At 39.0% G+C, this 276,598-nt stretch overlaps 5 protein-coding genes across 5 annotated transcripts; 3 read left to right on the top strand and 2 right to left on the bottom strand.

Moving 5' to 3' along the window:
- Window positions 1-1,252: 1,252 nt before the first annotated feature.
- sbspon (somatomedin B and thrombospondin type 1 domain containing) lies at window positions 1,253-9,415 on the top strand. The gene is made up of 5 exons (XM_082184909.1): window positions 1,253-1,823; window positions 5,433-5,627; window positions 7,121-7,196; window positions 7,557-7,733; window positions 9,279-9,415. Exons 1-5 carry the CDS (start codon window positions 1,505-1,507, stop codon window positions 9,394-9,396), a joined length of 885 nt encoding a protein of 294 aa, XP_082041035.1. The 5' UTR covers window positions 1,253-1,504; the 3' UTR covers window positions 9,397-9,415.
- Window positions 9,416-9,505: 90 nt separating this feature from the next.
- terf1 (telomeric repeat binding factor (NIMA-interacting) 1) lies at window positions 9,506-16,237 on the bottom strand. Its single transcript, XM_082184906.1, has 10 exons — window positions 16,019-16,237; window positions 15,800-15,898; window positions 15,080-15,204; window positions 13,697-13,783; window positions 13,464-13,613; window positions 12,991-13,100; window positions 12,670-12,708; window positions 11,746-11,843; window positions 10,340-10,410; window positions 9,506-10,033 (listed from the first exon to the last, which is right to left on the bottom strand). Exons 1-10 carry the CDS (start codon window positions 16,191-16,193, stop codon window positions 9,872-9,874), a joined length of 1,116 nt encoding a protein of 371 aa, XP_082041032.1. The 5' UTR covers window positions 16,194-16,237; the 3' UTR covers window positions 9,506-9,871.
- A 2,287-nt stretch (window positions 16,238-18,524) lies between these two features.
- On the bottom strand, window positions 18,525-123,231 carry kcnb2b (potassium voltage-gated channel subfamily B member 2b). The gene is made up of 3 exons (XM_082184870.1): window positions 122,914-123,231; window positions 121,051-121,749; window positions 18,525-24,544 (listed from the first exon to the last, which is right to left on the bottom strand). Exons 2-3 carry the CDS (start codon window positions 121,630-121,632, stop codon window positions 22,604-22,606), a joined length of 2,523 nt encoding a protein of 840 aa, XP_082040996.1. The 5' UTR covers window positions 121,633-121,749; window positions 122,914-123,231; the 3' UTR covers window positions 18,525-22,603.
- Window positions 123,232-195,981: 72,750 nt separating this feature from the next.
- Window positions 195,982-241,651, top strand: trpa1b (transient receptor potential cation channel, subfamily A, member 1b). Its single transcript, XM_082184869.1, has 28 exons — window positions 195,982-196,030; window positions 198,558-198,676; window positions 198,888-199,050; window positions 207,140-207,315; window positions 209,681-209,788; window positions 209,887-209,995; window positions 211,603-211,748; window positions 217,833-217,969; window positions 218,855-218,903; window positions 219,129-219,228; window positions 219,324-219,424; window positions 219,598-219,767; window positions 219,979-220,143; window positions 220,797-220,911; window positions 221,588-221,754; window positions 224,086-224,209; window positions 224,298-224,357; window positions 224,469-224,567; window positions 224,667-224,737; window positions 233,461-233,614; window positions 235,755-235,844; window positions 236,165-236,334; window positions 236,859-236,988; window positions 237,096-237,278; window positions 237,376-237,444; window positions 238,750-238,845; window positions 238,982-239,100; window positions 240,268-241,651. The coding sequence occupies exons 2-28, from the start codon at window positions 198,581-198,583 to the stop codon at window positions 240,458-240,460; spliced, it is 3,360 nt and encodes a 1,119-aa protein (XP_082040995.1). The 5' UTR covers window positions 195,982-196,030; window positions 198,558-198,580; the 3' UTR covers window positions 240,461-241,651.
- A 14,126-nt stretch (window positions 241,652-255,777) lies between these two features.
- Window positions 255,778-259,739, top strand: msc (musculin (activated B-cell factor-1)). Its single transcript, XM_082183209.1, has 2 exons — window positions 255,778-256,457; window positions 259,048-259,739. The coding sequence occupies exons 1-2, from the start codon at window positions 256,050-256,052 to the stop codon at window positions 259,129-259,131; spliced, it is 492 nt and encodes a 163-aa protein (XP_082039335.1). The 5' UTR covers window positions 255,778-256,049; the 3' UTR covers window positions 259,132-259,739.
- The last annotated feature ends 16,859 nt before the right edge of the window (window positions 259,740-276,598 follow it).

The raw sequence follows: 276,598 nt of genomic DNA on the forward strand, positions 1-276,598 counted from the left end.
CACAACGATATGTGCTCTAAAATCACCTCAAAATATGAAACTTGTTTTGATATTCTGCAACTGGATGGAATTATAGTCTGAAGCTAATAATCTGAGTTTGTGCCCATCATACACTATGCAATTTTCTGTGAAATTTGTCAACTCTGACTGCCCAAATTCTGTAGACTGGTGTAGACTTTCGGCAACTATTGTCGACTCATTTAGATAGTATTTAGACTGAAAATGGGGGCAAAAATCGGAGCAAAAGTTGTGTATTCCAGCCTTATATTACGGGGCAGTTAAATGCTTAAATCTGATTGGTTGACGAACGTTCTAAGGTGTGCAATAGAGTTCAACAGTTCCCACCCCCTTTTTCAGCAGCGCTGGTTATATACAAAAAATATATAAACAACAGGATAAAAATGACTAATTATTTCCATGTTTTTGCCGTGAAATTACATTTTATTATGTACGGAAGCACATACTATCTTTCTCGCGCTTTCTCTCCAAGATAAACGCACACATGTACTGTACAGCACAGACACACACTCGCACAGAAACGTGTTGTCAGTAAAATAGTTGAACAACTTAAAAGCTACACAACATTTCTCACTAGCAAGGTAATAACAGCACAGTTCTTGAAGCAAATAAACGTACAGTTTCGCTATTAGTAGAGACGCTCTTCCTGGCTGAAGCCTCCATAGCTCTAAAATGAAGTTTTGGAATTAGCAACGGATGCTTGGGATGAGACGTTTAATAAATTAGTCCTACAAGAGCGTTTTAAGGACAAAAACTCTCACGAGAATCCTGACTCTGATTCAGTTACGGCACTGCGATCCAATGTACTGATTAACTAATTCAATAACTCAATTCTCTCACCTAATAACATTTCCATCACTGCAAAGAGGAAACGTTGCAGACATACCTCAGTTAATTACCAAACATAACATCGAGGGTCTCTTTGGGAGTTTGCATAGCAGAGGTGTATGCGCTCATGTACTGTCTGCTTGTGGGCTGGAAAAGAAGCATGGTGATGTGACAGCAACAGGGCCGTGTGCTGCCCCAGGCTCTGTAGACTGGAGCCAGGCCAAATCTTCACATTCCTCCCTCTGTTTCCCTGCTGTACAAGCTTCGGCTGCCCGGTGGAAATGACCTGGGCACTGATCTGAGATCAGTTTGATGTGGTATGCACAGCGGCCAAAAGAGCAGTACAGAGAGAGAGAGAGAGAGAGAGAGAGAGAGAGAGAAAGCTCTCACACACCCTCCACTCAAACAACATTTCTATCGTGTAACATCTATCGTCCACTTTTGTGTGCTGAAACGAGGGCAGAGACAGATTTTACAGACAAATCAGGGGAGGACATTTAGTTCCACAGAATAGCTCTTTTCTTTTAGCCCGAGCTCTCTGGAAACGTGTTTTTATCTGGGCAAACAGAAGAGCTGTGTGGCCACAGGAATTCCAGGTCACAAGGATTCCTTCGGCAAGGATGACTTCACCTGTGACAGATTCATTTCCTCGCCAGGAATGAGACCTGTTGCATTGACTTTGAGAGGAACTGAAGACGGTAACAGGAACTTTTGCCTTTTTATACCATTGACGGAATTCTTTTTGGACATTATGGGGTTGTTGTCAATGGATCAGAGTTCCCTACTGGTGGTGGCCGCTCTTTTTGGGATGCACCACTTTGCTGAAGGGGGATGCTCGGGAAGGTGCTGTCAAGGCACAGATTTCACCTGTTTCACTACAGACTGGAGGATGGACCGTGTCTATGGGATGTGCTATTGTGATGAGAGGTGTGTAAAGACTAAAGACTGTTGCTTTGACTACCCAACTGAGTGCCCAGGTAAGTGGTACAGTCATATTTGGGCAGTTGACAAACTGATTACTGAACATGGTAAATAATATATTTTAAATATAGATTTAAAAAACAAAATAAGTAAAAATAATAAAATGGTGAACCTGATTTCATCAAGTACAACATGTTCGTGGATCAACATTCCAATCATCCAATCAGATTTGAGGGACAAGTTTACAGTTTATGTCAATTTAAGGCTTACAACCAACCAAGCTTCTACATCAGTGTTATTCACATATCATTTCCCTCTGATTTTAGGTATAATTTATGGGTAGGGTTAGGTTTAGGGGTAGAGATAGGGTTAGGACAAATTTTTTGGACAGGAATGTCTTACTTGACAAAATCACAGTGACCATAATAAAATACCCAGACTGCAACATAGTGTCGGCCCATATCCGGCCCACATCTGGGATTCCACACGTACCAGATGTGGGCCGGATCTGGGCCGACACTATGTTGCTCTCTGGGGTTACGTCTACATTAATCTGGATACATGTGAAAACAGCGTTTTCGGCTCACAAAAGATCACTGAGATGATACATATGGAAAAATAAATAATGAAGTTATCGTGCAATACTTCTGACAGGATAATTTTATTTAGCAAAATATCTCACCCTTCACTGATGCGGTCCAGGGTGCACGCAGTCACCATATGTTTAGTCGAAAACGAAACTGCTCTCATGTATTGCCGCAGCAAATTTGAGAAAATTCTGTTAAATTTGCAGGACTGTGATATGAAGAGTGTGCAATTTTTAGCAACAGTGTGAAAGTGAATAGCACATAACAGGCACAATACTGGTATAAACATGAATATCTATTGGTAACGATATGCCTTGTTGCGAATCATATATTCAAGGCATATATGAATAGGCGTCACATGACTAAATTTACACAATCATTTTTAAATACCACCGGTTTCACAGTCCACACTACAACGTGAAAACGGCGTTTTCAAATTTATCCACTTTGGAGTGCGTTTTCAAAAAGCTTCGTTTTCATTAATAAAAACGCCGTCTCAGTGTGGACGGAAAGACAAAACAGAGAGAAAAAGATGCGTTTAGAAAACGTAGGCTATTAGGCTATGTTTACACGTGGCCGGCTATTTTCATAAATGGACATTTCACCCTCTCCGTTTTCAAAAATAACACCGTGCACACCTGTCAGTTTTCAAAAAAGTGTTTGTTTACACGAACCCGTGTATGTATGCCGTCAAGAGCATGCCAAACCTGTAGGTGGCAGTGTAACGAGAAGCTCAAGCCCACGTTAGCCAATCAGAATCCCGAAAATAGCAACAACAACAACAACGAATCACTTCCTCTTTCTAGTCGCACTTTTGACGCATGTGCAAGTTCTGTCGCATACTGTGACGTCGGCTGCCTAACTCAGTTTTTCTCAGTTTACATGCAAACGTGCAAACGAAGTTTTCCATAACGAGTTTTTAGAAAGAATCGTTTTCAGAGGCAAATTCTCTGTTTGCGTGTAAACGAAGGGCACAAACGAAGGGAAGTGTCTCAATTTTTCAAAATAACCATGTACGTGTAAACATAGTGTGGACATGGCCTGGATACTGATGAATAAATCTTATATTTTAGGATAATTACCAGCTTATTATCAGTATTCATAATCTTTAATCAAAATAGCGTCCCCTCTCTCTTGAAACAACATCTCTTCTCTGATGTTGTGTTTATTGGCGTGAGGGCGGAACATGTCACACACATGACATCACAGAAATAGCAAATCTAAACGATCCAATCAATTCCTGATGGACAAAATCAAGTTCCGGTCTACATTTTTTATTTTTTGAAAAGGTGTTTCAATCCAATTTACATCACAATAAGGAAGTAAAGACAATCACAACTTTCATTCTGACTTTAACATGGGTAAATAAAGGCAATAACTAACCATGATAGACTAACAAAGAGGGCAATGGCTGCATCTGGAATCACATACTTCTCTACTATATAGCAAGCGAAAAACAGTATGTAACAAATGAAGTATGTCCGAATTCACAGTACTCATTTTAAGAGTAGGCAAAACATACCCGGATGACCTACTACTTTCAGCAAGATTCTGAAGTGTACATACAATAGACATTTTACTATCCCATGAAGCCACGGGAGAGGATTTGTGAATGGAAGTGAAGCGACACAATTGATGCTGGTAGGTCACATGATAATGATAGCATTGTGAATGTAGTAGTCCGGATTACATTCAATATAGAACATACTTTTTTTAGCTGTCAGGAAGTAATTACTCATTTAAAATAAGTAAGAGAGTATGCGATTTTAGATGCAGCCTCCATATAAAAATGGATAAACAAGAAAGGAACTAAACAAGACAAAGGTAATACTAATCAGTAACCATGGAAACTAATAGACAAAGGAACTAAACACAGGAAACGTGAACGTAAAGGAAAAGAAATGTTACCAAAATAAAATTCTCTGAATTGAAATAAAACACAACATCTGTGCATTATCTCAATTATTACACGGCTACTCATCAAATAAATACGTGGACAGTATAATGTTGACATTATTTTGTTACAACAGTAAGTATTAAGAAATAAGAATATTAAGAAAATCAGAATTAAGTGTTATAAAAAGTTGTGTAACAAATACTGTAAATCCAGTTTGTAGTAAATTACACCAGAGTATAATGTGCAATGTGTAAAGGGATAAATTATTCACACAAAACTTCCAGCTTTTGCAGGGCAGGAACAATTTATATTTTAGGAGAGTATTTTTTCCTTTTATACAAGAGCATTTAGCATCAAAAGCATTTATTGCAATGGATGAGCTGTCACTAAAACACTAAGAAATTGGAGAAAAACAGAAGAATTCAGCTCTGTCTTGTATCCGTCAGGGCAGTGTCTGTTTTCAGACTGAACTGATGAATCTACACCGACTCATTGTTAGTGTAGTGCCATTCGAAAAACTGCATGTTGGCCTGAGCCATTTTCTTTTGTTGCCCTGTCACAGCATAACATATGCATGTGATTACATTAATATTATATACCAACAGCCCCCATTGTCCACAACAATATTCGAAGGCCCCATGAATTTTCTAGTAATTTGTTATTTACTAAATATGGATTTCCCCCCCGCAATTTCTACCCAAGAATGTATTTCAGATTTTGTAAAAACTAGAAAAATGTATTGACTATTCATAAAATTTATAAAACTGAGTTATGAGATTGTATTTGTTTACATGACTTTTCCAAGTCTAGGAATCACACATTTAAAATGAGGCTATAAATTCAGATTTAAAAAAAAGTCTATATTTTTAGACAGGTTCTTTATTGGTATTGATGGTTCCATGAAGAACCTTTAACATTCATGGAACAAAAGGTTCTTTATAGTGTAAAAAAAGGTTCACTAGATTATTAAAATGTTCTTCACACTATAAGAAAACTATGGTTCTTGAGAGGTTCTTTGGGGAATCCAAAATGGTTCCTCTATGTAATTGTGAAGCTCCCTTTTCGCAAACATTTACTTTTAAGAGTGTAGGGCCCCCTAGTTGGCCCTAGCCACCTGGTTGAGAACCAGTGATATATCCTGTAGATTTGAGCAACTTCTCACCCATGGGTTGGTTTTTAAGCCCAGCCATGTGTAGTGAGTGAGTGGAGTCACTGGAGCGGGTGCGCACAGCCCTGCCAGCCCTCATTCCGGGTCCGGAGACGCAGCGTTTTGAGACTGCCCCAAAACAGCGGACAGGCCTGTCCAAGGCTGGAGGAACAGGCCGGATGCATGGAGTATCAGGATCGCCAGGGCCAGTTTTGCTTTCAGACGCAAGGTATAAATCTGAGTCAACATGACTTATACATCTTTTCGATCAAAATGCACAGTGACTTCCATAGTGTAATCATTATAAAGTTGAGTTTTCCATGGACAATACATTTGGAATTGTTTTTTAAAGAGCTCTTGCGAAACTGACAACCCTCGTAAAAAAAACAAGTACAATTCAGCATACTTTTAAAAAGAGAAATTATTACAGAAATAATACACTTTAAAGGAATATACTTAAGTGTGAATGTTTTCAGACACTTAATTGCATGAATGTTTACAATTAAATGAAAATATATAGGCCTATTTGTTAAAATTTATATTAAATGAAATTAGTTGAAATTAAGAGTGCTTTTCTTAAGTAATTACATAACTACTTCCATTGTCTTTATGGTTAAAGTGATGCACCGAAAAGCATTTTTGATAAACAATGGCCTGGTTTCACAGGCAGGGCTTAGATTAAGCCAGGAGGACTTAAATTAGGACATTTAAGTAGCTTTTTTAAAAGTGCCTTAGAAAAAAACCTTGAAGTGCATCGAGACATTTTAAGATGTGTCAGTGCAAGTTGCTTTCAGTTAAGACAGCTCAAACATGCATTTGAGTCAGGCCTGATCCCAAAAGAAAAGGCCTAGTCTGTGAAACAATTTGAAACCTGCTTGTCATGTATATAAATACTTGTAATTACACATAAACATTTGTAATGATGATGCTGCAATTTAGTTCTTTACTTAATCCCCATAGATAAGTCTATCATAGACTTAAGATAGTCCCAGACTAAAATACTTGTTTGAGCTGTTTTAACTGAAAGCAACTTGCACTGACACATCTTTAAATATATCAGTGCCATTGTTTTGTCTCAAGATGCACATCAGTAATGTTTTTTTTTCTAAAGCTACTTAAATGCCCTAATTGAATTTAGGCCTAATCTTTTCTTAATCTGAGCTCTATCTGTGAAACCGGGCCAACATGTAATATCAAATAACATTGTACAGTTACAAATGATCAAGAATAGGCCTACTTACGTGTTAGTCACTAGATCATAATAAGTGTAAACTTAACAATCCTGACGAAAGATTATTAAAACATAATGATTTAACATGTACTTTAGAGTAGCATTTTTATTTTGACATCATCCCAAAGTGCACTATATATATATATATATAAAGTATGTTAGGAATATTAAGAAGTAAGTTAGTAATGAAAGGTATTCTCTTTAAATACACTAAAAGTGGCCTTTTATGCCATATTATCTGCAATTACAGTACTTTTTCAAGATTTGAAGTACTCTACAAATGTACATTCAAAACAATTCAGCATCCTTCTTTTTCACAAGGGAGTATTGCTTTTAAAATGCCTTCTTGCTTATATCGGTAGCTTTTTGTTAAAGAACCCATGAACACTTCAGTCAGAAATCAAGGGACTTCTCAACTTGATGGTCCAAAGTTGATCACTTAGCTGTTTATGGGTTGAAACTAAACACTGGCTGTGTTGGATTAATTCCAGGAGCAGCATTTATTACCACAATGGAGTACAGCAAAGGCAGAACACATGATTTGTATGGGGCCCAAATGGATGCTGGGTATGTATCACCGTCGATTTAACAAACACAAAGAGACTGTTGATGATGAGAATTTGTGAGGAGAAGCCTGTTTACTCACTTCAACAAATAGTTCATTACTTAAAGTCACAAAAACAGACAAGTAATAAACTAATAACATTAGCAATACACAGTATTAACAACGAATGCCTTAATTAGTTCTTCATTTAGCTGTTAGCATTTAGCTTTCATTGAAAGCGGCTTTGTCTTGAAACGCCATGTAAAACTTTGTATGTGAACTGAAACAATGTTAAATCTCACAATGTGACTGTTTCTTATAACTTTCTTACAATAAACACAATGAAAGATTTTAAAGTCATGTAATCATGATGTGCGCCACAGTTTCTGTATGGAGTTCAAGATGGAGTCTCTGACGCCGCATTGCACGGTGGAGAACAGACCCAATACACGCTGGATGCAGTATTTGAGGGAGGGCTACACTGTTTGTGTGGCTTGCCAACCTCCAGCTATGAGTAACCACAGTCGGGGCTGTCAAGGAGACGGTAACCTAGCCGAGAGGTAGTGTACCCATAGTGCCACAGTGTTGTTAAACTAGAGGACCTGTTTCTGATGCAGCAACAACAGCAGCACATTCTGTTACAAGTTCATTGTGAGGTCAGAGTACCGGTATGTCTTCATGCTGAAACAACAAGATATTTAGGTTTCACAAAAGGCTCTTACAGACTTTTGAAAAATAAGTTTCTTGGGGTGATAAATCATAAAACAAGCTGGAAATCTCACATAAAAGATGCACACAGTAAACTTTCAAGAATCATTTCAGTACTGAATAAAGCAAAGCATGTTCTGGACCACATATCACTCCACATTTTTTATTGCGTACTGATGTTAACATTTTTAAATTACTGTGCGGAGGTTTGGGGCAATACTTATAAAATGCATCACTATCAATTTAGCAAAAAAGAGCCATAAGAATAATTTATAATACTGGTTATAGAGATCACACAAATTCATAAAAATAATAATAATAAAAAAAAATCTAAGATATTTTCAAAGAGCACAAATAATGTATAAAGCACAAAAACACCCTATACTCCCTGGCAATATTAAAAAACACATTTTTTTTTTTTAATAGAGAAGGGAAATATAATTTTAGGGGGTCGTGCAACTTAAAACATATTTGTGTCCGCAAAACATTCAAATGTTTTTGTATTTCTATATGTGGAGTGAAGCTGTGGAACGAATCAAGTTCAGTGCTCAAGCAATGTCCAAGCATGACCCAGTTCAGAAATATGGGTTTCACAAGGTCCAGGGAGGGAAACAGGGCTTTGATCAAGTGTTCTCACAGATGATTTTTTTTTTACACTATTTATTATATATGGTGGATTTATACATGTAAATATGCATGTTTTCTTTGGATTTTTATTTTATTTTGGTGAAAATTATAAATATATGTAGTAAATGTATTAAGATAGGATTAAAATGATTTAACCATGAAGCCACTCTGATGATTATTAACGAGTAGTGAAGGGGTAGAATTAAATAAGCTTATACTTCTTCCCACTCCTTTTTAAACATGTATAAGTGTATATTGTTTTGCTTTGGTCTATTAGCTTTTATTGTATTACTTTTAAATGTTAAAAAATTAAAGCCATTTATTAATTTATACCTCCTAGAGGACTAAGAACTATACAGGTTCATGATTAGTGAGAGTAAAGCACAATACATAATTACTTCTAAAGATCATGCAGTAACTTACTTGTAATTAAGTGTTACTACAGCCTTCTAAAGGAATGACTGGTCTTTGGATCAGTTTTCTAAAGTAAAGATCAAGGTAATTCACTAGAAATGACCAAATCCACCAGAAGCAATTACTATACAAAACCTTACAATGACTAAAAGTTATCATGCTTTTCACTTTAGGATGCGGTTGCAAATAATGAGTAATTCTGAAGGATTACTTGAGTCATTACTAGTGGGTTACCATGATCTTCACTTTAGAATTCATTATACATTAATGTTGTATTATTCATTTGCTCCTGTGTAGTTACTCATTCATGACGGAACAGTATTGTAAAGTGTTACCGACTCTTCTTATCTTGGCAGGGATGAGCTTCTACACTGGCAGGCGGTGGGAAGTCCTCGCTGTAGAGGAACATGGAGGAAAGTACAGAAACGACAGCACTGCTCCTGCCCTCAAGTGCACAGCTTCATTTTCATTTAAACAGTCTATAAATAAGAATACTTCTTCAAAGTCCTTGTTAAAATCCACAAATAAGCAATATGTTCTATTATACATATTAACAACAACAAAAAAACATCACACATTTACAAACATTAAAAGCTCTTTAGTATTTTTTTGTACAGTATTGTTTCAAACAATTTTTTTTTCTTTTCTGTAAAAATAAATCCAGGAACAGAATTAAAGGCAAAACGAAGCTTTCATTTGTCTCACTTGCAACCTCTACTGGACAAATTTTGGCCTTACAGTAGAAGCAAACAGCAACAGAACACTTTGAACGTTATTATACTATTCATCACCAACACTGTTCTGCCAAACAGTACTTTTGAACTTTTAACTAACCAAAAAAAAAAAGATGCATTGCTGAATTTGAAATCAGCACAGCTTAAATAATAAAAACTTTAAGTCTAAAGTTCATTAAAAAAAAACATTAAATAAAAAAAAAAACGGTGGCAGCTCAGAAGTCCTCTCCCTTACTCTTCAGGGTTCTCCATCTGTCCTTAAGATTAACACCGGTGCGGTTGTCAAACTCAAAGTCATTCAGGATCATTCTCCAGTTGCCTTCCCCGTGTTTCTTCACACCTGCTTTCAGCTTCCGATCTTCTATCACAGTCCACTTCTGAAACAAACAAACACTGATGCTGTTTATATGTTCAAATGCTTGTGCTGTACACACACACACGTTTGTAAGACTATCTTTGTTAGGCCATTCATTGGTATAATGCAATCTCTAACCCCTTACCCAAACCATCACAAGTACCTAACCTTAACCTTTTCCCCGCCAGGCTTTTTTTTTTTTTTTTTTTTTGCCAGCCATTTAAAAAAAAAAATTTTTTTCAATGCCCACAGAATAATTTGTTGTATGAACATCTGCAACATGCAATATATTATATAACTGTACACACACACTTTCAGAGTAACTCACCCTCCTGATCTTGCTTGTCACACTAACATCGCTTTGTAACTCCGAAGGGCTACTACTTCTCCTAGAAACCTCTGTGTGGATAAAATAAGAATGTATTAATGTTAGAGATTTATAAATGGAATGAGTAGTTCCAAACCCGCATGATGCTATCTCTACGGAACACAAAAAGAGAAGTTTAAAGAAATGCGCATTTGTACATAATTAAGATGTTTTATGACATTAAAACCAATAAAGACCAGAACATACAATCATCTGTGAAAATGGTGAATATGAACTTCCGCATTGAAAAGATCTACAGTGTGTTCTATGTATTTTTCTCATGAAAAAAATAACAGGTTTAGAACAACATGAGCGAGCAAATTTTGTCAATACTACTTTAAAGGGGTGGTTCGGGATTTTTGACATCGGACCTCATTTTTAAGTCAGCCTGGTTGTTATTCATCAGTGGAGACATTTTTTTTTTCAAAATTATCCAGTCCTTATATTTGGATAGTTAGCCGATGCTAGGCTAGCGTGAGTCAATGGTATATGTTAGCCAGCCATTAAAAACCGTTTTACCCACTCCACAGTGCACCAAACGCAAATCAACTATAACACTAGACTATCGATGTATATGTCCGTTGAGAGAATAATGTTAGAAATCAAACTTACCTTTCATCTCAATGATCCCAAAGGAACTAGTTTCTCAGCAGCTGCGGAATTTTACTTTGCTCCGGTTAGTAATGCGGCAAAAAGTAAACACAGAACAGAAGCGCACTACAGTCGTTACATCCAGCTAACGTTAGCTAGCATTCCTCAGCGATATCAAAGTCGCGGCAGGTAAATACACTTGCGTCATGTGTGTACCGGCTCACTCGGTTGCCTAGGTAATCAATATCACTCCGCTGCTGCTGTAGACAAGGCTTATGATTACAGGGAACAAATTATAACTAATGCAATGTGATGAAAAGGTAAGTTTGATTTCTAACATTATTCTCTCAACGGACATATACATCGATAGTCTAGTGTTATAGTTGATTTGCGTTTGGTGCACTGTGGAGTGGGTAAAACGGTTTTTAATGGCTGGCTAACATATACCATTGACTCGCGCTAGCCTAGCATCGGCTAACTATCCAAATATAAGGACTGGATAATTTTTTTTTTTAAATGTCTCCACTGATGAATAACCAGGCTGACTTAAAAATGAGGTCCGATGTCAAAAATCCCGAACCACCCCTTTAAAGGGTTAGTTCACCCAAAAATGAAATCTCTGTCATTAATTACTCACCCTCATGTCATTCATGCCCTCAATTAATGACAGAAATTTCATTAATAACCCTTTAACAACATACAGAAGTACAAAATTATTCAGTAAAACAATATACATCAAACCAAAAAATAAAAATAAAAATTGGTTGAGAACTTACTGCAAATGGAGGTTCTCTTGCTTGTGGTTCGTGTTTTCTTAGCAGTTTCTGGTTTCCACGGGTCATGAGTTTGTTTGGAAAAAAGTTTCCTTTTGAGTCTGTGACGCATACAGAATTGTCAATTTTATGTTATTAATTTGTTTTCAATTATTAAAGCAATTAGTATATAAAAGCAACAACAAGTTGGAATGAGTGATAAAAAATGTGACATCATATGCCAGCTCCACTTATTGATGATTTGTCATACAAATAATTTTGATTACATTTTTTTTTTCTGTTGTCACTTATATTGTAAGCCTTTTTTTACTTTGAATCATACATAATAATAATAAAATTCATTATAAAAATAGGCCTATATAATTTACTTAAATGATGTGTAATTTCACTTATTTGGATGACAAAACCTGAACATTTTAAATTGACAACCATTGTGGTTCTCTCAAATAAAAGTGATAAGATTGAATAACCTTGATCAGTCGATTAATCAATTGCAACAGTGTTAGTCAGTATGGTGACTCTTAAGGCCCATTCACACCAAGAACGATAACCATATAAATATAACCGTAACAATTACTATATTAGCGTCCACACAAGCGGATGATAACAGTTTATATTAAGGGTGCTGCAGTTTTGTCGTCCGCCGCTTTAAATGCTCCAGCTCTTTAAAGCAGAAAGCATTCTGATTGGCTGTCAATGTTTTTATGGTTCATCAGCTGGAAGGCATTGTTCTGAAAGTGATTCCAACGATATCGTTTCTCTGTTCTGTTTTCGTTATAGTTGTGGTGTGGAATCTGCAATTCTTTTATATTTAGAAAAATGTATATGTTTATCCTTATTATTATCATTATTTGTGTGAACGGGCCTTCAAAATTCATATATTGTAACAACGAATGCCGCTGTTGAAATAACTTTCAAGGCCCTCACCTCATATTTAGCACCAGTTGATCCACCTGTGCCTCATTTCTGTGTGGAAAGACCAGCACCAAATACATAAAGCAATTACTAAACATACATTTTCAGTTGAAATGCACATTAAATAAAAAACAAAAACCCACAAAAGTCTCAACAATTAAAGATTTTACTTTAGAACAAAAAGGTTTGTTTATATATATATATAAATGACCAAAATGAAATATTATTTTAGAAAATGTTATTTCATATTTACACAATAAATAAAATGTTATTTTATTCTAATCATAGACATCTGCAGTTTAAAAATGTTATAGATGAGAAAGATGATTTTACTCTTCTGTTTGAATTGACTCTGAGCTGGATGGTATCCTCTCGCTTCTGTCCTGTTCAGATAAGGTTTTCTCTAATCTCTCATGACGTGCTTCAACCACTTTTGATGCTGCCTAAAACACACACACGATGAAAATTCACATTTCTTGTAATGAGCAGCAAAATACACAGTCAATAAAATCACAGTCAAAGTAACCCATTAGCGGCAACATGACTGCATATTCAATGTGTTGCCTTTACTTTTCTTAGGTGGTTATTGAGGGTGAAGCTAACAGCAATATTTCAATACCCCCATAAAAACACCACAATTCTAAGAGATCATTAGCAAATTTACAGTACGGTAACCACATTGAAACCACAGTCAATGAAGCCCATTAGCACAGGGATTCTCTGTCCCACAGGAGGTAGCACACAAATCAGTCAGTTTGTCGTAAAGTGGATAGTTTTTTGTACGTAAAACAAAAAGGGCCTCATACTTCGAGTAAGAAAACGGAGGACCTTTCCAGGTTGACCGCGTCAAGGAACATGTCAATGTTCTCCAAAAGCTGGTTGAAAGTGAGGTTCATCAGAAGCGGATCATATGCATCTTTCTTACTCACAATGGCGGTAAGCTTTCCTTGTAGTTTCTAACACACACACACACAAAAAATGATGTTAATTTGCTGCATTGTAAGAAAAGCATGTTAAACTGTAACAGGTAAATGCACACCTCAGGTATTTCAGTCTCTTTTTCCAGCCACTGCAGGGTTTCCTTTGCCAACTTTGAATTTCCTTTCTTCACACACACAGCGACAGACTTGGACACAAAGAAAATACGGTTACATTTTTATTACTTCAAGGCACTATGAATATGTTTTTTCGTATTCGTCATGCGGTGGCTCTGAATTGACAAAACACCATTCAAAATGCTTGTTAAGGACGCGAAAAACACAGAAAATCGAACCCAATCCGATTTTTTTTATGACAGACGAAAGTTTCGGAAGTGTGATTAGAATAATGTGAGGTCATATTTATTTTTTAACATGCAAAAATTTCATGCTCAGTGTGCAAAGACCTTAAGAGATCACTATGAAAAAATATAATGAAATTAAATGCATTTACAAATCAGGAATATAGCAAAAGTTTGAGAAGGCAGCTAAAAGAAAATATCTGAATATCAATGCAAGTGAATCAAACAAATATGCCTTCGATTTGATATAGTTTAAAGGCGGTTTCAGTTGCTTTCTACCCAGGTATGTTTGAGCAAACACAAGCAAGGTGGAGATATACACATATACACATATACAGATATACACATACACACACAAACAAATCAGATCTTTTTTTCTATTGTCAATGTAATACATATTTTGTTATTTTGATTATATAATCAAGTGTTCTAAAAAATATATACACATTCAATATACATATGCGTCTATTTTCAATGCTATGGCCTTTGCGTAGATATTTATCTCGTAGTTTGAATTGAAATGCTACCACTTTTCAATAAGAGCTAATTTGGAACTAACTAAGGTTAATAAAAGTTTTGTTCATCCTTAATTTCAACATTTGCGTGGGAGAATAGACCAAATACGTCAGGTCGAATATAAAAAAAACAAACAAGGAAATCCCACACACTATAGTTTTTTATTTTTTATTTTTAGTTGTATCTCTTAACATTAATTAATGCACCATGAACAAACATTAATGATCAAGGTTTAAAATGTACAGTACATTTTCATATTTTCATAATAAAGTTCAGCACTATTTTATGGGTTATGTTTGTTTTTATATTCAGTATCCATTTTAAAAACTATTGGTTGATTAATCGGTTATAACCCTAGTTATTGTTAGTGGTAAAATCCACTATCGGTCGACCTATATTATTAATTATAAAGGATTTATCCATGAACATAATTTTTAACATATAAATCCAATCAATTCCTGATGGACAAAATCAAGTCACACCCTACATTTTTCTTGTTCAATAAGTCGTCCCACTCTTTTATATATATATATATATATATATATATATATATATCCCAATAGGGAAGAAAAGATGATCAAAACTTCTGTTTCATGCTGACTTCAACTCTCTCTTAAGCATACGTACCTGAACAATCAGTAGCGTTTTGATCTTAGCGTGTAAATCTTTATCGGACGCTTCCTTTAATGATTCCCAAATTGGCAGCGCTGACATCAAGGGAGTGATTTGAGTAACGCGATCATAATGGACATCTTAAAAACACAACACAACACATGATGGGTAAGTGTGAAAGTTTCAGACCAGCGCACTTGAATCTTTCATGTACTTTTTTATACATTTAGAAAACATAAACGGTCAAATTTACATTTTTAATACATTTTCTATATATATATATATATATATATATATATATATAATAATTTGACACACACATATATATATATATATATACACTTTTTTTTTTTTTTTTTTTATAAATTGGGCCTTTATACATGAAAATATATAGCAGCCTTTAAAAAAAAAAAAAAAAAAGTAGAATGGGGGTTGAACATATTTGGGGATCCGTGGCATCTAAATGATTGAAAAATCCTGTTCTAGAAAAAAAGGATTATAATAAAATCACTCAAATTTCCATGATTTTCTGGGACTGCATTTTGGAGGTACATTACAGTTGTATAATTTCGTGGCATTATTGCAAATGACTGTGAAGCCCAGTATATTTAATTTATGATTATATTATAATCAAATATTCTATACAAGAAATATACTGGGCTTCACAGTCATTTGCAATAATACCACGAAATGATATGATTGCTAATTATATAACGTTAGTTGCATTAACGTTACCCAGATGTTCCCCATCTATCACTCTGGCAAGGAGGCAGCAGATCGTTCTCTGAGAGTGATGACCTGACCTGTGGGAACACTCGAGCTCATCCACCAAAGCTGAGGAAAACACAATACAACATATGACAATGCAATATTAGTGACATTTATAATACAAGTAACGTTAAGCAATGAACGCACCTAGCATTGACTATCGGAATCCAAAAAACATTTTCTTACCTTCAAATATTTTTAAAGCTTTATGAAACTCCGGTCCAGATCTTGCCTTGAAGTGCCGACATAGTGTCGCGAAATAATAGTCGACCATCCATGACTGAACAACACTTTCGACTTCAACTCCATTCGTTTTTTCAGTTGAGCTCGAGATCTCATGAGACGCGCACTCCGTATCCATGTTTATGCAGAAAAATAACAAACGTTCCCGCCAACTGTTGTGCGGGCGGAGTTTATCAGACGCTCCGGCCACAGCGCCCCCAACCGGCGGGGAAGAAACAACAATAGCGACTATTTGATTTGGGTATTGAAAAACAGGGTTCTTTTCTCACAATATCACAACTAAATTAACACTTACGTGAATTTTATAGCACTTTGCTTTGGTCTGACTTTTTCCGTGTTCCCAGGTAGGCATAATATGCACCAACTTCCACCATGAAACAAATCATCATCATTTTGTTAGGAAACTAGCAATAACACCAGTCGTCTAGCAATGTAACGTTATATGATGAATTCTGTGACTGTGATGTGTTGTGGTTACTGGTTTGTACGAATCTAAAATATCATGTTTGATAAAATTACAGAAACTGGTATGATCAACTTTTTATAAGAATTGACCATCATGCAAGTTAACAGTAAATTCCTCACTGATTGGCCAGTTCTTAAGTAGGCTATATAATGGTGTTAATTATATAAATAGGCTACATAATAAATACAATAATGTCTATTATGTTAATTGTCTTATCCTTGTGTAAATAATCATTTAATAATTAATAAAATTATGTTTCCTTAAATGACAACATATTACATTGCTAGAACTCAAAGTGTACTACTACATATATGTACCTGGATACACTGTATGAATTTATATACTGTACATACAAATATATAAATTAAATCAAAATAAGATATTGTTCACCCAAAAATGAATATTCTGTCATCATTTAATCCCCCTCAAGTTGTTCTAAACATGTATGAGTTTCTTTCTTCTGTTGAGCACAAAAGAAGATATTTTGAAGAATGTTGGTAACCAGACAGTTGATGGTAGCCATTGGCTGCAATAGTTGAAAATAATAATAAAATAAACTATGGCAGTCAATGGCTACTGTCAACTGTCTGGTTTTGAACTACATATGGGTGCATAAATGATGGCAGAATTTTCATTTTTGGGTGAACTATCCCTTTAATGCCTAATCAATTTTTAAAATCCTTTAATTAATTGAGTGACAGTGCTGTTGGAAGAAAACATTAACATTAAATGTGCAGTTAAAATGATCTACTAAGTCATTCCCTTCACTCCTAAGTATTTATAAATAATATATTTCACCTTTACTCTCTGAAAGAAAAATCTGTGTAGCAAATAAATCAACACTAGGTGTCAGACTAGTTCAACCCCATGAACACGTTGCTTGCTAACTTGAACCCTGGCATTAGATGACTAAAGCAGTTCAGCTGTGTGTGGAATTCACTTCTATAACTGCTGTATGCCAGATTCCGTTACATTTTAATAAAAGCCTTAGAATACATTTGCACAAAAGCAAATTGTAATATTGCTTCAAAACTTCTAACTTCTAACATTGCTTCAAAAATGATTTAAGGCCGAAATGATGTTTAGAACATGTAAATTATATTACGACTAAATAATTTTCTATTTAATAAATAGTTACAGTATTTATATATATATATATAAAATATATATATATACACCCCACAGGAAAAGCACCCTTGAGCAAGCAGGGTGGAATATAGGCCGTATTTGATCTTAATATGGCAAGTTTGTCATTCGTGATATTTTCTATTACTTTCTCACCTATTTTCTATTAATTTTGGATTGACAAAGTTATTAAACAAGAAAAACATACCTGCTTTTGTCTCAGGCTGTGAAACCTCACAGGATATTACGTTCGATTACATGTCAGTCATGTAAACATGTTTATTGTCTTTTTTTTCCCTACATCCTACAGAAAATACACCCAAGAGCAAGGAGTGGGCATCTGAGGAGCCGCAGGCACAGTTCTGTTCAAACGTTTGCAGTCGGTAAGAGGTTTTTATCGTATAATTAATACGATATTTTTAAATTACGTTTCTTATGCTCACCAAAGCTGCATTTATTTGATCAAAAATACAGTAATAATTTAATAATATGAATTATTATTAACTGTTTTCTATTTGAATATATTTTAAAATGTAATTTATTCCTGTGATGATGGCAAATCTGAATTCATTACTCCAGTCTTCAGTGTCACATGATCCTTCAGAAATAATTCTAATATGCTGATTTGGTGCTCAAGAAACATTTCTTATTATTATCAATGTTGAAAACATTTGTGTTGTTTAATATTTTTTTGGAAACTGATAATAATTTTTCACGCATACCAACGATTTGAAAGTCTTCCTGTTTTACATGTTAAGTTATGTGTTTTTGTGTGCAATTTTATGCATATATTTGCAGTTTTTTCTGTACTATGAAGAGGAAAAGGCTTGAATAAAGACAGGAGATGGAAGGTGCAGAACACAAGTGAGTTATTTACACATTTATTTGATATCCTGCATATGCTAGTAGACTTAACATAGACAATGCGGTTTATTTTACAGAAATGTTGACATACATGTACCATGACAAAGTGTTCTGTGATCACATAATTGTACAGACTACTACATGCATTCAAAGATGCTGATATGTGCAGAAACAGTCTGCAGTGTAAAGGTGTCTACGGACATTGAGATACAAGATAACACTTAAACAAACAAAAACAGAAAAGAGGCAGTGAGAGGAAGAAATACAGTACAATGTAGCAATTATGCATGGGAGAACAGGCTATGACACATGGATGACACATTCATATTTAACCTCGCTTTCAAACAAACAAACAAAAAATAAAACAAAACACACGCTTGCCAAGACAGTATATCACACATGATCATGTAATGAGAAACATGCTTGTTCACAGTCCATCAGCTGTTAGAGTTCATTTTACCCTTTACACATGAGCAAAGTCACACAGACACAAATCCCTTTGCATCTACTGCTCCCATAAAGGCTCATGGGAGATGCTTCTATAGTCATATGATGACATGCTACAGGTAAAAAAGCAGGTGATTGCCTGGTGTTTGAGTTATGAAGAAACAAAAGTTTAACAGTACCGACTTTGAGCCCCACTCATTTGCCTTGATTCAACAGGGGCTAAATGGTGTGAAACTTTTATTTGTGCAATATTTGAATCTGAACTGTAATCATGAAATGCTGCAATACACATGAGAGTCTGATTGGGGGTCCCCAATCAGACAGATAAAAACAGTATATTGGGATACCAATTAACAAGATATGATATGTTCAAATGATCAAGGCTCTGAAATTGAATTTCTGAGCATATGCAAGCACTTATATGATATGGGACAGCATTTAATCTTGCTTGTGTTTATGATATCCGATATCTTTAAAGGGATAGTTCATCCAAAAAAGAAAAGAAAAAGGAAAGTGTCATAATTTACTCACCCTCATGTTTTCTCTCTCTCTGTGGAACACAAAAGAAGATATTTTGAAGAATGTTTCAACTGTTTTTGTCTATATAATGAAAGTCATTGGGGTCCAAAACAACACTGAACCCAATTGACTTTCATTGTAAGGACAAAATATCTTCTAAGTTCCCGCAGAAGAAATGAAGTAATACACGTTTGGAAAGGTGAATAAATGACAGAATTTTCTTTTTTGTTGTTGAACTATTCCTTTTAAACAGTTGTTGATGTGTATATACGGTACTGAGGAAATTGTAGAAGATTTAACATGCTGAAAAAAATATCTTGCTCTGAAAACAAATTCCATTCATTTATCATAACAGAGGTGCCTACTGCCTACAGGCAGTGCTAGCCAGGCACAAAACTGGTAACAAAACTTCATTCATCGTACCCTCGATAATTATCTCCATATAATATTTGGACACTTGTGTGAATGTCATTGCATTTGATACAAAATATCACACCAAGTAGCATTTGCATGATGCTCTTCTCAACTTCTCTTGATTTTTCAAAGTGATTGAGTCATTTTTTAGTACATTTTCCTTCTAGTATACTGTACGTCAACATTTGACAACCAGAAAGTGTCCCAATTTTGAAACCTAACACGTCTTTATGTAAAACGTTTTGCTTTAAAAGTGTGCTTGTGCTATATATCTTTAAAATAAATGCCACTTCATTTGATATTTTGTTAAAAATATCATACATTTTGTCCAAATCTTTTTGGGGGCCATTGTATATGAGGCATATAAAGCACAGCAGGGAAGCTGACCGTCCTATGGGAATGCATGAGATGGGCCATTATTCAACAGTCTGTCAAAACCAAAACAGGCATGTGATGACATTCTTTTTAAAAAACAAAGACAACAAAAGAAACAAGACGATGCTTTCTTTAAATGAGGAAAACGTAGACATCCACCATATTAGAAGATTAGTGTCGTAGAAAACCTGAGAACTTAATATTACGCATATCTATTACTTAAAGACCTGATTTTTTTCCCCCTATAAAAAGTATAATTTTCTGTACAGTGCTATATGAACAAAGCCAACTTATTTGTAGCCTTCTCATAAATGTTTATGAACAGGCACGTGTCATTTAAACCACCATATGGCAGGAAATTGTGGTCGTGCAGAATTTTGGTTTAGAAAAAATAGAACCACTGTCAGCATTAATTAATAAAACATAAAATACTTTTCATATGAGCCTATTAAATAATTTCACAAGATTGTTTTTCATATTTCAAATGAACCTGTTTGTAGACATTTATAAAAGACCCTCCTGGTCGATTTTGTCAAGAGAATCTTGTTTGAAGAGTATAACCGGAGTGATTCTGACAGCCACGCAGTGTTTTTGTAAAACGTCAAATCTTTTTTGAGTGGTAACACTGATATTTTAAATATTAAAGATATATCATCTGAAAAATACAATTGAAGTCTCTGCCTGTACACTTACAAATCCATTAGACTGTAAATAAAGTGCCACAATTCTTGGCCTGCATAGATTGCAGTATGCTGTATTGCACTTTCCACTATAGGGTAACCGCGAGAGCCAGCTGAAGTCTTGAGTTCCTCCTCCTTGTCTTTTCACACGGCCCATTCAGATTTCTCCAAACACAATGTACATTTTGAACAATCAGCCAACCGCCATGCCAAAGCAAGTAATATACATATACTTCCAGCAATCTTGAAGTAAAGGCAACATAAAATGAATATTTTCTCAGGTGACGGGAATAAAAATAAATTAAAAAAAAACTCGGCCAGATGATAATACATAACTCAAAGGAGAAATAAATATTCTTAAATACTCAGTTAAACTGGACAAATGTGAGTTTCTGTTAAGAAATGACTCAAAGGCTAGGCATCTGAATGATACAGATGTGGTGAAATATGAATAATAATGAAACGACTCGTCTGAAAAATTAACAGTAGTGCCATTTACACTTCTGTACTCTTAAAGAATAACTTGGATGTCTGTGTAAATCAAAACATAGTTTGGGTTTTGGTCCTTTTGATAAACCAAGAGGATTGAGGTTTTTAGTTTTAAAAGGGAAATGTGTGAACAATATTTGTAGGTTTTAATGACCAGAATGACCAGAGGTTTTAATGATTTGATCATTGACTAATTGTACTTAAATCAACTATTTGCTGTGCTATGGTATATTTGATTATGTAAAGATAAGTTAAGACATACATACCTGCTGTAACCATGTGTTTGTGCGATGCATGTGTGAACTTAAAAGCAGGTTATTAAGCTTGTTTTTTTTTTTTTTTGAGAAGCTATCGTGATACATAAATGTCAATAAATAATTAGCATTTTCATCTACTGTATATTATCTGATTGCTAGTCTCATTTGGCAACTATAGGTGTATATGCAACTTTAATATCAAGAAGAAAAAAAGGTGGAGCAATCCATCTGGTCATTAAATCAAGATTTTGATGCTGCTAATTTGAGTTCCAAACCAAAAATAATAAAATGAATCAAATAAAATCCCCAAATAAATATGTGATATTATAGACCATTCCTAAATCGTAACACAAAACACATCTGCATTAGGTACACATTGCTTTTCTAAAGAAAGTCATGATATGTTTCAATACGTCGCTACTTTGCAGCTCACTTTTCACAGTCTTTGATGAAAAATTCCCTCTTTAAAACAGAAAAAAGGCTAACAAAAAAACCCTTTTGATATCTACTTTGCCCTCTGTGCATTTTCATTGCTGTAGTCTCTATATTTACCGTGGAGTGCTCTCAGCAAACTAAGCACCGTAAAACAGCTTTGTTAATATGCATGCTCATGTTCTGACTGTCTCTATAAAATGATAAAACAAGTGAAAAGGTAAAATGTACAGGTAGGTCAACGATGTCCTCATTGTTTGGTAAATACATTCTAAACAAGCCTCTAGTTTGCACCCGCATTCTCCAGGTCTCGTCTGCAAGAACTGCAGTCTCGTTTGCGCTATTGACAATAACACAATTACAAGGGACTTTTCATGCCATGCAAAAATATCTTTCAGACCACATCTGCGTGCCTTTTCTCCCCCAGAGCGCTCCATTCTGTCCAAATGTCAGGCCACAGTCACATCCCGGTTTCGCAAGATGGCGAGTGATTTCCATCCCCTGGCATTAGATGGATCTCCGGTGTAAACATGTGGTTCTCCATCTTGTGTTCAGTTTGGTTGGAGTCTGGCTTTTCCTCCTCATTACCACTGACTACACCGACAGTGCAGTTCTGTGCTGCTCGTTTGGGCGAGGAGATGGCTGCAGAAGCCACTTCCATTTGGTTCTGTTCTTCATGGTACTCTTGTTCCTCCAGGTTCCCCAGAAGCAGCGCCGTCTCACCAGGATGGTATCTGCCGGCCAGCATCTTCGGAGAAAGAACCAAGCCTTTTATTGGGATACTACCCAGCGTCTCCGAATCCGAACAGAGAGGAGAGCACTCTCCCTCCGGGGAGTCATCTTCCATAAGACTGTTGTTGACATCCTGTGGAGAAGAAGTGTTAGGCGGTGTCAGAGGAGCATCCTCTGGCGTTTCAATGAAGTTGACTTTGAGGCTCTTTGTCTTCATTGGATTCGTGCCACGAATGGAGCTTCTGATGTTCTCTACTACCTCGTTGAAGTTCTCACCATCTGGTTGCAGGTCAGTGTCTTGGTTGACAGTCCCAGAGTTCTCCACGGGACTTATTTCAGAGGGGGTCAGCTGGCCGAGTTGAATATTCAGCGGTACTTTCGGTTGCCTTTGCTGAATCTGCTCTGCTGTATATGAAGGGGTGGATGCCTTCTCACCCTGTCCAAATTCAGCAGTGCAGCTTGCAAAGCTGTCAACGCTCGATATGCTTCTGACCTCTGTGATGGCTCTTTCCTTGGGTTGCCCCTCATTGGCAGTCGGGACTTCCTTCATCTCCAACTCTACCTCATGTTTTGACACGGCCACAGGTTGTGTGCTGTTGGTTGTGCTGAGATCCGAGAAGGACTGTGTCTTTGTCATCTGGTTATACATTTCCTCCAGTTTCTGAACGTTCAGATGCTGTGGACTAGGCGTTCTGACGAATTCCCGTGACCCGTGTTGGCCGCTGTCGGGAAACTTCTTGTCAAAGGATCTGAGGCTGGTATCCGAGGATGTGCGCTGTGGAATACCCCACCGGCTCGGAGAAAGGTGGTTGTCCATTGGCTGTTTATCGTCATTTTTGTCCACGGCAACGTCCATTAACTCCATGCTTCGTGCAAAGGCATCTTTCAGGTTCATTGAGACGATGCTTCCGTTCCTCTTGGCTCGTTCTAAGGCCTCTCTTCTCTTGATGGCTTTCTCCTGTCGTTTCTGCTCCTTGTAGAACTCGGAGAAGTTATTCACAATAATAGGGATGGGTAAGGCAATGACCAGCACTCCAGCAATGCAGCAAAGTCCACCGACTATTTTGCCAAGCAGAGTCTGTGGGTAAATATCTCCATAGCCCACTGTCGTCATGGTGATTGTAGCCCACCAAAACGAAGCTGGGATGCTGGTAAATTTGGTTGCATCCTCATCCTTCTCTGCAAAGAAGACCAAACTTGAGAATATCATGATTCCCATGGCTAAGAACAATATGAGTAAGCCGAGCTCATTGTAGCTGCGCCTGAGGGTGAATCCAAGAGACTGCAGTCCTGTCGAATGTCTCGCCAACTTCAGAATCCTCAATATTCTCATGATGCGGAATATCTGCACCACCCTCCTCACGTTCTGGAACTGCAGCACACTTTTGTTCGACTCGGTCAGAAAAATAGTGACATAGTAGGGTAATATAGCTAACAAGTCAATGACATTTAGTGGCCCTTTGAAGAATTTCCACTTGTTTGGTGATGACAGGAAGCGCAGGAGATACTCCATTGTAAACCATGCGATACACACGGCTTCAACGTGAGCGAGTTGAGGATTGTCATTGGCTTGGCCAAATTCGTCGATCACTTGGAGTTCGGGCAAGGTGTTCAGGGACAGTGCAACTGTTGAAAGAATGATGAACAGAATGGATATGATGGCCAATATCTGCAAGAGAAAGAAAAAAAGAAGCTTAAGTTATTATGTTTTTTATTTTTATTTTGTTTGACATTCTTGGATCATTATGCAAAAAGTTCAATGAATCTTTAGAGCAAAAGATTTTGTTGAGTTGCTGAAGTTAAAGTTGCAAAAATATGTTTAGTTAAATTGTGTACTCGCTTATGCAACCAACAGAGGCATAAAAGCACAAAGCCATTCTCTCTCTCTCTCTCTCTCTCTCTCTCTCTCTCTAAGGGTTCACTTAATTACAATTTTTAAATAATAACAAATCCATTTTTAGAGGACAATTTAATATTATTTATATTATTTACAATATACTTTTTAATTTTCCACAAAACATTTATTTGTTTTTATTTAAGGATGCATTTGCTCTTCAATTAATGTTGGCACCAATTAAAGTTTAAAAAATAGTAACATGATTTGCCTTGAATTCATCCTTTACATCCTCAAAAGTAATCACCAAACTTTCTTTTGTATGCCTGTTCTTGTGTGCTTTATGCATCTCAAGCATCAATACCAATTTCCCTGTTCCTAGAACAACTCTGAAAAAATTAATAACATAAAAACCATTTTGCTATGATAAGAGGAGTCAGTCTCCATGCCTGTTCTGTTTGTGTGCCGTAGGTGGGACCGGAAACTGGAAAAATAAGGTTATAAATAAAACCGGGACAAAAATAGCATCCCATTTTCTTTGATTACCTGTGTTAAAATGGACCTCAATGAATGAGCGAGCGTATGCTATGAATAACAAACATGGGCATGAATGAAGTGACACAGCTCTCTGCCCGTAAATGGCTTCAGTAAATGAATGAGTGGGAGGATCAAGCGTGAGAAGACCTTCCTGCCCGTATTGACCAACTGCAGGCTGAGCTTTTCCAGTAAGAGCAGGTCGAAGGCAACAGCCGTCCCTTCACCCACGTATCTCTCACTGCGCCCTATCTGCTGAGACTTCATTCAACATGACCCATTTGTCACCCGTCCTCAAACTTTGTTAAATCATGGCCTTACCATGCTAGTATCGCTTTTTGCCTTTTTTAAAGACAGTCCTCGCAATTCTTTGTTCTCTCAATGATTGCTTTTTTTATCCTCCTTTAAAGTCTGGCAATCCAGTGAAAGAGGGATTTGGTCATATGTAACTCGTCACATGGACTCACAACCTGACGCATTGTGATAATGTTCTTTATCTTGTATTCCTTTGTAATCTCCGGCATCTTCAGATGTTTTGCAAGATCGCGATTATACGCAAACATAATAAACCCAGGGCTCAGCTTCAGAGCAAGCAGCGTATTAAAATGACGTAATTTATAATTAAACATCTAGAATTTCTGGTCACTTTTGCATAATTCTAAATGGTAAATCAGTTATTTAAGTATCTCATATATGTAATTTATCTTCCTTTACAAATATTGATTTCTGGCCAATGTAAAACCACATGCTAATGCTCCATTTCCTGTGGTGAACCATGACTCTATTACATAAGCCAGTGCAGTGAACAGCTTTGAAACTGCAGAAGACAGTTTTATGCACAAGTAACAATTACTGGCTCTGGTATTTGGGGGGGACTAATAATTTATACTAATAATAAGTTTTGCATGTTCATAAGTGTCAAATTGTAATATAATTTTTTTTTTTTTAAATATACATTCTAATAAATATTTTTTTTTTTAAATGTAAATTAATAAAACATTTTTGTTAAACCCTTTTTTTGTTGTAGCAGATGAAAGGTGACTATTATTCTGATGGCGGTCGAGAGAAGGTCTCCAAGAGTATTAGGGCTAATTAATCAAATCTTCCATGGCAGGCTTAGAACCTTTTATAAATGAGAGCAGGATTGATATTTATTACGAGAGAGTTCTCTCAATCACCTCTAGCGCAGTTCGGGTGATTCTGAAGGCCACATAGCTTTCTCTGACCTTGGCGTGTTAGAGGAGTGAACAATCTCCTTTCTTTTGAAGAATTCTGTCTGGATTATACACTGAAATTGTGCCCAACGTGCCACTAATGCAATCAATAGCAAGTTTTCATTTAGGTATTTCAACTTGTATGTCTATAATTTTACAGTAGTAAAATGATATGAAGATGTCTATGAACATAGTCATTGCTTAAATGTATCTATAAAGACCCATTAAAATGAGAACATATACAACATGTTGTTTTCAACATTAATAATCACTGTACTAAAGCAAAAGCAAATTTAAAATATTAAAATATTTTTGGGGGATACCTGTAAAATCTTGAATAAATGAATCTTTCATTTATCTTCATCTTCGAAACAAAAAATGATGATATTTTAAATTAATTTTGAGAGATTTCTCTCCCTCCATTGACAGTCCAGACAACTACCATTTTGAAGCTTCAAAAAGTTCATAATGAGATTGTAAAACTAATCCATATGAATTGAGCAGTTTAGTCAAAAAACTCTGAATAGACTCGATCGCTTTATATGATCAACAGGCTGAATTTAGGCTTTTATTCACATATAAACATTGATCAGCAAACATAAACAGATGCCGTGCATGCTGTATGTGCAAGAACAAACCTCACTGGTTCCATTGTGAGCTTCAATACCAAATCTGATGTGAGTTGATGATGTGTGATGTTGATATGTCAATAAAAGCCTAAATTCAATCTGTTCATCATATAAATTGATCGTGTCTCTTCGGAAAAATTGGACTAAACCGCTCAATTCATATGGATTCGTTTTACAGTCTCTAAATGCATTTTTTTAAGTGGAGGATCTCTCAGATTTCATTTAAAATATTTTCAAAGATGAACGAAAGTCTTACGGGTTTGGAACTACATGAGGTTGAGTAATTAATGACAGAATTTACATTTTTGGGTGAACTATCCATTTAATTCAAAATAAATTGTTTCCACACTGTCATTCAAACGTTTGGGATCAGTAGGAATAGTACATTTATACTTTTATTCAGCAAAGACACATTCAATTGATCAAAAGTGACAATAAAGAAAGACATTTCTGAAGTAATGGCTGCTGAAAAATCTGCTTTGATATCACAGGAATAAATTACATTTTAAAATATATAGTAACATAAAAAACAGTTTGAAATTGTAATACTACTTCACAATATGACTGTTTTTACTGTATTTTTGATCAAATAAATGCAGCCTTGATAACTTAGCATAAGAGACTTATTTAAAAAACATAAAAAAATTCTTACCGACCCCAAACCTTTGAACAGTAGTGTATAAAACATTTGGTAACACTTTATTTTACAGTGTCCTTGTTACATATGTTACCCTAACCCTATAAGTACATGTAGTTGCTTAATATTACTTAGTACTTAAATATAGAATTACACTGTAACAATGACACCTTAAAATAAAGTGTAACCAAATATTTTAATAATTTACTTTGGTCCCACAAACGGGGATCATCATTCCATTTGTCATTTCTGCGTTGATTTCTACTGTATTGTTTTTGCACCGTTAATGCAAATTATACTGCATGTCTGCAGTGGTGAATAAAGTGATTATGATGTCATAAAGGGAGCGGCTTCAGTGCCCGCTCTTTTAAAACCTCTGAATCACTCAACTATTACAAGCCGACCACATACAAGGTTAAACCATAATATAAGGAATGCTCAAGACCAAAGAACTGGCCATGAAATGAGCTAATGCCTTTTATCTCAGTCCACAAAGCTCCCGCTGTTCTACATTTTGTAAAGCAATAGCGCTTGTGGTTCAGGAAGTATTATAATGAGCACTCGGTGGAAACCTATTAGCAGCATGTCCCATCAGTCAAGCATGGATTTACTGAAGAACTGTGAAGTCATGGTGTTCTAAGGACACGAAGTGCCGTCTCACTTCTACTCTCCTGAGCAACTTCAATCCCGTTCCGGATTACAGCAATAGCAATGTGTCCTTTATCTGTACTGCATGTGCAGGAGCTACTTGTCTGTACACAATGTGTTGTGAAATTCATTTAGGTAATATAAGTCATACATTTTATTTATCCTCCCACCTCAGGACTTTCTATCAATCGGTCACATGCTTGCACTTTCCAAACAGCGGGAGTCGCATTGAAAATCACATACCCACAGGCAACATTACAGAGAGTGGGGTCAAATGAATACGGACCAAAGTGTCTGACCTTATTTCAGTGAATCCTTTAGTGGCCAGCATTAACTTAAATGAAGTGGGAGTTGTTAAAGAGATAAATTACGATGTGCATCCATGTCTGCTTCATGGGTTTATTGGGATAATCCTTTTGGAAGGACCCAAGGCCCTCTCATTTTGACCCAGGAACAAGTCTGCAAGGTCGCTCGCTTCTGCTTGTCCGCTTACGTCATTGCATGTGGTTGTTTTGACTGTAACAAAAGCTCATCCAGCAGCTTCCAATAAATCTATAAAATGTGTTACATGAGTTTTGAGATTAAATGTTTTGTCCAGCATGTGGTGAAAAATCTCTAAAAAGACCTGGCATTTTCCATATTCAAACATTTTCCATATTAATTTAAAGTCATTTTTAAAGTCAAGTAGAATTTTAATTGATAATTGCAAAATTAAACTATACTATTTTAATATTTACAATTTTAGTCTTAGTAAAATTAACTAAAACTAAAATGCACAAAAATGACATGATGAAATATTTACAAAATTGAAAGAAAAAATTGGTAAAAGGACAAAAACTATCACTATATTGTAAGAAAAAATTCATAGAAAAACTGAAAAGGTACTTTTAATTTTCTGCCAGGACATTAGTTGTTTACTTTAACCCTGAAACACAACACAATGAAAAGCGTAATTCAAAATATGGGTAAAACTCCTGTGACAAATCAATATGGAAAATATATATTAAACACAGTATGCTAGACAAAATGACTCCAAGACTTTTCCAAGACTGCAGCGAATAATCAAAGGGCTATGGACGTATTCCCAGGCTGGCCGATGTTTCTCAGACCGCTTTGTGTCATCGGAATGTGAATGAGGAGAGCAAATAAATAAAAGAAATTCCACTTCAACTTCTGCTTATGTGGACATAAGTCTCACTGACTGCTCAGACAAGCTCAAGAGCCTTTGGTCTTGCCACATCCAGCCAAACCAAGAGAGTTGAGCTTTAAACATCCTATCTTTCCTCATTCCATATCTTTTCATTTAAAGATGTTCAATAATGAAATACTTAAATCTGGCCAAACCCACTAAAGTATGCAACATCTTCTTGCTTTATGGTCTCAAGGTTTTAGTCACCTGTCACCTCTTCCATCCAGACCTATGTATATGTTCTTCCACTGGGACACTAACTTCCGATCTTCCAACTGTCACGGTGGACAGCCGTGTAATTTCCTGTCTCGGCCTGGTTGGCTCTTACCTACACGGCATGCAAGAGAAATGCCCTGGGCCACACCAGTCTTTCTGTCAACCTGGAGAGGTTATTGATTGAGTACACATCACATTATGGACACTGCAAAGAGCAAGCTCTGCCAAGCCATATCGATCGGCCACTTTGTACATAATCGTGCTTGATGCACCTTGAAGTGGGACAGTTTGCTGCCCCACGTCATCAATACTAGTGCACAGATGGGGTTATTTTTAAGTATGGGATCAATTCCTGTCGTTATGACTGGGGAAATGTTGAAGGATCACCCAATATGATACTCAAATATTGTTATTAAGAGAGTCAGAGGAATATATGGTAAATGGTGCTTGCTGTTCCAACAGGGAGAAAAGGTAAAATACACTGTCATTGTGGAGCTTCCTTCTTAGAGACAAAAGATTAACAGAGAAAAAGTACAGTATTCAGGTTGAGTGCCAGTTATGAAATGTTACGTTGCATCAGTAAATGTTTATTTATACGACACCATTTTAAACCAAAAAACTGATTTTTTCTTAATGTGTTTTGCCAATTCGCTTACACGACAACGACGTTTTGGGGGCCTGGAAACGCAAACTTTTGTAGACGGGTTTCAAAGTGCATGTTTTTGAAAATGATACCATTATCGTCTCCGTGTAAACTGTAAAAACATGAATTCGTGGCATCATGCAAATGCGTATTACATCTTCAGTCAATAGGCTCGTAGTTTTTCTTTACAAAGTGACATCGCCAACTACTAGCCTGATATGCATAATACAGCTTTTTAATAGTTTTCGCAGATTCGTGTGAATGGGGATCGTTTTGATAATGTTGTCGTCTCTACGCAAAAAAACTGTCTGAGCATTAATGGTAAGACTTTTTAACTTGCATCAATACACCAGTAGGTGGTGCTTAGTGACTGCATTATGATTCATTGAATCATTTATTCGCTTGGTTCAAAACGCTGATTAATTCAGGAACAAAACAAGTGACTTGCTAAATTTGGAACCGTGTTGTATGCTAGTATTGTTCCAAATTTATAACTTTTTATTTTTCAGTGAAACATTCACTCAACTGATTCGTTCTAAACACTGATTCATGTAGGAATACCATATTGAGCTGCTCAGAGTCATATGAGCAATAATTACTCTACTGTCGGTTCATTCAGAAAACTTTACATGTGAACAAATGCAAAGTTTCTTGGGAATGCAAAAGTTTTGCGAGAGAAAGCGAACGCATTGAAATATATTTTTTAATAATTTGAATTATTATTAAATTAGTTTCCATACTTCCATACATGCTTGGTGTTTTTCTGGCCAGCGTTTCTGTTTATGCAGTTTATTTCTTAGTTATCATATTAGTCATGACATACCAGCTCCAAACCTTTGAAGTTACTAAGCATTGATTTATCGCGACGAATCTTGGCTGTTTAAAATGTGTCGAATAAAATGAAACAAATGTAAATGTTGCTGAGCTTCAGGAGGTCAGTACGTGTTTGACTGCCATGGCAAAAGCGAGTGATGTGATTGGCACTGGCTACAGACAGCTTTGCTCAGGTCGGTCCCAGGCTCATCTCCACAGCGTTGAGACCCCGGAGACTTTATTGACTGGGCTATGAAAAATTTTGGTTGTACAAGCTCCAAGGTTTTAAGGGCTTTGGGAGCTAAGCCAATCTCAGCTTCAAGAGAAATGACCGCTGATCCATAAAGCAGAGAAAAAAAACACCGAAAAATAAAGTCAGGAGTGTCAAGTGGCCCACAGCTGATATTTCATGATGCAGAGATATGCTTTACTGAATGCTTGGTCTACAAATTACACCACTTCTTCAGAATTCGAACAACCCCACTGTGTACCCATTCAGTACCTGAATATAAAAGAGGAATCCATCGATGTACTTGATTAAATTCAGTCCTTTGTGTGTCATGCTCTGGCTGTTTTCAATTAATGATGCTAATAAAGACAACCAGCCTCTTCATCTTCCTTTAACCATTCCTAATATGATCAATAATGTGTCTCGACATGCTTTAGTGAATATTTCATCACCACTCAGAATGTTCCTCTTAATGAGGCCCTTAATCTAAAATTCACTAATACAGACATCACTTATCGCTTTTGAGACAGGAAAAGACAGAAGAGCAAACAAAACATCCCGTTTTTAAAATCAATTTGACAAATGACTGCCATGTATAATTGATGCACTCTTGTAAAAGGTTGAGGGGAAACCCTGGAGCCACGGCTTCTAGTGTAATGACTTTCCAATAGGTAAATCTAATCAGACTGAAAGTGCTTGCTATTAGCTCTCATTGACTCACCTAGCCATTCATAGCGCCGCTGGCACTGTCTCGTTCTAAACCTCGAGTCTGTATCTTCACGCATGACATCTTCTCTTCAAAGTCTGTCCTTCTCTCTTTGACAGATGCCAATATTATTGACACGGCTTCTCTTAAACCGTTCGTCAAAGGCTCAGAGAGAACAATCTAGCCTTAAGCTTCAATACGAGACAATTCTTTGAATGCACCAGTAAATACCCTTGTAAATGTTGTACAGTAGGTTCTGTGACGGATTGATGGGTGTGGGGGAGTGGAAGGAAACACTCTCTGTCATACACTGAAAGCTGAGCCAGGTTTGGAGCAATAGAGCAGCAGTTTCCCACAATGTACCTGCCAATCCATTTGATCCAATCAATATATATATATTAAGAATAATTTAGTGCAGATATGGCTGGGTTATATAGCCTAAACAATTATAATTGTATTATTTTATTATAATTAAAGTTCAGCATTATGTATACTGATATACTTGATATACAGTATATATCAATGTTTATGTATTTGCTCTAAAATGGCTTAGACATATAAACATTTTTCCACAAAGGAATACAATTTTAACCAAATAGCCATTGCAGTAGACAAGTAGATTGAAAGTGTTAAATGCAAAACAGTGTTGGTATTCACTAAAACTATTAAAATCATTTTGGTAAATGAAATAAAGCTGAAAGAAAATTAAATGTAAATATTAGATGATAAACTTAAACAAAAATATTAATATTGTTTGCCTATAACAGAATTAAGTTGAAGTACAAAACTAAAACTAAAACTGAATTAACATAAAGCTATACAGATATAAAATAAAAAAGACAATATAAAATTCAATTAAAACTGAATATAAAATATTATTAAATAATAGTATATAAATAATCCTAAAACAACACTGATGCAAAATACAGTAAATATCCAGTTAAAATGTTCAAGGCAAATTTCCCACTGAATATAAGGCACAAAATAATTGAATCATTTTAATTTGTTTGCACCATGGAGACATCCCTGAACAATAAATAATTAGTACTGACCAACTATTGTCATTTTTGCTGCTGAAGTTTTTTTTTTTTTTTTTATCAGAGATGCTATTAAAACACTCATATATGCAAGTTAGCACAAAAAGTTATTTCCAAATATTCTCAATATTAATTTTTGCTTAATTTTATACAGCAGTGAAATATATTGTGAATATTCCGTAATTATCACCCAATCCTAATTGCATTCTTCATGAATCATCCAATTGAACCCATTGGATACTCTGTGCTTATCTAGAATCCTTATGCATTGTCACTCAAAAGGAGAAGTGTTTTTGTATTTACGATGTCTTCAGGACACCTTGAGGCAGGATAACTATGCTCATGATCCAGTAAACATTGTGGGAATGAGCTGCCCTATGGCTTTCAATGCCCAGAAGCACAGCCACCTTGAAGAAACTGGAAACACACAGAGCATCCTTCCTCTTAAACACGCATGCCGTGCTTCCATTACTACTTGCAGTAATTTAAACATAGCCAGTTTTATACAAAGGAGGGCACTCAGCATTTTGGAGTCTTTTTTTGTCTTGTAACTATGCAACGGCACTCTCGGGGTTCAGTCAATCTATACCTTAAAATGTGAAGCTCAGTTCATGAGCAGCATCTCCAGCTGTGTGGGCTGATAGGACATGAAAGGAACCGTAATGGATAACAGATTCACACCCACTCACTCACTGGTCATCCTTTCTTTCTTTCTTTCTTTCTTTCTTTCTTTCTTTCTTTCTTTCTTTCTTTCTTTCTTTCTTTCTTTCTTTCTTTCTTTCTTTCTTTCTTTCTTTCTTTCTTTCTTTCTTTCTTTCTTTCTTTGGAATGTTTTGCAGGCTATCAGCATTTCAGAAACTGAGAGTTGTGCAGCTTAGAGCTGCGAGCTACTGCATTGTGGGAGGAGATGCCCGTGTAACTTTAACTAATTGGTGTTTCTATTCACTACTAAACATTTTCAGAGATGGATGACTTGAGTTTCCCCTCTCTCACATTCCACACACTCTTCTCTGGTGCATTTCCAAGTAATGATAGCCTCTTAAATACCATATCTTGTCTGCCATCTGTTCTCTGAACATATTCAAGGTCTGTTGCTGATTTTTGTATTTTTCTAATTTCCTCATGACTTGCAAGCACCATGTCACCTACAGCAAGCATGCTCACTCTAGTGTATGTACTAATACACAAGGCTAACAAAACAGATAGAGAGAAACTATTGACGGAAAACTGATTAGGGAAATACAGTATTACTGTAAAATTAGTGATACATACAGTAATCAAAAGAATAATAAGCATGACCACACAGAATCAAAATCATGATTGCTTAATATATATTTAGGCAAATTCGGTTAATGCTTTCAGCTACTGTGCATTAAGACACATTTCACCTATTTAAATCCATTCCACAGTTTTACAGAAAATGGGAAAAAAGTCCTCCAATTAATTTTGGGCTTACTAATACAGAATAATATTTAGTATAATAAAATATTTAAAATAATACTTAGGGAGAAATAATTATTCATTAAATGTATTATTTAACTCACTGGCATTAAAAGAAGTGTGGGGTCAGTAAGATTCTTTTAAAGAAAATAATAAGAAGGACACATTAAATTAATGAAAAAGTGACAAAGACATTTATAATGTTACGAAAGATTTGTATTTTAAATAAATGCTGTTCTTTTGCACTTTTTATTCATCAAAGAATCCTGAAAAAATGTATAATGTCATGGTTAAATGTTAAATTGAATTATAATTATTAACTTACTCTGGGTTGGAAATGGGCTTTCATTGCTTTGCACTTGCAAAAAAAAAAAAAAAAAAAAAAAAAAAAAAAATATAAATATATTATATATTATATTATATAATATATTATAAATATATAAAAATATATAAAACACTTATTTTATGTAACAGTTTCCACAAAAATATTTGCAGTAGAGCTGTTTTAAAAATGTATATTAATAAGAAATATTTCTTGAGCAGCAAATCAGCATATTAGAATGATTTATGATGGATCATGTGACTGAAGACTGGAGTAATGATGCTGAAAATTCAGCTTTGTCATCACATTACTAAATTACATTTTAAAATATAGTAAATAAAAAATGTCTTACAGCATAAGAGCATGAGGGACTTCTTATGCTCATTAAATAATTACCGACCCCAAACTTTTGTATAGTGCAGGGTTTCTCAAACTCGGTCCTGCGGGCCACTGTCCTGCACAGTTTAGCTCCAACCCTGATCAAACACACCTGAGCAAGCTAATCAATGTCTTCAGGATCACTAGAAACTCACAGCTAGGTGTGTTTGATCAGGGTTGGAGCTAAACTGTGCAGGACAGTGGCCCTCCAGGACCGAGTATGAGGAACCCTGGTATAGTGTGTAAATATAATAATATCATTTCATTAATAGTTTAGGCATGTATAGAGCTCTAAGTTAGACTGAAATAGAAACCTTATTCTGTGTAATATATCTGCTGCCCCAGAAACCACACCTCTATGATAACGGCACAAGAATAGCAGCAAAAACAAGAAAACTGAGTTAGTATAGATTTGAACTTCAGTGGGAATCAGAGTGGGTTGATACTGTATGTCATCAGTGCCCCAAATGCATCAAGGGAGATGTGCGATTAAGATGTTTGACAGTTCTGGGAATGACATGATTATCCGTAATGGAATCCGGCTCTGTTTATTTCCTTTCTCAATTTTACCCCGCATCATTGTGGGATTACTGTTGCAAAAAGTCCTCGTGACATTTATGACAGATGTGCCGTTGAATACCGGGAGCTTGCAGGTTTTTATATGAACATTGATTAAACCGTGTCTCGATTAAATTGTCTTCTCACTTTCACTTGTGTACGGCCCTTTTTTTGCTTCCAGAGAGTAAGTGACACTTTGAGGATTTTGAACAGCCTCCCTAATAAACCAAACACTAAAAGACAAAAAAAAAAAAAAAAAAAAAAAAAAGGTTCTTCTGATGGCATCTTGTATGGAAGGCAATAAATAAAAACTAAACTAAAAAGGTAATTATGATTTAATCTTTTAAACTTATATATATATAAAATATATATATTATGTACACCAGTGGGCATCCATACTTGAAAAAAATTATAATTTAAACAACAACAACAATATATATATATTGTTATAGGCTACTCACTCTCTTTCCCACCAAACATCCCATGTGTGACCTGAATGTGATCAGATGTGCTTTGCACAGTGAACATGGAAGAATAGACACTGAGGAATATAAAATGTAATTGGATACCAAAAAATAAATAAATAATACAGTCATCAATTTTAAGCACTAAGATTTATGGATGCATCTACCCAGTCGGGCACGTTCTCCGATCGCTGGCTGCATTGATTGTGAAATGTGATTTCATTTTATCTGTCGTTGTTGCAGCTAATATAGCAATTAGTCTAAAATTCCTATTGATATTCCATATCCAAATACCAGATCCAGGCATTTAATGTCAAGAGGATTTAGAATCTCATTCCCTTTCCAGAGTATAAGGGGTGGAGGGATAAGAAATTGGAAATAAATAAGGACAAAAGAAAGATGCAGATGAACAATAGAACAAGCTCAAAAACCCAGCTGTCCCAAACAACTGAATTAGCAAACTCTTTTGTCTCTTGCTGCCGGTGTGTAAAAGAAAGCTCTCATCCACTTAATAGGTAGTTTAATGAAAGCACCTTCTGATAAAGAGCTAAGTTCTTGCTTTGACTCTATTCTTTCTCAGTATGACACTCTATGAGTAGCTGTCCTTCAAGCTGAATTATGCATGCAGAAGATTGTTTGCCCTTTGAGAATACACTGCACGGAAGAACGACTTGTCTCATCATTTTCTATTTAAGTTGTTTTAGGCATAATAGTAGCGCCATTCACAGCAGTCTCCTTGAGAGCAAACATTGAATGTCAGTAGGTTGACATCTTTCATATCATACCTCAAGGATTATGCAGGTTATTTCAGACTTGGGTGAGTCAGTCAGTTGTCAAATTGAGGTAGTATGTCATTTGAAAACTCATCATGCACTTCCTCAAGTTAGAGGCGGCCACAGTTGTAATGCCTCAAGCCAGCGATCTGATTTTGGGAATACCTTCCAGTTCGATCCATAAGTGTGAAAGGTTTATGTGACTCCACATACTGTCAAAATGACTGGAATGTCACACTTGTTGTTACTAGGGGGAGTTATGTACACCAGTGGGCTTTTAAAGGCTGTTCACTTTCACAACATGCAGAAGTATTTAACTTATGCACAAAATTGGAATATCACATAAAACATTTAGGAATAAAGCAGTGTTTCCATCCCAGATGTTCAAGAGAACAAAATCGTCATTTCCTAGGAAATTGGTGCAAAATACCTGCAATAAAAATGGACGCTGTGCCACTGTGGCTCTTTTTTTTCTTCTTTTTTTTTACAGTACATCATAAATTACTTGCGCCTCAGAGCGTGCAGACAGACGCAATAAACTTTGTCATGTCGTCTTACGTTTGGATGCCTGGTGTAATTAATTTTGCACCTACATGTTAACTACCAGTCATTCGAATATTAGTAGACTGCTTAATATCTGCTAAAAAAATTTGTTAATGGTCCCCAACAGACATTCTACTGACTATGTACCTTTGCAAGTACGTCAACTTATTCTACTAATCCTAACCTAACAATCAACTAATACTCTGAGAGTTAGTTGACATGTACTTGCAAATTAATGAGAGTTAGTTGACATGTTGCTTATACACTGTGAAATCTAATTAGTTGGACTTACTTAAAAAAAGCATGCAAACCAATTGCCTTAAAAAAAGCAAGTAAAGTGAAATAGGAATAGTATGTGGTACTGACAAATGCTTAGTTAGTATAGTTCACACAAGAGTTCTAGTAACTAAAAAGGAACTGTAGAGAGTACTTTATAATTTACTTTAAATAAAATATAATTGTTACCATTGTTGTGTTTTGCAGGCTGAATGATGAAGTCTGTGTGACTCAAGTATGATCAATTGCAAGATTGTCACAAATATAGAGGGATAATATCAACACAATTAAAAGTTTCACAAGGTGTATAGGACATAAGTGTTATCAACAAAATTATAAAAGATCATTAATTGACATGAAATATGTTATACATCATTCATTCATTCATACATACATATATATATATAAGTAATATAATAATAAATATATATATATATTTATATATATATATATATATTACTTATCTTCCTTTGAAACCGAATAACTGATTTCTTGTTGCAATTGCTGCATCAATGGGAAGAGAATTACAATAGTGTAAATGAAGTTCCAAGTGCCCAACCAAAGGGATCACTAATCGCCATAATGGTGACTAAAAACATTTTAGGAAAATCAACATCAATTTATGAAGTCAGCTTATGTGATGTTCTCTCAAATGTATCAGTTGTATTAAAATTTCAGCATTCAAGATGACTTTGGGAAATGAGTGAATGCAAACAGAGTCCATTAAGTGAAAAGTCCATTAAGATTTTCCCCGCCTCAAAAACCACACTCAAACTAATCAATTAATCTTAACTTGGGTTTTCTTAGTAAACAAATCTTAGTATGTGAATAGTACAGATTACTAGATTTTTACAATTAAGTTAAGACATTAAGTAAAGTTAACTGAAAAGTGTTAGTTAGAATCACTGTTGGATTTTACAGTGTAGTTTGTAGCATGGCTTGGTGATAAACGGTAACGATAATTATCACAATTTAAACGATAACAAGAGTTCGATATAATGTTTATGCACCAAAAGCAGAATGAAACAGCGCTACTCATTTTAACCGTGCAACATTCATCCTCTCGGCTCAAATAGCAGCGCAGCGTTTACTCGCCGATCGGTCTCAGTCATGTGACTACTGTGAGATCCAGCGAGAAGCGCTTGCATTTAGTGAAGAACACAAATGTCTCTGTTATTTAAACTAGTTCAGACGAGACCACTTTGGCAAGTTACTTGGGTTTTTTAAACACAATTTATCTTTGGCGGTATGGTTCCTTATGGGGGTTCTTGCTCCATAATTAATGACATACAGAGCTTTAGCATTAACCCCCCAATGGAACCATCAGCTTGAGTGATTTACAGATGATTAAGACAGTTTAGTAATGTCTTTAAAGCAAAACAGTTTATAGTGTAGCTTGGCTATGAGGATGAGTGTCTCTCGGCGATGATGTCCATGACAGCTAGGACTTGGAAGCCTTGGTAATCTGAAACAAAGAAGACGAAAGCCAGAAGGTGCGCAGAAATATGCTTGATACTTATAGTGGTGAGGGCGGGAGGGTTGCGAGCAGTTTGATCATACTACCGAGCAGTAATGCCACATATATATATATATATCCTTCCGGTCTAATAGGAGATCGTGTCAGCTGATCGCGGCCTATGCGTACGTGGCCTGTCTCAACTAACGCTGCACTCGATTTTAAAGCCAGATGAAACAGGAGAAACACTGCCCAAATATCAGTCAGAATGCTTTTCAGTCTACAAATTGCCATCATCTACCATGGATTTAACACCAGCTGCACCATGGTATTGTGGAAGAAATGTGGGATATTCATATATATTTTTATTACGTTAATGTAGACATTTATTAAATGTATTTGTCATCTCCAGCCGCTGGAGTTTCCTTAAAGGACAAGTTCGGTATTTTACACTTAAAGCCCTGTTTACAGATCTGATGAAATAGAACGGTTAAGATTAAAATTTGGACACATGCTCCTGTCCCGAGAATTTTAGGTTTATTTCGCTTTTGTGGACCTATTTTGCCAAACGCATCACACCCGTGATTCTTCCGTTGAGAGCTTGAATAATAGACACTCCAGCCCAGTTGGTGGCGATAATGCACCTTTGCCAATTGCAAGCAAACCACGGCCATTTCATTGAATACACAGAAGAAGCAGAAGAAGAAGCGGCGGAGTAATACCGTAAAGGTGCTGCGGTCTCACAGCAAGTCAATGGAGTTGGACAAAAACTACGATAAAACCTGTTGGAATGCATCTTTTTCAGCGATTTTTGATGGAACATATCAGTGAACACCCCTGACCACTCGGTGAGTTTCACGTCTTTGTAAACGAAAGTTTAATGTGTTTTTAGGACGGAATCTTCCAGTGCATATAGACAACCATTGTGGGGGTGGTGGGGGGAAGCGAAATAAACCAAAAATTCTCGGGACAGCAGCATGTGTCCAAATTTTAATCTTAACCGTTCTATTTCATCAGAAACGATCTGTAAACAGGGCTTTAAGTGTAAAATACCGAACTTGTCCTTTAAGCTCCACCAGAGGGCACTTCTCCCTAGTCCTTTACCATTGCATCTAGAACTACGTTTCCCATAAACCTTTGCCTGGACTCAGATATGATTACATCCACCTGTGCATCATTACCTTGTTAACCCGGCCTATAAAAGTCAGTCTTTGTCAGTTGTTGTCTTTGTGAGGATGTAGCGTATGTTTTGCCTTGTGTTCCTAGTGTTCTGGATTTCTTGTTCATGTTTGGATTATATATATATATATATATATATATATATATTGGATAATTTCTGCTTGCATTTCGATCCAGTCTCTCCTCTTCCCTGCATTGACTATGTTACAGTATTAAATGAGTAATACAAATACAGTATTTTTTGTGATTAAGCTATAGCATTTGTGTGTTTATTTGTATTTAGGCTAATGTTTTTCATACAAATACCATAGAATCCATATGGCACAATCTGAGACGTTGCAATTGTTTTCTGACGGGTGATATGGATCATGTTAGGAGGGGTCAGGGGGTTTCTCCCCCTGAACATTTTTAAATTCTGGCTTCTAAACATACCATTTCAAAGCAGTTTGGGAGGGACAGAAATACCTTAACGGAGCTAGCAGCAACCCTCCTCTATCTGAGGTCTAAGTTAAAGTATCTATTTTGTAAGTTTATGTAAAAGACAGGTTGATGAAAGAACTGTAAGCTCAAATTCAAAAGCTTTTGAAGTCTACTTCATTAAAGCATGTTTACACACACACTTACTGTACACTTAGGCCTACTACACATGATTTTAAAAACAGTACCATTGCAGTTTTTATGTTATGATATAGGTATGTGACCTAAGAACGATCTTACATTAAAGGTACATAAAGGTGCTGAGGTCTGACTTTGTGGTGCTCTGAAATTAAGTTATTTTAATATTAATATGTGATGAAGGACTTTGAAAGAAGTTTGACAGATTTCAGTGCTGAATAAGGTTAACACTACCCCGTTTATTTGAAAATGGTTAATATTTGACAGAAATGTAAAAAAGTAATCAAATCAAATGTAATATGTAACATTACTTTAGTAAAATCATTGAAATACTGTAGTTGCACTGCTCATTATTATATTTTAAATAAGGAACTTGTAAAGAGTAATTTATGAGCTAACAGATTTTGCAGTTAGCCTACAACAAATTTAACACCCTCGTTTCTATGAAACTGAAAACAATTGAACCAGCTGGAGACTTTGACACAAGACAAAACAGAACAAATGTTTCAAAACCGATCAGATAACGTTACTATGGCTTTGAATGGCAGTAACGTTAGCCAACTAGTTTACGGTTAGACTAGGCTAGCTATCGATAACGTTACACTGACACAACTTAAGTTAATGCTCTGAATTCGCAGCTAATATCAAATCCATAACTTTTTGATCAAGTAAAATTTCCAGGTCAACCACAAATAATCCCACTACCTTTTAATATCATCCGATAACTAATTCAATGCCGATTTGTTGCTTTGCCCACTTACCACTTCAAGACCATCTGTAAAACATTGCCAGCTCAACGTGCGAGACGAGTGAGTTGCTTGAACATACACAGCAAAGATTCTAGAGCGATACGCGCGTAGCGCTCTAGATTTGATATACACAGACACCATATTAGGAAAAAGGGGCGGGCTGATGCATTGCTGACCGATTTATTACACATCCAGAAGAATACATTTGAGTCGTTATAGGCTCTGGTATATTATGGAGCATAATAGGAATAAAGTTGTGACAAAAAAATTATCAGGGAGGAAAAATCTGAGGGGGCACGTGCCCACATGCCCACACTTTGAATGGGCATGACGCCACTGTGTTTGTACCCGTTAGAACATGCAAAAACTATGAAATACATTTTTCTATAAAGATATTTATTTTGTTAAGGTAAAATGACTGGAAAATAATTCCAAAACAGTGTTTGTCATATTCTGACAATAAAGAGTAGTTTAAAAGCACAATTAACGGTCTGGTTTCTTCAACTTCAATCTGCCTTTAAACTTGAAAGAAACATTAAGATTTGACATTTATCATGATATGAAAAAAAAAATAAAAATGTTGTGGCCATACCGCTCTTATTAGTAGAATGTCTAAAGTGGACTATCAAAATAAAGTGTAACCATTTATTTACACTTTTAAATTTAGTGCCACTCATAGTCATCCATATACTTGCTGCAAAGTTCTTGCAATTGTACTTAGTTTATGAAAAATAATGAGTGTACAAAATAGATGCATGATAACTTAACGCATGATTATATATTTACTTGCAGAGCACATTCCCCTAAAATGCCTGAAATACTGTATGCCTATATGATCAGAGCAAAGCCTTACTGAACTTCCTTTTATCTTTAAATGAGTTTCCCGGGATGACACACCGTAAGCATTATTTTACTGAGCCGGTGAATATTGTATGTCCACTGGGAATAGAAAAGAGCAGTTGTATAGCCACTTTTAATCAGGTTTAAATAGGATCTGTTTAAATGATGTTCTCATGAATAAATTTATTAAGCTGTGAACTCAGCAGTCAGTCCCAAATTAATTAACATACGCGGGAAAAACAAGCTGATTCTTATCTGGCAGTGCAATTCACACGCTCACTTGAGTGCCTCTGTCTTAGTTAGCTGTAACAGATTTAAATGAAGCTTACAGAGAATCTGCAACATTCTCGAGGACATTAGAGGGTGAGGGTCATTTTCACTTGAAACGGGTTATGAACGCCACTTGTAGAAGCGTGCGTATAATGAAAAGCTCTTGGTTTGCATTAGCCTGACGGCCAGATAATGACATGAATTCTTGAGACAAAGGTGCCCCGGCATTGTGGTGATGATGGTGTATGCCATCGCCTTGACAACGGATAAATGGATCTCCCATTCATGGATGGGATTGTGAGGGAAACAGGCAGAGATCTGCATAGAAAAGACGCATGTTTATTTCAGTGAGATCAATGGTCTGTTCTGAGGGGGTGTTTACTTTGCAGCAAAACCAATGTGACATCTTGCTTAAAGCAATAGTTCTCCTCAATTTTGCATTTAAACCTGTATGCTGCTAATTTTTCCTATGGAATACTAAAATGGAAACTTTGAAAACAAAATAAAAATATATAGGCTAAAGAAAATAAATAAATAAAAATGTAGCCTGTATAACTTGTGCACTATATTTCCAGATCTTCTATCTACAATATTTTTAACATAAGTGTGTTAAAGACTTGTACTTGTTGTTATATTTTATATATATATATATATTACAGTAATCATAAACACACTGGTTTGCACTGCAAATAGTTTTGCCATTTACTGAAATACCATTTAACTTCTTGTTATTCTTCCAGTTCTTTGTGTCTGCTAATGAAGCAGAAGTCTTGCGCATTGACAAGAAATAGCTTACCTTCACAATGCAAAATATGCTGGAACAGACTGAAATTGATCATTATATTATTTACTGATAATATTTCCCTGAAATGACATTAAACATGCATGCATGCCTTTAAAACATTATAACATTTTATAACACTTTACAATAGGTTCCATTTGTTAACATTAATGTTGAAACATGAACTAACAATAAGCAAAATTTTTTTTTACAGCATTTATTAACCTTTGTTAATGTTAGTTAATACAAATGGTCATGTTCATGTTAGTTTCCAGCGCATTATATAATGTTAACGGATACGACTTTTGATTTTAAAAAAGTATTAGTAATTGCTGAGAATAACAGTATTTAAGATTATTAAATGTGTTTTGTTAGTTCATGTCAACAAATGTAGTTAAGTAAAGTGAACAAATTAAACTTATTGTAAAGTGTTAGCAATAATTTAATTACAGCCAGTAAATAATTAGTAGATATTAAACCTGAAGTATTACAAAATTACATAAAGTAAATCAGTCATATTATTAAACGTCTCACAAAAAAAAGGTCTCAGATAGAAATACCATGGTGGTTGTATACTGAAATATACAGTATTTATACAATACTATAGTATTAGAAAAGAACATGGTGTTCTTCGAAGTATCAAATGCCATGGTGTATATATATATATAGGCCTATATACTTTTGATCCAGATAAGACTCCTGTCTTGTGTTACCCAGTCTTAAGGACTTTTAAGTTGACTGTTCTCATTGTTTCATGTGTCCTGTTCCTGTGGCCATGTCTGTAGTTTTCTCTGTTGATTAGTCTTCCCCAGATGTGTCTTGTTAACTTGTTAAGCTTGTTTGCCCCTGTATATTTAAACCCCCGTGTTTCTTGTTTTCTTTGTCAGGTCTTGTCCTACACGGATGTATACGTTTGGAGCTACTCTGTTATCGGTTCCCTGGTTTTGTTGTGTTTACTTATTAAACTAGTTTGCGTTTGGATCCAGCTCTCCCTTTCTTTTTAAGTTCACCCTGCGTTGCAATTGTAATCACTCTCTCTAAAAAGTATTGCATTACTTATTACTAATCACTTTCTAAATCCCATATCAACCTCAACCAGTTGAACAATAATAGGATAGATATGAAACTTCTCTTTTAATTCAAAAAGTAAAACAGCAGTTTTTTGTTTTAAATGCAAATGTTCAAAAATTTCAAAAGACAACTGTAATTAATTATTAACCAAAATTTGAGAAATGGCCAGAAATAAAGAGAGCTGCTGGGCGCTCTCTGTAGCTTTATGAGATGCTGATGGGACGGCTGGGCTTGAGGGAGGCTGGATGCTATGCCCTCTCTCTTCACGGAAGATTTACTTTAATTCATTCAAATGAGTGCGAGCACACAGAATAATTTGGACATTTAGGAGGGAGATCTTTATAATGGAGCGCTGTCAGATTTCAGCCACACAATCTTCTGCATTAAAAACCCATGCAGAGTCATTTTAGTGCTCGTATTTCCTGAGCACTGAGGGGTATAGTGACATCAGAGAAACTCAAAAGTTTCCACGCTGTGCTACTAGCAGGTGAAGAAGTATCAGATTATTTGACAACTCTTCTTGAATTAGTAACCGTATATAACCTCTTATATCCTTACTAAAGATAGAATAGAAATCCTATTACAGTTATCCCAAAACGTCCTCACATAGAACGTTAACTGTATGTATGCTTCTGTCATGATAGCGACTGACTCTCTCTCACTCTCTTTATCTCTCTGACAGAGTCATTCACAAATGACATAAGTCTAACTACTTAACCACTGTTACGACGGATGGCTAGTGCCAAGCAGACCTCTGTGTCAGCGTCAAGGAGCAGTGCAACCAGATAGGCTTCAGACACATCTAGGGATTTAAGCATTGCTTGAGAGCAAATTAACAACCACTGAAAAGCAGGAGGTTGCAGCGGGACCATTTATCTGTGTCCTTCACAACAGGGCTTGTTAGAGTTATAGAGAAAAAAGTTCCTCTTTTATTTTTACTGACATCAGCACAGTCTCAACTGAGTTTCGCAGACTTGCAAACTTCAGAACTCAAGATACAAGTCATCTTCTTTAATAAGAATGCCCCCTTAGATCGAAAATATTCGAGGATATTTTGATTTTCTTTTTTTGAAAGTCAGTGGGGACCAGTGTTGTTTTGGACCCCATTGACTTTCACTATGGATTAAAACATTCTTCAAAATATCTTATTTTGTGCTCTTCATGACAGAACATATGCGTTTTTGCATTATAGCACTCCTTTTCATTGTTTTTCTGTGCAAACATGTGAGTTGCATTCACGTCTTGCGTCTTTTGCATGACACACCGCTTTAAAAACACAGCGCTTAACTTAACATTTTTTTCCACTGACTCACTGACTAAAATGCTCATATAATGATCCAACAATCTCAAAGAACTCAAAAATTCAGTTTTAGGAAGACAGAAACATAACAAAAAAGATAAAGGAGAAGGGTTCATTATTAATAGAAAACCAGTGCCTCCACAGGGATGGTTGGTTCGTGAGTTTTGCGTGCTTGTATAAAAACAAATCCTATAACAAGGAGAAGTTGCTTCATGAGGCGTTTAGTGTCTTAACTGCTCCATCTTAATGGCACTTTCCTTCAACTTTAATTCTAGCTCATAAAACCCACAGACAAAATGACGCATGCCTCTTTAAACATTTCCTGTGTGATCATTTAATAATTTGTCTAGTATGCAAATAATAAATAGGAGCCAATTAAATGCTAAACAGCATATTTTTAATTTGGACGCTGTGTTTGGAGCTTTAACACTGCTACTGAAATAGCCTGGAGTCTTTAATATGCTTTTTAAAATTTGAGACCTCATGCTGTCTCATTAATTTCCTTAGTGCCAGGCTTCCTTTTTGCTTTCTTCAAAGTCTATTCTCACTAAATAAGCACATTCAGTGGTGATATTATTCGTGGATAACTGGGAAAAATGATTACTGATATCAATAGTGGAATTACTGCTGATAATTTATTTTGGTGAGCATTTTTTGTAACATGTATTATTATATAATACAATATAATACCATACAATAAAATTGAAATATTATGATCATATATAAAAAATGATCAAATTCAATGCTTCTAATTTTTCAGTATAAAAATAAAATACAACAATGTAAAGTAAATAAAAAAGTAGTTCAATATATATATATTTTTTTAATTTCCGGATTTTAAGCTTTTACATGACTTCTATATTATGTCAGATTAAAAGGGTTAAAGCGCAAAACATAAAACCATCTGTTATCAAGTATCGGACAAAACAAGATATTGATATCGATTATCGTACAATGATGTAACTCATGTTCTCTCATACGTCATACGCATTTATGCACACGTGCACTCCTCAAAAACAGTGCTGATGGATGACACGCTAAAATGTATGGATTTATGTGATGAAAGATATAGAATGTACTGAATGTAAGCTTGCTTATGGTGCCCAGAGCATGATCTATATAAGTCCACATGTCATTGTAAATAGAAACTATGCTTCTAACCACAGCTCGAGAGCTTTAGTTCCAACCACCTAAGTTTACGGCGCTGTTTGCCAATGTTTGTTGGAACTATGGTTTCGGGAAATGCCAAATCGTTCAAATATGTAACTAGCGACCAGTTTGTTAACGATGCTTTTGGGAAACGCACCCCTAGTTAATTTCCCATTAGCGCTGCTGAGATAGTGTTTGTTTTAGAGATGTCAGAGAACACTGAGGGGAAATTAGGCTTGTCTTAGTGTAAATCCATCATAAAATTATAGCAGGAAATTAAAAAACATGAACACGACGTATTGGCAGACTACAGATTCTGTGCAGTGTGCTGCATTCTGTATTTATTGTCCCTTCAAGAAGATGGCACCCGTTGCATGTCTGAAAATAAAAGGTTGCAGTCAATCAAGATTTCAGACGTCATTTGTTCTCCTGCAGCTCTGAGCGTTGACACTGTTTATACGGATCTTAAAGGGGTTGCTGACGCAAATTCCAAACAGGCCACAGCAGCCATAGAGCTCTGCCAGTATTCTTCCATTCTGAGCAGAATATCTATGAATAGGTCTTATATCAGAAACAGAGATGATCCACTCATACATATAGAGTGGCTGTAGTCCCGCCTTACAGTTAAATCCATCCAATCGCCTTTTTGATAGAAGCATCACAACACTCAACATGGCAGCCGTAGGAAAGTAATCTTAAAAGAGCAGTTAAGAGACACACGATCGGCTACAATTTTAGTCTTTTGTTACTCTGAAACAAATTAGAATTACTGTAGGGTTATTTTTATTAGTCACTTAAAATGTCATGTTGCAATAACGAGTGGTTCTCAAAGTGTTAGGCGTCTTTGTTTCATGACCGGCTACATTTTTACACAGTTGAACAAATTAGAATTACTGTAGGCCACTTAGTTACTCAATTTCTAATAATATTTATAAACATTTTGACTTTACAAATTTTAAAGGGATATTTCACCCAAAAATGAAAATTCTGTCATCATTTACTCACCCTTAAGTTGTTCTAAACCTGTATGAATTTCTTGGAACAAAATACTATGGAAGTCATTCTTCAAAGTATCTTCTTTTGCGTTCGGCAGAAGAAAGAAGCTCATATGGTTTGGAACAATTTGATGGTGAGTAAATTATGACATAATTAAAAATTTTGGGTGAACTATCCCTATAAGGCCACTTTTGACTTGGTCCAAAACTTGTTCATAATTTAAAATAAATGAAAATTTTGATGATTTTGTGAATTACATTGATTGTTCACAATTACAAATACAATGATTATTTAATGATTCTTTTAAATGTATTTCACAGCAACACAAAGTTTACAGAAAATAATAATAATGCAGACAGTGTAAATTTGAATCTGAAAGAACATTTGATTCCCCTGTTTTTTTTCTCTCAATAAAACTGTCTTTGTTTTAAAAAAAAAGACAAATGCAAAATAGAACATTACTGAGAGCCACTGAATTAGATAAAACTCATATAAAAGTAAAATACAAAAGCTATTAAAGTAAAGAAACAGCTTTGCATTTCTAAATGAGCATTATTCTTTTAGCATTGTGTGTTATTTTCTCCCATTATGTCTTTCTGTTGGGACAAAAAACATGACAAAAATGAGCTGTGACAGAGATTGGTCAATAAAAACCACAGGTCTTTTAGACCAGAGCCATTATGTGATGTATCTAATAATGAACAACATTAGTGAGCTTGTACTTCAGAGGCTTTCTAGGCACTATTGGATAATTCATCAACTGCAATTTATGTTACCATTAAATATAATGGAGCTGTGCTCTAAAGAAATCAAATCTACAATCATTAAAGATAATTGATTTCCATGTACCTTTAATATGGTACTAATTACTAAGCTTAAAAATGTCACATGACTACTTAAATTTGATGAATGGACCTAATACTAAAAAATTGTCTTCCACAACAGCATTGTAGGAGATTGGTTTCAAATGTGATGTGACCTCCACAAATCACAGTGTCATCCCTCCATTCCTTCTTCCCAGTAATAAGATGACACCATTGAAACACAAATAGCAATGGCATAATCACATCGCATGCAATGGGGATTGTCCCGGGAATGCAGGAACGCAACTGCGGTTGGGAAATCCATCCAGTGCCCTTCATTCTTGCAAACACATCAATAAAAAAAAAAAAGCCTGCTGCATGCTGGGAGAGACTGCAGCAAGTGTAATGTCTTACAGTGGCATATCCTGCAACAGGACGATGTGATCGAACATGCCTCCACTCACAGACGGAGAGCGTGTTGACATCAGTGGTCCGACAACAATTGTCACAAGAACGGCAGACATTTAACCTTGGCAACCCTATTAGATGTCGTTCCAGAACAGATCTCAGTCCAGTAGGAAAATGGACAATCATAAATAAGCAGAGTGGAGACATGGCTCACAGTGAAGCATGTGCCTCTATTTGAGGTGCATAAACACTGCTTTTCACATGTTTATATGAGCATGTGACAGCCTAGTTTGGTGAAATGGAGTGAGCTAGTGAACGGCCATATTTGGATCGCTGTGTTGCCGGCAGGGCAACCCTCTCACACTCATACACACGTACACGAATATAAACCGGCTGGACTCTTGCGGTGCTGAAAGAGTAAACATACTACAAAGCAGTTTTATACAGGATGTTAGCAATGTAAATATTCCCAACTAAAAACGTTTAACCGCAAAACAACACTTCACCAACATCAAGCTCTTAAAATATTATAATAATAAGCAGGGAGGTTATTATTTCAAGATCAGATGTTGTGTTTGACTAAACAGTGATACATCGATTTTGTCAGGTTGACGGCAACTTTTTCTCCCTTATGAGTCAGTTTCCATTGAACTCTAACATGAGACTTTTTCACATATTTTCAACAGTTTTAGATATTTATACAGTACCGGTCAAAAGTCTGGGGTTAAAGAAGTCTGATCATATTCATTTCAAAAATATTTGATCAAAATACAGTAAAATAAGTAATTATTATTACAATTTAATAAATAACTGTTTACAATTGTCTAGATATTTGTATTTAACATATTTAGAATTGTACTGATATATCAGTACATACAAATTATAGGCTGATCCATATTTGATTTTTGGTCCAGTCTTAAGTATCACATAATCCTTCAGAAATCCTTCTAATATGCAGATCTCAAAAATAATTTCTTATTATCAATGTTGAAAACTGTTGTGCTGCTTAAGATTTTCGTGAAAACCATGATACATTTTTTTTCAAGATTCTTTGATGAACAGAAAGTTCGTAAAAACATAATTCGCCTTTTATTTAATGCATTCTTGATGAAAAGAAAACCTCTGTAAGGCAGTGTATATCATATAAACTAATGATAATTCAATACTTGAAATGGTAGTAGTTCATTATTCTATAATTATATTGTGAAAAGCGACATACAAATAAATGCGAATTGAATTGAATCTTCTAATTCTAGAGTTTAGGTAGCCCTAACTTGACTATATAACTTTGACTAAATGAATCTGGGCACATTTTATGCACTTTTGATGAATAGTGATAGAAAATGTGTCTTATTTAGCTGACAAAAGAAGAATTTATTCTTCATTTTCACCACCAGAGCCTTTTCTATTTATTTTCTACTATGCCTCTCGATGTGTGAAAAGGTTTGTGTATGTAAGACACGTTTTGAGGGTGTGGAAAGAATCATATCAGTTTGAAAGAAAGCGAGAAGCAAAACAGGACCTGCCCTGAAATTCTCATCAGTCAACGGATGCAATAGTCAGAGTGCATTGCAGCAACATTTTAAACTTTGCTTGATGGTAAAACTTTATTTTAGCTCCTTATTTTTTGCATCATGTTTTTCAAACTCTTTCATTCTTCCTCCTTGCAATTGAAATCAACAGATTTACACCTCTAGATGCTCTAATGCACATCCTTTGCTCTTCATTTTGTTCCATTAGGCCTAAAAAAGCTTCCTGTCTTTGTCAGTAAGTGATATGGTAAGTGAAATAGAACATAACATTGCCAAGTGTCATATTTTCACATTTCCAAACTCGCTATTGGGAACTTCCCAGGAGGACCTGAAGACAGCATGAGTGTTGTGATTCTTCCTATTAATTTTTCTAAGAGTGATCTGCCTCCTCCTCCTCCTCCATTTACAGTCTCAGCCTCTACTGTAAGACATTGGCAGACATCCGGAAGAATAAAGTTGAAAAAGTCTGTCTGAATAAAGGCATTGCACCAGGCCAAGAAGTAGAACTGTTCTTTATCAGCATATCAACACAAGCCAAGTCCAAACATACGGTAGAAATCTGTCTTCTCGTTCTAATGAGTGAAGTCGTTTTCTTTGTTCTCTCCTCTCTATCACTCACAGGTGTGATTCTGACAACGAGCATATTAGGTCTTTTCCAGCACTCCTGCAGGCTTTTCCCTGCACTCCCGTGGGAAAGCCTGGCGTTCTCATTTAGATTTACTCACACTGTTTGGTGTTTGTATATTGGCTATTTTACAATGGTTCAAACATGGCTCAACCAATCATATTCATAATGTACTGCTGTTTTGAGTTTCTCAAGTGTTGTTTAATGTTTCTTTTGCACTAATGCCATGCAGTCTTTTGATGCATCAACAGTCTTATCTTTTGGTTTGCATCCATTAAGTTATAAATAAAAAAAGCAAATAATCAACTGATAAAGTACGTACTTAATTAAAATAGGCATTATGCACAGTATATCGTTACTATGTTAATTACAGAGATTGTTTTCATTAGAAATTAGATATTTAATCGATTTTATTCCCCCTAGCTATTTTTTTTTACTTTAAATTAATTTTAAAACATACTAATAATTTAATAACGCTGCTAAATGTAATGTTTAACAACTCTTAAAATTAATATCAGTTTTTTATGCTGTACAATATTATGCTGTGATGCCTAAATTCACTTGAAAACACTAAAAACACTTGATTTTAGGTTTTTATTTCAATTTTTATTTTTTATTAAAAAAAACATAAAAATGTAATATTGGTAACTGGTCTAAAATATAACTAAATTATGAAATTAAAATTAATTTAATTTAATTATAAAATTGGTCCATTGCCACATGGTTAATATATGCTGTATTACAATATTTTGGCGTTAATTTTCCATTAAAAACAAGAATATCAAAATATATGTTATTAAAAATGCCATTCAATTAAAAATACCATTACAAATACTCATCCAGTGATATTAGATTTTGGTCATGCCCTTCATCAGTTCTCAAAATAAACCTGTGTGTTTACTTCGTATTCAGCTGTCTCTCTCAAAAAGACATATAGCAGGCCTGTTTCAAGTCACAGGACTTGGAGAACATTTCCCACTGCTTCATCTATATATAATGAATGCTCTTAGGTGTCCTAGTCCACAGCAACCAGTGTCTGGCTAATGCTTTTAGTTAGGCTACTCTGAAAGGGTGAAATGTCAATGTTTTGCCCATCCAGTGCTGTTTCCTGGCAAATATGAAGCCCATCCATTTACACTGAGCGAGAAGCTGCATGCATGCATTTAGAGATTGGGTTTCCATCTTATCTTCAGATCTCTACAAATGTGGTTACGTGAGTGGGGTTTTCTTGCAGACTGACTTTCACAGCCCTTTTAAAAACACTGATCTGGAACCTGTGAAGTCAGAAAAGTGCTGGAATCCAACCAGGAAGTCAAACAGACTACATTATGAACTTAAGGAATCACTGTCTTTAACTGTCTGTCACGCACACCGCTCAAATGAAAAACCTTGTATAAATAATAAAAAGTAAGATATTGTATGTGGTGAAAACTCTTTAAAAAAATGGGTCAACTTTAAAGAACTTTTACCGCTAACAAGTATAGGGCCCTATCTTGCACCCAGCGCAATTGACTTTGTACACGACGCATGTATCATTCCTATTTTGCACCCGCGCAAAGCGGACTTTTCCCTCCACAGACGCACGTCGGTTAACTAAGAAATACACTTGCGCTCCCGGGGGCGGTTCAGCGCAAAGAGGAGGCGTGTTCCGGCGCAAACGTTCCCTCATGCTATTTTGCAGGTTTAGAAAACAATTCCGCCACTAACCAGGAAAAAATTGTTTAAAGTCAGTGGCGCGTTGCGCATGTTATTCATATGCTATTTTAAGGGCGCATGCTTGGCCATAATCAATGTAGCGTGTGCACAACGCGCACTTTGATTCTCTCATCTACACAGAAGCAGCAGTTTTCATTTTTGCAAATCATACATTATTACGATAGATAGATAGATAGATAGACAGACAGACAGACAATTTATTATAAAAGCATACATCTAACTTACACATTTACCCAAATTATCATACGCCTGTTTAACCGAAGTTAATTTGGGTGGGTTTCTCCATCCCCAATGTCCCTGACGAGAACGTCGGTCTCCTCGGCTGTGAATCGCTGCTGGCGCGCGTCTGGCAAATCCGCCGTTATAATAGGAATCCGCCATAGAATAAGTGCGCCTGCTCTTAAAGGGAATGTGAGATGTCGCTCTGATTGGTTTATTTCACGTTACGCCCAAACCACACCTATGAATAATGAAGCTACTTCAGACCAACCCCTTTTAGATTTGCGCCGGGCGCAAGAGGCATTTATCCCGCCGGGAAAATAGCAACAGCGCCCGAGACCCGCCCACAAAGTTACTTGCGCTTTGCGCTTGACACTTGCGTTTCAGATCGTTAAAATAGGGCCCATAGTGGTGTTGCAAACAAATCCCTCATTGTTTTTGTGCCTGAAAAATAAGGCTTTAATCATTTTAATAAAATTAATACTTTTATTCAGCAGTGATACATTAAATTGATCAAAAGTGACATTTATAAGTAAAGACATTTATAATGTTACAAAAGATTTCAAATAAATGCGGTTCTTTTGAACTTTTTAAAGAATCCTGAAAAAAATTATTGGTTGAATGAAAAAAAAAAAAAAGCAGCTCAACCGTTTTCAACATTGATAATATAAGAAATGTTTCTTGAGCCCCAAATCAGCAAATTAGACTGATTTCTAAAGGATCATGTGAAACTGAAGAGTAATGATGCTAAAAAGTCAGCTTTGCATCACAGGAATAAATTACTTTTTTAAATATATAAAAATAGAAAACTGTTATTTTAAAATTGCAATACTATTTTACAATATTACTGTTTTTAATGTCGTTTTTATCAAATAAATGCAGCCTTAGTGAGAATAAGTCATTTAAACATTAAAAAAATCTTCCCGACGCCAAGCTTTTGAACGGTTGTGTATATTTAAAAAGATTTTGCCACTATAAGTAGCATCCTTCCAGTTAGCATAGCTTGTTAGCAGCTTGTAGTGCGGCAAACAATTTTTTTAAACCTTGACTGTAGTTGTAGTTTGCAGCTCGGGAGCTAGTTTCAAAGTAGCTTCACTAACACTGTCTCCACCACAATTAAATGTAAATTTATTTGTTCAATAAAAGCAGTCACACAAAGCTCTGGACTGCATATTGATCAGGGAACAACAAACGCCATACTGCGGTGCCATATTTTCAACATTCAAATGCAGTTTTCCACACAGCCCAGCCTGGCAGCGAAATGCGTTACGATTATTGTCATCTTGCATTCATAATTCATTTCAGCAGACATTTCGACTCCTTTGGGTGTTCAAGACAAATCTAGACGCGGAAATCTTCACCGAAGCCGGTCTGTCGGAAAAACAAACCTCACGTTCGGTAATGATACTCAATGAGTGCTACTAACTCATTGCGTTTGCCTGAAGGGAGAACCGGCTGCGCTGTTGTCCTCTGATAATACACTAACACTTGACATCTGGTGCAGAGGGAGGAGTATTGCCCGTCCACCCACTCTCTTCCTTTATCTCCAACTCTTCCTTCAGCCTGTAAGCAAATCTGTTATAACATCCTCCTCTGCCGTCACATGTTCGGCCCAATGGCCTGTTCAGCAGCGTGCGGCAGATTGCCTGCACTTCGCTAAACAAATCTGTGCATGCCGATCACCATGCAATGTCAAACCACACACAAACCTAATGCCAAATACCTCAGGGTGGCCTAGCTGCTATAAAAAGCAATGCAAATGAGATTGTATTGGGAAAGAGCGAAGCTTGTACCTCCTGCATCCCTTATCTTTCACGCCAATAAAGACAAATAAGACCTAACCCGACCCCATCTCTTCGACGAGCCACACAAAAACGAAAAAAAAAGGCATTGTGTTCGTTTGCCTGGGTTAAATTATGTAATGCCTCAACGATGAGTAGATTGCCGCCTTTCGTTCGCCTTGCTTCACAGTTTCCTGGGAAGCAGTAATTAGTGTCAAGAACAAATTTGTTGTTGTTAATGAGCCTACAGGCTAAGGCGACAGCATGGGTAAAGAAAAAAAAAAGAAAGTTGCCCCCTTGCAGAATGGTTTGGATAGCGGAGATACACTCCATCTATTCTCCAGCCGTCAACGCTCCTCTTACGACCTCTTTGATGGGACGTCTCTGCCTTTTCCTTCACAGTAAATCAGGCAAGAAGCCAAGAGAAAGTCTTATCGCCACCACCAACAGAACAGCTGCATAGACACCAGTGTAAACAATCTCTAATACAGGGATGAATCATCCTGAATAAATATTGTACTGTTCTATCAAGCTTTTGCACTTACACAGAATCAACTGAAAATACATGGTAATGCTCATTATTTAAGTTTATGAGGTCTTAAAAGGTTCTAGGAAAGTTCAGGTTGTGCACATATAATAGTGTGTGTGTGAGGTAAGGCATTTTTATTTTAGCATAAGGCACGCGCAGCCAGCAAGAGGGATATGCAACCTATTCGAATCCTTCAGCTGGATAAATATATTCAATTTCCCATAGCAAGCATTCTCATTCCGTGTTTGTTCACTCCTCATTTTCAGAACCTCAAAGAGAATAAAAACCCCAATCATGTCAGTTTTTAAAGATGCTCTTCTTTTGTGTGTCTCGTGGAAGACATTCCTTCTTGGCAACAAAGGTGGAATTTACCAGCTGAATTGTGGGAAGGGATTACTATGCCATTGGCAGCTAAGAAAGTGCAAGCCATTGAATTATCTCGCTGTTCAAGATGACTGTTAATCATACCACAAGCCTTAGTCACATTAAGTTATTTTATGGAAGAAAGGCACACCCGTAGTCTCTTTCTAAATGCATTCAGAGAAGCAATAAACTCACAGTAAGTCAACACCCGCATCAAAGCAGTAAACACTGGTCTTGTGGATGTACTCAAAGCACGCAGCTTCCTTAGGGCACACATCTGCGTCGAAATAAACTCTCGTTCGACTGTAAATACAGATCCAGATATGAGATGAAACATTTAGAAGTGAGAAGTTATGACAGGCTTTTTTATAGTGCTTAGTAAAACATTACTTTTTCTTCATCAGTATTTTGGTCTTGTTTTCCAAGAAAAATATTTAAATTACATGTATTATTAATAATTTATTAATACAATTTTGTCATTTGTATTTAATCATAGACCTCAATACATTTTGAGTGAAAAATAGGTAAGACAAAACTAAACATGTTATATACAAAACTATTAAAAATAAAATTATTTTTTTTAAATGATATATAATCTATTATATATAATACAAATAGTAATTATATACTATATGTTTAAAATGGTAAAAAAAATTATTTTAAATAATGTAAATGATTATAAATCTATTATATATAATACAAATAGTAATTATATACTGTATGTTTAAAATGGTAAAAAAATATTATTTAAAATAATGTAAATTATTATAAATCTATTATATTTAATACAAATAGTAATTATATAGGCTACTGTATGTTTAAAATGGTTAAACATATTTAAAATTATGTAAATTATTATAAATCTATTATATATAATACAAATAGTAATTATATACTGTATGTTTAAAATGGTAAAAAAAATAAATAAATGATGTAAAGTATTATAAATCTATTATATATAATACAAAAAGTAATTATATACTGTGTTTAAAATGGTATGTATGTATACTCTAAAATTGAGAATACAGTAAAAACACTAAAACAGTTTTTAAAATCTCTTTAAAACACCAAACTTTTTATTCTAAAATGTATTCATAAAAGTATATCTATCCGAACAATAGATGACTGTTTTATGGTTGGACTTTATCAGACTTTAACAGCAGAGTCCATGTCATCACTGTTCACCTGAAATAAAACTCAAAAGCAATTCATCAGATTGCACTGGACGTCATCTCAGATTAATACAACAGAGCAATTTCTATTCTTGGGTAACAGAATGCTGACAATGGATTACAATAAAACCAGATGATCTCTCTCAGACACAAAAGTCTTTCCCAAAAGTATGGACAGCTTACGACAGCGTGCTTGGCCAGAATGCCACAAGAGTGACGTCTTATCTGGTCTTGTGCACTATAACACTGATTGATTGACAAAGCACTCTGACATCAAATTACATTGATAAATCACTGCAGTCAACAGTTTTTTGCTGAAATATTATTAGGATAATGCTTTCTTTCAGAATTGAGTGACTACAAATCTATATGCATTTTCAGAAATCCTTCACAGCATGTTACACCAGACAGTCGGTCATTGTTCACTGAATAAGAACAACTAGAGTAAAAGAAAGACAAAGAAAGATCGCATGGCAAATGACAGATGTGTCCGTCTGTGACCTATGTCGCAATGCAGTTTTCAAACATCTGGCTGCAAGAGAGATTGAAAGATTTGTATTCGCTCATTTAGCCTAGAATAGGTTCCCCCTGCTCTTCTCAAAAGATTAAGGAAACAAACATCATGAGAGCACACACACACACACACACACACACAAATTCTATTCTTAACAGGCTTTTTTCTTTCTTTTTTTTTATATTTAAAAAACTCCTTAAAACCTGAACTGGCAGGTTTTATATAAATAAATTGTACAAATCTGCCAGTGCAGTAAGACAAAATACCTTTAATATGTTGAAAATGGAAAATATTGATATTACGTCTTAACATCTTATGCAGTGTTACTTAAAAAACAAATCTTTTTTTTCTTTTTTTTACACTGTAGCCACTGAAGTGTGCAATTTATTCAATGAAGGAATACGCCTAATACTCTTAATATATGCAATGGCTTTTGGCTTTATTGATATCAAATCTTACTTAAATTTAAGTAAAGCGGAAATACAACAGCTATTGCTCCAAATGACTATAATTGTAAATAAAGACAGAACTTTTCAAATTTGGGTTAACTATTTATTCAAGACCAAGCCTCAGACTTATTTTTTATCCTCCATTACGCAATATTACGCAATATTTTCCCTCCGCGCACAGAGAAAAACTACATACCGCTGTAAATACAGTATGGCACCCTGCCTAAGCCAAACAAAGCCACAGACCCCACAAATCATGTTCAGTGATCATCACGAAGAGAATGAAAGCTAGTCAAGCCTTGTCATTTGCAAAAGAGGGAAAAACTGCAACACAATTTCATTAAATTATATAAAATTATTAAGACAAAGCCAACAACTTCCTCTAAGACAATATGCCATAACTTCTTTAGGCTTGATCTCTGTTTGCATTTTGCCTTTGAGAACTTCAGGTTTATAGATTTCATCCATGGTCTGTGAAGCATTGATTTGTATTTGATGAAGAGGGAGTGAGCAGGGAGACCTGAGGGCAAACCCATGCCGCAGTAATGAGAGGCGATGATGGTGAGAACTTCACAATAAAGGTGATCTTTCAAGGTGGCCTTTGATGTCTCGAAAGTGCTTTGAATACACAAAAGCCCCAAAAACAATCTATACTCTTTTTTTCTGGGATAGTGCTCTTTGTAGATTGAATTTGCTTCAATCAATGTACAAAACTAATTTTACCTATTGGAGTGTAAATGGAGAAAAGAAATGCACAAACATTAATGGGAAGAGACTCAGCATAGGAGCCCCATAGTGTGTTTACAGGGCACTGCGTATGCCATCCTGACTGACAGACAAACACACAAGGCCATCTGATCGATTGTATTGATTACAAGTAAGCTGCTTTGAGCTCTATGGAGTGCTTAGAAATCACATAAACACATTATTGCTTATCAGGTTCACGGGACGACTAAGGTCACTTTGGATTTATGACATTTCCCTTCAGGCCGGATGCATTTAGCTGGTTTGGCGGAGAGATAAGAGTTACTTTGAACACATAGCTATTATTTAATGTGCAGAGCTAGATCAAAACACATAGGCCTATTGTTCCTTCGAAACAATTGTCAACACAAGCATTGGCTAGCAGATTTCTTCATGCCTTAAAATAGCTTGAATATAACTCTATGCCCTTGCCTCATTTAGTATACGCAGTTCTATAAATATATGCAAATGAGCCCCGCCTCCACTCACTCACACCAGCTCAGAGATCCACTCGTTGACGATCACACGTTGATGTGATTGGTTTCAAGGTAGTTTGTGAAGCCAGAAACACTAGCGTTTCAAACCGTTTCAACCGATCTTTGGTTCACTGCAGTTTTAAGGATAAAATACAGGGATAAAATACAATTAAATGTTTCTTCTAGTCTCAGAAATAACTTGGGAAGGAAATAAACTGGAGTGTCTGTATTTGTCTAGATTAAATCTGCTTGCAATGTGAAAGAAGCAAACAATTAAACAAAATGTTTGCTTAGAAGATGTACTCAGGATGCTTTGTACTCTATTTGTAAGTGAATTGTTCTTTTGAGTTTTTGTTGTTGTTGTTGTTGAACGAATCAGTTCACAAAAATGGCCTGAATGAATTGTTCATGAATTGGACTGCATCAGTCTGGGTGGTTCCCGAGTCAACGACTCACTGACTCATTAAACCGAGAACTGTCACTTTTGGAGATTCGTAATGAGTCAAAGTCCAACGAGTGAGTTTACTGTAAAGGTGCGGTTTCCATTTACTGTTGTTTTGAGAATTTTCACAGTCAAAATCCAGTCATTTCAATAGAAATCCACACAATTGGGAATTTCGTGTGAGGGTGAAAGATTTGACCAACAGAAAGCTGCTGGTTTGAAAGTGAAAACTGTGGAGCTCTGCTTCATACATCACCACACTTTTGACAATAGACAATAGACCTTTAATACTTTTAATTCTAATTCACTGAAATTCTGTTAATGTCAACACCTTTAAAGTCCCCCTGTGGTGAAAATCAAGGTTTTAAATGTTGTTTTTAATATGCTTTAAGACAAACCATGTACAAATTCATAGGTCAACACCATTGCTGAGTATTTTCTCCTTAAAACTGCAGTGAACCAAAAACGCGGTTTGAAATCGCTGGTGTTTTTGACGTCACAAACTACCTTGTAACCAATCACGTCAACGTGTGATCATCAACGAGCTGAATGTGAGTGGGTGGAGGCGGGGCTAATTTGCATATTCATAGAACCGTGTATACTAAATGATGCAAGGGTGTAGAGTTACATTCAAGCAATTTTAAGGCATGAAGAAATGAGTTTTCAAGGAAAAAAAGTTTAAATATGTAATTTTGGTGATCAAAGATGAGTTTTAAGGGATACAATTATTGACTACAGTGGGACTTTAAGAATTTGTAGTGAACCGAAGATTTAACTGATGAGCCAAAAAGCTAGTTTCTTTAAAGGCAGAATATAAGAAATGTAAAACGCACTGGAATTATGTTTACGTTTTTTTTGTATGACTGTTTCATCAAACCACAAACGAAACAGTCTTGGTTTTAAGAAATAACTTTTTTTTTTTCTTAGCTGAGAGATGTAAATGAATCATCTGCTTGCTTTAACCTGTCAATGAAACAATCTCTTCCTGTCTAAGTGGGCGACTCATGGCTGGAATAAGCTGAAATGTGCTCTTATTCCAAAGTCAGGAAAAACCAAGGTAACTCTTTAATTTAAGGTGATGTAGTTACACGTTACTACATGTACTTGCCATAGTAATAACAGTAAATTATGTTTAACTACAAGTAACTAACCCTAAACCAAACCATAACGGTCCGTAACTCTTTAGTATGTACATGTAGTTAATTGACATCACTCAGTACTTATTTGAGTAAATAATGTAACTACATGACCTTACAATAAAGTGTTAACCAAAACCAAACCTGTAAACAAAGCAGAAATATACGTTACTGCTATCCCTTTAAGTACATTATGATAAATCTTACTGTCAAGAAAGGGGAAGAACAATGTCCTCCTCAAACTTCTGTCAGACTCTGAGGTCAACAGGCACTGAACAATACAGACAGAGAAACAGTGAGTAGAGCAGTCAGGTCTACATGGATGCTCAGTTTTATTCAGGACATCTCAATACTGGAACAACAGATTCCAGGTCTGAATATGAAGTGATGCACAGAAACTATTATCATAATGCTCTCTGACACTGCTGGCGAAGAGCAAAAAACTGCTTTTCTCCTCACAGAAGCTGCTGTTTATCCTTGTTTTTTTTAGTTTTTTTTATAGTTTTAATTAACAAGGACTTGTTAACATCAATATGTTCCTTAACATTCTGTTAGTGTAATTATACCCACACAAGTTAGATGGCTGGTTAAGGATCTGAGCTGGTAACATTAAAGTTGCAGGTAAGGTTGACAAGATCGTCTGTCGCCATCATACCCTTGATCAAGGCTCTGGGTAACTAAATTCCAGTAAGGTTTTTGAAAATATATAAACATTTATATAATAAAATATCACAATATTACTGTTATAACTGTATTTTTATCAACCCCAAACTTTTGAATGGTAGTGTATAACATAAATGATGGATAAATATATGTTGCAAGTATTGTGCGATGGATGACTGTTTGAAACTATTCTCCTGTAAGATTAGATAAACTACTAACAGTCTGTCTGGTAACATATGCACATACTGTATGCTGTGCTTGCAGGTCTGTGTGCGCCGTGTGTCGCTGTCAGCGAGGCCGCTCAACGCCCAGAAGTGTACAAAGAGGTTCCTGTACCGTGTTCTCCTCACAATAGGTGATCCTGTGTGGCGGATCTTCCCTTTCAGGTGACTTAAGATTATGTTGTCCATCTGTTCAGCAAAAGCTTGATCACTCTGTCATCTACCGCTAGGTAAATAAGATGACAGCCAATTAGACCCGAAAACACACTCCCCTGCCTGGCCTGGGTTGTGTTCATAATTAAAGAAGCATACTAGGGAAACAACGGCCAATTTATTTTAGGACACTTGGCACTGGAGGAGCACCACCCGCAGAAAAGAAATGCGTTGATCAATACTGCCGCTTTCTCTTAGAGCAATGACATATTATATAAAAGGAAACTTCATCAAAAAGTAAATGTAGCTAGAAACCTTCAATTGGACGAGGCATCAGCTGGTTTCTCTGAAGCCAGGAAAAAAAAGTATGAACAAAAATAAAAATGCCATGGATGTTTAAGGCACGTAGCTATAATTGTGAACTCAGGTGTGTCATAATTGCAGTGATTTGTACCTTTGGCATAAGTAAGTGCGCCATGTGGTGAGCATCCACTCTTTGAGGACAGCACAGGGGAAATCTTTCTATCCAAAGATAGACATCAAGCAAAGAATGAAGACAGACAGACAGACAGAACAAATAGATAGACATAGAGAGAGAGAGAGAGAGAGAGAGAGAGAGAGAGAGAGAGAGAGATAGATGGACAGATAAATATGAATTTAACTTTTTATTTAGTTTAATTCATCATATATAATCAAATCTAAATTAAATCAAGTTGGAATATTGAACCAATGTCTCCCAAAATTGAAGCACACAACTATACCCTCTTACACTTGTACATAAAGTAATATTTTTTTAAGTAATTTGTTTTTAGATAATTGGTCACGTATTATCACATCTTATTGTAAGCCAACACTGCCACTGGTGCCCCTCAAAAAAGAAAAAAAGGTGCATGACACTAACAGTCCCAAGTAATTTGACACAATGCTGGAGGGAAAACTGTGTTAAAAAGAGCGTTGTGCCTTTGTTGTGGGTTCAGGCGCTCCCTGGGGCTGTAGAGCAGGAAGTGACAGCAGACGAGGGAGCTCGTGGCTAATGAGGGGAGAAATGTTTGTCCTTGCTCTGTACCCATCTGTGTGAACCTTTCGGTTCTTTCCAAATCTTACACAATCCATAGCCTCCAAGACGGCACACCAAATCCACAGATTATGATGTCCGTCTGCCTACCTCACTGTCCATTGTCACAGTTCGCTGTGCTGTCCAGAGAGATATATGGCCGACCGGTTTTGGTATCAGGGCACATGACTCTAATTCCAGGGTGCAAGGGGAAATCACTGTAATTTTCCTGCTCAGTCACAGAATCATGAAGTCCCTGCACCGTGTCCATTCCTCTGGCTATGACACACTTGTTCGGCTGCCAATAAAGCTGGAAATAATGAATTGTAGAACTGCCAGGGCAGAGGAACACAACTGCTGTGTGGCCTCCTCTTCTTGTAAAACTGCATGTGAGGAAAATTGCCACTGCCCCATTGAATTTAATTCTCAATGCTGTTTAGGAAGTTTTAATACACCAGATAAAATTTGACATAGTTAATATGGTATATATAAAATATCTCACTGCCTTTCTAGATAACATTTAAAACCATGTGGATCTTGTTTAAGTGATCAAAAGCGTAACATTGAGTGTACTTTCTCCCATGTTGGGCTGACTGGTGCTTTGTTTTTGAATCAGTCTTTCAATCTGAAGAAATATTTACTGAATGAATCAGTGAATGAATTTGAACAAATCTTTTTCTTTTTTAATGGATTCAAAAGACTTAAGTTACTAAGTTACTAGGATCAGGCTGATAGGCCCTTAACTCAATCTGCTTGCAATAACATCATTCTCTATAGGGCACAGCTGATTGGTTCCTGCTATATCAGTAGCCAATGAACTCGGTCAGCATTTGCTGTAGCAGTGAGGTGTGCTTTCAGAAACCCTTCACCTTCCCCAGCTCCACCTGTATAGATCTGCTATGGTTAATTCATGTATGCTATATTGTACTGCAGCAGCAGCATGTCTTACTTGCTCACAGCAGTGTGTTGTGTATGTATTGGCAGTAGCAAGTCCAGTACTTTCTCTCCAGCAGCAGCAATAACCAAAAGCAGCAGCAGCAGCAGCAGTGTTGCAGATCTATTCTGCCAAGACCAAACATATCAACACTGCCATATCCATTTCCATGCCAAACACTCTGAGAGATATAACTTCACTTGTCACTAGAAACTTAGCATATCATGCATGGTTAGAACAAAGTAGTCAAGTATCCATCCGAAGATTTGTTTCGTGAAAAAAGGTTTAGCGCATCAAAAAATGTACTGACATACCTGATAGAAATGCTAATTATTGATAAAAAAAAATTTTTCATCTAACTTTAGCACATACATTCTAATACATTTTGATACTTTAACGTATTGAAAAAACTAATTTGTAAATGCTTTCTGTCAAGAAATAACACAAATGTGACGTCACATGACAGACTTACACATGGCGTTCACAAAGCGTTCTTAACATTTTAAGTGAACTTATTGCTTAGTTGAACTCATGCTTTTACATTTTTAAAGGAGTTTAATTAATTTGTGTCAGGAATCAGTGTCAGAAATGAAGGGGTGTCTGAGGAAAATATGCAACCAAAAATTAATTAGTTAAATGAGTTCCTTTGTTTTTGTTCATTACATTTTTGGGGTAAATGGTAACACATTTCTAATCTAATCATTAAGCATTTGTGTTAATTAATGGATTGTATTCTAGTATCCGACATAAAAGAATACATTACATTTATTTTATATGATTAAAACATGTGCCCGCAAAAAGATCAAATGCCCATGAAAATCAATTTCAAGGAGCAGATATTAGCGCCTAATGGAAAAAATTATTTCTGGTTGAGACAACATGAATAATTTTTGTTAGCATTAGCTGAAACTAGGTGGGAGAGGTAATTTTATGTGATTTTAACTCAAATTATAAAAAAGGTAAACACATTTTCCATTTAGCAAAATTAAATTAAATTGAGCCTAAGATTTCTTTTTAAGTGAAGATGAAGAGCCAAAAATTCACCTTTATAAAGCACAAGGAATTAAAGCACAAGGAAATGGTCTTTGAAGTTTCAATCAAAGGATGATAATCATGACATTCCAAGAAAATGTTCCTCTTGGAATAGCCATGTGTTAATTGATCCACAGTGTTGAAATCCTACCCCACCTTTGTACAAAACACACGACATGGTGACATCTCTGACACCCGTTGCTGTTGGACATCTTAGCATTTTGAACCAGACAGCGCTAAATAACACACGGGTGTTCAACCCTCGTCTGTCACCATAAAAGAGAGTTAAAAAATAAACGGCCGACTTGGGAATAGAGAAATAAATAATACAACAACCATCTTGTCAAGCCCTGGTTTCCATGTACGTTGTTTTAAACGTGACTAATGCAATCGAAGGCCAGTGGTTGTAATGATGTATATTTCTGTAGACCGTAACCCTGAACTCTCCCTGGGGGAAGAGGACAATCATCTTAATGAGCGCCTGCTGCACGTCCACCTCCACCAAGAGAAGTGAGAAAAAGAGATAGAGCAGATGGCGAAGGAGAGAAATAGAGATGGGAGAAATCTGTGAATAACCTCCCAGCAGTACTTGATCTTATCCTCCGTAATACACCTAGATTCAGCCTCCACCGTGGGAGCTGCAGGGGTGGCGTACAGCATGGGAATGACGCCGCTGTTGCCCAAAGAGAATATAAACGATATCAGAACAAACCAGGCTGCTTTAAGTGTGTGTTCAGTCTTGGCAGGTTTGGTTTGATTAAAACTGCTCTGTTAGTGCAGTTTGTTTGAATAAGTGTGAACGCTGACATCCGAATCCTGGTGCGAAACAGGATAACCAAAAACAGGATGTGATGTCACAATATGTGACCCTAAAAAGGACAACGCTCAAGCATACATGTTTTTTCTTATCATATAGGAGCTACATTTGCCTATTACAGTTCGGTACAGGCATCAGAACCACCGTCCTTTGCAGCAGATCTTCATTTATGTGTGTAACGGAGGAATTCCTGGCTCTGTTTTGACTTTGAAAGCTCTTTGTGAGTTCTCAGTTGGTAAAAATACCATTATATGTACACATACAACGAGCATGTTTAGCCCAGCACACAGCATTGTTTTGGATGATCCTGCAATTCCGTCACAAAATATACGTCATAAAAGCTGGGTTTTTTGAATCTTAAGGTTCAGTGTTAAAAATGACACCGAATCATTTCTTAATTTCATATTTTTCTTTTTTTGGTCCGGACCAAAAGAACTAGAACCTTTTAATTTTTAGGTAAATATTTCTTTAAGAATACATTTTTTTAAATCTGTTTTGTAATAGACGTACCCTTGCTTTGGTGAATAAATGGTCGTATTGGAGCTTTATGTAACAAAATTAAGCCGTTATCATTACAAAAAAAAGGCTTCAGAGCACAGCGGGTTATTTTGAGGAGTCCTCAGGCCTCGGGACTGTTCACCGGCTCCCATGTGGGACTTTTCCAATAGCCGCGGGCCCTTTCCTGTTCTCTGCTCCACTGCTTGAGTTAAGCCACAAAACACATCTAATCAAGAGTGAAAAGTTGGTAGGGACATTTTCGAATCATTCACTACGCACATGCACACAGGAATTCCCAATTTTCTACTTTATCTAGGCTTGTTAAAGATTCTTCTTGCCAGTTTGTATCTAACAGCTGAAAAACTGAAATGGAAAGTATCTGCATTTTGCTGAAATCAACATTTTACCATGTTATTCTAACAAGCTGTTTCGATTTTGCTCCCCTAATGATGCCACGAGACACACATTATAAAAAGAAAAGATACAGTTGCTTGGGTTCAGATTTGCTGCACTGACCAACAGAAAGGTGTTTGAAAGTGACTTCTGTGTGAACTGTGTTTCATAAATCAATACACTTTTGACAATAAAAAACCAAAAATTTGCTATTGTGACCACATCTTAGTTGTCAATTTAATTTTAAAAGGGAAACAAAGTACTTTTATTATGTGGAAGAAACATGACATTCAATACTTATATTGCAATCACGCACACAACTGTGTTCACTAGAAATATTGTTCATATTTATCTGATTGGATAAAGCCAATCAGCTTGAATCCATGTTGAGCCATGTTTGAATACATTAGCATATATTGCGTGCATACATGTGACCGCATGCTAATTGAATTACACTGTGTCTACACTGTTCTTTTGTCTAAAAGACAATAAAAGACTAAATAAAAGTCTAAAAGACAATAGAACCCATTATAATCAGTGATGTTGTCTACACTGAATGCAGCGCGATGTCACATGACAGTAAACTGATGGCTCGTTATATTTATGACGTATACTCCAAGCACTCGTGATACTTCTCATAGGAAGGACAAATGGATTTGGAACAGTCGATTTGTCGCCCAGTGTAAACAGCTACTAGCTGGGGCGGCATAATGCGACACGTCAATGGTCATGAACGGTGTAGACACTGTGTTATATGTATATAATATGATATGCCAGCAGCCATATCACCCTGTAGCCCAAGACTGGTTGCCCACTGAAGCTAAGCAGGGCTAAGCCTGGTCAGTACCTGGATGGGAGACCTCCTTGGAAAACTAGGTTGCTTTTGGAAGTGGTGTTTGTGAGGCCAGCAGGGGGTGCTCACCCTGTGGTCTGTGCTGTAACAAGCACCGTCCTTTGGATGAGACGTTAAACCGAGGTCCTGACTCTCTATGGTCATTAAAAAAAATCCCATTAAAAATTCAAAAGAGTAGGGGTGTAACCCCGGCATCCTGGCCAAATTTGCCCCTTGGCCTCTGTCCATAATGGCCTCCTAATCATCCCCATATACTGTTAGGCTTCATCACTCTGTCTCCTCTCCACCAATAAGCTGGTGTGTTGTGGGCGTTCTGGCACAATATGGCTGCCGTCGCTTCATCCAGGTGGATGCTGCTCATTGGTGGTTGTTGAGGAGATTCCCGCTTCTATGTAAAGCGCTTTGAGTGCAGAGAAAATGTAACAAATTATTAATATTTATTATTATATGAATTGCTACTCTGCTTAGCATTTGTAAAAAACAATCACCATGCACGTCAACTCCCCTTAAAGGGTTAGTTCACCCAAAAATGAAAATTCTGTCAGTAATTACTCACCCTCATGTTGTTCCAACCCCGTAAGACTTTCGTTCATCTTCGGAACACAAATTAGTCACTTGGACTATTTTAACGATGTCTTTACTAACTTTTCTGGGCCGGCAAGTTTCGATCCCATAGAAGCCTATGGAGGAGTGAGCCAGCTCTCAGATTTAATAAAAAATATCTTGATTTGTGTTCCGAAGATGAACGAAAGTCTTACGGGGTTGGAACAACATGAGGGTATGTGATTACTGACAGAATTTTTATTTTTGGGTGAACTATTCCTTTAACCAGGGTACAATCACGGTAATGTCCTCTCATTGCTTATTGTTTTAATTTTATCCCTTGAACATACAGTAATCGCTACATTTCTTCCCACTCAGATTGATCAAATGAACTGGAATTGTTAAACAAAACATAGTATTGCTGCTGTTTGCTTTTGTTTTTATGGAGGGCACCGTGATGTTCTGGCATGGCTAGAGCCTCTCTTAGCGACATGAAAATAAATAATGAAATCGATGAGGGCCAATCGATAGGCAGTTGAATTAGAAACTTGGCTGACAGCAGAAGTTTCCCCAGCCTTGCTGGCCACACTGTTTCCATCAAACTTTGTTCCTGCTACTTGACACTGAAGCTGTAGGAGCAAACGCGGGCCAGAAATTTGAAGTGAGACCAGAATGCAAGGCAGGGAAGAGCGAGGACGATATGTCTGGGAGGGAGAGCGAGTTACACAGGGGAAGATCCATCTGTTGACGTAACCTTTGCTTCTGCAATATCACCTATCTCAGCACAAGTGCTTGACCTGTATATATATCTCGATGTCAGGCTGTCAACATGAAACATGAAAAGCCTCCAAATCACTCATTGCAGGGTTCAAATGCAGTTTAGGTTGTTTGAAGAAGTGACTGCTTGTGGTTACGCATGTCAGAAGCCAACTAAGGCAAATCAATATGCATTTGCTAGAGTGCGGTAGGGTTTTATTGAGGGATCTGCATCTGTGATTGAGACGTCTCATTATACATTCAACACACGGACTCAACTTCTTCATTTGACTTGAAGGGATCCCTTTCATTGATTTAAAGGGATAGTTCATCCAAAAAATGATTGCACCTTATGTCATTCCAAACCAGTATGACTTTCTTTATTCTGTGGAAAATATAAGGAGGAACAGTTTTTTTTTTTTTCCATATACATAACACCATAAAAGTAGTCCTAGTCCATATGGCTGACGTGGTTTGTTCCAGGTTTTTGTGAATTAAATCTGCGTGTAAAAAAAAACATTTAAATTATTATTCTGAAAACAAAGAATAAGTCAGTATGCATCTCAAATAAATGTGTCACAGCAATTAAATAAAATACTAAATTTTAAATGTTAATTTTATAAATATATTAATTATCTATTAAATAAAAAACTATGAAATTATTAGCGTTTTTAGAGATTAACTTTGTGCGCATTAGATGATGGCAAATGTAAAAGTAAAAATAGGTTAATGAGCAATTAACTATATCTTATATTGCCAGATATACAGTATACTATAATGTGAGTTGATTAGAAGTTGCCTGGATCATTTGGTTTTCGTGCAAATTATCATTTAAATGTTAGTCTGTCCATCACACATCTACTGTATGAAGACTTGGAAAACATGTGGACAAGATTTATGGTACTTGCACTGTTTTTTAGGCTGTGGTTGTTGTATGGAAAAATATTATATATAATTTGTTATACCAAAAAGAAATTGGTACTCGGTTTCAAACATACTGTATGTAAGAAACCGTATATCTTGATAGGATCCAACAAAAGATCAAATTCAGGATACCTTACACTGCCTGGTCTTATGTGACTAAGAAGATCTTGTTCAGTTTTTCTGTTACAGAACAGGGTTAGGGTTAGGGATCTGGGATCTGTGATCTGTGATCTGTGATTAAAATGTTTTAGTTTAAGCCAGCATATTTTATACACAGGCAGGTTGCAATTGATTTGGATCAGAAAAACAAATTCTTTATCTGTGGTTTCTTATCATTTGGTGTGGCTTCTTAGAAGAAAGGAAGAATATGATCTTGTGTATATGGCCAGGGCTATAAGAAGCTTAAAGTATTGTTCCAATGCGACTTTTAAAAATCTTCTTCATCCGCAATTTCTCTCTGGCACATCTGGTGCAACACTGGTTGCAAGTATGGAAGCACGCACAAATAAGCCCACACACGTAAACGTGAAATACGCATGAAGGGACAAAGAGACAATGCTCATGGCGCTGTGATGCATTTAAACATATGAAATCTTGAATTAGGTTTATAGTTGAAGTCAGATTGGAAGTCATCAAGTTCAATCATTGGATTTAAAACATTCACCTGAAAAACATTGCATTAAAGTTTAATTTTATTGCGTTTGGACCAACAATACTGTGCCTCGAGAGCGTATCTATGGATATGTATGCATGGCAACAGTTGCCTGGAGCTACAAGGCCTAAGAATAACTCAGTTTGGAGCAAGGGCCACAGCAAATCATTCACAAGAACCTTTGCAACTTTGTTAATGAATTTCCTTAGACAGGGATTGTATCAAATTAAATGAAACCCCCGCAATATACATAATGATTATTTTATGAAGAAACACAATTATGATGAATTAACCACTGCTCATGTCACATTACAAGTAAAATGAGTTGATATTTAATTAACGAGCAGTGTTATTTGAATCACAACATGTATTAAATAGCAAATAAGAAGAAAGAGAGTGCTCTTGCAAGAGAAGAATTTGTTGACTTCACAGACCAAAAAAAAGTTGCCAGCCACCACCAGATTTTTTTTGATTTTGACAGATTATTTCATGGCCCCCAATATATTGTGTTGTACAGTATGAATATCTGAACATGCAATATATCAAAAGAAAGAACAGAGCTTAATTAATTCTTTTTTGAATTAGGGTAAGTTTCATAAAAAAGCATAATTTTTAGCAAAAAGCTGAAGAAAAACTTGTTTTTTTTGTCAAAAACTACATCCAGATCGGATTCAGAACGATGATCAAAACATAAATGGAATAGATCGAGTCCATCAACACCCACTAAGCTTGCACAGTCCAATAACTCGTCCTGGGTCAACATTTTATTATGTTGTAATAAACTGTAATAACTGTTATATCCTAACATTTACTTCTTCAGCTTATGCTAGAAACTTTAGTTTAGGGTACATTTACACAACGATGTACTAAAAACGTTTTTCGTGTGCAGACAACAACGTTGTCAAAACGATCCCTGTTCACACAGATCCGCAAAATTATTAAAAGCCCTGTTTTGTGCATGTCAAGCCAGTGGTTGACAATGTCACTTTTCAGGCCTTTTCATGTGTTTTCAGGCCCCGAAAACGCCGTTGTCATGTAAATGAATGTCCAAAATGCATTAGAAGTTTTCCATTTTTAATTGATATCGGTGTTGTGTAAATGGCCCCTGAATTAGACCATGCATTGCAAGTATGCGGTCCCACTGAACATAATTAACGTGTGCTCTGGCGGTAACAAACCTCAGACTCAGAGGGGCGATAAGAGTTACCTTCAAATGTCAGTGCCATTAAATCATTATGTTCCCATAGATAGCTATAAACATAAATATAAAGCTTTAATCAAAGTGTGTCCATTTGAGCTTCTGTTTACGATTCTTGATGTGCTCTATGTATGTGTATTGATCAATGTTTATATGTAAGTAAAAGCCTACATTAATTCTGTTCATTATATCAAGTGATCATGTCTTTCTTTTGCAATGTCTTCATGAACTTTTTGGTTTTGGTGACCTGAACTTTCATCTCTCAGGTTTCATAAAAAATATCTTCATTTGTGTTTCAAAGATGAACGAAAGTCGTATGGTTTTGGAATGACATGAGTGTGAGTAAATGCTGACCGAATTTTATTTTTTGGGTTTGCAAATTCTTCAAGAACTGGCTTGAAGATGCTTTGAAAGCATTCTCTTGAAAAAGTTTATTTGGATTTGCCATATTGTTCCCAGCAAATTCTAGTAATAAACCACAGGATACCCATACTTTGGTTTCAGAACCATCAAAAACTACTATCTCTTATATACTGTGAAGACTTTATGAAGTCAGTAATCGAATGCTGAGCCGCAGCGGTCTGGTGGAGACTCCCAAAACACATTCTGCAGTGCTGCAGTTAAAGTTCAATGTAAATTCAAGGTTTTATGATCCTTACCACATCCTCTCTCACTCAACTTTATTGTGTCATTCAGTAGTTGAAGATCTAATGGTGCAAACCTCACATGCCCACAGCGGTGGGCCTCGTCCTGTTCACTGGGGCGCTTTTGAACCGCAGTGCAGTGATGCCTTTGAATCCCCCTTCTGATTTAACTACCTCATCTTTCACACAGCGGGTCCGGTCGAGCAGGGTGACCCAGGGCACCTGTGCTGCTATCAATAGCTTTGTGTCTTTGCCGCAGAATGCTCTCACCTGGGAACGGCAATTAAAGATGTATTAGTTCAGAACCGTGACCCTTCAACCTCGATGACACGCCACCCAAAGACAACAGGGTGTTTTCTTTACTCCTGTAATTCCCTAGCACCGCTCACTCTTTCCAAAACTTGCATCAAAACTTAGGGCCCTATTTTAACTATCTAAGTGCATGGTCTAAAGCGCACGGCGCAAGTGCACTTACGCCGCCTTCACACTGGCAGTTGAAATCAGCTCCGTAATACGCAATACGCCCCCAGCGGACGTCGTACTACACCGTTGAAAAGCTTCGGAAGCGAGTAGAACAAAAATGGCGGAGAGATTAACGGTTGATTTTGTCAGTGTCAGAATGTACAATTCTGTATGATCTCTCTGATGAGGGTTATAGAGACATTAATCGGAAGGCTGCTGCGTGGAGGAAAGTTCCCAAGGACGTTGATATGTCAGGTCGGCTAAATGTGATATAGTGGTATATAGGGCTTTTAATTGTACTAACTGCCCTAACAACGTTAGAAAATCATGAAAATAAAAAAATGACATGACAACTTATCGTTATAAAATCATTATTTATTTTATTAAAAGTTGAGAATTCAGGTTTGTTTATCAGTACCATAGCAACGCTAACTTCCGCTGGAATTGTCGGATAGGAACCGTCCGTAGCCTTTCGCAAGAGTTCAATTTTTTGAACACATCCGGATGACCAACGGACACGATTTTTTTCGCACCGCACTCGTTCGGACCCGGTTCGCACCCATTCGCATGCGGTCTGCGAATCTCCATAGGAAATGAATGACTTCCGGTCGTTTCGTAGCCATATCGGAGCTGATTTCAACTGCCAGTGTGAAGGCGGCGTTAGTGCACATGTCCGAATCCACTTTTGCTATTATAACGACGGGAAAAATGGTCGCCGCACCCGGCGCATGGTCTAAATTGTTGTCCCTATTCTCTTAATGAGTAATGGGTGTGTTTTGGGCGTAACGTGCAATAAACCAATCAGAGTCTCATCTCCCATTCCCTTCAAAAGCCAGTTGCGCTCACGCCATGGCAGATTCGCTATTGGCGGAAAAACTGAACGCTTCTCTAGCGAAGAAACGGATCTGCTTGTGCGCGAGGTTAAAGAACGCAAGCAGACCATCTAAATGGGACAAGTTGGATTCCACCATATCCATATTATGTACACAATAATAATTTTTTACATTGTAATCCTTTTATTTGTTATATTTGTGTGCTGCTGTGCGTCCCTGTGTGTGTAATAAGCAGAGTGTACGCACGTTGTGGACCCGCCTATAAGCACACATTTTTAACGTGCTCTTTAAATAAATAAAAATAATACTATACTATACTTTCTATACGCCTGACCTCGAAACAACATAATGATGTCGGTTTAGGTTTGAGCTTTTGTTCTTCATGGCCATAATTTAAATGATTTTTGTGTGTGCTTTTGTTTTAGGCTATAAATCTAGCGTTGAACAGCAAGATCATTAACTTGAAAGGCTGTATCCAACTTTCGTGTTCTGTTGTTTTATAAGCATCAACAGAAAGTCCAGTTACAGACCATTGGAACTGTCAAAGACCATGAGTTACAGCTGAATGGCGACTATATTTAGAAGTGAACAAAAACCTGTGCTAGGGGGAAAGCTTGCATGATCCTGAGTGAATACTTATTGACTAAGCTGTTTTATTATTTAGGATGAAAGTAGTTCATTTTGATCTCAGTGGGCTTTGCTGTTTTACTTTTTTTTTTTTAAATAGGGTAGTCTATGAATAGATCATTAAAAGTAGGTGACAGTTTTCCAGAGCTTTTGGTATTTTCCTCAGACCAATCTATAATGGGATCAGAAACACCTCTGTGAAACTTTTAATAGCATCACTTCTTGTTAGGAATGGGTGTTTTAGTCATTTTGTATGTGGTACTCAACAGATAAATTCATTGGTCATATTGCATATTGCTTCTTGCTGTTTCTTAGCTTTATCTTTTGCCACATTTCGTGCTAAAAATAGTCCTTTTATATAAATCCTTCCCCCAAAAAAAGCTCTCAAAACACCCCCTACACCCTGTTCCATTCAATTGCGCTCTTCTAGCTGTTAGAAAGCAATAACGTGTCCTGTGCGAACACCCCCAATCCTCTCCAGAGTGCAGAGCGTGGTCCGGGACAGAAAGTGACCGTGAGCGGGGTTGACGGAAATTGCTGTCTCATAAATCAGACTGCAAGGTACTGTCGAAAATGTTTTGAAGTTGAAATAAGTCATGCAACTATTTTTTAAATATTTTTTTATATGATTGATCACTTCTGAGTACTTCAGTACTTGTTCACCTGTTCACTCATCTTGCCTATAATCAACCCAAGATCAACAGATCAGGCCAAAGACCAAAACAAGCTGCTTGTCACTTTTATTAATGGCTAAATATGCAAATACAGCCTTGTTTAATATTAGCTGACGATTTCATTACAGAAGCTCTTTGTTTCAGATCTGTTTGTCTAGGATTTGAGAGGCTAGCTCCCGGTCATACATCACCTCACATTGTTTACGCAAGGAGGCATTGTGAGCCTATACTTCATCTGTCCCCAGACAGCTGTGTGGCATGTTCCACTGAGCCGTTCCCAACTTAGCAGCCTCACAGCACTTTTTGCGGATGTCACCTTAGTAGAACGAATGCCAGAGCAAGGTTATTATAGTTTTGTTTTTATTTTAATAGTATTTTAAATGTTAGTTTTGTAGTTTTGTTAAATGAATGAATGCTGAAATAAAACATAAAAATTAGATGAAAACCTAAATGAAAAATGTTCCCTTGGCAGCTAACTAAAAAAAATTAAGTTGAAGAACTAAAATTACTAAAACAAAAATAGAAATAAATTAAAGGCATAATATGTAAGATTTTTGCATTGAAAGTCCAAAAACCACTGGCACTGTTATATATTTTGTTCACTTGTGTACTTACATTATGCAAAATGTTTCCAACAATGTTTAAATCCAGAGAAATTCGCAATTTTAACCAGTGTAACGTCGCTCCTCATTGCGTCACCTGTCAATGGCGTCATGTCTGTGTTATCCTCGGTTTCCGTTTTTACTGCTGTAGAAACCATGGTAGACAACAAAAGTAGAAGTTGTAGCCACTATCTAGCCACTCTGTTGTTGTCGTCATGGACCACAATTATTCGTTATCGTTTGCAGCAGGTTCTGCTGCCAAAGATAACTCCAAGAAACATAAACGTACGTGTGAATCAAATTACCCAAGAAGAGTTTTGGACAAGAGGAGAAATAAAATGCGTATGGAATTTCCTAGCACTGTTTAACAAGTCTTGATTAGCAGGTTTATGGCAGTGTAATTAAATGTGGTATGTATTTTTTATTTATTTTTTGCAAATGCTGTGGGTATGTTCAAATGTGCATTTTAGTACGATTGTTTTGAACATGTAAAACTACGCTGTGTTACCATACCATTTAAATAGAAAAATAAAGTGACATGTATTAGTAGTAATTTAGCATTAAACATTACGTTACTTGCGGCTAATTCATTAGATTGAAATAAAATCAAACGTAAAGGTTATAAAACTTTATTTCATTATCACCTCATACATGAACATGATTTGTGAGTCCAGTCGGATTGATGATTGAGGGGAAGACGACAACTCCCATCATTCCACACTCCTTCACAGCATCATCAAGCTACACCTTTGTCGTTTTGAATATGCAACCTCTATTTGGTCTAAAATTACATACTATGGCTTTAAAGCTAAATAGAAATATAAAAAAACTAATACAAATAACAATGCACATAACAAAATTACAAAAATGTTATATAAAAAAAAATGAAATCCAAAAATAGGGGAGTGTAACTACTTTTTTTTACAGCAAGTAGCGGTGTAGCGCGACCAAAAGCTATATTTTCCGTTTTGCGTTTTGACGGGCATGCAATGCATTGAAGTAGAGCAGTGTCATCTATTGTTTCATTAGCATCTCGCGGCTTTACAGTTCACTGAGAAGAGATACAGTTCACTGAGAAGAGTCTGATGATTATGTACAGGACGTACAGTAAAGGCTACACTTTTGCAGGCTATGTAATTTATGCAGATCAAAGATTAAAACACTGTATGTGTCGAAGACTTCAAGCGGACACAGGTCTTAGCCTTTTTAAATGTATTGTTGTCCTGCTTTATTGCACTCTATATCAAATGTCTATTTCTGATTTTATGATAGTTTAATCTGTCCCGCCAAAGAGTAATAATGAACCTTAAAGATCACTAACATTGTGTTTTGTGTCATTGCTTTGGCAAAGCATCTGTCAATCGAACAGAAAACAGAATCGCGGTATACTGTAGCTTAGTGCTCTTTTCATGTGGCAAAGGCTGTGATCTAATCAGAGCCAATCCTGACCTCCCTGGAGCCCTTCGCAAAATTCTGTTAAGGGGCTCTTATACCTGACCCCATGAGCCATTCAAACCATTTGCCATTGCCACACAGTCACACCTGACTCCCCAGTGCTCCCACTATAATCCTCCCTCCTTTAGCTAGTACTAATGAAAATGTAATTCCTGAACATTCAGTACATTCTTAATATATTAATTTTTTTTTTTTTATAGTTTTTTTTTGGTGATTTTCCTTTTATTGTGACAGGACAGTAGAGAGATGACAGGAAACGAGGTGAGAGAGAGACGAGGGATGGGATCGGGAAAGGTCCACGAGCCGGAACTCGAACTCGGGCCGCCCGAGCGCAAAGGCACTGCATGTCGGCGTACTGACCACGAGGCCATTGGCGCCGACAATATATTAATTATTGATATCAAAAATGCATCCTGTGAATAAATTAAAGCTAAAATGGCTTGCCATAGCGTGTCACTGGGTTTTAAATGATAAAAGCAATACTTGATGGTTATTATTTACTGAGGGATGTGCATCCATATTGACCAGTATGTCCAGCCAATCAACATTTGAAATGCAATATAGCCTATAAATCAATAGTCAATATCAATGCATTGCTTTCCATCTTGATTTATTGCAGAGTTGTAACTAAACTGACTTGGAGACTATATAATCATTGTCTTGTTTTAAAAGTATGTGCGCCTATAATGAGGAGAGCCATCACGCCCATTCTACTGGTCCCCACAGATGTTTTGCTGGAAAGTGCGCGTTTCATTTTGTGCACACGCATATGAACGCATCTTTTCCGAGCTGCAGTTTAAACGTAATAAATAGTTGTATTTCACGCTCACTTTTTTTTGTCAGGCACAAAGTCATTAGCAAGCAAGACACAGAAAGACCAAAAGATGCACTGCCCAGCTAGGTTAACAAGACAGATGCAGACAAGGATGCACATCAACTTAACTTTACTGTTCTCTGCTGACTTCAAACTTGAAGAGGAGAGAACACAAGTCGACCTGATTACTGTTCCCGCAATTCACTCAAATGGTGTTTTTTCCCCCCATCTCTTTTCGTGACCAGAAGGATAGTTCTGCTTAATTTTCTCATTGATGTTGTAAACTTTGATTAACACGCTTTAACATGAGGGGGAGGCGGGGCCTTGAGTAATTTGCGGGGCCCTACGCAACTTTCGTAGTGTGCGTATAGGGCTGACCGGCTCTGGATCGAATAAAATAAATTGCGGCGGATTTCAGAACAAAGCGCACTATGTTTTACGCAAGCAGCTCATGATTCGCGTCTCAGAGCGGCTCCGTTCACAGTAAACGAGCTTCATCACTGCATTTGCTGTTTTCACATGCATTTTTGATGACTTCTGTGAATCCAATTTAAGTTGCATATATTTTGTTCTTGCATTGATGTTAAATTTTGTTGCAATTTTGCACTTTGACAGCCAGTTTGAGATATATATTTGAGTATTGTGTGTGTCTTTGGATATAGTTTACAAAATAAAACAATATTCTTTGAAATCATAATTGTATTGCATTATGTTGTTTTAACAGATAACGTGAAAACCATCGGTAAATATTTCTATATTGTTTAGTGAATGGCGTTACTCATCCTGCATTGAAGGGGAGCAGAGAAGGGACTTGGCAGAGGAACTGCACGTCGACCCACGCCCACTTTCTCCTCTTCATTTGCATGCTCTCATGTGTGAATGCTTCACAGGGCCACAAATTAAATATACATTCTGTAAAACCCTGGGTTATGTAACCATAGACGTGCAGCTTCAGAAAGATAAAAAAATTAAACTAAAATAAATCCAAAAACTCAATCCCATTTCCACTTTGGTCATACCTGTCAACTGCGTGACGATGGATAAGAGTGAACAACATATAAAACAAAACATGAGTAATACCATATTTCCCACAATGCACTGCGGTCAAGCTCTGAGACATGTACTGTGTGTACCCTGTGGGTCTGACTGCATTTTCATATCTACCACATATGCAGAGTGATTTGTCTATGACATGGATCGTCATGGTAACCGGCCACATTGGCCTCAGCTTCTGTCACTTATACCTCACTTCTTCAATCTGAATTGACCTGCATTAAAGCGATTGATCACAATATTATCTCATCACTTAACAATAGCAGGGCACAGCGTACCAGATGCAATTGATTTGACTGCATTACAAGGAAATCACTAGTACTTAATGAAGTGAGCGTTCTGTCTCTCACAGGCACTTGTGCTGATCAGCAGCTCTGTCCAAGATTGCCCAAGATTTTCATTACCTGAACGATCAGAAAGAGAGGCTGACATGTGACTACAGGCATTACTTGTCTGTAGGGTTGTCAATTTAACATGTTAATTAAGTGTGATTATTACATGGCTTGGTTGAATTCTAATGTAGAATGCGCTGCTAAGTATAACCGCTGCTATGACCGCTGCTAAGTATAACACACCGTTGCCATGAAAAACAGAGCGTTGCTATGGACGCAGGATTCTAACCGTAGAGACGGAACAGACTATTTTCTTTAGTGGAAGCAATACAATCGTTTTTAAATCAATAAACTCCTTTTTAAATCAATATTTTGTGTTAAATTATTTATTTATTTGGTAGGTAGCCATGTAATAAGCGGGATAATGTAGAGCGAGGCGATTGTTATAGCGAATACAACCCCTTCAGGCTGATTCAAGTTCCTGATCAGCCTGTCGGGGTTGTATTCGCTATAACAACCGCCTCGCTCTACATTATCCCTTACTTATGACATTATATTATTTAAAATATTTTGATGGAGGTCAAAAAATTGTTTTGAGACACATTTTAAAGTTCAACTACTGTTATAGTTTCCCAGAAAATGAAAATTCTAAATGTACTAATGTAAAAGTCTGTAGATTCTTTTCACCAAACAATAGCCCCTTTCACTCAGAAATCCCGGTAAATTACCGTAAAATTGCCCGAATGACTTTACCAGTAAATTAAAAAATGTGCTTTTCACACAAGCAACAGCGTTCTGGCTTTTTACCAGTGACAGACATGCACACATCAGTTCCAAAATACCGGTAAACTCTGTGATGATGCCATTAACCGGAAGTTTGTGCCTTGTTCCTGAAAAAGGCTAATTATATTATCATACGTGTCAGTATGTTAACTGTTGTTGACAAATCTCTTCATCCGCCTGGATGAGGAGAAACGCTTTAGTTTCGGTATCACTCCAATTTGAAGACATTTGTAAACAGTGCGGAGTAAACGAGTCATAATTTTTATGAATGACCCAGAGCCGTTGCTCTTTCATCGGCTTCTGATTGGCCCAAATCACTTCTTGCGTTCTGACCACGAACGTGCAAAATACCAGGAATCTTCATTCCGCGGTCACACAGCGCATATACCGGTAATGTACTGGTAATGTTACAACTTGGCTTCTGTTCACACATGATCTGTTACCGGTAATTTACCGGTAAAGACTGTATGGGCACTATTTTAACGATCTGAAACGCAAGTATCAAACGCAAAACGCAAGGAACTTTGTGGGCGGATCTCGGGCGCTGTTGCTATTATACCGGCGGGATAAATGACTCTTGTGCCTGACACAAATCTAAAATGGGTTGGTCTGAAGTAGCTACATTACTCATAGGTGTGGTTTGGGCGTAACGTGAAATAAACCAATCAGAGCATCATCTCACATTCCCTTTAAGAGCAGGCATGTTTGTTCCATGGCGGATTGCTATTATAACGACGGATTTGCCAGGCGTACGCCAGGAGCGGTCCACAGCCGAGGAAACCGACGTTCTCGTCAGGGCCGTAAAAGACAGAAAAGGGACATTGTATGGGGATAGGAGAAACCCACCCAAATTATAAGCTAGATTTATGCCTATTTTTTCCACATTCATGGACACCACAATGATTTCCCTCATGTGGAATATTTTTCCTTGTAATTATGTATGGTTTGCAAAAATGGCAACTGCTCTGCTCTCATCTGTGTGTGGCAAAGTGTATGCACGTTGTGCACACGCTTACACCTATGTGTGAAAGGGGCTAATGAAACTCAATGGGGTCCAAAACAATGATCTTTCAAAAATCATTCCAATATGCTGATTTGTTGCTCAAGAAACATTTCTTATTATTATCAGAGTTGAAAACATTAGTGTTGCTTAATATTTTTGAGGAAACTGACAAAAAAAATTCAGGATTCTCTGATGAATAGAAAGTTTAAAAGAATTTGCATTTGTTTGAAATCTTTTCTAACATTATTAGTATTTACTGTCATTTTTTTTTATCAAATTAATGCATCCTTGCTGAATAAGCGCTTTTATTTCTTAAAAAAAAATGTGACCCCAAACTTTTAAATAGTATAATGTCCCTGAATTACCTTTATTTAGAGGTCTTTTCTCATAAAATATCGATATATACAGTTAATATGTAGTTAATTCAGTTAAATTGACTGACGACACTATTTCCTGACAGCCTTTTATTGAAAAGGTGGATTACTACGGGTATCATATTGATTGACTCCTTTGTCAGTATCCTATAGATAATACCGTCTCAACTTAATAGAGTTACATAAAGCTGAACACATTTCATTTGTTTATTTATGAGGTGATTTTAAATCTGGAAGCCTTTCTGTCATAAAACAGTGACAGCTGCAGTCACATTCCGGATGTTTGATAGCTCTGGATAAATGAGACAACATTTTTATATGAATAACAAAAAGAAATGTCAGATTCATGTAGAAGTCATAATTTCAGCCCACATGGTGTCATTATTGGACGTGCTCGGAGGGTAAACATTCGTGAGCATTTTCAATAATCCCCGACGGAACACAAGATTATGGCTTTTACAGAAAGCCAAGCCCAAACACACAGAAGCTGGATCCTCTTGAAAGATGATATGAAAACCGTTTCTCCATGCCTATTTCCTGTGTTAATCCTCATTAAGAGCCCCCGTTGAACGCACACGCATTGTCGGCACTGCACAGATGTACAGTGTGAATTATTGTTATAAAATGCATATAGTTCCAGTCCTTGATGCTGATTGGTCTGTTGCCGTGTTCTGTGACCACTTCACTGAACAGATATGTATAACTGCGCAACCACTCTAAGCAACATTAACATAAACATCAATATACTGTCAAAACTGTTCCGTGTGTGTATTTCAGCAAAAGTAACTCTGAACTAATGAACTGAGTGATCCCTGCTATCGTTATAAATGCGTCATTCACCTTTAGTTTTCAAAGAGGGAAATCTCATGCGGGAGATATGTTGATGATGTCGTGTGTGTGGAAGCGTTGAACATTTTCTCATGCTGAGAGATATGTATGTGTGTCTGTGAGAAAATATCTTATATTGTGATAAAGAAATTACATGCAGGGTTTCTGCAGGTTTTACAAAGGTAGATTTAAGACTTTTTAAAGACCTTTCTAAGGTCAAGTAAAGAAAATTGAAGGAATAAAGTCAAGGGAGCAGAACATGTCAATATGTTCTCTAAATGTTTAAGGAGAAACAACTTTAGATATCAACCAAGCAACAGATATCCATTACTTTTTAATTCATTTTACAAAAAAATAGCTCAAGGCTTGAATACCTGAATACATAACTTTAACTGTACCTTCTGAATATACTGCAAAATAGTGATGCTCTTGGTGTTCTTAGTATTTTTGGATCCATTTGTTGACGATCACACGTTGAAGTGATTGGTTTCAAGGTAATTTGTGAAGTCAAAAATACCAGCGATTTCAAACCGCGTTTTTGAGTGTTTTTGGTTCACTGCAGTTTTAAGGAGAAAATACTCAGCAATGGTGTTGACTTATGAATTTGCACATGGTTTGTCTTATAGCATATTAATATGTTATGCTTATATTTATATTTTATAATACTTAAAAGACATATACACAACGTTAAAAGCTTGATTTTCACCACATGGGGACTTTAAGACCTTTTTATGACCCACAGAAACCCCGACATGGCTTTAATATATGTACTGTATTGTATGGTAACAATTTTATAAAAGCAATAAGGTACTTAAAGGTATCCCTTTAAAGTAAGTAACAAAAACGTATCAATTTATGGTGAATCTCAGGCAAATAAATAACAGGTTCATCCATATTTAATAGCTCTTTCTGCAGCGCAATCTAGACTCTCCTCCGCTACCCGTGCAGCTGCGACTGGGCCGTACACGGGGGCATGTGGCGCGGCCAACTCAGGGACCCGGATTGACACGGGCCTAATCAGCGCATCAAGGGAGGAGGACACTGTACAGTTCATGTAATGACCGTATGAATTATGTATGGGCCGCAGGAGGGAAGGAGATGGAGGAAGTGTGGTCGAGAGTGAGGTGGGAGAAATACAGAAACGCCAACTGATTAATATGAGTTTTCCTTCCTCTCTACCTTTTTTGTCTTCTTTGAGGAACAGAAGCTCTTTTAATATCGGTTTAATTCTTCCCAAATTGAAAGAAGGGACCAGCGCCATAAGACTAGAGTCTCTTAATAAGACTGTCATTGTTGTATTTCCTGAGTGGGCACCTCGAACAGCCCACATAAAACGCTATGATGAACTTGGAAGTGGTTTATCTCACAACATTACTATAAGGTGCAACCGAAAGATCAACAATGGACCAAAGTACAAATGGACCAGAGTGCTGTCTTTAAAACAGACAGAAATGATTACTCAATAAAACACATTAGGTCCAAAAGGCTCCCATTTCCCAAAATGTTTCATTAATTGACTATATTAATTATATTATCAGAATAACAATTAAAAGTTTAATCTTCATAATTTCTAAAGTACAATTTCCATTTCATGATTAGAGAATGTTCCAGAGAACATCTTCTCTGGAATCTTATCTGATCCATCCATCCATCCATCCATCCATCCATCCATCCATCCATCCATCCATCCATCCATCCATCCATCCATCCATCCATCCATCCATCCATCCATCCATCCATCCATCCATCCATCCATCCATCCATCCATCCATCCATCCATCCATCCATCCATCCATCCATCCATCCATCCATCCATCCATCCATCCATCCATCCATCCATCCATCCATCCATCCATCCATCCATCCATCCATCCCTCCCTCCCTCCCTCCCTCCCTCTATCCATCCATCATCCATCCCTCCCTCCCTCCATCCATCCATCATATATCCATCCATCCATCCATCCATCCATCCATCCATCCATCCATCCATCCATCTGCTACTAGATAAACATATTCAAACCTACATATTATATAGATATTAGAAGTACAAACAGTTCACAAGACGTGACCTCATCCCTTATTGACAGTCTGTGTTCAGTAAGATCCCCATGAAACAGCTCCACTAATCATAATGTTGCTAATGGTATCTGTGAGACATTGATTCATACTATGGAGATGTTTTCAGTGGTCATATGCAGTGGGTTCCTGATGAAGCTGATTTCACAGAATTTTCTTATTAGAACTGCAGGAGCTTCTTATATATTTAATAACTGAATTAATCATTCATGAGCTATGATGCTAATATTACATAATATTAGACATACTTTCAAACTCTAAATACTCAGCAGTTTCGTTTGCTCGAGCACTTTTAAGTTACTGCGATGCAAATAGTTGATTAATAAATAGACCTAGCATGGCCATCAAACTGAATTAAAGTGAACATGTCTTCGGGGAAGTGATTTATCATCTAAAACATGGAGTCTGAGTTCGGCTCGTGCAAGGTGGAAAGATGGTGAATGAAACCCATGAATCATGTTTGAGGAGGTGGAAGGCATGTAGAGAATGCCTCCTTATGGAATATATGCATATATATAACTCAATACTGTTCATGTGCTTCAATGATACAAGGTTTAACTGGTCTGCAGAAGAACACCAGCATGTAACAGAAAGCTTTGCAGCCCTGAACTGATAGCGTCTCTCACTTTGCAGCGGGTTTCAGATGCATTTGCAGTTTTGCTTTACAGCAAACGACTCCGCTGGGCAGCCCGTCTTCCTCCATTAGTGCATAAGACGCGGACTCTGGTGTAGCCTACATCATTTATTGCATTCTCAAGTTTGCTGTGTTCCGATAGCAGTACGGCAGGAGATAATGAGATTGTTCACAGAGCAAGGCTTAATGGTAAACACACACGGTGAAGTCCAAGTGCGGCCATCTGCACTGCTCAATAGCACAGTAAATACTGAGAAGATGTGTGTATACTCATAGCTTACCCTGTACAAACAACAACCACACTCCACTAACAGAAGACTGTCAGAGATTTGTGTTTGTTTGCTGAAAAGACCAGCATGAATTTCCCATGCTGTTCCAGGAATTGGGGAAGCATATATATATATATATACTGTATATATATAAAATGGAGCATGTGCTCTAGTGTTAAACAGCACAAAAACATAGAGATGAACCAATTCGTACGAGTGAGTAAAATGTGGCTGATTAGTAAGAGTTTGTATGACCTCACTCATTTATTTAAATCCCAGTGACGGTTAGGTTTAGGGTCGGGGTCAGGAGTAGGTCATTTGTATGAATTCATACGAATTGGGCAACTCGTAAAATATGTACGATTTAGCAAAAATCGTACAAATTCGTACGAGTGAGGTTGTATGAATTCGTACAAATTAACCACCTTGTAAAATTAGTACGAATTGCCGTGAGATCGGGTTGGATGAACAGAAGCATTTTGCTAAATATTCCATAAAATCAGTGCAGGGACAAACCGATTCAAATAGAATTAACCAAAATTTCCAATGCTACATATGAGAATCAGAACTGAATCTGATTGACTGGAATGGGACATTTGAGGGCAGGAATGAATCATTTAAAATGAATCAGTCCCAGCTAACAGGGAACATTCCCACAACTATTTGTTTTGTAAAGATTATGTAAATGTTAAGATAAAACATTCTTTAAATAACATTCTGAGAGAAAACATTCCGAGAACAACATTTTCGAAAGATCTGTATGATGTTATTTGTACTTGATGAATGTTCTCATAATGTTGACAGAAAATGTCCTTAGAACAACATTTTTGGATGTCCTGATTCACTACAATGAATTAAACTTTCTAATGCTACATATAAGAGAAATAGACAGAGGATGCTTTAGGGAGAAATGATTCACTAAAATGAACAAAACTTTCCAACACCACCTGACTGACTGGAATGAATCCAACTTTCAAATATATATGAGCCTACTGTTTTCTGTAGGACAAACAGATTCACTGGACTGAAGAAAACTTTACAATGCTACATTTGAGAGAGAGGACCATTTATTAACCAGAATGAATCAAAATGTCCAACATTTGAGAGTTATACTGAGAATTAGACATGATTAGGGTGAATCATTTAATTACAATATATCAAGCTTTCTTACGCTACAAGCGGGAGAAAGAGTATCTATTAGGACAATCCTATTCAATAGAATGAACGAAAGTTTATGATTTACTGTAATGATTCCAACTTTCCAGTTCTACATATGCCAGTACCTTTCAGGATTAACCGATTCACTAGAATGAACTGAACTTTTCAATGCTACTTTTGAAAGCGATGAACATTTAGAACAATCAAACTAAATCAAACTTTTCAACACTACGTAAGACTGAGAATTGTTTACAACAAACTGAATCACTATAATTAATCAAACTTTTTAATGCTGCATATGAGAGTAGAAGAAAGAGGATTTATTAGGATGAACTGATTCACTAGAATGAATTGAACTTTCCAACACTACATTTTAGAGAGAGGACATTAAGAACAATTTAATTCATAAGAATGAATCAAAACAGTATGAATGTGAATTAGGATTGTTTAGGAGAAACAGCTGACTACATTGAATCAAACTTTCTAAATTTGCCATTGAAAGAGAGGGAGAGGATCCTTTAGGATGAACAGATTCACTTGAGTGAATACAACTTTCAAACATTAAATATGAGAGATAGAGAGGAATGTTTATCTTCCAAAGATATGAGAGAGAGCAAAAGTGTATGAACAGATTGACTGAAATGAATACAATTTTCCAAATGAGAGAGGACCGTTTAGGACTAACTGATCCACTTCAATGAAATTAACTTTTCAAAGGTACACATGAGAGACAGAACAGTATGAACCAATTCACTTGAATAAATTCATTCAATTTTCCAAACCAATTTTATGAGAAGTGACCATTTGGACAAACTGATCCACTAGAATGAATTGAACTACAGGGAAATTTATTTTTTACTGATTTATAGACTATACAGACTATATAGACTATTGATTTATAGACTATACATAAATAAAAATACTGGAATTATTAACACATTAATACATTTTTTGCTGTAATATTTACAAAATAGGAATATTATTCAAATAACACACTTCTGGTTTTCCTCGTTTTGCCAGCCTTACCCTATCATGTTAGTCTCTTCATCAGCATTATAAACTCAGTTGCACTTCCAGAAGTATCACAGAACTGCACATTAATACGGGTTACAAACTCCACTGGCCTTTTTCGGTTTCTCATAATTGCTGCCATAATCTGTTCTGCGGTTACACCACACATATGTCAAAGGGTGTGGTGAACAAGTGCTTAAAAGCCTGAGAGAGTCAAGCGGGAACATACAGTACAGTAAGCGATGAAACAGAGAGACATGGTCTCCTGGGTGGCTCGCAGCCTCTCCGGTCTTGTTTTGGAAAAGATAGGAAGGCATGTGGCATCTCATCTCATCAGAAGCCAAGCTTTTCCTTTTTTATCTCAGTTTTTTTTTCTTTTCGAGGAAAATCAATTAACACTGTATCATGGGCGCATCAAGTCTCGTAATCCCTCAGTCAGAATTCAAGCATCTGTCAGCCAATGCGACAGAAGCGCCACAATCAACGGCATAAATCAAAAGAAGCTCTGGGTATTAGGTGTCATTGGGAAAGAGGTAAAAATACATAACTCACAGCGGACACAGGTGTCTCTGTCAAATGCCAGCACGAGGAGCGAGAGCGCGGTGAGGGAGAGGGAGAAAGGAACCGAACACGTGTTCGCTCATATAAAGCGTCCATTAATCACAAGCTGTCCTCCGTGCCTCGCTTGACAAATGGACCTGGAAAATGATGGTTACTGCAAAAAGAAGACACGTCAGTGTGAGTTACTCTCCCGCCCCGTGACTATGATGTCAAAGTAATATTAGGCACGAAAAAAGTGGACCTGCGCTTCTAATCTCCTCCTTAGCTCATCATCCCGGACGTTCTTAATGGACTACCTTATTAAATAGCATGTGACTCAGCTGACGGACGTCCATCGGCACACCCTTCCCTGCATTTCATGCCACATTGATTTTACTCCAGCGTACCTAATCGCCTTAGGTTATTGATTACGAGGAATCGTGCCGGACAATTATTCTCGAAACTTACAACTCACCTTTGCGTGAATATACAGCATAATGTCATTATCGTAAAAAACCTTTATCTCGTAAAGGCTGTTGTAATCCATCTATCTGAGACTCTCCGCCAGCATTTAGTGCTTTATAAAGAATAGTCCTGTATGACGAGGGAAAAAAGGTGTGCGGGTGGTTTTATTTTGGGACGTAGTCAATTGCCCTTTACGACCTGGGCCGCAATAACCAGGACCTGTGTTAAATCATTCTGCGATATACATCCGCAGGGCACAGCCAAGTCGGGCGACAAGATCTGAAGTTTGATTCTGCATGTCCTTGGTGATCGTTTGTATTCTGCGCATCCCATGGTGCACCGCTTTATCAGCTGAACTCCATGTTTGTTCATTATTGACGCCGGCGGCACGATCTGATGTCGGGAAGGCTGACTTTAAAGTAAAACCTTGCGTACGGCCTGAGTCTCGGAGAAGGTGTGGACTGCAGTGATGACATCACAATGTGGGTACACTATGTCCCGCTGTATTCATATTACCTTGACATTCAGTGCAATACAAAGACTTTGGTTGGAAATGCCACGGAATTGGGAAGTGAAAGATAAAAGTACCACAGGAGCTGGGCGGAGAGGGATGAGTCAAGGTTAGGTCAAAGGAGGGAGGGGAGATGGGTTTAAAAAAAGGCAGAGAAAAAAGAAAAAAGAGAGAGAATATAGATAGAGCGAGTGAAACACTAGAGTGGTGTTTGAAGTATCATGCAGTCTGCTCACATCTCCAAAACACAGCGCGCTAAAGCTGACCGACGGCATAAACACAGTTCCAGAACACCCAGGAGGAGGTCTGCATGGGACAGATGGAAATATCTAGAATATTTGTGAGATCTGTGATGGGCTTTACAAAGTCAGCTGTATTTATGTAAAGCGGTGGTCCTGGAACTTACACACACATTAAGAAGGTCAATAAAATAAAGTGCAATTAAACAATAGTGGTGTGGTTTGAATACACTAACTACTAAATTGTATTCAATTAGTGTAAGCAAACATTTTCTGCCAGAGATGTCTTGGCACAGAATCCTGCAACAGTTTTCAGTGGACATATCCCTGCTGAAAATACCAGCACTGCTGGTCAACAGCATATTTGTATTTTGGATGTTGGTGTGCTGGTTTTCCCATCCAGCTTCATAACTTGCTTAACCAGGAAGCCTCCCTTGGTCAAGCAGCTTCCGGTGTAGACATGGTGTGACATGGTTATTAGTTTGTGAATTGGACTGCATTAGTCCAATTCGTTATTTAGTCCAATTAGGTTAGTTTTGATAAAAAAAGTTGCTGCCTTAAATTTTTACGTACAATCAACTTGGATGTTTAAGTCATTTTAACTTAAATTACATTAAACTGACTTAAGGCGAGACACTACAGGCAAAAACAGTGTTTTTTTATGCATCTGTCAATTTTGAGATTTTGGGCTTATTGACTTTTCATGAAGTGTTTTTTTCAGACTAGTGGAAAGAAAACATCCAAAATAGACTTTTAACTGTATCTTTTAGATCACTTTATCTATTTGCGTCTAGATTTCTATTACAGTATATGTCTTAAAATGCCATTTTCTCAAAATGAGTTTTTCCTCCTACTGTACATTGAGCCAGAAATCTCCACTTCAGTAGCACTTAACATACACCAAACTTTGCAGTTTTATTCTTATATATATTCTGAAGGTTTTTACAGAAAGGTTTGTTTTGTTCATATATAATTTTATTCCTAAACTGTATTTATTTTTGGCTGTTGACAGTTTTTTCTGATTTGTGGAGTGATAAATAGTGATTTCCAAAATCCCCTCTGTAAAAACCTGACTCTAATATACCTAAATTCTATGCAGATTAGTGCATATTTAATTAGATAAAGCCTCATTTTAATTTTTAAACATTACATTTTAGAAAACTTGTAATACACATTTTTTTTGCAATTACTAATTTAATCATTCAACTGGTGAAGTATGGTGATATCTATTAGTTTTTTTTTTTTTTTACCCAATTCACCCGGGGTGTCTTGCCTTAAAAAAATGAGTTGAATCTTGTATAACTTCTTTTGATGATTTAAAGCAATGTCAAAACATAACTTGTTGTCATAACTCATTGATCATATATTTTTTTACACTGTAGATGCAGTACTGTAGTGGTGATGTGGCACTGTTGACTAAACATTTGCAGGAAATGGTAAAGCATGGTAATTCACGGTAAGAAATTTTTTTCAGCAGAGATGATCAGTCTTTTTCTTTGTAAAAATACAGGCATAGATAGGTCAACAAATAATACATTCTGCATTAAAGAGATCTTTTTTTTTTCCTGCTAAAAAAACTATAACATTCTTGCCTCAAACAAGGTCGTTCAAGCACATTTGGTATTTGGCAGATTTCCGTCAGCAGAAAGTGTGCTGAGCCGTCAAACTGACGTAAATCACTTTTCTGCTTAACTTCGACAATTTTCTCATTTTAATAAGCCGCTAGGATAGACAGAACTCAAAATTCACTGTGATAGGCCCTCAGCAAATGACATCTTTGATAAAGAATCAACAGCCATTAAGCAATTGCTCTCTGCACTATCCAGTTCAAGCGCAGACTGGGGATCAACTGCGATGGGCCAAGGACGGGAACAAAAACTGCTCACCAAAAAATTCTCCCTCAAGACTTTGTAAAATAAGGGAAATGCAAATGAACTTAAATGCAAGACGGGCTGAATCCTCACTGCAGGAGCTGGTTTTAACAACCAATGCCTTTTATTTCACCTCTTCAGAAACTTTAACTCATTATAACTATAAACTTTAATTTAACTATGATGTTGCCTTTGTAGAGATTGTCAAACGTCACTGTGTACATTGAGCTTATTAGCAAAGGTCATGTGGAAGATGTGGTTTTTGAGACCGGCAGGATGGCATTTCTCACCCATTTGACTCATAGATGAGTATAATGACACATCTGTGAATTGAAATGTTAAACAGGACAAGTCCCTGCTGTAAGGTTACTCAGATCTATATGCAGGACGACATGTTTTAATGAATACGTTCATGAGGACAAGGACAAGAACAAGTCGAACCACATCAAAAAGGTCAACTGAATCTTGCAGTCAGATATTCTTCAGGTGCCAGGAAAATGTTTAGTGAGAAAGTGCTTGTAGGATTGTGTTCATAACCAACAAAGAGCTAAAAGTCAGATCCTCATTAATTATAATAATTATTACATAGGATATGTGATGCGTCTTCAACTTTGGGAACTTCTAAAATCCAATGCTTGATTTTTACTAAATTTACACCTCAAAAGTTTGTGGTCAGGAAATAAGTTTTTTTTTTTTTTTTATTGATCAAAGGTTACAGTAAAGACATTTATAATGTTTTAAAAGTTTTCTAAAATAAATGTTTTTAAACGATCTATTCATCAAAGACAATTTCAACAATGTTTACTAAAATATTAAGCAGCACAACTGTTTTCAACATTGATAATAATAATAATAATAAATGTTTTTAAGCACCAAATCAGTGTATTATAATGACTTTTTGAAGGATCATGTGACACTGAAGCTGGAGTAATGATGCTGAAAATTCAGCTTTGCCATCAAAGGAATAACTTACATTTTAAAATATCTTACAATTGAAAACTGTTAAATTGTAATATTTTACAATATTACTGTATTTTTGATCAAATTGGTGAGAATAGAAGACTTCTTTCAAAAACATAAAAAAAATCTTGAACAGTAGTGTAATAATTTATTATTTTATATTTCATCTATTAAATACCTTTTATGTATTAGGTTTTATTGTTTCGACCTAACCCTAACCTTCCAATAATAAAATATGCAAATTCATAATAAGAATTATTACATTTAAAACAACAGTGTTTTAAACAATGCACTAAATAAACAAATTCAATATTGTGTGAATAAAAATATTTAAAAAATAAAATAAATGCTAAGATCTTGACTGTTCAATTATTTCAATGTGTTAAATTATTTCAATGTGTACATTTAAAACACTTTTCTATCATTGTCATTATCTCCAAATAATGTATATTTAGTTTAATCATTTTTTAATAATATATTTATTTAATAATTGATTCAAAATGACTAAAAATACATTTACAGCTATTCAGTATGTAATATTCAATGCAAGAGACATTAGATGCATTCAAAGCTATATGTTCAGATTGCAGGCAAATCATTTTTTTCTCAAATCAGATCTTTTCAGGAAGACTGTCTGATTTGAAATAAGATTTTGTGTATTCAGACATAACCAATCTATCTGCATAGGTTGCTTTGGTAAAGACGTAGGCGTACCCATGTGTGTGACGAGGCTTTCAAAACATGCAGGAAAAATGGTGCATCATCTCGCTCTCCAAATAAGCGCCCTGTCGAGTTGCGGGGTGAACTCTTCCGTCACACAAAAAAATGCCGAAATCTTTGGACATACCATTTGAACACCGTATGAATACTTCCGGCATTTCCATCAGTAGTTTTGACATTATCGTTGTGTGTCGCGTTAAGAGACACTGACTACGTTTACATGCTGTCAAATATCGGGTTATGGTCGGGTTAAGGTCACTATTTGGGTTTCTGAAACATTCAGAATAACCCGTTTACATGCGTGAGTAGAGAGAGTTACTCCTGTATACATGGAATTTGTAATCAATTGGCAATATCCCGATGTAAACGGCGACGCACGGTTAGCGTCTGGACGTACGGACAACGTTAAAGCCCCGTTCACACTGCCAGCGACACGCAGCGACAAAGCGACATGATCCCATTCATTTCAATGGAGCGCTGGCGACTTCCAGCGACACGAGCGACAGTGACCGTTGGCGACAGAATGTGGGCGTGTCAAGCGACACGAGACGCGCGACAAAAGTTCAGAAATTTCAACTTTATGCAAATGAGAAGCGATTTTCGCGAGCGACAACCAATAGGAAAGAAGACTTTCAGAGGAGTTCAGCTCACGTCACCGTCTCGAGTGCAGGCAAGACAGAAGAGTTCGAGGGCGATTTCACTGTTTTATATGATTTGACTGTAACCACATACATGGATATAATAAAATGATGCATGGAAAAGAAACTGTCGACAGTCTCAGTGAGTTTAATTCACACATTTAGTTCGAGTGTTGTAATTATGATGCAAGTTTAGCACTGCTGCAGATCATTTTACAGTTTCCCCTGCATTATGTTGACTATTAGGGACAAGAAAATTGATTATTTGTCAAATTCGAATGACGTTTTAGTAATTTATGACAGTATGAGTTAATCTGTTGATTGATCGATCGTTAATCCAGTAGGCTAAATGATTTAATCCACTGAACACTGCTGTGGTAATATAAAAACACTCTCCCAACAGCATACTGTTTCTTTTGAGCCTAAATCCTAGTCAAATTAAAATGATATAGTTGTATATATCACTTGTGATGGTATTTTGTATAGATATGGCCAGACGTGCAGTCTACCAGTCACATTAGAGCGACAGCACTATGAACGCCCACAAGCGACTTCACAGTACAGAGACTAGCGACATGCAGCGACAAAATCGCTGGCAGTGTGAACGGGGCTTAAGACGCAATGTGCGTCATTTCCGATTCTTCTTCCTGTATCCAAAGACAACAACAACAGCAGCAGCACGCGGATAATGAATAGTTCGGGGCAGATAGCGATCGCCTTTGTTTGCGCTTTCCTCCTCGCTCCAAAAGTGTGGTGCTGTGCTGCGTCTCGCCATGTTTACCTCTACTTCTTGTTTACTTCCGGTATACTGCACGCGGGTTTCTGTATGCGCCGTCTCTACTCAAAAGACCAAGATTCCTTGCGAATAGAACATGCGCAGAACACAAATCAATGTTCCTATTGATGGGGATATGCAGATACGCGTTTACATGACCAAATATTCAAGTTAGAAAAGGGGTACCCCCAGGGATAATATCCGGGTTTTTAAAAACCGGGATATGAGCATATCCGGGTTTTTGCCGGTGTTTACATGGCCGTCCGCGACCGGGTTATTGCTAATATCCCGGTTTTGAACGGGTTATTGGCTGCATGTAAACGTAGTCAGTTTGAAATCCGATTTGAGCAGCCAGAGCAGAGCGTTCAGACTGAGAAATCTGATTGGAATAGCATTTCAAACCACCTCCATTTGAATCAGATTTAAAAAAATCAGATTTCATGCGTTTTTGTGTTTTATGCTGTCCAGACTTTCAGGAACCCATCTGGATAAAATCTTAATATGCGAAAAAAGATTTTTGCTTGTAGTCTGAACATGGCCTAGAGGATCAAGAATGAAAGCACAACCACTGTGAGCAACACTCAGTAGATATTTTGGTCAGAGGTTGTTAAATCCACTGAAATGCGATAACAACAGGTGGAAATCAATTTACGTTAAGAGATGCCAGGTGTCCCACCTAATAAGGGGATTTGGCATTGATCAGGGAGCTCTATGAAAGGCCAGAGGCATAAACCTCAGTACACAGCCCTGTGTACTTAACTCTTCAAGAACTTCCCGTCCTCTCCATGACACCAACGTTCTGCCAAGTTCGTTTTAATTAACCGTGTACTCTGAGCTTAATCACTCTTTCTAAAACAGTCTTCTAATCAGCGAACCAATGGCCCGAATCATATTTTTCTGCCCTTTTTCACTGTCCATTAGTCATGTCTCCTTCATCCCTCATCTATGATCAAGAGACAAACAAATATGCAGAGTCCAGTGTCGCAAGCTTATTAGCCAAATATGCAGTGCACAGAGGGAGGTTCCACCTCATTTGGTCAAATATCAGAGAGAGAGAGAGAGAGAGAGAGAGAGAGAGAGAGAGAGAGAGAGAGAGAGAGAGAGAGAGAGAGAGAGCAATACATGTTCATTACTGGATTCACAATCGATGTAATTACTTTTAACCCAATCATTTTTCTAAGGGACTACTAGAAATACTGGGCTCTGTAGAAGGAAGGCACCATTAAACTTTTGTGTTCCACCCCATGAATTTCAACAACAGCCCTACTGCATTGTACAATGCGATGTAATAAAAAAAGATGTTTCACTCCCTGCGAAAATTACTTGAAGGTGATCACACTGCCAACTGCATACTTCTGCCTGTGGATGGAATTCACGGTTGTCTTGGTTACTTCTTTTTTTTTTTTTTTTTACTTTACAGAATGTCTAAAAATAATGTCCAGCTCTCGACGAGGAGGACGGCCGCACTGTGTTCTGCAGAAGAAGTAAATCATTACATCACCAGCAACGGTTTTGTTTTGAAAAATCTTAAACGCTCTCCTGATAATTTACAGAATAGAACAAGCACAACCGGTGGGGACGGAATGGAAAATTCCCAGCTGAACCAAATATGAGCTTTCCAAATGTTAGAAAATGTTCTTTTTGGAGCCCCCGGCGCCGTACAGATGCCGTTTAAACACTTCTACGACAAGCTAGGTATTGTACACAAGCTGTACATAAACATTTACTCTGTCCCAAATCCTAGAGAGCTGCCTACTGAGGAAACATTTTACGGCATTGTTGATGTGCTCCAAGGCTTATCTCAAAAGGCATTATGCATTATTTATTATCCTAAAGCAGTATCACATATAGGCTTTACAGAGAAGGCAATCCCAGAATGCACTGTGAGGAGCTCAGTGAAGGAAAAAATCTGACTAGGGTAGAGAAATGCCACTTTTAGATAATGATTTAGATTTGATCTCATTACAGTTTTTTTTTAAATACTGAAAAACAATAATAAACATTTAGTATGATTTATAATTCATTATTTTCCCCAACATTTCTGCTTAGGGTACAATGGGGCTGAAGGCGCACCAGGGTAAAAAGGCACATTTGATTACAAAAATTAAAGCACTTTTCCCAATAACCGATTTTGATGATGCACGTGGAAATTTGGCTGATCCTTGACGCGATCGCGGACAGCAACGCAAAGTTGATTCGTCGCTAATTTGATCTAATATTTATTGTTTTGTTTAAATGTTGTAGATTTATGTAGCAAATTATTATCTTGTTAATGATTTTCAGATTTGTTCAAGGTAAATAAAGCAACAGTTTTATAATAATGGAAGAATATGTAAAAGTATGGTATTTGGGATAAAATGCTGTCACAGCTAAATGCACAATAATTAACATGATAATAAATAATTGGTTGACTTTCCCATTTGTTGACATGACATGGTTAGTTCAGATGGTAAATATCATATTAAATTGGGTGTCACCTTAGAGATAATCACCATATTTATAATGAAACCATCACATTTAAAATTATGATATTAATCATATATAATAAAATATATTTAGTTGTTACTACTGTAAAGCTTTATCAAATTATTATGGGATCTCATTTAAGGCGTTCAGAATCTTTACTTTTTTAAATAATTTATATTTAGAAGTTTTTTAAATGAAGATATTTAATTGGCAGTTTATTTGTTGAACAAAAATGAATTTTTTTTTATCAAAATAAAACAAAAATAGTACAAACTTTATTAAAGTGATTATTTTGAACAAGTACCACATTGTACTGAAGATATATTCAGTTTTTCAAGTTTTCCCCCTTTTTCAAGATATACCTTTTGGAAAAAGGTGTACTTTGCAATTGTATCTTTGGCTTTAAATCTCATAGCTGGTTGATTTGGTTCATGGCTTACACCTCTTAAACAAGGACTTTTTTCTTTTTTTTTTTTTTGTAAAAAATGGGAACAATTCTGACAGTGAACAAGCACTTTCAAAATCAACTGACATTCATTTCTGTTCTTCTCAATAGTCCAGTTTGTTTTGTTATTGTATTAATTATAACTCTTGTTGTTAGCCTTTGTTGTCCTGCAATATTTTCTCTGACTACTACAGAGTGTAACAATAGTCTCTAGTGACAGAGGAGAGCCGATCATATCTGATTAAGCAACACATTGCTATTAAAATCCTTCCTGTCTGATGACCTATCTGCTATTTTCTGCTTGTAAGCCCTTTGTGAACAGCGAAGAGCAGGTGATGATTCAGCTGACGCACATGCATCAGGATGCCTGGAGTGGCTCAGCTTACCTTTCATACTGATCTCAGATCAGCCCTTTAATTACATTTGTGCGTGTAAGGGGCCGGCTAGTCCAGACCGTGCTCGAAAAGGCAACTGCTATTAAACGTGGCTCTGTTTGGCGCCAATTACTTCTGTAGTCTAATTCCATTGAGCAGATTTACCGTACGGGCCTCATTCCTTTTGTGGTGGCACAGGGATCATGAGTAACGCCTTTCACCTGGTTTGCGTTAGAAGCACCCTGCCCTCACTGTCAAGCTGACATAGCAAGGACATTCCAGTGCGGTGCCCAGCTAATGGACTCTTTCCGCATGGTGCTGCACCATGAAGAACACATTAGACATCATCTGCGCCGGCTAGTGGAGTGAGACTCGGCAGGAAAAGCCCTGCTGTAGCTGCCTGGTGTTCATTTCCGCTGAGAATGGAGCATTTTGAGATATGCAGTGATAAACGTCTTAAAAGATGACACACACATTGCTCATTGTGTTGAAGACTAGGAGAGGGTTTACATTATGGCTCGCAGTCACTTTGGCTCCTTTATCAATTTAACACAGAGCTTACTGGAAGTAATCTAGAAAAACGGGAAGATTCTAGTATAGGACTGGATCGATACTAAAATTCTGTCTTTGGTACAATACTAAGGGGATTTCCTGCCAGTATTGAGAATCGAACCCGCAACCTTTGGGTTACAAGTCTGACTCTCTGACCATTTGGCCACAACTACCTGTCAAAATGTCTCTAAACTAGAGCAATAGCTGGATGTCTTTGTCCATATTAAGCCCTGTTCACACCGTCAGCGACTTTGTCGCAAGTCTCTGTACTATGAGGATGCTTTTGGGTGCGTCATTGATCTTTAGTGTGGCCATGTCTTTAGAAAATGCAATCACAAATGATATATAAAACTACAATATCATTCTAATTTGACTAGGAATTACAAAGAATTAAAAGTGAGTGTTGTGATGTAAACTACAGCCGTGCTCAGTGCATTAAATCATTAACCAGATTAACAATCATGAATTAAACTCACCCATACTGTCAAATAATACTAAAATGTCATTCAAATTTGACAAATAATACATTTTCTTGTCCCCAATAACCAACAATGCAGGGGAAACTGTAATATGAGCTGCAGCAGTGCTAAACTGCTCACTGTATCATATAATTAACAACACAAACTATCAATGTATGGATTAAACTCACTATGACGGCATTTTCTCTTCCATTCCATATTATTATATCCATGTATGGATATAAATGACTGCTTTTCGAGTACTTTATTCTACATACAGTATAAACATTTCTTCCAGTCAGCTCTACACTCCATCTATGCGATCTTCAATTTAATTATATGCGTTCTTCCGTAATAAATGATAAACAGAAATGATCTAATGCATCTACTACAGCCGTCTAATTCTGACTTATTGCAGTAGAAACTGAACTTAAAATAGAAGGATTACCGCAGGCACACCACTCATTGCCTCATTTGCTTAAGACGTCTTAAAGGGTGGTGTCAGATGGAAGTCAAGTGACTTGCACTCGTGAGAAGGAAGTCTGTCACTCAGAGTTCAGTGAGGTGAAGAAAGACATCTAAGGTACCCAACCACCAAACACACGCACCATTTCACAAAACGAAAACTCTTTTTGCTGAAAACACGAGTGTGTGGATTACTCTTTTCCCTAGAAGTTGTTGAAGGCCAAGGCAGGCAGCAGATTCACTGAGATGATGGGACAGCCGGTTCACCTGAAACAGCTAACACAGCATACAGGCATCACCCACAATCGTTTCATCTCGCATATTTCTTTGTGAAAGTTTGACAACATGACACCATGCGATATTCAGCAGCGTGTCAGTGCTCCTTGGAGAGGCTTGGGCTTGTCACCACATTACTTCAGAGGGCAGCGCTGCAGTGCTTTGTGGGATATACTGTAGGAGATGTGTGTGTGTGGGTGGAAAGAGGACAGGAGACATGGCAGAGAGACGCATGGCAAGAATATCCTCAAGCAGGCAGATTTAAAAATGGAGAAGCTCTAAATGAGAGGCAAAGGTGACGGAAATTAATCTTTAGAACTGACACGGAAAGACAGGTAATATGTAGATGATAGATACATCAATATTTGAAAATGATATTGTGAGTGTGTCATGCCCCTCTGACGTAAATAAAGGCTGGATAACACTGAAGCATTAGAACAGAGTTACTCAAGTGGTTTTGCTTTAGGAGCCAGATTTGGACAACTAAAAACAGAGCCAAGACTATTTTTGGTGCCAAAGTTAAAGCAACTTAGAATGCATCAATGCATATTGGCTGATACCAATAAGGCGGTATTATTTTACATTGTACATTTATGCATTTGGCAGATGCTTTTATCCAAAGCGATCCAAAGCGACCAAAGCAGCTTACATTGCATTTCAAGGTAAACATTCATATTCTTATCCATCCATCCATCCATCCATCCATCCATCCATCCATCCATCCATCCATCCATCCATCCATCCATCCATCCATCCATCCATCCATCCTATTTTGTCTAAAATAATCTAACACTAAATAAATTTAACACTAAATAAATGTAAGTGAATTTAAACATCACAACATTATAATGTATAGTATAAAAATGGATATTCATTTTGAGATTCAACAGTGTTATCAAATTATTCGTTTTTTAGATTCATTTTTATTGAGCGTTAGAAGACAGCACATTGTAGACTAAACTATTAAAATAATTTTTGTTAATAAAAAAAAAGCTTTACATTAGTTGAAAATCGGAGAAATGTTGCCTTGGCAACTAATTGAAATAAATTTAAGATGAAGTACTAAAATGACTAAAATCTAAACTAAAAACAAATAGAAATGTATGAAAGTTTAAAAAAGAAAATGCAAGAAATTATATAATTACAATTAAAATTAATCAAAAATTTAAATGAAAACATTAAAAACATAGAAATAAAAGCGAATAAAAAATATGAATAAATACCATACTATTATATAAATGGTTCACGATTTAGATTAGGATCTAATTCTCACTATTAACTAACTATTAACTACAACCTTTGCCTCAATAAACTCCCAATTACTGCTTATTGATAGTAAGGTAGTTTAGGTTTAGGTATTGGGTAGGATTAAGGATGTAGAATATGGTCATGCAGAATAAGGCATTAATATGTGCTTTTTAAGTACTAATAAACAGCCAATAATCTAGTAATATGCATGCTAATAAGCAACTAGTTAATAGTGAGAAGTGGACCCTAAACTAAAGTGTCACCTATAAATAAAACTAAAATAACACTAGGCAAAGGTAATATACATGTAAAGTAGAGCATTCACAATTAAATATGCAATATCAACCAATACAGAGTTTTTCAAAGTCTAAAAAAACCCCTTTAATATCAGTTATCTTTAAGATTAAAAAACCCTCTAAAATCGACCAATAACTGAGACAGATGAAACATAATTTTGCTTTAAAATGATCTTTGAGAGGAAGAGCATTTTTGCTCAGTCAGCAGAAGGTTTTCGGTCGTCGTGGCCTCCTCATGGCAGGCTTAGATCTGAGTCAATCAGGCACAGAGATCAAAACCACGACCTTCAAATCCAAAGGTGCTTAAACTTACCCGGCACGGTCTGGGAGGCTTTAAACTTCCCATAATACCATTGATTACAGTCGAGATAAACCTCTGACAAATCTTGGATCACATCCATACAACAGTGGCTGGCAATTTTTTTTCCCAGTAGAGAGAAAAGATAGCAATCTACGTCTATTGTGACCAATTACCTTATTACAGGAATCCCTCAGGGGGTTAAACATGGGCTTACAGGGATTTAACATGTCTTGAAAGCAACCCAACAGACTGACCACTGGAGTCATTTATAACCAACCAGTGTCATTGTGCTCTGAACATTTCTCTTTGAAAGTACTCCTCCGCTTTTAGTTCCATATTCTCTTTTTTCCATTTTTTGTTCATAAACTTCAATTTGTGTCTTGCAGCGCTCTGTTGCTTTGTAGTGAATGTCGTTCCCATCAATATTTCAGTCTAAAGTGCTCAGATGCTTTCAATGGAACATACAAATGCTGACAGATCCACACCGATGGCTTCGCTGGACTAAACAAATAACGTTAGGAAAGAAAAACGACAAGCTCTTATGTTTGACTTTCAGTCATTGTTCTTCAACCTACTGATTTAAATAAAAAATGAGAGTGAAGGGTAAAATATCAAACACAAGAAAGTAGGGCTGCAACACCTAATTGTTAAAAAAAAATCGATTGATAATGGAAAAACTTGACAGCGAATTGGATTATCAATTTATTGCGACTTCACACATAAAAAACATCCCCAAGTCATGTAATTTTATGTCATATTAAGGGCTTCAAACTAAAGCCTATTGTTTAACACGGCTTGCTGTCATGTGCTTTATGAATGCATGTGCTGTTTACTGTTTACACTGCACAAAATATTTCCTGTTAGACATGTAAATGTAAGTTTAAAATTAATGTATAAAACATGAAATAGAAGTAATTATATTTTTTTATTTTAAATAATGGTGTTAAATAATAGCGCAAATACAAGTAAATTGACTAGCACAAACCTAAGTAAATCACCTTGCATGATTGATTTAAATGCTCTCCTCCCATAAATTTTGTGTCTGAAAGGTAAACTCCTACAAATGCATATGTAATAAGGTCAGCCGCAAAAATAACTGTGTCCATGCCTTTTCAGCGCAAATTTTTTAGTAAAGTAAATCCTGACAGTTGTTGTTTAACGCCAAAAAGAGGGTTTGCGCTGGCACAAGCTGTTAGTAAATCTGGTCCATAATCTACTACATTTTAACCTCTTTTTTTGCACATAGATCCGTTCATGTGGGCTGCGTCCAAAAGCTGCCTTCCGAGGACGCATTCCAAGGTAGGACGGCATCAATGCACTTCCGAATCCAATGTTAGCTTGAGGTCTCCTGAGATACCTTTATCTGATCGATTTTTGAATCCAGCATAGATGTATCCTTCGTTACCTTTGATATCCCACAATCCTATACGTCCCATTCGGTGACAGTTAAGCTTGAAAAAGAAAGATGGCGTCTGAAAGTTGCGGTTGCTGGTCAGTTTGTGTGTAAATGTAAGATTTGAACCAACATTTTCCACTTCCAATGTCATTTCTAGTCAGAAATGACTATTGTAGTAATTAAATGTTTGCTTAGTTATTCCCAAAACTCGCTTTATTTTGCTGTACATCATTAAACCGTTACGCTGCCTCAGAAGTCGGTCCGAAATCAGTTTTGTCAGGTACCTTCACCTGATGAGGCAGCGAGGTAACAAGTCAGCTGACTACATTTTCGGACGCAGCCAACATTTGTTTTCATCATTTGCCTTCAAATTGCACATTATTTGGAGGAAAACATTGGGCAGGATATGGAATAACAATCTTGTAAATAATTATTAAAATTAATTTATTTATTTATTATAATTAATTTATAATTAAAACAAAAAGTAATAGTAAATTTATTAACTTTTAAATTACGTTTTTTTTTTTTTTTTTGATTAATAAAAAAAATAAAATTATCGACATATTAATTGAGTATCCAAATAATCGAGTATCAAAATAAAGGATGTATTAAGGTCCTGCAAGGCACCACCCTCTTTGGACACCCCCTCTTGTAACAACTGTTCTGAAAAATATAATGAAAGTTAATATAAAGCATTGTTTAATGAAAATAAAGAAACTATTTTATAAAACTAAAGATAAATGATAATAAAAAAAAGTTATTAACCATGGTCTACCTCAAAAACGAGCACACAACTACAAGCAAGTAACTTTTTCTCTCTTTGACAATGACTTTACATGTTGGCCAGAAACAACCACAAGGCTTTTCTTGCACTCTAGAACCCCCCTATAGTTATAGTGGCTCTGTGTAAAAACCCTATGAGCCCACTTGGTGTCTACTTCCTATATAGGCAGCTGTCTACATATACATTAAACTTACCTAAATGGAACATTAGCACCTGATTTGAGACACTTTTCATAGGCGGCAACTTTGTTAGCAGGCACTCTCGCAATTAACGTCCCTGTAGAGAGATAATGCACACAGCTAACTCTCACATTAACATGAATCTAGCAAAGTTACAAAATCAATACACCAATAAGTAAATGAATTTGCAGCGCTCATAAACACTGGATGAAATCTGTGACCCTTAAAAAATGGGCCTATTTCCTAATCACTTTTGAACACGAGTAAACATGCATGTTTCTATTAGCTCCTTCCAAATTTGTAAATATTTACAGTCGGTTAGCTTGTCGGATAGGCTAACCTAAAATGCAAGTGTTTTAAGTCTCCTAGATCACATTCAGATAGATTGTACATGTGAAAATGTACAGGAACAAGCAACATCCCCACTTAGAGTGCATTGTGGGATTGTTTTATCTATAAAGGGCACACAACCCAGCTAACAGGGAACTTTAGCCAATGTTCTGTCAAGGTTCTCTCAAAGTTATGAACAAACATTGTTAGTTAGTTGTCTGTTTTTTTTTATTTTTTATGTAACTACTTCTGCTACTACTGTATGTCTAAAATGCTGTTTATGTAGGCAGCTCAGCTATGTTTTAGGACTGAGCCTTTATCTTCATTTAAAACCTTACAAACTCAGCTGTGCTCAAGACTCCATGTTCCCTCTGGAGCTTATCCTTTAGACACATGGAATAAAAGGCCAACTCGGGCAACATGCAGTCTCACGGTAATTCAGTTTCATTAGGGTTTTGCTTGAGACATGGACAAGCCGAGTCTCACATATTTCATTAGCTGCATGAAAGCCAGTAATTGATTAACTGCCACCATCAACTCATGATCTCTGTGAAAGACAGAGTGACAGACCAGACCAGGATAAACAATGTGGGACATTGACCCCAAAGTACAGCAGAATTATTTGCACTAAGACTTGGTAATACCGCAAAAGAGGATTAGTGAGTAGTGACGGGGTCTCTACCCACAAAAACCAGCTCAATCTCAACCCCAATATCTCCACTCATACACTATGATTCAGTAAATGCTTTTATTAAAGAAGTATCCATCTAATACAGTAATAAACAACAACAACAAAACAGTAATATTGTGAAATATTATTACAATTTAAACTTCAGTCTTCAGTGTCACATAATCCTTCAGAAATCATTCCAATTTGTTGAAGAAACGTTTCATTATTATCAATGTTAAAAACAGTTCATATTTACACTGCTTACTATTTTTGTAGAAACCATGCTACTTATTTTCTAGAATTTAACAGAAAGGTCAAAAACATTTATTTGAAATAGAAAGCTTTTATTATATTATAAATGTCTTTACTGTCACCTTTGATCAATTGAATGTGTCCTAGCTGAATAAAAGTATTAATTTCTTTCTTTTTTAAAATCTTACTAACCCAGAAAGTTTGAACAGTTATATATGATTGAAATCCAGCATTAATAATAGTATTTATTCCCCACTTAGTCCTTATATATATATATTACACAATACGAATAAATGAAAATGACCTTTCTTCTTTAACATAACATATTAGTGTATTGTAAATGTGAAATTATCTTAGCAACTTATCTTAGCAACTAATATCTGTCTGAGTGACAAGGAGAAAGTGTATATCAAGGTCATTTTCAGAACATGCCAACTGTTCATGCTGGTTTGCAGCCCAGATTGAAAGAAAATGCCATTTGAAACTGACTCATGTAAATGTGAATAAACAAATACTGAAATAATGACAGTCAAAGACTATGAGAGATTGTTTTTGACTTCCGCATTATTAAAGCCTTCTATAATCTGTATTATCCCACTGGACATTGACAATACATCAATATGTGGAAATCAAATGAGGTACATAAATATGTGGAAATCAAAACTCAGAATTAATCTCGGACAAAGATTTGAACTGTTGTTCTTGGAAAATCCTTGGTAAAAATGTCATAGAGAAAAAACCAAAACTTGAATTAAGATGTTTTACAGTATCAAATAGGGAAACATTACATAAAATCCTTTGGCATTCACCAGTTTAATTCACTGCACAGACGATAATATGAGACAGCTTTTGAGAGTTTCATTATCTACATGACTGTAATTCTTGTCAAAGCAATAGCCTTTTTGCCATTGAGTGGTCTGGGGGTCTATTTGAGCCTTATTCTCTTAGCTGATCCAGCCATGCTTTATCACAATGTCAAACAAATAAGGAAGGCAATATTCCAGCAGTCACTGAATTTAGACAAATAGCCTACTACTGTGCCAAATCATGTGTGGAAAAATAGCACCTGCAGCTCCGAGCGTGTGGGAGGAAACTTACCAAGACATACAGGAAGGACAGAGAAAGAGCAGTCATTTGCCTTTGCTCATCAAACGTCTCCAGCACAAAGATACTGCTTCCTCGTGCTATTTACTTGACATTTGCAATGACCCCTCAAGGCACTGGAAATGCATTATAAGGTTGGTTAAACAGGGGTTATGGTATTCTGACCACGATAGGCCACTGGGAATGACTCCATGGTCCAAAACCATGACCCTAGACTTTAAGCTCATTAAGAGCCAAACGCATCATGGACCGGATCAGGGCATAGGTCTTTGAGGGCACAGCAGGAGTGAAGGCCCAGGAGAGTAACAGCGCTGTCTACAAGCACACACTAAATAAACTGTGTGGAGACATAATTGGCATTGGCCCACAGTGGCTTGTGCCACTTGATGTATTTACCGCCCCCCAAAAAGCATGTTTTTAACCAGACTCTAATTTGCATTGCTCTTGGTAGATTGCATTGGTCATTATGGAAATGATGATGATGATGATGATGGCTGTGTCCGTGTACTATCATTTCAGTAGATCACGCGCAACTTTACACACCAATAGGTGCTTTTTGGGGGGAATTGTGCTCTCACACTAATTGACCCTGTTAAGTAAATCTGGCCCTATACAGTTCATATGTGTAACAAGACAATACAATTTTAGACAATTCAAGACAAAGACCATCAAAGCTGCCTGTTTTTTATGTAAAGGTAACATTTTTGCAGTATACACATTTCCCTCATTTCAGATCAAATCTGTGGTTTAAAAATACCTAAATGTACTGCATATCAAAATCTCCTTGCATCCACACCTAAGCTTTCTAAAATCCTCTTTTTATATATTTTTTTACAAGCAGGCTGCAGAAACTGTTCAAGTACTGTTTTGTTGGCTCAGTAATCGAGGCTTATGCCAGCATAAAAATGAAACTAGCACTATTAACAATAACAAAGAAACTCCCTTGCTTAAAGCCACAATATGTAACTTTTTTGCTTTAAAAATTGCAAAAATCACTATATCTATGTTATATATATTTTTTTTGTTGTGTACTTACATTATCCCGACTGTTTCCAACAACTTTCAAACCAGGAGAAATTTATAATTTAATTCGAGAAATGTCCCGTTTCTTTATTTCCGTTTTGTCGCCGTCAATGGCGTCATATCCGCGTTGTCCCTGGTTTCCGCTCGTACTGCCATAGCAACCAGAGCTATGAACCAGAGCCCTCTGATAGTAACCAAAGCGACTGACGGTAGTTCGCAATGTCTATTTGCACGCTGTTGTTGTTTCGTTCAAACATTATGGACCATGGCAAGCAGACTTTGGATACAAAAGGAGAACTAAAACGAGAATCAATATCAGCGCGGTGTTTTCGAGATGCCTAGAGCTCCCATAGACAGTATATAAACGAGAGCTCCACGTCCGAGACTTCGACCGCTTCTACATGTACTTTATTAAACAGGTGAGCACATTTACATAAAACTAATCAATGTTATATAGCTCAACATGATGAAATGTTAGAATACGATCTGTATGTTATTCTAATGTTGATCTAACTGTTAGCTTACAGCTAGTCTCATACAGACAAACTAACACATACATTTCAACACATTCAAATGCAGTTTAGTGTGATAGTGTAATGTTAGACCAAGTGAAACAACGCTGCGTTACCTCACAAGTTTAATTTGTCTAATAAACTGACCTGTGACTGTGAGTAGTAATTCTGCACTCACGTGTAACGTTAGTTCAGTAGAATGAAATGTCCATATCGCGTCGCGTGTGGAGCTGATAGCTGTCTCTTAGCAATCCCGAACTGCTTCATATCACAGTCATGATAAAAGCATCTATGTATTCAGTCATCCATAAACATTATTAGATCCATAGATTAGATCGGTCGGCTTGACGTTGACGACAAGATCCATAATTCTTAGCAGATGTTGCGTCATCAAACTACGCCTTTGTTATTGTAAATAGGTTAGTGGCGAAAAATTCCATACTGTGCGTTTAAACAAATAAGGTATAATGATGAAAGTCTAATTGCAGTCAAATTCCCCCTCTTCCTTTTTGTTTTACGCACATTATTGGTCTAAATGCATGCAAGCTAAGTGGGATTGTGCTCAGTCATTAGTTTAAGATAGCAGTCAGACTCACACCCGTACACCAAACCCTTCCAGATCTCCATGGCAACACTGCAAACACTGGGCTTTCTTCACAGAGAGGGGTGAACAAATGTAGTTAATTATTATTCCTACTTTTCCTACCCTCTCACTTCCGTTTCAGCTGTTTCGACTATTTTCTTCTGCCAGTAAGGACAGAAACAACCAGAGGGGCAGTTGCTGACATCTAAAGTGATTTTTTTACCGAGTCAATTAGTTCATCAATCATCTGCACCACTCCCAATGTGAGTGTTTGTGAAGGATGTAGTCACGACATACCTTCTGCCCCCTGACAATGACCAGCAGCAGGTGGCCCATCATGGCAGGGACACCTGGAGGAACACATACAGCATCGCAAACATGATTGACTACCAGCCAAATATAGAAGTGTTGCATTAGGTGCCAATGCCAGAGTGTCTTCCTTTCCCTGAAAGATAACAGGACATACAGGATTTCACATCTTCCCACACCTCGAGAAAGATACAGCTCAAGGGCGGAGTTACAGACTGACATTTGGTTGTGATGTGTTAGATCGTACAAAAGAAAAAAGGACAAAAGTTTGTCTGACAGGATCTCATTCTATGTGTTTTGATAATGTTCATACACTTAATGTTTGGTATTGACAACCGTTTTTTTTTACTAAAAGCCAATTCACACTGTACTGACAGATGCTGTACAATGCAGACAATCACAGGACATCACTTCTCAGACATTCCACGACCCGTCAAACAGCGACTGAACATGTTCAGTCGGCAAAAACAAGCACTGACCAATGCCAACAGATGCCGACAGGTGTAACACACTGATACAACAAATGTTGTTCGGTGTCTGTTGGTGCAGTGGGAATTGGCCTTAACAGGTGGGACTCTTGAATTGTCCAACCCGATCTCACCGCAATTCGTACGTATTTTACGAGTAGGCTAATTCGCACAAATTCTTACAACCTTACTCATACGAATTCGTATGATTTTTTCCTCAATTGTAAGTATTTTACGAGTTGCCCAATTCCCGTTTCCACCTGTATTTAACGTCGTCCACTTGTGATCCGATCGACCAAAACGCATCTAAATACCAGGTGTAAACAGGGCCTGATTTACAGACTGACAATCTGTCTGTCTGGAACCTTAACTTAATGTATATCTCTGTTTGGAACCAAAATATGCATAAACATAACCACATTTGCCACTCTTAAACAAGACTGACCAGTGTATTCTGCCGTGAACTTAACCTGTGTGTCTCTTAAGGATGAAGATGTTGAGAGTTGTAGAGTATGTCAGGTCAAAGTATTCTTTCACAACAACCGCTTTCAACAAACGTTTTTCAAAGATGCTGTCAAACCTTTTTTTTTTTTTTTTTAAGCACTTTTACAGCACTATAGTTTTTTTTGTTTTTGTTTTTCATGCCACAACTCTTACCCAAGATCAAAATTCTCCACTGAGGGATTCTGTGAATTCAGAAACCAGGTCTCTTCAGGTCTTCGATAGAGCTACTAGACCATCACCTCATTTAGAAGAGCCAGACATCTTCATTCTGTGTCTCAAATACTTCAAAACGCAATAGCAGTCTTTTTTTGTCAACTTTTCCATTAATTAAAAGTTTTCCTCCCTCTTGAACATGACTTTGATTTATGTTTTTACAGATGTGAGCTCTACACATACTGCTTAATAAATAATCTCTTCGCAGTTATTTTTGGCATCCGAATCATCAAATTACCGTCTTTCATCAACATTAGACGTAAATGTTGTTTTCAACGCATTCTTGTCTCTGTGTTATCTTCAGCCACAGCAGCACATAAAATTAAGGCATGCTATGCAATGCCATAGCATCTCATGGGGATGTTATGACCCCTGGCTAACATTTCTGATGTCTCCCGCCAGCAAGCTCTCTTGCCGGGCCATTAAAACAAAGCACTAAGCGTGAAGCATATTTGTCTTGAGCTTGGTGTGAAAAGTCTTGTTTCTGATTTTTTACACTTCCATGCTTTTGTAATTACTGGGGCCATTGATTTCTGGGTTATGTGTGAAATAATTAAAACTGCAAATCAGAAATGCCAAGGATTTCATTGGTGCAGATCAATGAATGAAGTCAACAGGAAGAGGCAAGTGCTAGCTTCTCTTACCCAGTGACATTTCCTCTCTTTCTCTAGTTTAGTAACTCCTGCTCTTCAGGTAAAAAATATATTTGCGCTCCTTATTCACTGCTGTGTCCTTAAATACATGTCCAGGGCCAAATGGGATCACTTCAGATGCCTTAAGCTCCTGAGATAATCTGAGCCTCCTGAATCATATCCCCATGTCATTTACACTGATTTGTTTGTCTCTGGTGTTCATGCTCTTTGTTGTGGTTAGCGTTATCTCGGGACCATTTCATAATTATTCTGCCATTTCCATCATTTGTTCTCCTATTTTTCTGTGCTGGGTTTATTTTACAAAATGAAAAATGGCCACATGGCTGTACAGTCTGCCATTCAGTTTTTTTGGAAGCAAGTGGATTATCCATAAATTTATTCAAAAAGATCTGTGATTTTGCTTCAGCATTTAAAGGGACAGTTAACCGAAATATTACTGTATAATAAAGTCACTGTAAGAGACTGTATGACATTCTTCCTTCTATTGAACACAAAACTAGAATTAAAAATAGAGTTTTGAAGAATATTTATGCCGCAGCTCTTTTTCATACAATAAAAGTGAAGCTCCAAAACAAAAAAACAAAAAAGCATAAAAGCATCATAATAGTGCAACTTGTGCACTATATTTCAAGCCTTCTGAAAATATATGACAGCTTTGTGCGAAGAACAGACCAAAGTTGCTCACTAAAATACATGGTCACCATTCACTTCTATTGTATAAAAAAAAAAAAGAGGGGAAAAAAAGGGCAGCTTGAACATTCTGCTAAACATCTTCTTTTGAGTTCCACAGAAAGAAGAAAGTCATTCGGGTTTCAAATAACATGAGTAAATAATGACAAAATAAAGGTTGTGTGACTATAATCGAATTAAATGGATATGTGAGCACCACATAAATTGGATTACTGTATATCAATAAGTTGAATGTTAATGTAAATGTTCAAGCATTCAAAAGCAATACAAAGAGCACTATGAAATCAAGGCTTTTTTTGATCACATTTTAAGCAAAGGGCAAAGTCTGGAAACTTCCCTTTCAATCATGATTCTCTGCAACCAATACAAAGCCGGAGGAACCGTTGTTACCCATAATCCAAAGAGTTCTTATCTGATTATGAATGCATAAAGAGGATTTAGGACGTGGTACCTAAATGTTAGCCTATGCTGATTAGATCTCTCTGGAAAGTATTATGTAACTACACTAGCACAGTTTAGAAGAGGGTGCCTTTGCTCTGTAAATGACAGCTAGATCCGAGGGGTCCTCTAATTTAAGGGCTGCATGCCGTTGAAAGCAAGTTGGGTGTCATTATAATGCTCTTTGAACATTTGGTGGGATGAAACAGCCACAGAGCAAACAAGCAAAGTGGTAAATGATACATGAAGTATTCTCTCTTGATAAAATTAATGATTTTGGCAAAACACAACTTCTATTAAAGCTTTAAACAATTAAAGCTTCCACAAAAGCAGGAAGAAGCATCAGAAAAGATCCATGTACTGAACAAGTTTTTTTTTAGAACAAAACGCAATTCGCACGGATGAAAAGTGAGTAATAAACGCTAGATCCACCAACTGCTTCTTTTCACCAATAATACTGAAGAACCATGTCAAATTCTGAGACTTTCTTGGGGACAGACCACAGTTGCCTATTCACACTGCAGACTGGTGTTAGATTGATCATGAAAACACTTACTAAAATAAGAAGTGAATTATACTACATTTTCATGACTCCAAAACCAAATAAAATAAAATAAAAGAGAACGGGGAGGGAGCAGCAAGACGATGACGACGTATATGCGACACACCGAAGCAGTTTGTTTATATCTATGGATCCAACATGGCAGCAGACGCGAAGTTACCTTTCGATGCAGCCTTAGAAACTGTGTTCTAAGTAGTTTAGTCTTCTTCAGCCATCGTCTTCTTCCTCGTCAAATTTCAGTCGCTCTACATACAGTAGGTCATCTGGTATGATTGAAACGATTGGCTATGAGCTACGTACAGGCGCATTTGATAGACATTCGTAGCGCCCAATAAACGGCTCTGGGCATTCGTAAACCACGCCTCAAATACGAGAAAATGTACATGTGGTTCCCAGACCACGTCTAAATGAGAAAGAGGTCTGACGTTAGCCAGGCTAGCTAGCGGGATCACTAGAAAGCCCTGAGAAATGTATGTTGCTATTTAAATTATCATTTAACATTCTAACTTTGGCAGCACAAAAATACTGTACTAAAACAAAAAACTAAATATCATCGCTGTTGGGCGGAAACCTTGTATCTTCATATTTAGTATCTCCATTTTTTTTCCATTTTTTTTCCCTAAATCATTCCTATCGGTAACCCTTTACTTCTTTCTGTGGGTTTTGCAAAAAATATAACCAATGAAAAGTATTAAAAAGAGCTTGTGACTAAACTTTGCAACTGCTTGTTTGCAATGCAAGGGTAAATAAGAACTGGTTCATTAAATAAGTACAGTGTTTTCTTTACCCGTCTAGAACCACTATATATAAAGGCTAATGTTTTATGTATTTGAGGAGCAGAGAAGAGTGTCTTAGTCTAACATTTGTCATCGAGTCATAGCCAATACAGTCTTAAATAGCCTGGGTGTTTCACTTCATCTTTTATAACAAGAGATCTTGGCCGAATGACAGAAGAAGAAAAGACACACAGCTACAATAAACTTTATAACCTGTAAGTTGATGAAAATGTAATGCGATGCTCTTACTGCCTCAGATTGTTCTGTCCGTTCTAATGACAGACAAAACACGGATATCCGAAAATTCGCTGGTCAGAAACTTTGTACTTCCATTTGAGCTTTATTTTAATAAAATGTTAATAATATAATAACACATACAATAATATGATGACACAATATATAAAGCCACAACATCAACTTTGACAATACAACCTTGACTTTAAATTTCAAATCTATAATAATCCTGAAGTAGACCCACCAAATCTAAATCCATTCCCACTCTATCATGATGAGACTTCCTCTACATTTGAGGTGGTGGCAAATATACTGTTGCTTCGAAGACCTGGCATTAAGCGGGCATGTACCCCTCTTTTAAATCAAACCAGTTCATTTAAACCAGGCTGCGAGTGCCAGCTCCAGTGTGGTGGAGATTTGTGGCATATTTTAGCCCCATAATTCTGTTTGAAACGTGGGCATAAATACAAGGCGAGAAGTGCATTAGGTGCATATGTAAAAACGACACTTCTAGCATGAATCCTCAGTAAGGTTATTAACTTAAGTTTGAGTGAGCTCTACAATTCTGCGACAGTCACTTAAACCTACAGGGCACAGCTGTTACTCTGCAATAACAAAGATACACTGGCACTGCGGAGTATGTGAGACATATGCGACTATAAATAAATCACATATTATGAACCAACCAAAACTTTTGTGAGCTTCAAGGCCTCACTTTGCATTTCTATTTATTTTGAATAATAAAGGCAGTTTTAGGCTAATTGTGGAATGCGATTTCATTATTATTCATATTATCAAGTGGTGAAGTACATGAACGTGTAGTTCTAGCCCATTTTTTCAGTTTTAGATAGACATTAATACGTACAATACCAATATGGACAGCTTCTAAAACAACTTTTTAGATGTACAAATCTTTACTCTGTCTATGCTCATAGATTAAAGAGCCATGATACATTGGGTGATTTTTGTAAGGAATATATGAGTTCTTATTTGGTTTTGTCACATGTTCTGTTTCCTTGGTTTGTATTTGTTTCCATGGTTTCTCATTGATTTGATTATCATGTGCACCTGTTATTAATTTCGTTGATTGGTTTGTTTGTGAATTTACGCTCTGTTTCTTTCAGTTAGTTGTCTGTTCTCTTCATGTTCTGTTCAAGTCAAGAGTATTTTGTTGAGTTCTTTGTTAAAAGCATCACTACTGCTGCGACTAGATCCAGGTTTTCTCATTGTTATTGCAGCCGTCTGTGACAGTAGAGAAGGACATGAAAAGGTATTGGCCGATATTGTATGGTATATTTAATTTACAAGCTCATTTCCTCTATTTTTACATTTTGATTATTCTTGCCATCATCTAATGCAGTGTTCTTCAACCCTGCTCCTGAAGGACCCCCAACACTGCACGTTTTCTTTGTCTCCCTAATCAAACACACCTGATTCAATTCATCAGCTCATTATCACATGTGATAATGAGCTGATGAGTTGAATCAGGTGTGTTCTAATGCACACATAAAGTTAAACATTAATAATAACAATGTTAAATGTAATCTTTAGCATTTCTCAAAAATAAATATCCATTTTCATACTGTATATAATAATATTGTGATGCCTAAATTCACTTATAGCATTCAAAAACATTGATTTTAGATTTCAGTTTTGTAATTTTTTTTATTTATTTAGTCAAAAATATAATATAGAATTATAGAATTTTAATAACATAATAATATCAGTCATAAACATAATTATCAGTTTAAGGGTTTGGGCCAGAATTGTAATTTCTCCCTATCATACAAGATTTTATGGAATTCATTTATTTAATCTAAATGTAACTGTAATACATGAAATTAATTACTTTAATACTATACAGTTGATGCATTAAAATTAATTTAACTCTTTAGAAGTTTAGAATGTTTTAGCATAAGGTATATATCATTTTCTATCTTTTATTTATTTAATTTTTTTACTACGAATAGTAATGAAATCTCATAGGAAAATGGCACTGAAAATAAGATTTGCAGGAAATGCCTCAAAAGACAATTATATGTCAAATTAAATTATTCATTGAAACATTCACTAAGATCACCAGAAGCAATGCATCTGCTAACGTGGCCGACCATTACTTAGAATGTTGTATTTACAGTTACTTTGTTTATTTACAACTCTGATTATAATAAAATGGAGGACATATGCTCGTACCCAATGTTACCCAACATGGTTTAGTTCCTGGAGGAATTTTTTTTGCAGATGTGGACAAACATATGGTTTAATGTATGATGCATGACCCTATATAAAGCCACACAAACACTCCACTACAGTACATGAGATTGCATTTCTGTCATCTCCACCTTGATTTATTGATGTAGACTTGCATCATCTAAATTCTATATTTAATCTTTGAATGAGAAATTCATTATGAAGATAATGCATCTTGTTTTGTTTTTATCAGTCCTTCTCAGTTTGTCCTGTGAAGGACTTCCTACATCTCCCGTCCTTTGGTGCAATCCCCCTGGCGAGTGAAAACGTTGTACCCTCACCTAAGGCTACTGTTGCATTCGCCAGCTGCCTATTTATAGGTGTATAGCGTCAAGGTGCAACTCTCCCAAATGATTCTCTCTCCTCTGCAAATGTTACTGCTGTAAGCCAGGACCGCTGTATGTTTGTGTGAATGTGAATCTGTGCATGAGTGTGAACTGACCAACACATTTATTATTCATGGTGAATGTTTGAAGAGAACTGATTCAGAAGAAGACGCATGCTGTGGTTTCACTTAGATTACCAGTTTCTCTCTCTTTCTCTCTCTCTCTAGTCTATCAGTTTCTCAAAATACATGCTGTACTGGACCCATGCAACTCTACCTTTGATCGAACCCCCTAAACAATGTGTCAATCATCTCCTTTCTATTTTTAACCTGTTCACTGCAAAGGAAGTGTGGGTAAATGATTGCTCGGTGTTGTAATGTTTGGATACATTAGTGGAGATTCCTCTGAGGAGATGTAATAAGATCTCTGCATGTGTGCGAGCAGTGTCGCAGTGGTGGGAGAGGGATTCGTGCATGTAATGGTCCTTTACTGACCAGGGAAAGAACGGATCATTTCCTAATAGAGCATTTTTATTTATTTTTTTCCTGCTCTCTCTCTCTCTCTCTCTCTCTCTCTCTCTGTAAATGTTCTGTAGCTTAATTAAAGTCACTATGAAATCAAAATTCACAAATCGTATTTTTTTACAGAATCTTGCATTTTATTATAAATGATTTATCCATGCACATCGTTACTTTTTTAATTCACATGCCCTAATCTTTAATCAAAAAACGCTAACATCCCCTCCCCCTCAAAACGACATCTGTTCTCTTCATGACGAATGTCTCAGCAGAGGGTTTGACTATATCCTCCACAGAATGTAGCAAACTGGCATTCAGATCGGAGGCCATTTAGTTTGCCACGCCCAAATTTCTACGATCCAATCAATAGGCCTTTATCTCATTTCCTGGTTTCGGAACGTTCGAATTCGCCAAGCAGTGTACTCGCACTTCCGGTGGTTACTTAGTTACCTTTAGATGAAAAGTAGGTCAGTAAACTTAAATAAAATTGCGATATAGTCCAGTGTCTGTCAATATTAAAGCGCATAAAGACTATTTAAATAGGAATCATGCATGTTCTGCGTGTCTCTGTGAATGAATGGCACAGATGCGCTGTTTCATTTACCACACACACACTGAGGCACGCATGACGCTCGCGATGTTTTCAGCCTATATTATGAGGACATTAATGCACTTCATCAACACAGCCGCTCTGAGAGTCACTTTAGCAGCATTTTAGCTTAATTTGTGAAAAACTATCGTCATATCATAAAACACAGAGAGACTCAAAGGTCTACATGGCAACCCGTCAAAATTAAAGTTTGGTTTAACCTTTGAAGAAAGTTTTGCTTAAATCATTACATTTTAAATAATTGATTATAACAATTTAACTAAACCATTCAAATGATTTCAAGAAAACGAAAAAAAAAAAACATTTTTGGGAGATGCGAGAGAGTCCAGTGATAATTAACAGGCAGCCATGGTGAACGTAATAACCAGAAGACGCAGTACACTGCTTCAGCAATTTTTCGCGGCTACTTCCGGTGTTCTATTGTGATGCAATAAAGGCCTATTCCTGAGGATGATTTTTATTTCTCATTCCAGAAGCCATTTCACTTGATATACGTCATATTAGGGATACTTTATAAATACTTTATATTTCAACAAATACTTTGTTGAACTGTCAATCAATTCTCTCTAGAAAGAAAAATAAGTAATTTGGTCTGACAAAACAAGCCCAAAATAAGAGAGTTACCTCTCTAAGAGAGTAAAAAATCTGTTTTGCTGAGTCTTGGGTGGGGCTATCTGTCCAACCGACTCCAGACAAGGGGCGTGACCAACATTAGTTCAACTAGTTTGGAGGTGGGACTGTCTGTTTGTCTAACCATTGGTAGGCAGGGAAATGTTCTGGAAACTTTTGTTTCTGGAAACCACTTTTTCAGCGGCCAATATTTTTCCATTCATTTTTCACACAGGAATTTAAAAAAGTCTTCATTAAAGAGTTATAACATAAACCATGAATCAAAGCAACCAGCTACGAGGTTAATCACATTACACATTTTGAAAATCAGACAAAAAGACAAAGGAGGAACATGACGTGTGCATCAGTGAAGGGAAGAACTACAATCCCCAACTGAATTAAAAATGAAGGAACAAATATAAAACTATTGATCTAAAGACGTTGTTTATGTATATAAAAACAGTAGTGCACAATAAGCCCTTGTGAAAAAAAAAATACATATATACCAAAATGTAGGCTATTTAAAATACATTTATTTCATACAAATCCATTAACATGACATATCACTTGAGACTTTTATAGTAAATATTAGAATTAAACTTTATTTGGAGAATTTTTTTTTTTTTTTGCACAATGCACATTTCTTTATATTAAGCCTAAAATGTGTTTTAAAATCACTATTAGGAAGGATAGTGTGATCTCTGTATAATATCAATCTTTAAATGCAAGATATTTAAAGTGAATCTAAAGTATTCTTGCAATAGTTCCACTTTAGAAAATATACTTAAGTATATCTTTAATTATACCTCAGCAATATTTCCGGAAACCAAAAATAGATTCACTATAAAATTAGTAGTTCCAATTTAGCAGACTTTAAGTATATCTGTTTAGTATAGCAAACGTACAAATGCAAGTTATTTATATTAAGTACATAAATATGTAAATGTATTTGTAGTATACTTAGCATAAAATGAATGTATTTCAAATACAATTTGGTAAATTAATTTTTCACTATGGTGCATATCTATACACATAGTTTGACTCTTGAGACTGCTCTATTATGTAATTTGCAATGCTTTTGGCATGTTTGTTGTAATTCTCTGATTGCAACAGATTTCTTTGCAGAAAATATATATATTTATATTTTTTTAAATAATGTGGGAGCTGATGGCTTCTTCTACAAAAGCATATACTATCGATTAACAACCTCGTAGCTCACAGCAGGTCTGTCTTTAAAAATGTTCAAGTAACTGAAATACAAATTAAAACTATGCATAAAAAATAATAACAAAGCATAACTGGGAAAAAAATTAAATAAAGTTCATTTTCATGAATGGAAAAATAACTAAAATAAATATGTTCACAAAATAATTTTAATGTTTAGTTTTTGATGCATGGTATATTATAAAACTAAAATATAAAACTAAACTACATTGAAAAGAGAAAGTGACAAAAAAAGAAAAACTAATTAATTACAATTTGTCCATGTTTTGACACACTCCAGCTTTAAATTGGTTTCTCTTCATCATGCACAAATATGAGGGATTTCCTGTGAATATAAAGAGGCTTCCCTCATTCAAACTGCATGAAGCTCTAAGGCAAAGATCTATGAGCAAGCTGTTGTTCGTACATTTGAGAACACACATGCGCACTCTATTCACGTCAAGCATGTAATTTCCTCTCTTTGTGCCTTTGTATGCTGTTTAGAAAGCCTTAACAGAGCACTGACAAACACAAATGACTCTCCCTCACTTGCCTGTGAGGTAAAATCAAGGCAGTACCACAGTTTTCCCAGACCACAGTGAGTGTCTGAGCTCTTATAATCCACACCCAGTGCAGGAAACAGCCAATGCCTCTTCTATATTACCACAATCTTCCTGCTCTTTCCATCATGAGCCTGTATCATAAATTAAGTGGGTGGAGGCAGGCTGAAATTGAATCAGCCATTATTCCCATATAGGTGGAGGAAATGTCCAACAAAACGGATGACACTGCATTTGTGGTAAAAACAACACGCACTGCAGGACGTCCGAAGCGGTTATGTTAACAACTGTGTTTTTTCATCATGTCTCACATGGCGGTGTACTTTTATCATACTTTAAGGGGATGTTTTTATGATACGCTATCTCAGACGTGAAATATGATCCTTCTCTGCGCTGAGCTCTTTGCTGGATACTCCTCGTAAATGATCAGTGATTGAATTTCATCAGCGTTCCCCCCAGCCAATGGATGACTTAGAGCACACTGTACGCCCATAGATACAGGCACACATTAGAAGCTACACAGGACATAAAACCATTCGTTCTCTCTGCATTGTGAGCAAGTACAATGAAAGATCAAATGGATGTAATCGGATAGATGTAGCATTGTGCGAGATTAACCATTTGGAAATGGAAATGGCCTTTATGATATATTCGAACAATAACATGGCATTCAAAACAATTCAACAAGCACTAAATATCATCCAAAATTATGCAGGATATATTTATAAGTTTTAATGCGAGATATATGGTCATTCTGACACAACAAGCAGAGCTGCTCTTGCACACATTGCATTCAACAGCTAACTGCCAACCGGTGCCAACTGACAAAAACCTTTGCAGCATAAAAAAAAAGCACATTTTTGCATCCACTCTAATCATGCTTTACTTGTTACACTTTGTATTCTGGCCAAAAAAATATGTTCTATCCTTCCTATTGAAGCTAGCATTACACTCAGTTTGCCAAATATGTTTGCATAGCATTTTTTTCCAGTAGGCATTAATATAATCAATTAAAAAGTCTGTTACCAGGGGAGCAGTGTAATATCCAGACACAAATGCTCTGTTCCGAAACTTAATGAAACACTGTTGGTGCACAACTATTTGTGTGAATTATGTTTAATGCTTATTAAGGTGCAGTCCATTGTCCATTGTAAATAGTGTAGTGATGCATGAAGCACAGTTCACACAGAAGTCGCTGTCAAACCAAACAGCTTTTTGTTGGTCAGTGTAGTGAATTCACATGACCAACTTGAACCCATTGCAAAATCTGCATGAAAAACCTTTCGCCCTCACTCGAAATTCCAAATCGTGTTGATTCCTATTGCATGACTGGATTTTGTCTGCGGAAAATCATTGAACAGCGGTAAATGTGACTGCACCTTCAATGTGCTTTAGCTTAGCAACATGCTAACGTCAAAAATCTAACTTCAAAATAAGCTGTGTTTTGTTTCGAAATGAGGCTGCCTCATTTCAATAAAATAACCATTACATTACAAAGTCATCAAGAAATTACAATTATGTACTTCACAAGGAATAACGCTCAACTTTATAATGGTTAGTTTTCTGACACATTTGACATATGCAAATGACAAATGCGTCCTCCGAAGGACGCAGCCTTCGAAATGAGACACCGCTACTGTCTCCCGTACAGAGCTGCTCATGAAGAGTGTTCCAAATCCCTCACTTATCGGAAATCGGAAGTAGCCACTAAGTTTTGGAACAGAACAAAACAGAAGGCAGCATTTATGCCTATTAAAGTATTGTGCTATTAGCTTAGCAACATGCTAACATCAAATTCTTTAGTTGAATTTCCTGTGCACAGCCAATGTAGATTGTTCCAAAGTAGTTATTTATGAAGATTCATTGATTAGAATACTGTCTTACATGTGAGGAACCTGTACCTCACTCGGTTCTGGAACAGAGCTACTCTGAATCAACCAAATGTACTGACAAAACAGAGCACACACTGAAGTTGACCTGCACTTCATCATTAATAGGGAAAGACGGGCTTGTGTTTTTGCCTTAAAATGGTTATTTGGGAGCTGTCAAACGCCACAGGAGGCCCAAACTGTACCGCAAGGTGTACCGCAACACCTTACCTTAGCAGCAACTGAGGAACCCGGCTTCTCCAAAAGGTCCCAAAGTTTCTTCCTCTTGTCTGAGCAGCAGGTGTTATCAAATTCCCCCTCTCCCTCCCTTTCTCTCAGAGTCTCTGCCTCTCTCCTCAGCTCCTCGTTCATCTGCTCTTTCTTCTGATGGTAGCGAGCCTGGCAGCACGACTCCAGGTAGATCTCATCGATGCCCCAGTAATCGAGCTCTTGCCCGAAAGACAGAGCGCACATTTCCTCCATCATGTGCAGCTTTCCAGTTCTGTAAAAGTTCAAGATGGACGTGAACGCGCCAGGGTGTCTGTCGAAGAAGAATTCGTTCTCATTCAGGCAGTAGTCGTCGCAGACCTCCATTAGTGACTCGTGGGTGTTACAGTCTCTGAGCTTGCCTAATCTGGTTCTGGGAAGCCGGTCCAAGGTCCGCCATAAGACCTCGTGGTTGAGGCCCCCGACGTTGATACGGACCCTCCTGGAGCGGGCCTTGGTCCGGATGATCTCGATAGGTTCAGGTGGAAGCGAAGTCGCGGATCTGCCTCCAGGTTTCGGAACCCCCAGCCCAGTCTTCTCAGCCATTGTGCGTGTGGAGACAGGCGACTCTCGCCAGGAAGAGGTGTAGGGACGAAAATCAACCAGAAGACAACTGGATAAAGACAATTATGTTGGGTCCTCCTTAGACGAGTCCCTCCATGGCTGCGAAGACAGACACAAGAGAAAGGATGCTGGAATATCTGAAGTAAATGTTCTGATCATGCACAGACACCTGTTGTTTCCACCTTGCACGTTGTGTGAAATTAAATGTTTCCATGCAGTGCACAATATTCCAGCTCATAATTGTTTAGGAACAGCCCTTCCTCTGAGATCCATTAGGAATATGTTAGATTGTACTGTATATGTTTTGCAAAGTACATTTGGAAGCATTGGATCCCATTTACATATCACCAGCCAAGCGTGCCCTGTATGTAAAGAAGAAACGTAAGCTCTGGTGTATTTCACCAAAGCCTAAGCTGAGAGAATCGTGGCACATCTTGTTTAAACTAAGGAGAATTAGTAATTAACACAAGCATTATCATGTTGCCACATTCAATATTTATCATTGGCCTTCTATCATTTCAAGGAGTCTAATGTAAGCTGATATGTGAGCGGAACATGCAGTTCTGTTTTTCTTTCTTAAACAAATATTAAAACATAAAATAAAAGCAAAAACCATTGTTTTATTGTACACTTCTAATATTCAGCTGCTCCTGGACCTCTTTATTTTACTTTTTGCACAAACTGAAATAATTTAATTGCATTCACTGATATTAACAGAAAAAAGCAAAGAAAAAAAGCGCAATATTTGGTGTTATTTCTGATATCTGTATGACATTCATTAATGTAATGTTAGTCAAGTTTATTCTGTCAAATTAAAAAGGATTTTTGACTAATGAAACTAAATAATTTAGAAATATTTTAGTTTACAAGGTTACAAATCATACATACACACAAGACAAAAACTGCAAACTCAGACTCTTTCACTCCAGTAATCTTTCCATTTCAGATTTTATTTTAGAAGTTAATATACCAAGGCAATAAAGTAATATAGGCATATCAGCAACAAATCTACGTTTACAACTTGTGTGTCCATCTGTTCCACTGTTTGTCACATTAAGAGAGACATCAGTGTCTAATAAAACCGTTCTATGCTTTGCCATGCGATGCCTTTAACTTTGCAGCCTTGCTATTTAGAAAGAATGAACCTGTTCTGAAAAGCAAATCTCCTTTCACTTCATCTCAGCTCTTCCACTCAAACAAGTAACGTCCAGGCATCACGACTTGCCATAACAATGTTTCTGCCAATGCAACTATATTTCTTACCTTCCTGAAGTGAACCACCGTTTGCATATACAAACCGCTGTGTGCGCAAACGAGAGAAAAGACGCCTGCGGGTTTCCTTTAAGATTCCCAGCTCTCAACGGAGGCTTCAGTTAGGACCGGACATGTGTTCCACATTTTGTTCAGATCTCACAGTACACCGGGACATTTCTGTCACTGAAAGAGCTCCCCTTGTCTCGCTAAGAGCGCTACCTCCATCGATGGCATGATACGGTAAGTCGGGATGTCTGCAGATGTCGGACGCGTAAAAGCTGAGGGCGCGCGCACTGTGTGTGAAGCTGCAGAGTGACACTGAGCGCGCGTGTGTGTCTGTGTGTGTGAACGGAATGGATCGTCTGAAGCACGAACTGCATCACAGCCTAGAGGTGAAACCTAATTGGATTGGTCTGTACATCAGCAAGGGCAGCAGCAGATCAACTTCAGCAGGAACTCTCTCTCCATCAAGTTTATGTTCCGTACATTTATGAGTAGCTATAGACAATAAATATAGCCTATATTAACCACCATATATATTATATATATATATATATATATATATATATATATATATATATATATATACACACACACACACACACACACACACACACAGTATATAATATTTTGTAACATAGAATATCTTTCTCTGTACATAAGGCAATCCATACTTTTATTTCAAAAATATTTTACAGTAAATCTACATGTTTTAAATATCTCATTTTTTGTGCTGTATGACGTGACTTACAGTTAACCATTCAACCATTTGAATTGTTGTGCTGTATTTTACTGTATTCTTTTCCCATTAAATTTCACAATATTTGTTATAATAAAACATAAAACCCTTGCGGCCTCCGCATAATAAAGAATGCTAGTAAGTAGTCTTAAGTTTACAGTATGTAGGCAAACATAAATTGCTGTACCCAGGACAGATTAAGACAGATCATAATGAATAAATCTATACTAATAATAACCAAGTAAAGGTGTGACTTGAAACCTCAGTGTCGTAAAAAAGGCTTGAGTGGACACCAACAGTGTCAGCTGTACTGGAGCCAGTGTCAACAAAATCCTGTATATATTGACTTTTTTTTATGACTGGCAGCAGTCAATACATGATACAGTATATGTGACTTGGCACTAAGCTGTATGCGTACTGCATTACTAGCAAATATTTTACAGGGTATAAGAAACCGTAAAATTCCTTAGCACTTTTCCATGCTGTGACAGCAGCGGGTCCTTGTTTTTATTACATTGGCCTGGGGAGCCATGTGTACGGTATGAAGTGTGATTTAAAATGTATAACACTACGTGAGGATATGTAGTCACAGCAATTATTAGTTATGAAGCAGCTGTATTGAGTTGGTGTTGAATGACTTGCATGCCTGGGTCTGTGCTGTTAAAGTTCCCTCCATAACAGTAATTAAGCCTCTAAAACTGTGTCTGCTTTGTCTTTCAAACAGGACCAAGTGAAAAAGATGAAAAGAAACAATAGTTTGGAGACCGTCCATCTATACGCACGAGATGTCACTGGACTACAGGAGACACAGTGGTTGAGGAACAAATGGTGCGTGCTATAAATATATTCTATACTTATCAAAGGGGCTGTAGTTTCAATACATTATACTGTGGCTCAGTGGCATTGATCCATGAATGATACTTGAAAAGGAATAAAGGGTGACATTTACATCTATGTTAATTTTCAGATGACTAGTACGACTAATAACAATGAACAAATCTGATTCACACACTGTGTTGTGTTTCAGTATTTTAGAGAAATGCCGTTCACCCAAATGTTTTCTGTCACTTGAAATTTTCCTCTGACCACGGCATTTTTGTGAAACCAAACAGCACGGTGCGTGTGATTGATGTTCTAGCCTCAAATGATGGGTGATCAATACATCTCCATTGATTTTTCTGACTCCTGTGCATAGTCTGCTATGAGCCACAATGTGAGGGTGAAGGACAATTGGAAAAAAGAGATGAAATAGTGACAAAGGACTAGACACAATTTACTAAGGATTCGTAATCAACTGCCACTGCTGTTCAATAGAAATATGCTAGTTGTCCGCCTATATCAGTGAACCCTAACAAGTAAACATCTTGCTGCTATATGCCTGTCCAGCTAGGACCAGTTCACACAGGTTCCTGTTTATAGTTTGCATTTCTCACCAATCCAAAAATTCCTATTGACTTCCTTATTAAACATGATTATATATACACACATTACTGTATATACAAGTATATAAATGGCATTATAATTATTTAATGATTTTACATTTTTCATGATAAACTTCATGGGTTTCTGTTTGCATTTCTCATCAATAATAATATTAATAATAATAATAATTATTAATATTATTATTTTGGCTTTAAGCAAGGTATTAATTTCAAAATGTATCATACAATTTAACACACACACACACACACACACACACACACACACACACACACACACACACACACACACACACACACACACACACACACACACACACACACACACACGTATAATTTGGAATTGTTTAATACATTGCTTAAAGTCAAAATGATTTTTTTTTTTTATAATATTTTTTTATAACAGTTATTTCTGGTCCTCAAATCTGTTTGGCTGAGAGGTCTTTCAGAGGTCAAGCAAACCCACATACCTTTTCGTGAGTTTTGTTTAGGCGAGAATGTAATTGTTTAGACCTCAAATATGTGATTTATATATAAACATATCACCGATTTGACAATTTGTTTAGACATTTTCGGAGATGTGAGCTCCGGGCCGTCAGCGGCCGTTCAGAGCTCATGTACCCGCCGAGAACAGCTTTTTTCCGGCCAGTCCTTCGGGAATTTGTCGCTGGCTTTTATGATGATAGTTAAACAAGAGATATAATTTGTTTAAGGTATATCAAAAATGGACAGTCTTTAGTTTTTATTAATTTATTACTTTTTCCAAAGCAAATCGATTTGGCTAAGAACAAAGTTTCATAACTTTACATTTTTATTTAAATCAAATCCTGTTCTAATTATACCATGGTCTTTCTGAATACTTGATTCTGATTGGCTGGAAGGTGTGCAATAAAGTTCCAAGTTAGTTTAATCACCGTTCTATACTAATGCACTGTTTTTATTTAAGCTTGCGCACACATACGTCACTCGCACACCGAGAGCAGAGATCACGCTGCGCACACACAAACATTCAGGAGCACAGAAACTTTTCAACGCTATTTTTTTTCTCAGCAACGCGGGGGTAACGTCGCTGGTTTTGAAGATATTAAACTTACAGCTTCGTTGATAATAGATAGAGACGCTGAACAGACGCAGGTAATTCACACACGCATATCTCATCTCTCTCTCTCTTTCCATAATTAATTCAAATAAATGGTATAATTCTTTCATTCAAATAAATGTAATTATACGCTCTACTTTATCTCTGTGTCTGATTCAAAGTGGGCAGAAATCTATTTCTAACAAGCCGTAACTGTTGAAAATAAAACTAAAGTATGACCGTAATTATTATAGTAATTACAATAGCTGGGAATAACTTGGTACTAACCCATACTTCTAAACCTAATCTTAACCCATGTAGTTCCTTTATATCACCCAATTCTTTCTTAGGTAAGTACACTATACACATAATGTAAAATAAAGTGCAACCCACAATTATAATTGTTGAAGATATTAGTCCCTCTGAAAGTCATGCAGTTCAGTTTATACTATATGGTGAATGTTGACATTGGTATTACCAGTGTAAATAAGGCTGAATTTCTGCTGTCTAGAAGCACTCTGGGCCCCATGTGAATGATGATTAAATGATACTGAGCTTCTGCATTTTTAATTTTAAACTTTATGCCAACATTGTGTCAAAGCACTCCATGTTACCAAGACTACAAAACATTTTGGGAATGTAATGCATGTTTAATTCTCAGTATCATGTGGGCATGTGTGTGTAGGCAGTTACCATAGAAACGGCAATCCTAGCATCATGCACAAGTAACATTTTGGCACAGCAAAAGGGTTATGCCTCAGAGCTAGAATTGCATGATACTATCAATATATCTGATTGATTCTGTACATAAAGCAAACATGAGGACCTTTAAAAGTGAATGTGCTAATGAAAGAAAATATGCAAGCATATGCAGCCCATGCATGTGTCATGTGTGCATGACAATGTTGGTATGTGCATGCTTGTGTGTTCATGGGTGTTTATAGTGGAAGTGTTTATGGTGGGATTTAAGAAATACTTTCAGCTTAACCATCTAACAGGTAGTTGCCCACACCGGTACCCAGTTGTTCCTTCCCATTTGTTGTAAAGGCCCTCTGACCCCTCCAAATATACACAGTGCCGGATGCTCCGTTTCTATGAAACAAAATAAACAGCATAACATATACACAGAAAGGCTAATGGTTCCATATAAATGTGGTTGAAGCATTTCAGTGCTGCTAGCTTGTGAGTTTGCAAGACAATTGATGCTAGTGAGCTGCTCTGTTTATTTACTCTGTTTATGTGCATGGCATTAAGTTTTCAAAGGGCTGAGAAGGGAGGGAAAGGGGTGGGGGGGATGAGACGGACGGCTATAATTTAAGTGAACGTCTGCAGGAAGAAGAGGCGGGAGGGACCTCTCAGTTAAATTATAATAATAAGCTCTCAATCGATGCAGGACCCCTTGCTAAAAATAGAAGCAGCTCTGGATTGAATTGTGTGTGTGTCCATAAAAGAAGTGGGCTAATATAGGGTCAATGATGTACACATTATGGAACCTGTGTAAACCCTAATTTTATTCTTAGTGATGTCACACAAGTGATGATAAAAATAAGAACAATTGACACCCTATTGGAAACTAGTACACAGAATGGCTGAGGTAGGAAATTCTGTCACAGTTTTCTGGTGTCAACCGAACAGCCTTCTGTCAGACGACATTACAAATTAAGTGAGAGACCTGGAGTGATGTATTTTTCAATTCTAATGATTAATGGATTTCTGAAGCGCAAGGCGAAGAAAACGCATTAATGAAGCAGCCATTGGACTAGCAGCCATGGTCAGGCCAGGATGACGAGGAGATGGTTGATGTCAACAGGGAAAAAAACAATGGCTCCCATCCATTTGTTTTCTGGGATATTTTTAGGCTCTGATGCCACTGTGGTGAAGGACATTGGGCCCTATCTTACACTCGGCGTGATGCAGCGCCAAGCGCGATGCAAGTGTTTTTTGCTAGTTTCAGTCCGACGCAGTTATCATTTTCACGTCCTGCACCACGTTGTTTAAATAGCAAATGCATTTGTACCCATTTGTGCGCCCATGGGCGTGCTGGTCTGAAAACGAGGTGTGTTCTGGTGCATTGTTGGCACGTTGCTATTTTGAGGCAACAGAAATAGACTGCAATATTTATTTTGGTTATTAAGAGCGCGTTAGTAATGTGTGCCTATAGGCGGGTCCACAACGCCTATGTGAGACAATAAAATGGGGTTACTCGCTCTTCGGTCTCAGACACCAACTCTCAGGTCCCCCGTGCCGAAATACAGGTTCTGCTAGAAAAAGGTGTGATGTAAAAGGTTCCCACAACCCACAGCGAGTCAGGCTTTTACAAACGCGATTTCCTGGTCCCCAAAAAGGATGGTGGCCTCAGGCCTCTTGGACAGAACCAATGTCCAGCTGGCACATCAACTGCCTGGAAATGATGGCAGTGCTTCTGGCTTTCAAGCAATTTCAACAGGAACTAAGGGGGCACCATGTCTTGGTCCGGTCGGACAACATGACAGTGGTAGCCTATATAAATTGACAAGGACGTCTCAGGTCCTGTCTTCTGAACAGACTGGTACGCTGCCTCCTCCCGTGGGCTCAGGACAATATTTGCTCGATTTTAGCTCTGCATGTGCAGGGGAGCAGATATTCTGTCCCGGAACAGACCGCCTCCAGGGAAATGGAGACTCCACCCCCTGACGGTCCGCATGATTTGGAGTATTTTTGGACAGGCAGAAGTGGATCTCTTCGCATCAGAAGAGAATACCATATTCTCTACCATATTCACAGTTGGCCTCCTTTGCGCCTCTATGCCTTCCTGCCGGCAGCACTGTTCCCTCAGATCATCAGCCTAATCAGGGAGGAAAAATGCTCAGTCTTACTCGTGGCACCACTCTGTCAGAACCAGCCATGGCCGATCCGATTCCGACCCCCCGAAAGGGGCCTCCTTTCCCAAGTGAAAGGGTCGATCAGGCATCCCCAACCCAAGCTGTGGAGCCTCCACCTATGGCCTCTCGAACGGAGCCTTTAAGCCTTCCTCGTGGGTTATGAACACGATCTCTGAGGTGAGGGCACCTTCTACCAGGCACCTCTATAGTCAAAAGTGGGCTATCCGGCTTATAGACCCCATGGGCCTGCAAGATCGACACCATTCTCTCTTTTCTCCAGGAGCTATTTGACGACGGACGCACTCCATTGTATCCACTCAAAGTATCCACGGCAGCTATCACGGCTCACCACGCCCCTGTAGCTGGCCAATCGGGAAACACGACCTGATTGTCAGATTTCTCAAGAGGGGCCAGGAGGGTTAACCCGCCTCGCCCCAACACAGTCCCTTCCTGGGACCTGTCCATTGTTCTAAGGACACTCACAGGCCCCCCATTTGAGCCCGTCTCGACAGCTGACCTTCGACCTCTTTCGCTAAAGACCTCTGTCCTGCTGGTTCTGGCATTGTTCAAGTGAAATGGTGATCTGCAGGCTCTCTCAGTGGACTCTTCCTGCCTTGAGTTTGGGCCTAACGACAGTAAGGTGGTGCTTAAACCCAAACAAGGCTATGTGCCTAAAGTGCTCTCCACGCCCTTTAAAGTACAGATTATATTGCTCTCTGCTCTCCCCTCCACTGCACCACACCCACTCTGCCTGATTCGGGCCCTTAAGGTGTACATTGAGCGCTCCAGCCAATTCAGGCAATTGGGGCAGCTATTTGTGTGCTTCGTAGGCCGCTCTAAGGTGCTGCCAGCTACGAAGCATAGACTGTCCCATTGGATAGTGGACGCGATAGAGCTAGCCTACAAGTCGCCCCTCACAGCCACACATGACAGCCACACACATGTAACCCAAAACATAACGTTAATGTCCATGCCTGGTCCTCTCTCGTCCTTAACATTAGTTAATGCACTGTGAACCAACATAAACAATGAACAGCTGTATTTTTATTAACTAACGTTTACAAAGATTAATAAATACTGTAACAATTGTATTGATCATAGTTAGTTAACACATTAACTAATGTTAACAAATGAAACCTTATTGTAAAGTTTTACCTAAATTATTTAATGGTTTATGTTTATTTCACCATTTCTTTAGCTGATAGTGTAAAACATATAATAATTCATATTTTTATGGTGGATTTTCATGAAAACTAGGACTGAAACTTTTATAAAGTGTGATTTAAACCACATGCTATGTTTAATAAAACGTTAATAAATTAAGTAAAAAAAATTCTACTGGTCAATTGGGAAGTAACTTGTTTTATTTACTTTACTGGCACTTGGCGGGTGTTAATTTTGGACCCTGTTTATGTGTATCTGCACAGAAGTTATGTAACAGACGTTGATAGCAACTCAACAAATCGATGGGCAATATGGGCCTGCTTCACATTATAATTACTATAGCAACAAACTTATAGAGGTGATTTGTCAAACGCTGAATGAGACAGGTGCGCTCAACTAGCATATTTTCAAACGTTTCACGTTTGTAGTAACAAGGCCACATGTAGCGCTATCACTCTCTATCTTCCTCTCTTTCTCAAGAGTCCTTAACAATCACACACACACACACACACACACACACACACACACACACACACACACACACACACACACACACACACACACACACACACACACACACACACACACACACACTCACATGGATGTGCCCACACAAACTTTCTTTGAATACTAACATCACTCACTCCTGAAATATACGATCCACGGTCACCGTGATTTTGCCAAGTAAGACATGTTCCTGGATCAATATATTTTGTTGATCCTGGAATAACATTCCTGTCCATAGTCCTTACTCTATCCCTACCCCTAAACCTAACCCTACCCATAGCTTTTCCCTAGAGGGAAATGATAGGTGAATAAACATGATGTTGAAGCACCTCACCCTGGTTCTAAGCCTAAACTTGACATTAACTGTAAACTTGTCCCTCAAATCTGATTGGTTGATTGGAAAGTTGTTCCAGGATCAACAAAGATGTTGATCAAGGAACATGTGGTACTTGGTGAAATCACTTGGTGAAGTTACTGTCTTGTGTTGAACTGTTACCTTCTCAGTTGCACATCAATTAATGACTTTAATTATTGTATAAACAGAAAGCGCAATTTTTTTAAACATAAAATCAGCATATTTCTTTATATTATAAAGAAATTAGACTCCCCTAATTAGAGTTAATTAGAGAATTAAGGTTGTGTAATAATGGGATTATTTCTGAAACTGTACATGAAAAAGGCTGAAGGCTAAATATAAAAGAGAAAGGAAATTAACTGCAGCCCAAACGTGAATTTTAATTATATAGTTAATTTCTGGACTTGTAATATCTGGATGTGAAGTGCAGAATGAGTGGGACATTTTAGAGGTCATTTTTATGAGCTAAAACATTAAACAAAAGACACAGAGCTTTTTCATATTTTCTAAGACTTTGTAACACAAAAACACTTTTTTAAATCTTGATATTAAAAGAGTAAAATCTAATGAATAAATAAAAGACTATTTTTCTGAATAGTGTTCCAGGTAGAATACAGTACACCGTGCTTAAAGTCACCATGAAAGGGTGAAAATAATTTTTTTAGATGATTATTTGGTTATTTACTTGCAGGTCATGATGATCACATGTTACTCTGAAAGCACAGTTATAGTTTTATCTATAGAAACTATATAGATTTATAGCCTGTTTCCCTTGGATCCCTGTGCTATGTATTATGTAATAGTTTGCGCTTGTTTGAATGCTTGGATGAATCCAAGTTTATGTATTCATGTATTCAGTCTCTGCTATGCTTCAGAAATTTCTCTGCACTCATCAAAACCTCAGACCATAAAAGTGTTAACTTCCACTTGACTGTAAACGAATCAGGGTCCAGTTTCTTTTGAACTCACCTACTGTATCTGCTTAGGTCAGTCTTGACTGGGCAACAAAACGTCAGCAGCCTGGTTTCTGATGAACGAGGGGTCATTATTTACGGTTTGCCAGTAGATCTGTGTCATATCGCAATTATGGAGAACTTCATGACATTCTGCCATCCCTCTGTGGCACTTTGCTGACAGTCTTCATTTGTACAGACAACCAAGGCTGTGCCCCATGGTATCTGGGAAAAGGTCAGGCAGAGAGTCTTATTTGTGCCATTACTGTGGTTGACAAGAGCTTTTTAAGCTACAAATGGATGAGAGAATAAGTGCATCTAATCTTATCTAATTTTGTAAAGATCTCATGTTTGATACAATTGTTTACTGATAAACTCATTGTGACTCTGATGGTGATGAGGAGTGAAAATGGCTTGTGTAGGTCAGACAGTTCATTCTAAAGTGGTATAGGGCAATCAGTTTCTAGTTTCTAGCTCAAAATTAGCATTGCGTCATACCTAAGGGCTTTAATTGCTTCAAATAAAAGGATATAAGGGATAATGTTCAGGGAAAATGACCCCGTCTTGTATCACACTGAAGGGATTTATTTTGTAATAATGACTGGATGACTGTACATTATCCTGCCTAATACACAGCTAGTGACTAAATAAATAAATAAATATGTTTACATGAGAATTAAATGTATAATTGTATCTGTATATTCCTTAAAGCCTATCAAAGTAGTCCATTACAACATATAAAACTATCAGCCTAGCAACAAGACAAACACTGCAACAATATTACAGTACTAATGATATTTAAATACTAAAATATTTGTGTTAATATTATTATTAAAAACATAATTTGAGGTCATTTACACTACAATCCATAACAAAATGCCACCAGTTGCGTTTGTATAAAAGTAATATTTTTTTACATTTTTTATTAAACAAAAAACGTGAAAGTAATGCCAGTTTTACTAATTTGAATAAGCATGCTGATTGCAATAAAGATGAGTGCTGAATCGCAGCGTTTTGAAGGCTTATTTAACTTAAAGAAACACAGAGCTTAAATACACAGTACTAATTAACCAAATAAACATCAGGTGCAAACGATAATCAAACAATGATTAACCAAGGCAACTAACTGAAAAATCTTCTTAACCCTAAACTTTTGAGCTGTATAATGTTTGTCTTTGCACAGTGCAGAACAGGATAAAGTATTTTAATGTAGAAAAAAAAATGCACACTTCACCTTTAACAATCAAGTCTTTTCAGTTAACTTTGTTTGCAACAAGCATCATTAAACTTTAATAATACCTTGTAGCCTAGTGAATTTCAAGAATGAGTAAAGCAATTTAAAATAAATCAGCAGAATACTTATCTCATTAATACATTTAAAATGAATCAGCTGAATGTTTACCTCATTAATATTGATTAAGTGCACAAGCAGGCTGCTCATGGTTACAGACATGGCCGTTTTACAGCACATGTAATGATACCTGTTTCTGGCCTGTTTGATCTTATCCTCCAGTTGCAATGGGTGTCAGAAGTCTCAGTTTCTAGTGCTTTATACTTCTTCCACTTCTATAAGTAGGGTTGAGGCGGAAAAAAATCCAACGTGCACTAGAACTAGAAGCTCAAATTAAACACCACTGACAAAAAACATACAAAGACAGTTAGTTTAGTGCTCATTGTGAAATAACCTTCAGATCAGCCATCAGATGATGGACAACTGTGTTGAAAAGGGGACGTTATTAGAAATTGCTTGCAGTGAGTGTTTCTATGAGGACGTCCTGCGACTGGAGGAAGTTTCTGGAAAATGTTCCCCCCCTAGGTCAGTTTCAGAGGATTATAGTCTTTACGACTCACCTCTGTACTTGCCATAATTGTAATTGAGAACACCTCATTTTGTAACCCACACCTGAAGGGATGTCAAGCTCGGTCTACTTAATTAGACTGTCGAGGGAGAGGTAATTAACCTAATACAGTTTAATTACACAGAGTGCGTGTCCCTGAATGTTTAATCAAATGTTTATTTTGGTGTTCAATTCTGCGTGCAATAGACTGGCATCATTAAACTTCAATCAGTAGCCTACTCAGTGAAGATGTAGTGGTTATATTTTAACAATAGATAGTACATTTTCTGCAGTCTATAAATAATAAACAACAGTATACTGTATTCATTGAAGAAACTTGGCCATGGCTATTTTCAAGTGTAATTGATACCAAGAAAGTTTTTTACTGCATAAAACCAAGTTCCCTTTCAGTCGCTCACATTCAACGTGACGACGTAATTGGGATCGCCTTGAGAGACCAATCTACTTCGAGAGTATTAAAACGAGCCAATGCATATTGGCATGCGATAATTGCATCAGCTGCTCGCTTGCAGCGCGAGCATATAACGAGCAGCAGGTGCGTCGTATATTGTCTTTCGCTTCGGAGCCGAGCGCTTCTACTGTTCCTGCTCTACAATCTTCTGAGAAGAAAACGAGTCTGCTTCTTCAAGAGAACGCCTCTTCAATCTGGTGTTGGTGTTACAGCGCTGGCCGCGATCTCACAGAGAGCCGGCAAAACAGCTGTTTTCACAGCTCAGAATGTTGCGCCTTCAATGAGAATGTGAGTGCTCACATCAGGCTTGCACTTTCGTCCTGTTTGTGTAGCCGCGGTCAGCCCTGGGTGCTTCAGCACCAGAGAGAGCAGTTTTTCCTGAAAGAGCATACACGGTTTGACACTGCGTCTTTTTCTGGATACGGTCGTTTCCTATCCTCATGTGACGGCCACAATCACTGTTTCACATGCCTGAACTTAAGTGTGCTGAAACTGTGCTTGTGGGTGGCTTATGTTCTTGCCTTTCTCATTAAGGTATTGGCCCAACCGGACCTGGTTCCCGGAACTAGTGCTCCTCGCACCCTATGGCACCCGCGTCCAGACCTCTGGAAACTCCATGTCTGGTCCCTGGACGAGACGCGGAGGTTCTAGGTGACCTACCCCCTGCGGTAGTTGACACCATCACTTCCGCTAGAGCCCCCTCTATGAGGCGCCTCTATGCGTTGAAGTGGAACCTTCGTTGACTGGTGTTCTTCTCACGAGGAGAACCCCCGATCTTGCTCGATCAGAGCCGTGCTTTCCTTCCTGCAAGAAGGGCTGGAGAGAAGGCTGTCTCCCTCCACCTTTAAAGTGTATGTTGCCGCGATTGCCACACATCACGATGCAGTTGAAGGTAAGTCATTGGGAAAGCACGACCTGATCGTCAGGTTCCTGAGGGGGGCGAGGAGACTAAATCTTCCTCGCCCACTCTCTATACCCTTGGGATTTGTCTCTGGTCCTTTCGGCACTTCAGAGACCACCCTTTGAGCCCTTGCAATCAGCTGAGTTAAAAATCCTGTCCTGTAAGACAGTTCTCCTGGTTGCATTGGCCTCCATCAAGAGGGTAGGGGACCTGCATGCATTTTCGGTCGACAAATCGTGCCTAGAATTCGGCCCGGATAACTCTCACGTGATCCTGAGACCCCGGCCTGAATATGTGCCCAAGGTTCCTGCCACTCCCTTCCGGGACCAGGTGGTGAACCTGCAAGCGCTGCCTTCGGAGGAGGCAGACCCAGCCCTGGCTTTTCTCTGTCCAGTTCGCGCTCTGAGTCTATACGTGGACAGAACGCAAAGCCTCAGGACTTCAGATCAGCTCTTCGTCTGTTACGGAGGCCAGCAGAAGGGAAAGGCTGTCTCCAAGCAGAGGATGGCCCACTGGATAGTGGATGCCATCGCCTTGGCTTACGAAGGCCAAACACGTCTCGGCTCGTAAAACAACATGTGACGCACCTGCTGCTCCTTATATGCTTGCGCTGCAAGCAGAGCAGCTGATTCAATTATCGAATGCCAATATGCATTGGCTCGTTTTAATACTCTCGAAGTAGATTGGTCTCTCAAGGCGATCCCAATTACGTCGTCCACGTCGACGTTACGTCTACCGTTCCCTCCTTCAGGGAACGAGGGTTACATTAGTAACCGAGACGATGTTGTCACATCCCAGCAAGCAATAGCCGTCATTTCACCGTCTAGGTTAACTATAGACCCGATATAGTCCGGCTATAAGAGAAACCCACTTCTAGCCAAAATAACCTTGAATTTGTTTACGTGTTTTTTTCAAAGTAAACAGTGATCACAAGGTGTTTTGTTTCATTTCTTAACTCATTTCATTTCTTTGTTATCTAATTGATGACTAATCTTGGGCTATAGTTTAGACGTCCATAAAATCTTCACTGACAGCCAAAATTTTGCCTTGTTTTAGCCTAAACCTCTGGGCTGTGTTTGGATGGCTATTAGACGTCTTTTAAATGCAAAATTACTTGCTTGGATCTATTGTGGTAAGCAAGACGCACAACGTCTTTAATTAAGAAATCATGCAGGATAAATATCTACATCAAACAGCAAATCAACGATGATAACTGAAAAATAACAGAACAAAACAGGAAGTATTTATACACAGGGAACTAAAGGAGACACAGGTGTGACTAATGAGTAACCAAGTGTGGCAGGTGTAGGATTGAAAATAATCCAAGATATTTGAAATGAACAAAGACATTTGCTTTACTGTTTTCCACCCCCTCTTTCCCCAATGACCATTTGGAGTCCCTAAAGGCCTGTAGGCCAAGATGTGTGTACTTTGGGGGTCTATGAATTGTCACACCTTTAGTACAGTTGGGGAAGTTGTAATTATCTGATTGGTCAGTTTGAACGTCTCACATTTGGGTTTTAGTCACATGGTCATGGAAGGGATAAAAGAAGATTGAAACTGTTGCTCTGTCTCTTTTATGCTCTGGCTCTCTTCTTAATCTTCTATCTCTCAGGTAACATTTTACATATATGCTGGGTAAGATTAATGGTATAAGTTATCATCATCTCATACATCTATTTTGTAACTATTTTTAGTGTAACCATAACCATAGTTTGTCATTAAACCTTTTCAATTACAAAGGATTCGCTAACTAGTTTTGATTTGGTATTGACTTTGAATTGCTTCCTATTGCAATACAATATTGTCACTCTCTATAGCAACGCTCTCCCACATATTAAGCTAGTGTAACTGTGCTTATTTCTGTCGTTGGTGTAAGTAGCAGTGGGTGGTAAGAGACAATAAATGTTCTTTAGTCATTCGGCAGTCTTGCAGTCTGAACCCCTGCAGGAAATCCACCCTTACAGATGGTGCCGAAACTAGGGATCCCTTGCAGTGAGTTTTCTGAAATTTACTTTGATCGGTCATCAGAATGAGGAAATTTTTTCACAGTTGATTTTGTGAATGGATTAAAGCTGACCTTCTGACCAAGAAATGGGTAAGTCTGTTTTCATCGTTTAATGTTATGATAGGAAATGATAGTCTCCATTTGCATGAATTGAATGAATCAGAATTTAGAAGGTTATAAATAGCTTCAATAGTCTCATTGCTGTACAATCTGTGAATATTCAGATCTCCTCATATGGAAGCAGATTAGTCTCAAATATAATTCACGCAAAAAACATGATTCACAAATGCGTAGACAATTTCACATGCATGAAACCTAATTCACGTGAACACAAAAAAAAAATCCACGTGCGTGAAAAAAAAAAAAATTCACAAAAAGCAATTCACATGCGCAAAATAAAATTATATACTCATAAAATACATTTCACAAATGCAAAACACAATTCGTAGATATACAACTGTGCACAAAAACCTTTGAATGTTTAAAATGTACGAGTGTATCCTTGCATTTGAATGTGCAAATCGTCATTCACGTACGAATCGCCTTAGATATGTGTGTGTGAGTTTTTGAGACTTTGCTGGCAGCATAACACTCGTAACACAGAGCAGTCGTACTCTTTAGCCAATCAGATTTAAGCTTATCAATCGACCAATCAGTATCACGTGAGGGCGGGCCTACCTACATGTTACGTCATCAGCTTTCGACCAGTTCATGGCTTAGCAGAGGTAAGTGCAGTTAATCGTTCATTTCTGTGTTTAGAAGTTAGAGATCATTTGAAGCAATAGTTTATTAACTGCTGTTTAGTCCACATGTGAATATAAACATTTATTTTTAGTATTGATGGATTTTCATGTCCTGTCCACCACACATTCAACCTATGATAATGTATGTAATGACGTGCATATATAGGAGACATGTTTTGATCTGCATATATTATGTAGTTTTATTGTTTCAGATTTCCAAGACAGATGATGTATGAAGTTGCAGACAACCAGTACTGTGATCTTACCATTTCTACTGTAATTCATTGAAAACAGTCATGTTGCAAGCCATCCATTTTGACAGTTGTTTCAACAAGTGGTTGAAAGTGATGCATTGTTACTGTATTAATTTGTCTCCTGCGGACTATATGTACACGCTTAAGGAATAAAGCCTTGCTATGCATGCATTATTAAATGTTCTTGTAAGAATGAAAAGATTCAGACATAATTCAATTTGAAGTTTCTGAATCCTTTGGGAATAAAATATATAAAATGACTTGATCATGATTAATGTTCCTGTTACATATGAAGATCATGAACTGACAGTCTAAACTGTGAAGCACAATATTCAGTACAGAGAAATATACGTCTCTTCAGGAGTTGTGAAATCCAGTCAGAGTGTACTTTGCTTTTAGAGTATATAAATATAAGTGCAATACATCAAGTGAAAAGTTAAAAAATGAATTGTGTTCAGTCCGGTCATCAGTAGACCTCTCTGTTAGGACATATAAGATTTTGTCCTGATATTTAAAGTACTAAAACCCTATAGTACAAGAGGTGCAGACAGAGGATGTGGGAAATTAAGTGATGGTATTTGAATAGAGTTTACTGAGTAATCTTAGTCGCATAATCTTAATTGCCTCTCTATGATAAGTACCTTTGTTTCATCAGCATAAAATCAGATTTGCCTATTTTACTAGGCAAAGTAAAATTAATGCTTCACAATATTGTCCTGAGACCTTAAGATGACAATAAAAAACCTTATTTAAAAACCTTGCAATGACAATACAGCACAAAACATAAGGTAATGCATGTTGAATATATTGCTAACACTCTACAATAAGGTACAATTTAACATTAGTTCATGTATTAACCATGAGCAATACATTTGTTGCTGTGTTTGTTAATCTTTATTAACATTAGTTAAAAATACAGCTGTTCATTGTTAGTTTACAGTGCATTTACTAATGTTAACAAGATTTTAATGAAGTATTAGTAAATGTTAACATTAACAAAAAATAATAAAGGCTGTTCACGTGCAGTTCATTATTAGTTCATGTTAACTAATGAAACGTTTTAATAAAGTGTTACCAATTAAGACATAAATAAAAAATAAATAAAAAAGTATAAAAGAGAATTAAGAAACAACATGAATTAAGATGTTCGTGACTGCTATCCAGATGTCACACCAAAGGTGAGTAATCCTGATAATGCAGGGAAACAAGTGTTAATAATAAATTAACATCATACACAAATGGCAAAAAACACTGGTTGCTCATTAAAATAGGTCTATTCACTATTTAAAGAACAATCTCGATGGGTATTGACCACAGATGATTGTTTTGCAATCATTAGCGTGATTGTAGCTGTGAGAGCTGTCTGTACCTTCAGCTAAAATACAACAGAATAAGCATCATTCTTCTTCATTTTTGACACGATATGGGACATCTGATTACAACAACACTTGCTTACATCAGTTAATAGTTCATAAACTATTGCTTCAACTGATCTCAAACTTCTTTAACTTCAGTTAACACAGAAATGAACGATTAACTGCACTTACCTCTGCTCAGCCATGAACTGGTCGAAAGCTGATGACGTAACATGTAGGTAGGCCCGCCCTCACGTGATACTGATTGGTCGATTGATAAGCTTAAATCTGATTGGCTAAAGAGCACGACTGCTCTGTGTTACGAGTGTTATGCTGCCAGCAAAGTCTCAAACACACACACACACATATCTAAGGCGATTCGTACGTGAATGACGATTTGCACATTCAAATGCAAGAATACACTCGTACATTTTAAACATTCAAAGGTTTTTGTGCACAGTTGTATATCTACGAATTGTGTTTTACATTTGTGAAATGTATTTTATGAGTATATAATTTTATTTTGCGCATGTGAATTGCTTTTTGTGAATATATTTTTTTTTTCACGCACATGGATTTTTTTTTTGTGCACGTGAATTAGGTTTCATGCATGTGAAATTGTCTACGCATTTGTGAATCATGTTTTTTGCGTGAATTATATTTGAGACTAATCTGCTTCCATATCCTCAGGGATGGAAGGGAAAAATTCCGATAACAGTGACGTATTGTTTGCTTTTTGGAGCAAAAAAGTTGAGCCTACTTTGTGTAAACTCAAGAAAGAGTACATTGGAATTAAATGTCCAGATGAGGAAATGCTCCAATGGTGGGACATAATTGGCAAACATCAAAAGAAATCAAACCATGGTGAAATAATTGAGGCTTTAAACTTCATAAGTTGTACATGGCTACGTGAGTTAACTATGTGTCTATCTTCAAGTATAGATGCTAAATGTAAAGTGCAATCTAAAAATGCAGAGGCACAAAAGTCTGAGGCAAAGATTCAAGATCTTCAAGCACAGCTAGATCAATTCTGAGCTGAGCAGTTAACCCTGACTGAAAAGTGTAAAAATCACAAAGAGACCATTGCAGATCTCAAGGTTAAGCTGAATGCTAAAAAGTCCATGTCACCCAAAATGCTTAACATCAATGGGACTAAAAAGCATGTTCACTTCTTAGAGGAGGTGACTTGCTCTAATGAATCTGAAATGTTTAGTTCAGAAAAGGCATGTTCAACTGTCCAAGAAAGTGTGCCTATTTCAGTTTTTAAGGTGATGCAAAACCTTTAGCACAGAGTCCTGTACCAGAACGCACGGTGTACAAGCATTAGAGAGTCGAGAAAATCCTCAAACTCCAGGAGAATGTAGCAATCAACCCTATGGTAAAGAGAGCAGGTTTTGCAGTTCCTGTCAGAAAATAGGCCATAAAGAGGGAAAATGCTGATCACTAGGTAGGGGTAGACCTCCTTATTTTCAGAAAAATAGCAAACCACTTTCTAAGAGCAAAAATCAGCGATCTGCACATACAGGTAAAACTCTTAGTGAGTTAACGGCTTTGTTCATGCAAGGCCTTCAGCTATTAACTTCCCTTGCTAGTGGGTTAGTAGCCCAATAGCAACAAGTTTAATATCCAAATTGCAATGATCCTGTTTGAAATTTCAAATTTGTAATTGAGCTCATAGAACACACTTTATAGTTGTTTGTGCTACTACATGTGCACATAGGCTAATTAAGTTTATTCTTTAAAACTCTGCTATTTTCCATATAGCTGCGGTAAAACCATGTACAGGAGCATATAATTGACATGTGGCTACAATGTGATTCATAATTGCATTAACCATGAAAATGCTTTCCTCACAACAGGATTCAGTAAATCTGTACTTGCACTTTTATCATGCTCCTTAACTGAAACATTGGTGTGGAAAGATTTTGAGCCAGATCACACCTCGTACTCACATTCTCATGCTGGCTCCCTGTTACAAAAACAGGACCAAATTTGCATCACAATTGTAAAACCTCCTCACCTTTGGTTGGGGCATGAATGCATTTACACATAGCCATAGCTAAATGCAGCCACATCATTTGATCTTCACACAAAGTCAAATCTGCATCTATCTGATTCTGCCTCACAAAATTAATGCATACAATGTTCAATTCAATTCAATTCAAATTTATTTGTATAGCGCTTTTCACAATACATATTGTCTCAAAGCAGCTTTACAGAAAGTGCATTTCAGAAATGTACATAGAAAAAATACAGTTAGTTAATCATGCATTAATTTAGGGCATAACATATCGCCGGCGTCGAGTCGTCTCCTCACGGGCGTGGAGTCGTCTCCATCGTCTCCTCACGGGCGTGGAGTCGTCTCCATCGTCTCCTCACGGGCGTGGAGTCGTCTCCATCGTCTCCTCACGGGCGTGGAGTCGTCTCCTCACGGGCGTCGAGTCGTCTCCTCACGGGTTTCGAGTCGTCTCTGCACGGGTGTTGGGGCATCTGAAGTTTCCATGAGAGGCTGGATACAAACTGGAGCTGACGAACTCTAGCGTCCCGAGATAACGACAGAAAAGCAGATGGGAAATAATTAGCGTAGCTGCTGTTCATAATATTAATGCATTCAATCTGATTCAACTGTAGTATAAAAGGTAAGTATTATGTGAATGCTTGGCTAAAGAGATGCGTCTTTAATCTAGTTTTAAACTGGGACAGCGAATCTGAGCCTCGAACAATATCAGGAAGGCCATTCCAGAGTTTAGGAGCTAAATGTGAAAACGCCCTCCCTCCTTTAGTGGTCTTAGATATCCTAGGAATGACCAGAAGCCTCGAATTTAGTGATCTTAAAGAGTGCGGTGGATTGTAGGGCGATAGAAGTTCCGTTAAATACCCAGGAGCTAAACCATTTAGGGCTTTATAGGTCATTAGTAATAATTGATACGGAACTTAATAGGTAACCAGTGTAGAGATGATAGAATTGGTGTTATATGATCATATTTTCTTGATGTTATTTAAGTCTTTACATCTAGACTGAATTATAACTGTAAATTTCATCCAGTAGTTGTTTGTTTTGTTTTTCTTTGGATTTACTTAATCACTTAAGTGATCATTTGTCTCACCAAGTTAATTTTTAAAATGTATGTCAGTATGTATCACTTTTACCTAAGTACAAAAAATGGTGTTATCATTAATGCATTTGAAACATTTCTGAAACTTATTTGGTTTCTGCTTATTTGTATTTTGTCGCAACAATGTTTTTGGACATTAATTCAATTGAATCTCTGTGTTTGGTTACATGGAATATTTTGCTGATACTCTTCATGAAATGGAGTTTTAAACCAGCGTTTGTTGTTTTGTTGTAATGCAATTTATTTAAATGTATCCAGAAACAGTGTAAGAGCTTGTAAGATCTTCTTTTATTCTCCCTTGACCATATTTGTACATCAATTTAAGGGCTTTTTGCCAGAGACAAATTTTTATCTGATCATATCAATCCTCTGACCAATGACAAATGCCACATGTATGCTTTTTCTGTTTGTTGTTATGCTCTTTTAAATCACAGGAGCCCTGCTACCTAAGTTCATATCCAGTGTCCTATCTCAGAAAGAGACAGCTCCCAGATTGCTGTCTCACTGTCCCACTCATTTGCTCCCAGATTCAGTGCCTGTTCTTGTGGAGGTGTGAAGTATTCGATGGATGATTTGCATATCTTGCTTTCCTGTAGCTCAAATAGTAGAGCGTTGGCACTTGCAACGCCAAGGTCATGGGTTTGATTCCCTGGGAAAGCAAGAACTGATAAGAATGTAAAATGTGTACCTTGAAATGCAATGTAAGTTCCGCAAGAGGGGAATTTGTTGGATTGAAAATAATCCAAGATATTGGAAATGAACAAAGACATTTGCTTTACTGTTTTCCACCCCCTCTTTCCCCAATGACCATTTGGAGTCCCTAAAGGCCTGTAGGCCAAGATGTGTGTACTTTTGTCACATCTTTAGTACGGTGGGGGAAGTTGTAATTATCTGATTGGTCAGTTTGAACGTCTCACATTTGGGTTTTCTTAATCTCTGGGTCCCTTTCTTGGGGCTCTCTCTCTTAACCTCCTCTTTTCTCTTACTCTCTACTCTCTACCTCTCTCTCTCTCTCTCTCTCTCTCTCTCTCTCTCTCTGGTAACATTTTACATATATGCTGGGTAAGATTAATGGTATAAGTTATCATCATCTCATACATCTATTTTGTAACTATTTTAAGTGTAACCATAACCATATTTTGTCATTAAACCTTTTCAATTACAAAGGATTCGCTAACTAGTTTTGATTTGGATTTCAATACAATATTGTCACTCTCTATAGCAACGCTCTCCCACATATTAAGCTATTGTAACTGTGCTAATTTCTGTCGTTGGTATAAGTAGCAGTGGGTGGTAAGAGACAAGAAATGTACAGTTTTCTACTATCTTGCTAATTTCTTTAATCGTTCGGCAGTCTTGCAGTCTGAACCCCTGCAGGAAATCCACCCTTACACAGGGTAGGTAAGTTCCCTCCCTATTTGTGGTCACTGAATGATTGTCAGGAGTGACAGCATATCAGCACTCAATCCCTGCTGCAGTTATGCCACATGGCTAATGTTGCTGTCGGTGCACATGCATTAGTAAATTCAAGTTTTGTACCATTCACATATTTGTGTATAAGCTGCTGCAAACTGTGCTGTGAGTTCCCATGTGCCCATGTGTGTCAGTGACCATTCTCTGGTATGCATACTCTTTATATATATATAGTAACATGTGAGTTGGGTTTTAGGAACTTTAACTGATTTATTTGTAGACGTTCTGTCTCTATGGTGCTGTTGGGGTGATCACTTCTTGCATAAACGCTATTAGGACGTCACTGCTGTTTTGAAGTTTTTTTTTCCGTTTTTTTTCTCATGCTAAAGCTGGTGTGGTTGGGCGGTATTGCATCTGTTTTGATCCGCTTACCGCCGAATGTGCTTGAGTTGTGCACATGTGCCTGTTTTTTTATTTATTTTTTATGTGGTGCTGTTCTTAGTCGTTGATCAACATGATTAACATGATCAATGACTAGTCAACATCAAGCTTAAAGCATCATGGTAGAGCATTAAAGTCGACAAGTCGACTAATGTGTGCAACCCCTACTGAGCACGTGTAAAATATATATATATATATTGGCAGGATTTGAGTTTATTACATGTTTAGTGTTTGTTTTTGACCTGTTTTTCTTTTCAGTCCTGGGGTCCGTTCTTCGTACGTCGCTAACTCACTTAGCTGGATTTGATTGTTGGCGATTTGGCATGATCTTGGATTGTTTGGTTCTTCGATGCTCATCCTGGACTTGCTGTCATAGCAACAGGTCCGTAAGCTTAAACCTGCTCGCGAGCAGGCTTATTTCATGTTTCACGAGTTCACACTTACAAATAAGTCAGATAGAATAAATGCGTATTTGGCGTGCTGTCCGAGGAGAGGGCTCCGGGCTCGGTATTCGTCCCGAACCCAGAGTACTCCCCCCGTATTCCTGGATGTGAAGAAAGAGCCAAGAGTGAGGAGTCGGGGTGGTGGAGGGATGCTGGAAAACTGTCAAGGAATGTTAGGTGAGTTGACAGAGTGGATATATATATATACTTCTTGTCATGCTGATTAGGGTAGACGTAATTGTTTGATGACAAGTAGATTTGGATTGATTATCTGAACGTGCTCCTCCCGAACTTTGTTTATAAAACATCATTAATAGGATTAGATTGCGGAGGTGATACGGGAAGTCTTTCGCAGCCATGTCTTGTCCGTTTTTACGACAGGAACCTGTTGCTGAAGGTGCAAGAATAATTTGCAGAGCTTTTCGATTAATCACGTATTGCGAGATAGACAGGATCCTTTAGCGCAGCGCGATATTCTACTTATTGAGAGAAATCATTTTTCTCGTGAGGGTGTCATATACATTATTAATTTGTTGGAACCACATGTTAAATGTTCTACTCGGAGTTGGGCTTTAACAACGGCACAAACTGTTTGCATTGCATTGAGATTCTTTGCGAGTGGCTCTTTCTTTTACTCTATTGGAGATGCGGAAAACTTGGGGAAAAGTGCTGTCTGTCGTGCCATCCGCAAAGTTTACCTGGCATTCAAGTGGTTTTTAGGGGGTTCCCTTTCAAGGGAACTCCCGTTGCGTCGAAACTGACGCTATGGGAACGCTTTGCGTGATGACGTCTTGAAGCACATGTAAAATCAGTCCAATGGTGTGGCGGAACGTCAGAGGCGGGTGACGTCACGTACCAGGAAGCTATAAAAGCCGGCCCGAAACAGAAAACGAAAGCTTTCTGAGTCTTCAGTTGCGCTCTGTGTTGAATCTGTCCTTGTTATTTGGTGTTGTCTGTCTATATTATATATATATATATATTCAGTATGGCGAGCAAGCAGCAGTTTAGAGTGTGTGTCCATCAGTGATGCGCGGGTTGATCCGAAATGAGCGGGTGCCTGCGGTCACCCGCGGTTACCCGCGGTTACGAGTCATCCAAAAATATTTTTAATGATATTCGGGTCGCGGTCGGTCGGGTCGTTTGAAATAAAGATGCCAATTAAACCTTTGTAATTTATATAGTAGTATAGAGAGCATAAGCGGAGTGGAGCGGTGAGAATCTTCGCTCATCGCTCACGGAACTGTCCACCCCTCCGCTCCCCCGCTCAAAGCTACATCAGGCCGCTCCGCTCATTATCGCTCGATCAGCGCTCAACGCAGTTTGATCCGCGCTCCACTCAAATCGCCCCCCGCTCGCTCCAAAAAGGGGAAAAAAAATCTACATGTAGCCTATATCACTGTAGCTTAGACCACAGCCTTACCTCCTAAAGAACTAATGAGCAACAACAACATTTTTCAAATAGAAATGTTTTATTTCAAATGACAAATTAGGCCTATGTAAGAAGGAATATAGCCTACACCAAGTCCTGTAAAATTAAACGAATGAATGGGCCTAATAATATGAATAACAATTATATAAACAAAAATATAGCCTACATAAAAATTTTAAAAGTAAATTTACTATTAGGCCAGAATTTTGATAAGTTAACTTTTGTGCAACGCGCACGATTAAAATTTAAATGCGCTTATATCCATTGTACACACAAACTGCTGTAAAATAAAACGAATAAATGGGCCTAATAATATAAATAAAATTTATATAAACAAAAATATAAAATAAATATACATAAACGTTTTAAAAGTAGGCCTAGGCTAAATGAACTATTAGGACAACATTCTTATAACTGAACTTGTGCGCAGCGCGCAGGATTAAAATTTAAATGGGCTTGTATCAATTGTTTGCATTTTACGCTGTATTTAATTTAGGCTACACTTTAAGTTACCGTATTCAATTTGCTAACCTTTTGCTTTCTTCCCAGCGTGTTCACATATCACACTGCATGTTTTCGAGAGATGTGTCTTTTTAGATTCCAAAATTAATCTTTAGGCCTACTGACTGAAACGATGTCGTTTTCTTCTACCACATAATAGTTAGTTTTACACCTGTATGACTTCTTATTTTCCTTTTTGAAGTAGCCTACTTTTTGAACTCCATTATTGAGCCGAGTTTTGACTGAAAATAGAATCCATCTTGCAGTCATCAACAGTAGACTGAGTCAGGCTTGACTGAGCATGCTTCAGAATCTTGGTGTGCGCGGAGCGGGAAATAGGGCGACGCTCCATCCTTTTAAAAATGCCGCTCTGCGTTCTGTCCAAGATCCGCCCGCTTGCTCCCGCTCCACTCCGCTCACATGCAATTTTCTATGAAATACATAGGCCTACACTTTATTGGCTGAATAACTGGCGCGAAGATGACGCACGAGCTCAGTCTGCAGGTAGAGATGGAGGCGGCAAGAGAAAAGGTGAAGACTGGGGAGTGGAAGCTCCGCAAATACACAAACAGAAAGAGCAAAGTTGCCGAAATAATGAAAGATAATGACCAAAGTGCTGGCTTTGTCATGTGTATTTCTTGCTATGCATTTACTAGCCTACTTTTAAAAAATGCGGGTCAGGAAGCGGGTCGGGTACAATATTTTCTTTCTTTTTTTTTTCGGTCCGAGTTGCGGGCGGGTTAGTTGAAAACGTCGGTCGGGTCCGGGTTGTTTATACATTGACCCGCGCATCACTGGTGTCCATCCCTGCCCGCGTTATTTAACGGGAGGTGATACTCACACTCTTTGTGTTGTTTGTTTGGGTGAGGAGCATGCCCAGTCAGCACTCGAGGGTGGTGACTGTGTGCATTGCGAGGCGCTTCCATTGCGTACGCTCCGATCCCGCTTGGCTCGGTTCAATCCCGATCACGTTCCCCAGGGCTTGGGTCCCGCCGCTGCCGAGGCACGGCGTCGATCTCAGACCTGGGGTTCACAAATGGATTTATCAGTGGATGTTGAGACGGGCTCTGCCTTATCTCAACATCCTTCTGATAGATCCAGTGCCTCTCATCAGGGTGTGGAAGCACGCGCTGCGGTTTCTTCCCCCCCGATGGAGGCACCAATACTGCAATTGTCCAGCTCTGAGGAGTTGGACGTTGTTAGTATTGAAGCTGAGTCTGAGGATTCGCCACCTCAGTCTCACGCTTTTGAGGAATTGCTCGATGTTGTCACGAGAGCAGTTCACAGATTATCTATTGAGTGGCCAGAGGATAGGCAGGACGTTCGTTCGAAAAGTAAGCTCGACGAACGCTTCCTGCCATCTCGTACACAGCCTCAGCGAAGAAGCCTTCCGTTTTTCCCCGATCTCCACACCGAGGTGTCGAAATCGTGGGGGAAAACCGGTTTCATACAGAGTGTATGCACCACAAACATCCCACTATTCTTCCATTCACAAATATAAAGAATATGGTTATGGGGAGATGCCGAAGGTGGAGGAGACGCTTGCGAGCTATCTCTCTCCAGCAACGGCATCTTCCCTGAAAGCTCCTTCACTTCCCTCTAAGCCAGTAAAATTCACATCATCTCTGGTTCATAAATCGTATGCAGCCGCTGGTCAAGCTGCAGCGTGTCTGCATACGATGTCTATTATGCAAGCCTATCAGGCAGAATTATTGGGGGATTTAGAGGAGGGCGGGGGAATTGGTCCTGACACAGTGGCTGAACTACGCAGAGCCACAGATCTGTCTCTCAAATGAGGGTAGTCCCCCCGAAGCAGAGCGGTTAACACCTCTTTTCACGGTGCCCGTCTCTCTTCGGTGCCCTCAGGGGACCGTTCTGCCAACCCTGCCACCTCTGGTGTTACAGGGCGCAGCGGTCTCCGGCGAGCACATATCTCAAGGTCCACCCGGAAACGTAGTGGGCTCGGGATGCCCGCCCCCTCTGAGGAGGGTGCTAGAGCAGTCTGTTTGGTCGTTCCCTGCCGGTGCGCCGTTACAGGGCGACGAACCGACTACTCAACAGCAGGAGAAAAATACGGTGCCGTCTCTCTTCGGTGCCCTCAGGGGACCGTTCTGCCAACCCTGCCGCCTCCGGTGTTACAGGGCGCAGCGGTCTCCGGCGAGCACATATCTCAAGGTCCACCCGGAAACGTAGTGGCCTCGGGATGCCCGCCCCCTCTGAGGAGGGTGCTGGAGCAGTCTGTTTGGTCGTTCCCTGCCGGTGCGCCGTTACAGGGCGACGAACCGACTACTCAACAGCAACAAAATCCAGAAACCAGTCTTGAGAGACTGGTACCTCTAGTAGAATCTTTGACAGCGTGGAAGCTACTGTCAAATGTTTCTCGTTGGGTCCTGCAGACCGTGGAAAAAGGGTATTAGATACAATTCTATTAACGCCCACCGCGGTTTATGGGGGTCCTGCCCACAGTGGTGGGCCCCGAGCAGGTTCTGGTTATGGAACAGGAAGTAAACACTCTGTTAGAGAAAGGGGCCATAGAATATGTACCCCCCTCCAACAGGGAAACCGGGTTTTACAGCCGGTACTTCATAGTTCCAAAAAAGGACGGGGGATTGCGTCCCATTTTAGATCTTCGAGTTCTGTACGAGTCAGCCATGCAGCTCAAGTTCAAAATGTTAACCTTGAGACAAATCGTGCCACAGATCAGGTCCGAGGACTGGTTTGTCACGATAGACCTCAAGGACGCATATTTCCATCCGTCCGTGTCATTGGAAGTTCCTGAGGTTTGCTTTCGGGGGCAAAGCATACCAATATCGAGTTCTTCCATTCGGCCTGGCTTTATCACCCCGCACTTTCACCAAATGCGTGGATGCAGCTCTGGCGCCTCTGCGCCTCCGGGGTATTCGCATCACGAACTACATCGACGATTGGTTGATTTTAGCTCAGTCGCATTAGATGGCGGTTCAACATCGATATGTTGTTCTCGCCCATATGAAAGAGTTGGGGTTACGGCTGAACGCCAAGAAGAGTGTGCTTTCTCCATTTTAGAGGACCACTTTTTTAGGCGTGGTTTGGGATTCAGTGTCGATGCAGGCGTGCCTGTCATCGCCACGCTTCGATTCCATCCTGGCAGCTGTGAGAAGTGTAAAGCTAGGCCAGCTACTCACTGTCAAACAGTTCCAGAGACTGTTGGGTCTCATGGCAGCAGCTTCCAACGGGATACCTTTTGGACTGCTGCACATGAGGCCCCTGCAGTGGTGGCTCAGGACCAGAGGGTTTTTCCCCGAGGGGCAACCCATTTCGGGACACCATGTGTAGTACATACGGACAACACGTCGGTAGTCGCCTATATCAAGGGGGTTTGCGCTGGCATGCCATATCCTCTTGTGGTCCCAGGGGAAGTTGCTGTCACTCAAGGCAGCCTACATCCCCGGGGTCCAGAATATAGGAGCAGACACTCTGTCGAGACAGGGGCCGAGGCCCGGGGAATGGTGGCTCCACCCCCGAGGTGGTGGAGCTGATATGGAAATTATAAGTGGATCTGTTTGCGTCTCGAGAGACGTCTCACTGTCCACTTTGGTTCTCCTTCACGCATCCAGCTCCTCTGGGACTGGATGCTATGGTACAGACGTGGCCGAGGCTACGTCTGTACGCCTTTCCCCCAGTTGCTCTGCTCCCGGGAGTTCTGGAAAGAGTTCGCAGGGACCGGGTTTGCCTGCTTTTTATAGCCCCGCGCTGGCCGGGCAGAGTATGGTTTCCCGATCTTGTGTCCCTCCTCGACGGGCATCCTCTGGAGCTACCCGTCAGGAGGGACCTTCTGTCCCAAGCAGGGGGCTCAATATTTCACCCCCGCCCAGAACTGTGGAACCTGTGGGCTTGGCCTCTGAGGGGGCCCAGCTCATAGAGTCAGGTCTCTCAACTGAGGTTGTTAAGACCATTCTACAGTCCAAGCTCCCTCCACGAGGAAACTTTATGCCCTGAACTGAAGAGTATTCACCTCTTTGTGTAGTGACCGTCGGTTGGATCCAGTCAACTGCCCAATTGGTACAGTTCTGGAGTTCCTGCAGGACCGGTTCACTGCAGGTCTGACCCCGTCCACTTTAAAGGTTTATGTGGCGGCCGTAGGTGCTTACCACAGTCCTTTGGGTGGAATGTCTGTGGGGAAAGACCCTTTGGTATCTCGTTTCCCTCGTGGCACTTGGAGGTCCTCCTCCCTTTCGAAATCGGACCAGGAGGCGAATAATTTGCTTTGCCCTGTTCGGGCGTTAGACGCGTATGTCCACAGAGCTGCCCTGTGGCGTAAAAGTGACTTTTGCTCCCCTAACAAGGGAGGTCCAGTGTCTAAGCAAAGGATGAGCAAGTGGGTGGTTGAGACTATCTCACTGGCTTATGAGGCGGCTGGACAGCCTTCTCCTTGGGCTGTCCGGTCGCTCTCTACTAGGAGTATGGCGGCCTCTAAGGCCCTTATATCAGGAGTATCGTTACAGGACGTCTGTGATGCGGCAGGCTGGTCCTCACCGCACACCTTCGTCAGGTTCTACTCTCTGGATTTAGACTCTACTCCAGGGTCTCATGTTTTGTCTTCTTAGTGCTGCTCACATATTACACACAGGACAGACATTTGTAGCTATGGAGGCGTTGGTATAGACGTTCCCATAGCGTCAGTTTCGACGCAACGGGAGTTCCCTTGAAAGGGAACGCCTCGGTTACGACTGTAACCTCGGTTCCCTGAAGAGGGAACGAGCGTTGCGTCGCCTTGCCATATCTCCTTCATGCCTGTCAGCGCGACTTCAGACTTTACGAAGCTTTCGTTTTCTGTTTCGGGCCGGCTTTTATAGCTTCCTGGTACGTGACGTCACCCGCCTCTGACGTTCCGCCACACCATTGGACTGATTTTACATGTGCTTCAAGACGTCATCACGCAAAGCGTTCCCATAGCGTCAGTTTCGACGCAACGCTCGTTCCCTCTTCAGGGAACCGAGGTTACAGTCGTAACCGAGGCGTTTTGTGGTATTTCCAAACCACTTAAGACCCCATGTTGTGAAGCAGATTTTTTTTTTTGCCATGGCGGGTACATTATAATTGTTAATGAAGATCATTGGTGCCATAGACTGCACACACATACCCATCAAGGTCCCACCAGGCCCCAAATGAAGGGTATTTTGTGAACCGAAAGGGATTTCACAGTGTAAATGTGCAGGTAAATTACTATTAAGATTCTTAATATTACAGATTAGTAATATATAAAAAAAAAAGAAAAAAAAAAGGAAAGTAATCAAAAAGTATGCAGTTGACTGACTAAAAATATCTTAGATGGTGTGTGACTCCATGTCCTATATTACAAATGTGGAAGCAAAATGGCCTGGATCTGTGCATGACTCCAGAATTTTCAGAGAGTCACATTTATGCACATTATTTGAACGTGGTAAGGGAACATTTTAATATCAAGCTCACTGTATTACATAAATTTATTCTGAGTATAACACAACTGCATTTTTCCATTATGCAGGTTCTTACGACGGGATCCGGCTTGGTGACAGGTGACCTTCATTAAATTAATAATAAAAGACTAGACAATATGCTTAGTTCCTTGAGTTTTATTTCAATTATTCTCTGTCTAGAAAAGCCAGTGATTGTCATCTTTTGCCTGCAATAAGAGATATTGTTATGCAAGGTCAGCAATAGTCTGTTTTAGTTTATATAGGGTACAGATATCACCCTGTGCCATTTTTGGATAAAAAAACTAAATAAAAAAAAACTCATGCAACAAAAATAAAGGAAAAGTACTACACTGCCCACCACTGTATCACTTTGTGCAGTAGGCCTTTCTGTAGGCATTTCCTCCTGCAACTCATATTGCAGTCAGAAATAATATGTACACAACTATAAATTAAGTAAAGTTATTTATGCACTTATAAGTACTTCCTCCAAAGGACAGTGATCTGAGAAGGTTTCTTCACTGTCCTGTGCAATGGAAACAAATGGGCATTACAAAGTGTTGCACTTTCTTCCCTTTTGATGTAAAGTTAGAAAAAGTCCACTTACTGCACATATTTCAGCCACCACTTTCTTTGGAACAGGTAAAAGTGTTGGTGTATTATGTAAAACTGCACAAAAGAGGAAAACACAATGGCATTACAATGAACTACACTAGGGAAAAAAATTTATCAATATCTCATGGCAAAATATTTTTACATTAAGTTCAGCAGTTTTCACCTTCACAAGTCAAAGCAATTGATCACTCCTCAATATTTAACAGTTGAAATGACAATACCAGCCATTTGGATTATAGGCCTACTTAATTTAATGCAGCAACACATTATTTTACAGTGTAGCAAGAGAATTTAAAACTCATTTACCAGTAATGAAGGAGTTGCTGCTACTGGTCCCTGCTTTTGGTCAAAGGAAGAGCTGCCCCCAGGGATGCCCTCCACAATGGGTCGGTTCACATTTAACCCAAGGGCCAGCTCTTCTGCCGGGGTATAATGTGGGGGTGCAGGACCACCACCTGTTTTTTGCTGCTCAGCCTTTTTCTTGGATGCGGTTATAAACAGACAAACACATCATTTAACAGTGTTTTTTTTTTTTTTTTTTTTTAAAGGGACTAAGAACAGTATAAGTAGAAAAGATTACCATTTTGAAGAATACTCTTGTACTTCACTTTTACTTGTTCCCATGTTCTAGTGGGTCTTGAGGTGGCTCTGACATTAAGCAATTATGAAATTATTAAAATACAAGAATATATAAGTGATAGAACCATAACATGGTGAGCACTTACACATTTAATTTGTCATTTAATTTAATTTTTGCCAGCTCCTGGCTTTTGCACACTTTGAGATGTTCCCTGGTGTTTTAATTAAGCTTTAAAATTCAGCATAACCTTTAAGCTATAACTCTTGCTCTGCTGCGGAGAAAAACTGAGCGCGCTCTTTGGCCATGGTGAGCAGCCAATAGCAGCATTGCTGATCAATGTTTCTACTATCGATACATATCCCATTTTAAACCAGTGCATGAAGGCGCAATTATCTCAGATAACTCAATCCAGCTATTGTGTGTTCGAAGAACCTAATTAGCCAGATCATGATTAGGCCGATGATATCATCTTAGATGTCTCATTTGATCTCGGATGTTTTAAGCAACGTACGAAGAACGGACCCCTGTTTGAGTTTTCTTTGTCAAATCTCTGTTTGTTTCCTAGTTAGTCTTCTAAACTATTAATTACTTAAGTTCTCCTTGTTCTCTCCCTGTTTGTTTCTATGGTTACTGATTGTGTTAGTTGAGTTCAGGTGTGTCTTGTTAATCAGGCTCATTAATAACTCTTGTTTACCTGTGTATTTAAGCCTGAGTTTAATTATGTCTAGTTGTCTGTCAATGTCGTTGTAAGCTTGGTTGTACTGTTCTATGTATTAGGCCCCGTTTACACATTCATGGTTATTTTGAAAAACGGAGACATTTCCCTTCGGTTGTGCCCCTCGTTTACACGCAAATGGAGAATTCGCCTCTGAAAACGATTCTTTCTAAAATCTCCAGCCAGAGTGGAGATTTTGGAAAACTCTGTTTACACGTTTGCATGTAAACTGAGAAAAACTGAGTTTTAGGCAGTCGACGTCACAGTTTGCGACAGAACTTGCGCTGCGTCAAAGGTGCAACCTATATTTTCGGGATTCTGTTTGGCTAACATGGGCTTGAGCTTCTCGTTACACTGCCACCTACAGGTTTGGCATGCTCTTGACGGCATATACACGGGTTTGTGTAACGAACACTTTTCTGAAAACGGAGAGGGTGAAATGTCCGTTTATGAAAATAACCGGCCACGTGTAAACGTAGCCTTAGAATTCCAAAGTATCCTGATTATTTCTGTTAGTTTGAGTTTGTGATTAAAGGTGCATTGCGCAAGTCTCTGAGTTTTTGCAGAACTATGCCCCCTCTGGCGGCAAGCGAAACTGCAGCCAGAAGTGTGCACGCTCACGGACAAAAGTTTTCTTTTTTTTATCTTACGTGGAGTTTGCGTTGGTGTTTGAAATGAACTACAAGCCGGTCTCTTAGAATCCATCTTCTACGGAGAATGGCGGCGAATACACAAACCTGCCAGACAGCCAGGTGAGCGTGCCGTGAACGTGCATGACGTCACGCCCAGTCTAAAATTCCAGCCCGAATCCCTCTTATTTATTTTACTTTACAGGATTATAGAGACAATCTCAGTGATCAGAGAAGGGCTCATTCAGCCCATCAGGCAATTGTTTAAGCATGTATGGGTTAGAAAACGGGTATTTTTAACATGAAAAAGTTGCTTAATGCACCTTTAATAAAGGCTGCTGCATATAGATCCCATTTCTTCTCTGCTGCAACCAGGGCCTATGATGTCACACTTGGAGCGCCCTTGCACATAAAAGGGTGCCTAAATTACACAGTATTAACTATTTTGTCTGAAGGAGATTTGCCCTGCAGGCATGCTCTAAACAGTATGGTCTGAAGTATGATCTCGCTCCCCTTCTCTGGGAACCTGGTTGCATACGCAACCTAAGACGTTCCCTTTCGATGCAACTTGGTATTGATGCTGTGGGGATCACAATTCCCACTACGCCATGCTGAGATTATGCACACCCACTAGGTAGGGAAATGTGCACAAACAGAGCAAGCATCACATCTGCATGACTGCAGAACTTGCCAGAATCAAAAAGTGTCAACACCCAGGCACATCTTATGTGACTTGTACAGTGGCTTTCTTCCCTAAAGCCAGTGTCCCAAGAAGAACATATTCTGGCCTGAGAGGGTCATTGGGAGTATTTCAGTAGTTAGTAAGAAGGGCAGGCTACAAACTCCAGAATGCCATAACCCAAAGGGGAACAATGTCCCTCATGAATAGATTGATAAAGGGAGGGAGACAAAGGAGAGAAATGGGGGCATATCGATTTTTTTTTCAACCTGCCCCGAAAGCCTCTATACCCAAAGGGAATCAGAGGGGAGATTAAGCCCTATTTAAAACCCCATTAAGTTGTTGGAGAGGGTGGAATAAGAATGGGACACTAGGCAAGGCAAGGCAAGGCAAGGCAAGGCAAGGCAAGGCAAGGCAAGGCAAGGCAAGGCAAGGCAAGGCAAGGCAAGGCAAGGCAAGGCAAGGCAAGTTTATTTATATAGCACATTTCATACACAATGGCAATTCAAAGTGCTTTACATAGAAGAAATTAAAATAATAAAAAGAAATAAGAATAATTAAAACAGTTTAGAAAAATAAAATGAAATACAGTACAGTACAGTCGGACGAACAGCGGCACAGGGCTCATTCAGTAAATGCATAGCTAAACAGAAGTGTTTTGAGTCTGGATTTGAATGTGACCACTGTAGGAGCACATCTGATCTCTTCTGGAAGCTGGTTCCAGCTGTGGCTGGCATAATAGCTAAAAGCAGACTCACCATGCTTAGAGTGAACCCTTGGTATTTCTAGCTGATATGATCCTAATGATCTGAGTGATCTGTTGGGTTTATATTCGGTGCGCATATCTGCAATGTATTGAGGTCCTAGGCCATTGAATGATTTATATACCAGTAATAATACTTTGAAATCAATCCTAAATCTAACTGGGAGCCAGTGTAAAGACCTGAGGACTGGTGTGATATGTTCATATTTTCTGGTTCTGCTCAGAATCCTGGCGGCAGCGTTCTGGATGAGCTGCAACTGTCTTATGGTCTTTTTGGGAAGGCCAGTGAGGAGTCCATTACAATAATCCACCCTGCTGGTGATGAAAGCATGCACAAGTTTCTCTAAGTCTTGTCTGGAAACAAAGCATCTAATTCTTGCAATATTTTTCAGATGATAGTATGCTGATTTAGTTATTGCTTTGACATGACTACTGAAACTAAGGTCTGACTCTAGTGTCACACCAAGATTCCTGACTTGATTTTTAGTTGTTTGACCCCTAGAGTGAAGGTATGCGTTCACCTTGAGAACTTCATCTTTGTTTCCAAACGCAATAACTTCAGTTTTGTCTTTGTTTAATTGAAGAAAGTTTTGACACATCCAACTGTTGACTTCATCAATGCATTGGCACAGGGAGTCAATGGGGCTGTAATCGTTAGGCGATAGGGCTAAGTACAGCTGTGTGTCGTCTGCATAGCTTTGGTAAGCAATTTGGTTGTTTCTCATTATTTGGCTCATTGGGAGCATATACAGGTTGAACAGGAGTGGCGCAAGAATTGAGCCTTGAGGGACTCCGCATGTCATGGATGTCCACTCAGACTTATGGTCTCCTATACTCACATAATAACCTCTCCCATCTAAGTATGACCTGAACCATTTTAGGACTATCCCGGAAAGCCCCACCCAGTTTTCCAGCCTGTCAAGAAGTATATTATGATCGACAGTGTCAAATGCAGCACTGAGGTCGAGTAGTACCAGCACTGATAATTTGCCTGAATCAGTATTTAAGCGAATATCGTTTATTATCTTTATGAGCGCTGTCTCTGTGCTGTGATGCGGTCGGAAACCAGATTGAAAATTATCAAAGTATCCATTCGAGCTTAAGAATTTGTTCAGCTGATTGAAGATAACTTTTTCAATGATCTTGCCTATGAAATATTTGAGATCGGTCTATAGTTGCTAAATATGGTCTTATCCAGATTGTTCTTTTTCAGGAGGGGCTTGACAACTGCAGTTTTCAGGGAGTTTGGAAAACTCCCAGAGAGAAGTGAGGCATTTACCACTTCTAGAAGATCTGCTTCTAAACTGTTTAACACACTTTTGAAAAAAGATGTGGGAAGTGTGTCAAGAGCGCATGTTGATGTTTTAAGGTGCTGTACGGTTTCTACCAAAATTTTGCCATCAATTTTTTTGAAATCAGACAAAGTTACTACTTTTTCAGGTGGTCTGATCTGTCTGACCCCAGCACAACTCAAGGATGTGCTGATCACCTTTCTGATATTATTGATTTTGTCAGAGAAGAAAGAAGCAAACTCACTCCACTTGCTGTTTGAGAGCATTTCACTGGGAATCTGGCTTGGGGGGTTTGTCAGTCTCTCTACAGTAGCAAAAAGAGTGCGTGTGTTGTTTAAATTGCAGTTTATAATATTTGAGAAGAAAGTCTGTCTAGCTTTGCCTAGTTACATATTGAAAGCATGAAGGCTGTCTTTGTAGATGTTATAATGGACTACAAGCTTTGTCTTCCGCCACATGCGCTCTGCTTTTCTGCATTGTCTTTTCATATTTTGCACTGCTGTTGAGTTTCTCCAAGGTGCTTTTTGTCTGCCACTCTTCTTCCTGACTTTCACAGGAGCAATATCATCAATTGCACTTTTAACTTTTGAGTTAAAAGAATCAAGGAGAAAATCAACAGAGTCAGCAGATATGCTTGGTGTTAAGGATATAGCCTTCATAAATAGTACACTAGTGTTCTCATTTAAGCATCTCTTCTTGACAGACTCAGATCTAGCTTCAGTGGCAGGAGAGATCAATATTGTCACTATGTTCGTTGCTATTTATCCAGTTCTACCCTAAATATAAAAAAGGAACTCTCCAGTGACCTCCAGCACTGCGCCTAAGTGGGCAACAAATAAGAGGGACGCCATTTCAAGCGATCTACCTCTATGGTCATCCCTACTATACACAGATCATACTAGACTAGGCTTCTAGGGGGAAGCATTTAACCCTACCTAAAACTTCAATCTGAATTATTGGAGAGGGCAGCAAATGGGAGCTTGGGACGCAAAGCATTTTGCCCAATGCTACCCCCATTCACCAAGCCCAGGTGAAAAAGACGTACTATTGTTGATGTTTTTGGTACAATACAAATATACTATAATGCATTTTAAATACATTTAACAGTATGTCTTTTTAACCTGGGAGCTTCACCCACGTGGGGGAACACTATCCTACTATTTACATAATATAGACAGTACTGCACCCAGCCTAAGAAACAGGTGACAGAGAGAGCGGGTTCCATTTGTTCTCTCCTTTAAAAAAAAAAAGTGTTAACCTGCTCTAACTCTGTGCCTATTAACTTGGTAGCTGTTGCTCTAACTAGCACGAGCCCGACAAGGAAGTGTAATGACTCCAACACCTCCCAGCCAAAATGCTGGAGTGGAACTCATGAGAAATGAAATTCTATTTACATTGTTTACCAACCCCAAGACTCGTGGTTGACTATTAATACAGACGGCAACTGAGAGGAAGAGGGTCGCATCATTTCACTGTGAACATCCTATAAAGAAGTTGCCTCCAAGCAGTGTTCGCAACAAGCATTGTCTCTAGACCAATCAGAGACAAACACCATTTCATCATCAGTCTAGATTCAGAGCCTGCCCCAACATCGTCCTTACTAGGAAGAGGAAGTTGAGGGTTTGGAAGGTTATTTGTACCTTCGCGGTATGTATTTTCTCTATGCAACTGGCTGCACTCTCGCCCCCCTGAATTTCCCCAACATTGCCTCAATAGAGGTGCCAAAGAGCCCAGAGGGTGAGATCGGGGCACAGAGGAGAAGAGTTTTCTCCTTATCCTTGAATTCCTACCGATTAAGCCACAGGTGCCTCTCTGTGATCAGGAAGCAGTCAAGCAACAGTCGACAAGCGAAAGAAGTGAAAGAAGCAGTCAAGCAATAGGAGGTGACAGTAACAAACGAGACTTCGAACAAACTGTCTCAGAGCACTGCCAGCCTGCATATGCCTAACCTATAAGCCGCGAGGTGGTCTGACATAGATTCGATGGTAAGACCGGAGCCCTCAAGGAGGTATCTCTGTGAGAGATAGCTTGGCAGCATCTCTTCCACAGGGGGCACCTGTACATACCTCTGCTCACATAATCCCTCCTATGAGGGTTCTTCCCCAAAATTCAGGAGACAGTGTGAAGAGCTTTAAAAAATTACTTGTTTTATTGACTGTAAAGTTCTCTTTAATATGCTGGCCACAAAACATGAAAAGGGCAACATTTTCCATAAAAAAAGAATGAAAATAAATACACTTAGAATATACAAAAGTATATTTTACAACACATTCAAATAAAAAAATTATCCTTTTAAACAAATCAAATCCCAAAACCTACATTTCCCATAATTCCCGACAAAAGATTTAAAGGGCATCAGGAAACACCGCACCCTTTTAATAACCGGCCGCCGACTAACGTTGCAGTCACTAATCCTGGCACAACCACGGTTAAGACATATAATAATACAAAAACAACATTGAAAAACGGAGCAATAGGGTCCTCACACCATCGGTGCTCAGGCCCTAATATAGATTTAGAACCTTGTCCAATAGGCCGCGATCGACTTCCTGCTTCTCGCGAGCCTAAATCAAATTAAATCTGGCTGTTCCACGTGACATTACATCAAGCAACTTCTGATATGCAGGGCTGACGGAGGAAGTAGGCTCAGTAATTTCACTATCATGCCATACTCCCAACACATCTAACCACACAGCTAGATGCCACCAGCAACATGCTCTCAGCTAGTTCGGAAGAAACCGCAGAGTGAGCATGCAAATCCAACAGAGCTCTTGAACTGGCAAGCAGAGATTGGGAAATGTTTACTACCTGAAAATCTTGTTCTCCATTGACATGCACTACAAGCAATCAGCTCCAAAAGACAAAAAAAACTGATGATGTGTAACTTTTATATGCACTGGCACTTTGCATGTGATGTCAAGGACTGCTGTCTCCCAATAGATTGGTGTGTGTTTACACATGTTTAGACACCGGTTACTCCATAGCATCAACACCAAGACGCAGCGTCAAAGTTTCACTTCGAAAGGGAACTAACAACGGAGTAGTCAAGACTTAACCACAATGAAACACAAGAAACAAAAACATAGGAACAGAAAGACATCTAAACTAATCAATCCTGACAGATGTAATCTGAAAACATATTTCTTTTAATTCTCCATTAGTAACTACTGTTTTTACTGATTCATTTTTTAAATATTATTTATGGAAGTTGTGGTTTTTTTCTATATTTTTTTCTATCATTATTTTATATAATGTACACATTTTCTTTATTCTGTGAAAGCCCATGCCCATGCCATCAACTGATATTGTAAAAAAAAACTATAGAAGATTCATGGCATGCCATTTATCTGACATTGCCAGCTGGACGCTCTTAGATAAGGGCCATTTTAATGGCTCCAGGAGGCACAGCAGTTTAGATAATTAGATCTAAAGGTGACTTTTGATTTTACTATTGGGTAGGCATTGGGTAGGCATGCGTATGTGCTAAAGGGGAGAGGCAGTTTTCACTTAATCTAAAATGGAGGAAAAAGCCATTGAAAACAAATAGATTAGATTGCAAATTAAGATCACAATCTGAGTTCTCTCAAGCAAAGATAGAGATGAAATCAATAGGTCTCACACCGGGTCAAAGAACAATTCAAAAGGAACCTATTAAAACGGCTGAAAGTGAGGAGAAAAGCACATTTCCATTGCATCAGCGTGTGCAAATCCAGTACGATAAGCAATGAATAAATTATTCCATGCTTTACTGCAAGGTTAGGGTGGCATGTCTTCTCCCATGGCGCTGCATCCCACGTTAGGAAGAACATACCCACACACAGGTCAAAGTCTTCAACCTTCCTTGTACAATACACATACACATACAGTCAAACAAGGCTTTTTTGTCCAGGGTTATGATTCTATGCTAGGATGTTGTGCTTAACCTCTGCCTGGGCTCTGCATGTGGGATGCTGCTCGCTATGAGACGAGTACCATCCTTAACAACTCTAAAATGAAGCGTATCTAGTATAGAAACGTTCTGTATAAGGCCTAGCCAATCAATCTAATCTCTTGTCAGGTTTTTTCCTTCCATATTTGTGATTATTTATGTGATAAAATGTGTAATAACACAATGCCCCCATCACAGGACTGCCCAACTTATGAGCGGCTGTAAATATCCCTAAACTATAAACACGTTCATTATTTATAACATGCTGAGGAGACAAGTTTTGGGCATTATTTATTTGCAAGCTCCTACAAACACTTTTTGGATCTGTGTCAGCATCTTGCTTCAAACTTGATCTTTTAAAATACGAAGGTCGTGATTTGGCCAACATGAGTTGGCTCCTTTTCTGGTTTTTACCCATATTTAAAGCCAGTTACCTTCATATATTTTGTTTCTGTTTTTTATTTTGCCAAGTGGCATAGTGAAATGTGTCAGGACTTTTCCTATGTCATTTTTCTTTTGCCTATTATCTTTTATGCCAGCCTGGTCTCATTTTCAATACGTAGGTGTCATTACATAACATTTTCAGGTGCAAAACGTAAATTTGTATACGTTTGGATAGATGCTGGAACGTACAAAATGGATGTACTGTATTGACAACATTTAAATGTAAACATTGTTATGCATTTACAGCTAAAGAAAATAAAAATAAATTACGAATCTTTTATATCATAAAGATATTTGTATAATTGCCGTTTTACCATTTATAGATAAATTGTAGATCTCTTAACCCTACCCCCAAACCCAAACATAACCATTTTATAGAAAATATAAAAAGAATATACAAAACGTGGTCAGAAACTTGTAGTAAAATTACACTTTTGGTAACAATATACCATAAAAAGATATTTTAAGCCGCTAATCCCACTCCTATAAACTTACACATAAACATTTGTTAAAAATATGTAGAGTTGTAAAGAAAAACATAATAGAGAGACAAGTGGAATCACAATCATTTATTTATTGCAAAAATGTCAAAAGTGGTACCAAAAATAGTTCAAGTGATGATGTGTTGCAGTCTCAGTCCCCTCTGGCGTTATATAATTTGTGTGAAGTACAGAGCAGAATTTAAGTTATTAATCACTGAAAATGTTTCCCGATCCACTCTGTGAAGGGCAAGTCACGCATTTGCCATTTTGACATCACCCAAAACACGGCATGTTGCAATCTGCGACAAAGCGGATGAGAGCCAATGAGCGTTTGGTAAAAACGTGCTGTAAAGTTTCTACGTTTTTTTCCCGGGAATTACTTTTACACTGTTGCCACGTGTTGTTTTCTTTTTTAGTGTTATAAATAATATAAATAATGCTATTCATTTTAAGGGTTATGTCATGTTTAACATAAAATCTTTTTTTAAATTATGTAATCTTTCAAAACAAGTTTGCAGCAGAAGTCACAGGACAGAGCAAAATGTTTTAATTTCATATAAAGTAGATGAGTAAACTGCTTTTAATAAATGCAACTGACATTGGCCCGACAATTATTAAATACAATAGAATCAAAATATCAATGCCACGATTTTAAAAATTGATAAATGATTCATACACATTTGTCTAAAAGTTGTCCATACGTAAATTATTTATGTTTTAGTGCTGTCAATATGTAAAAATTTTACTTTTCAGTGTGTTTGAAAACGTAAGTAAATGTACGTAAAAATACTCATTATATCACTTTTCAGAGGATGATAAGGAGCCAAGTGTGTTTATGAGATCATGCAGTAATTTCAGAGTGCACAGATGGAACAAACACTTGAGTCAGCACTGTGAAACTGTACTTATTTTTGATCTAGGGTATATTTGAAATGCAAATAGGGCTTTTTATGCAGAGAAAAACTTCATGGGACAAAAGAAACATATTTTGAAACCTACATTATTCTGACTGTCAAATATTATTCTTCAGTTTAAACCTCAAACTCTTCCACTCTCATTAAAAGCCTGCCTGTCAAAATATGTCCACAAGGTGGAGATGTGCTCATTAGCTATTAGCTGAACATAAGCCATCTACAAACACAAACACATTCAAATGATTTTATTATGGTTAATGCTAGGGCCTGCCCCTAAGTTTGTAGGTGACATCATTAAAGTAGGCCCACCAAACTGTCATAACACAAAAACATCCATCCATAGAACCAATGCAACAAGTTTAATGGGAAAGCGCTGAAAATGAATCAAGATTTCCACAAAAATATAAATAATTTTCAACACTGATTAAAATGAGAAATGTTTCTTGAGCAGCAAATCAGCATATACAAATTATTTCTGAAGGATCGTGTGACACTGAAGACTGGAGTAATGATGCTGAAAATCCAACTTTGCATCACATAAATAAATTACATTTGAAAATATTTTGAAATAGAAAAGTTATTTTAAATTGTAATACTATTTCACAATATTACTGTTTTTACTGTTTTTATCAAATAAATGCAGCAAGATACTTCTTTCAAAAAGATAAAACATTGTGTACATTTGTGCTAAATATTATTTTGTGCAAACAAATGTATATATTTAGTATAATTCAGGTACAACAATATGGAAAAATGAAAATAAAGATAGAACATTTCAATTTCAACCAATTAACAGCATAACTGCTTATGTAGATTTATGTGATAAACACATCATATTGCGCCATATTTTACTTGTTTTCTGTTATAAGGTCTTAGACAACTTTTTATATCACCTAAAGGTCAGTCTTTGTTTTACACAATTTAATTCCAATTCCTGCATGATTAAATTAATATTTGCTCCTTGTGAAATAGATTGGGAATTGCACAGCTGTATGTTTTTCCTATTGGAAGAGAAATAAAAAAGTCAGCTACGGAATGCCTGTGGAGTGTTTTTCTATCCAATTGCAATCCGCTGTCATGAAACTGTACACCACACTGCTTATTATGAAGCCTGAAAGGAATCATACGCTTGAGTGCACTTGTGACCTCTGGTATTGACCTTCATGAATGGCTTGGTATGGGAGGAAGATGCCTTTCATTATTCGACGCACTTGACAGTGAGGCATCTTGAGCTGATACATTCATACCCTTCCTGCCAAATAGCATCAAATCTGCAGAGGTTATATGGTCTCTAACGGTGCTAAAAGTCACTCTGTCTGTTGCTTTTTCTCAATAAGTGGCCTGGGATAGAGAAATGGAGACATATGGTGGCATGCCTGAAAATAAGATTAAAGCCGGTGGAGGGGTTTGAGAAGGGAGCAAACGCTATCAGTGCTCAACCTATATGCTCGAACGGATTCTGCTTGATTGGATTCAACTCTTTGGGAAAATATGCATCAGTGTATCAAAATTATCATTCATGCATGCATTTGTAATGCACTTAACCTGTAGGACTCCGGTAGATTTTGCAGCTATTTCAGTAAGTACAGATTTGCGGATAATTAAGAGGACTTAGAGCTTAAGGTGCCGGCCGACATAATGGAATATCCTCCTTAAACTGTTAACCATCACGCATAGACAGCTTAAGAGATACAGCTGAAAGACGAGGAAATACAGCTGATACAAAGCTAATCCAATAAATTTTACTGAGTAGTACTGGTAAAACAGCAAAAGATGCAAGTGTATATCTTTCTGTGGTTTATTGCTGTTAATAACTTTTTTAATTACACTTATGGAATATGTACTTAAAATCATATAAATACTTAATACTGTTAGGAGTAGTAAGCAAGCCTGCAGGAGATATCAGGAAACAATCACTAGATCTCAAGGACAGAAATAACACTATCCACATAAATCCAAACAAGAACCGACAAGAGACTGAACTAAAGAAGAGGTGTATACAGGACTAAATGAGTGAGTTAACAAATATAGTACTTTAGGACGGACAGACAGACAGGAACTGATTAAGTCTCATCTGTGAAGACTGAAGAGCTGGAAAAAAGTAAGTAATATATATTATAAGAAATTATGGTCTGTTCCCAACAACTTCCACTCCAATATATATATATATATATATATATATATATATCAAAATGTTCCTTCACTTAAAAGAGCTTAATTATCATATAGAGACAATTACATCCAATCTCAGTAATATGTAAATAGTATCACAGAGGGCAACCAATAACCATCTTGATTACAGGGACTTCAAATAGCTTGTCACCTTAACATTTAACCCGTTCTATTTTAACAGAAGATCAAAGATGTGACCACTACAGATAGATCTTATCACCTTAACCTTTTGCTGTTCTGATTTCACAGAACATCAAAGATGTGGGCACAGAGGAAAGATCCTCAATTTACATTTAAGACAGAGTTTCAGCCTCATGTTGAGAGGGCGAATCTGTTATTCTTAAATTACACTTAAAAACAGAGCTTGATTTACATGTAGAGGGGGAAGACAAACGAAATAGAGGATAAATGTTTGAGCTGAGAGGATGAGATTCATTCTGTGTGACTCCGCTGAATCCAAGGTGCTTTGTGTACCTTGCCACTGCTATGCTGTAATAAACTTCATTTTTGAGATCTTCGACGTCCACTTCATTTTTTCTTACAATATATATATATATATATTTCACTTAAAAATAATTTTATGGGAACCATTTCAACTATTATAATCCTGGTATCTCAGCTATTACATTGCCTTCAACATTATTATTTCCAGTTACCAATCAATGGATGACGCTGTTTAACTATCTGTGGAAAAAATCGAATAACAATATTATTTAAAATAAAGAATACAAATATTAATAGTCTACTTTTTATAATAAAAATGTATTATTATAGCCCGAACAGACCAGCAAATAATCACAGAACATTGGTGCATTAGAGATTTCTGACCATTTGAATTAGATTTTGAATACTCAAATGAGATCAGTCATTACATGTACATCATTTGCGTGATCATTGGCTATGTAATATAATATGACTAAAAAGATGACATAGTAAAATAAGCACCAGCATGCCATTCAAAATTTTATACCAGCCAAAGAAGCCCATACTGTAAGTACAATTCACCCTGTTTGAGATTACACAGTTTATAGATCTGTGGATCTCTTTTGTATGCAAGCCCATTTCTGCCACATAAAGGCCGAAGTACACTTCACTTTTTACTCGAGGGTCAGCATACAGTGCACGTGACGTGAAATTTGTCATCAGAAGAGTATGTGCGTACCGGACGCGCACCGCTGGATTTTTCTATGGTCGCACATAGTGTTTCGGACTGCTCCGAGACTGCTCCGAGACTTGGGTTGAAGTCTCCAAATGCAGTTTTATTGGAACAATCCAGAATCCATGTAACAAGCAAAAGGTCAAACACACAGGCAAACAATCCAAATAAGCAAAATGACAGAAAAACAGGCACAGAATATATAATTAAAAAAAGTAAAAAAAATAAAAAAAAAGACACAGGAAACCAGGAAAATGCTCAGAAATGCAGTGTAAGAACATACAAGACATTGCCAAGAATGAGTGAAAACACAGGTCTTAAATAGGAAAGAGTCAACAAGATAATAACACACAGGTGGAAGTAATCAGAACATGATTAGTCCAGGCAATGGGTTATGGGAAATGTAGTTAATGTTGAGATAAAGCAGATGGAAAGAGTCCCCTCTGCTGGAGATCATAGGCACTCCAGCTGGTGGTTATGACAATAATATTTTTAAAAAATTGTGCTTTGGTAAATCATAATTATAGCACACTAAGTCATATCGAAATGATGACATTGTAAGTCATATTTATGAGATAAAAGTCAAAATTATGACTTTAAAGGTCATTAGAATGACATTAAAAAGCCAAAATTATGAATTAAAAAGTCATAATTACAACAAAAATGCATAATTATAAAAAGTCGAGTTATAATTTTGACCTTTTTTTTCTGTCATGCATGACTATGTCATAATTATGATTTACCAAAGCTTTTTTAAGTATAAGTAAGCTCAGCCAACATTGCTGACTTTCAATTGTTTGTCTTTTTCAGATTGGTGAATTAGACCAATATTTCATTGGTCTGTATTGGTCCAATATTTCATTCTGTGTATTTAATGTACTCTTTGCTGTTCCATCCTCATCAGTTTAATTTTATATTATCATAGTGCACGTTCATAATTGTGACCCTATCACATTTCCACACCTGCGTGGTTGCATTATGTAGTAACTAACCATACTATTATGGGAGTAACTAGAAACGCTAACTCTCTGTCCTCTCTTACATACTGATTTGGAATTGAATAATCAATTAATTCTAGTAATTCAGTTAGTTTGGACAAACAACATAAAATAAATCAAATAAAAAACCCAGGAAGCCGTGGTTTACAGTGATTTTAGAACAGCAATGGGGCGCAACACAGAGCATCTACATATACTTTGTCAATGTTTCATAAAATAAATACACAGCAACAAAAGTGTAGTAATTTATTGATAACAAATAATAATTCTTCCGCCAAGCATTGTAGATCTTCAGCCGTGTAGCAGAACGGTTGTCAAGATACACACAGATGCAGTAATACTGATGTAAGACGTTCAGAGGTGTGTTTATACAGAGTTTTACAACCACTTTGAACATGACTCAGCCAATCATTGTCATGGCGGATCAGGCAAAAACCAGAAGGAAGGTTCTAAATGCAGCAATAACAAAAAAACAAAGACGATAATCCACACAGGAGAAAACAGGAGCAAACGTGTGGCAGGTCAAACAACACAAGACAAAGAACTGAACAAACTGATGGCCTTATATACATAAGATAATGTGAAAAAAACTAGAAATAGGTGTACAACATAATCGGTTACCACAGAAACAAACTAGTGACTAGAACAAATGAAACCAGCAGGAAACATAGAAAACAATTAAACACAAACTAGGAGTCCATCAAAACCAACCTGAAACCAAAACAGTAACTTCACTGTAATTAATTTCAGACTACACACTTAGAGGAAACGGTTCTATATAGAACTTTAAAGGGTTCTGTCTGGTTCTTCATATATAGATCCTATAGGGGTTTCCAACATGGTATGATTTTATGGTTCTCTTACGAGAGGTTCTCTCGTATTGCGTAAGTTGCTTACGCTACGGGTAAAGTCATCTTTTCTCGAGATATGAAGCTGAAAAATTATCCTTAATTTTTGTATTTATTGTCAACGCAGTGCAGCAGCTAGCAGACCTAGAGCGAGCTGTCTAGCGCGCTCATTGGCTGCCCTGCGGCAACTGCAGCAGCCTACCACTGAGCCCCACGTGACGTCACGCCCAATGAGGGTGCTCGCGCCCTCACACGTCAGAGCCTGCCAGAATGGGAGTGGCTTAGCGTATATAAGGAAGGGCTCGGAGGCTGCTTCCCTGATTTTCATCTCTTCAGCGAAGCTCTTTGCATCACTGAATCCTGAGAGAAGCCGCCGCCGTTGAAATAAGCGACTAGTAAGCAGAGGAAAGCGTCTGAAGAAGCTGGTCGTCTTCGCCGCCTTCAGCCATCCGTGCCTGCCGCGCTATCCGGCGACGAGTATCCTTTATTGCTCTGCTGTGTGTGTTCGCCGCTGGGACACACACTTTTTCTGTCTAAAAGAGCGCGAGGCGTTTTTCTAAAAATGCCTCGCAGTTCCTGTGGCTCTTGCCTAGCCCTGCTCAGCGCCGGAGACCGCCATGTGATCTGCGCTCTCTGCCTGGGTCGAGAACACGCAGCCCTCGCTCTCGCTTCGGGAGGCTGCGTTCATTGCGAAGAACTTTCAATGTCAACCCTGTGGGCCGTCTCTGCTGGACCGCGCAAGAAGAAGCACCGCTCCCAGAGGCCACCGGAGTCTGAGGTGGCATTCAAGAGCTCGCCGGAACCCTTCCCTCGAGCCTCTCTCTCTCCTTCTCCGCCCCCCCTCCCGGACGTGCAGCTGTCGGCTTCGGCCCTCACTGCCGCCGCCTCAGGGGATGAAGCGGAAGGAGATGCCGCCGGTGACAGCTGCTCCATCCTGGCCTTGGACAGCGAGGAATGGTCCGGTTCTCACCATTCTGCCTCCTCTTTTGTCCAGGAGTCCGTCGACCAGCTCGGCCTTGAGTGGTCACCGCCTAAGGAGCCCACGCCTAACAGACTCGACGGCTGCTTTCTGCATCCTCGCCGCCAAGTGTCCGCATCCAGGTCTGTGTTCGACACCTGGCCGCGTCTTTCCAGAAGGGCAGCATCGCTCCTCTGAAAACATTTCAGAGAATGCTGGGCTGTATGGTATCAGCGGCAGCAGTGCTTCAGCTGGGCTTACTGCGTATGCGCCCGCTGCAACGCTGGCTGAACGCTCAAGTGCCTCACCGAGCTTGGGCTTCCGACGGCATACGAATCAGAGTGACCCAGAGCTGCGTTTCAGCCCTGGAGTCCTGGTTTGCGGCCGACTGGTACCAGCGGGGAGTGACGATGGGAGCTGTCTCGTACCGGAAGGTCATCTCGACGGACGCCTCCAACTTAGGTTGGGGCGCTCTTTTTGAGGGCAGGCCGGTCTTTGGCCTGTGGTCAGACCGGGAGAAACGCCTTCATATAAACTGTCTGGAGATGATAGCGGTCGAGAACGCGCTGAAGCGTTTCCTCCCATACATACGGGGCCACCATGTTCTAGTCCGTACAGACAACATGTCTGTGGTGTCCTACGTGAACCGTCAGGGCGTTGTCAGATCCAGGAATCTCTGCGATCTAACAGAACGCCTCCTCGTTTGGGCTCAGCACTCGCTACGCTCGCTGAGAGCGCCACCTGAACGACGGCCCAGACAGACTGTCCAGGGACAACATTCCCCTGGGAGAATGGTCCCTGCATCCTCAGACAGTCCAGTTACTCTGGCGCCTTTTCGGCAAAGCGGAAGTCGACCTTTTCGCGTCAAAAGACAATGCTCATTGCCCAAGGTTCTTTTCAAAGAACGAGGATGCGCTGGCCCAAACCTGGCCCAGCCTCCCACTGTATGCTTTCCCTCCGATCTCGCTGTTACCACAGGTAATCAAGAGAATCAGGGAGGCATGCCACTCGGTGCTCCTCATAGCCCCGCGATGGGAGAACCAAACCTGGTTCCCAGAGCTGATGCGGCTGTCACACGTGGCCCCATGGCCGATTCTGGTGAGGAGAGATCTTCTCTCTCAAGCCGGCGGCTCAATTTGGAATCCCCATCCAGAACGTTGGTCTCTGCATGCATGGATAATCAACGGATACCCGTTGCCTTGCCAGAGGGGGTTGTGAACACGATCACGCAGTCTAGAGCTCCTTCTACGAGAAGGCTATACGCGTCTAAATGGTCTGTGTTCTCCTCATGGTGTGCTGACAAAAATCTAGACCCACGAACTTGTGGGGTCTCGTGGGTGCTTTGCTTCCTTCAAGAGCTGTTGGACGAGGGAAGGTCCCACTCCACGCTCAAAGTGTATGTTGCGGCTATTGTAGTGTTCGCAGAGTCGACGCGCGGCCAGTCAATAGGAAGGAACGAGCTCATCATCCGCTTCCTTAGAGGAGCCAGGAGGATGAATCCCCGCGGCCCACGTCAGTTCCTATTTGGGATCTTTCCTTGGTCCTAGAGGCCCTGAAAACACATCCCTTTGAACCATTAGATTCCGTGGATCTAAAATACCTTTCGCTCAAAACCGTTTTTCTGATAGCCATGTCATCAGTCAAACGTGTGGGGGATCTACACGCGCTGTCTGTTCAGAATCAGAATCAGAATCAGAAAGAGCTTTATTGCCAAGTGTGCTTGCACCCACAAGGAATTTTTCTTGGTACTGAAGCTTCCAGTGCACATATACAAATACAAATACAAATACAACAAGAAACATAGTAATACAAATTCTAAGAATGAAATACATAAAAAAAAAAAATAATAGAATAAAAGTAAAAAAGTAGGGTCACAGTTGGGTTTAGTCCGAATAAACATTTACAGATTATGAACATATTTACAGTATTTTGAGTAGTATGAATAATATAAATATAAATATCACCTGAGTTAGAGAATATTACACTAGACAGTGGGAGTCTAGTGCATGTTACAGATTATGAACATATTTACAGTATTTTGAGTAGTATGAATAATATAAATATAAATATCACCTGAGTTAGAGAATATTGCACTAGACAGTGGGAGTATTGCACTTACAGGCATATGCCTTGGGGGGCATGTTAAGTGTTCAGAAGGGAAATGGCCTGTGGAAAGAAACTGTTCCTGTGCCTGGATGTTCTTGTGGCCAGTGATCTGTGTCGCCGTCCTGACGGTAACAGTTCAAACAGGGGGTGTCCAGGGTGAGTGGAGTCTGTGATGATTTTACCTGCTCTCTTCCTCACTCTGGAAGAGTACAGGTCCTGGAGGGTTGGCAGGGGGGCACCAATAATCCTCTCTGCAGTCCGGACTGTCCGTTGTAGTCTCCTGATGTCCGATTTGGTAGCTGAACCAAACCAGACAGTGATGGAAGTGCTTAAAACAGACTCAATGACGGCTGAGTAGAACTGGATCAGCAGCTCCTGTGGCAGATTGAACTTCTTCAGCTGGCGAAGGAAGTACAGTCTCTGCTGGGCCTTTTTCACAATGAAGTCAATGTGATTTGCCCACTTCAGGTCCTGAGAGATGGTAGAGCCCAGGAACCTGAATGACTCCACTGCTTCCACAGTGCTGTTCATGATGGTGAGAGGGGGGAGTGCTGGGGATTTTCTCCTGAAGTCCACAATCATCTCCACTGTTTTGAGCGTGTTCAGCTCAAGGTTGTCATAGCTGCACCAGACAGCCAGCTGTTCAACCCCCAGTCTGTAAGCAGACTCGTCACCATTTTGGATGAGACCGATGACGGTGGTGTCGTCTGCAAATTTCAGGAGCTTGACAGAGGGGTCTTTAGAAATGCAGTCATTAGTGTACAGGGAGAAGAGCAGTGGGGAGAGAACGCACCCTTGGGGGGCGCCAGTGCTGATGGTGAGGGTCCTGGATGTGAGCTTCCCCAGTCTCACTCGCTGCTGCCGGTCCGTCAGGAAGCTGGAGATCCACTGACAGATTGAGGATGGCATGGAGAGCTGAGTCAGTTTGGCTGTGAGAAGATCAGGGATGATGGTATTGAAGGCCGAACTGAAGTCCACAAATAAGATCTGTGCATAAGTCCCAGGTCTGTCAAGATGTTGCAGGATATAGTGCAGTCCCATGTTGACTGCATCATCCACAGACCTGTTTGCTCTGTAAGCAAACTGAAAGGGATCCAGCAGGGGTCCAGTGATGTCCTTCAGATAGGCCAACACCAGTCTTTCAAACGACTTCATGACCACAGACGTGAGAGTGACAGGTCTGTAGTCATTAAGTCCAGTGATTTTAGGTTTTTTGGGAACCGGAATGATAGTGGAGCGTTTGAAGCAGCAGGGAACTTCACACTGCTCCAATGATCTGTTGAAGATCTGCGTGAAGACTGGGGCCAGTTGGTCAGCGCAGGCTTTTAGACAAGCAGATGAGATGCCGTCTGGGCCTAAAGCTTTCCTAGTCTTCTGTTTTTTGAAGACTCGGCTCACGTCCTCCACACAGACCTTAAGCTCAGGTTGGATGGCAGAAGGGGGGAGGAGAGGGGTTGCAGGAGGTGATGGTGGATGTGTGAAGTGCACATCAGAGCGGGTGTGAGGTGTGAGTCTGGGCTTCTCAAACCTGCAATAGAATGCATTGAGAGTGTCAGCCAGTTGTTGATTCTCCACAGATGGGGGGGATGGTGATTTGTAGTTGGTGATGTTCCTCAGGCCTCTCCAGACTGATGCCGGGTCGTTGGCTGAAAACTGTTTTTTCAGCTTTTCAGAGTAGCTTCTTTTAGCAACTCTGATCTCCTTTGTCAGTCTGTTTCTGGCCTGGTTATACAATATTTTATACCCACTTCTGTAAGCATCCTCTTTGGCATGACGAAGCTGTTTGAGTTTCCCAGTAAACCATGGTTTATCATTAGTGAATGATAAGAATGTCCTGGTAGGAATGCATGTATCCTCACAGAAACTGATATATGATGTTACAGTATCTGTGAGCTCATCCAGATCGGTGGCTGCAGCTTCAAAAACAGTCCAATCAGTGCAATTGAAGCAGGCCTGTAGATCCTGCTCTGCTTCGTTGGTCCATCTTTTTACAGTCCTTATTACAGGTTTAGCTGATTTCAGTTTCTGCCTGTAGGTCGGTATAAGATGAACCAAACAGTGATCAGAGAGCCCCAAAGCTGCCCGTGGGACGGAGTTCTTTATCGCATTCTTTATCGTGGTGTAACAGTGGTCCAATATATTACTGTCTCTGGTAGGACATGTAACATGCTGTCTGTATTTTGGCAGTTCACGGGAGAGATTTGCTTTGTTAAAATCCCCAAGAATGATTAAAAGAGAGTCTGGGTACCTTTGTTCCATTTCAGCTATATGTTCAGCCAGCTGTTGTAGCGCCACGCTCACACACGTGTCTGGAGGAATGTAAATATTTGCGAGAATGAATGAGGAAAACTCCCGCGGCGAGTAGAAAGGTTTACAGTTTATGAAATGCGCCTCTAAATTAGGAGAGCACATCTTCTTCAGTGTTGTTACATCTGAACACCAACTTTCGTTAATGTAGAAACACAATCCACCACCTCTCGTTTTCCCCGTTAGTTCCGCGATGCGATCCGCTCGGAACAGCTGGAAGCCCGGCAGATGTAGTGCGTTGTCCTGTATGGCTTCACTCAGCCAGGTTTCAGTGAAGCACAGAGCAGCGGAGTTTAAAAAATCCTTGTTAGTGCGGGTGAGGAGAAGAAGTTCGTCCATTTTGTTAGGAAGAGATCGGAGATTCGCAAGATGAATACTGGGGAGTGCAGTGCGGAGGCCGCGCTCGCGGAGTTTAACCCTCTTGGGTCTGAGGGGTTTTTGGGGTCCTTGAGATGTTCTGACATGCCCTGACATTTGTGTTTTTTTCAGTTGCTTATAAACATATTAATGGCAAAGGTATAATTACACTCTATTTAGCACAAACAGGGCTACCATGATATGTGAGTAACATGCATGTACATGCTTCCCGCGTTTGCGTCTGACCGCGCGTTTGAACAACACCGCTGCCCCTCCGACGAGAATGTCCAGTAAAACGTCTGAGTAATCAAAATCTGTAAAAAAGTTGTCTGGTGTGTGTTTCCTAATGTCCAGTAGTTCGTCTTTGGTGAAACTGAATGACTAAACGCAGAACAAACCAACAAAAACAACACAATAACTGGAGAGCTCCACACCGAGGCAGCCATCCGCGGCGCCATCTTGTTAGCGCCGCATGTCTCGAGTATGGTCCAAATGACTCTAAAGTCATCCTCAAACCGAGACACGGTTATGTCCCCAAGGTGATTGGCACTCCCTTCAGAGCGCAGGTCATCTCTCTATCGGCTCTGCCAGCATCCGGTAGCGAGGGCGATAATAACCTCCTCTGCCCTGTCAGGGCGCTGAGAGTTTAGACTACGCACTCCGCCGCCTTCAGGCGCTCGGAGCAGCTCTTTGTTTCGTTTGGTGGGCGCACCAAGGGTCTCGCCGCCTCGAAACATAGCCTGTCCAGATGGATAGTGGACGCTATTGCAGCAGCTTATGCGTCTAAACACCTGCAGTGCCCTCTGGGCATCAGGGCTCATTCCACTAGAGGCATGGCCTCATCGTGGGCTTGGTCCAGTGGGATTTCTATTCATGACATTTGTATGGCGGCGGGCTGGGCCTCCCCCTCTACATTTGTTAGGTTTTATAACCTGGAAGTTCCCGCCTTTCAGGCTAAACTTTTGTCAGTCTAAGCGGTGTGTATGTTCTGCCCAGATTGTTCGTGTGCAGGCTACTCTTGTGATACAAGCAATGTAGCCCGACTACGCCACCCAATTAAAGAGCTGGGACTCTATTAAAGTAACCTTATCTTTTACTTGCAAGTTCTTTTAGTTTGGTGGGAGCAACACAACAGAATTACCCAAACAACAGTTTCAATATAAAAATATATTTATTACAATCTCTGATTACAAGGATAAAAGGAAAAGGGCGCGCCGTGCACTCACGCACTCTCTCACTCAAATTTAAAAGCTGGACATCGGAAAAAAACACATTCCCAAATCCACTGGAAGTCCGTAGTTAGGCACCCACAGTCCATAAGCATTTCCTCTAACGCAAGTCCGTCTCGCACCAAGCAGCGGCGTCTACACAGTAGGGCTGTCAAAATTGCTCAAAAATGACGTTCGAATATTCCCTCTAAAAAACACACGAATATTCGAACTATTCGAACATCTGGTTGCGCATTTTTTCAATGACGCGCATTACGTCAATAACAGGACACATTAATACAAAGAGACATACATAACTTGTATAGGTAGTTAATTTAAGTTTAAACATATTTGACAATGTATTACCAACACAAAACCAAGTAAATAAACTAATGGCCAAGACCGCAGACCTCAGTCTCGCTCACTCGCAGGCACTCTCTCTCTCTCTCTCTCGCGCCCTCGCGCTCACGCTCTCTCTGCTCATAACGGTTTAAATGAACAACAATAAGCACATGTTGAGTGCTGATCAAGAGTTTTGTGCAAGCAATTTAAGGTCGCGACTCTTGCCCCAAATATAACAGGCTTCATTCAGTGATTGAAACAAATGTATTAACATTAATTTAAGTTTTACAGTATAGAACCGACATTGAACGCTCCGAGCGAGCTGTGGTAAACATGGAACTTTTCTGTTTAACTTTAAATAAAATGAGGCACACAATTCCGAGAAATGTGACAACAAAGAACTTTTACCCTGAGGTTCATAAAAAATAAAGTGCTATTAAAAAAGAAAAAGGCTACTTACATTATTGGTGCTTGTATTAAAAAAAAAAGGAAAAACTGACTGCAATTTATTCCATTGTCTTTTAGTGCACTGTCAACTTTCAGCAGTGACGCTGTGCTAGACAGTGTGACTCGTGTGACCTGTCCCTCAAGTCTTGTTTATACTCGACGCGTCCGCACGAGCGCGAATCGCCCCCTATCGTTTCAAAGAATAGTACAACGGCGAGCGCGTCGAGTATAAACGCCTCGTCCGTTTGGGGGAGGTGCGCGCGCAGTCTGCGGAGACACGCGCTGCAGAGACAGGCGAAAGTATAAACAAGGCTTCAGGCAGCGCGCGCGCCCACTCGCAAAGCAGACAGCCGCGCCTCTGCTTCCGCGGGCGTGTTTTTCCATATTCGAAATTCACATTCGAATATTAATTTTCACGTTCGAATTTCTGTTTTTTAAAACTATTCGAATATATATTCGAATTTAGAATATTCGTTGACAGCCCTACTACACAGCAGGCCACCTGTCAATCACTCGTGCGCATCAACACAACACTCACACAAACAGAAAGAAAGAGCCGCCAGTATCTCCACAGTAGATAAACAGCATAAACACAACACCACACTAGGAAAGCTATCAATCGTGCAATACTCAATTAGATCACTGCAATTCGTGAATAGATAGTTATGAGAGTGGTATGACTACAGTAGACAGACTGGAACTCCTCAATTTAGGTGAGACAGATCTTAACTTCGGACGAGGCAAGGCACACAACTTAACACAGGGCGTCACTCACCAATAAACTGGGAACAGACGAATCAAATTCCCAGTATTGTTAGACGGTGCTCCACAACACCACCAGCCCAAGACAGACGAAGCCGAGCTCCGGGCAGCACAGCGGAGAACAACAGCGATCTGTAGCGCAGCAGAGGCGGCAGCAGTCCAGCGCAGATGAGAACGGCAGCAATCCCAGCGCAGCAGAGAACGGCAGCAATCCCAGTGCAGCAGAGAACGGCAGCAATCCCAGCGCAGCAGAGAACGGCAGCAAATCCCAGCGCAGCAGAGAAAAGACGAAGATACCAGCAGCCACCGGATTATCAGCAGAACCGTCACTCAACAGAACTTCAGCTTGAACACGAGCAGACAATAATCCATGCAACAGTCGGAGCAGTGAAATAAAAACAATCGCGACTACCGTCCAGTAATAAAACATGTGGAGAACAGCGCTGCACAACAGAGTTCACGGGATCACAGACACTCTATTTTCAGTTCCTTCGCCTTTTTGAACCGTCTGTGATTTGACATGGCAATTACCAACAGCTGTCCATCTGCTAATCAGCTGTGATCCGGACTCCCCGGAAAATACAGGGGCGTTACCCCACATTCTAAATCATGGTCAACAGTCACAAAAATAAAACGTGACTCAATAAACAAATCAAAAAAAGAACACCAAAAAGGAAAAAAGGAAAACAACGGTGCCAAATACACACAAAAACACACATAATAAAATAGACCATAGTCTCTCCATATGACATCCCCCCACTCTTTAACGTTGGCAGTCCCTGACAACCATAGGTATCCACATATTTAAGTGTCTCTATAACTCACAGGGGGCTGTCCCATATTGGAACGGGCAGACCTCCTAGGGGCCACCTCATTACCTGGGTCATCTAGACCAAAAGGGTTTAGTTTAGTTTAGTTTATTGGTTTATAATAATGTGGACATCCTCTTTTTAATGAAAAGAGCAGCTTTAGCCTCTACGGCTAATTTCCAGCTGTAGTCCCCAGCCAGTTGTTAATTGGCATACATCAATAAATACATTACAATTAAAACAAGGCTTAAGCAAGAGCTTAGACAAACAAACAAGGTGGCACACAATTGAAACAGACAAGCAAGCACAAATTGCAAAGACATAAAAGCAGGTCAAGCAATAAGCTAGAGAAAATTGACAAAAAAATAATCATGCAAAGGCCACATTGAAGCACATACAGGACATAGCATTGAAGCAGCCAGCAGAGATCAAGTGGCAGAAGCATGATCATGTCATGGTCCACCCATGGTACATACATCAGAGGCTGGGGTTCACAAACAGGAGGTACTGGCAGCTCAGGATGCAATGCGAGGGCACCTTGGGGTGGATTGATACAAGGTTTAAGAGAATTTCTATGCAGAACCCTCTCTTTCCCTGTGCCCTCAGATTTAACACGATAGGTTAAACCCTCTTCATTCAGCTGTTATACCACTACATAAGGCTCTGGATCCCACTTGCCACAAAGCTTACCCCTTCCCCCATCTCGCCTATTCCTCCACCACACACGTTCCCCAGGAGCTAAAGGAAGTGACTTGGCCTTGCGATCATATTGCTTCTTATACTGCTCTGCAGCCTGACCCATAGACTTAGCTGCTAGTGAATAGGCATACAACAGGTGTTGGTATAACTATCCCAGCTATATCGAGCGTACTGGTTCTCTACACCCAGGGCTACATCCACAGGCAATCTGACATGGCGCCCAAACATCAAATACGAAGGTGCATACCCTGTGGAGCTGTGTAAGGTAGCATTATAAGCTTGAACAAGGGCAGGGAGATGTTCAGGCCAGCGACCTTGCTTTTCATCCTCTAAAGTCCGCAACATGCTCAGGAGGGTCTGGTTAAGTCGCTCACACATGCCATTTCCCTGGGGATGGTACGGGGTTGTCCTGCTCTTAGAGATGCCATAAAGGCTACATAGTTCGGCCACCAGCTGGGATTCAAAATTTGGGCCTTGGTCCGAATGGAATCTCATCGGGCACCCAAAGGTCTGTATAACCGCTTGCCACAGGACCCTAGCGGTAGTCCTCGCCGTCTGATCTCTTGTGGGGATAGCCCAGGCATAGCGGCTGAACATATCTGTCATTACTAAAATGTTTTGATATTGGTCATGGGGCCTCCCTAAAGAAAGGAAGTCTAACTCAATGACCTCAAGGGGGAAGGACACAGTAATAGGCTTTAGGGGTGCTTTAGGCACAGCATCAATTTTTTTCATCTGGCAACGGAGACACAGGGAGTGGTATTGTTGGACCTGAGTCTGCATACCTGGCCAAAAGACGTGTCGACGTAGGCAGCCTATAGTTCTCTCCACGCCCAAGTGTCCAACAGCATTATGATGTTTCTCCCACACCTCTTTGCGTTGTTGAGTAGGGCAGACAATCTGGAGGCGAACTTCATGAGTGTTATAGTCAGTGACTCGACGACACAGAACCCCATCCCACATCACCAGCCTTACCCTCTGTTGCAGCAGCTGTTTCACCCCAAGCGGAGCAGCTCGCCACTCTTGCCCCATTGGAAACTTCCCACTTTCCACATACCTCCGCACTTGGTCCAAGTCCTTGTCCTCAAACTGTTTTGCTCGCCAGTCATCCATCGACAGCCCTTCTGTTGATTGTACACCTGCCATAGCTGCCACGTTAGTCACATCAGTACCTAGAGGGGCATAGGCCACAACTCGCTCGCGCCCATCCTGTAGCTGGGCTAAAACAGCCCCCAGACCAGCATGGCTCGCGTCAGTGTATAACACAAAAGGTTCTGCATAGTTAGCATAGGCTAATATATGGGCCTCGGTTAAAGCAGTTTTTAGACGGTCAAAGGCTTGTTGACACTCACCGGACCAAGAGATCTGACGAGATCCTGTTCTCTTATCTGCAGGGGCTCCAATTAAGAGGGCATTCAAGGGGCGTGCTATCTTTGCAAAGTTGGCAATAAAACGGCGATAATAGCCTGCTAGGCCCAAGAAAGCACGTACCTCTTTGATTGTCGTTGGAGCCGGCCATTCAGTCACAGCAGTAACCTTGGTAGGGTCTGGTTTCACTCCCTCTCCAGTGACCACATGGCCCAGGAATCTTACTTCCCTCCGTAGCAGCTGGCACTTCTCTACCTTCAGCTTGAGCCCATGGTGTTACAATCGCTCAAAGACAGCCTCCAGGTGGTGTAAATGGGAGGAAAAATCTGGGGAATAGACAATGATATCATCCAAATAAACGAGTACAGAGTCAGTGATTTGGCCACTCAAGCATTGCTGCATAAGCCGCTGGAACGTCGCTGGAGCATTGCAGAGGCCAAATGGCATCCTCTGAAACTCGTATAGACCTAGTGGGGTGGTGAAGGCAGTCTTGGGTCTGTCTTGGGGGTCGACTCCGACCTGCCAATAACCACTGGCTAAGTCAAGTGTGGTGAACCAGGAGGCTTGAGTCAGGGAGGTTAAAGTCTCCTCTATACGAGGGAGCGGAAAGGCATCTTTATGAGTCAGGGCGTTCAATTTACGATAGTCAACGCAAAAGCGCCAACTGCCGTCTTTCTTGCGGACCATCACGATGGGTGCAGCCCAAGGGCTGGAGCTTGGCTGAATAACCTTCTTCTCTAACATATCGGCTAACAGGGCACGCATTTCTTGGTACATCATAGGTGGTAGAGGGCGATATTTTTCTCTTACTGGGGGCGCATCGCTAGTGTGGATTTGGTGCTGCACTGCATCAGTATGCCCAAAGTCCTCCTCATGGAGGGCAAACACCCTGACCCACCTTTGTAGGAGCGCTTTAAAGTCTTGCTTCTGTTGTTCAGTCAAGTCATCTCTGCCTTGTAAATCTCCTAATACCTCGACAGGTGGTTCCACTGGTCCTCCATCTCCAGCCTCCACAATATCCACTGCAACAGTTCCATCATCTTGCACAGTCAGGCTTAGATCTGTCTGGCCATGAACATCAGCGCGGTCAACATGAAACACTTTCGCCAGCTTCTGGTAGCGGCCTATAAAGACAGGATAAGAGGTCACATTCTGTATACGAATAGGAAGTCGGCCATGTTTGACGCATGCAACAGTCTTTGCCACAGAAAAAGCCCCTAGCTCGGGCAGCGCTTCAATCAGGCCACAATAGTCCTGCCCCCTCGGGCCCATCTGCGCACGCCCCCAGACCACCACCTCGCTTCTGGCTGGAACAGTTAGGCCCCTGCGGCTTGCTGGACGTACAAACCCCATGTATCCATCTTCCCCCCCCGACGACAGCTGTCCGTTGGCACACAGCAAATGCACCCGTCCAGGCTTTCCTTGTCCCTTGATCCTGAAACACAGTCTTTAGGCCATCTGGTCGATTAAGTAAGTCATGCCAGCAGGTTGTAATAACATTCATACCAATCAGTAATGGAGCAGTTAGACAATGATCGGCTACAATAACAACCCCCCTCCCTGAAATATTAGCACCTCCTATTTCAAAATCCATCACCACATAGCCTTGATAAGGGATGGATAACCCATTAGCCGCTCTGAGTGTCAATTTGTTGGGGGCCACACCATATGATAGGGCATCTGCTGGGTAGTGTTGGTCGAATACACTCTGTCGCATTAACGTCACTGGCGAACCGGTGTCAATTACTCCAATTAGGGGCACACCATTTACTTTAACCTCAACCTTGGGGCAGTCACCTACAAATACAGCCCTTTGTCCTGCTTCTCCCAAATTCCCTGCTACTTGGGCCTCAGTAGCAGGACAAACTAGTTTAAATCAGCATTGGACTCGGATGGGGGTCTACAGAACCTGGCAATATGTCCGGTGCGGCCACACTGGCGGCAAATAGGCTTACCGTCTGCAGCCCAGGTGTTAGGTGTGTAAGACTGGAACCTCCTCCTGAGTGGCGGCTGATTAGGGTATTGTGAGTATCGTATAGACTCACCTGCAGCGGGTTGTAACTGCCGGGTCATTTCTTGTCTTAATACATTCATCTGCCCCCTCACCTCCTGGAGGAGCTCCCGCCGAAAAGTCTCAGCCCAGTCATCCTTCCCTGTTACTGATTTAAGAACAGAGGACTCACCCACAGCTTGCGGTACAGTTTCATGCCCAGCCCCAGGCCGCTGTTCACTTTCCAGCAACAAGATTTCTTCCAATACAGTGTTTGAAAGTGGCATCTGGATTACGGCGTGCATAGGTTCTGATGGTACTCCTCAGTTCTACGTTACGGAGTCCCATCAAGAGCTGGTCTAGCAGGTGACTTTCGTCAAGAGGGCCATCTGGGTCTCGCTTCCTTAGTCTACAAAACAATTCCCGCAGCCTGAGAACGTAAGTTCTTAAACTCTCACTGGCAGTTTGTGTGCAGCTAAAAAATTGTAATCTCAAATTTGCAACAGGGACCTGATCTCCATACAGGGTGTCTAAATATCTCAAAATTTTTGCTACAGTATCACGGTCTGTATCCCCCAAAACACAAACCTCCCGTTTAGCTTCATCTGTTAATGCCCCCAACACTATACTGACTTTTTGTTGTTCATTAAACTCCCGTGCTTGCAATAAACTCTGAATTTGTTCTTTCCATTCACTGAATTTTAAATCGCCCCCCGCTCCTTTAAATTTAGGGATCCAAGGTGCACCCGCATAAATCGGCATCATCATCATGTTCAAAACAAAATAATAATAATAATTAAAAAAATATATATATATAAATAAAAATTATAAACAACTATGTAATTCAGATAACCTGTATGTGAAGCTCCAAACCAAACCCTGCCGACTACTGCCAAATGTGATACAAGCAATGTAGCCCGACTACGCCACCCAATTAAAGAGCTGGGACTCTATTAAAGTAACCTTATCTTTTACTTGCAAGTTCTTTAGTTTGGTGGGAGCAACACAACAGAATTACCCAAACAACAGTTTCAATATAAAAATATATTTATTACAATCTCTGATTACAAGGATAAAAGGAAAAGGGCGCGCCGTGCACTCACGCACTCTCTCACTCAAATTTAAAAGCTGGACATCGGAAAAAAACACATTCACAAATCCACTGGAAGTCCGTAGTTAGGCACCCACAGTCCATAAGCGTTTCCTCTAACGCAAGTCCGTCTCGCACCAAGCAGCGGCGTCTACACAGCAGGCCACCTGTCAATCACTCGTGCGCATCAACACAACACTCACACAAACAGAAAGAAAGAGCCGCCAGTATCTCCACAGTAGATAAACAGCATAAACACAACACCACACTAGGAAAGCTATCAATCGTGCAATACTCAATTAGATCACTGCAATTCGTGAATAGATAGTTATGAGAGTGGTATGACTACAGTAGACAGACTGGAACTCCTCAATTTAGGTGAGACAGATCTTAACTTCGGACGAGGCAAGGCACACAACTTAACACAGGGCGTCACTCACCAATAAACTGGGAACAGACGAATCAAATTCCCAGTATTGTTAGATGGTGCTCCACAACACCACCAGCCCAAGACAGACGAAGCCGAGCTCCGGGCAGCACAGCGGAGAACAACAGCGATCTGTAGCGCAGCAGAGGCGGCAGCAGTCCAGCGCAGATGAGAACGGCAGCAATCCCAGCGCAGCAGAGAACGGCAGCAATCCCAGTGCAGCAGAGAACGGCAGCAATCCCAGCGCAGCAGAGAACGGCAGCAAATCCCAGCGCAGCAGAGAAAAGACGAAGATACCAGCAGCCACCGGATTATCAGCAGAACCGTCACTCAACAGAACTTCAGCTTGAACACGAGCAGACAATAATCCATGCAACAGTCGGAGCAGTGAAATAAAAACAATCGCGACTACCGTCCAGTAATAAAACATGTGGAGAACAGAGCTGCACAACAGAGTTCACGGGATCACAGACACTCTATTTTCAGTTCCTTCGCCTTTTTGATTTGACATGGCAATTACCAACAGCTGTCCATCTGCTAATCAGCTGTGATCCGGACTCCCCGGAAAATATGGGGGCGTTACCCCATATTCTAAATCATGGTCAACAGTCACAAAAATAAAACGTGCATCAATAAACAAATCACAAAAGAACACCAAAAAGGAAAAAAGGAAAACAACGGTGCCAAATACACACAAAAACACACATAATAAAATAGACCATAGTCTCTCCATATGACACTCTCACGTGACTTTAGCTCTCCTGGTTGAGCTGCACTATAAGGGTTGATATTCTTTAATATAGACCGGCAGCGCCGCTCTGTATTCCCCTACGGTGTGCTTATGTACATGCGCCGGCCCGCGTTGCTGGCTGCCTGATTCCCACTTATCTGTGTTCCCCCGGGCTTCCCCTGGGACTCATGTAGTGGATGCTTGGCGCGCACGGCGTTGACAAGGGGTTCCCGTAGCGTAAGCAACTTACGCAATACGAGAGAACCTCTCGTAAGAGAACGTACTCAGTTACCTAATGTAACCTCGGTTCTCTCTAGAAGAGGGAACGAGTATTGCGTAACCTGCCGTGCTCGCGCCACGAGCTGATTTCACTTCAGTCGATGAAAACCAGGGAAGCAGCCTCCGAGCCCTTTCTTATATACGCTAAGCCACTCCCATTCTGGCGGGCTCTGACGCGTAAGGGCGCGACGTCACGTGGGGCTCAGTGGTAGGCTGCTGCAGTTGCCGCAGGGCAGCCAATGAGCGCGCTAGACAGCTCACTCTAGGTCTGCTAGCTGCTGCACTGCTTTGACAATAAATACAAAAATTAAGGATAATTTTTGGGCTTCATATCTCGAGAAAAGATTACTTTACCCGTAGCGTAAGCAACTTACGCAATACTCGTTCCCTCTTTTAGAGAAAACCGAGGTTACATTAGGTAACCGAGTACGATTTAGTTTTAATCAAATCAATTATTAAAAATCATATCAAATCATATTTTATCACTAGAAAAATGTCAATAACATTTCAGTAACACTTTGTTTTGATACTGCACTTTGAAACTCAGACATTCTACTAACTATACTAAACTTACTAACTAAACTTACTAAGTACGTTTGCAACTACATGTCAACTTACTCTCATTCATTTGCAACTACATGTCAACTCATTTTCAGAGTATTAGTGGACTATTATAGTGTGTTCAATTTGTCCTCAGAAGTGTGAAATTCTTAGTTGCCAGTAGAAACTTTTAACTGGAACGCTCTCTTAAGTCGGAGTTGCAGCTGGAAAAACTAGGGGGAAGCCTAACAAATCATGGCTTCAGAATTCAAAATGGCTGCTCAGCGCATCATCTGTAGTGAAAGAGTAGTAATATATCGTTTATTAGCACTTCTGTTTGTGTGTATCTCAATATACTCAATTGTCCACAATTGAACTTCTATGATTGACATGATACTTCGGCATTATCTGTGCAAAATACTGCTTTTTTATGTGTTTGTATTCCAAAAAAACAAGCACAACGAGTGTTCAATCCCGGCTACAACATTCCTCTTCCGAGCTAAATGGAACGTAGCATTATGTTAGGGTTAGTAAAATAAGTTGACATGTAGTACTTGCAAAGTTACTTACAGTATAGTCAGTAGAAATGTCTGTTGGTGGACCATCAAAATAAAGTGTTAGCAGATATTAAGCAGACAGTCTGCTAATAAAATAATGACTGGTAGTTATACGTGTACATTTTATATTAGTAGAATGTCTAAAGTGGACTGTCGAAATAAAGTGTAACTGACTTTTCTCCTTATATAGAACGTTTTTTGGCATAAGGGGCACTTTAAAATTGAGTGAAGAACCCCTAGGGTTCTACTAGAACCCCATTGAAGCTTTTTTCTAAGAGTACTTCCCCAACTCTTCCCGAACAAGACTGAACTTCATGTCAACTTTTAACCTCAGTCTGGTCTTATGAAGTCAAGGATTAGACGTTGAGCCAGAAGGCAGAGTTCTGGAACATCTTGAACCTAAAGTAGAGAGTGTTATATATAGGTGCTTTAAAGTTGACAGAAAATTATATTTTTATGAATTCTCCAAGACAAACATGCATAATACATGTGGATGCAATAAATCTGTTGGTTAATCGAATATTACCATGTAGGTCACTGCATGTATAAAATACGTCAAAGCTTTTGATTTCTGTAAGTACAGCAGGTGCAGAATATTCATGTAACCACGCACCACCCGCCCATTTGGGATGTCTGTGTCAATGTACTAGAAGAAAGCTTTCCACAGAGTGCTCTCTGCTCTCCTGGGATTCACAGTTATGTTGATAGAAAGCTGATAATGCACAGATCCTGAGTCTTTTAAGCAGCAGTTTCAAAGACAATTTGGGGATGTAGAGGAGTTTCCCCCCTTGACAATCTACATAAGAGTGAAGATCAGGTTTCATAGTTCTGTGAAAAGCATTACATGCAGTCCAATCTGCCTGTTGCTGTATAAAGGCACTTACTGTAGTAATATGCTATGGGTTAGAACATGAGACGTATTTAAAACCACAGATGGTTGCGACACATGGTAAGTTTAATTGTCATTTGGAAAATTGTTGTCTAAAATGGACTTCTAGGATATGAAAGGAACATTACACCATTTTATGGTGTCCATTGTGATTTTATTTGCTCTGTGGAGAGGATATAGTGTTGAGTAATTAAACTACGGAAATTACTGAAATATGACCTTGAGGAAAGCAAACATTCAGTCATCATTTTGATGACAGGTGTTTCAGGTATTGAGTACACACCAGATAAGGTAATAGTCTCTACACTTTAACATAAAGTAGAATATTTGGGTACCAGAGGTTGATTTTTATTAAAACTAACAGACTTAAAAAAATATTAATTATGAAGAGCATTTGCAGCCTCTGCTGAAAATATTTATGCTACTTTTTAAAAAGTATTTTTTTAGTGTTATATAGTGTTATTTATACTTAATAAAAAAAAACTTCAAAACAATATCTTTACTTATCTTTAATTTAAACAAGAATAAAATAAATGTAAATAATTGAAATTACTGTGGTTGTCATAACATGGCTTGAACACAATGACGACAGTAGAGTTGGATGAACAATAAACAGGTACGTTTATTAATACAAGCAGCAGGAACACAATCCAATGTAGGCAAGCAATGATGAGCAGGATAATTAGCAGCAATTTCGACTATGAAGAGAGTAACTGGTTTTGTCTTACAGGAGATCCAGACACACACACACGAGCAGACAAGATGAGACAACTTGAATGACGTATGCTGCCTTCATGTGCTATCGGAAATTTCCTACTTCCCACTCCTGAAGTCAGGATTACGAGTTTGTTGCGTTTTGCTGTCAGAAAGAACAGGAGTTATGGAAGACACTAGGTTTATTCTTGCCTATTTATTGGGAAATCTTATTAAAACCAAAATGATATTCAATATTCCATTAATTGACAACCATAAACATTCACCATGCTATTTAGATTGCTTGCTAAAGTTTCTTGAATTTCTGTCAAATACAAGCCATTTTTTCTATAAAACATTCAAATGATTATTCATATATGTAAATATGCACTACGTCAAGGACAAGACAAGGTGAAGTAGCCATTGTGGAAAAAAACAAATATACCAGTCACAGCAGAAATCACTCTTCCTTATGCCATGTTTAAAGTTTATAGTTCAAAATTATCCCCAAGATTCCCAGTAGTAAATATGACTTGAGATGGCGTTCAGGTCCCATTTTTAACTAGGAAACTCGTATTTACAAGAATTGCAATAGCATGTGAAGGCAGCATTAGAAACGACTTGGATGACTTGACGGCGACTAACAGGATAACAGCGTTGCAGATGATCATTGAAGTTTACAGTAGGATATTCCCAGGTAAGAGAGTCTGTGTTCTCAGAAGAGGACCATCAACTACTAGTGGAGTGTGTGTGTGTGTGCTTTATAGTGCTGGTGATGAAGGCTGATGAGTGGCAGGTGTGTGTGATCAGTATGCTGGTGACTGTTAAGGCTGAATGAGTGAGGGAGAGCCTGGAGTGATCAGTGGTGGCTTCATTTTCCCCACAATCACCAATCATGCCTCTAAAAATAACACTCACAAGAATATAGTGAATCTTTTCCGAACAACCTCTAATTTTCTTTAAAAAAAAATGTTATGTAAAGTTGTACAAATACATGAATATTAATTCACATAAGTGCTGTCAAATCGATTAATCGTGATTAATCACATCTAACATAAAAGTTTGTAAATAAATAATATAGATGTATACATACAGTACCGGTCAAAAGTTTGCCAATTTGATAAAAAATACAGAAAAAAATGTAATATTGTGAAATATTATGACAATTTAAAATAATGTTTTTTCTATTTTAATATACTTTAAAATATAATTTATTTCTGTGATGCAAAGCTGAATTTTCATCAGCCATTACTCCAGTTCCCTTTCGAGGGAACTCGAACTGCGTCGGTGACGACACTAGGGGAACGCCCTTCAGCGTAGCGCGTCTGAATTTATGAATGAAACTCAGTCCAATCCTATTGGCGTTGCGTGATGACGTAGTGTGTGACGGCATATACGGATGTGTACAAAAGCACGCCGGCACACAGAAATGTCAGCTTTTTGCTATTCAGCAAGCGCTCTGTGTGTGTGAAAGTCAGTTCGTTCTATTTGGTGTTGTTTGTCTGTTCATATATATTACCCATCATGTCCAGTGTGCAGTTTAAAAAGTGCGTGTTCCCATGCCCTCGTTTTATTACGGCTGGGGACACACACGAGATGTGTGTGTCATGTTTGGGAATGCAGCACGCCCAGGCAGCCCTCGAGGGGGCTGCTTGCGGTCACTGTGAGACTCTTTCTATGAGAGTGCTGCGTTCCCGCCTGGCTTTGTTTTCTGAGGACGGCCAGATGCGCGCTCCCCGCGGTTCAGGTCCCGCATCTGCCGAGGCGATGCGGCGGCTTCAATCGTGGGGCTCGCAGCGAGAGCTTGCAGAGGGGATCGAGACTGCCGAGGCACTTTCTCGATCCTCATCTGAGAGTTCGGATTCCCCTATCCCCCGTTCGGGAGCCCGCCCCGCGGCTTCTCCCGTTCGGGATGTAGACCCAGTACTGCAGCTGTCTGATTCTGAGGAATTAGACGTGCTCAGTATTGTGGAGGGGGATCTAAATGAGACACAACAATCGGCCCAATCTGTTCAGTCTGCACCAAGTTATGATGAGCTTTTGGAGGTTGTGACACGGGCTGTGGAAAAATTAGATATTAGTTGGCCACAGGAGAGGCAGGAAGCGCGCGTTAAAAGTAAACTAGACGAGCGCTTCCTGCAACACCGCGCACAGCCTCCACGCCGGTCTTTACCGTTCTTCCCGGATTTACACAACGAGTTGTGTAAATCCTGGAACAGGCCATTTTCAGCGCGCCTGTCTAACCCCCCAATGTTAAATTATAGTAATATTGTGGGGGTTAAGGAGAACGGATATGGGATGATGCCTCGGGTTGAGGAAGCTCTGGCCAGCTATCTTTCACCTGACCTTGCATCATCCCTTAAAACACCGGCACTGCCCACCAAGCCATGTCGTACTACATCTGCTTTGGTGGGCAGAGCTTATATGGCGGCAGGTCGGGCTGGTGCGAGCCTGCACACGATGGCTATCTTGCAGGCGTACCAGGCCGACCTGTTAAGAGAAATAGATCAAGGCGAGGGTCCTACTATGGAGGATATAGCTGAGCTTCGCAAAGCCACAGACCTGTCTCTCCGGGTTACCAAAGAGACGGCCCGTTCCATCGGTCGATCTATGGCAGCTCTGGTAACCACGGAGAGGCATCTGTGGCTTAACCTCTCAGGCATCAAGGAGAAGGACAGGGCCTTCCTCCTTGATGCACCCATTGCTACCACTGGTCTGTTCGGCGAGGCGGTTAATGCTGTCGTCGACAGATTTCAAGATACAAAAAAGCAGAGCGAAGCATTCAAGCAATATCTCCCACGCCGTTCAAGGTCTAGGAGGGCGGCTGCTAGAGATCAGTCACAGCCATCAGCCAGCTCCTCTTACCGCCAGAGCCAGAAAGGGAGTGTCGCTTCTAGAGGTCCCCCTCAAAAAGCTTGGGACTCTAGGCGGCGCTTTCACCCACAGCCTCCTGAGAAGGCGGATCTGAGGACCGTCATCCAGTCTAGGAAGGCAAAGGGAAAGAGGTCCTAACTCCTATGAGACCTCGGAGGGCCGCCCCCCCCGAGAGAGAGCGATTGAGGTCCCTTCTCTCGTTGGGCCCTCAGGAAGCTGGCGTCAGTATCCCGCCGTCTCTGACGCTTCGGGACACGCTAGCTTCCAGCGAGCACACGCTGGTCTGTCTGCCCCAAGGGCTTGCAGCCAGTCAGCGTTTGGGTTCGCACACCGTGAGTCGTTGTCGGTCTTTCCCTGCCGGTCCTCCGCTTCAGGGTGCCGTCAAGGACTTGCACAAAACACTGGACACCAGCCCCGAGGGGCTGGTTCCCTTGGTGAATTTTGCAGAGGCATGGCAAAACCTCGCGAATATTTCTCCATGGGTCCTGCGCACTGTAGAAATTGGGTACAGACTGCAGTTCCAGGTCCGCCCACCAAAATTCAGCGGGGTGGTCTGGACTTCAGTGCACCCAGAGCAGGGTCTGGTGTTGGAACAGGAAGTTCACTCGCTGCTGGAAAAAGGGGCCATAGAGCATGTTCCCCCACCAGTCAGGGAGTCCGGGTTCTACAGCCGGTACTTCATAGTTCCCAAGAAGGATGGAGGGTTGCGTCCAATTCTAGATCTAAGGCACTTGAACCAGTCTCTGAGGAGATTCAAGTTCAAGATGCTCACTATTCCCATCATCGTGAGTCAAATCCAATCCGAGGATTGGTTTGTCACGATAGATCTAAAGGACGCGTACTTCCATATATCCATCCTTCCATGTCACAGGAGGTTCCTGAGGTTCGCTTTCGGGGGCGAAGCGTACCAATATCGGGTTCTTCCATTCGGCCTAGCACTCTCCCCTCGCACATTCACCAAGTGTATGGATGCAGCTCTGGCCCCGCTGAGGCTCCAGGGCATCCGCGTGCTGAATTACATCGACGACTGGCTAATCCTGGCCCAGTCTCGAGAGTTGGCAGTTCGGCATCGAGATGTCGTCCTTGGCCATATTCAGCACTTGGGGTTGAGGCTCAACACGAAAAAGAGCGTGTTGACACCCGCCCAACGGACGACGTTCTTGGGGGTGGTATGGGACTCGACAACGATGCAGGCACAAATGTCTCCTGCACGTATCGAGTCCATATTGACCACACTAAACAGGGTGAAGCTAGGCCACACCATCACAGTGAAACACTTCCAGAGAGTGTTGGGTCTCATGGCAGCAGCGTCCAGCGTGATTCCTTCTGGCCTTCTGCACATGAGAGCCCTGCAGTGGTGGTTGAAAGCCAAGGGGTTTTCCCCGAGGGGAAATCCTTTCCGCATGATAAGGGTTACGCGCAGATGCCTTCGTTCCCTATCAATGTGGAAGAAACCTTGGTTTCTGTCCCAAGGTCCCAAGTTGGGAGCGTTATGTCGCCGAATTACGATTTCGACAGACGCCTCCCTCACGGGCTGGGGCGCGGTCATGGACGGCCGCTTTGCGAGAGGTCTCTGGCAGGACCATCATTCCTCTTGGCACATAAATTGCCTAGAAATGTTGGCGGTGTTCCGGGCTCTGAGGAGCTTCCTGCCAGACCTCCACGGTCGCCATGTCCTTGTGAGAACCGACAACATGTCGGTGGTGTCTTATTTGAACCGCCAGGGGGGTCTGAGGTCGCGCCCTCTGTGCAGACTGGCGCATCAGATCCTCCTGTGGTCCCAGCGGAGACTATCGTCTCTCAGGGCGGTGTATGTCCCGGGGGACCAGAATCAGGGAGCAGACGTCCTGTCAAGGCAGGGGCTGAGGCCCGGGGAATGGAGACTCCACCCCGAGACGGTGGAGTTGATATGCGAGAGGTTCGGCCCGGTGGAAGTGGACTTATTTGCGTCTCGAGAGACGACACACTGTCCCCTGTGGTTCTCCCTCACGCATCCAGCCCCGCTGGGGTTGGATGCCATGGTACAGACGTGGCCGAGGCTACGTCTGTATGCTTTTCCCCCGATCGCTCTGCTCCCGGGAGTTCTGGAAAGGGTCCGTCGAGACGGTGTCAGTCTACTATTAGTAGCCCCGTCGTGGCCGGCCCGAGTATGGTTCTCGGATATCATATCACTCCTGGCAGGCCAGCCATGGCAGATCCCTCTGAGGAGGGACCTGCTGTCCCAGGCAGGGGGCTCAGTTCTCCACCCTCGGCCCGAGCTGTGGAAACTGTGGGTCTGGCCCTTGAGGGGGCACAGTACCTAGAAGCCGGCCTATCTACAGGAGTAGTTGAGACTATTCTCAGTTCCAGAGCTCCCTCCACGAGGAAGTTGTACGGCCTGAAGTGGAATGTATTTTCCATTTGGTGCAGAGAGCGTGGATTGGACCCAGTTAACTGCCCGGTGGCTTCAGTACTGGAGTTTCTCCATGACCGCTTTTCTGCTGGACTTACCCCATCCACACTCAAGGTTTATGTGGCTGCCATTGCGGCTTTCCACGCTCCTCTGAGTGACGGGCCTCTGGGGAGGCATCAGCTGGTCGTACGCTTCCTACGGGGAGCCTGGAGGATGAGACCTGCGACTCGCACCAGGGTTCCCACCTGGGACCTGGCAGTGGTCCTCGAAGCGTTGGCTGAGGCCCCCTTCGAGCCGCTGGAGTCGGCTGAGGCCAAGAACCTGACTCTCAAGATGGCTTTTCTCCTTGCCATCACCTCTCTTAAGAGGGTGGGAGATCTCCAGGCACTCTCGGTATCTCCTCAGTGCCTGGAGTTTGCTCCTGGGAGAGTCAAGGCCATCCTGCACCCCAGTTTGGGCTATGTCCCTAAGGTGCCAACCAATATGGCTAGGTCTACGGTTCTGCAGGCGTTTCATCCCCCACCTCATGTGACGGCAGAGGATGGAAGACTTCACCTGCTCTGCCCTGTCAGAGCATTAGACATTTATGTTCAGAGGTCTTCACAATGGAGGAAGGCGGACCAGTTGCTGGTGTGTTTCGGGTCCCCCAAGAAAGGGCTTCCCGCCTCTAAGCAAACCATCAGCAACTGGATCGTTCAGACTATTTCCCTGGCCTATCAGGTGCGCAATCTGCCTTCACCTATGGCCGTGAGGGCTCACTCTACTAGAGGCATGGCGTCCTCCAAAGCCCTCCTTTCAGGGACTCCTATCCATGACATATGTGAGGCGGCGGGCTGGGCCACTCCGCACACATTCATGAGATTCTACAGTCTGGACCTTCCCTCTACACCCGGTGCACGAGTGCTTTCGTCCTAAGTTGTGCCTGAAGACAGCTTCACACTAGGATGAGCGGGGTTCGTTGTGGTATAGTGGGTATCTCGTTCCCCTAGTGTCGTCACCGACGCAGTTCGAGTTCCCTCGAAAGGGAACGTCTCGGGTTACGTATGTAACCCTTGTTCCCTGAGAAAGGGAACGAGACACTGCGTCGGTTCGCCACACCTCACCCCGCCTGGAGCACTTGCTTCATAGCAAAAGCTGACATTTCTGTGTGCCGGCGTGCTTTTGTACACATCCGTATATGCCGTCACACACTACGTCATCACGCAACGCCAATAGGATTGGACTGAGTTTCATTCATAAATTCAGACGCGCTACGCTGAAGGGCGTTCCCCTAGTGTCGTCACCGACGCAGTGTCTCGTTCCCTTTCTCAGGGAACAAGGGTTACATACGTAACCCGAGACGTTTTCAGTGTCACATGATCCTTCAGAAATCATTCTAATATGCTGATTTGATACTCAGTTAGTATTAATGTTGGAAACAGTTGTGCTGCTTAATATTTTTTTGGAACCTGTGATACTTTTTTCAGGATTCATTGATGAATAAAACATTAAAAAACACCATTTATTCCAAACAGAAATCTAGCAATAGCCATCTTTACTATCACTTTTTATCAATTTAACACATCCTTGCTGAATAGAAGTATTAAAAGTATTAAATAAAAAAATAAAAATACTGACCCAAACTTTTTAACATATTTTTATTATGTGTATAAATACATTATATTGCATACTGTTATTGTTATTGTATGTATGTATGTATGTATGTATGTATGTATGTATGTATATATATATAATATATATATATAATATATATATACTTTCATGTTAGATATGAAAGCACTAATTCATATGAATTAATTAAGTTTGTCTTTATGGTACATAATATAACAGCTATGTAATTAGCATTAGCAAGACAAAATGAGTCAGCAGTTTTATTCCAAATACCACAGGATGTTATATGGAAATGACATTTGTTAATTTATTGAAAAAAAGCATTATAAACACAACAGATATTTGCATGTGTCGCGTGCTGTTTATTATAACATTCACAATCCCTCATTTTAAATGATAAATGATAAAGGAGATACAAACATTTGAATGGACTTGAAGTGGAGCGGATGGATACAGGACAATCTGTTTGTCCTCATCTGGCATGGTAAAAAGATGAGTATATGCCTCTGTGTTTAGCTTTCTCGCTTATGTTTATAAATAATCATTAAGTAGGAATAGCTGCTTAAAACTCACTTGCCCAAACCTCATGAATATTTCTGCCCACTCAAGAGTATTTAATGCACTATCAATGTAATGGAAGTAGCAGATGAGTTTTACAAACTGCTGAGAGCAGGATCCTCATGTTGATTATCTAGTTTCCTACCCAGAGTTGACACTCGCAACCAACACTTGTGTATTATGCAAAACATTCATGAATTTGGAAATGTATGGGTTTCAGCTGTTGAAATCGTATGAGGCAAGTAGTAAACAAGCACACCATGTCTACAGTGAGAATACAATAATTCTTGATATCCCCCATGATACGGCATAATCCCTAGTTAATGATGTATTTTATCAAATAATCCTTTTTGATAAACAGTATGCCTGCTTTTAAATCCAGCCTTTCTTTTCCCAAATGAATATTGTATAATCCATGCGATCAACAGCCTGAGGAGTCCAGCTGAGTCCAGCTTGATTTGATCTTGTAGCAAAGACTGCTTTGTGATAAAATATCAAGAGGATTTACCTTAGAGACAGATTGGAGTGTGAGCTTTATCAGATCACGCTCGGACATGTTAGAAAGTTCAAGGGACAAAGGGTGGACAGTTTGAGGTCAAGCCTCAAAAATATGATTAATATTGAGGACAGCTCTTTGAACGTGAGCTTGACAATGCCAGAATCCTTTTTTTTTGTAAGCATCTGATAGGGTCAAAGATTCAGCCATCATGGGAATGCAATTCATTTTCAAAGCATTGTTTTGTCATTTACTGATTATGACAACCAACAAGTTATTAAACATAATTTGTATTCTTTCTTTACAGTAAATTTAAAGGATTTTTAAAAAAGATATATGTATTTTAGTAACATATAAAATGTCTATCCATTTGTATTCCACAGTAAGTCATACATGAATGGAACAAATAAGAATGCAATTTAATTTATTTATTAGTACTAAACCAAACATATTTTTATAAAAAAAAAACAAAAAAAACTTTTTTTTTTTCTTATAAATAAATAAATACATACATACATACAGACAGACAGACAGACAGAAAGACATACATGGATTTTTTTTTTTTACTGAGTCATCCTTTAAATATTAACTTTTCTTTTCATTTTAAATAATGCAAACTTTTAACCAAAGACAAACCAAAAATCCATATCTGAAATATTTCAATACACTGAGGGAAGCCACAAGCCACAATTTTTGCTTTTGTTTCAAAAATCCTTTTATCGGTTCTGGGAAGCAATATTACATGTGAAACCACAGGCCATTGTCTGGACATTTACTTTTACATTTACCAGCATTTGAAGTACTGAAGTCTCATGTGAAATTAGCATGGGCTTTAATGATAGCGTTGGATGACATTACCTCTGAGTGAGAGCTACTGTAACTGGATCTCCTTCAACCAACACAGTATATAACTCACTTCATACTGAGAGAGAGAGCAAGACCACATCTCACAACTGCTCAGCAGACACATCATCTAGGTAGGAAAAAGTTCCTTCTCTTTATGTCATCTAATAAACAACCATTTGAATAAGTAGTTTGTGATGTATGTGATATAAAATATATGACTTTATTTATTTTAACTTATTGATTCATGATTATCCAATTACAATAATTTTTTTTCAATTTAAGTACAATACCAGTGCATGACTGGGTACTAGTCTTATGCTAAATATGTTTAATAATAATTTTTTCAACTCTAATTTTACAAATATTTTTCACCTTTTGATTTTTCAGTGACTTTCTTTTTTCAATTTACTTTATAATTTATTATTATGTTCTACTGTTGCTGGTACTATCTTTTGTTTCTCATTTTTTAATGAAGAACTTTAACGTGTCTAGATAACGGGTAAATTCTGGAGAACTACAGTGTATTTCTCTGCAAATTCTTAGAAGACTATAAAAATGATTTGATGGCAACAAAAACAAAAGAAAACAATTTGCATCTCAGCACACCTGTGCGACGGGCTGTATTCCAAGAGCAGACTGTTGCGTTTACAGCAGCCCGGGTCTATCTCATTTAGCAGTGTTTGCTCACTGCTTGGCAACCATCTTTAGTGCTTCATCTTGAAAATAAAAAGACTTCCTGTATTCACTGTGTCTGCTGCAAATTACACAGACGGAAATCCATCAATTAGTGCACTTATCTGGCAGAGGATATAATGTGTTTTCCTTGAAAAATAGATGTTCTATTCCAAAGTTCCCGATTTGGGCCGCTTTCCAATAATAATCTCACACAAAAGATGCACACTGCACTATCTGGATCTGAATTTAAAAGCACGTGGATGTTGTCAACGTGTGTTCGGATCTTCAGTAATTTGACACCTCAGTCTGGGAGGCTCATGTGTGGACAACTGTAAACAGTCGAAATGGAATAAAGCTTTTTCTGTAGTTCAATCACACAGGCGGTTGTTTGGTGCATTTGATTTTCCTGCTTTACAGCTTCGGTACACCCATCACTGACTGATTCTCAGCATTGTGGTTATCTTAGGTGAAACATGACATCAGCTTATCCTTCATGTTAATTGTGATTGCTAACTCACTCACTTTTGTGATTACTCTCATATCGTGTTGGAAAATCATTTTAGTAAATCAATTTTATAGCCTTTCTATAGTCACATCACGGCCACAAGCCATGACTTGCAACTTACTATTCAGAAGTAGGTAGTATTTGGAGGAGGTACCACCTTAGAGAGAATTTGATTAGACAAAATCAGTCAGTGCAGGATGAGTCTTCAATAGTTTCGGTCTGAAAGGAAAAATACTACATTTTACATGCATAAATCTGCTAAAAATGAATTTTGTCAAGGTTTAGCAGTATGTAAGCATATAGATGACCTCAAAGAAAACCAAAATATGTGTGTTTTTGATGTACAGTATATAAAGTTGGTTATTTTCTGGTTTAAATTGAGTGTAAATGTATCTGTTTTTCTCTGTTTATGTTTTGGTTTAGATAAATGCTGCCCTGATAACAAAAATAAATTCAAAGATTTGTGGTCAGTAATTATTTTTTAAAGTTTAAAAATAAGTCAATATCAATTAAGCAAGGATGCGTTTAATTGGGCAAGAATAAATTGGTTTAAATTGTAATAATATTTTCAGAATATTACTGTTTTTATGGTATTTTTCATCAAAGAAATGCAGCTTATGTGAGCATAAGAGACTTCTTGTTTTTGGTTTTGTGTTCATTATGTTCAGTTCCTGTTTGCCAGTGTTTCCTTTGCTAGTTTGTCTCTGTAGTCGCTGATTGAGTTATGTAGGTGTTCCTTGCTATGTTATCTCTGTGTGTATATTAGCCCTCGGTTCATTCAGTTATTTGTTTCCGTGTCGTCTGCGGTTGTGTACATTCATTTTTGTTTTCTCCTGTGGTTGTTAAAGAGTGTTATTAAAGTCTGTCATTATAGTATTCTTGTGCGCATCATTCATGTGACATTCCTTACAGACAAATCTTACAGACCAACTTAAAATAAGTATATTTTCGATACAGTTATTGTATATAAAGTTGGTTGTTTTCGAGTTTTTTTTGTTAAATTTAGTGTAAATGTATCTGTATTTATGTGTTTTTATGTCAGATAAATACTATTCTGATGGCAAAAATAAATTGTATGATCTATAGTTATATATTTTAAAAATGTCATCACCTTAAATAGCTTCAATGTAGTTCAGAGTAGTAGCTTGTATTATAGGAACAGCAACATTTTCAAATGGGTTGCTCGACTGTAGTTCAAACTAACACATTCTGTCATACTTGGGTCAAATGGCTGAGATTATGTTCAGTTCTCTATCACAATCTTTACTAAACAATCAGTGTTTGTCTTTGATTGAATAAATCAACAGTTATGCCAGTTTTTGTGGATATTCAAGTTCAATGATGTGAGAATACACTCTCAAGTCCAATCACCTGCTCTCAGTTTAACCCTGGACCTCATCGCACAAAAGCAGCCACTAAAAGAAAACACAACCATTCTGAGGATATTATTAATATCACTGATTGAATTGTCTTTACAGAAGATCCTCACTAAGCTCACCAAATGCAGTTTGGAAAGGAGTTTGTGAGGCAAAACAGCTTCTACAAATGTGTGATAAATGAAGGGGAAACAGACCTGGATTCTGCGGATGTGTTTGAGGTGTGTGTTGTTTCTCCTACATATGTGTTTTAGAGAACTGAGGGCGGAGGGGAGCACAAATATTTACAAAAGATGATGCCATCAGCATGCGTGTATATGTTTGCTTCTCTATCCGGTACAATAGCAACCAGAAAAAATACTAGGTAACTGAAATTGACTTGTGTTTCACCTTTCCTTGGCAAGATACCTTAATAATCTGTTCCTCTGCCAGTTGGTTTACAAAGGGAAGGCTTCTGCTATCGACCATCTGATCCAGAAAAGTCCAGACCACCTAAGCTTCAGAGATGAGAATGGAGCTAGCCTACTGCACTATGCCTCAGCCGGAGGAAACCTGGACATAATTCGGCTCATTGTTTCTACTGTGGGTCCTGAGGGTAAGACTTACTCCTCAACATGGTTTTAAAGTCGCAATGTAATGGAATTAGTTACAGGTCTTTTCTTCCATATTGTGAAAAAAAAAAAAAAAAGTAGGACTTGGAAAAACGTACAATAACTTATTGTATCTTATCTTATAGATAAGTTTGTCTTATTTAAGTTTGTAAGTTTGTACAGTAATCAAAATAGAATCTCTATTTCATTCTGACTTGAGAGTAATTTTTACACTATTAGTTGCTCTCTCCTCATCTACTATTGGTTGGACAAAAAGATAAGCCCAGCAAACTGCAAAATCTGTGACATTTTCATATTAAATTAAATTTGACATTAGTTGTTGATTGGATGGAGGCAGATCTGAATGCGAACTTGCAGTCGATTGTAAGATGGGGCGGAGTTTAACTGGACTAAGTCCAACATACATCGCCAGAGAGAAGTCTGTTGTTTCACTGGAAAAATAAAACATTTAAAACATGCATAAATACATTTTTACAATAGAGTGATGCAAGGATGTTTTTTTTGTAGGCCAAAACATTGAAACAAGTTAACATTTTAGCATTTCTTGTTCCATCGCCCTAAAGTCAATGGATTTCAATTTTTCACATGGTTTTTTTTATTAAAAGTCATATGGTTGAAGTCATGCAACCTTTGTGTAGTTCGTTTATAGCCTACATTTACTGTAGATTTTTAATTCTGCCGATTGTATTTAGGCTTCAAAATTCATAAAAATTTGGTTTATTTGTGAAGATTATCCTGATAAACAAAACAAATATGAATCATAAACTTTTGTTGGTCACAGAGCTTATTTTTTTTTTGTAATAATACAAAAGTCAATAGGAAAATCCTATTGTTTTTTTATTGAGGGAGCCAGGGTGGTGCAAACCTCCAGGTTGGCCTACAGACTTATCTATAAGATAAATAAGATGTAATCAAAATAGAATTTCTATTTCATTCTGACTTGAGTGAGTAATTTCCACACTATTAGCTGCTCTCTCCTCATCTGCTATTGGTTGGACAAACAGATCAGCAAACTGCAAAATCTGTGACATTTTCATATTAAATTAAATTTGACAACCCAGAAATATAATTTTGTAGAAGATAATAAGACTACTTTTGGATCAATCTACAGCAAAAAGGAAGGAAATAACTTCAAAGTTTAGGTTCTAGGAATTAAGATACTGGATCCGACTCTTGAGGCAGCAAATACATCGACTTAGTAAAATGACACATATATATATATATATATATATATATATATAAATTTTGAAGGCCTTGTCCTTAAGCCTTGTTTATTCACCCCAGTCTTATATATCAATTTTGAAGGCCTTGTCCTTAAGCCTTGTTTATTCACCCCAGTCTTTTGCTATTCAGATCACATCAGGTCAATGTGTCATTATGTTCTAATGATTATAAAACTATCACATAATCTCCTCAGGGATCACACACTTACGTCAATGGGCTGCTTATTGTGAAAACTACTTCAATAAATCATTGACAAAACAGAGCCACCGGTTCACTCACTACAATGGCAAAAGACCAAATGATATTCAGAGTGCACATTTCTCTTCTTAATTGCATCTGTTACACTGCAATATCCTGCCGAAATAAACAACTTTAACTAGCCCAAGGTGGTTAGCTGCTCTCCTGGCCTAAGATGTCTGGTCTGGTTTTAGACACTTGTTAGCTGGCTAGGATGGGAGATCAGCTGACCAACCAGCTATGATTTTTTTTCTCAAACCAGTCTCAAACTCCCCCTGCAGCCAATTCTTAAGATTACATTGGTAATTTCAACCACAATGCTTGTGGTAATGTCATAAGTTGCCCCTGATTGCGGTGTATTCCCTGTGTTTTTTGGTGTATATTCTTTGCATAAATGTTTGTTTGTTTCTCATTGTTTGGTTATATATGAGTTTGGTAACTTTTTCTAGTCTAAGGTGCACATTAGACAGATGACACAAGACACCAAGAGTTTTTATTTATACATTTTCTTTATTTAGAATTTACATCAACTATATTAGTTTATATCCCCATTTTAAAAACGTACCTTCTGGGTTCATGGCTGTAGCATGGTTTCCCGGGGTGGGGGTTTAAGAGGACGTGCAGTCTTCCTGTTCCTCATTTTATGCCATCCCAAGGAATTCTGGGTAATGTAGGCATAGTCCATTTCCCAGTGTGAGCAAGGGGGTCATTGTTTCATTGTGTTGTTGTGTTTATTTTGATAGTATGTGAAATGTATTGTTTTTTATTTGTATTTCTTTCCTTGTAAAATTTATCTTAATGTATTTTGAATATTATTTTCGTTTAAGTTTATTTATGCATTATGTATTACATATTATTTCTATTCCATAATTATCATGAAATTGTTGAACGTGTCAGTATAAAATAATTTATTTTGTCTGTTCGAGTCAGTTCTGGTGAGGGACCTCCATGAGGAGGGTCACCTTTAGTGTCTTTGTTTATGTTATTTTTGATTTGTTATTCTTTTTCTGAAGTCAATAAAAATTTGAATTGACTGCAAGCAGTGTCTCCTGCCTTTGCTCTGATCATATCCCCACATTATGGTGGCAGCGGTGGGATAATCCAGAAGAGGAGCATTGCTGTGTGAAATCTTTGGGTGTGATGGCACCAAAACGGGCATCACGTATGGAGACAGCTGATTCCCTCTGAGAGTTCTTCTAAGGACATTGGTGAGCTCAAGGATATGATCCAGAAATTCCTGGTGGATCAACAAGAAAGACAAGTTCGTCAAGAACAAGAAAATGCACGACAAGAAACAAGGTGGAGGTCCTTGAAACATCAGTTTCGATTACTGCAGGGAGAAGTGACTCATCCTACCTCTCTGAGAACTCCACTGCCTGGGGAGAGTGAGGGCCCATACACTTCAGAAATTCTGATGGAGTTCGACATTCAACTGCTGGGGGTCCATTAAAAGAGCCAAAGATGCAGCAGCTCAGTGAGATGGATGACGTAGAGCATTATCTGACTACCTTTGAGCGAATTGCTACCATGTGACAACTGGTAGCAATTCGGAGTGGGCCATTCGACTAGTTCTTCTACTCACTGGCAAGGCCCGTCCTGCCTATGTGGCTATGGATGTGGACCTCAGCGACTATGGGGAGGTGAGAGAGGCAAAACTGAAGAAATATTCTATCAATGCTGAGACCTATCGACAGCGGTTTCATTCCATGGAGGTTCTGATGGAAGAAACTCCTGAGGAATTGTATGTTCGGCTGAAGGATTTACTCTATAAGTGGGTGAAACCTGCAGAAAAGACAATGCAGCAGTTTGCAGAGACTGTCATCTTGGAACAGTTTTTTAGAATGTTGTGTCCTGAACTACAAACCTGAATTAAGGAGCATGATCCATCTTCTGCTGAGCAGGCCGGCAAGCTGGCGGATGTATTTGTGGCAGCTAGGCGAAGGACTGAGCCTTGGAGTTTTGCTGGAAGACAGTAAAGGACAGACTTCCTCTCGCAAGACAACCTCACTGCTAGAAGGGGGTAAGAGTATGGGTGAGAGACTGGTGAAACAAACAGAAACATCTAGCTTAACTACAGTTGGGACCTATTAAGTGTTTTAGTTGTGGCCAGATAGGCCATAAGAAACCAATGTGTCCAAACCTAAATAAAAAGCTTACCAATGTCTGTTATGTTCCACGGATGATGATACCTGAACCTAGCATAACTCCAATGCCCAGTGATGTCACAATTCCTGTAGAACTGAATGGTAAAAAGGTTATAGCTTTGGTAGACACAGGATGCACCCAAACGTTGGTAGAAATTGATCTTGTTTCTGAATGTTCTAGTGATTGCTTATGGTTAAATGTATCCATGGTGAAGAACGGTCTTATCTGACCACTGAAGTGTATGTAAGGGTGAATGAGCAATCCTACCTAATGAAATATGGGGCTAGCACCAACACTGCCATATCCTGTGATCATTGGTCATGATTGTCCTGTGTCAATGGACTTATTGCAGGCAAGTAGTACCAGTAATGTGGTTTTAACTTGTGCAAAGTCTAGACAGAGCCACGAGGTGAATGAGACAAACTCCTTGAAATGCCTTCCTTTTTATGATTGTGATATTTCAACCCATCCAGTGAAACCTGTGAAGTTTAAAGTAGAGAAGAGGTTAGACTAGTTTTAAGGAACTGTGGTGCAAGTCACAGGTAGGGAAGGTTCACAAAAATGTAATTTGGAGTGGCAGATCCCTGCCAATATGTCTGAACGGCAGAGAACCGATTCTGAAATTGGTCCCATCTGTTCTAGAATGATAGAACATGCAAAGCAAGGCAGAGAGATTGTCTTCAAGGGTTCTACTTTTTGTTTAGAGAAGGAACTTCTGTATTGTAAGACCTGAAACTGTCAACAAATGGTTCTTCCCATAAGTGTATGCAAGATTGTGTTAAAAATGGGGCATTCTATCCCCTGGGCTGGTCATTTGGGTCGTCGTAAAATGTATTGAATCAGTAAACACTTTTTCTGGTCAGGGATGACCAGAGATATATCTGAGTTTTGTAAGACGTGTCCAGAATGCCAATGTACTGCCCCTCGGGGCCCTCTAAAAGCTCCTTTGATGCCTTTGCCTGTAACAGAGATTCCTTTCCAACGTCTAGGCATGAATATTGTGGGCCCGTTAGAGAGGAGTAAAGCAGGTAACAAATACATGCTGGTAATTTGTGACCATGCAAGTTGATATCCTGAGGTTTTCCCTTTGAATAACATTAAGGCCAAATCTGTAGCCTTTTGTGTGGTGCAGTTTTTTTCTAGAGTGGGTTTTCTCCAGGAGATACTGACTGACAGAGGAACCAATTTCACTTCAAAGCTACTGCAACAGGTTTATCCATTGTTGCGTATAAGAGGTTTGAAGACCACACCTTACCATCCCGAAACCGTTGGTCTTGTAGAAAGATTCAATCAAACCCGTGTTCAAATGCTCCGTAAATTTGTAAGTGACACCGGGTCTGATTACGACCAGTGGTTACCGTACTTATTATTTGCATACAGAGAAGTTCCACAGGCTTTTACAGGTTTCTCTCCCTTTCAGTTGATGTATGGCCATGATGTGCAGGGTCCTCTGTCTTTGCTGAAAGAGACATGGGAACAAAGTTCACAGATATCTAGTAAGCTGAATGTTATTGATTATGTGTTGCAAATGAGAGAGAAAATGACCAAGTTAGCAGTGGAACTCTTACAAGAAGCACAGTATAGGCAGAAAGGTTGGTATGATAGGAAGACAAGGCAGCGGTCCTTTGATGTAGGTCAGCATGTTTTAGTCATGCTTCCAACAGAAGATAATAAGTTGTTGGTTAAATGGCAGGGTCCATTCAAGGTTACTAACAAGTTAGGACCTACAACGTATGAAATTGCCACTCCTAGTGGGTCACGTTCTCATAGAACATTGCATATTAATCTCTTGAAGGAATGGTTTCCACAGAAAGATTCTGCAAGTGCAAATTTGATTTGGTTGGTGGAAGAAGAGGAGGTAGAAAAGCAGTATCTATCGGTGAGTCAGGAAACCTCCTCAGTTAATCTTGAGCACTTATCAGGGGAGCAGAAAATACAAATTCAAGAGTTATGTGATCCAGAACTGTTTAAGAGTACCCCTGGTTGTACCCCTCTCATTCGGCATCAAATTATGTTGAAACCTAATGCTCAAGTGAAAAGAATGAGTTACTGTATTCCAGAAAAGATGGTGTCAGCATTTACTGAGGAGGTTAGGTTAATGCAGGAAATGGGCATTGTGGAGCCTTCTCAAAGTGAATGGTGTAACCCTGTTGTGATAGTACCGAAAAAGGACGGAAGTTTGAGTTTCTGTATTGATTTTCACTCTTAAATTCCGTATCAAAATTTGACTCCTTTCCAATGCCCCTTATTGAGGAGCTTATTGAGAAATTAGGACAAGCCAAATTTATCTATAGACTTATGTAAGGGGTACTGGCAAGTGCCTTTGGCTCCTGAATCCCGAGAATTGACTGCTGACTTCACACTCCTACAAGTCTTATGCATTTCCGAGTCCTTCCTTTCAGGCTGCACGGGGCTCCCCCTACCTTTCAGAGGTTAATGAATACTGTTTCACAGGATTTAGGCGAATTTACAGCGTCTCATCTTGATTATGTTGTGATATTCAGTGAAGGCTGGAAGATGTATCTTTACCTTGCAACAATGTTTCAGCGAATTAAGGATGCTGGTTTGACAATCAAACCTACCAAGTGTTCTATAGCCAAAAGTTATACTGAGTATTTGGGTTATGTATTAGGTAATGTTGTTATTAAACCTCAGATCCAGAAGATACAAGCTATTCAAGCTAGACTTTTTTAGGTCTAGTGGGGTGGTAACGGAGGTTTATACCTTACTTTGCCACTAGAGCGGTGCTACTAACAGATTTGACACAGAAGTCGGGCCCAAATCAAATTTAGTGGACCGAACAGTCCAGTTTAGCTTTCCAAGATTTGAGGGAAGCATTAGTGACTAATCCTGTCCTGTGTAGTCCTGATTTTGAGAAAATGTCTGTGCTTCAGACAGATGCCTATGAAGTGGGATTGGGAGCTGTCTTGAAACAAGAGCAGGGAGGTGAGTTACATCCTAGCTGTGGCTTATTTGAATAGGAAACTGTATCCTCAGGAGACAAGATATTCTGTCATTGAAAAAGAGTGTTTGGCACTGAAATGGGCTCTTGATTCTTTTAAAGTGGTGGTTTATTATGATTTCACTTTTCTAACTTTAGTTAGGGTGTAATGTTGCTGTTTGAGCATAAACAACATCTGCAAGGTTACAATTCTCAAAGTTCAAAGCAAAGGGAGATATTTTGAGATATTGAGATATTGAGGTAAAAGGACACGAGCTCTTCCGCCCTCTGTGCCAGGAGCAGCAGCTCTTTTGTATTTAAAGGAACAGACACAAAATGATGTGTTTTTGCTCACCCTCAAAAAGTGACAATTTTAACATGCTATATAAAAATATATGTGGGGTATTTTAAGCTAAAACTGCACATACACACTCTGGGGACATCAAAGACTTATTTTACATCTTGTTAAAAGGGCATTATACCTCCCCTTTAAATACTACCAGTTGGGACAAGATTTTGTTGTTCAAACAGATCATAGAGCACTTCAATGGATTGACAAAATGAAAGATACCAATGCTTGTGTAACTCGTTGGAGTTTGGCTATGCAACCTTTCCATTTCATTGTAAGATATCGCCCAGGGTCAGAAAACGTGACCACACAGTCTCTCTCTCGCTTACCTTGCAAGAGTTTGGGGGAAGGGGAAGATGTGACGATGTCATAAGTTATCCCTGTTTGCAGTGTATGCCCTGTGTTTGTTTGGTTCATATTTATTGCATAAATGTTTGTTTGTTTCTCATTGTTTGGTTAAATATGAGTTTGGTAACTTTTTCTAGTCTAAGGTGCACATTAGACCGATGACAAAAGTTTTATTTCTTTATTTTCTTTATTTAGAATTTACATCAACTATATTAGTTTATATCCCCATTTTCAAAACTTACCTTCTGGGTTCATGACTGCAGCATGGTTTCCGGGGGTGGGGGTTTAAGAGGAAGTGCAGTCTTCCTGTTCCTCATTTTATACCATCCCAAGGAATTCTGGGTAGTGTAGGCATAGTCCATTTCCTAGTGTGAGCAAGGGTGTCATTGTGTTTATTTTGATAGTATGTAAAAATGTTTTGTTTATTATTTGTATTTCTTTCCTTGTAAAAGTTTAAAACATTTATTTAGACCATTAAGAAAGTACAAAAAGAGTACGACATAGTTTCTTGTTTCAATGTTAGTTCAAGTTTAGATTTCTGAGATGCGTACAATAAAAGGAGCCGCAAAGTGGCTATCTATTTGAACTTGAAATACACAAGCACATTTTAATTCATGAGTTCTCAATTTATTGACTTCAGCCCTTCACATCACAATATTAATCAATAATTAAAAAAAAAATTATATTATTTGGTTGAAGTCATTATTCATGCTTTTCCAAATAAGGTATTTTGACTCATCGCTACACACTGGCTTACCTCTGAATGCTTACTGAATGTCCTACTGAACGTCGCAACCATTGCATATGTTGAGTGTTTTTTGCTTTGTAGAGCTGAATGTACAGGATGAGCAGGGCAGAACTTCTCTGCACTGGGCTGTGGAGAAGGATCAACAGCAGAGCTGTGAATTACTGTTAGAGCTGGGTGCTGACCCCAACATCCTCAACAGTGCCCTGATCGGCCCTCTGCATCTGGCTGTCACTAAAAGATACAATCATCTAGTAGAGGTCAGTCACACACATGCTGCTGGTAATCTGTTTGGGTTACTGTCAAGGTAAAGAGCAGCAGTAGATATGCATTCTCTTGAATAATGTTTCACAACCTCTTCGTCAGGGCATAGCATTTTTTTCCCGATCTCCACACCGATGTGGAAGAAACCAAACATCTAATTATTATAACATCTTGGGGCTGAAGCATGATGGTTATAGAGCCTTTAATGGCTAAAACGGATTTGAGGACCGTTATCATCTCTAATAAGGCTTCAGCGAAGAAGTCCGAAACCACTGGCAAGACCCCTCCAATGGGAAGTGGATTATACCTCATTATACAGTGCCCATCTCCCCTCGGTGCCCTCAGGGGACCATTCTGCCAACCCCGTCACCTTGTGTGCTTTGGTGTTCAGCGTTTTCCAGCGAGCTCATGTCTCAACGTCTGCCCGGAAACGTTGCGGGCTACATTTTTTAAAAGTTTTCATCATTAACAATAATGCTTAATATTTTCGTGGAAAACAGTTATTTTCAAATTGTCAAATTTCAGTTCAAACTTCTTTCAAAAAAAAATAAATAAAAAAATAATAATTGTATTGTACCAAACGTTTCGACTTTCGTTGAATTTGATTGAGTGACGTATTCTGTAACTTCTGGTTATTTTTCAAGGTGTAAGTTAGATATTACATGCACTCTCAGAAAATAAAGTACATAATTGTACCTTTAGGGGAAAAATGGCTTGTCACTGGGGCTGTACCCTCAAGGATACAATATTGTACCTTAACCTTTAAAAGAAACGGTACACATATATATACCTTTTAATGCTTTTTGACCTTCAAAAAGGTACATATATGTACCTTGAGGTCCAACAATAAGCCCTATGGGGTACGTTAGTGTAGATTGTACCTTGGGGGACAGAAATGGACTCCTACTGGACTCCTACTCCTAAGACTTTCAAGTTAATCGTTTTACTGTAAGTAAATAATTAGAGGAACAAAGTGCAGTAAATGGTAAAACTATTTTCTCTACAAACCAGTTTGTTTATAAAAAATTTAACAAAAAATTTAACAAATATCATTTTCAAGCAGCATAGACTGTTTTTGAGACCATCAAAATAAAGTGTTAGCAGATATTAATTAAGAATACAGACTACTAACAATCTAAGACTGGTAGTTGACATGTTGGTGCAGTTACTTAGCAGAATGTCTAAAGTGGGCCATTGAAATGGTGTTACCTTACTACTAAAACTAAAGCTGAACTAAAAATAGTTTAAAGCTAAATAGAAATAAAAAATAAATAAAAAAGACAAAAACTTCAAAAAATGACAAAAACAAAATGACAAACTAATATTAAAGTCCGCGTGAACCGGAAGTTGCAAACGACTTTTCTCCAGTGCTGTGACGTATTTCCCAGTGAAAAGGAATATTGAACAGAGGGCAGGGTTTTACTCTAACACTCCTCTCCATCTCTCGCTTATTACAGACTAACGATTTGAGGGGAGTGGTTAAGCGTTTCCCAACCTAAGTCCTCAAACCTACGTCATCAGGGAAGGTCCTCCAATGCAGAGGGGAGGGGCATTTTCAGATTTTGATTAAAGATTACGAAGCCAAAAAATTTGTTTGTGTGTTTTAACTTGCACGGATTAATTGTTCACCACAAGACTAGTAATATGCGCTAACAAAGTAAATACGGTCCATTTTGATTTCAGCTGGACTTTAAAATGAAAACTTGAAATATAAAAATAAAATCTAATTAAAAATAGGAATGAATAATATAATAGTATATAAATAATTCTAAAATAACAATGGTTGAAGTAAAAATAGATAAAGCAATATTGTGTCTAAAATGTAAGTTACTATGTATTAAAGGACAAGTTCGGTATTTTACACTTAAAGCCCTGTTTTCAGATCGTTTCTGATTAAATAGAACGGCTGCATAGGTGCACTGGAACAATCCTTCCTAAAACGCATTAAACTTTCTTTTACAAAGACGTGAAACTCACCGAGTGGTCAGGGGTGTTCACTGATATGCTCACACAAAAATCGCTGCAAAAGATGCTTCTTGTTTATTGAACTGTAGCAATGTCTAAAGTACAGAAGCAATATTACACTTGTAATTGTGCTGTTGATCTAAATATCATCAAATATCATGTCAAATATCAACACACTGTAATTACTTATGTCCTTGTGCCCAATGTTTGAATCACAGTCACACTGATTTTCTGGCTTGTGAGATATTAATTAGATAGCATAGGGACAGCTCAGTGGGAAAAATAAGGGCGTCTTCTGTGTAGAATCTGCTTCCTGTTGGGCTGAAATATTGGAGGAATTATACTGATTGTGTGCCTTGCAGATAATTATGATCATTTTGCTCATGTCTGGCATAGGTCCTTCTGTCCTGTGACAGAACAGATGTAAATCTGGAAGGGGATCTGGGAAACACCCCTGTGATGCTGGCCTGCAGCAATAATAATTGCCAAGCTCTCCATTCTCTTGTGAGTACAAAGGGCATTAAAAGTCAAGTGTGAGAGTCAGAATCCAGAGTCTCAAATATTGTGTAATAAAAGTGATTTTTTCTTTTCTTTCTTTACAGTCCAAACATGGTGCCAAGATGTGTCTTCAGAACAAACTGGGTCACTATGCCATCCATACAGTTGCTTTTGCAGGTGCCAAAGAGGCCATGGAGCTGGTTTTGAAAATTGGTAAGCAAATTTAATATTCTCGTTGCACCAATTCACCATGACGAATCCAACCTATTTACCAAGCTGTTTAGACAGATGCATTGATTTAGCACAATGCATGGGTGGTCTTCTGTTCCGGAATGATGTGTTCAAGACATACTGTAAATATTTGTTTTCTTTTTCTGACAGTTCCCTTTGGCTTAGAGACAAATAACAGAGTTTTCATTTCGGTCCAATATTTTCAGATGCTGATATGCAAAAGAGTTCAAACAGATAGAAGGGTCAACAAGTCAAACGTTGCAAGCATGTCACATGGTAACCAAATAAAGCAGTCATGCTTTCATTGTGATTGAGATTTGTGACATCAAAGGGATAGTTCATGAAAAAAAACAAAAATTCAGTAATCCTTTACTCACCCTCATGCAGGGGCGTAGCCAGGACATTATTTCTGGGGGGGCCAGCTTGGGCCAGTCTTTTATCTGGGGTGGCACTTGATTGTCAAAAACTACTATTTTAAAATTCACGCACCGCGTCACTCAGAGTAGTGGTTTTCCCTCGGCTCGTCAGGCCATAAACAATGGATTTAACTTCCTTATGGACACTAATAATGTCTTATTGATAATCCATGTTATTGGGATGGGTGCTTAGATAATGTGCGAGTGCGATGTGTCATGATTATGTGAGGGGTTAGGGACCTTAACATGAGACGGGGATGTTTTTAGTGCAAATGACAGAAAGACACAATATAATTTGTCATTTTAGGCGATCATTTATTTAGGTAAACCATAGCATTTTAAGTGCAATATTCAATTTATTATTATGCGTTGTCAGTGGGGGCGACATTGCAAGTATTGTACATTAATTCAAGTATATTATGTTTACAGAAGAAGGTTTGAATACAATGGCGGGCGAAGAGGAAAAATTATGCGAGCTTATATACATCTCCTCTACAACGTGTGTCAGTGTGTGTGTGTGATTTTGGTTGGGTGACAGTTGTAGGTTACAGTTTGACGAATGGTGGCCGTGGCCCCCCCTGGCCACCACGTAGCTACGCCCCTGCCCTCATGTCATTCCAAACCTGTATTACTTTTTGTTTATCCTATAAAAATGTATGTTAATTAATTCATAAATGTAAATAATGTAGATCACTGGTCAGTCTTTTTCCATGTATTTACAATTAATGGTTACTGGTGCATCAAAAATACATGCAAAAAGGGAACTGGCGCTTCAAAAAGATAACCATAAACCAAGCACCATAAAAAGGGGCCTATTTGCTACATGCACTATATTCCAAGTTTTAGCTATTGTATGTCTCCAGAAGTCTTGAAATATAGAGCATGAGTTGGATGAAACCCTTTTATAATAACATTATGGTGCTTTGTCATTGTGGTGCTCCAGACCCCATTCACGTCATTATATTGAAAAGAATGGCCAAGATATTCTTAAGAAATGACCTTTTGTTTTCTGGAGGAGAAAGAGGAGGTTTGGAATTACACGAGGGTCAGCAAATGATGACAATTCAATTTATTTTAAAATGCCTCTGTGTATTCTTTCATCTGTTGGAACTGTTAAATATGAAAAAAATGAAGCTGAACATTTCATCTCCTCTCTTTCTCATCCTCATGAAGGAGAAGAGCGGGGCCTTTCCACTTCAGTGCACATTAATTATTTGGATAAGACCAAAAGCACCCCCCTCCATCTAGCTGTACGTGGGGGCAACATTGAGGTGATCAAACTTTGCATCATTAAAGGAGCCAGAGTGGATCAGCAACAGGTAATTGCTGTTTCAAGAGGTATAAAATGTCTTAGTTTGGATTGTAACCCTGGTTCTCTGAGAAGGGAACGAGATGCTACATCAAAATGTTTAAGCTATGGGAATGCTTCTGCATTACCTGCATCTGAAGAATGTGTGAAATCACTTCAATCTCATTGGTGAAATGTAGTCTGATTTAACCCTGATGATAACCCTGATGATACGAAATGGTTTGCCCTCTCAGGGAAAATCCCTTGGTCTTGAGTCACCACTGCAATGGTTTCATGTTTATAAGGCCCATCATGTTGGACACAACTGCCATGAGCCCTAACAGTCCCTGAAATTGTTTTACAGAGACAGCCTAGTCTAGCCTGATCTATCCTACAGCTGAGAGAATCGACTTGATACAATCAGGATACAGACCCTAACCCTATGCCTGCATCGTAGTCGAATCCCATATCACTCCTAGAAAATTGTTTCTCTGTAATGGAGAAAGCACATTCTTCTTGGAGTTTAATCTTAACCCCAAGCATCTCATGTGAGTGAGGGCAACATTGCGATGCCAAACCGCCATCTGATCTCTGGTAAAAGCTGAATATTATGTCCTGAAATTACTTGCCGGCAGTGAATGACCAAACATACTTGTCCACATCTTCCTCAGAATGAGCGAGCAAGTAGCAACACTTTGCTTTTATAATTTGCAAAACCCATGGAGACACATTTGGCAGAAGTTGCCATGCTGCCTAATAGTCTGAAAGAGATATCAGTCTCTCGAGACTGACCCCTGATGTAGACTGAGTAATATGCCCGGTGCCCTGAAACAGCATGATGGCAGAGGACCACCAAACATATTTCTCCAACACCCTCCCCAGGGTGGGGAGTGAGCATCCCAGTTCCACAACATTCTAAGAAGCAGACTGGGCCAGAAGCTCACTTGAAACTTCTCTGCCCGAAATACCAGAGATGGCTGGGTTGGCAGACTGGTCTCCCGAGGGCACAGAGAAGAAATGGGCACAGTTAACCCTGGTGTTCGAGCCAAATGCTGTTTTGTATTTGGGTGGTAATTCCTTTGTTTAACACTGGGTGGCGCATGTCTGTAACTTGGCCTTAGGTATAAAGGCAGCAGATACAATGTTGTTTACAGGTGTTTGACCCGGAAGGGCAAAGGGTTTTTGAACGCTTGCGCGCGGCGCTTTGTATTGTTACACTGATGGAAACTATGGACAATGCTGTATTAAAATAAATGGACCACTTTGGATTTCAACGTCAACATTCGTCTTTATGCATTTGGTTTAGCACAGGGCAATCAAGTGAGCGTAGTAACATATAGCGTGTCAAACACGCCTTCCCCGGGCTCAAACAACTAAGTAGTTCGGCATTAAAACCGAACTCCTTAATACCTGGTGTGGGACACTTCTCCTCAGAGGGGCCTGCCCTCGACGTCCTGACTTACCTGAAACCTTCTGCGATTGGATGGTGGTCTTCAGATCTGTCCGCCCCTGAAAAGGCTTCAGCTGTGAGAGCCATCTCGACCCCCAGTTTTCTCTGAGGGGGGGCTTTAGATAGCCTGACTACGTCAGACTTCCTACTTCCGCTAATTTCCTTTCGCTCCTGTAGTCAGTCTGAGATAGCAGCCTATCTTTCAGTTTTCCACCGGCCTGAAAACAGCCGGGCCAATCAACGAACAGAGGGCGGGCTGAGAGCCGTGACGTAGACGCTGATTGTACCGTGGATGCGTAGATTTACTTCACATAATCTGCAAAAGTCATTCACAGCCATGTTCACTCCGGTATTTCGCTCGATGGTTTAGTTTTTGCATCATACATGCGTTTACAGTGGAAGTTAGATGCGGCTGAGCATGCGCATAACACACGCCATAACCAAACGTTATGTGATTGGCTTACGGGTAACCAATGATTTTAAACTTCAGACAAGCGCCCCCCCGCGAGAGAGAAAACACTTCTCTATTATGCTATTCCAGACTCTGTATACGAAGCAAAGTGAAGTAGCAGAGTCTGGTATTACCAGGCTAGGCTTTAGAAGGGACACTCTGTTTTTGTTGTTCACGTCTAGAGGAGCTTGTACTCAGCTGGGGCTGCCCTTTAGTAACAGCCCTAAAGGCATGCACTCTGGAATGTCGCCACCTGTTTCTTGGCGTCCTGAAACCTCTCGACAACAGTATTAACTGCGTTGCTAAAGAGGCCAGGAGAGGTTAAAGAAGAAAAGAAAGGGTCCGGCGTGGAGGTGGGGAATTACTTGACAGGAAGGCCTTGTCTAACTTACTTGTGATGCGCTTCCTGCTTCTGTGCTGGCCAATCAATTTAGCAACATCATGACTCAATCTCCAAACTTTCCTCATAAGCTGGGGAGAGAGGTGGCAAATCCTTGAACTCCACTGCCTCGATGCTAACAATATCCAACTTCTCAGAGCTGGATATAGCCAACACTGGGGCCTCACTCAGCCTGAAAGAAACCACAGAGGTGTTTCAGGGTCCGGAATGAAGCCACTGAAACCGGCAGGTGAGAGTTGAGAAAGGGAAAAACCCGTCTCAAGCTCCTCTGTCAATTCCATTTTGTACCCCCATAATCTGAGCAGGTGCGTTTGCCTGACCTCCCTCCTCGAAGAGAGCCAGGTGGGAACGAAGCGTTCTCAATGGCAGACACTTGCAAGCTAGAGAGCTGACTGTGCTCCTCTCCCAACCAGACCACACACAGGTCGTGTGTGTCACCTCCTATAATGTAGTACGGGCCGGGAGACACATTTTAAACTGCTGCTTATTACTTGCCATAATGATAATATAATGGGTCAAACAACACCAAATAAGACTCACATGACACAGAGCACTTACTGAAAATATGTAAGCTGACGATGTTTGGTCAGGGTGTCCTTTATAGCTTCCGGTTGCTCCATCATCTGTCACTGGACTATGTTTTGCCAATGAGTTTGGAGTGATTTCACACCTTCATAAAATATCATAATATAAAAGTTAACAAGCAAAACTAAAATGATCAAAGAACTTGACAGATTCGATGGCCCAAGGCTTGTGATGAAAAAGAAAGAGTTTATTTTTCTTTTGTCAGTGTCAATCTGTGGCAGTCCATATACAGTAACTTTATGATATTGTGGAAATAAAAAAATTTGTACTTTTTACACACTAATTGGAGAGTCTTAAAGGGATAGCACCCAAAACTGAAAATTATGTCATTTACTCATCATCCTCATTTCATTCATCCTCATGCCAAAACTGACTTTTAAAAAAATGAATTTACTTAATTTCAACCCCTCATAGGGACTTAGGGCCAGATTTATTAAATGCGGCAAATTAGCATGAGAGCACAATTCCACAAATGCGCCGATGGGAGTGGCGAGTTTTACGTGTGACCTACTGCTGACGCGCAGATTAAAGAACACAGACGCAGTCAAATCATTTACATAATGAACAATTCAATTATGCAGTTCAATTGTCAGCAGCCATGTCACCCTGTAGCCCAAGACCGGTTGCCCACTGAAGCTAAGCAGGGCTGAGCCTGGTTAGTACCTGGATGGGAGACCTCCTGAGAAAACCAGGTTGCTGCTGGAAGAAGTGTTAGTAAGGCCAGCAGGGGGTGCTCACCCTGTGGTCTGTGAGGGTCCTAATGCCCCAGTGTAGTGACGGGGACACTATACTGTCAAAGAGCACCGTCCTTCGGATGAGACGTAAAACCGAGGTCCTGACTCTCTGTGGTCATTAAAAATCCCAGGATGTTTTTCGAAAGAGAAGGGGTGTAACCCCGGCATCCTGGCCAAATTTGCCCAGTGTCCATCATGGCCTCCTAATCATCCTCATATACTGATTGGCTTCATCACTGTCTCCTCTCCACCAGTAAGCTGGTGTGTGGTGGGCGTTCTGGCGCAATATGGCTGCCGTCGCATCATCCAAGTGGATGCTGCACATTGGTGGTGGTTGAGGAGATTCCCCCCTTCTATGTAAAGCACTTTGAGTGCCGAGAAAAGCGCTATATAAATGTAATGAATTATTATTATTATTATTAACAAAAAAATCTACCGAGAGCAGCCCAAATTAGCATTGGGACCATGGATAACGCAGGTGAAAATGGGAACACTGAAATCCCAGCTAAAAAAGCCACAGTACGTTGAAAAGACAAACTATTAAGGGTTGCAAGAAGTTTTGATGCACCTGGTATTGCGTGACTCCTTGTTGTTGAGGGTTCCAAGTCATCTTTTATTTCCTGCAGCAAATTAAAAATAGCATGGCTTGGCAAACGATATGTTCGGATAACGTCGTCCTCTGGCATACTTTCTCCCTTCTACCACGCGCTCTCTGTTCTCTGCGGTGTCTCCTCATAGCAGCAACAATTGCAGCCATGTAGAAAGATGGGTTAAGACATGCTTTTTTGGAGCATTAAATAATGGCGCAAATACCAGTAAATTGACTAGCGCAAACATTAGTAATTCGTGTTGCGCGTTTACTCGCCTCCCATAAATTTTGCATCTGAAAGGGAAACTCCTATAAATGCATATGCAATAAGGTCAGCCGCAAAAACAACTCGGTCCACTCCTTTTCAGCGCTAATTTTGCTCTGCATGCCCTTTAGTAAATCCAGACAGTAGTTTTTAACACCAAAAGAGGGTTTGCACTGGCGCAAGCTGTTAGTAGATCTGACCCTTAGTGTCACAGTTATCTGGACTTGTTCATCTTTAGCTTCACTTTCATGGACTTTCAGTTTGTTTTCATTCATCACATGTGTTCCTTTGTTTGATTTTTCCCGCCACTCATCAGTTGTCATGGACACTCAGATCATCACACCTTTTCATCATCTCCTCATTTGTATTTAAGTTCCTCGCCTTCACTCTGTATTTGTCGTTGTTGTTTGTGTTGCATAGTGATGGGATGGTTGATACCGGGGCTCCGATGCGCCGACACAGTTTTCAAAGCACTTTTGTATCACACACTGTACTGATGCTTGTATCGAAATGACAGTACCATATGATTGATGACGTTTGAAGCTTTGAATGTCATGCAGTATCGGAAGGTCGGGACACGGGGACAGCTGGTTTGAAAAATATTGGCGCTTCACGACCCCACCTGATCAAAGGGAAATGATTATGGAGGAGGCATGATTTAAACGATTTAACACTACACTTCCCTATAACATAATGTATATATTTTTTAAAACAGAACACCCCAAATATTTTTTTAATTACAATTACTATAATTATGATCACATACTTGTATATTTTGTATTATTGATCCATATGTGAATCCGTAGACCAGGCTACACATGACACGAGTTGTGGTCTTTTAGTCTAAATTTGACATATGTTATAATTATGATTTACCAGAGCATGTTTTTTTCTTGTGTGGCAGAAATGGGTTTCAATAGAATGGCCTAGAAACAGAAATCTTGGCAGGTTGAAACCACCACCCAGTGGTTTCAGTTTTCACCAGTCTGCTGACTAGATTATCCACCAATTTGAATTTTGTCATAAACATATTTTTCCATACTCTCCTGCAGCTGAAATAAGATATTCTGCAAAATTATATAATATAATCATGAACCCATTATCATCAAGACTTATTTCTGTAAAAGCTTTTTGATACATTAAACCACACCATGCCCTGTAAGAAGTTTGGGGACAGAAATAACAAAATTGTTAAATATGCGTAATGTCAGGCTATAATGTCACCATTCTGAAAAAAAATTCATTTCATGAAATGCAACCATAAGAGAATGTGGTTTGCTATGAATACAAAAGCAGCCTGATTTCCTGACTCTCAATCTCGACCACACAACACAAACACACTTGCACTCCTCCATTTGTCGTCTTCAGTCTGTAGCAGGAGGGTTAATGCATTCACTAATAGCTTCAGATAGTTAAATTGATACAAATTGCAGCCACTTACGTCTATAACTGAGCTTGGCCGTTCTGTCCATTGCCACAGCAATTCAGGGTGCTCTCTCATTAATGGTTTGTGTTATTGGTGCAGCAGCTGAGAGAATGTCCCCCTCTTGCAATACCTTGCCCTGCCTCTCCTACTTATGTCAAGCTAATAGCTGACTTCCATCTTTGTGTCTGTGTATGTGTGGCTTGATTGTTTTGCAGTGTGACAAATCCACAGCCCTCCATTTTGCCTGCACTCAGGGTGCTCTGGATGCCATCAAAATCATGCTTTCCTCTTACAACAGAGTAGAAGACATCATCAACCTCAGGGATGGAGCCAATCAGACCCCCTTACATAGGTCAGTGTGATGCCATATTGCTCACCAGTAGTCATTATGAAGTGAACTAGCCTTCTGGTTTATATCAGAGCTGATCTCAGTTCATGTTAAAGGGACAGTTCCTCCAAAAGTTAAAATTCATCAATTACTCAGTTACTTATGTCATTCCAAATCCATAAGGCTTTCGTTCATCATCGAAACACAAATGAAGATATTTTAAAATGAAGCTGAGTGATTTATGTCCCTCTATTGAAAGTCCATTCACCCCAAACTTTCATAAAGAGATACATATGAATTCATATGACGACAGGGTAGGGTGAGCAGGGTGAGTTTTTATTTATTTATTGGACTTTATGGTAAAAATATTTAAATAATAATATTCAATTATTATAAAAAATTGACATGTATTCGTAAACCATATCTAAAGTAAAAACGTAATATGCTATTGTCATTTTTTGTAAGTATTTTTTATATACTCCTGATATGTTTGGTTATATGTATTCTTGTTTGTACAACTTGTTTGTCTCAATAAAAATGTTAAAAGTAATTCTACTTACTTTTGTCTTTTAAAGCACTTTTTGCTATGACCAAACAATGGTGATGCCATTACACTGTAAAACATTTCTAACCTCTCCAAGTCAAAATTTTCTAGTGACTGGTCACATCTAAATTTTTAAATTGGCCCAAGTGCAATTCTTCTTGCAATAGTCTGTTAAAATTGCCTCAATGAGAAATAATACGTCAGACTAATTGAAAAATATAGATGTTATCAGTCACTAGACATTTTTGACTTGGGGATGTAATTTTTTTTTACAGTGTAGGGTGCTTGTCCTATTTCAATTTGCAGCTGTATTTGTTTAATTCCCAATGCTTTAATGATTAACAATGACTTTCTTTTCCTAATAGAGCCACGTTGTTTGATCATGTCGAGTTGGCTGAATATCTTATTTCAAAGGTAAATGTTTGAATGGCTGCTTTGTGAGAATGTGAGTGGCTGAAACATCCAAACTCACACTTTTATTCTGCTGAATGTGCACTTTGTGAACCAGCAAACTGAGTTGCTTGGATTGATCTTTTGACAGGACTAATATTAACCACCCAATATCTCATTATCTTATCGTATATGTCCTTTGATAACGCAGTAATTCACTGTTATTTGGATCTCATTTGTCTTGGAAAGGGAGCAGATATTGACTGCATTGACTGTAAGGGACTGTCTCCACTGCTGATGGCCTCCAACTGCAGTGCTTGGAAAACTGTTGCATTCTTACTGTCAATTGGTAAAGCATTTACATGAATTTTCAACACAATTTATCTCTAATATCATTTGCATGCACATTTCTGCATATTTAACATTTTGTCCTATTGAAAATAGGTGCCAATTACAAAGTCAAAGACAAAGCAGGTCGCAACTTCCTCCACCTTGTCATTCTTCAACCGAAAGGGCTGAAAAATCTCCCTGAGACAGTCTTACAGGTGTGAAAATCTTCCTAAACGTCAAGTTCAGTTTGTCAAATGCAGAACATTTTCATTTTGAAAGAAAGCCTGAAGAGTCCAAGTGACCCTGTGTTATGGATTATTACATAAAGCATTGTTTTGAACATGCGTATGTTCTGTATATAGTTATAAGAACCCATTCCCTCCTCCAGAGTAATGCTGTGAAGGAGATGTTGTCTGATGAGGATGTTGAAGGCTGCACTCCTCTGCACTACGCCTGCAAACTTGGCATTCACGATTCGGTCAAAAATATGCTGGGTCTCAATATCTTCTTGGGTCAAAAGTCACGGGAGAAGAAATCAGCGCTTCACTTCGCTGCAGAGTGAGAACGTTTGTAATGCAGTCAGAGCTATATCAAAGCCATATCTTTGTGCTTATTTTCTTAAAAGTAATAAGTTTTGACCTACAATAACATATCGTTCCTGACCATTTATGAGAATTTTGCTGGAATTTATACAAATTAATGCAGTATAACTCCAAACTTTCTCATTTCAAATGCTCCCAAACCTGTTTTTTTCTCCAATATCTGTCAGATATGGGCGTTTAAACACATGCCACAGGCTGCTGGAGAACCTCATGGACTCCAAAATGCTGAATGATTGGGACGAAAAGGGTCTGACGTCCCTTCATCTTGCTTCAAGGGCAGGACACACACAAGTAGTGGAGCTGCTGCTCCGGAGGGGAGCGCTGTTTCAAAGGTACACCATACTTTTTGGGGGGGAAAGCAAGACATCTACATTTTTCACAGTCATCACAAGTAGTACTTCATTACTCCAATAACTACCAGGCAGTGCTATTTTAATTATTGAGATACTTGAAGAGCTGATTTTTTTTTCCATGTATTTTGTTGGTATAAATAAATATTGGTTGATTCAGCAACATTAAATAAATAAAAATTCCGACTGGAATAAAACAAGTTAATTTAAATGTTATCATTTTTAGGTAACCGAGTTTTTTTAAATATTTTTTATTTTTTATTAGTTAATGTTGGAAATGTTTTATGGTTTAGATACTGATAGTAACCCTGCTACCAGGTCACGATTGGGTGAAAATATCAAAAGCTAAAATAAAAAATTTTTGTTAGGTTGAATGAATACATTTTTTTCGAGCAATATAATGACACATAACAAAGGCAATCAAGAAGCATTTTGATTCAATCTATACAACAAGATGAATTCACCTTATTTTAACAACATAAACAACATAAATCAATCTATTGCTCAAAACAGAGTGGGAAGAAGTCAAACTTATTTAAACCCGGCCAGGTTAGCGCCAGCTTCACAAAATGCTTGGTTAGGTTGTGAGTTCATTCAGTTGGACGTTTTGTCATAAGGTCTGTTGTAATCTCTAGTGATTACAAAGGCTGGTCCTGTTTACATCATGCTGCGGCTGAGGGATACACACAGACAATGAAAATCCTCCTCGCAGCCAATGTCAAACTACTGGACGGAACAAATGAAGATGGGGTAAGCAGCATAACAATCCCTAACACCTGTGGAGCACAGTCAGTTTGAAGAATACAATTACCAAACCATAGGAAACTGAGCTTTGAAGATCCAAAGAACAAAGCATAATACTCTCTTTAAATTTCACATTTGTCATAACAAAAAAACGTGTATGTGTGTTTAGGTTAGTAAGATTTTAAAGATTTTTTTTTATATCTTTATTCAGCAAAGATGCATTAATAAAACATTTACAATTTTACAATGTTGATTTTTTTTATTCATCAAAGAATATTCATTTTTAATATTAATAGTAATAATATTAATTAAGCAGCAAAACTGCTTTCAACATTGGTATTAATAAGAAATGTTTCTTGAGCAGCAAATCAGAATGATTTCTGAAGGATAATGTGGCACTGAAGACTGGAGTAAAATACAGCGTTGCCATCCCAAGAATAAATTATATTTTAGAAAACAACATTTATTTTAAATTGTAATAATATTTCATAATATTACTGTTCTATTGTATGTTCTCAAATAAGACCATACTTGTTGAGCATTAGATCGTTTATTTTTTTTATTTTTTTTTATGTATTTTTTTATTTTTTTTTACTATACTGTATTTATTAATGAAAGCAGTTGTCATTTATGATAAGTTTGAACAACACTGCTTTTTAACCAAATATGTATGTTTTAATAGAACACAGCCCTTCACATTGCTGCAAAAGCGGGACATGTAGGTGCTGTTTTGCTGTTATTGGACAGAGGAGCTGAAATCACTCTCAACAATGCTGACAACTCTTTTTTGCATGAAGCTGTGCGAAATGAGAAAAAAGATGTAGTTAATGCCACCATCGAAAGTGAGAGGTAAGGATACATCCACATTCAAGATGGTTAAGTTAATAGCCTTGCATTGCTTTGACACCCCACAGCTAATACCAGTAGTAAAAAAATAAAATAAAAAAAAAAGGATTGGAGGACAGTATTCATTTCAATATAAAAAGCAACTTTGATTGCAGATTAATAATAATGTATGAATTAATATTGTAACATTGTTGCAGTGTTCATTTTGAACATTCTGATTGTTGCCTTTCAGTCAGTCAGGTTCTATGTACATAGGAACTGAACGACAAATTGGGGATTGCTTTAAGAGACCAATCTACTTTGAGTGTAAACTAAACAAGCCAATGCACATTGGCATGCGATAATTGCATCAGCTGCTCTGCCTCGCAGCGCGAGCATATAATGAGCAGAATGTGCGTCGCATCTTTGCTTTTCTTTTCGGAGCAGAGCGGTTCTACTGTTCCTGCTCTGATATTTGTGAGTGTTTAACTTCAAAAAGAAAATGAGTCTGCTTCTTCAGGAGGACGCCTCTGCAAACTTGTGTTGGTGTTACAGCACAGTGTTGCAGTGGAGTCTTGCTGGTTCTCAGCGCCCTGCCCCAGTGCCTTTCTTTCCGAAGGTCACCAGATTGTGGACGGCACCTTTTTCTGCCCGAAACTGGTCTGCTGCCCTTTCCTCCCTTTCTACCCTCGATGGCGGAGCGGCTAAGGGGTACGTGGAGCTCTCCCCAGTGGAGCGGTCTGTGGCGATGCAATTGTGTCCCAAGACTGCTACCTCCTGGCGGGGTAATCCGCGTCTCCCCTGCCGGGCATGTAAGTTCTTGTCCTCTCTGGCGGGCAAGGCTTACACAGCGTGCCGAGGAACCACTTCTGATGAAAGTCACTGCACGCTCCCTGAGTCGGGCGATGTCAACCTTAGTGGTCCAGAAACGGCATCTTTGGCTGAACCTGGCGGATATACGTGAGTCCAACAAAGTTCGGTACCTCAACTCCCCTGTCTGCCAGGTCGGCCACTTTGGCGACGCTGTTGAAAACTTCGCCCAACAGCCGGACGCAAGCACCCAGCCCGTCCAGGCCCCGCCAAACCAGGCGGTATGCATAGGGGCAAGCGGTCCTGAGATGGGCGACCAGGAGATTGAAGGATCTGCTTTTGCCTTGCCACTCCCGTCTCCCTCTTCTATTGCCAGCAGGCAGCAGTGTGCTGCTCAAGGATGCCTCCAGGCTTTCTCACGTACCCTCAGCCCCACTCTGGAACCAGGTAAGTGTTGCACAGCACACTCAGACTCCACTGCGGGCCGCCTCAGTGCCTCCCGAGTCAAGTCTCTCTGTTCCACGGTACAGCTACACGGTTCGGCTAGCCCGTGTCTTTTCCTTGACAAAGTCCGCTTTGTCGTCTCTGCTGGTGTTCTTTCCCCCATAGAACTAGGCTGGAACCACCCTAGAGACTTCCATATGTTGAACTACCCTGCTTGGCTAGTCCATTTGTGTAACTCCCACATTTCACCTCACTACAGGCAGGATGTGGTTTCTGCAGCGTTCTCTTTCTCTAGAAGGTCACACTTTCCCAGCGTTAGCCAATAGTCACACTGGGTGGGTCTTGCGGAACAGCAGTGACTGACCTCTGCTTGAGCCCTGATTTCCCACTCCAACAGTTGGGGGCGGAGCAGGAGACTCGAGCAGAGTGCTGGAAGGGCCAGCGACCGTGGCGTGTTGGTAGATATCCCCAATTCGTTGGTCAGTTCCTACGTACGTAGAACGTGACCGACTGAAAGGGAACGTCTCAGTTACGTATGTAACCCTCGTTCCCTGAAGGAGGGAATGGAGACGTATTTCCATTCGCCACGGTTACTGTACCTCCGCTGTACGGCAGTTACTGAACTCGGCTTCTCAGCAGAAAAACAAAGATGCGACGCACGCGCTGCAAGAAAGAGCAGCTGATGCAATTATCGCATTCCAATGTGCATTGGCTCGAAGTAGATTGGTCTCTCAAAGTGATCCCCAATTTGTCGGTCAATTCTGTCATACTTAACCGTTCCCTCCTTCAGGGAACGAGGGTTACATATACGTAACCGAGACGTTATCTGCTTTTCTTAAATGAAGCTCTGGGCTAATTAAAATAATTTAATCTCAAATCAGTATTTCAATCAAAATGTCCATGTATTTATTTGGTAATTATAATTTGGAATGTAAAAAAGGGTACTTTTTTCTAAAATGAGACAACAATAAACACTTATGTTTCCTGCTCCTTTTTAATAAAAAACATCTCAAAAACAATTTCAGTGTAGAATTTTTCATGGAACAATATTAGAGAATATGTTGAGATTTTTTAAAACCTATATTATTTTTCTCCTCTCAGTTTGCCAACGGTTGACAAAGACATATTAATTCACTGCAGGTGTGCTGAGGCATTAAAGTCTTTTAAGGCTAAATCCCGCTGTGTCGTGATGGACATCATAGAGTTCCTCCCGGAGTCTTTCAAGGTCTGTCTATTAACTTCACACCTTATGAAAATCTCTGAGATATTGTTGATACATTCTTTGACATAAAACCCCTCTCCCTTCTGAACAGCACCTTCTGGACCGGTGTATTATTGAGTCTGATCACGACGCCAACAGTCCAGATTATCATGTAAGCTTTCCACAAATGTGCAAAAAGTTGCATTAGAACCATTAATAGTTCATTAATGCTATAAAAAGAAAATTAATCATATAAAGTACAATTATTTTATGGTATTGGCAGATCAGGTACGATTTTCAGTGGCTTCAAGCTCCCATACAGTTGATGAAGTATGCTAAAACAGACAAAACAATGAATTTACAACCATTGGCAGCTATGAATGTAAGTCTCTTTAAATCATGTCACAATAAGTTACATAATTCTAATTAATTAAATCCTAAAATGGTTTGAGAATAAATCATTACTCTTGTACCTCACTAGGCAATGGTGCGTTATAACCGTCTGGAGCTCCTCACTCACCCCGTTAGCCGAAAATACCTGGAAATGAAGTGGTATGTTAAAGATATACTGTAATTCTCTCAGAAAGTCCCTACAGTTCTTGTTGTAATGTTTTAATTCACTATATTCTATATTCACCCTATTTTGATGGTAATTGTTACTCATGGGGACGTAAGATAATTTCAACATTTACAGGGGCTAGTCAGTGATTCTACTGCTGTTTGAATCCAGAATGTCAGTGTTTTTCTACAATCACCCATATAAAATTACTTTCTTTTTTTTTGACAACACCAAGGTCATGTGGTAATGTCATTGCCATCTGAAGTTTACAAGAAGAGACCAATTCAAAAGTCGTTGTGTAAATTGTTTTTGACCACTGCCTAGCACTGTACAGTAACTGTTGCACTTTGCGGTAATGTGCATGTAATTTAAATATGGACAATGTTTTCTGTGAAATGCTGAAAACAAGAATAATGCTAAGTCAATTCGAAATCTTCGCAGATACCATTTATTTATGTGACATAACACCCAACATTTACCAGCCCCCCCACACCCCTATCCCCCTCATGATAAAGAGCCAAAGGACGAGACCAGAGATGGGCTGGCAGAAGTGAACACCAAGGTGGACAAGAAAAAGAGATGACCAGGGTGGAGACAGGAGAAGCTAGAGAATGACCCAGAGCAGAGCCAGGATGAATGCCCATGACATAACTGATGGAGGGAGGAGCCAAGATGGAGCCAGGGGCCTGACCGACTGAAGTGACGTTGTGATAGGAGAAAACCCAGGAGGAGGAGAAAACCCAGGAGGAACAGAAAAGATGAAGACCCAAGGCGACATTGAAGGCCTGAGATCCACAAGTCTGAAGCAAAGCCAGAGCAAAGATTGAAAAAGGAGGGAGCCCTGTGGAGCCTGAGGGTGACAGACCATGGTGGAGCTGAGGGAGCAGGGATGAGGTGGGCTACAGCTAGGAGATCCAAGTGACTGAATGGAGACAGCGGAGGCGAGGCCGAGGAATTGGATGACTTTGGCGGAGGAGGAGGGAGAGGTGGGCTGGGCGGGACCATTCACAAAGAAAGAGATTTGGAGCTGGACGATGAAGGAGACTTGATTCTGGACGATGAAGGATACTTGGTGATGGACAATGAAGGAGACTTAGTTCTGGGTGGAACCAGAAGCAATGAAGAAGACTTGGGGCTGGGCAGAACCAGTGGTGACAAAGACGACTTGGAACTGGGCTGGACCAGCAGTGAAGAAGATGACTTGTGGCTGGAGTGAACCAGCGATGAGGAAGAAGACTTGGAACTAGACAGGATCAACAACATTTCATCATCCAGCTTATCAAACAATAATTATTCAGCAGGGACCCAGCTCATAGCATGCACCTCAGCAATGGGAGTGTGTGTGGGTCTCCAATCCATGCCGATGTACTCCACTGAAATACTTTTAGTGACGGACACTGTTGCCGGTTCACGCACCTGGTCAGACTCCTTTCTGTGCTCGGGCTCCTGGACAAAATTGGCCACTGGCAAACACTCTGGCTTTCACTTCGTGGTGGGCTTGGGCTCTGGTTTATTATCCATAACAGGCATGACTGAAGGATAGCTGGGCTCTGGGTATGGAATGGGGCTAGTATTGTCTTAATCAGCGAGGCAGACAGTGCATGGCGATCCACATTGGTCCAGCACCCACTCCACATACTGTGCAAGGCTCCCTCGAGGACCTTCCAGGGGCAGGCATGTCCTCGGGCACTCGTTGAGGCCACTGTTGTAGAAAATACATAGTGAGTGGTCGGAATAGTGGGTCAGGCACGCCAGATCCAAGAAATCCCTCGTGTGATCCTCGAGGGAGCTATATCTACAGTTGGTAGTCAACCAGAATGCCTATTACTGCTGCATTTGCCGCTGTGACAAAGCCTAAAAACGCTAAACTCGATGCAAACCTGTTTTAAATAGATAAAACTGTCCTGACACTTTATTTAAACCTTGAAATGTGCAATGGGGTTTTAAACTGAATTAAAATTAAAATTAAAAAACGTAAAAAAAAATTATTAGTTTTTATATCTAAAGTAATACTATTTTGTAGCCTAGTCTACAATGATTTATTAAAGAAAATTATGCTGATCATAACAACCTACTGTAGGCTATTTCATTCTTAATTTCACAAAGAATGCAAAAACAAAAATGCTGCTGAGTCCGACTAACATCGGTTAGCAATTTAATTTTAAGATTATTTAGTTTCATTTATTTCAGTGCTATGTGTCAGTTAAAAAATCTACTACAAATTAAAATAACACAAAGTTTAAGACACATAACCTATTGACATGCATAGCTTTCTAATTATAGAAAAACGCCTCGGTTACGACTGTAACCTCGGTTCCCTGAAGAGGGAACGAGCGTTGCGTCGAAATTGACGCTATGGGAACGCATTGCGTGATTGCATCATGAAGCACTTGTAAAATCAGTCCAATGGCGTATAGGTGGGTGACGTCATGGCAGGAAGCTATAAAGCGCACCCAGACCAAACATTGTCAACTTCTGATAGGTCGAAGCAAGTCGATCACAGGCACGCCGGAAGTATGGCAAGGTGACGCAACGCTCGTTCCCTCTTCAGGGAACCGAGGTTACAGTCGTAACCGAGGCGTTCCCTTTCAAGGGAACTCGCGTTGCGTCGAAATTGACGCTATGGGAACGTCTATACCAACGCCACCATAGTGACCAGTGCCTGTCTTGTGTGAAATCAGGCGAGCACAACAAAGACAGAATAACCTGGGACCCAGGAGTGAAGCCCAGAAATAGGTTTTAAACCCGATGAGTGTGTGCGGAAAGGAACCGCCCGCCGCATCTAGCACCTCTTGTAGGGATACCCCTAATACAAGGCTACAAAGCCGCCATACTGCTCCTGCTTCAACGCACCATGGAGGAAACCGGTTTGTTTCCTGTGCAGGGAGCTCTAGAGAGATCGTGGCCTCAACAACCTCAGTTGAGAGACCCGAGTCTATGAGTTGGGCCCCCTCAGGGGCCAAACCCATATTCCCATAACTCTGTTCTCCAGAACTCCCGGAAGTAGAACAATCAGGGAAACCATGTACAGATGCTGAACTGCCACGTCTGCAAGTCCATATGAGCTCCACCACCTCGGGGTGGAGTCTCCCTCCCCTGGGCCTCAGCCCCTGCCTCGACAGGATGTCTGCTTCCTGAATCTGGTGCCCAGGGATGAAGAGCCTGAGCCATCATCACCAGGTGATTAAGTGCCAGGTGAGATGGTGACCCGTCCACGGGCACCGAGCGACCATCCATGATCGCACCCCAGCCCGTGAGGGAAGCATCCGTCGTAAGCGTTAAGCGACGACAATGAGCTCCCAGCACAGGATCCTGGGGACAAGAACCAAGGCTTCTTCCACATAACTAGGGCACGTAAGCATTGCCGCGTGACCCTGATCATGTGAAAGGGGTTGCCCCTCGGGGAAACTCTTTGGTCCTGAGCCACCACTGCAGGGGTCTCATGTACAACAGGCCAAAAGGTATCACGTTGGACACTGCTGCCATCAGACCCCATCAGTCCCCTGTTGAGATATGTTTGGCAGAAGTTCCCACGCTGCCAAAAAATCTACTAAGAGAACCAGTCTCTCAAGACTGGTGTAGGTGTTATTCGAGCGACCAATTCGGTGCCCTGTACGGCGAACCGGCAGGGAACGATCGAACTGACTGCTCTGGAACCCTCCTTGGAGGGGGCGGGCATCCCAGGACCACTACGTTTCCGGGTGGACCCTGAGATATGTGCTCGCTGGAGACCGCTGCGCCCCGAAACACACAAGGTGGCGGGGTTAGCATAATTGTCCCCTGAGGGCACCGAAGGGCAGCGGGCACCGTATAACGAGGTGTTAACCGCTTCCCTTCAGAGGAGATTGCCCTCATTGGCCCCAGTCCGTGAGGGAAGCATCCGTCGTAAGCGTTAAGCGACGACAATGAGCTCCCAGCACAGGATCCTGGGGACAAGAACCAAGGCTTCTTCCACATAACTAGGGCACGTAAGCATTGCCGCGTGACCCTGATCATGTGAAAGGGGTTGCCCCTCGGGGAAACTCTTTGGTCCTGAGCCACCACTGCAGGGGTCTCATGTACAACAGGCCAAAAGGTATCACGTTGGACACTGCTGCCATCAGACCCCACAGTCTCTGAAACTGTTTCACAGTGAGTGACTGGCCTAGCTTTATTCTTTTTACAGCTGACAGGATGTACTCTATGCGTGCAGGTGAGAGGTATGCCTGCATCAACATTAAGTCCCAACCACGCCTAGAAAAAGTGGTCCTCTGTAGTGGAGAAAGCACACTATTTTTGGCGTTTAGCCGTAACCGCAACTCTTTCCTGTGTGCGAGATCGACATCTCGATGCCGAACTGCCAACTGATGACACTGATCGTGAAAGTTTGGGGTGATAGTGCTAGGCCGAACGAAGAACTCGATATTGGTATGCTTTGCCCCCAAAAGCAAACCTCAGGAACTTCCTGTGATATGGAAGGATGGAAATGTGGAAGTATGCGTCCTTGAGATCTATCGTGACAAACCAGTCCTCGGATCTGATCTGTGGCATGATTTGTCTCAGTGTTAACATTTTGAACTTTAGCTGAATGACTGACTTGTTCAGAACACTCAGATCCAAAATGGGACGCAACCCCCCATCCTTCTTTGGAACGATGAAATACCAACTGTAAAAACTGGTGTCCCTGCTGGAGGGAGGTACATGTTCTATGGCCCCTTTCTCCAACAGGGTTTTCACTTCTTGTTCCATTACCAGAACCTGCTTGGGGCCCACCACGGCGGATAGGACCCCCATAAACCTGGGCGGGCGAGACCCGATGATAACCCTTTTCTATGGTCTGCAGGACCCAACAAGAAATATTTGGCAGCATCTTCCACGCTGTCAAAAATTCTATCAGAGGTACCAGCCTCTCGAGACCGGCTTCTGGATTTAGTTGTTGTTGAACAGTCAGTCCGTCGTCCTGTAACGCGAACCGGCAGGGAACGACTGAACTGACTGCTCTGGGACCGTCCTCGGAGGGGGCAAGCATCCCAGGACCACTACGTTTCCGGGTGGACCCTGAGATATGTGCTCACCGGAGACCACTGCGTCCCGAAACACACAAGGTGGCGGGGTTAGCATAATGGTCCCCTGAGGGCACCGAAGGGCAGCGGGCACCGTATAATGAGGTGTTAACCGCTTTACTCCGGGGGAGACTGCCCTCGTTGGCCTGACCCCTCAGGCGTCAGGCCATTTTCCCCACAGCCTTCTTCGAAATAATGATGGTCCTCAGATCTGTCTTACTCCTTAAAGGCTGTGGTTGAGAGTGCCAGCCCGAACCCCAGTCCTTTAGTGGGGGCTCGGGAGCAGATGCTCTGCTACTGTTGAGATATGTTTGGCAGAAGTTCCCACGCTGCCAAAAAATCTACTAAGAGAACCAGTCTCTCAAGACTGGTGTAGGTGTTATTCGAGCGACCAATTCGGTGCCCTGTACGGCGAACCGGCAGGGAACGATCGAACTGACTGCTCTGGAACCCTCCTTGGAGGGGGCGGGCATCCCAGGACCACTACGTTTCCGGGTGGACCCTGAGATATGTGCTCGCTGGAGACCGCTGCGCCCCGAAACACACAAGGTGGCGGGGTTAGCATAATTGTCCCCTGAGGGCACCGAAGGGCAGCGGGCACCGTATAACGAGGTGTTAACCGCTTCCCTTCAGAGGAGATTGCCCTCATTGGCCTGACCCCTCGAGCATCAGGACCTTTTCTCCACAGCCTTCTTGGAAATAATAACGGTCCTCAGATCCGCCTCACCCCTTGAAGGCTGCAGTTGAGAGTACCAACCCAACCCCAGTCTTTTATTGGGGGATCAGGAGCAAACACTCTGTTTCTGTTGAGATATGTTTGGCAGAAGTTCCCACACTGCCAAAAAATCTACTAAGAGAACCAGGCTCTCCAGACTGTTCTAGGTGTTACTCAAGCGACCAATTCGGTGCCCTGTACGGCGAACCGGCAGGGAACAACCGAACTGACTGCTCTGAGACCCTCATCAGAGGGGGCAAACATCCCAGTGCCGCTACGTTTCCGGGCAGACACGGAGATGTAGGCTCGTCAGAGACCGTTGCGCCCCGACGCACACGAGGTGGCGGGGTTGGCAGAACGGCCCCCCAAAGACATCGAAGGGAAATGGGCTCCTTATAATGAGGTGTTATTAATTTCCCCCCAGGAATTTCACCTTTTATTTCCTCAGAATTAAATGCAGCCAAAGATCAACCAGACAAGTCAACACGGTCTGGATGAAAGGCTGAATAGTATATTAATACCGAAATCTACCTCCTCAGAGGTCAGATAAGTACATATTTAATTTTCTCAAAAATTAAATGCAGCCAAATGTCAACCAGACAAGTAGAAACGGTCTGGATGAAAGGCTGAATACTATATTGAATGAATGAATGAATGAATGAGGCATTTATATAGCGCTTTCATATGTACTACTGTACACCCAAAGCGCTTTACAATCATATCAGGGGATCTCTCCTCAACCACCACCAGTGTGAGCATCCACTTGGATGATGCGACGGCAGCCACAGTACAACGGCGCCAGTGCGCTCACCACACACCAGCTATAGGTGGAGAGAGGAGAGAGAGTGATGGAGCCAATTCAATGGAAGGGGATTATTAGGAGGCCATGATTGGTAAGGGCCAATGGGTGGAATGTGGCCAGGACACCGGGGTTACACCCCTACTCTTTTACGAGAAGTGCCATGGGATTTTTAATGACCACAGAGAGTCAGGACCTCGGTTTTACGTCTCATCCGAAGGACGGAGGTGGCATATTAATATGTCTATATTAATATAGACATAACTCCTCAGAGATCAGAAGAGTACATATTTAATTCTCTCAAAAATTAAATGCAGCCAATATCAACCAGACAAGTAAACACGGTCTGGATGAAAGGCTGAATACTACATTAATATAGACATCTAACTCATATTATATTCTCAAACAAAAAGAACCACAATAATAGTCTACAAACACATGATTAGTTTGCAAACAATCATAATAGAGAAAGAGAGAAAAGGAAATTCCCGTCTGCTCAGTTCCCTGTGTGTATAAATATATCAGACCTATCTACACGTTGCCTCGGCAAACGCACGATCTGAGCCACTAGATTCTTATTGCAGAGATGCAGACTCATAATCTACGCGCTGCCTCGGCAAACGCGCGATCTGAGCCACTAGATTCTTATTGCAGAGATGCAGACTCATAATCTACGCGCTGCCTCGGCAAACGCGCGATCTGAGCCATTAGATTCTTATTGCAGCCCCGTAATCTACGCGCTGCCTCAGCACACGCGAGATCCGAGATCGAGTCACAGAATCTTTATTGCAGACCCGTAGCCTTAATCTACGCGCTGCCTCGGCAAACGCGAGATCCAAGCCAAAGAATCTTTCTCGACTTTCTTCCCTCGAGAAGAAAGCCAACAGGAGCAGAGCTAAAACTCTCGAAGTGCATATGTTACACGTCAGGAATTATGAATGAACACTGTCAGCCCCATTTTACTAGAGCTGACCGTGCATGCTCTTCTCCCAAACAAACAACACATAAATCGCGTGTATCCCCACTCGTAATGAAGCGAGGGCGGGGAGGAACACACGATCCAAAATGCTGTTTGCTCGCCATTATATTCCTGTCTAGATATATAATATGCTTGAGGACAAACAACAATAAATAGACAGAGACAGATTTCACAGAGAGCGCTTGCTGAAGACACAGAAGCTGACAATGTTTGGTCTGGGTGCACTTTATAGCTTCCTGCCATGACGTCACCCGCCTATACGCCATTGGACTGATTTTACAAGAGCTTCATGATGCAATCACGCAATGCGTTCCCATAGCGTCAATTTCGACGCAACGCGAGTTCCCTTGAAAGGGAACTGGGCTCACAGAGTAACGTTTACTTTGCTTAAATTCGATGCACATAATAAAAGCCTTTACATTTATTTTCATTTCTTAATTTGTACTGTAATTTCAGTACTGTGATTGATTAATTTGTTAAACTACAATGTTTCACTTGAATTGATTTGCTACAGCTCTCAATGAGCCCCAGCAGATTGCGTAATAGAGAGAATAAACTGACACTTTTCAAAGTCTGTGATTGTAGCGCCACTTAGCGGTAAAAAGGACCAATTACCCCCAATTCCCGCAGCGGTAAAATTGGGGATGTGTATTTGCTGCCTTTTACTGCTAAATGTCACTAAAATTATGGGTGACCCAGAATGCATGAATAAAGAGACTTTTAAGAAACACTACACTTTAACATTGACAACTCTGAACAATGAACAGAAAGAACTCAGGGCTTAAATACACACAGGGATAATCAACTGAACAAGAAACAGGTGTGTAACTTAATTAAAAACTATGGCAACAAACAAAGAACTCAAACAGGAACAGGGAAACCTTGAAAACAGGATAGGACAATGAAACTTTTATTCTAAACAAGACACGATAGTGACAAGAAGTTGCTACTGTGCAAATGTATTGTTTACAGACTTCCCCATGAGAAACAATTTCTGATATGCTAATTTCTACAGTCACTTGTTTTTATGTGCTATACAAAATAGTCACTGCTTTTTTACTTTTGTGCATATGGTTAAAAATAGCAGCAGTAGAGTCTTAACATATAACTTCAAACAAATAGACTGGTTTACATAAGCACACTTTTGAATCTTCAACTGATATTGTGTTTTATTTGGACAGGAAGGCATATGGAAGCAAGGTTCATTTGCTCAACCTGGCAGTCTACCTGCTTGGCTTGTTGCCCCTCACATACCTCATCCTCAATCTGAGACCGAGCCAGGACATTTCTGCCAATGGCACATCTGTCATCATGGTGCCCGTATCTTTTAGTGAGGTAGACAGCCTCTATTCAGAGCTCTCTAGCATCTTGTAGGGAAGAGATGAGCTCAAAGAGTTCTGTAATTTGTGCGACAAATGACAGCAGGAGATGCTCATCTGTGACAAGCAGAGAAAGGAAAGGTGAAAGAGAATAATGGTAGTTGAATTTAAATGACAATCAAATTGATTGTGAATTACTTTTCAAAGTCACACTGTCATAAATGCTAGGAGAGATGCAAAATATTATATAACCTTTACAGAATTGGTCATATAATGTGTATTTTAACAGCTGTCTTCTAAATGTGGTGCTACACATCAACAGTGTGAAAACACATGGGAGGGTCTGTGTTATGAGACAATTAAGAGGGCTCTTTCTATGAATAGAAAATTCCCATTACTTTTTACATCAAGTCAATAAAGGCAGATATTTAGTGCAAGCCTTTTACTTTAAAGATTGTACAAATGCTGTTATTTAATTTATGGGAATTTAAGGACTTTTTTTATTTTACTTTTAGCCTAAGTTTTCATTTGCATTGTTTTTTTTAACTCTTTCCCATCATTGACAGCATCTTTTTTTCTTTCTTTTTCTTTTCTCTTCTTTTTTTTATTTTTTCCCGTCATTTATGAGATAAAGCTTTCCCAGCCATTGATGGAATTTTCCAGTTTTCCATGTTTTGCACTGTTATATGGTAGAGGGTGCATCATTTGAAAGAGAACAGAATCTCCGGACCAAAACACAGGCAAAACAGAAGCAGAAACAATTGACAAAAGCATTGCTAATGCACGTTGTAGTCTTTGACAAAAATTCTATTTTCTTAGCTTTTTGTTCAAAATGTTGCTTTCTTTATGAAACTTGCCCACATTTAAGTTTTGATAAATTTTTTTTTAAAAGATGCATGAAGCTAGAATAAAATGTTTTTGTTTGTTTAAAAGCAGAGGCTTCGTTCTTTCTGACAAATTACATATTTAGATATTCATACAACAAAATATTCTGGGGGCCATGAAAGTTTTGTGAAAATGATCAAAATGGTGGCAAAAAAAAAAAAAACGATGTGACTTATTAGCACCAGTTGAGCTAAATTTATTATGTTGTTTTCAGATTGCATTGATGATTTGATATATATATATTACCCAAATAATAATTTTGAAGATTTTATATATTTTTCCAAATGAGCTGTATATATGTTCCTTATATAGAAAATAGCTGCTCGGGGTCATATGCAAGACAATTTTGTCATTCATTCACCCTTATGTTGGTCCAACTTTCAAACCTGAACTGGAACTCGCACAAAAAAAAAATAGGTGTTTTGTAAAATGTTCTTATGTTACACAGAGGAAAGTAAGTCATCCGACATAAGGTTTGAAACAACATAAACAATGTGGTGTGTAAACGATGACAGAATTTTAATTATAAAGTGCAAATAACCCACCTTGTTGGCAGATTCTATTTATACTATTTCTGCCCACCATTGTTTGATTGAGCTAGTGGCGTGGAGAGTTAGGCAGATGTCGTTAACTTTTGATGCTACTGTCCCAAGTTCGAAATAGTATAAATACCATAATATTTATACTTTGTGCAAAGAAAATACTGCTATTTTCACATAGTGTAAGTATCATCTAATGCTGCCTTTACATTTTTTTTGGGTGAACTAGTCCTTTGAAAGGACTTTGGCGTTACTTAAAGGACACCAATATTGTCATCATATACCTTATTTGTCATATAATGGGGGTGAGAAGTTCTTGTTGTCACTTTGACCTAATCTGTTATGCATTGACAAGCTAATTATCTAAGCCATCATTTACAATCACATGCATCTCCATTCTCACATTTTGAGTGTTATTATGAACTGAATGGCATCCATCAACGTCCCACTTATTCATCAGCTCCAAGGTTATTATCTCCATGAAATTAAGTATGTCTAATCTCGTACGCATATTACTATTTATCTTTTGAGAAATTGCACAGAAAGCTCATGTTGGCATTAAAATGATCTATTTTTGAGAGTGAGGAACATGCTCACACCATAGCAGATATTTTTAATTCCGCATAATATTCTAGTTGGGTTATGAATAAAAAGTGATACACTCATTATGTTAATGTGATTAATTTGGCGATAATGCTGTAATGACACTCTCTCTCTTTTCCCTCTATCCAGCAAAAATGTTTAATCTCGGTCTGTATAATCATGGTGCTTGTCATGAATGTGTATTCCGTTTGCAAAGAGCTGGTGCAGTTGGCTCAGCAGGTAATAATCATGTCATCACTTCCCATGATGCATCCACTATAAATTCCTCTCATACTACTACAGAGACTCTCAGCAGAGGGCAATCAAACCGTTATTAATCATAAATGTCATGATGAACATTAAATACACATGCCTTTGCTGTGGGGATTCCCTTGCAGTGCTTTAAGCCTTCCAGCCAAGTAATTTACCTATAAAAACACAGCTCAGATTTTGCATGCATCGTTCTATGGTCTTTGCCAATGGCGAGAGTATTCAAATTGCACTATGTTTGGAACCTAAAGGTGATTTTTATTTAACCCCTTATGTCTTTCACATTGTAGCGAATAAATTACTTCACGGACTTCTCTAACCCTGCTGACTGGAGTGCAGCTATTAGCTCTTTAGTATTTGTCATTCCCATGTGCTTCAATGTAGACAACACGTGGCAATGGCAGGCTGGAGCTTACGCCATTTTGACTTCATGGATCGGCTTCCTGCTCTACTTCCAGAGGTAGATTTAATGGCCTGTAGGTTTCTTAAATTTTAATATGAACAATCACATTTTCTGCCTGCACAAATTCATCTAAAGGAAATTTACTGGGGATTCCAATCAGTTAATTTCTAATCAAATTAATTACAGTACATCACATGCTGATTAATCACTATGAATTGCATCGTGTATATACTGTAAGAAATGCACAATATACTGTATATTGAAACTAAAGAAAAAATCTTAATGACCCCCAAACTATTGAATGATATGTATCTTTGCTATCATCACTTTACACAACACTCATTTAAAGTTAATCTTTAGAAATGTTAATAATTTAATAAGAGTTAAATGTAATCTTAAGCAATTCTAAAAAGGAATATCCATTTTCGTTTTAAATGTTACAATGTAATGATTACAAAATTTACTTTTAGCATATACTATGATTGATTTGAGTAGTTTATTTTTTTTATTATTTTTTTTACAAAATAGTCTAGAATGTATGTATAGAACATTGAAACTCTTATGCCGTTTTCACATTGCAGGTTTGAGCGAATTGGAATTTACGTGGTGATGTTTGGTGGAATCGTTAGGACCCTGGTGTGCATCATGGTTCTTTTTATCTTTCTTTTGCTGGCATTCGGATTGGCCTTCTACGCTTTGATGCTCCATCGGGTACGTCCAAAAAGAGAGATCATATCAACTCAGCATGACAGACCCATCAAGTCTTGGCAAATTGGTGCAGTTTGATAATGATGTTTACTGTTTGCTGCTTTCAACAGCCTGAGTTCAACTCCATTGGCCTTGCACTTGCCCAGACATTTGTGATGACAGTGGGAGAGCTCAACTACCAGACCACATTCTTGAACACTTATGAAGAAGGCCACATGGCGTTCCCTGGGGTCACCTACTCTGTGTTTGTGCTTTTTGTGCTTCTCATGCCTATTCTTCTCATGAACCTAATGGTAGGACACCTAGATGCTGGAATTCAGCTATTGTTGTCAATGACAGTTGCAATTTTTCAGAATGTATTAGGCTTATTTGTCTAAATCATGTTTGCAGATTGGTTTGGCAGTAGGTGACATTGCAGAGGTACAGAGAAATGCAGAGTTGAAACGGATAGCCATGCAGGTGAGCAGACTGGATTCAATATTTTCAACAATATTTTGCTAAATTGTTTTGCAAAAGCTTAGTAAGATTTAAAGGCACACTATGCAGTTTCCGTTTCTCTCAAACAGCGACCCCTAGAGTCGCTGTGGAGTACTTGTATTTAACGTTACTGTCGTAAATACCACTCACGCAGAGCCGCCTCGGCACTCTTCCGACCTCGCTTTCTTCGTTATCTTTGTCGACTCTGCCATGATTCACGTCTGAAATGCGTGCTAGTGTCTTCCATAGAGGCTGCTTCATATGTTGTTGATGTATGTGACGTCGTGCCGTAAAGCAAGTCGTGATTCTCTCGAGATTTGGCGGGGCGCCACCTGTCAAACCCGCATTGCTGGATCGGGATGATCCGTCCTACTACGAGTTCGTTTACCATCGAAATGATTTCGAAGCTGTTATATTAAGGTTCAAATCTTGCATAGTGTGCCTTTAAAGACATCACTTACTCACAATTGGAGATTTTTTATCACTCTGTCAACTTTGACAAGTACACTTCAAAGCTAACATTTATGTTCTCAGATACAGAATATATACTGTTTAAAAGTTTGGGGTCAGGAACCTTTTTTTTAAAATAAATGAATACTTTTATTCAGCAAGGATGCATTGAATTCAAGTGACACTGAACATTTATAATGTTACAAAAGATTTCTATTTCAAAGAAATGCTGTTCTTTTCTCATCAAAGAATCCTAAAAAAAAAATCCCAGACAGCAACATAGTGGATTCCACACGTACTAGATGTGGGCTGGATCTGGGCCGACACTATGTTGCTGTCTGAGATGTATCATGGTCTCCAGAAAAATGTTAAGCTGCACAACTTAACAGCTTAAGAAATGTTTCTTGAACAGCAAATCAGCATATTAGAATGATTTCTGAAGGATCATGTGACACTGAAGACGGGAGTAATGATGCTGAAAATTCAGTTTTGCCGTCTCAGGAATAAATTGCATTTATAAATAAAAAAAGTTAATATTTATTAGTATTATTAATAGTATTATTATATTATTAGTATTAAAATATTTTAATAAAAAAATATTAATGACTCATCTTGTACTCAGGGGCGTGTCCAAATTTTTGTCCAATCAAATCTTCACTAGAATGAGAAACCATTTTTGTAAAATCAGGATTCAGAGCTGTGACGCAAAGTATCAACTATTTATCCCAACTTCAAACTTCCTGTTTCAATAGGAAATATGTCAACAAGGGAAAGAGAACACTTTTTAATAGAAGTATAAATAGAATGATATCTAGTACATAACATTAATCATTACAGATAGATCTTCATACTGTCCTTGAGGAGAAACTACCTTACTGGTTCCTGAAGCGAGTGGACAAATCATCTATCACCGTCTATCCCAATAATTGCAAGGTTTGTCTATCAACAAATGAGGTTCTTATTCTGGTCACACATGAACTTTTGATCAAATTCTGTAAACATTTTTCAATTAATATATGACATTTGAGGGAATATTAACACTTTACAATGACAATGACTTGTTCCACAGAAAATGCTGATACAGGTCCTCATTGATGGTGAGATCCAAAACACAGTTCGCACCCGTCTGAACCTCTGCTCACGACAGGGGGGGCATCTAGAGAGAGAGCTGCACAAACAGAAGAACAGGTGATCTCTTTGTACCACCACTTCTGTTTTGGGAACGCCAACCAGGGCAACATAAAGGGACTTATTTTAAAAGTGAACCAAGTGTTGTGCTTGAGCAAACTTTATAGGGAGATTCTCCATTTCTCTATTTATTGGGAGGGTTTATCAGACGTAATATGCAATACTACCTTTAAAGGATGCATATTAGTACTTTAAGATGTGATAAAGGTACATTAAGTGTACCTTTTAAAATGTACTACCCTTTTCCTGTATTTTTAAGGTATTATGTAAGTTATTATAATTATTATTATTATTTAATTAACTCAATATTTGTGGTATATGCATTTAATTGTTTTAGATATTTTTTTTTTTGCAATGTGCTAGAAAATAAATATCCCAAACCTTTTAGACTTGTAGGAGAGCAGCCCCTAGTGTTCATCAGCTATAATGCACCACCAACCAGACATTCAAATGGCAATTTTGAGTTTGGTTTGCTACATCACATCACAAATTCAATTGCATTTTAATTTAAAGGTATTTCTCAGTTCAGATGTGAATGGTGGATGACTCTGATTCGCATACCTCACCTACCTCACTTTTAAGTCAGTTTCAGATAATGTGATTTATTATATATATTAATATAGTAATATTAATATTTAAAATATATTCTGTTTTAATTTCACAACAAATACAAGCATTTAGATGCATCTGTGCAGATGTGGTGGCATCACTTAACATTTGCTTTTTTATTTTTGTTTACTTAAAGGCATAGTTCTCCAAAAAATGAAAAGAAAATTCTGCCGTTAATTACTCACCCTCATGTCGTTATAAACCCATAAGCTTTTGTTCATCTTCTGAATTCATCTTCAGCCTAAATTAATTCTATTTATCATATAAAAGCGATCATGTCTCTTCAGAAAACTTGGATTAAACTGCTACAATTTCTTTATGAGAAGTGTCAAAGCTTTGAGTGATTTTCATTGGAGGCACAGAAATCTCTCAAATTGCATAAACAAATCTTCATTTGTGTTCCGAAGATGAACGAAGGTCTTGTAGATTTGGAATGACGTAAGAGTGAGTAAATGATGACAGAATTTTCATTTTTGACTGAACTATCCCTTAAATTGAGTTTATCAGATGTACAATATGGAGTGGTATGAACTACATTTGACCTGCTCTTTCCTTCAGGTTGAAAGCGGTGTCCTGTACGCTGGAGAAACAGCATGACCTGCTCAAACTGATCATTCAGAAGATGGAAATCACTTCTGAGGCTGATGAATATGACGGCCCACAGAACCCTAGAGGTCTGAAACAGTCCACTTCCTCATCTCAGAAGTCAAAGTGGGTCCCACTGATGCAAGCTATCAGGGCAAAGAAATAATATTAGAGACAATGACGTCATAATGTAAACATAAGCCAAATGATCAGCCGTCATTACTCATATTGACTGTTTTGATGTTAGTTTTAGATTTTCCTCCCATCTGATTAAGTGTAAATGTGTAATCATGGGATTATAATGTATTTGGAAGGTTACACTGATGAATATATCATGAGTCAGTCTATTAAATACTCTTAAAGTTAGTACTGAAGTCAGAACTGAAGTGTTTGAATGATATTCAATGCTTTAATGCATAATGAAGATCTCATTGCTCCAGTACTGAAGAATATGTGGTTTGAGAAAAACATTTGGCGTTAATGCACTGACAAGCTCCTAGTGCAAACTTAAAGACCTCAAACTCTGCGATGCATCACAAATAGATTTATCACACCGATCGGTCCACATTTGTAGAAGAATTAGCATGTAAATTGCATCTGGCCTTGTGCCCGGACGCTGTCATAACACTGATTTCAAAGTAGTTCTGTTAAAGGAGAGCACAAGTGTGTAACCCTCATATATTGGATTTGTTTGAGCACCCTTTTTAGTGTGTCCACCACTATATCATGATGATATTCCCATGAAAGCTGCATTACATAAAACCAACTTGTTGATCAGATTGTCAATGGTGATTTCACAGATTTAAGCAAAAGTCACTCATGTTGGGAGTAGATTAAGACATGCACCTGCATGACCAGAACACTGTAAAATCACTTTGTGATTTAGCATGCACATTGTGAGATGTAGTAAATTTGATGACAAGGATTACAATATCCAGATGGAATGGATTTGTTTTAGATTTGGTCACTTGAAGCAAACTGCCCGGCCAAAGAAAAAAAGTCGCTGTTTGGATTTAAATAGGCAAATGTTTAAGAGTCTATGATTGGATCATTATTGCAGTGATTATTATGTTTTTAAGCAGTGTGCCTTTACTGGTGTTGAGTACATTTGCTTGAAGCATGACAAAACAAAATAGAAAATTTTGAAGAAAATAAATGAAATGCCACAATATGTGTTCAAGCCAACCAGAGTCTTTGGAGTCTTCATTTCTCTTAGACTGAAGCCCAATCAGCTGTCCTTAGGCTTTGGAGACAAATGAGAGAAAAACAACTCATCTGTCATCTGGTCAGTGCTTCACAGCATTAGGGGTTTGCAGAGCCCAGATACAACACTTCCTCCTCCAAAAGGGTAAGCAGAATTTCGCACACCCACCACTCGGATCTCAGCAAGACAGATATAAAAAGATTTCAGTGACAGAGCCTTCGTGTCTTTCCATGTCACAGATTTGATCAGCAGATTCATCGATCTTGAGGGCCTTGATGTGCAGGAACATCAAGACATTTTGCAATGATCGACATTTTAAGATGTATTTTATTACCAGGTGATTCTAATAAAAGTCCAGGACACAGTGCGTTAAAAAAAATAAAGTGCCCCAATTATGGTTTTTCGAATATTCTCTCTCAAGCAGTTGTAAAGTCGCTGTAAAGTCGAAAGTGCACGATAAATGAAGTTATTGTCTCCCAAAATAAAGAATCTACTCTGAACTGCCGTTACGAGTCGTTTGTGTTTCGAATCTTACTGCTTTACGGTTCTATGTCACGGTATGTTACATTGTCCGTCCGGGTCATTTTACTGATGACTGCTTCTCAAATCTTGTGGGAGCTCAATGCAGGATTCGCAAAACGCTTGCTTTTGAGAGATGGGTCAGTACTCAGTTTATTTGGACCAGCTTGCTCCTCAGAATCACAACCTATAAGTGAATAATCATTGATGTATATATTTTCTACCGGGTGTTCGAAATACATAGTTTTATGTTTTATATTGTGTAAGTTTCCGGCTAACCGGCTAACTCACGTTATTACTGTCTTACTGAAGTAGAAGAAAGAAAGAAAGAAAGAAAGAGCTTTATTGCCAAGTATGCTTGCGCATACGAGGAATTTGTCTTGGTGACAGTAGCTTCCAGTACACATACAATATAAAGTGACAAGACAAGTGACAAGTAACATAGGTATAAATAAAAAAAAATAGAAAAAATAAAAATAAAAGATTATAAATTATAAATATATATAAAGTTATAAGGTGCTATAATGAAATGTCTGAGGGAAGTATTGCACATGTTTGTTCCACAGTAGGGGAACATTTAAGTGTTCATGAGGTAGATGGCCTGGGGAAAGAAACTTTTCCTGTGTCTGGTTGTTTTTGTGCTCGGTGCTCTGTAGCGTCGACCAGACGGTAACAGTTCAAACAGAAAGTGTGCTGGGTGTGACGGGTCCAGAGTGATTTTGCGAGCCCTTTTACTCACTCTGGATGAGTGCAGTACTTTGAGTGTGGGAAGGGTAGTGCCAGTGATTCGCTCAGCAGTCCGAACTATCCGCTGTAGTCTACGGAGGTCGGTTTTGGTAGCAGAGCCAAACCAGACGGTGATGGAAGTGCAGAGGATGGACTGGATGACAGCTGAGTAGAACTGTACGAGCAGCTCCTGTGGCAGGTTGAATTTCCTCAGCTGACGCAGGAAGTACAGTCTCTGTTGGGCTTTCTTCACAATAGAGTCTATGTGAGTGTCCCACTTCAGATCCTGAGAGATGGTGGTGCCCAGGAACCTGAATGACTCTACTGCAGTCACAGTGCTGTCCATGATGGTGAGTGAAGGGAGTGCAGGGGGGTTTCTCCTGAAGTCCACGATCATCTCCACTGTTTTGAGCGTGTTCAGCTCCAGGTTGTTATAACTGCACCAAAGAGCCAGCTGCTCCACCTCCTGTCTGTACGCAGACTCGTCACCGTTCCGGATGAGTCCGATAACAGTAGTGTCGTCCGCAAACTTCAGGAGCTTGACAGAGGTGTCTTTAGAGGTGCAGTCATTTGTGTACAGGGAGAAGAGCAGTGGTGAGAGAACACATCCCTGTGGAGCACCGGTGCTGATGGTGCGGCTGTCGGACGTGATTTTGCCCATTCTGACTAGCTGTTGTCTGTCTGTCAGAAAGCTGGTGATCCATTGACAGATGGAGCTAGGGACAGAGAGCTGGGTCAATTTGGTCTGGAGCAGTGATGGGACGATGGTGTTGAAGGCAGAACTAAAGTCCACGAACAGAATCCTTGCATAGGTCCCTGGTTTGTCCAGATGTTGTAGGGTGTAATGCAGTCCCATATTGACCACATCATCCACAGACCGGTTTGCTCTGTAGGCAAACTGCAGGGGGTCCAGCAAGGGTCCAGTGATGTCCTTCAGATATGCTAACACCAGTCTTTCGAATGACTTCATGGCCACAGATGTTAAGGCAACAGGTCTGTAGTCATTGAGTCCTGTGATCTTTGGTTTCTTCGGGATTGGGATGATGGTGGAGCGTTTAAAGCAGAAAGGGACTTTGCACTGCTCCAGTGATCTGTTGAAGATCAGTGAGAAGATAGAGGCCAGCTGGTCAGCGCAGGTTTTCAGACAGGCTGGTGAAACACCGTCTGGGCCTGGTGCTTTCCTTCTCTTCTGTTTCCTGAAGATCTGACGCACATTATCCTCACTGATCTGAAGTGCAGGGGGGGAGGGGAGGGGGATGGCTGGAGGTGTTGATGGCTGTGTAGAGAGATGGTCAGGGCGGGTATGGGGTGTCTGATCCGGGGTCTCAAATCTACAGTAAAAGACATTCAGCTCGTTCGCAAGATGCTTGTTGCTGTCGATGCTGGGGGATGGTGTCTTGTAGTTGGTAATGTCTTTCAGGCCTTTCCACACTGATGCAGGGTCGTTGGAGGAAAACTGGTTTTCCAGCTTTTTGGCATAGCTCTTCTTAGCCACTTCAATCTCCTTTGTCAATGTGTTCCTGGCCTGATTATACAAGATCCTATCCCCACTCCTGTAGGCATCTTCTTTGACCTGACGAAGCTGTCTGAGTTTTGGTGTGAACCATGGTTTATCATTGTTGAATGATAAGTAAGTCCTGGTAGGGATGCATAAATCCTCACAGAAACTGATGTATGATGTTACAGTCTCTGTGAGCTCGTCCAGATCGCTGGCAGCAGCTTCAAAAACACTCCAGTCAGTGCATTCAAAACAGGCTTGTAAGACCTGCTCTGTGTCGTTGGTCCATCTCTTTACAGTCCTTATTACTGGCTTAGCAGTTTTAAGTTTTTGCCTGTAAGTTGGTAGAAGATGAACCAGGCAGTGATCGGAAAGTCCTAGAGCTGCTCTGGCGACGGAGCGATATGCATCCTTTGTTGTGGTGTAGCAATGGTCCAAAATATTATTGTCTCTGGTGGGGCATGTAATGTGCTGTTTGAATTTAGGCAGTTCACGTGTGAGTTTTGCCTGATTAAAGTCTCCGAGAATGATAAGAACAGAGTCCGGGTGTTGTTGTTCTGTTTCTGTGATCAGATCAGCCAGCTGTTGCAGCGCCGTACTCACGTGTGCTTGCGGTGGAATGTAAACACTGATGAGAACGAGCGAGGAAAACTCCCGCGGCGAGTAGAACGGCTTACAGTTAATGAAAAGCACTTCCACATCAGGACAGCACATCTTCCTTAACACAGTTACATCAGTACACCACCTTCTGTTGATGTAAAAGCATGTCCCACCACCGCGCGTTTTCCCCGTTGACTCCATATCGCGATCCGCTCTGAACAGCTGAAAGTCCGGTAGATGTAACGCGCTGTCCGGAATGGCTTCGTTCAGCCAGGTTTCCGTGAAACACAGAGCAGCAGAGTTGGTAAAGTCCTTGTTTTTGCGTGAGAGCAGAAGTAGTTCGTCCATTTTGTTAGGGAGAGAGCGGACATTCGCCAGATGGATGCTAGGCAGCGCCGTTCTGAATCCGCGCTGCCTGAGCTTAACGAGTGTGCCGGCTCGCTTCCCACGCCTGCGCGTCTTATACTGTTTCCACAGTGCAGCGGCGCAACCGACGACAATGTTCCGCAAAACGCCAGAAGAATCAAAAACTGGTTGGTGATCAGTTGGTGTGCACTGCCGAATGTTCAGCAGTTCGTCCCTGGTATAACTGATAGCGAATGACAAACATAAAACAGGACAAACTAACAAAAACAGTGTAACAACTGGAGAGCTCAACACCGAGGCAGCCATCCGCGGCGCCATCTTGGATAGTAAAGTAAAGTACTTCTGATAATCAGCTGTGGGCACCTATTACCTAAAACTGTGTCTATTAATGCAGATTGTCTGTTGTTCTTACTACTTTGAGTAAAGATAAAGGATGGAGCAAGATTTGTTTTACAATGTTACACCAGTCAGTCACGTCAGTGCTCAGCTAATGAATTCGCTGTTATTGATGCAGTTCCCGCATGCACCACAATAAATTAGAAATGTATACAGTGAGGAAAATAAGTATTTGAACACCCTGCTATTTTGCAAGTTCAGCAATGATCCTAAGAAAGGTGAGAAATCAGCCCAGAACTACATGGGAGGAGCTGGTCAATGACCTGAAAAGAGCTGGGACCACCGTTTCCAAGGTTACTGTTGGTAATACACTAAGACGTCATGGTTTGAAATCATGCATGGCACGGAAGGTTCCCCTGCTTAAACCAGCACATGTCAAGGCCCGTCTTAAGTTTGCCAATGACCATTTGGATGATCCAGAGGAGTCATGGGAGAAAGTCATGTGGTCAGATGAGACCAAAATAGAACTTTTTGGTCATAATTCCACTAAACGTGTTTGGAGGAAGAAGAATGATGAGTACCATCCCAAGAACACCATCCCTACTGTGAAGCATGGGGGTGGTAGCATCATGCTTTGGGGGTGTTTTTCTACACATGGGACAGGGCGACTGCACTGTATTAAGGAGAGGATGACCGGGGCCATGTATTGCGAGATTTTGGGGAACAACCTCCTTCCCTCAGTTAGAGCATTGAAGATGGGTCGAGGCTGGGTCTTCCAACATGACAATGACCCGAAGCACACAGCCAGGATAACCAAGGAGTGGCTCTGTAAGAAGCATATCAAGGTTCTGGCGTGGCCTAGCCAGTCTCCAGACCTAAACCCAATAGAGAATCTTTGGAGGGAGCTCAAACTCTGTGTTTCTCAGCGACAGCCCAGAAACCTGACTGATCTAGAGAAGATCTGTGTGGAGGAGTGGGCCAAAATCCCTCCTGCAGTGTGTGCAAACCTGGTGAAAAACTACAGGAAACGTTTGACCTCTGTAATTGCAAACAAAGGCTACTGTACCAAATATTAACATTGATTTTCTCAGGTGTTCAAATACTTATTTGCAGCTGTATCATACAAATAAATAGTTAAAAAATCATACATTGTGATTTCTGGATTTTTTTTTTTAGATTATGTCTCTCACAGTGGACATGCACCTACGATGACAATTTCAGACCCCTCCATGATTTCTAAGTGGGAGAACTTGCAAAATAGCAGGGTGTTCAAATACTTATTTTCCTCACTGTACATCGGTTTGCTGATGGACATACTCTTGTTAATGCTGATGGTGAGGAATTACAGTTGCAACATCTCATAATGTACCTCAAACTGAGTAGCATATCACTGAGAAACGTCCTGCTCAAGTCGTCCTTGCGATGGAGGTTCCAGTTAAATAACTAGTTCTTCCAATGTTTCATCATCAGACTCACGCTCGGATGTTAAAATCGACGTCATCGTTACTGTCTTTACAGTGTGTACAATCTGTATGCTTTAGGGAGCCTCCAGACAGAGCTGCAGATCACTTATGGTAATGGACGTTCCGACACGCGCTTTACTCAGTTGACCAATCACAACAGACTGTGCTGTCTGGCCAATCAGAGCAGAGTAGCTTGCAGAAAGGAGTGGTTAAGAGAGACTGATTCATCTATCAAGTCGTTTGAGAGTCATTGAAATATGTGGTGATGTTCAATGTATATTATGAGAAAATGAAATGCATGCATTTTCTTTGATGCATGTAAACCTGTTGTAGGAGCCCTTTAAAGGTACAATATGTAAAAAAAAAATTGCCGCTAGGGGTCGCTAACCTCTTACAATAACAAAGGCGTAAGTTGATGACGCAAAATTTCCTGCGGAATTATGGAACTTGTCGTCAAGCCGATGGATCTAATAATGTTTATGGATGAGTGAATACACTGATGTTTTTATCATGATATCAGCGCCACACGCGAGTCCCACGGATATAAAGGAATGGAGATTTCATTCTACCAAACGCAAGTGCTGTATTAGTGCTCACACAGGTCAGTGTATTAGACGTGTATTAAACGAAGCTTGTGAGGTAACGCAGCGCTGTTTCACTTGCTCTACACTATCACACTAAACTGCATTTGAGTGTGTTAAAGTTATAATGTTATTCTATGTGTTAGTTTGTCTGTATGAGACTAGCAGTGAGCTAGATCAACATTAGAATAACACACTGATCATATTCTAACATTTCATCATGTTGAGCTATAAAACATTGATTAGTTTTATGTACATTTGCTCACCTGTCTAATAAAGTACATACAAGAGCTGCGTCTCTGTGAAGTCGTGACTCGTGAAGCGCTGTCAAGTCCAAGTTAGTCGCTGATATTGATCCTCGTTTTAGTTCTCCTTTTTTCCCAAAGTCTGCTTGCCATGGTCCATAATGTTTGAACGAAACAACAACAGAGTGCAGCCAGAGGTTACGAACTACACTCATTATGCACAGAAGTCCACGTCTGTCGTCATGGTTACTATGGCAGTTCTTGAGTGGAAACCAGGGATAACGCGGATATTACGTCAGTGACAGGCGACAAGTGAACAGGTTTTCCGGGGCGGCCAATTATTTAAAATTGGAATTTCTCTGAAATTAAAAATCTTTGGGAACTTTTGGGATATTGTAAGTACACAACTGCAGGAAATATATCACACTGTGCAAGTGATTTCTGGATATTTTATTACAAAATTCTTACATATTGTACCTTTAAAACAAAATTAGGAGCTTTTAAAATAGCATAATAGGGGCACTTTAAAATTAAGCATAAAAAAGGATTAAGCACCACACCTCCTATCCTCTCCTCCCTGGCTTTTCCCACCATCATCACCACCCTGGATCCTTCCACTGGGGATTTGTCTTCCACCAGTCCCTCATCCGCCTCCTTGTCCGCCTTCATTCCACCAGATTTTTTTTAAAACTGTAACTTTCACAGTTATGCTTAGTTTTGTTTTTGTTTTCTATCAGTCTGTTTAATCACCTGTTTGCCTATGTTCCTTTGTTCTCCTTTTCCTGTCATAATCAGTGGATATTCATTTATTCATCACAGCTGTACATCATTTAGTTCATCACCATGTGTATTTAAGTTCCTCACCTTCACTCATTCTTTGCACGGTATTGTTTGTGCATGGCACAGTGTTTTAAGTAGTTGGCTTAATAAAGACTGTTGTTATTTATACCTTTCTTCTTCTTCACTGGACTTAAACCGTTACAGAATACCGGATCAAAAATGATTATGGCTCAAGACGAAAAGTTTATTGCCCTTGCAGCCACTTCCGCTCCGGAGCCTGAGCCCAAAAGTGAGTCTGTGCAGGTGTGTGAGCTGGCAACATCCATGATAGAGGGGACATTGGTGGAGCTGTACACTGACGAGTGCTTGATAGACTGGGAAATGGAGATAATTCTTCCCATTACCTTTCCATTCGCTGATCCCGCACAGCCTCTCTCTTCCACCTCCACTGCATTATTCAGCAAGTCCGTCAGCCCTGGCTCCACTGGTTCCCTTCAGCCCATTGACTTCTCCCGTAACACCATGCCATTGTGTGGCTAAGCCTCACCAGCTTCGTCCAAGCAAGTGGATACCCCGGCTCTGCCTCCAGCCGCTGATCCCATCACTCCACCTCGGTTCGTCGACCTGTCGGCTTCACCTTGGCTCCGTCCCTCCCTCAGCTCCACCAGAGACTGTCGTCCGTACGGCTCCACCGGGCTACCTCATCCCTCTAGCTTCACCTTGGTCAGCCGTCACCCTGCCTGCGCAACGAACTTTCAAGCCATCTGCTGCGCTCCATCAGTTTTGGTTTGGTTTTCTATCAGTCTGTTTAATCACCTGTTTGCCTGTTTCTTTGTTCTCCTTTTCCCGCCATAATCAGTTACCATGTATATTCATTTATTCATCACAGCTGTTCATCATTTAGTTCATCCCCATGTGTTTAAGTTCCTCACCTTCACTCATTCTTTGTCCTTTATTGTTTGTGCATGACACACTGTTTCGTGCAGTTGGCTTAAGTTTATTAAACACTGTCGTTAATTATATCTTCATCATTGGACATCATAACATGTCAATAATTACAAGAATATCTTTTTTTTTTTAACAATTAAAAGCAGCCTAAATTAAAGGTTGATGTGTATTTTATTTGATTAAATAAACTATTTTAACATTACCTTAATGAAATGTTTAGTTTAGATAGATAGATAATTGTATATTATCTGTATTTTCTTGGACAGGTTTCATGAGATTTACCCCATCAAATTCTGGTTGGTCATGGAAGCAAATGGATAGTTCACTCTTCAGCCACTTCTATCATTCAATTAAATGTGCTTGTTTCAATGCAGGGGAGGCTTCACTAAAATGGGGGCGTATTGATTTTCCTAATGGCCGTTTTGATGCTGTTACATGCCATTTGTTTTACACTGCAGCTGTGAGAGCGTGGTGACCATGGGAACCAGGGGAGGAGAGCGCGCATAGCTGATGTCATAGTCCTGCACCTGTCTCGCTTACTCATTCACACAAAACAGAATGAGAGAAAGAAGGAAAAGAGCCACTGCCCACACTATGACCCTTAACACGCTTATCGACAGACAACTGCACATTTCTCATGTTAGCTCTGACCCAAGACAACGTGGGCAGTATTGTTCCCATGTAATTAGTCCCTATGTGGAATCTTGGGAAAGATGTTCTTACACAGTTGTTTAAAGTAGAGATTAGTGTTAAAATGCTATGAAAGGTGCCTCGTTACTGATTCACATACTAACATTTGTTTACTTAGACTTTTTTTTTACTAGGCATCTTGATCCTGCAGAGTTTCTCTCAAAGAGACACAGTTATTATTAGTTGAAATCAATGAAAGCAGAGCAACAGGTTCCCATCGGATGAACTGATGTTTTCATGTAAAACAGTTTAGACATGCTAGAGTCTAGACCGAAAAAACAATGTGTCCTTGGATAAGGAGCATTCCTGTGCTGTGATACGTGAGAAATCCTGCTCATCCTGGAAGAAAATGGAGATCACTTTGCTACTGTACCTTATGCAATATGCATCTGCAGATTTATAGAGATTCTTACTGTTCGTGTTCATAAGCCTCTTTTCCACCATCAGGCTGAACGGTTCTCATTGTGAAACCTCCCCAGTTTTAATTTTTTTATCCACTGTTATGCTATGAAATCAGGATTAGGCCAAAAATGTGTTTACCATTATTTAGAGAATTTTCTCAGCCTAAATCCATTGATTTCACTTCGAATCCATGCAATTGTGAATTTTGCGTGAGGCTGAAAGATTTATTAATGCAAATTTCACAACGGGTTCAAGGTAGTCACGCGGGAGTGACTTCTGTGTGAGCTGCGCTTCATATGTACATCTTTACACTATTGAAAAATTGCGTGTAAAAATGTCCTTTGTCCTAGCCTGGCAAGCCAGACCTACATCAAGATGTTTGGTCTGGCAACTCTCCATAGACACGGCTCAATCCGAGGGGCGGGATAAACGGCTGTCTTTCAAATTCCCTCTGCACGCAATAGGACAGCGCTTCAACCAACCAGAGCGTTTTCCCAACAGCGGAGCTAGTTGATAGATTCAACTTTTGCCATATCTGGCCGGCAAAACTACGAACACATCTTCCTTTTTTTAAGAATGACTTAAGTGCCGTTTCTATGCTCTTTTCTCAAAGAAAAGCTTAACTCCAAGTCCTCCAGAGTCGCGGACAAAGCCGATTCGAAAGACTGTTCTCCAGCAACAGCCGTCATTCTTTGTTTTCAAGTGGCAGGTAACCGTCGCAACTCTGTCGTCATTATGTTAAGCCCGCCCCGCCACGACCTGATTGGCCTGACCCAATTTAGGTTTTTGCAGCTCGAAAGTCAATGGAGAGTTGCTAGACTGCCCTGGCTGCAAAATACATTTTGCTGCCGCTAGGGTGCATCTAGATTTCTAGGCTACCTTTGTCCATCAATAGTGTACCAATGTATGAAGCACTGCACTCACAAATATCACTTTTAAACCAACTCCAATATATTTGACCAAGGTAAAATTATGAGTAATATGTTTTTGCAAGTATTTTAATGAGCTTACAAAAAGCTCGGTTCACACTGCCAGCGACACGCAGTGACAAGTGACATGATCCCATTCATTTCAATGGAGAGCTGCCGATTTCAGGTGACACGAGTAAAAGTAACCTATGGCGACAGGATGTAGGCGTGTCCAGCGAAGTGACAAATTTGAGATATGTTTAACTTTATGCAAATGAAGAGCGACTTTCGGGAGTTTTCGGGACTTTCGGGATGTTTGTTTTAAGTGGCAAGAAGACAGATTCGTCTACAACATGGAACAATATTCATGAAAGTCATTCACAAAAACGTTACTTAGCAACCAGTAAACACATTGAAATGCGACACGATAAAGTGAAGCGAATCGCTGATGAAAGGTGCTTTCGCACCAAACGCTAAACAATTGCCTTCAGCTAATTCACGATAATAGAGAATCCTAACCGAGAATATATTCTGCCATGTGTATGTATTTCGTAGGTTTTTCCATTTGGCTTTAACCTCATCCACTGCACAACATACATTAAAATAATTTTAAATAAATTAACACTGTTTTCAACTAAAACAGAAAACGTTTTATGCGTTTTGGCCACATTAGCGGGGGCCTGAAAAATGCTAACTTCTGAAAATGGGTTTTTGAAAACCATACCGTTGTCTATCGTGTTATTACAAAAACTCAAATTTGTGAAAGTGGTGACGTCATGCGCATGTGTATTAACATATTAACATATAACATATGTCTCAGACACATACTTTTTCTTAACAAACCATAGTGGCCTGGCATGCATAATACAGTTTTTAATAGTTTTCGCGATTCTTTCACAAAAATTTTTTTTTTTACCAATAACATCATAAAACATAATTAGAGCAACAATTAGCATCAAGCTACACTTCACAATTTATGATATTATTACTCAAAACCCACTTTAAAACCATTATCAAGTGCTTGTAATAATTGCAATCTAAAGTGTAGGCTATTTTGATTATATAATGGCAGACATGCATTATTTGTGTTTTCTAATGGAATGAAAGTTACACCTGCCTAGCATTTCTCATGTAATTTCTCTTAGCATCACATAATTCAGTGGAAAATTTATAGAAATGATATTCTCTATAAAGAAATATGAAGTAAACATGAGAATAAATCTGTTCTCAGACAGGAACAAGAACTCAACATCCATTCTCTTCTCTCTTCCAGAATATAATTTTTTTTCTTTAGTGTTTACACTGGTTTTCAAAACAGCGCCACCAATCTCGTCCCTTTTGTGCAACAGTAGCGGCTCCGGGTACGTGATCTAAAGCTCAGATCTAATTGGACGGCCCATTTCATCGCAGGGCGCTGAAAAAAACAAACACACTTGGTCTGGAAAAAAAATCTTGCTTTGTCGTGCCGCGATTGATTGTAGCCGATGTGAATGGCTACATGTGGATCTATTGTTTCGATTCAAGAGCATTATCTCTTTAGTAAGAGCAGTAGGCTACCTTTCGCTTAGGGGCTGTTTACACGACACCGTTTTCAACTAAAAACGTAAAACTTTTTATACGTTTTGGCCGTTCATTTACATCAAAACAGGTTTCAAAGTGCAAGTTTTGAAAACGGTCTCCGTGTAAACAACAAAAACGTGAATCTCCAGACGATGACGTCATGCGCATGCATATATTACGTGTTCAGTCTATAGTGTTTCATCGCCATCTAATGGCCTGGCAGCAGAATACAGCGTTTTTAGCCGTTTTCGCGTATCTTTGTGAATCGCTTTGACAATGGTGTCTACTGTGAAAGCTCAAAGGAAAAACTTAAGCATATTGTTATCGTGTAAATGTACCCTCAGTGTGAAAGGCCCTTAATGGGAACGCCCACTAACAACAAAGTCCAAATGAACTTCAAACAAACCTATATAGTTTTTGCCTTATTTTGTCAGAAGTTACGTTACACATGTTTGTTCTTTGATTTTGTCTATTGGGCGTACAACACTAGAAAATCATCATGTCACAAGTGGTTTGACCAGCACGGTTGAACATGGGGAAGTAATTAGCTGGAACAGTTTGTTGAACCATGTTCAAGTGGAAATTCAACTGGAATCGTTTGGCCAGATGGTGGAACAAATGTGAGACGAGGTGCGGACAAATGGAAAATAATAAATAACTTATTTTAACGTGACCGTCTTAAAAACAGTATTCATGAGCAAGATGATAAAAAAGCATGAGACGTGGCACAAAGGTTAAAGGTGTCCGTCTAAAAGCAAGAATTTTGAAAAATTACAAAAGGCGTTGAATGTGAACAGGTCCTTACAGTAAGAATGCATATTTAAAATTCCACAGAGCAAGAAGAATAAACTGTTTATTGTATTCCAAAGCTGTCTACACTTGGCAACAACCCTTGCAAAAATGGAGCATACAAGTTAGCTATGCTTTCGGATAATTGTTGGCTGAGGGTGACCACTGTAATATAAAATCTTAATTTCACACTCATTACGCTGGAATGAAAACTCATACATATCAAGTTTACTGGGAGATATTGTGAGATGCTGAGAAAATTTCAGCTGTGGGAAATTTAGTTTTATGGTTTAGGAAATTTCTCTCTTCATGTATGGTCATATAAAAGATGCAGAGATATACTAACACATTTTTGATGCATTGTGTAATTTTATACAGATAATGTGTTGTGGCTAAGGATGTTATCACTTCTTTAAGGGCTGATGTTGTTCAAAATGGCCAAATTAAAAGTCCTTAATTATACATTCCGTATAATGATGAAAATGTATTAATTAATTATAAACATACAGATGACAAAATAGCTATGCCCTCCTTTGATGTGTCATTTACTGTAACTGGCAATTCTAAATGTATGAACAGGCCATACAGAACAGTTTACTGAAGAAACAGTCATGCAAAGTTTCCTCTAACAGCTGAACTGACATCTGCCAAGAATAATTATATAGGCTAAAAATCATTTTAATTTGCCAGGCATGTGTGGTTCTATCCTCTGCCACGCACCTCATGGTTACGTGTTTCTATATGATAGGAGAGACAAATGAGAGCACAGTGTGATCATGTGAAGAATGTCAACATGGGTATTTTTCCTTTACCCACAGGGTCCCAGTGATTGCCCCCCATCCTGCAGATGTAATGTAAAGTGCTGACAGCTGTGGCCAATGTGCACCGGGCGTGTGTGAGAGCGTTCTAACCAAGCAGAAACCCAATATCTCTGTGAAATGGCCAGTGGATTAAGAACGTTTGATAAGCCTTTCAGACATTTCTATTTGCTTAAGAGCATGTGGGAAAAAGCATTTAAGTGGACCGTGGGTGACCACTGAACTGAAGAAATAAGAAACGAGAGTTTTTCACAATATTTTCACTGAATTATTTATTTGAAGAATTGCTAGGTTGGTTTGGGTTACACTGGTGCAGGTTGTTTTGGGGCCTTTTTAAATTAATTGGATTCAATATTTATTATTCTGTAATAAAGAAACATTCTATCTATCTAGACCGAGTCAGCAAATAATTGTATGAAATAGGTACATATTAAATAATGATTTCCAAATATATTTCCATGACTAAAGGTAATTTATTAAATGTTTTACTTAATACATTTAATAATAATAATAAATATCAAAATGAATATGTTGTTTATTGGCTTTATTATTATTATTATTTATTAAATAAATTATATAACAAAATAAATAGGCTATATATATATATCAAAATATGCAATATTTATTAAATATTAAATTATATAAATATAATATAATATAATATTTGACGTGCATGTATATCTTTGTAATCAAAATGTGTTCAATTATTTATTATTGAACAATAGTATTATTGATGTTTTTAAATAAATAAAACAAGAATTCAATATTAAATAAATATTGAATATATTATATAAGAAATAATAATATGTTCAATATTTATTTAATATTGAATTCTTGTTTTATTTTTTAAAACAATACAAATAAATTAATATATATATTTAGTTAATTAATTATATATATGCTATCAGTTCCACTTTGTCAAACAGTCTTGCCAAAAGTTAGATGGGGAAAAGGGGAGGAGAAATGCCTGATCCACAATGACCCGGCCAAACCCCAAACCTTAAATGTGCTTGGTACACCGCAGGACAAGCTCTGAGATGCTCAGTGAGAAGGGGCAATTGATACAGTCTGCTTTGTCTACATGACAATTTTAATAACCGTTTACATTCAGGAAATGCTGAATGACTCTGAATGGTGATTATATTATGGCCTTGTTTTGATGTACCTTTTCCCTGGGCTTCTTTTACAGAGATTCGAAATCAAGGCAGCACCTGTTGCTTTGAATCTACAGCAAGGACGCTGAATATCACATACTATTGAAACAGGACTGCAGTTTTTTTTTTTAAACTCAAGTTCCTTGCTCTGAAGCAGGTGCAGTCGTGATGTCCACAGGTTCGGTGAGTGATCCTGAAGACCTCCAGGAGCTGTCAATCACTCACACGGACACTCGTTCTCTGGAAGACTCAGAAGACGAGTTTGGTATCGATGACAGTTTGAAAGCAAAGACCAAACAACCTCGACCTGGTGCCAGCAACAACAAGCAACAAGTGAAGATGGCAAAGGATGGCAGACAGTCTCAGAGAAATGCAGCAAATGCCAGAGAGAGGGCACGCATGAGAGTTCTGAGTAAAGCGTTCTCTCGGCTGAAGACCAGCCTGCCGTGGGTACCGGCAGACACCAAACTGTCAAAGCTGGACACTCTGCGCCTGGCATCCAGCTATATATCTCACCTCAGACAGCTCTTACAAGAGGACAGATACCAGAACAGCTTTGTGCATCCTGTAAACTTGGTATGAGTGAGTGTTGTCTAAGTTTATGACCTGATTTTATATACTTCCATCTGGTTGAGAAGTTTTATTGTTAAGTATTACTTGTATAATGGATAATATATAATCTATAATACAATGTATAAATATATAAAAAAAATATACCACTAACAATTTTATTGTATTTTTTTTTTTATAGAAATGTACCATAATAGTAAATAATTTTCTAAAGTATTGGGTTTTAAAGTATTTGGTATTTTATTTTTAATTTTTAAATGTCAATAATACAATGTGTAAATAAACATAAAATAGTCATAAACATAAATAAATGCGTAATAATAACTACGTAATAATAATTTAATTATTATTATAATAATTACTATATAGTATAATTACTATAATAATTTAAAGTACATTACTTAATAATTAACTTTATATTTTAGATATTGATTAAAAGTACATACAGTATATTCTGTTGTATATATATATATATATATATATATACAACATAATATACTGTGTACTTTTAATCTATATATATATATATATATTATGTGTGTATATATGAGTTTATATTAAAAAAATATAGCATCTAAATATAAAAATATTATTAAATATAAATTAAAAATACTTAAAAATAATTAATATAAATAATTTAAAACAAATTAATATATATAATATATATAGTGTTTTATTCTGTATTAAATATCAATAATAATAATAATATATTATAGCTTTCCTGTAGCTCAAATAGTAGAGCATTGGTGCTTGCAACACCAAGGTTATGGGTTTGATTCCCAGGGAAAGCAAGAACTGATGAGAATGTAAAATGTGTACCTTGAAATGCAATGTAAGTCGCTTTGGTAAAAGTGTCTGCCAAATGCATAAATGTAATATTAAAACAAATAGTGCAAATATACATAGGCCTAAATATAAATAATGAATACCTTTTTATTTAGCATATTTACAGTAACAGTAAATATGCTGTATTAAATATTTGTGTGTGTGTGTGTGTGTGTGTGTGTGTGTGTGTGTGTGTGTGTGTGTGTGTGTGTGTGTGTGTGTGTGTGTGTGTGTGTGTGTGTGTGTGTGTGTATTTACTACCCCAGTTCCCAAAAAGTTGGGACATTTTGTAAAATGTACTGTATTGTATTGTATTTTGTAAATATAAACAAAATTTTGATTTTGCTGGCTGCAACACACTCCAAAAAAAGTTGGGACAGAGGCATGTTTACAACTGTGTCACATCACCATTTCTTATAATTACACTTTTTAATCATTTGGGAATTGAGGATACTAATTGTTGCAGTTTTGCATATGGAATATTTGCCCAATCCCGCCTGATTCAAGACGGCTGCTCAACAGTCCATGGTCATCGTTGTCTGATTTTCCTTTTCATGATGGACCATAGATTTTCAATAAGAGACAGATCTGGACTGCAGGCAGGCAGTCAAGCACATCCACTGTGTGGTGTATAGTGTCTAAGAAACCACTCTGTTCTGTGCACACACTGAATGAGTGATGCAGCGGCAGACCTTGTTAAGTGACAATGGTTTTTCAAAGTACTCTTGAGAACATGTGGCTATATTTAACAGAGTAGCATGATGGCTTCTCATGTAATGACAACAGATGTCTCCTTCCTTACCTTACACAGACTGAGATTTCTATGGATTCCCTGAATCTTTTTACAATATTATCCATAGTAGATGGTGAACGACCTAAATACTTTGCAATCTTGCATTGAGAAATTAGATTTTTTTTAATTGAAATTAGGCAAAAAGTGGTAAGCCATGACCCATCTTTGTTTGCAAAGGCTGAGGGACTGTGTACGCGACACCGTTTTCAACTAAAAACGTAAAACTGTTTATGCGTTTTGGCCGTTCATTTACACGACAACGGCGTTTTGGGTGCCGAAAACTTTTGAAAACAGGTTTCAAAGTGCAAGTTTTTGAAAACGTCTCTGTGTAAACAACAAAAACGTGAATTTCTGAAAACAATGACGTCATGCACATGCATGCGTGTTACGTGTTCAATCTATAGTGTTTCATCGCCATCTAATGGCCTGGCAGCAGAGTACAGCGTTTTTAGCCGTTTTCACGGATCCGTGTGAATGGGAATCGTTTTGACAATGTCGTCTGTACGCTGAACAACTTCTTAAAACTTCTTAAACTTCTTAAAACTTCTACGTTTTAAGCATAACTTTGTCGTGTAAACATATACTGAGATGCTCCTTTTATACCCAATCATGATACCCTCACATGTTATCAATTCAACTGCTTATTGTGGACTGTTTCAAAAGAGTTATTCTATATTTTATATAATCTTTTCACTTTTATTTTTTTTGGAGTGTGTTGCAGCCAAAATGTGTTTGTATTTACAAAAAAACAATTAATTTTCTTTGTACTTTTATCCATTAAATAAAGGTTGAAGAGAATGAACTAATCACAGAATCTTGATTTTATTACATTTTACAAAATGTCTCAACTTTTCAATTGGGGTTATATATAAAACTACTGTTACTGTAATATGTAATGCAAATAATAATGTAAATAAATCTGCGTCTGATGGCATTTAACCAGCATGTGTGGCTTACTTGTTCATTCTTTTTCCACAGACCTGGCCTTTTGTGGTCTCGGCACGATCAGAGGACACCAAAGACATTTCAGCAGCGGTCAGACTATGTGGAGCTACAGCATAAACATCTGGCACCTCTCTGTCTTTTATCCCCCTCCATCTCTCTCTCTCTCTTTCTTTTTACTGTCTGTACTCATGCACTTCCTTTGAACTTACATCAATGGACATTATGCAATGAAGACAACTGCATGTGGGACGTAGCCTACATGTAGTTAAACAGCAAAGTCATTGCACACAAATTTGTCTTTATAGCGTGATTATGTTATGTCTAGCAAACATAAGCCGATATAACTCTGTGTTTGATTTTTTTTTGCTGTCTGTATGTAGATTAAAACTAACTTTAAAAAAAAGAAAACATAACAAATTGCATGACCAGAAGCACAGAAAATCACTTTTACTGTTTTAAAGCGATTGCAATGTTTTCAACTTGTGGAATCACTCAATGATTGTGTACATCAACACCCTTGATGCATAATAATCTTTTTATGTACCAGATGAAGTCATTTATATCACAGTATACGCCTGTTGATCAAGTGTATCTCATTTAATGTGTTGAATCATTTGTTTATCGGTATAGTTACGCTGTGATTCCGTTTGGAGAACTACACAATATTACACATAAACTATGTCCCTTAATAGGAATACTTTGAGCAATGTTAGTTAATTAAATGTCATAAAGTCCACAATGTGTGAAGTTTATTAATACATAAAATAGCCTACGTGTCATGCCTTCCTATCATGCCAACTTTTTTGGGATGCTTAATTTTTTTATTTTGCATGGAAACCGCCTGGCCCTCAAACTTGGCACTTGCTGATCTTTTCACTTCATACAAAGTGATAAGAAATGAATCAACTATAAAATACACAACTTAAAATACAATATTTTCCAAATTGTTGAACCCAAATGTGAGCTTGTGTTTGTGCCCATGTGCACAGCGGTCATTAGAAAAGTGTGTAGTTTGAAGAGGAAACTGACTTTTCATCACGTTTGTGGAGGACTGCAGCTGTCGAGCCATTAGTTTCCCAGAACGCTGAACTGGTCCCTTGAGGGAGTCTCACAGGAGATGAAGCACTTTGTCAGGCAAGGACAACTCAGAAACGGCTCTCACGTTCTCCACCGCTGCTAGGATGAGCGCTCTGGGGTTCACTGAGCTTACAATGAGGAAAGCATTATCTGACTGCTAAAACTCATGACTTCATAATCCACTGTGATTTGTCATCCACTTCTACCTGGTGCAATAATACATCATTATATCAGAATGGTACTGGAATGTAAAATTGGAATATAGTGCAATATATAGTTATATAGTTCTATGTAGTGGTGACAGAGCATTCTGGACACGTGATACAGTAGTTTTCAACCAGGAGGGCACTAGGGGACCTCAGTAAATTAAAAAATAAATTAAAAAATGTAATTAAAAACATTGTTTTAGCGACACCGGTGGCCGTTAAGTGAACTGCAGCCAGGAACTTGTTGCTCGTGGCTTGCTGGCACACGTGCACACGCAACGTACAAGTGACTGAACGTGAGTGATTCTAGGCCCTGAGATCCTACTCACTGCAAAGTTGTTTTTCGTTATTCGCTTAAAAGTAAAAAGAATTTGGAAATACCCTTTGCAGAAATACACTTTTAACAAACACCCAGACGCCACCAGTGCTGCTGAGAGCGACGTTTAGAAGACTTATTAAATATGTGCTGCGCGCGATCCCTTTCAGAGTCTCAATAACAACACAACTAACCGCGCTGAGAAAACAGCAGTTAAGAAAGCATCTGATCTTAGAGATGTGGATATATTTGCACCAGCTCTGCAACTCACGGGCATCATGTCGACAGATGAGGTAATTACAATTGCACAATGATGTAGATTTGGTTATAAAGGAAGTAGCCTAAATTTGAGACTAAGTCTGACCATGTGAGACTAGTTTGAATCAACCCATTTTCTTTGCATTACACATTGACATTACTGTACAGAATGGCCCTTTCGGTATTATCTTTGAACATTAATTTCATGTCAATTTAATCTCTCAAGAGTGCGGGTAAACCACACGTCCACATAAAATCAGTCTTCTACAGGTTATATAGGCTAAGTTTTCACACATTAGAAGAAGAAAAAAAGAAAGAAAAAAAAAGCCTAACTAAATAGCCCCTTTAAATATGTAAAATGTTATATTACTTTAATTATATTAAAGTTGTTATATTAAAGTTCTATTAAAATAATAAATGCCACAAATACTAACTGCTATATTTGATTTTAATAAGCCCTCAATAATCTATCTAATCTATCTATCTATATGATATCTCACTCAACTCAACCAAAAGATTGAAAAAAAACAAAACATATATTGACATTAAAAATACGAAGAAAAAAGGCTCACATTTTATTATTGGTATTCCTCTACCGTCAGTTTTATTAAATGAACATTTGTATATAGCCAGCAGAGGTCGCCATTGATCTACAATACGCCTCAGCCACATCACATTTTTGACACTCTCTAAGTTTTTGGATCTCATTTGAACCTTGATGTTTTCCTAGTTTACTCTGACTGATGAAAAAGTTATTTCAGTCAACTCTAAACTTAGCAAACTCCCTTTCTGTAGACCCACTGGTGTGTGTTTGTATTGGGAGCAGAAAATGTCCAATAGATTTAATTAAATTCTTGAAATACTCTGTATGTTTAGCCTTCCTTTTCTCAGGTGGAACACATTTTCATTAATATGGAGCTGTGTTTTTGTGTACCAAAAACACATTTCAGAGACAAAATTTCCATGAACAGGAAGGAACTGTAGGTCCAAAGCCAAACAGCACAGTTCACTGACCGTTTCTTTGTAGTTTAACCAAAAGCACTAACTGCAAACCCATGACGGGCCAAGATTCAGAGAACAGTCTTTGAGGTTATGAAAGACATTCTGAGCCTATTTGTTATCTAATATCCAGTCACTACACAGCAAAGAGGAAGAAAATGTTAAATAGGACCTATTACTTTGATAATCAGTTTATCATCTGCTTTATTTTGGTTTCATTCAAAACACGTAGGTCATTTCATCTTGTGTCTTGTTGGCTAAATATTTGTATCTATATTTAAAAAAAAATTATTCATAAAAAATTACCATAATTTGTAAAACAAATCACTAAACTGATAAACATGCATAATCACAGTATAGGCCAAAATACACATTTTAGTATTCATTTTCTTACACTTTATCTATTTGCGTCTGTACAGTAGATTTTAATTACAATACATATCTTTGAAGGTTGTTTTCTCAAAATATATTTTTTTCTCATGTCAGAAATCTCTTTAACTTCCCTTACCTACACCAGACTTTCCAGTTTTTTCCTATCTTGGTCATAAATCACCTGATTTAAATTTTATTGCTTCTTTTTTTCAGTGCTAAAGATATCCAAAATATTTTTTTTACTCTAATTATCTCAACAAAATGAAACAAGAATGTTGCATATTTACACATAACACAAAACAAAACAATTGTCCATGTACTGTGATTAATGTGCTGAGATTAATAAACTGGGGAAATATGATAATATCTTTAAGTTAACATATTTTAAATAAATATGTTGACAATAATTATTGATTTAAGTTGAAATTATTTTATAATTTTACTTGCATATTATCTTAGGCTTCAGCTTAGGAAACACTGTACGAAATAAAATAATCATTCTAGCAACATGACAAACACAATATTACAGTATTGTGTTTAATATGTCATATATCATACAAAGTAAAAAAAAAAGTTGCTTCCTCACATTTTTTAAGTACAATCTATTCGGATGTTTAAGTTACATTAAACTGACTGTAAAAAATGAGTTGAATCTTATATAACTTATAACTTATTTTGATGAGTTAAACCATATGTAAAAACATATGTTGTCATAACTTATTGATCATATTTTTTTGTGTATATATAAATATCATATATCATAATACACACAGTGTTGATCCAGAAGACGGCAAATATAATGACATCAAATGGCTTGATTGGCCAATCAGAATCAAGTACTCCAGTGGGCCGTATAATAAAACGTTGTACTGTATGTTTACACTGGCAAACCAGCAAACCTTGCCACTCTCTTCCTTTGAAGATGGCTTTCTTTTCAGAGTGCCAAGTCACTACCCTGTGCTCAGTGTAATCCATAACTACATCCAAAGCATAGTGTCATGAAACATGGCAGACTGTGAGAAAGTTTGGTGGCGCGCTGAAGGTCACTGCGAATATTACAGGGTGTGTGATCTGCTTGGCTGGAGACTTCCTGCTGGGCTAGGGGAGATGACACAGTTTTCTTTTAGGCAGGTGATAGAGTTTCAGCACAAGAGCAAGGCGCTCTATCTCCCGAGAGAATGGAGCCTCTTTGTGGCTGGATGTGCTCACAGAGGAAGGTCAAACCAGGGAAGGGAGGGGTGATGAGGTTGAGCATTGACAAGAAAACATTTCATCAGATATTCCCCCCTCTTCCTATTGATTCTTTGCCCACTCAGACCTCTCTTTCTCTCTTCTCCATTATTTTCGTAGTTCGAGGGGTGGCGCTGGCAGCGTCCGTGAGCGTTTCATACAGTGGCCTGATTAGGAGTGTGATTCAGGATACTCATATTTTCTCGCAAGGTATGTGTTATTCTCTCCTTGCTGTGTACAAGAAAAGGGTGGGAACCGCAACCATTGTGGACCGAACAAAAGAGTTTAGGTGAGCTCCTGAAGAGCATTGTTGTTCACAATGCCACACATTTCGCTTGTCTCCAGGGCTAAGGTGTGTTTGGGAATAATGTCACCTGTGAAAACGTTCCAAGTGTCGGTTTTCACAACAGAAATGGCACAAAATATAATAACTGATGCTAAGGACAAACAGCGCCAGTATAGAAATGCAAACCATGCTTCATTCTGCCATTTGGAATTGAATTGAGATTCTTTTTAAATTACAGCACCAAATGTGATGTGGAATTGACTATTTTAATTTAAGGAAGTAAAATTAACTAAAATTCTAAGAAATATTAACGTAATAAGTGCATTTGCAATAAGTGTAGTATAACTAGAAAAAGGAAGGTTTGTCTTTACAAATTTTGAATGATGGTTAAAATGTTTCTTGAACTCTGAAGGTTTTACCTTACAGATTACCTTACAGACAGACAGATAAATCGGGTTCATACTAAAGAAATTTGCAAGGATAGTTCATTCAGAACTGAAAATTCTGTCATCATTTGCTCTGTTCCAAACTTATTTGACTTTCTTTCTTCTGTGGAACACAAAAGATGATATTTTGAGGAATGTTTCAACTATTTTTGTCCATACAATGAAAGTCAATGGGGTCCAAAGCCAAACACTGGACCATGACTTTCATGGACAAAAAACAAAAAAACACTCAGACGAATATCTTCTTTTGTGTTCCACAGAAGAAAGAAAGTCATACACGTTTGGAAAAACAATGAGGGTGAGTGAAGTGAATGAGTGAGTTTTCATTTTTGGGTGGACTATCCCTTTCCATTTACTTATCAAATTTATGGACCCGGGTGGACAAACACTTCATTTCCCAGAATGCATACCTGCTGAAGTACTCTGAATTGTAAAATTCCACTTCCTTTAATTCCGAATCAAATTACAGTTTTGCTTCCTGTGTGTTTAGGCCAGCCAATTCAAATTCCAGTGCTAACTCTTGAACAATCGCCCAACCCTGGAACCAAGATGTTTTTGTAGTCATTTATAGGACACAGGTACATCCAGGATGGATAAGGTGAGTCAAACCTGACAGACACCTGCCTATATGAAATACGAACTGCAATTCTTTCTCTTCTTTATGGGCCAGTTTCATTACAAACATCTCCTGAAAAGCTTTCATGCAGTGAGCCATTTCCCCTCCAGACACATATTTTCTCATCCATCAAGTGATGCTATAATGATGGCTACGGTTTTGACAATGGGGATAATATTTTTCTCCCACAATGGCTTTTGGTTCCCCCCTTTTGGCAAGATTCTGGCTACTATAAATACTCCCCGTTCCCGTCGCTGTGGTTCACAGACACTGCTCTGAGCGAAGATGAGGCCTAGTGTGGCTTCAGGCCTGAGCTGTCAGCGCTCCATAGGGATTAGTAAGTCACAGTCACTGTATTGTTCTCCAGGCTACAATGGGCACATGGAGATCTGGCCTTTGTCTCGAAGTCCGTTGTGAACTTCAGAGAAGGTAACAATGGTGTGACACACCTGTGAATGTAGATTAAACTCTTTTTTCCTCTCTCGTTCCTGTCTTTTCTCAGATTCATGGCTGTAGCCTTTAGCTATGTCCACCACATCAAACAAAGAACTTGCTAGTCATGAGTTCTTCAGTAGTCATTTGGTTACAATGAGATATTACATTTATATATTACAATCACACACTTTTTATTCATTCTATTGACATTTGTGACAGTGGGCGCTCAAATGATTTGATTTCAGGTGACGTAACGGTCAAACTGGGAAGGAACGATGTTTTATTTAATGACACTGACCACCTTCTATAACACACCCTTACTGCAAATTCCAGCCAATCCATTCGGAGAACAAAAACAAATTTCCCACAAATTTTTTTCCTCCCCATCAGTCTTATTTTGACAAGTCAGGAATAAGCTATGACTTCAAAAGACAGAAATATTCTGTCATAGGTTTTGATTGAGATGTCTAAACAGCTAGGACGCTAATTCAGCGTTGCGTTTTTCTCGGCGGTGAACTTTTAGTGACCGCATCAGAGAGATTTCATGGATATCAGGTGCAATGTGTAGTCCGAGGAGATTGTGTTTGACAAATGAATTATAATTACTCAATTTCGTTTCTTTGAATGGTCAAACAAATGACTCAGATTTAAAAGTTCACTATACAAACAGAGAAAGAAAAAATATATACATATTTAAAACTTAATGAGTACAATAGACAAAAGCAAAAATTCCAACTTTTAAGAGCTATCAGGAAAAAATGAGTAAAATCATGGAAAAATGTGTCACGGAAAAAAGACTGTTCAATGTTTGACTTTATATTACCACACCATAAACAATCATCGGTTGCATAATTAGGAGTTTCTACAACTATAGACACTTTTGGGCTGTTGGACTTTTATAAAATAAACTCTCTGAAAACTCTGTTTCACACTCTCACTAGTTTATTTAATGTGTCTAATAACAATGCCCAAAAGTAGATATACATTTTTTTTTTCTTCTAAAAAGTCAAGAACATTTCCGACCACACATTTGCATTAAAATGGCTACTATCATAGACAGCATTTTATGTATCTTAAAGGGATACTCCACCGAAAAATTTAAATTCTGTCATCATATACTCACCCTCATGTTGTTTCAAACCTGTATGAATTTCTTTCTTTTGTTGAACAGAAAGGAAGATATCAAGAAGAATGTCAGTAACCAGACAGTTTTAGATACCATTGACTTCCATAGTATATTTTTTTCCTATGTAGGAAATTATACTGTAATTAAACTATACAGGATTTTTATAATTTAACATTGAAATCTGGGTCTGGGATTAGAGTAAAACAATACAATCATTAAAAACATATATTTTCAAAAACTGGGGAAAAGGCATAGTGAAAAGTTTCCTGTGTGGTTTTTTTTTAGAAAGTTTAAAGTGAAATACACCCCTATATGCCATAAAAGTTCAGACTTCTGGTGGAGGTAAAGTAAAATAAAATAAAATATGCTGATGGATAGACCCAAGTCATATCTAGTCCAGAATATTAACATATATAGTCCAAAATATTAACAAGCTCTTTTGACCAGCAAGTAAACACCTAGAAGCCAAAAGATCCTACAGTAGCAACCACTTAGCAATACTCTGGAAACCAAACCATTAAAACACTCTATAAACAGTGACTTTCAAATATCTGATAGATTTGCTTCACTCTTCATTGAGCTCAGTCAAAAGTTAGCACTGTGACTGGATACGTGGGCCATATTATCGAGGTCAGTCTCACCTCGGCGTAGACGGTCATTGTCTTCCATTATGCATATTGTGAGTCATCAGCTGTACGTCTGTATCATTAACATTTGTGTGACATGCACCAGTTTGCAGGCCATCATTTCTTATTCACACATGGCCATGAATAACTTAACAGCGACTACGACAACATCAAATAAACTGTTTGCGATACGTTGTATATCTCTGTGTAAGCGGTGGGCCTAAGGGGGGGCGGTGTGACCCCACGTCCTACTGGGGTCTATGGGCCTTGGAAGGGTCACAATGGGAGCGCTTGACAGTGCAGCCAGTTAGCAACCACTGATGGATCTGCTACATGCCTCTGAGACCAGAAGCCTCTTGGGCTGATAGTGTATCAGATGGCCTGTTAATTATACTGACTTCAAAAGAGCAGGCGCTGATGTCTGAGTGTGTCACTGTGGGTGACCAAGTGTTCCCATGACATGCGTCTGCATGTGGACAGGTCTGCTGTTGTGAGTGGGCCATAGGTGTGTGATTTCTACCTGTGTGGGAATTCAGGAGTTGTTTGGATTAGCCTGATTAGTGCATCATAATCCTACAGGATGGGATGGTCTCTTTCCCATCTCGTTGTCTTTGTGGTAAGGGTAGTAACCTGACCAGAGGAATTTGATGACAGCTGCTAACCACAAAATTAGGGTTCTACCTAAGGGGTGACACGAAATTGCCATATGTAGATTAAATTAGCCTATTATTCACTGCTGGCTTGGTCACTCAGATATTTGTCACCATCTGCAAGTCGGCAATGAATCATTGGTGTCAACCATCAAAGCCGTCCATCTTCATCAGAAAGGCACCTGGATTGGGACAAATCAGTCACAGTAGGACAAAAAACAAATTGGCTCATTGGAAAAACATGCTTCTACCTACATTTTTGCAAAAGCGTACCTTCACAAAAAAACTGCACTGCATTTTCCAGCTGTAATGAACACCAGTGGCAATAAAACACCTTTTATCCCTTTTTACATAAATTATGATTGATTTATTTAAACTGGTGAAATGCATGGTGAAAAGTTTCCTAAACTGTTATTAAGGGATAGTCCATCCAAAAAGTCAAATTCTGTCATCATTTACTCAGCCTCAAGTTGTTCCAAACCTGTATGAGTTTCTTTCTTCTGTTGATATTTTGAAGAATGTTGGTAACTAGACAGTTAACACGGCACCCATTGTCTTCCTTAGTAACTTTTTTCCTACTATAGAAATCTGTGGCTATCGTCAACTGTCTGATTACCAACATTCTTAAAAATATCAACAGAAGAAAGAAACTCATACAGGTTTGGAACAACCTAGGGGTAAGTAATTTAGATTTTTGGGTGAACAATCCCTAATGTGAACCTAATATAACAACAAGCATAAAAGCTGTTATGTGTTTTCAGAAAGGTTGAAGACATTTTTTTTTTTTTTTTTTTTTTTTTACCTGTACTTACAATTCCATTGCAGTTTCCAGTTCATTTGAAATAAACACTAGTGGAAGTAGAACACCAGCAACTTCCTTGGAGAATACCTGTTATGACCTATGTGACAACATTTTTACCACAGTGCATGATTTGCAAACCAAAACATTTTGACATTTGCATCACATAATCAGCCGCATATTTATTGGTAATTGCTGGTTATATCAGAAATTTGCAATAATAAATGCACCAAAAAACATTACGATGTCCAGAAATTAATTTCAGAAGAACTTAAGAGTTTCATTTATTGACACTCAAGTTTAATTTGATTGTTTTATCCTTACCTCTACTACAATACAATATATTTTTAGTCTAGAGAGTGTATTTTACATTAGAGAATAGATATACGTAATTCCGCATGTCGTAATGGATTGGAGGAAGAACTTGATTGTATGAGCAGGGACTCGTTTGTGTGCATTTTGTTTTGAGATTTCACCGAAAAGTGTTTTAACAGAAGTTTTTCAAATTGAAAGAATTGTGAAACGTGCAAGAAGCAACATATAATTTTGCTGAAATGTTGCAATGTGTTTTAACAGTAGCAGTGCTTGTGTTTGCACTGTGTAATGCTTGTAGCCATTGTGGCAAGGGCAGGATGGACAGAGGTCCCTGACCTCCTCTATACTTTGGGACCTTAGGGGCCCTTAGGGGTCCTCAGATCAAAGCTTAAGTCAGGGGATGAGTGAGCAGAGATGAGGACGGACTGTTTGCCCAGCAACTGGTGCAGAAAGAGACAAACAACAAGGTCCAAGGCTGCCTCAGAACCTGCACCGACAGATAGCTAATCCAGAGAGGACCAGAAAGCCATGCATGACACAGACACAGGGAGATTGATTTAGACTACAAGAATGCATTTTCTTCAGTAGCTCTTTCAGTAGCTGTGCTTTCATCCAAAATGTGAAAAATAAGAATATCAAGAACAATCCGCGAATAAGGCAGCGCTTCCATCCATATGTTCAAGGTTACAAAATTGTCACCTCTGGGAATTTTAATTATTTTATTAAATGTACACTTTAAAATAAAGGTTCCAAAATTTTTTTTTGGTTTTTTTTTTTGCAGCAGTGACACTGAAGAACCATTTTTGGTTCCCCAAAGAACTTTTTTCCACTATAAAGAATGTTTTGTGCAATGGAAAGGTTCCAATGGATGATAAAGGTTTTTCATGGAACCATCAATGCCAATAAAGAACCTTTATTTTTAAGAGTGTAATACATTTTCTGTTGAATCAACAGTGTGTGTCAGACAGTGTTATTGCCATTAAAACTGAAACTAAACTAAAAACTAGCGTGACTAAATAAAAATATATTTAGTTTTAGCTTTTTATACGTGGTATAGTATAACATTTAAAACCTTTAATATCTCCTGCATTAAATACAAAATAATATTTTAAATAGTACCAACTTGTACATTTACTTGCCATTAATCAGCCTACAAATACTAAATAACCTGAAACGATAAAAAAAATATCAATGATATAATTCAAAAGTGACAACTAAACTAATTGAAAAAGACAAATAAAATAATATATATATAAAAAAAACAAGTAAAAATGTTTTTTTCAAACAAACAAATATTGGTGTTTCCATCCAGAACCAGCACTGTTATGTAACATACAATAAATTAATAGAATATAACTCCAAACTATAGGTGTTTTTTGACTATATTGTTCCTATATTCCTATCTAATCTATTTCCTTTCTCTCATTTATATTATGGCCTTTGTTCAGTTCTCTCTGAAGCTATCTATATCAAAAACTTCCTTTAAAAATCATTCCCACGAACCTGAGACTAAAGCGTAATACCCCAAATCCTCAACTAAAAACTAAAGATTTACGTCAACAATCTATAAAGGCTTAAACAAACCTCACAGTCTATTTCATACCCCACAATTCACTGGTTCCCCAGACTCTAGAAATCACTGTTTCATTCACCAGCCTTTATTCCTCTGCTGGCAAAAAAAAAGACACTATATTCCCTCATGATTCATGACAGCTTACTTTCCTCTCTTCACTTTACAAGGTGACAAACTGTTACCATCATCTCTGTGTGGCTGGTATCTACGTGAGTTGTGTCTCCCTATAGATCCATATGAAGTGTTCATATGCGCTCCTGTGAGGACTCTAGGTCTCTATGCCTTTTCCACATGTCCGATGTGGGCTTAATTACTCCGCTCAGCTGTGCCTTCCGCCCACGGCTGTCTGCGTCTGTGTGGGAAAAGAAAGGCTATGGGCTGACAGCCATGGCATAACTCTCTCCGTTTCACTGTGGTACAAACGCTGTTTATGAAATTAATATGATTGATTGCATATCTTAGATGCATTGTTGCTTGGTTTCACCCATGTTCTTAAGCAAATGCTGGAAACGTTAGAAAAACAGAGAGCGTTGTCCAAAAAAACATTGGGCATCAACTTTAACGAGTAAAGAGTGAAACCCAACGTAATCGCAGCAATATATCTGAAATGTCACAAAATAAGAAACGCAACACTCTCTGTGCATATAATACGCAGACTTTGCTGCAGCTTTGACAGGCTTTCGCTCGGGATTCTGGGAGAGAGGCGAGATAAGATCAGCCCGTGACCTTTTCCTTCTGATTGGACGCACACACACATACACGTGCCCTTCTTCTTGGCACATTCAGCACTGGGTGGCACCCAAGAGCCAGGCTGGATAGGTATTGGGTTGCACACGGATTCTGGCTCACATGTTTTAGCAATTTCCTCTGCCTTCCGTGAAATTATGCAAATATTTTAGTCCCGTTTCCTTGAGTCTGGAACGGCAATTAAGACTGTCTGTTTCACTTTATGATGGCCACTGAAGTCACTTGCAGACAGCCTTCATGGGATGTGAGGATTTATGCCTGTAATGTCACAAAGGTGAAACCTATTTAAGCCTGGAGGTTCAATAGGTGAGGAATGGAGAGGTTCTGCCACACTTTGATAAACTTCACCGCTCAAGTAGAGTTGTAACAAAACAAAATGACCCGTACAGACTACTGTGTCTAAATGAAACACAATCTTAATGTGATTTTTAGCAGCTTCAATTTTGTTGTAATACTAATTGGAAATACTATTGTGCATATCTCAAATTCAGACAATATAATAATGTAAACAATACAAAATAAAAAAGGTTCTGGGTTTAGTAGATGCTAAGCTCAACTGAAAGTAATTGTGGCATATTATGTTTATTACACATATTCATTTCCACTCTCTTTAAGAAAGCAAAATTCCTGCTAAAAGTGAATCACTTACAATGGAAATAAATGGGAGCAATTTTTTAACATTAAATAATAACTTTTTCAATGTAGCCACAAAACTGAATGTCTTATCATGATTTTAGGGTGAAAACAGTACTTACTAACCTTTTATAACTAATCTATAACTGTCAAGTTATTTTTTATTTATTAAAATGAAAATGAACATTTTATACAATAATTTTTTAATTAACTGTTGCAATGATAATGTAACGCCATAAACCATAAAATTACTTTAAAAAGAGATGAGCTGAACCGCTTAACAGACATTACACAATATAACAATAATATACAAGTTTTAAAGAAGAACAAGAAGTGTTTTTTTATAAAATTGTAACCTTCACATTTCTGCTTTTATGTGCCTCGCCGTAACCTTGATTTTTAAAAAGGAAAACAAGGGACACATTTTTATTTTTTGTGTGGAAATTATCATTACGCCACAAATGCAGTCGGTTGAGCTTAACTTGTACTGAACCTGGAGTATTCCTTTAAGTCTTCCTTTGGGAAACTGCTTGGCCTGTTACATCATTTAGAGGGTCTAATCTGGTCCAGAGGTCATTAAAGTCTATGTAGAATGAGTTAAGTTCAGTTTATATATTGGATGGCCCTGAAAGCCAAAGCAGATTCCTTTTTCTTCTCTGAATGCCCCAATAAAGATCTATAGGGTTGAAAATTTCCCACCACACAAAGACTGTCGGACCTGAGTGTCGCGCTATTGTCAGAAAGGGTTCCGCTGAATGAAATCGATGGAGGTCAGTGGATGAATATATCTTTCAGTTCAAAGGTTGATACAGAAGTAGCCCTCCACTACAAATTAATCTTGATCAGACCGAGACCTTTCAGGGAGCAAAGCATGTAATTGGATTAGTGAGGGTAACAACTCCATTAATTATCAAACAATATTGATCAAAGGCACGGCAAAGAATGGGTCAGCAGTGAAACATTATTATGAAATATAACCTGGAACTACAAAACCTCTAGGCAATGGATACTAACTTAAACTAAAACACTATGTAACAAACATCCTGACAGCTTATTTCACTTTCAACATCAAGATTTAAGATTAAAGTGGAAATGGAAATGGAAAGTGTATGCTTTTAGATGCTGCATCTGCTCACCAGATATTTAAAAATTTTCACCTTTTTTTAATTTTTTCACTAGTAAATTTCAATGGTCCTGCAATTTGTGACAAATGAATTTATTGGCATAAGTATAAGCAAGCGTAAATATTCAATTTAAGCTATCAATTAATATAATCATGGCTGCAATACATGTATATTATTGATTCATATTTTTAATACACTACTGTTCAACTGTTTGTGGTTGGTAATATTTTGTAATGTTCAGTTTTAGTGTACATTAAGTTTTAATATCTCTCCTGTTCACCAAGGCTGCATTTATTTGATAAAAATGAACTGTAAATAAAAAACCGTAATATTGTGAAATTTTATTTACAATTTAAAATAACTGTTTTCTATTTTAATATATCTTAAAATGTAATTTATTAATGCAATAAAACAAAACAAAAAAAATTATAAAAAAAAACACCCATTAATCCAGTCTTTAGTGTCACATAATCCTTCAGAAATCATTCTGATATGCTGATTTGGTGCTAAAGAAACATTTCTTAGTATTATCAATGTTTTTTGTTGAAACCATGGTGGTTTCTTTTCAGGATTCTTTGATGAATTGAAAGTTCAAAAGAACAGCAGTTTTACTGTCATTTCTGATCAATTTAACACAACCTTGCTGAATAAAAGTATTAATTTAATTTAAAAAGGGAAGAATCCTCCTGGTCCCAAACTTTTAAACTTTTTTACAATTTTAAATGCAGCGTTTTATGAGATTTACTCCTATTGCGGTGTTAATTAAAATATGAAGGATCCTCTTAAGGCAGTCCATTTAGAAAAGGATTTGGTGAATCACACCACAAGAATCGAAAAAGATTTTGGGCAGTATGTAAATTCAAGACCAGTAATTTTTGATAATATTCAAATAGTATTTCTATTCATATTTTATTTATTTTTTATTTTTTTTCCTACTGTTGTTACAACTTTTTTTTTTTTTTTTTTTAAACAGCGAACCACTGTAGACAGTCAAAGACATATTGGTCAAAGCATTCTGACCAGAAGACTAGGTTGGGGGTAGGTGGGTAAGTTACCCCCTAAGCCGAAAGTTCAAAGGGAAGCCACCTATTTCTCTCTCTCCATCTCTCTCTTTTTCTCCAGGTGGTCTATAGCCACCTGTGTTTTCTTTGTGTGCTTGTCATCTGTCTTTGGAAGGCTTTGTTGGGTTGCTAGAGTGAGGACAAGTCCAGTACGGTTCTGATGATGGACTTTCTGTCCCTCTGTCCTGCCCCTCACAGGAAACCAGTGTTATAACCTTGAGATCCTCATCCAGTCCTCCTCAGGAGCCTGGGAAACTACTTATGTGTTGTTTATTCTTTTGTGCGTAGGCCTGCGAATTAGAGGGTGGTGGCTCCGTTTTTCAACGTATGTTTAATTCTCTTCAAATATGCGGTCAGTTGAAAACCCTTTGGTTAGGAGTTCTCAGAACACCAGCGGGACGATACAATAAACTTCTGTAAATGATGATGATGAGGATCAGAAATCATCATACTTCAAAACAATTCTGTCTAAAATTATTTCTCATACGCTGAAAGTGAGCGGCTGTAATCTGTGACACTGCCATAAATGATGTCCCGGAGGCTTGTGTCTGAATGTGTGTGAACTCCACATACAGACAATGTGTGTGCTGGGGAGGTGTCCAAGAGTGTAACCTGACCACGGCTATTGTCTTGGCCTTTAAGAGAGTCATCACTCACACACTCACACACTGCACTGATGAGCCACTCCTAATCACGGCCATTTTAGGAGTTGGAGGTAGGAACATGAAAGGGCTCATAGTGTGGATGAGCTGTTCTTGTGGGTTGCTCAGGGCAATGTAGCGTCTGCCCTGGTAAAATGAGATAACAGGGTAAGGTAGCAAGTAAACGCAATGGAGAAAAAAAGTGCACGTTATAAGCATGGAGATCAAGATTAATCACTCCTTGAGATATTTGTTTGCTTTAAAAAAAACAACTTTTTTGACTTTTTTATTATCTTTCTTATTTCCTTAGTGTCTTTCCACTCAGAACATCATACAGTAGCAACTTCATAGCAAGGCCTTAAGGCCCCGATATGCTCACGGCGAAGTTCTTTGTTAAAGCCTGGGTATACTTCATTTTCAGAGTCGTATCCGCACAGCTTAAAAATTGTAGCCTATACTCAACTGGTGATGAGTGCGGATGGACGAGTTTGACACATGCGCAGTACAATTGTTTTTTTTTGTATTCTACCACTTGCTCCTTTTTGCCTAGTCTTTTATGAGTACTGTGAATTCAGACATACTTATTTTGTCACATACTGTTTTTCCCCCTACTATAGGGAAGTAGTGATTTCAGATGCAGTCACACTGTTAGAATGTGTGTCTAACATTAAAGTTGTATGACCCAGATGTGTGTTCACATGCATACTAGAAACACATTGAGTCAAATCTTTTCATTTAATCATTTGAGTCTATTCACAAAAGTGGAACAATTCATTCACGAATGGAACTGAATCAATATGAGCGAATCTCGAGTCACCGACTTAATGAACCAGGAAACGTTGAGTTATGTATATAACTACTGATCCCAGAAGGATGGAAACAAGGTACTGTACAATACATGACTATGGGATATTTGCTGAATACACCTTTATTTATGCCTAAAAGGAAAATGACGCATGCTGATTTGGACGGACCTACCTGCCCACAGAATGTAAATGCGGTTGCATGCGTCATTCCCCTCTTTCAGTCCAGCTCTTCACCGAGCCTCCGACTGCACAGGGCTCAGAGGTGTTTTACCTTGTTTCCCTAGTTCTGGGAACAGGCTGAGCCATCGTCGCTGCCGTGACATCCAGCCGGTAAATTCGAACAAACTTGTGCGGTGATGCCCAACCTGCACCAGCACAAATATCCTCCACAGACACCGCTCTAAACAATGCCTGAGATGTCGTCATGACCCTCGTAGAGTGTGCACGTACCCCTGCAGGCAGAGCCAACCATTTATTATTGTATGCTATTAAAATAGCTTCCAAAATCCAATGCAAAATACGCCAGCTTCCCATGGAACGGGTTCGCAAAGAATACAAAAAAGCTGGTCAGAAGAGTGCACAGCCTGCGTCTGCTCAATGTATCTGTGCAAAACTCGCACAGGGCACAAAGCATGAATTCACCTGTCTTCCTCCGTCAATAAAGACGTTTGACAGGGCAGGCAGCTTTGGGCGTATACGCTGCATTAGGATGCAACACCACTTTTAACCCATCTAATGCAAATTGTATGCATGAGGGATGCACCGACAGTGCATGGAGGTCACCAACTTTCGTGGATGCCAGCGTCAGCAGCAGGCCGGTTTTGTAAGACAGCATCCTTAGTTTCAAGGATTCTAGTGTCTCAAACAGAGGTTCACACATAGCCTCTCGAACTACAATCAGATCCCATGACGGCACCATTAATTTTGTAACGGGCCTAAGACGCCGAGCCCCTTTAAGGAACCGAATGGCAAACGGGTGCGCACTTGGCACAACACCATTAATGCCCCTCATGGCAAGTCGAAATGGCCATTAAATAAACTTTCAACATGAAGTGGGAGTGACCTTCCTCTAACAATTAATGCAATAAAGTCAGTATAACCACAATCGGCCACTGATACGACGATAAAGACATTCGCCTGCACCAAAGCTTCAAACATGCGCCACTTCAATGCATAAAGCCACATTGTCAACGGTGCGCTAGCACTCTGAATTGTGGCCATGATATTAATTGGGAGCCCAGA

This window comes from Leuciscus leuciscus (assembly GCF_965113295.1).
Source record: "Leuciscus leuciscus genome assembly, chromosome: 11".
In the NCBI taxonomy this organism is placed as follows: Eukaryota; Metazoa; Chordata; class Actinopteri; order Cypriniformes; family Leuciscidae; genus Leuciscus; species Leuciscus leuciscus.

Coding starts and splice junctions, on each gene's coding strand:
- trpa1b (XM_082184869.1), top strand. CDS start 198,581: ATGCAGTTTGGAAAGGAGTTTGTGAGGCAAAACAGCTTCTACAAATGT. Junction 218,904..219,128: donor CTGAATATCTTATTTCAAAG/GTAAATGTTTGA, acceptor TGTCTTGGAAAG/GGAGCAGATATTGACTGCAT. Junction 233,615..235,754: donor TGCCCGTATCTTTTAGTGAG/GTAGACAGCCTC, acceptor CCCTCTATCCAG/CAAAAATGTTTAATCTCGGT.
- msc (XM_082183209.1), top strand. CDS start 256,050: ATGTCCACAGGTTCGGTGAGTGATCCTGAAGACCTCCAGGAGCTGTCA. Junction 256,458..259,047: donor TTGTGCATCCTGTAAACTTG/GTATGAGTGAGT, acceptor CTTTTTCCACAG/ACCTGGCCTTTTGTGGTCTC.
- terf1 (XM_082184906.1), bottom strand. CDS start 16,193: ATGGATACGGAGTGCGCGTCTCATGAGATCTCGAGCTCAACTGAAAAA. Junction 12,709..12,990: donor GAGTCAATTCAAACAGAAGA/GTAAAATCATCT, acceptor CTTTCCACACAG/AAATGAGGCACAGGTGGATC. Junction 11,844..12,669: donor CAACTGGTGCTAAATATGAG/GTGAGGGCCTTG, acceptor TATGCGTCACAG/ACTCAAAAGGAAACTTTTTT.
- kcnb2b (XM_082184870.1), bottom strand. CDS start 121,632: ATGGCTGAGAAGACTGGGCTGGGGGTTCCGAAACCTGGAGGCAGATCC. Junction 24,545..121,050: donor GTTCCTCAGTTGCTGCTAAG/GTAAGGTGTTGC, acceptor TTTCTCTTGCAG/ATATTGGCCATCATATCCAT.
- sbspon (XM_082184909.1), top strand. CDS start 1,505: ATGAGACCTGTTGCATTGACTTTGAGAGGAACTGAAGACGGTAACAGG. Junction 1,824..5,432: donor CTACCCAACTGAGTGCCCAG/GTAAGTGGTACA, acceptor TTGGTTTTTAAG/CCCAGCCATGTGTAGTGAGT. Junction 5,628..7,120: donor GTTTTGCTTTCAGACGCAAG/GTATAAATCTGA, acceptor GATTAATTCCAG/GAGCAGCATTTATTACCACA.